This window comes from Rhipicephalus sanguineus, chromosome 3 (genome assembly GCF_013339695.2).
Source record: "Rhipicephalus sanguineus isolate Rsan-2018 chromosome 3, BIME_Rsan_1.4, whole genome shotgun sequence".
Classification (NCBI taxonomy): domain Eukaryota; kingdom Metazoa; phylum Arthropoda; class Arachnida; order Ixodida; family Ixodidae; genus Rhipicephalus; species Rhipicephalus sanguineus.
Genome location: NC_051178.1, coordinates 123,886,843 through 124,157,607, shown reverse-complemented (window position 1 = coordinate 124,157,607; position 270,765 = coordinate 123,886,843). Strand labels below are relative to the sequence as shown.

General features: G+C 47.0%; 6 protein-coding genes across 8 annotated transcripts; 3 read left to right on the top strand and 3 right to left on the bottom strand.

Annotated features, from left to right (window-relative positions):
• Positions 1–28,790: 28,790 nt before the first annotated feature.
• Positions 28,791–88,914, bottom strand: LOC119387066 (blastula protease 10-like). 2 transcript variants are annotated; one of them, XM_049413357.1, is made up of 11 exons: positions 88,783–88,914; positions 87,497–87,716; positions 76,198–76,327; positions 72,086–72,155; positions 51,070–51,264; positions 38,795–38,927; positions 37,890–38,039; positions 37,354–37,460; positions 36,239–36,393; positions 34,678–34,814; positions 28,791–28,922 (listed from the first exon to the last, which is right to left on the bottom strand). In XM_049413357.1, exons 1-11 carry the CDS (start codon positions 88,861–88,863, stop codon positions 28,840–28,842), a joined length of 1,461 nt encoding a protein of 486 aa, XP_049269314.1. In that variant the 5' UTR covers positions 88,864–88,914; the 3' UTR covers positions 28,791–28,839. The 2 variants fall into 2 exon arrangements, with proteins under 2 accessions (XP_049269314.1, XP_049269315.1); XM_049413358.1 differs by having other exon boundaries at positions 28,832–28,922; positions 34,671–34,814.
• LOC119387063 (V-type proton ATPase subunit H) lies at positions 81,413–113,368 on the top strand. 2 transcript variants are annotated; one of them, XM_037654364.2, is made up of 13 exons: positions 81,413–81,699; positions 96,427–96,508; positions 97,591–97,783; positions 98,470–98,583; positions 99,207–99,311; positions 100,831–100,928; positions 101,833–101,940; positions 105,758–105,842; positions 107,465–107,643; positions 108,161–108,286; positions 108,948–109,049; positions 112,129–112,242; positions 113,217–113,368. In XM_037654364.2, the coding sequence occupies exons 1-13, from the start codon at positions 81,639–81,641 to the stop codon at positions 113,287–113,289; spliced, it is 1,440 nt and encodes a 479-aa protein (XP_037510292.1). In that variant the 5' UTR covers positions 81,413–81,638; the 3' UTR covers positions 113,290–113,368. The 2 variants fall into 2 exon arrangements, with proteins under 2 accessions (XP_037510292.1, XP_037510291.1); XM_037654363.2 differs by lacking the exon at positions 81,413–81,699 and adding an exon at positions 95,612–95,924.
• Positions 113,369–113,857: 489 nt separating this feature from the next.
• On the bottom strand, positions 113,858–114,932 carry LOC119387065 (homologous-pairing protein 2 homolog). The gene has a single exon (XM_037654368.2). The coding sequence runs from the start codon at positions 114,622–114,624 to the stop codon at positions 113,989–113,991; it is 636 nt and encodes a 211-aa protein (XP_037510296.1). The 5' UTR covers positions 114,625–114,932; the 3' UTR covers positions 113,858–113,988.
• Positions 114,933–115,106: 174 nt separating this feature from the next.
• On the top strand, positions 115,107–257,990 carry LOC119387061 (myosin-VIIa-like). The gene is given in 49 exon segments (XM_049413356.1): positions 115,107–115,387; positions 200,893–200,950; positions 204,632–204,745; positions 204,820–204,966; positions 207,336–207,520; positions 208,057–208,178; positions 209,199–209,341; positions 209,997–210,110; positions 210,308–210,461; positions 210,598–210,674; positions 211,131–211,390; positions 212,346–212,556; positions 213,278–213,520; positions 214,849–214,986; positions 217,362–217,607; positions 220,251–220,430; positions 221,392–221,487; positions 222,709–222,831; positions 223,799–223,891; positions 223,893–223,907; positions 224,649–224,780; positions 225,504–225,575; positions 228,040–228,246; positions 230,297–230,374; positions 230,479–230,577; positions 231,655–231,872; positions 233,802–233,919; positions 234,415–234,717; positions 235,341–235,568; positions 235,663–235,836; positions 236,744–236,988; positions 237,527–237,690; positions 238,675–238,773; positions 239,488–239,701; positions 240,868–241,034; positions 241,749–241,840; positions 242,133–242,194; positions 242,778–242,930; positions 244,883–244,988; positions 245,827–245,941; positions 248,059–248,145; positions 248,684–248,761; positions 250,356–250,462; positions 250,715–250,833; positions 251,442–251,508; positions 251,597–251,713; positions 252,458–252,541; positions 252,718–252,837; positions 256,899–257,990. Coding segments are annotated over 48 exon segments (6,594 nt in total). The 5' UTR covers positions 115,107–115,387; positions 200,893–200,932; the 3' UTR covers positions 256,989–257,990.
• LOC119385809 (uncharacterized) lies at positions 156,743–157,777 on the top strand. The gene has a single exon (XM_037653189.1). The coding sequence runs from the start codon at positions 156,743–156,745 to the stop codon at positions 157,775–157,777; it is 1,035 nt and encodes a 344-aa protein (XP_037509117.1).
• LOC119387064 (ankyrin repeat domain-containing protein 39) lies at positions 257,985–264,096 on the bottom strand. The gene is made up of 4 exons (XM_037654366.2): positions 263,843–264,096; positions 263,695–263,783; positions 262,520–262,723; positions 257,985–258,763 (listed from the first exon to the last, which is right to left on the bottom strand). Exons 1-4 carry the CDS (start codon positions 264,072–264,074, stop codon positions 258,620–258,622), a joined length of 669 nt encoding a protein of 222 aa, XP_037510294.1. The 5' UTR covers positions 264,075–264,096; the 3' UTR covers positions 257,985–258,619.
• Between the last annotated feature and the right edge of the window lie 6,669 nt (positions 264,097–270,765).

Sequence of the window (270,765 nt, the reverse complement as noted above, 5' to 3'; positions counted from 1 at the left end):
AGTGGGCGTGGCATTGCCCCCCTCTGAAAAAAAGCATCGTCCCGATGCTTGTGAAAGAACAAAGAAGAGAGAAAAAAACAAGTGCATACATAAATAAATAAAGGAAAAGTAGAGTCCCCAGGTTCGCTAACACGCAAAAAACGGCTTAAGGCGCACGACATGGACGACTTCAGGTCGTGCGCGGCGTCGCTGAGAGTTCGTAATGCCGTCCGGGATGACCTCGTAGTCAAGAGCGCCGAGGCGTCGAAGAACCTTGTATGGCCCGAAATATCGCCGAAGGAGTTTTTCGCTAAGCCCACGTCGGCGTATCGGCGTCCAGACCCAAACACGGTCGCCGGGCTGGTATTCCGCGAAGCGTCGTCGAAGATTGTAGCGACGGCTGTCGGTGTACAGCTGGGACTTGATGCGCAGGCGGGCGAGCTGTCGAGCTTCTTCGGCACGTTGTAAGTAGGTGGTCACGTCGATGTTTTCCTCGTCGGTCACGTTTGGTAACATGACGTCGAGCGTCGTTGCCGGGCTCCGTCCGTAGACCAACTTGTACGGCGTCATCTGCGTCGTTTCTTGCACAGCGATGTTGTATGCGAAGGTCACGTACGGAAGGATGGCATCCCACGTCTTGTGCTCGACGTCAACGTACATGGCCAGCATGTAGGCGATGGTCTTATTTAGCCGCTCGGTGAGGCCATTGGTTTGAGGGTGGTAGGCAGTGGTCCGGCGGTGGCTTGTCTGGCTGTACCTCAAGATCGCCTGAGTTAGCTCCGCTGTAAACGCCGTACCTCTGTCAGTGATGAGGACCTCTGGGGCGCCATGACGCAGAACGATGTATTCAACAAAGAACTTCGCTACCTCGGCAGCACTGCCTCTAGGTAGGGCCCTTGTTTCGGCGTAGCGGGTCAGGTAGTCGGTAGCTACGACGATCCACTTATTACCGCTAGTCGACGTTGGGAATGGCCCCAGGAGGTCCATCCCGATCTGCTGGAACGGTCGCCGAGGTGGCTCGATCGGCTGAAGAAAGCCCGCTGGTCTTGTTGGCGGTGTCTTGCGTCGCTGACAGTCTCGGCATGTCCTTACGTAGCGAGTGACGTCGGCGGCAGGGCGCGGCCAGTAGTACTTTTCCTGTACTCTTGCCAGCGTTCGGGAAACACCGAGGTGTCCTGCTGTCGGGTCGTCGTGCAGGGCCTCGAGGACTTCTGGCCGCAATTCTGGAGGCACCACGAGAAGGTATTTGGCTCGATGTGGCGAGAAGTTCTTCTTTTGGAGAACGCCGTTGCGTAAGAAAAACGACGCCAGTGCTCGCTTGAACACTTTCGGAACGACGGCGTTCTTGCCCTCGAGGTATTCCATAAGGCCTCTGAGTTCCGGGTCGGATCGCTGTTGTTCAGCGAAATCGTCGGCACTTATGGTTCCCAAGAAGTAGTCATCATCCTGGTCGTCTTGCGGCGGCGGGTCCACGGGGGCACGAGACAGGCAGTCGGCGTCAGTGTTTTCTTCCGGACTTGTAAACGACGTGAATGTCGAATTCTTGCAGTCGTAGGCTTCACCGTGCGAGGCGACCGGAAGGGTCCTTCAAGCTAGCTAGCCAACACAAGGCGTGGTGGTCGCCCACAACTTTGAAGGGCCGGCCGTAGAGGTAGGGGCGAAACTTCGATGTAGCCCAGATGATGGCCAGGCACTCCTTTTCCGTTGTCGAATAGTTGATTTCTGCCTTTGATAGCGACCGGCTAGCACAACTGATGACCCTCTCCAGCCCGTCAGTCTTCTGCACGAGGACGGCGCCGAGTCCTAGGCTGCTTGCGTCTTCAAGGTAAAAGTAAACGTGTCGCAGCTTGTCCTCGGAGTCCCAGTTGTTGAATGTTGAGACCCTTTCGAAAGTCTCGAGCCAGGTGTCCGGGTCTTCGAATGACGACCCGCGGAAGGTTGGCGGCTCCTTGGGCTGCCGGAGTAGGATCGGCGCAGGCTGCACGGGGTCGGTCATCGTCGCTGCGGTGGGTGTTGGGACCTGGGGCTGCCTGGTTTTTTCGGGAAGGAGCCCGTGCTCTGGCTGCAGTCCCTTCTGCCTGCGGCTTGTTCGACGATCCGGGTTTTCTTTGCTGTCGTCCTCCTCGCGGCTTGGGCTTGGGTCAGCGCTTCGCGGGGGCGTCCGGATCATGGAAGAAGCAGCACCTCCACCAGATGTCACGTGGTCGTGACGTCCACGAAGACAGCAGTCGGCGTTTGCGGGATGAAACTGTTTATTTGGCCGAACTTGTGGCCGGAAAATGAGAACTATAACTACAGCAATACACGCTGTACAATGATAGCGGCGAACAGGGCGTCGTCCGTCGATCAACTGACAAGCGGTCACGCGTGTCTGCATTTATACAGGCGCTATCGAACTTTCCAGCAATATCGCTGGTGGCGGCGTTTTCTCTAGACAAAGCTGGAACATTCGCGTGCGGGGCGCAATCTTAACAAACTGATCTACTACGATCGCGACGCTTCTATAGAACATTACTTCGCGGACAGCGTCGAGCGTTGATAACCGTTCCTGCCGGTCAAACCTGAATACATCAAAACAAGACAAGAAGTGGGCGTGGCAATATATATATATATATATATATATATATATATATATATATATATATATATATATATATATATATATATATATATATACACTGCCTCCGCGATCCGAGGCATTTACCGTGGTGGTTTTACATGGCCTCCCAGATCTGCCCACCTTTGAGCAAGCATGTCGTGTGATGACGTCGCAAAATTTGGCGACATGTGACTTCCTGATGACGTCATCATGCAATGATTTTTTCACCGCATATATACGTGCGATGAAAAAGTCATTGCATGATGACGTCATCAGGAAGTCACATGTCGCCAAATTTTGCGACGTCATCACACGACATGCTTGCTCAAAGGTGGGCAGATCTGGGAGGCCATGTAAAACCACCACGGTAAATGCCTCGGATCGCGGAGGCAGTGTGCAAAACCACGTTGGGTGCTGAAAGCTTACGGGAACGGGATCCATACAACCGAGAAAACGATGGCTTTCTCCTTCGAGTCGTCTTTGGCACATGCTTTTGGAACCTTCTGGCTTTTTTTTTTTTTAAATCTTGAAAACCAGTCATTGCATGCGCTATATAGAGTTGGTAGGAAATATGTAGTTAAAAATTCCAACTTACACACGTCTTTGCTGCTTTTTCGCCTCTGAAATTCAAAAACAATATTTGTCATGATTACGACGCTGATGTATTGTGAGAGATACCAGTTAATTATAACAGCGTCCAGCGGCGGTGACAACAATTTCAACTAAACGGATAGCGATGATGTAGTCGGACATATATAGCAGAAAGGAGATACTTATGTCCCACAGCAACAATAGAGGGGTTGCAACTAGTGTACTGCACCTAATGTTGAGCACTTTGAGGGCTCTAAAAGCTCGTGAAATGAACGTCTTCTTTTACAGCGAAACTGGATATGGCCAAGTTCTGGCGGATCGCGTCCGCGAAAAAAAGACGCGTAGAACAAGAATTTGCGGCCAACCAATCCAGCGTTCTTGCGTAGAAAAAATGAACATGGCGTAAATGTAGGCATAAAAGGTGTATGATTTCGCCGACATGGCAGAATGACGTGAACAGTTGTTTAACAAGACCGCTTGCATAAGTAACGAACGTCATGGCATTTTCGTACTTTTGAAACAACGATGTTTCTTACGTACAACAGGCATAGGCCGGCATACGCACTCATGAGTTGACTCACTCAGGCTCAGATCTAGCTGTGAGTCTGAGTGAAAGTGAGTCCGGTTGAGAAAAAAATTCACCGCCATATCCACGAAGTGAATGATGTTAGAGGAGCTTGCTCGGAGATGATCGGGTAACCCGCGAATGCTCCGTGCACATTCCTCTACCATCATATATAGACGTGACAACGTTGTTATACATACATTACATCCACAATGTTTATTAATGTAAGGCTGGACGCACTATATACATTTTGATGAAGTATATATACATTTCGATGAACTATAAACATTATATATACAAGAGATGTTATACCAAGTTCAAGAAGGGCGTCCCTCGATGAGTTCGCGGACTGGTTTCCCTTTAAAGATGATTGCTTTATGACGGATGAACTATATGCATTACATATACACAAGAGATGTTCTTTTACAAAGTACAAGAAGGGCGTCCCTCGATGAGCTTGGGGACTCGTTTCCCTTTAAAGATGATTGCTTTATGATCAGTAAAGTATGTTGCCAAGGGATCACCGATGATGGGACGCAGTGGAAAGTTCGAGAAGGCAACATCGATACAGGTGCCCCTGATGGTGGTGGGACGTTTGCAGTCGTACGATACGCATCGGAGAGCGTAACGTGACTACATGTGTTGGCTGGTTATTGGCAAGGCGAGATCTTCCCGAGCTGCTGCTGCGTTGCGAGCCCGTCGCGCTGCTGCCGTTAATGCTGCGGAGCGGCAACGAAGAGTGTTAACTTAGTGAGCTCCTGGCGAAGAGAAAGGAAGCGAGCCAAACGAGAGGTGCGGCCCTCGAGCAGTCATCTAACCACCTAACTATAGCGCTTGCGCCGAGCGTGGTGTGTGCCGCCGACGCCGACGGTGCCGACGGTCACGCGTGTGAGGACAAGGCGCGAGCATAAGAAGCTTGGCGAGCAAGCTCCTAAAAATTTTGGTGAGCTTGAGTCCGAGTGAGCGCTCAGTATATTTCTTGACCGAGTATGAGTGAGCTCCGCATTTTTTGCCGACCTATGGTCCTATTTACTGAATATCATTAATGAATATCATTAATATCAGCCTTATGTCGGTTCACGTTTATACTCACGTCTGCTCACACATACTTCAACACACTAGCGTTCGTACGTCAGATCAATACCTTTTTTATCAGAGGCGTGAGAGAGGGGGCTGGGTACCTTGAGGCTTGACCAATAAAAGTGTCCTTACTGAATAACAACCACTGATAACTCGTATTTGAGGATACCAGGTGAACAGGCGCCACGTAGAACACCGAATATGCGAGATATTGGCGTTAAAGAGCATTGGCACCATGGTCGAAAAAGCTCATTACACCCTGACAGACTCATGAGTCGACTCACTCAGACTCGCATCGGACCGTGAGTCTGAGTCTGAGCGAGTCCGGCCGAGTAATACTTTGGTGAGCCTGAGTCCGGTTCGACTGAGAATAAAAAGAAAATGGCTTTCTCCTTCGAGTCGTCTTAGGCGAGTGCATAAGGGACCCTGTGAGTTATTAGAAGCTACCTGCTCGAGCTTTTGTAGACATACTTCGTATGTATAAACATTTCCGGGTCGAACCGAATAGTGCTAATTTCGCAGAGGGGCACGCTCACTGAATCCTTGGAGGGCGTCGTCGGCGGCGTCGGGCTTGTTGACGGCGAGGCTGGGTCGTCGTGGTTGTTTGGTCGGGTCCCAAGTCGAACCTCCCCCAGGAGGCGGAGGAACTCGCGAGCCGAAGACCTCTGCATCGGCGGTGAGACGCAGCGCGCGACGGCTGCTTCATTACTGTAGGCGACGACGCCTTATTACTATGCAGGCTGTGAGGCAATATCTGATAACACAAGGACACAAGATGTGCCGGTACGTTGTTACAGCCCTGTAATGCTAAAACACGATCAGATGAAAAACTTGGAACAGCTTGCTGGCCCATTCATCTGGCCATGAGGAGCGCGCTTATAGAACACAACGAAGTGAGATTTTTGTGTGAAGTTTAATTATTTGGTTTACTGAACTACAACCATTAGTTTAATGAACGCTGTTCAAGACTGCTTTGTTTTCAAGCTGCCAGGCATCACGGTACGCTTCAGTCCTCGAAAATACTTTGTCATGGTCTTAAAGGTCCTTGAAGATTCTCGATTTTCTTGTGTTTCTGCAAAGGCTAGCTGCCACGAACCTAGCTATACGTTGGCTCCTGAAAGCATCTATCTTGACGGGCATGCTGTGAGTGCTCAATATGCAAAAATCTAAATGTGCAAAAAGCTAAAAATCGGGGGGAATCTGCTAGTGATGTAAAATAGGGCATACTAACTGACAGATAGAACTGTAATCAATACGCTATATACGCTAAGTAATCTTCAAAAAAAAAAAACAGTGTGCAGTTTGTAGCCTATCGAATTTACTCGCACTACAGCAGCACTCACTAATGTTGGCTAACTGATGGCCAATATGTGATGGATATTGTTAGCTACCCGCGCTTATAAAACAATGCATGTATACTACTGTGCCTCTGCCTCAACCCCTGAATGATTAGCAGACAGCTAGCTGCCTTTAGGGAAGTGCGCCGTATAAGTTCTTTCGTGAAAGCCCCTGTGCGTGTCCTCCGATATCATCCGCTTATGTCGGCTCGCCGTACGATCGCGGAGGCCACGTATTGTACCGCGTACTCTCGACGAGACGCCGCATAAGCAGATGTGCCGCGCGCGCGCACTTTACCAGGGGATTCCACGATCTCGGGCATCGGTGGCGGCGGTGGTGGCGCAGCTGCAGGACCTCCCGATGGCGACGTCCCCGCGTTGGGTGCTGCCGCTGGCTTTGGTTTGTCGGCGTCTGCAGGACGATTCACTTGAGCAGTGTTGTTACAGCTGCTCATTTATGAGCGCGCCTTAATGAAAGCCAACAGATAATGAAGCCAAGGAGGGCATATGAGACGTTATTTGTGGTCTTTTTTAAACTGTAATGTTGCAATTATGACATAAATGTGAAGAAATTAAAGTGGACGAAAAAAATGAACTTTCTCCACGGCTCCTCCGGGGTTTGAACCTATGCTTTTGGGATAATGTGCACTTGGGTGCAGATCGCCCCACTCACGGAGCTATCACTCAACAACACTACTGGGCTTCTTCTGTAGGGCAGTGTGAAGCGCATAGATTCTGAGATTCGTGGCGCCTGTGCATGCACGTCGTAGGCCAGAACGAAACACTATAGTACAGGGCGAGGTTTACGTCGTATGCATCGCATCGAAATTGTTCTGCACAAGATGGCGCGGCGTGCTTGCGTAAAATTCCTCGCTAAGACGCTGCAATGATGATGTGTTTGTGTGGCTCCTTATCAAAAATGATAAGGAACCTCAATCACTGGCCATGGCATACAAACCTGACTGGGCAGTGAATGATGATTACGGGGAGTGAACGTGGCGAACGCACCGTGTTTAAATTTTCACCACTGGTGACACAATATAAGGGACGTTGTTTGGGGTCTTTTAAATGTTACGTAGTAATTATGATATAAATGTGAGGAAATTAAAGTGGACGAAAAGACAACTTGCCGCCGGCAGGGACCTTCGGATAACGCGTCCGATGTCACGCTGTCGCGTATTTCAGCGCAATTAAACCTGGCAGTGTTAGTCAGCACCGCTCGTAGCCATGACGGCGAGTGTGTAGCACTTTTTTTTTTCTTTTTGCCTGCCGGCGTCACGTAAAACGTGATCTTTTTTTACGAGCTGGCGCCTGATGTCTCGTTACTCTGTTGAAATTGAAGGATTCGGTGGCAAGGCTTCGGAACAATCTACTGATTTTCGTCGTGTTCCAGAAAAAACAGTGATACATTTTACTATCTTTTCTATAGATAACTGCTCAAGCTCGATCAACAGATACGTGCCTTTTTTATTTATTTCGTTGCATACAACAATTTAAAACACACTGAAAGCTTAAAAACTCGGTTCCAGATGTCATCTGAGGCGAAAAACTGATTTTGATTGTCAAACTAACAATAAGTAGTGTGTCCGTGCAAGCAAAAGCTTGTATTGAATATACTTTCGCTAGCATAAAAATATACTGTGCTCTACCGCTTTCTTTTTCTTTTCCTTCTTTTTTTCCTCTTGTTTCAGGTGAAGGTTGACTGTTTTTTTTATGATCTATGGTCAACGGTGCACGTAATGCCTACAAAAAAAAAAATACAGCCATTATTTCTTCAAAGGAGAAACATTAGGGCTAGGTGTAATGATTGGGTTTGCTTCTTCCTAAGACTAAACGCTGCTGCAGGAAAGGGGAAAAAAAGAAACCGGAGAAACACTCGATGCATTCACGCAGAACGGTATGTGTCGCCGTCTCATGCCTCTCAAACGGCACCCGAAGACGTATGTATATATGCCCGAAGGTCAATGTGACACAAGTCAAAATACGATTAGGAACTCGTCGTAGGGGTTTTACCGCTATGTACAGTCAAGGGCACATAGCAGCATCATCTGAGTGAGCACGTATTTAAAGCATTTAAAGGCCAATAAGGATTTCCCTGTACTACGTTCAACTGGTGCTGAGGTCAGCACAGATATCGCTTACAGACCCGTAGCCAGAATTTTTTTTTTGGAGGGGGGGGGGGGGGGCACTTGCGGAGAACCTTCACTATTCGAGAAAAACACCTACTTTCATTATTTATTTACGGTAAAACACCCCCCCTCCATAAGAATTTCGGGGAAGGGGGGGGGGGGCTAGGGCACCCCTCCTGGCTACGGGCCTGGTCGCTAAGTCCGCGGAAGATATCATAGAAATTGTTAAAAAAACATTTCAGAAGTCTCTTTCGGCTGCCACTGTGGCCTCCAGCTTTTACAAGGCCACTAACAAGTTAAGCGATTCTTTACGGACTTCACATGCTTTTTGGGGCTCTAGTTTTTATGTACTCATAATATGCTCGATTCGTGCAAATTCTAACTTCGATACGCTTTTTCTACTTACCGAGTTCCTTCAACAATCGCACGCAGGCGAGCGCGGATAAGCTACCGACAGGCTGCAACGTGTCATGTACAGGCTAACACGTGTCTCTAACGTGGCTGACAGAAAATGATTGTTCTTTTCGTGAAAGTGATCTTGATGGCTCATGATTTCACACGATTAACTGACTGTCTACGCAAATCATGCGCGACATCTCTGTGAAAGCATGCGTGAAACTAAGGCAACGTAGTCGCATTTGCAGGCCTTTCCTTTTCCTCCATGTACGACTAAGGTCTTGACACTCAGATGATAATATGAGAAATTTTATTAAGAACAGCAAAAACCTGAAGCTCACTTATTGGAAACAGGGTCGCAGAGCAACTCGAGAAACATGCGTCACTTTTTCTTGAAATTGTCATCATCTTGCCGCGATAGCTTTTCTTCTCCTCAGAACGTATGTGTGTGAGAGAAAGCACGCTTTGCAGATCAAGAAAAATCTTTAGGGCGCGGTAAGTGTACGACGATGATTGATTGATTGATTGATTGATTGATTGATTGATTGATTGATTGATTGATTGATTGATTGATTGATTGATTGATTGATTGATTGATTGATTGAAGCTCATCGCCTGTGTCCTCCTGACATTTCTACCTTGTCATGACGCAGGGGCCTGTGCAGTACAGTGAATACCTGAAGTATGCCGCGTACAGACATCTAGGACTGTACGCAGGTTATGTGTTGGAGCGCTATGAGGCGGCATAATTTTCTGGAGGAGGCGAAGGCGTAGCCACTCTAGCGCCTTTCTTGTCTTGCAGTTTATCACTTGTAGGGCAACCTGTGAAGCGTACTGAACTTGCAGACGTTGTGGTTGCTGAAGGTCAGACGCCACAGATTGAGCTATATCGAACAAATTCTTCCGAACACGGTATACTATTGGACGAAAAATGACGAGAACGACGGCGACAACGTTGGCAGCATTGCCCTTCGTTGTCACTAACACGCTATTAGCCTTTCATCGAGGCAGCAGCTACAACAACTGCTACTCGAAGATTTACCTTGTGTGAACTCTTCGTGCAGTATATTCTGTATATGGTTGACGCCGCTTGCTTTAACCACACAGAGGTTAAAATTTCCGAGCCATTACAACTTATCGTGCACTAAACGAAGAAACTTACTCTTGTCATCCTTCTTTTTGACCGGGTCGATTAGCGCCGTTGGGTTCCAAGCCATTCTAGAAAAGAAGAAAAAAAAAACATCGTTAGCACAGTTAAGCACTGAAAGGGAGGGGGTAGCGTAGTTATACTCAATCAGATAATGTCGAAAATACGATGCGCGCCTCTCCTAGTGCCGTGTGTTCCTTTGTACTCGTGTTTTTTTTTCCACGATAATACTTCTGTCTGAGCGTCGATACTTTGATCCTTCATACTACGCTGACTATTACTTCGCTTTGTTCTTGTTTGGCACGTTATTGTGCGCGTAAAACTACTCCTGCTTTAAACACATAAGCACACAACATGGAAAAGGATTTTACGTTGTTTACTTGCGTACCAATGGAGAAACGGGATACCCTCTTGGTAGTCTCATAAACAGTCTCGACGGGTCTGTCTTTCATTAATGTTATTCATGCGTTTGCAATGGTTGCTACAAGCCTGCCACTGCGCCGAGTGCGCGTTGTGTGTCGACAGATACTGAGAAAGGCGTCAACGCGTCCGTGCGTGCAGACGAACTTAATTCTGGTCCTTGTGAGTTTTCGGGAAGGTTCTAAAGTTTTCTTACATTCCGTATTTGTCATCAACAACGAGGAGTGGACGAAATACTGACAAAGTGTCCGTAATGGCTACGTCACATTTCAATAAGGCTGCAGCGGGCGCTTACGAAGTCGCGTATGCATTGCTTAAGCGCCGAGTGAAAAGGTAAGCGACGGTCGCACTGCGTACGAGCTAAGCATTCATAAGCGTGCGCAGGGTTCCCCTTCAGGGGGGGGGGGGGGCGAAGGTTCGTCGCAGCGCCCCCCTCCCTATTATGTCAATGTATGCGGCTGCCTTTGCGCCCCTCTTCTCGCCCCCCCTACAATGTATAGGGCTGACTTTGCGCCCCCCCTTCTCGCCCCCATTGCCCCCCCCCCCCCTGCGCACGCCTATGTAAGCATTATTACAACATGCACTCACCTGTCACAACGGCAACGGGCTTGTGGCGGCGTGAAACTCCGGTCTTCTTCTGAACGTGTCCTAATGCACCACCCTGGCGCGCGACATGCGCTGAACGACCGTCAATGTACCCGAAGTAGGAACCACTGGCACTGATGCGTCTCACATGTTTGTTTGTAACTCTTATGCAGTCTGTACAACTTTGATTTTCGAATCACTTGTATAACCATTTCGTCGGGTCCGTACATTCACGTCGAAAGAGGTGGACGACGACGAAATGAAATTCTTGTGTCATCATACTAAATTGTTATGGTGAGGTTATCATAAAGCTTCCTGGTCTGATTGCGCAATCTCACAATACTTGCAGTTTACGCTTTTTTCATCATTATGCATACTTCATAGTAGTATCTAAATATTCAGATGCCCAATTCTTGGGCAATCCCCCTGGGTGGGTGTGAGCCATACCGAAAGGACATCATCATCTGTGCATTGTGCACTGTTTTCTACAAGAATTACCAGGGGGAACATTGGCTCTGCGATCGTTCAACTACCATGGTGATGATGATGATGATTTCCTTTATGCATGGCTCACACCCACTCTGGGGGATTGGCCAAGAAACGATTAATTTTAGGTAGAAGTGGCCACATATGATTTCTATGACTAATGAATTATAGAGTAGTTAGAAAAAATGCATAATGCTAATTTAAAATTCAGAATTAAAACCGCCCTGATTCAATTAAGAATTTTTGTACAGCGGAACAGACATCCCGGTGACAATGACCTAATGAGGAGGCTCCCAAGGATAGAATATTAGAAGTAATGAAATCCAATCTAATTCGATTAAACGCTGCTTTGAGAATGTTTTTCCTGAGTAAATCGAAACGGTTACATGATAAGAAATAATGTTCAACTGTTCAACCATGGGTCGTAGTACATGAATTTGTTTAAACTTCATATTCCTTGCTTAAGACGTTCGTGTGAACTTTTTTTTTTTTTTACTCGTTCAAACAACTGTATTTTTATAAACATGGCGTAATTGCCCGCACAAGCACGTCACAACAGCCTGTTTTGGAAAGCGGTGAAAGTAGCGTACCTATATGCCAGGAAATACATCCCTACACTTCTTCCTCAAGAAACGTTGGTCTTCCGCACTGGCATCTATAGTTGGTAGCACTACTTTCATACGAGTATCTAAGCAAGGAGAGCTGGCCTTGACTGATACGCACTCCAACAAAGGTCTCGCTACAATGTGCTCTGCTACAGTCTCACATAGAAGGCGCTTTTATTTCATCAAGAATATAGTTTTACAGCGAAAGCTGTTATGAGATCATTTCACCGGCCGTTTTTGGTGCCGTAGTTGTCCGCCGCCGCCGCCGCCGCCGGTGTCCGTAACCAGTATCGCTCGAAATAAGAAAAAAAACTAAGAAAAAGAAAAAGAAAAGAAAAAGAAAAAGAATAAGAAAAAAATTCCAGGATGGAACGAGGTTCGAACCTGGGCCCTCTGCGTGGGAGCCCAGTATTCAACCTCTGAGCCATGCCGGTTTTTTTTTTTTTTTTTTTTTTGCTTTATTGCCTGCTTCCAGACATAAACCACATCACAAACACATAGAATAAATAACATCAAATGTTGTCCGTCCTACTGGACAGACATCAATTTTAAAATTCCTTGAGCACTGTCAAGGGTTCCACTCTCGATAACCACTCAGGTACAATCTCCTGCGTTTTCTGCAATTCAACAAATTTCGACATACACTCACGAAAGTACATTCTTGCGGGCCTTGCATCTGGATCGCGGTGAAATCCTGCCATACGCGCCCGCCATAGACAGTGGAGGCCGGTTAACATTATTAAGTCTAACGGCAATCCATTCTCATTATCTATTGGGAGAAACCTGATACCGTATTGATCTAACGGGAATTCCTTCTTGATTGTCCTCTGTAGTACATCCCAAAAGTACACGCCCTCCCAGCAATGTAAGAAAACATGGTCAATAGTTTCTGGCTTATTACAGATAAGGCAGTCTGAGCCCCAAGGTAAGAAAAAACCACGCTCCTCAAGGAATACCTTGACATGCAATGTGCCTGTGTGAAGCTTAAAGAAGAAGGACTTCGTGGAAGGCGCCACTTGCATTCTTTTAACCCTTTTTAGCACGTCCTGCCCTTGGCCTCGACTGTGCATGGCTCTGTACAGAGGGACGGGTAAAATTGCATCACACACATCTTTGTACAGCTTTTTACGTGACACTGAGAACAGATACTCATTAGTAAATCTAACAGACAAAAAGCGAATACTTAGAATCACCTCCTTGAGATACCCGCAGACTGCGCCATTCATGTGATCTGTACCGACTACATATTCAGGTAGAGCCCTGATGAGCCTCAATTGGCACACCGTGCGCAGGAAAGGGTCACTCACATTACGGAAAAAGAAGAACCTGTTTATGATTTGCCGAATGAAAAGATGTGGCAGTCCCAGACCTCCTTTCTTTACTCGTCTAAACAGATTGGTTCGACTGCATCGTTCCCAACTAGAGGCCCACACGAAAATTGCGAAGACACGATGAAATTTCTGTATATTTGCCCGTGAACAATGCAATACCTGCATCACGTACCACAGTTTCGACGCGAAGAATAAATTGCAAACCGTAGCTCTTGAGAACATTGATAGGTGATTACCCTTCGACCTATTCGCTTTCAACTGAATCACTCTTGCCTGTTCTTGCCAATAGTTATCATTGTCTTTGTAGTATTCGAGCGGTACACCTAGATATTTGGCAGGTGTCGTCCCCCACTTAACATTGGCGAAAAATTCTGGTCTAGATGACCACACTCCGTGCCAAAAACCCAAGCACTTTCCCCAATTTACCAGACTACCAGTTGCATTGCCGAAATTCTTTACTACAGTGATAACCTGTGCAACACTTTCTTTGTCGGTGCAACAAACTGCGACATCGTCCGCGTATGCCAGAATTTTGACTTCTGATGCCTGCAACCTAAAGCCGTGAATGCTGCTGTTTTCACTTATTGCCAAGCACAGGGATTCTATGTAGATGCTGAACAGTAGAGGGCTAAGCGGACAGCCCTGACGGACGGATCGCTTTATATTAATGGGGGGACCCAATGACTTGTTAACCACTAAACGTGTCGTGCAGTTGCGGTATGCCAAAGCTACCCCATCTCTGAGTATGGAACCGACATTTACGTGGTCTAGTATGGCAAGTAACAGAACATGAGAAACGCAGTCAAACGCCTTTTCGAGATCGAGTTGCAGAATCGCTACACCGCCTTGACTGGCGTCGCAACACTCAAGCACACATCGCAATTTGTGTATATTAGTCACAATGGAACGTCCCTTGATGCCACATGTTTGGTGAGGCCCAACTAATTGTTTGATGACACCCTGGAGTCGCCGCGCTAGTACTTTCATCAAAATTTTGTAATCGCAGTTAGTTAATGATATGGGCCTATATGATGAAACTAGTTTTAACTTCTCTGTCTCTTCGGTCTTTGGTATCAAAATAGTATGTGCCTCACTAAAGGACCGAGGCAGACCGTTCAGTTTGTATGACTCGTTGAAGACATCTGTTAACAGTCCGGATAATTCACATTTAAATGCCTTGTAAAACACAGCACTGAGGCCGTCAGGCCCTGGCGATTTACCAGGATTGAGCTTATCTATGGCCTTTTCTACTTCTATTTGCGATATAGGTAGTTCTAATGCTGCTTTGGTGTCTTCGGACAACTGCGGCATTCTACTAAGGAACGCCTCTTTAAATACCTCCACGTCAACGGGTCTAGTCGCGAAAAGTGCCTCGTAGTGTTTAGAAAAAGCCTGTCCGATGCTGTCATTGTCTGCCATCTCTACGCCATCCACTTTAATAACTTCTATATGGTTCCGCCTCGCGTGACTTTTTTCGAGTCCAAGTGCACGTTTCGTTGGATTCTCATCTAAGGTAATTTCCATTGCTCTCGCTCGTACTAGTGCGCCTCGGTATCGTTCTTCATCATAAATCTCAAGTTTTTGCTTGATATTACGCAAATCCTCGACATATACCCCAGGTTTCTCACATTCCAGTGCTGTCAGCTTCTCTAGCATCAATTTTAGCTCTTTCTCCTTCTTTTTCGATTCAAAGGAAATGATACTAGATCTCTCAATTGCTTTCATTTTGATCCGTTGCTTTAAAAGTTCCCACTCATTTCCTATGTTTTTCCAATGAGCTGCCCTAACTTCCGTAATTTCATTCATCACAGCTACATTGAAGGCCTCGTCAAGTAAGAGATTAGAATTCATTTTCCACTGTTCCCACGTAAAGCTATTGCTTTCTTTCTTTGAACCTATCTGGCACTTTACGAGGCAGTGATCTGAAAAGGCAACCGGCACAACGCAATAGCTTCTACATTGTGCTATTATGTCTACTGATATGTAAAGTCGGTCTAAACGGGCGTTGCTTGCACCCTGGAAGTGGGTGTACTTAACTGTGCGGGAACTTTCCAGACACTCTGCAATATCCACCAACTCATAATCCACAAGCACTTGCGTCAAGACATCACTGCTTTTGTCTTTAAACTTGCGACTGCTTGATCTATCTCCTTCCTTCAATACACAATTAAAATCCCCTACCAATATGATCTTCTTCTCATTGCACATGTACTGCCGAAACTTAGAAAAAAATTCGGAGCGTTCCTGCACGGTAGTCGGAGCATAGACGCAAAAAACGCGCCATTCGCTGTCACTATAAGCAATGTCGCACAATACAAATCGGCCTGAAGGACATGAAAATACATTTTGCACAACGAGACCAGGCAGTTTTCGAACAAAAAGAACACAGCCTCCGGATCTACCGAGAGCATGGCTCACAATGGCAAAATATCGCGACGTGAACTTGCGCACCATGCTCCCAGTCTCCTCCTCACCCTCCACTTTCGTCTCCTGCACGGCCAATATATCCAGATTTTCCTCCACCAACAACCGATACACTTGGCTTTGCTTCTTTCTAGAAGCAAAGCCTCTAACATTCAGAGTAGCAAACCTAAGAAATGCTTCAGGAGCCATTTTTATAATTGCGGGTGAGGTAGGCCCGGAGCATGGCGCTTACCTAGCACGTCTAGCGTAACGCTAGACGCCTCCGGGGCCGCCCGGTGGACCGGTCTCGCAGCCAACTGAAAACGGGTTGTCCACAGCTTTCTTGTCTATAGTGCCAGCAGGTCTTGCTCTGAGGCTGGTGCGCCTACCAGCCGGCGTCTTCGCCGGCGGGCCCTCCACGTTCTTCACGCCATCCTTGTCTCCCTGGCTTGCAGCTTCCTCCAAGGGTCTTTTCATTGCTGTGCCGCCAGCGTTGCTCCCCGCTGTAGCTCCGGCGTTCCGTGACCCTTCTTCTGAATCCAAGTCCGTGCTTGCACTCGAAGCGACGCTTGTGGCTGGACGGTCCTGCTTAGAAGCTGGTGCGGACGCTCCAGTAACCTGCCAGCTTAAATCTTTCGTCGCCTCTTCCGATGGCTTGGCCGGTGCTGCAGCCGGTTCTAGTGCTCTTTCAGTAGGTTCGGGCGTAGCGTCTCCTGCAGATGTTGACGCTTCACAGTCAAGTCCGGCTACACTCCCATCTCCACTACCTTCCGCGGCGTCCTCCGCCTCTGTTACGTCCATAATGTGTTGCGTTGCATCCTCTGTCTCCGCTGATCCCGTCACTGAGGCGTAGGAGCGGACGCACTGTGCGTCGCCGTGTCCAAAACGCCGGCAGCGTGAGCACCGCGGAACCTTACACTCACGACGCACATGTCCCGTTCCGTTGCACCGCAGGCACTGCATCGGCCGACCGGGGGCGACCACTAGGGCTAGTTCACCAGCAACTCGGATCTGGTGTGGCAGGTCATCCACTCTCATGCCACTATTGAGCTTAATGAGCACCGTGCGTGTTGTCGAACTCTTCTCAGTTACTCCTTCTACACGCCAACGCTCCCGGGTCACTTCCGTCACTCGGCCAAACGCCGCCAGCGCTGTGCGCACGTCGTCGTCAGCCACTCCGTGCAACAGCCAGTGCAGCCGTAACCTCACTTGCTGCTCCTGGGGGTCGATGACAAGGCAGCGTCTTCCCTTCACCTGAAGTTCCTTTAGTTGAACCAACTTCTTCGTCGCCTCCGGGCTGTTTAAGGTGACGGCCCACACGTGGTTGATCTGGTAGGCGCCCAACGCCAAAACGTCGGGAAGCAGCCGTTCCTTGTCCAGAGCGTCCCGAAAATCTTCGACCTTGAAAGGCCTCACTCGAATATCTCCGTGCAAAAACACCGTGTTTAAAACAACGCGCCCTGTTGGCAAATTCGGCAAGATGATCTCAAAATCCTTGTCAGTGTCATCTGTAAGCCTGTTTCCCGCGGCCGCCAAGAACCGCCTTCGCTGCTCCACGGGAGCCCATGATTCTTGCGTCCGACGCGCGTGAGTGCCGGCGAAAGAATGTCTGAGCCATGCCGGTACTTGAAACTGCTTTGCAAAAAGGTCCTATACAGGCTTCATGTCGGGAAGGAACCACATTAGCATATGCAATATAGCGTGGTAAAAGAGTAGAATAAGCACCAAGCGTCGCACAGTGCGAATTCTGTAACCAGGCGTCACACAATGCGAATTGCGCAACGAGTAGGTTGTTGAATGCTTCCAACCCATTACAAAGAGCTCTTCCATAATTCTTCATCGTCATCACGCACATCATCAACAAAGTGCGCATAATGCCTTACATGCGTTTAGCAGGTACCACGGCTGTCTGTAAAAGGACGAAAAATGGCACAGTGCCTACTGCCCTACTTCTCAAAAATTACACTGATTTATAGCGTAGTGGGTTCCTCGCAAGTGCACTTCTGTTGGTTGCCAAGGAAGCCCCTAAGGCTCCCATGATCCATTTACTCAGGGTCTCACTAAAGTCAATTCTCTCTCTCTCTCTCGCTCTACGTTTCTCCGGTTAAAGTGTGTTATAAAGCGTGGTGGGACAGTTAAATAACGACCGGGCGTCACACAATATGCATTACGTAACTAGTGGGTCGTTTAAAGCTTCCAACCCATTACAAAGGGCGCAACCATAATTATTCATCGTCATCAAACCGCCGCATCAACGAACTGCACATAATCGCTTACATATGGTACCTCGCTTCTCCGCAGAACAAACGCATAATGTCGGCTGGATGCTTCCCACCTTCCCAAAATTACGCTTTGTGGCGTAGTGGGTACGTTGCTAATGTACCTGTATAGTAGCCACAGGAGAGTTTATAACGGGCTCTAGAAAAGCCGCTCTTCCAGCTTTCGCTGTGACTGTGCTGCGCTTTCCGCGCAGGCCTGGCGTTTTTTTCTGTATGGTGCTTTTACATCTGTTTCTCTCTCTTTGTTTCTTTCGCGGTATTTCTGCCCTTTCTCTCTTCTCTTTATTTTTTCTCTTTTTTTCTGTCTGTTTCTCTCTCTCTCTCTCTCTCTATGTGTAGTCGGTCTCTCATCGTCTATCTGTTTATCTGTTGCTAACTCTTTCTGTCTGTCTATTCCTTTCTCTGTATTTTTGCCTTTTTCTGTTTCCTCCCTTTATTTCGTTCCCTCTCTCTCTATGGTCGGTCTCTCGCCTTCTATATTTTTCTGTTTCTTACCTTTCTATATATCTGTTTCGATCTCCGTCTCTGTCATAACTCGTGACATTGCGTTACATTTTACCACATACGAAATGTAGCTGGCGACTTCGAAAGTATCATCCTGTTGGAGAGGACGACACCAGATATGCGTTTCCGAAGCTTGCGACAGTCGATGTATCAGGATACGCGTAACTAGAACGGCGAACTTTGCCTAAAATTTGCCAGCCTTTATCTAAAACTGGCCTTAATTTTCAAAATTCCTTCCAAGTTGATGGGCCTTAAGAAATTATCGGCTTGCGTTTCTAAGTTGCATTTATGTGCGCGAGAGTAGTGAGAATGTTTATTACGAATTTTGTTGATTTCAAACCTATCCAATTTGATTCGCAATGTAAGCGATGTGAGGTTTTCGAGCGCATAGCTGTTGAAGGCTGTCTAGCATACCTTCCGTCTAGCATAAAGCACTGTTCAAACATTGTTATTAGTGTTCATAGCCTGTATCATGTGCATGAATATAAGATAAAAGCATGTCTTACCACGCGACGCCTCGAGTCTAATTCCTTAGAGAAGACAACTTGGTTTCATGACAGAAAGACAGTGAAGGTTTCGTTCAATGTGCTTTCATTTGCGCGTCGAACAATAGAAACAGTATTGACCCTCTGGTTAATAGAATGCACCAATAAAAACACAAAAAATAGTGCATACAACGGCGCTCCCTCAAAGTTGCGGAAGCTTGGCATAACATATAGTACAAAGTAAACAGCGACGCGTCAATTCTAGTGGGCCATCAGAAAAGCCTGAAAAAATTGTCACCGCAGTGCCGTGCCTTCCAACTTCTGGCCCTACGCTATTTCGTCGCGCACAGCATCGCACAAACACCGCCATTACGTTCTCGGACGCCAGCGCACACTCTTACGAGATGCACTTGCTCGACGGGTTCATGGCGGTGCCCACCGAGCAATTGTAAGCGTCCGCAAAATCGTCGCCGTTTCGCAGAGCGACGATCCACTGCTGTCCGGCATGGACAGTGCCTGGCGTGTCGAGCCGGCCGCTGTTCTCGCACGTCTGCAACATTAGGTAGACGAAGAACAGACGGGCCTCGTTCAGCACGTGGCCTCGCTGTAGCCGGAGGGCTAAGACCCTGTCCGAAGTCTTCACGCTCCTCTGGAAGTGCGCGTACGCCAGCCGCGCCGCCAACGAGTCCCGGAGCCTGCCAAAGGAAGGCTGCGCTTTGTGGGCGGCGACGTCGAAGCAGCTTTCCAGCTCCTGCAGCTTGATCCGGGTGCCTTCGGTAAGCCAGTAGTCGCTTATGTTGGTCGAATCCGCCTCGCTGAGCAGCGCGTCGAACACGCACCTGTGCAGACGCGGCGCCACCCGCGATAGCTGCAGGGCGTCTATAGTGTGGTCGAACGCGTGCGTGACGTTGAACACCAAGATGGGCACGTAGATGGTCCTGGTGCTGTGCTCGTACCAGCACTCGGCGCTGAATGTCGGGTGCGCCCAGCGTTGAGCCGATCCGCGCTTCAGAGTGTCGAGGAAGGTGTACTCGTAAGTGGTCACGTACGATTCGAGAGCCCTCCTGCTGCCTGTGATGGGGGGAGTCTTGTCGGCGAAGGAGTCGACGAGCGCGGGATCGGTCAGCCAGTCTGGTCCGAGCACGCGTAGTCGCGTGTTGGAGATTACGTTTCGGATGGCGGCCTTGGAGACATTGCCGAAGTACGAAGAAGCGTTGATGCCGCGCACGAACTCGGCGATAATCTCTCGGGTCAAGTCGACGAATCTTCTCACGGATATGTGAAGTTTAAGGTCGGTGAATAGCGAGAAGTAAACTAGTGGAAACAGCGCCTTCTCGACGACGCGGATGCAGAGCTGCCAGCGCGGCGGCGCGTTCCGCCGCTTGCCGTAGAGGAGGGCTCCGTACACATCGGTCAGATCAGAGTGGGGGATAAACGGAGATGTCTCGATCATCACTCGCACGCCGAGGTAATTCATCACCGTGTGGGTCTCTGCGCCCTTCACGATCTCCAGCATTTTGCTTACGAGGGCGGGCGACACGATCAACACGTCTGAATCGGCCTCGCAGGAGGGAGTTTCTTTGACTCCGGCAAACACTTCGGCGACGAAATCCATGACTTCCGGAACCGATCCGAGGACGTAGGGTACGGGTCTGCTCTTCTCCAGCGTCAGCTCGGCAAGCTTCTCAATCTCCGTCGCGAACTTGACGACACTGAGCGCGAGAGACGGCGGCAGGAAGTCTTTCTTCAGCGTCTTCGTCGCCGAGAAGGCGGCCATCGTGTAGAGGCGTACCGCTTCGTTGATGTCCATGCCACCCTTCGCCGTAAGCAAGTCGGGAGCTCCGACCGACACGACATCCTTGAGCGCCCAAGGGTGGTAGCCAACGCCGGCACTGAGGAGAGCGCAGCTGCCCGTCTTGCGAAGCACCTTTGCAGCCGCCTTCCAGACGGATATGCTTCTCCGTACGGGTGGCGTGAGCGGGAAGCCTTCTAGGGACACGTTGAACATGAGCTCCAGCAGCGTATTCCAGCCTTCGTCCTCCGTGCGCTTCACGTCCATGCACTTCCCGTAGAGGTCTTGCAGCGGCTGCAGGCTCCTGGTCGTCTGGGACGCGTTCCGAAGCATATCGCGCAGCCGCTCTTCGAGGAAGGCCGTGTAGTCATCGTCGGAGGAGACGGAGTAGTCTGCATTCGGCGCAGGAAATTGGCTCTTCCAGCGACGGCAGACGAAAGCATAGAAATCGTCGCACGGATCCACGTTGTCCCAGGAGAGGAGCCCGTCAAGGTACATCGCATTCTGGAGGCAGCTGGCAGAGGTGCAGGTGGGACGCTCCTGGACCGCCCTGGCGTGGTGACCGGATGAGGGCGAGGAGGAGGCACCGAACGGGTAGAAAAGAGCGGTGAGCACCAGCGCGAGCACGACGCCGAGGGCCAGTGCCAGGGGATAGAGGAAGCTCTCCCTGAAGACCAGCGGTCCCCACACCTCGTTAGCTTGGACGACGGTCCGCTCCGGCTCCTGTGAATCGGGGATATCCGAGGAATGGCAGCTTCTGCGGCTCGCTTGCACGGGTGGACTCGCGCGCCTTGTTTCTCTCTTCTTCCACACCCATCCTCTTCGCAACTCTTGCTCATCCACAGCGTCTCCGATTGCATCGCCCGTTGGCAAACCAGGGGATGATCGACTTTGTGCCTTTGCGACAGCTTGTCTGAATTGTTCAAGACGGGAGCTCCTCTTGTCGGACGATTTAATAAGTGGAGCCGTCTCGTGCGCTGGCAACGTGCGCCTGTCTCGCGACAGGCGCGTCTTCTTCAGCGGGAATTGCACGTCGAAGGTGTGCACCTTTGTGCTTTGGCCACCGGAAGAACGCGCGGCTTGTTCGCCGAGCGTTTCCATCGGTAGTTTTGGCAATGCCCCCGGTACATCCGATTTCACCTTCTGCGACAATTGACTCTTTCCTAACCCGCTTGTCAGTTCGGATACCGGTTTGACGGTTAATCCGGCGTCTTCGCGAGTGCTCCTGCGCGCCTGGCCTTGGGCACTTGCTACAGAACCTTTCCTCGTAGTAGTAGTCGACCTGCTACCACTCTCGGTGGTGCCTTTAGACGGTGAAAATTCTCTGGGCTGGTACTGGAGCTCGAAAGTGATCATGTCGCAGCCGGCGTCGTCCGTATAGTGCCGTTCTTGTTCCGGCTTCCGTCGCTTCTTCATCTCTAGATCTCGGCCGGCTGTCGATGTTGTCGTAGCGGGGCTTTCTATCTTCCGCCGTGACGAGCTCTTGTTCGGCGACTCCAAGGCCTTCCTTGAGGACTCCGCAGCAAGTGGGCTTGACGAGTTCCTTGCTGCGCTGCCAGAGTACTGCGCCGAAGTTTTTCTCGCCCGCGGAGTTTCGCCTCGCTTGGTAGTCGTCGTCGCCGTCGTCGTCGCCGCTATCTTGTCCTCTCGCGAATTTCCTTCGGTATACAAATCCGTCCTCTTACGTGTACACCCGGCGTGCGATGAGCTGCTTGTTGCGGAAAACTCTTCGGAAGGTTCCCGCTGGCGTCGTAGCGGCGTCGCTGACGATGGTGAACCATCGTCGGGCTGCTGCCAGTGGTCGGCGGGAGGCGTGGTGCTTTCGGCAGTGTCGCTGGAGGAACGGGCGTCAAAAGGGACTCCCGGCTTCTCGATGCGCACGTCGAGTGGTTTTGGGACAGATAAGGTGTTGCCACCAGAGTGTTCGTTCGCCGAGCTAGCCATCACGAAGCGAAAAGGTGGTCTTGCCTCAGTGGAACGCGGATCTCCTCGCGATTCTGTGCGCGAGCTCACGTGGACATTCTTCATTCTTGTCGTCGCTACGGCGCACGGCAGCTTATAGGTGACGATGATGATAGCCTCTTCCTGGTGGCGCTCATCCATAAAGGGGAATGGGCCAAGAATTAAGGTGAAGACATATGCAACTAAAAAAAAAACACTGGGAATTAAGGCTAAAAACAGAACATCGAATAAGTGAAAATGCTAAACGAGCTTGTATAACACGTTATATTATTCGATGGACATTGTAGTATAAACATTCCGGGGTGTATAATAGCGTGAATTCAGGCTGTCCGAGGTTGGATTGGAAACGTTATGAACTGGCACAGCTTACTAAATTCTTTCTTAAAGGAGTACTGACGCTATTTTGAGGCATTGCAATCTGGGATATCTTTTGTTTTCTTGGCATGTAGTGTTAACGCTCACCACACACCGAAGTCAGGAAGCACGTATATTTTAGTTTGGTTTTAAAGTTTTCGTCGCCCAGCATTTGCAAGACAACCCCACCGCAATGGACATTATCATGACGAGTCAACACATTTCGCTGGCCATGCGAATTCTGCATCCTGGATGCGACCTAAATTGATGTCGGAGCCGTTGGATGTCGATTCACCCTTCGTTGTTTATGTGCAACACGCACAACTAACAGCAAACTACAGAGCGCTGCAGGAACGTCAAGTGCTGCTGTCCCCACGTGACTTCAACCTACATCACACTGTGTTTACACGTCACTGTGATACCACCCCATCGATATCAAAACCGAAAGTGGTTTTTTAAGGAAGCGATATTAAAGATATATTAAATGCATTCCGAAAACCACGATACGATTTTTAGAGTTCTTGACATCAGTAATTTTATTAAAAGCAACAATTCGCAAATTTTTAAAATTCCTGTCAGCACTCCTCTAATACCTTGACTGCCTAATCTTCTGTCACTTATTCATTAAAATGTCCTCGTTCATTGCACCAATGTGAAATCATTACCTGCACGTTAGCTTAATTACTGTTAAAATTAACTTTGCTTTCATTTTGGTTTATTCACTATCGCACGATTCGTGGCGTATATATCCCGCGTAGAGGGGTGAGACATTTATTTCGGAAGCAACCGATCAACAGTACGTAGAGCTGGCCGGGAGCGGTCTCCCAAGCTATGCTCATTTTGTTGAGTCACTCACTCCCCCCCCCCCTTTTTTTTGTTCTAAAGAAAAGAAGAAAAAGTCAAGGCAGCTCCCACCGGCCTTTCGCACAATTGTGCAAGTGGAATCTTGGGAAGGCACTTTCTTCTTCATCTATCTATCTATCTATCTATCTATCTATCTATCTATCTATCTATCTATCTATCTATCTATCTATCTATCTATCTATCTATCTATCTATCTATCTATCTATCTATCTATCTATCTATCTATCTATCTATCTATCTATCTATCTATCTATCTATCTATCTATCTATCTATCTATCTATCTATCTATCTATCTATCTATCTATCTATCTACCTTCCGGAGAGCGCACGACTTTAGCCATCGGCGAGAGTGTTTTTTTTTATTGATTGTTTGAAGCCTACCAATTTTGGCACACACCTACTCTGGGGGATTGGCCAAGAAAAATTATTGTAGCCTATGGATGACAATTACATTAATTTTTACCTCCCTATTACTAAACTAGAAAACAAAACCGAAGATAAAGAGCAATCAAATTACAAAAGGTATTATAGTCGATCGAGGATAATTACATTAATTACAATTTTGAGCCGACCAGACAGCTGAGTTTACCTGACCCGACCAAATTTGACTCTATGACTTACTTTTAATTACATTTTATAATTATGTCGCGAGTATTTTTCCAGTATTTCTTAAAGCAGACCTTACGTCGGAATACATTTAGTTGCTAGAATGAAATTACACACAGCATCAAAAATTTCTCTATGACAATGTCCCAAAACAGAGGCACCGAAATTTAGAACATTTTCTGCAGTTAAACCAATCGTCGAAAATGGAATAGCCAGAAGTCTTTTGCTAATTATTGAATAGTTGCGGCACGATATAAAATAATGTTCAATAGATTCTGTTTCTTCGCAAAATGGGCAAAGGGGTGATATCGCCAAACCAGCTCTGTGTACATATAAATTTAATGTTAGTTATAGACAGCTTCTTCATTTTTAGTGGACCGGAGGTGAGTAGTGGGGCTCGCCCAATTTCAGTGACACATACCGGCTAGGAGCAGCGTGATGCTCCGTAGGGATTTTCCACTACCTCGACCTTAAAAAATTGGCCGCGTATCTGCGTGCTTCGCTGCAAATGTCGTGTAAAGACGATAGAAGAGGCGCTGTGTGAGATATGGACGCCATCTGGCAATACGTCGGGAAACATGAGTGCTGTGTTGCGTGCTGGTAGTCCCGGCGCAGCAGCAGGCGAAGACCGGCGGTGACCAACGCGACCGGCGGGGACGCCAGCCAGCCCGAAAACGCGGTTTGGCGCGAAGTGCTGAAGCAGAGAAACGTCCGCACTCAACGAGTACTCTCCACACACTCTTTTATTTACACGTCGCCTGGGTAAAACAGGAACGCCAGAGCGGCGCCCACAACCGGCAGCCTGAAGGCCGCCCACAACGCTGCTTTTTCATTTCTTAAATATTTTTTTCACCTTCTTGGCCTTCTCAAAACTAAAGTTTTTCAACACCAACCCATGGCATTCGTACAGTGCAATACAGAACCGAAACCGAAACACAACAATGAGCTCGTGCGAAGGGCACGGAGGAAGGCAAATTTCAGCGCAGTCGCATTTTCAGCTTTGTTGAAACAGCGCTCACTAGACGACGACGAAGTAAAAGAAGGCACAGGACAGGCAGCGCCTGTCCTGTGCCTTCTTTTACTTCGTCGTCGTATAGTGAGCGCTGTTTCAACAAAGATGAACGCAGACCAACTCGCTCAAGCTTTCATTCTTATGCATTTTCAGCGCAGCTTAAGAAACTAGGGTCCTTAAAATTACGTATGTATGCATTTTCTATTAAAGGAACACGCCACCTAATACTTACCTAGTGATGTTGCACCTCAAATGTGCATGATATTTACTTTTTGATCGACAACGTTCACAAGTATGAACAGCCGTACCAGTTCAAGACGGCTGGCCCTTGTGCAAGTGGTTCAACTTTGGCCGAGTGGCTGAATCGAGGGACGTGCCGACAAACAGAAAGACAGACAGACAGAAAGACAGACCAAAATTTCTGCGTTTAAGTTCCCCAAGAAAGACTATCGTCTTTAATAGCTCCACTGTTAGAAACAACCTAACAGGGCCCCTTATGCATTCGCTTTAGACGACTCGAAGGCGGAAGCCATCATCATCATCATTATCCTCGGAGCTAGGGAGGTCACGGTATTTTTTGTACCGCACGCCGCTTTTAACAGCGCAGCTGTTGTAGGTCGCCGTAGTTTGCCTGGTGTACAAAAAAAAAAAAACTCCTCAGGTGGGTGTGCGCCACAGGAATTGGGCAAGCCCCACTACCGAGTACAGCAGGCGCGAGCGTTAAACGAAAACTCTGCTCGGCGAAGTGGAGCACGTGAAACATGTGAACGAGATAGAGAAAGAAATACACATGGAAAGAAAGAGAAAGTAGGGAGAGAAAAAGAAATAGGGAGAAAGAAGGCGGTAGAAATAAAAAGGAATAAAGGTAATAAAGACATAGAAAGATAGGCATAGAAAGAGAAAAAGCCATAAAAAGAAAGAGACACAAAAAAAAAGTCAAAGAACGAGAGAAATAAAGAGAAGTAAAGAAAGATGGAAAAAGAGAAATAAAGATTGAAAAAGAAAGAAATAGAAACAAACAGAAACAAAAAAGAGATACGAGAAACGGAGAGAAAGATGAAGAAAGAGAATGAAGAAGTAAGAAAAATGAAGAAAAACAAGAGAGGCCGCCCAGCTCCGCATTTCCTTCAGGCTTGGCACCACTAGTGCGAAGTTTGCATAATATCTTCAAGGCCTGCATCCTTGTTGATCTTTGATGCATTTCTAGCGATTAATTATGAAAAAAAAAAGACAGCTTCGCGCTAAAGGGATGCCAAGCCTGAAGGAAGTGCGGAGCTGGGCAGCCTTCTTTGTTTCTCATCTGTTTTCTCTTTCTTTCTTTTTCTCTTTTCCAATTGTTTCTGTCTCTTTATTTCTATTTATTTCTTCCTCTCTCTTTATCTATTTCTTTCTCTCTCTCTCTTTTATATTTTCGCTTGCTTCCTCCTTTTTTTCTATTTTTAGACGTGGTTTTGCCGGGCCCCTAAAGCGCTCCGCACTGTCATCATCAATGCGCTCGAAGAACAAGAGGAAGAAGCCTTCTCCTTGGCGCGAGCGCGCGCTCAATATGCTACAGATGGCTATGCTATTCGCGGTTTTGCCTGCGTTACGCCATGCTACGACAGCATACGATTACAACATGCGACATCATACGACAGCACGGCCTGCTAAAGTGCTCCGCACTTCTAAAGAAACAAAACAAAACATGCAGACACGGAAAGAAAAAGGTGCAGAAAGAACGCTGGCCCCTTCGCGCCAAACCCTCTGCCCCCTTGAAACTGCCACTGCGCTTATCCGCATCCCAAATTATCGTTATCTTCAATCCAATATGCACTCTTCACTTGTTTTCTTACAACAGCGCACCTCGTGCAATTTTTGGTTTCGACAAGGCAGTAAAGGCGGGAGACCGAATCCCCCAAATCACTCCCCCCCCCCCCCCCCCCGGGCTATATCACCTGTGACGTGCTGCGGCAAATTAAGGCACGCGAAAGGAAGACGGCATGGTTGTCTTTGTGTCTTCCTCTTGTGTATCTTAATTTGCGGCAAGATATGTCTTTCAGCAAATATCAACTAGACAAAAAAAAGAACAGTTTTTTGACGTGTCTAGTAGGAAAAGTTTCGGCAGATCCCACGTCTTGTGGGAATCGGTTTCATGCGAAGCAGCCGGCCAGTGATTGTCTAAGCTGCATTTTTTGGCATTGAGCTAAGCGTTAGGAGGTGGATCGACGTGTTTTTGTAAGTGCATTAGTTGTGTGCACATCGTGGGCTTAGCAGGAACGTCGAATACACTGGCGTTTAAAGGGTAACTTACGGTCTGACGTAACGCCAGAACTCAAGTTAAATAAAGCACAGACGTCAGTATTATCGAATCGATGTCCTCTTTACGGCGCGATGATGTGAATATCATACGCAACTTTCGTTAGCATTTGCCTCTGAGGTCGAGCAACGCTTGAATATATCTTGCTGAATCATAGGAATACAAATGTAATGCTTATTAGGCTGCTATAAAAGCGGAGTCAACACTGCAACCACGACTGACGTTAACCCATCATGACCTGTATGATAGGAGTTAATATGTAACGTTTACTGCTCTGTTATAAAATCAGATAGCCAGCACTGCGACCACTATTGGTTGCGCTGACATTACGCCTGTACAGGGTCTTTTTCCAAAGCAGTTTTGAGACCTGCATGGCGTGGTTCTGTGGTAGAATACTGGACTACCACGCAGAATGCTTGGGTTCGATTCCTGCTCGGATCCAGATTTTTATTCTTTGCATTCGTCGGGTCAACGCTGCCGATGTCGGTTTTTCTTAACGCTCTGCTATTTAAATTACCAATGCCTGTTCTCGCCGTTCCTGGGTAGATACAAATTGTCAATCACCTGTGGCACATACCCGCATACAGCGGCCCGTGGTATACGGGTATGGGCCACACGTGCCTGAAGGAAAGGGTTTGACGACGTAGGCGACGGGATTTTCAAGTTATTCATGTCGTGACGAGACAGTCATATTCGTCGAACCCTCTTACCCTCCTATAACAAGTTTGGTCTACACCAAGTTAAGGAGGCAATCACGAGAGCATCCAGACGTAAGCGGATAGATAGATAGATAGATAGATAGATAGAAATCCTCAAAGTGCCTTAGGTTCGCTAACAAATGCTTCGCATTCAATAACATTTCACATTGTGTCACTCTGTCTGTCTTTTTTCTTTCAAAATAATTGTCTTCCTTTATTGCAGCAAAATAAAATTGGTTACATCAAATCTAATATGTGATCGTGTAAATTAAGAAGCGTATCTAAAAGAGACGTTAACTTTGCGAGCGAGTTCGCGGTTCGTCCCTTCAACTGTTATCTTCCGCTCATCTGCGCTTCGACGAAGTTCTGCGCCGTGCCGATGACGTTGGCGATAGCGTTCGCGATCTCACCCAGACCTGCAATAGTCACACAAGAGAAATCAAAGACGAAATCAATCATAGCACGACAAGAACATTCGCGGACTTATGGGTTATCGCTGAAAAAAGCTGAAGGAGAAAAGTATGCGGGCGGAGGTGATAAAGAAGGATGAGAGATAAATTTTATTTCTTAATAATCGCTGTCACAGTGCATGCTGAGTCTTGGCGGGTACTCTTTTTGTCTGGGCAGGCTTGGTGCTATTATCAGTGCATGCTATTAGCAGTGGCAATTGTGTGCGATACAGCTCTTGTGGTGGGGTCGTCCAGCTCTCCCTGATGTAGGGACGAGAGGGTGCGATGTTCAAGGGCGAATCGAAAGGTGTGGGGAAAGGAATGCCCTGGGGCACCCTCCGTAACTATCCAGTTCATGTAATGCATTAGGGGATTTGTCACGTGTTTGACGCACTGGCTTGCCACGTCTATTCTCGGTGTGATGCTTGATAGCATCGTTGTGTAGTGTAAATGACTGGTATACTATAGTATAAAGCAGACACCACCTCTGCGTTTAATGTGAGCGCGCTGAGAATAAGCAACGCCTGTGTGTTATAAGCTACATTTCAGCAAGAGAATATGAAAGAAACGACATTCCCTATTTTGTTTAACCTCGTACGGTGCGGGGGACATATGTACTGCATTCGTTGTTCGCCACATTTCTGTCAATCAATGAGTCATTGGTACCAGTGGCGCACCGACGGGGGGGGGGGGGGGGGTTTGGGGGTTGTAACCCCCCCCTGAGGCCGACCTGACCCCCCCCCCCTCGTAACTGCTTCACGGTCATTGTCGCCGAGAATCCAGCGTACACGTTCACGGGCCTTTCAGACGTTGTTATTTCAATTCAAGAGGTGGTCTGAGGTCGATTTTCTCTCATTTACTCCAGAAATACGTTGTATTCACCCATCTACTCCTAAACTGAAAGAGCGCAAACCGCGTGCTCTGTGGCTCTGCGTTCACTTCCAGTGAAGCGGCTTTGGACGAAAGAAAAGATGCTTTCACGGGTCGTCAGTTTGACCCCTCTTCTTTTCTTGCCCCCTCTGATTATTGCAATAGAGCAAGGAGATATTTCGGAATATTCGAAACAAGCTATTGTTTTTTTTTATTTGTTTGATTCTCGGGGGAAGTCTAAAAGGGGCTGTGTACAATGACAATGCGCCGCGTGACTTGACCACAGACGTCGGTGCACAGTGCATGTGACATGAAGAATATTACGTATAGCAGCTCATCCAGCTGTGTACGCAGTGCTACATACATGTTTGTCCAGAACAAGAGTTCGCAGTGTTGTTTACCGTTTGTAACGTTATTATCCGGTTCACACGGGCAATCTAATGCACTTACCTGCGCACATGCAAATTATACCTGGTTCACTGGGACGCTTCTAATGTAATTAGAGATTAAGATATCAAGTGCCTAAATACCATTAAATTGTCGGTGTCACATGGCTTGATTTAATGGCACTAATGGCGCGACGACAAAATTGCGCAATAAATATATGTTGGTTTTGTCTTGAATGTGCAACTTCTTTCAAATTCTACGTCATAAAACTCATTTTATAGAAATAACAAGCGCTTTCATGTACATTCAATGCCTTACTCGCTATGGAAACGAAACTCGCTTAAGCGGGATGAACATTTCCTGTTGCGATGCCGGTGGCATTCTCGTTACTTTTTCTTAAATCCTTGATATTATAATGAACACGAATTGTGTCCGTCACGGAGCACCTTTGTTTTCCTTTAAATAGTCAATAATGTACGCTCTCCTTGCCGACAAACATTCTTTTTTCATCATACAGATGGCTCTACAAAACCACGCCCTCGGGCCGTGACAAAACACAAAATGAAAATGAAGACACTCATTCAACGGCAAGCTCTAAAGTATATAGCCACGTGTCACCGCTAAAATGCCCTTTATATTCACGGTGTTACCAATTAGCGCCACTTTTTACGTGCAGACGAGCTCTAACGTAATTCTAATTGGCAGGACCGAACCAAGGTAACTATCGATCCTCCAAAACGAAAAAAAAAAGGAGAATAGCATTTGAAGCACTTGGGCCCTTCCAGAGACATATGGTGCGAATCTTCTTTTTCTGCCTTATCACAATGCATTAATTTTGCTAAATATGCAAACTTTCTCATAAACGTTTCACTATTTGGAACCCTGTGCCCATGTCTGTCGCCATGGCAAATATAACAATGAAACACATCGAAGAACAAGCTCTTAATTCATTGCAGCCGCTGTCAAAAATCTTTCACAGATACGTCTCAACGACTGTCATTCGAGCGTCAAGAGGTCATAAGTCACAATTATTCTCTCATCTAAATTTATCCAACGAGTACAGTTCACCCTTGGAACAGAAGACTCCCTGTCGTTTTTAGATGCCCTTGTAACTTGCAAATGAAACTGTGCAAACACACCTACACAAGTCGATATTTTCAGTTCACTTTAGAACCCCACAAAAATCCGCAATACATCAGTAGTAAAGATATTAATGCGAAGAGCCGGAACGCACTGCAGCACACAACTTTAGAAAGAAAAACAAGAAAAACGCGATATATTCAGGAAACGCGCCAGGAACGGCTACCCAAAATCTTTTATTCAGGAAGCATTTCGCTTCCAAAAACACAACGACGCAAGCTGAGAAATCCAGTAACAGGTGTCCCCCAATCAACATCACGACAGAAATACATATCTCCGCTATCCGTGGCGCCAGCAAAACCATCGCCCGTTTCCGCGGCCGACTGAGTAACGTAGACAGTAAGAACGCGAATGGCCCGTCGGCTCTTGCGCTTTGCCGCCTTTGTGCCATGCACACGTGCAGTCCGAAACGGGAGGGATAAAGACCTGACCGAAGCCAGTTCGAAACCGCTAACGGTGGCGCGCGCGCGACTTCAAAGTGAAACCACATGTTCGAAAAGCCGCCGGCGTACTAGGCTGCCGAAAAAAGAAGAAAAAGAAACGGTCTTGTTGACACCCCACTCCTCCGAGCGTGTGGCCCGTAGCCGACGATGGGGACCGGCGGTTCGTGAAAATGTTTGCAGCATTACGAACACAATAGCGCGTTCTATGCCTTCTCCCAAAAACCGGCCACCGGAAGAGCGTACCCAAGCCATCTTCAACAAAACTGATTGTACTGGCTGCGACGCGAGCTGCATCAGCGGAACTGAGAGAGACGGAAAAGACGTCCCCAATCCATCGCAGCTGAAGCCAATTACCGGAAATGAATGCTGGCAGGACTTCGCTTTTCCCCGCGCAAAGCGCAAGAAAAAGAAAATGAAAAAAAGATGTACGCGTACAGCCTCACAGTCCGGCACTCCAAGTATCCCCTTTCCCTGTCTCTCATCTAACAGTGCACCTCGACACATCCACACGCCAAAGGTGCTCCCCACCACTTTTTACTCTTCAACTCAATCCCACCGGTCAATCCCTCGCACTCCTCTGTTCTTTGACCGAAGAGCACTGCCGCCGCCTGCCTCACCCTTTCATACCCACCAAACAAGAAAAGAAGCCCTGTTCATCCCTCCCTCGACCGCTCAAGAAGGAACCGTATGTATTCCGAAAAGTAGGGAAAAATGTTCACTCAAAGTTCCAAAGATAAGAGGGCGTCGGCGGCGCTTCGAAAATAGTGTTTTTTTGTTTTCTTCGGGGCTTGCGTTTTCTACAGGCAAATGGTGTCGCCAGCGGGGTGGCCGCGCATTTTTTTTTTAAACTAGGACGGACGAGCTGTATTGGAGCGGCGAGAAGAAAGGCGACCTCGTACGCGGCTCGTTGGTCAAAGCGACAGCAAACCCGGGAGGCCGTACAGCTCGAGCACATGGCGATATTCGTTTAAGCACGTACACTGTGGTTCCTGCACTTATGAGCAAGCCTTGGCGCAACTAGTGTGTGCGTCGACAGCCATGCCGCAGTACCGCGCGCACGCAGGGACCCCAAGCAAGCACGAATGCTATGCGAAAATCCATACGTTGCGAAGATGGGAGGAGTAAGACGACGGGGCAGAATGAGTAATTGTTTTCAAGGACGCGTGACAAGAAAAAAGGGCTTTGGAAAGTGCGAGAGTTATATTGGGATGCCACGTTTTCTTTCTCTTTTTTTTCAGACAACTCTCGCCCTCTCTCTTTTTACCACTTCTTTTTTGTATGTTGTACATCGGACGGAAGCTACGAAGTTTGATGTGCCCCCATGCACACGTTCAGTTCGCTTGCTAGAACTTGCTTCTGTGTCTGCTGCGCGAATCTGCGTCGAATGAGCTACCACATCACATGCATTTCGCTGAAGCGCCAGTCGAACGCGATCCTCACCTACTTCCCGAAAAAGAGTCCGTGTTCAGATTCAAGAGATGCAGCGACAGCACCGGAATGACCGATTGCGGCCAAAAAGGAAGCGATGACTCAGCACTTATCGCCTTCAGATGCGTCAATCGATCAGTCACTTATCACTGAGGATACTTCAGTCGCCGAACCTGTGCACCCGAATGACATGGCAAAACGGTAAGCCTGGCTACAGTGCAGCTGCATTGAGCTGCACGTATATACTGTTTATAATCAATGCCACAAAGCTTATAGTAAATATTTACGATGCACTTTCAGATTTGTAGTTTGGCGAGGCTTGAAGGAAGTATAATATAGGATGTTCTGCTCACATTGTGCACAACATTCTCAGTTGCAGAGTTCTTTAATTGCTAAAGTTGCCAATGGGGCTTGTTTGTATGACATTTCCTGATTACTGTGGTGATCGGGCACAAGACACAATAAATGGGACACAAGAAAGGCACACAGCGCCGGGTGTCCTCGTGTGCCTTTCTTGCGTCCCATTTGTTTGCGCTAACATAGTAATAATTTTTTTAACAGCAATGCGCGACCGCCAGCAGGCCGGCACGTCAGCACCCTTATCACTACCTGGAGCTGAAAAACTAGCAAAAATAAGTATTTGCAAGGCATCTTTGTTGGAACTATATTACGCGTTGGTTTATTCAATTTGCCATTTATTTTCTCCGTGCGCTGCTTCACTGAAGTTTCTTGGCCCTCTCAAGTTTTTCAAGATCTTGCTGTAAAATGCTGAAAGATCATCATCATCATCACATCTGATATTATTATTATTATTATTATTATTATTATTATTATTATTATTATTATTATTATTATTATTATTATTAGCAGTAGTAGTAGTATTGTTATTACTATTTGGTATCTCATATTTTCTTTGTCGTTGCAATCCTCCAGCCTAAACAACGAAATGGCGTATTATGCAATGTGCCTGCACCCCCCCCCCCCATCCCACACTCTTGTAGGCTTCTAAGAATTTCAACCCCCCCCCCCCCCCCCCTGAGAGAATTCCTGGGTGCGCTACTGATTGGTACCGACAACCGCGACCAGCTTCATAAGAAAAGTGTGTTGAAAATGAAACTGTGGATCGCTTTCATGAAGCTCAAGGGTTTTTTTTTTTTTTCCTTTCGAAGTGAACGCGCCTGTAACATCATTCGAAGAGATAGGTTTCGGTGTGATAGGCGCGAAAGCGTCCGTCATCGTATGTTATAGGATATGCATGAGAGATAAAGAGAGAGGGGGATAATTCTCGTACGAATCAGACAGTAGACACTTTGTCTCTCGACTCTCGATCGCGCGCCACTCATGTCATCTGCTCGTAGACATAATCTCATTTCAAGGATGAGGGTATAGCTCGGGAAAAAAGTTGAGTTAGTGCGCCGTCACATCCACGAAAAACGTATACGAACACGTTTTACCGGAGGCCTTGTCGACGAAGTCAACGCGCGCTCTGAATCCCTTTCCCGTGTTGGTCCTCTTGGCTCCCATGATGAGCACCATGTCAGGCGTCTGCGCGGTCATCGTCTCGTTGGGTTTGATCTCGTTGCCACAGTACCTGGGACAACGATGCACGCAACCGCTAATTGGCACGAAAGCGCAAGAGCTTGCTGTGGCATCAAATTGCATTTTACTTCTCGTGTGGCACGTTTCCTGTAATATAGTTTGAACCCTGCTTCTGCACAGCGCTTACCGACGCAAATTGACGCAAATTGACGCTTTTAGTTGGGCGTCCTTAGAGATGTTGCGAACGCCCGACTAAAACTCTCTAATCGTAGGCAAGGTGCGCGGTGGCGTTTAGAGTGCACGCCTGAAACATGTGCACCAGTGTTTTGACTACAAGATTGGAAAGCTCGTAACAGGGTTGGCTGGGTCGTACCTTCAATTATGCTGACGACGGCAGCAGTTGTTTACTGTCAAATTGCCACCATGTCGTCGTCAGCGAACGTTGTTATCTCTGTTGCGTTACCCCACCATCACAATGCTCAGCTGTAAAAATCCAGCGCAGAGGCTATGATAGCGCCTGTCCCGCGCCTTTCACCGTCTCACGTTGTCGTCTTTTTGCGTTGCGTCTACCATAAATGCTTTTTATCTGTTCCTGAGCACTATCACAGATGTTCGATTATTGTTACTATTTTTGTCTGTTGGTCAGCAACGGTCTGAAGAAAGAGTATTCTCAATCGCAAATTGCTTTGAGAAAACAGTAAGAATGTATTCAGAGCACATTATGGTAGAGGATAAAGTCATGTCACGCTCAAGCGGGCCAAATTTGCACTCACGTTCGTAGTAAGTGTCGGATGCGGTACGACATACAACGAATAACTAAAGCAAGGATCGAGTCGGACGAAATAAAAACACTAAACGAAAGGCAACCATATTCCGCAGGACAATTCCATAAAGTTATGACCAACCAAGGCAACTATATGAGATCCACAATGTATTGATGTCACGTACTATATAACCGTATATCTATCAAAGAACTCTGCTGGTAACCTAAGAAACAGCTATAATTTCGCTATGCCTTCTGTAGATTAACGTGTTCTTTTTTTTTTTTTTTTTTTTTTTTTTTTTTTTTTTTTACAGATAAGCTGTATGTGGCTAAGTTCTGGCACGTTGCGTTCGCGGACAAAACGACGCGTAGGAGAACAATTTTTCGCGCCTCTCGCACGCTCGCCACCGCCGATGCCTCTTTCACAAGTGTCGCGATACTCGACGGCGGCGCTTCCCACCAACCATTGTGCCCCTTTTTTGTGCCCCTTGACAGTGTCTCGTCACGTAGAGATGACGCTAGCGCTGTTGCAGTTGCCCTTTAGCCGCGGGCTTCTCCGGTTTCCATCTTCACAGTAGCGGAAGGGCTCTAAATTTTGTTTTATTGCTTAAGTTTTCTCTCGTACCTAGGTGTACACGCATCTCGACGGGGTGTATGTTTATGCCGAGAAATCAATTCTAGGAGTAGGACGGAAAGGGGGGGGGGGTGCTCACATCTTTCCGTGGTAACGGTCTCTCGTGCGAACCTCCAGGCGCTCGCGGGCACACTGTCCGTTGTAGGCGCTGGCCGGGTGCTCTTCCGGAAGCTGCAGTCGCGGCTCGATGCTGAACTCCTCGAATGTCAAGCGTGGCACCTGACCTACGGGTGCCTGAGGAGAGCACAGTACAATATTGCATTACACTTCTCGTAGAAGACATTTCCTCTCTTGGGATGGACAGCCTTCTACCGAAACTGCCGATTTCCTCCCTGAATCCCAGAACTAAATGACCTGGGCGTTATTTAAATGAAGTATAATGAGCAAAATAAAGGGATAACAATTGCAGAAAACATCGGAATATGATTGGCACAGTTCAGCACTTGCGGCTCCTATTTTTTATGATTTTTGTTTTCACTCCTCTCCTGCGACTTCTCAGCTCCGTCGCACTGACTCTGCGGATTGCAGATGAAGCTACATGCAGTCTAGCTAATCAGAACAAAGGGCTGCAGATCAGACAGCCGGTCCGGGTGAAATGAATGGAACGAGTCATAGATGAGTGCTTTATGAGTGTGCTGTTCTTGTTCCCCAATTATACTCGCTGTCGTTAATGGCGCTCGGTGTTCTGTGTTTGTGTACTCGCTACAGCCTGTCCTTTCGTTAATGCAGCAAGCTTTAGTAAGCCGATTGATGTATGTCCCTTGTTGTGGTGCGTATGGTATGTATGCTGTGTGTCTGTAGTGGGCCCTTTCGCCTGTCATTTTATTTAGAATCATCTTTCCAGATAATATGGTATAGCGTGTCATATCTGGCGGCCCTTTGAAGATTTCGTTAGAGAATCTTTCTCTCGCTCGCTCGTATGAGGTGTATATGTAAGGGTCCGCTGTTTTCGCTGCAGTGTGCGGAACTGATGACACTGGGCACTGCATAACACGCAAGATCTTCACACGCCGGTACTACTTACATAAGCACGCAGTCGCATGCAAAACGCGCCGTTTATACAAGCACCAATCGTGTTTCGTAAAATACCTGGTAAATTTAATTATCTCGCGACGTCTTCTGTCTCTAATGGCCACTTTAGGCAAACTGGCTTTGTTTTGACCGAGGTTATAAGTGTGTTGGCCGAGATTATACCTGTATCCACCAGGTGCAACCTTTGTAGTCGACGTCCCTGTTGGGAAAACCTGGCGTCTCGATGACTTCGCCGGCCGTGGTCACATTGCCTCCGCATACGGGATCGCCTGCGGCACGGGTGAAAAATTTTGTGCCTATAAGACTCGTGCTCACGTTATTTCAAAGTAGCTAGGTTAATCAATACTGTGCCGAAGCCGCGGCTCTGCATTGTACTGTGATGCATATCCGCAATCTCTTGGACACCGATGCAACTCACGCATGTTTATCTATTTTTTTTCTTTACCTTGCTCATTTACAGCCCCATGGCATGCCTCTAGATGCATGCTTGTTACATGAGGCAGCTAACTGTTGCCCTTCATCCTCCAATTTCTCTCTTTTCCACCAAGGACTAAGCGCACTCCCGGTGAATTGCGCACAGCACACATGCCCATGGTGTTAAGTCTCTTGTGGGAAGAAGGGATACTCTTTAGGACTAACCGTACAGTTACTCTCTTATTCCTATGTTTTTATTGGAGTATATTGTGGAGCGTGCATACCGTAGTACTTTCCTCGCAGCTCCTCGCATCGCTCTCCAGCCGTGTTGGGCGGGCAGACGCATTTGCACGGTTCCTCGTCACTCGCTCCGCTGGGCTGGAAGAGGAAGCCGTCGTTCTCGCACTGCCCGCTGCGTCGGTTGGGGCACAGATCTGCACGCAGTGTGCATGAGAAACACGTTCATTATATGGGCACCGTCGGAATCGCGGTCTGAGTGATTAGGAAAGAACGTGCGCTACTTATACGACGTATTCAGGCCGATCTCCAATTGTACAATTTCGCGGAGGTATACATGATAGTGCCACAAATGCATCAACGCGCGAGCGGCTGAGGAGGAGCTCTCGCGGTACTACAGCGCGCTTACGTCGCGCCTGCTCGCGCCTTTTTCCTTTGCCTACGAAGCCATGGGCCGTGTTTCCCTATATAGCCTGCAGAAATAAGCGTCATTTGCCCCTCTCTAATCACTACTGCTGCTGCTGCTGCTTCTACTACTACTACTACTACTACTACTACTACTACTACTACTACTACTACTACTACTACTACTACTACTACACATCTGTGAAATGAAGAAGAGGGAAGCAAGTGGTTTTGAGTTTGACTCGGATCTACACGATCTCCAACACACACTAGTGTATTTGGCTCACTGTTAGCCAAGACACTAGCCGCAGATGTTACCTCCAATCCACCACGTGTGCCGCTCATTCCCTTCGCTCTTGGGACTTTACTCAGAACATCACGGCGACGGCGAAACTTCGTCCAGGGTGTCCGTATGATCACCATCCCAATTAAACTAGTTACGCTTCTTTTAGACGTCGGCGAGTTCATCGCCAATCGCGCACGCAACGTAACAGGACGTCTCACCTAACTGAAGATCGTTTTAGCGACGGTGGCGTATTCTACGCACCGGGACAAGAGTACATCAGGTTGGCGAGCTTGCGGTCCCGGAAGCTGAGCACGCCGTCTCCGCCGAGCCTGAGCTGCAGGTGGGGGTCCAGCGTCACGATCGTGTTCTTCTCGAACCGCTGTGCGCTGAACGCCTGCACATCGCGGAGTGCCGTGTTATATAGTGTAGCGTAAAAGGCGGCATCGCGAACGCCAGTGTGACGCGCCCTGGCCTTTTCGAAACGTCCTAATCGCGTACTTTGTTTCATGCTACCCATGTTCGTTGTTCAGGAGGCTTCCAAACTGCCGGTCAACTGTGCTTATATTAGTGTCACCAGTCTGTTTATGTAATTAGTGTTTATTATTATTATTATTATTATTATTATTATTATTATTATTATTATTATTATTATTATTATTATTATTATTATTATTATTATTATTATTATTATTAGTCGGCTTTGCAGGTTACCTTATGCTTTGTTGTACGTGACCTGTTTTCGTAATCACTGTCCTTCTAAATTTCATTTCTTGAATTTCTTGAAACTGCTATGTTCTTGTGTTATATTTCATTTGTTGTGTTATTGACTGACAGACCGACGAAGACGAGCGCTCGCCTTCGTCGGTCTGCCTCTCCGTTGTCTTCAAATGCGATGCAGTCACATTTTAAGTGAAATACCAACTAGCCCGTACCCAGACCTCATGCTTCTGTGTAAAGTCAAGCCCGCTGCGTGCTGTAGGGAAGTAAGTTCTGAGATAGTGGATGAGCGCTTATGTACCGCAGTAACATGTGCAGGTAGCCTTGGGAGGTTTTACGGTCACGCACTGGCGCAGAGCCAGCGTGATAGCCACTTGAGGAAATGAAGTCATTATTGCAGTTTAGGGTGGAAGCGTGGACGTGTTGGTAATCCATTATACAGTAAAACGAACACAAATCGAAAAAGAAAGCAAGAAAAGAAACGGGGCCAAGAAAAAGCAAAACACGTACATGCGCGCTCTGTACGTCTTTCTAGTCACTTGTTTCTTTATTTACTTTTTTTTCTTGCTTCTTTCCGCACTGTGCACGCTTTATATCTCTTATCGAAACGGCTTATCGTCTCTCATTCGTCATTATACGTCACGTTAGCCTTGCTGTTTTGCGACGTCTAATCCTTGCATGCCTCGTACAACCGCTATCGTTGAAGGTTGTTCTGTGGGAATCGACATTCATCCAATCGCAACAGGTTAATTGCTCTCAGTACAAACGTTTCACGCTTATCGGCCATTGCGCACGCTATGTTTAGAAACGTCCTCCATGAGCGATGAACGTCGTGAAGTGGCACCGAAAACGAAATTTACTGCAGCAATAGGCATAGGTCGGCAAGCTCACTGATGAGTCGACTCACTCAGACTCACATTGAGCCGTGAGTCTGAGTCTAAGTGCGTCCGGATGAGTAATGTTTTTTTCAGTTTGAGTCCAAGTGAGCCCGGATGAGGAAAATTTTGGTTAGTCTGAGGCGGAGTGAGCCCACAGCGCGAAATATATATATATATATATATATATATATATATATATATATATATATATATATATATATATATATATATATATATATATATATATATTTATTGTAATGAAGGTAGTGGACATGCGGCTTGCCCTAGGGAGAAGACAAGGACGACGACGAGCGATCGCTACCTGTGCTGATAGTTAGTCCTTGTCGGAGTAAAACCGGTGTCCAGTTGTCGCGACTCCTACGTTTAACACACCCTCGTTTGAATTGGTGGAAGTGCTGGGTACGCCTGGTCTTCATCCTGGAACTGCTGGAGCTGCGTAGCCGGAGACTACCGCGATCCGTCACGATGGCTGATGCGGGACCGTCCCAGGGCGCTCCCGATACCGCACCAACGCCTGTTTTCTGCCATGGCGCCCTTCGGCAGCGTGATCCTCCCATATTCAGTGGTACAGATGAGCACGATGTGGAAGACTGGCTTGCCGAGTATGAGCTGGTGGCCGCTTGCAATAAGTGGGATGCCAGCGACAAGCTGACTAACCTGAACTTCTACTTGACCGACGTTGCAAAACTCTGGTACAAGAATCACCAAACCGATTGCACCACCTGGTCGGATTTCACGACAACGTTCACGGAGGTCTTTGGACGTCCTGCTGTACGTCGGCTTCGAGCTGAACAGCGCTTGCGTGGCAGAGTCCAAAGACAGGGTGAAACGTTCACGAGCTACATTGAGGATGTGCTCTCGCTTTGCAAGCTCGTCGACTCATCCCTGGACGAAGCAGGCAAGGTCAAGCACATCCTGAAAGGCATTGATGACGATGCATTCCAGGTACTTGCCGCGAAAAGTCCTCGAACGGTTGCCGATGTCATACAGCTCTGCCAGAGTTACGATGAGCTGCGCAGGCAGCGCGCTTCCACACGTGGCGCTGCTCAAGATATCTCAGACCTTTCATCTCTGGGCATGCGCCGTGACGGCGCCGACCACACGGCTTTGCTTCCGCAGATAAAGCAGTTCATTCGTGAGGAAGTCGCACGGCAACTCTCTATCATCACGACCAGATCGGAGCCGATGGCGTCCTTGACGCCTTCTCTTCGTCAAGTCATCGAGACGCAAGTTGCCGAAGCATTGCCCTCTAGTTCGACTCCGTTGCCTGTTGCGGCTCCACTCACCTATGCTGCCGTTGCTGCTCGAGCGTGTGCTCCGCCGCCCCCTGCCGCCTACCAAGCTACTGGCAGAGTTTACCCGTCTCAGCCACTACCGACACGTCCACCTTCAGCACCTTATTCAGCAAACGGTGCCCCTGCCCTCAACCCATGGCGCACGCAGGATAATCGGCCCATTTGTTTCTTCTGTGGCATTCCGGGTCACGTCGCTCGCCACTGCCGCCGGCGCAGCTTTCCTCTTCGTGACAGTGCAGGGGCCTCAAACTACGTTCAGCCTCAGCCTCCCTATGCCACAGCCTCCAACTACGTTCACGCTCAACCTCCCTATGCCGTTCCTGCTGATCCGCTTCCGGACCCGACGACCAGTCCCCGACCATCCGGTGCACGCCGGTCACCTTCTCCTCGTCGCCGATCTATCTCCCCAATGCTACGTCACCGCAGCCCGCCGCGAGGGGAAAACTGACAGCCGCAGTTCCGGAGGCAAGAGCTGCGTTACTGTCGAACATTTCAAGACCTAATCTTTGTCCTCCGAACGAAATCGAACTATCTGTAGATGGCGTCAATGTACGTGCCCTTGTCGACACCGGAGCAGCTGTATCTGTTATTAGCGAAAAACTCTGCCGCAATTTGAACAAGGTGACCACTCCCCTTACCGATATCTCTTTGCGAACGGCTACGTCACACCACATTCAGCCGTCGGCATTGTGCACCGCGAGAGTCATTATTCAAGGTGTCATGTATGTCGTCGAATTCGTCGTCCTGTTCCGTTCCTCGCACGACGTTATTCTTGGATGGAATTTCCTATCGTCAAATTCTGCTCTAGTGGACTGCGCCCGTTCTGAACTATCATTATCTGTGCCGTGCGTCGACCCCGAAGACCGCCCATCTAGTAAAGTGTTTGCAGCTTCAGACGTCACCATTGCACCGTTCTCCGCCGCTCTCATTCCGGTCTCCTGTGCCCCTATTGCGACCGTACCTGTTCTGTTTACGCCATCAACCAGTGCCACGCGCCGTCGGAACGTCTTGCTTCCATTCGCCGTTGTCGCATTCGACAAGGGTTATTCTGAGATGTACGTGTGTAATCCTTCGGCTAGCGCTTCATTAGTACTCCGTGGGGAATGTCTCGGAGACTACGAAGTTTTCGACTGCGTTCTCCCCGCTGCTATGCCCGACCCTGCGGTCTCAGTCTCGATTTGTGCCGTCACACCACCTACTGCGACCACTGACCATGAAGAAGTTTTCTCGAACGCCATTGATCCTGAGCTCACGCCCAACCAACGCGGAGAAATCATTCACCTTTTACAGCGTTTTCGCGCTTCATTCGATTGCGACCAGCCATCCTTAGGCCGAACATCAACAGTCGTTCACACTATTGACACCGGCCAGCAAGCCCCACTACGACAGCGTCCCTACCGCGTGTCGTCTGCTGAACGCCGTGTCATCAACCAACAAGTGGACGACATGATGCAACGTGGCATCATCGAGCCATCCAACAGTCCCTGGGCTTCGCCGGTGGTCCTCGTTAAGAAAAAAGACGGGTCCATCAGGTTCTGCGTCGACTACCGCAGACTCAACAAAATTACGCGCAAAGACGTGTACCCTCTACCCCGTATTGATGACGCATTGGACTGCCTACAGGGAGCAGAGTTCTTTTCTTCACTAGATTTGCGTTCTGGCTATTGGCAGGTGCCGATGGCAGAGGCCGACCGCCCGAAGACGGCCTTTGTCACACCCGACGGGCTCTACGAATTCACCGTTATGCCCTTCGGCCTCTGCAACGCGCCGGCCACTTTTGAAAGAATGATGGACGCTACTCTTCGCGGTCTGAAATGGAACACCTGTCTTTGCTACTTAGACGACATTGTGGTATTTTCAACCGACTTCGCGTCCCATCTTACTCGCCTCGAGCAAGTCCTGACGTGCCTCGCCACGGCGGGTCTTCAACTTAATTTGAAGAAATGCCACTTCGCTGCCCGCAAGCTTACCATCCTCGGTCACGTGGTTTCAAAAGACGGTGTCCTTCCGGACCCTGCGAAACTTAGTGCCGTTGCCGCGTTCCCGAAACCGACCACCGTTAAAGAGCTTCGAAGCTTCATTGGTTTGTGCTCTTATTTCCGACGCTTCATCCGCGACTTTGCTTCAATCATGGCCCCTTTGACCAACCTTCTCGCCGGCAGTTCTGATCTGTCAGCCTGGTCAACGGCGTGCGACGATGCATTTCAACAACTTCGGCGCCTTCTCACTGCCCCGCCAATACTACGACATTTCGATCCGTCAGCACCAACAGAGCTTCACACGGACGCTAGTGGCGTCGGGCTTGGTGCCGTACTTGCCCAACGCAAAGGTGGCTTTGAAGAGTACGTCGTTGCTTACGCCAGCCGCACGCTCACGAAAGCTGAGAAAAACTACTCAGTGACAGAAAAAGAGTGTCTCGCCATTATATGGGCAATTGGAAAATTTCGCCCATACCTGTACGGACGTCCCTTTGACATTGTGACCGATCATCATGCCCTATGCTGGCTATCTTCGCTAAAAGATCCGAATGGTCGGCTCGCTCGCTGGGCATTGCGCCTGCAAGAATTCGACATCCGTGTTATTTACCGTTCTGGTCGGAAGCATTCTGATGCGGATGCCCTATCCCGCTCACCTTTGCTTGCGGAGCCCGTCTGCTCATCTATTTCCGTGGGCGGTGCTTTTGCCATCAACATTTCCGACATGCCTTCCGAGCAACGTAAAGACCCCTGGATCACCTCGCTTCTCGACTTCCTCTCGAAAAAGACGCCTTCTCCTGTCTCTCGGACGCTTCGGCGCCAAGCCCAACACTTCGCCGTTCGAGATAACCTGCTCTACCGCCGCAGCTACAACTCGATTGGCCGAAAGTGGCTGCTTGTTATTCCTCGGCAACTCCGCTCCGACATCTGCGCCACGGTTCACGATGATCCACAATGCGGTCACGCTGGTGTCTTAAAGACATACACACGCCTGCACCTTCGGTACTACTGGCGCGGTATGTACCGTTTCGTTCGCCAGTACATCCGGTCGTGCCCTACGTGCCAACGACGCAAGACGCCACCTCAACATATCGCCGGCACGTTACAACCGCTACCGTGTCCAGCCCGACCTTTTGATCGCGTGGGCATTGACTTATACGGCCCCCTTCCTTACACTCCGAGCGGCAACCGCTGGGTTATAGTAGCCATCGATCACTTGACGCGGTATACTGAAACATCAGCGCTAATTTCTGCTACCGCAAAAGACGTCGCTGGCTTCATACTCCGGAACATTGTCTTAAGGCATGGAGCGCCTCGAGAATTACTCAGCGACCGCGGCCGTGTTTTTCTGTCCGATGCTATTACAGCCTTGCTGAAGCAGTGTCGCATCATACACCGCACTACCACGGCGTATCATCCCCAAACTAATGGGATGACGGAGCGTTTCAACCGCACCCTTGGCGATATGTTGTCCATGTACGCTTCATCGGACCACACCAATTGGGACAGCATACTACCTTTCGTCACGTATGCATACAACACGGCAACACAAAGCACCACCGGATTCTCACCTTTCTTTCTTCTTTATGGACGTGAACCTTCTTCCACAATGGATACAATTCTTCCGTACCGGCCTGACTCCTCCGAGTTCACAACCGTTTCAAGAGCAGCCGCATATGCCGAAGAATGTCGCCAACTTGCTCGTTCATTCACATCGCACGACCAAAGTCGTCAGAAACATCGCCACGATGAATCGACTACTGCGACATACTTTGATCCCGGCACACTGGTATGGTTGTGGGTTCCGCCTACTCCTGCAGGACTCTCCCACAAGCTATCGTCGAAGTACTGCGGCCCTTATCGGGTACTGCAACAAACGTCTGCAGTCAATTACCTCGTGGAGCCGCTCGACGTGTCTTCAGACAAGCGTCGCCGCGGACAAGAAATTGTGCACGGTTCGAGGCTCAAGAAGTACTACGATCCCCTTGTGTGCGCTAGCCCTTAGGTCGCCAGGATGGCTCCCTTATTGCCCGGGAGTGATTGTAATGAAGGTAGTGGACATGCGGCTTGCCCTAGGGAGAAGACAAGGACGACGACGAGCGATCGCTACCTGTGCTGATAGTTAGTCCTTGTCGGAGTAAAACCGGTGTCCAGTTGTCGCGACTCCTACGTTTAACACACCCTCGTTTGATTATATATATATATATATATATATATATATATATATAATATATATATATATATATATATATATATATAAAATATATATATATATATATTGTAAAGACGTTTATTAACGGGAACTCAGCGACGGCGCACGGCAGCGACAGTCAAAGCGGGGCCGACTCTGCACGAGGAGCGTGCTCTCAGAGAAGAGAACGACCCACTGGAAGGCGCTCGAGAGGACGACCCATTACTCAGTAGGAACGCTTCGCTACAATACATATATATATATATATATATATATATATATATATATATATATATATATATATATATATATATATATATATATATGTCGACTGTCGACTGTCGACTACCAAAATTACCTCCTGTCCGCCCGGCCAATATGTTGTCAGTGACTATTGAAGGTGTTCCTGTGCAAGCTCTTGTTGATACCGGTGCCGCCACTTCGGTTTTGCGTCGTGACTTGTGCTCGCGGCTCCGTAAAGTCAGAACACCTTACGTAGGACCTGTGTTGCGCGGCCGCAAATAACGTACAGATTCAACCCGATGGACAGTGTACGGCTCGTGTCTTCATTGACGGCATACGTCACCACATCGAGATGATTGTGTTGCCCACGTGCATTCATGAACTTATCCTCGGCTGGGACTTCCTACATTCTGCCTCCGCCGTTATATCGTGTAAAGAGAGCGTCGTTCACATCACGGATACAACGGATGCATCTATATCGGCCCCGTCGCCCTCGATTTTCAACTTGGCTGTCGCTGAAGACTGCGTCCTGCGCCCTGGTCACGAAGTCGTGGTAGCTGTCACATCTAGCCAAGTAGCCGATGGTGACGCACTAGTTGCCCCTTCTGCTTGCTGCACTTCGCGTGGAATTCTCGTCGCCTCGTGTCTTCTCCGGTTGTCCTGTGGCCGCGCCCTTTTGCCTGTCTGCAACACAACTGCAGAATCCATGCTGTTGCCCAAGGGGATGACCGTAGCGACGATAGACGCCTCTCCACTGACCTCCGTCGCAGCACTTTGCCCGTCTTCATCACCAGTACCAGCTTCAGGTTCGAGTTCTTCCTCTTTGCGAGCAGTGATCGGTTCCGACCTGACATCTGCACAGTCCGAAGCGCTACTGGCGCTTTTAGATAAGCACAAAGCCTGCTTCGACAGCTGTACCACAACACTTAGCCGTACTTCCGTGGCTGTACACCGCATTGAAACCGACGGTTCGGGAATTATACGCCGTCGGCCATATCGTGTTTCGCAGTCGGAAAGGAAAGTAATCGAAGAACAAGTTGACGACATGCTATCACGGAATATAATACGACCCTCTTCCAGTTCCTGGGCTTCTCCGGTCGTTTTAGTCAAGAAAAAAGATGGCTCCGTTCGTTTCTGCGTTGATTACCGAGCGCTAAATAAGATCACGCGCAAGGACGTGTATCCTATGCCTCGAATTGATGACGCTTTAGACACACTTCAAGGGGCGAAATATTTTTCCAGCCTTGACCTGCGATCGGGCTATTGGCAAATCCCCATGAACGAGGCTGACAAAGAAAAAAACCGCCTTTGCTACGCCGGACGGGCTTTATGAATTTAATGTAATGCCATTTGGCCTGTGCAACGCTCCAGCCACATTTGAGCGCATGATTGATACCGTTCTTCGTGGCCTAAAATGGAGGACCTGCCTCTGTTACTTAGATGATATCGTTGTTTTTTCATCTACCTTTACCGAACATCTTCAACGATTATACGAGGTACTCGCGTGTCTTTCCAACGCTGGCCTTCAGATAAATACAAAAAAGTGCACATTCGCCAGCAAAAGTATCAAAGTCCTCGGACACGTCGTTTCGAAAGACGGCATCCAGCCAGACCCTGACAAAATCGCAGCTGTACTACAGTTCCCTCGACCCTCCAACCAGAAGACGTTGCGCAGCTTTCTTGGTCTGGCGTCCTACTTTCGTCGCTTTATACGCAACTTTGCTAGCATAGCGGCTCCTCTGAATAAGCTATTAGTCGCTGGTACTTCTTTCGCATGGTCCAACGACTGCGAGTTTGCATTTAAAACCCTTAAAGAACGCCTGACGTCCGGACCAGTGCTTCGCCACTTTGACGAGAGAGCGCCCACTATACTCCACACTGACGCAAGCGCACAGGGTATCGGAGCAGTGCTTCTACAGCGTGACGCCGCCTCTAAAGAGCAAGTTGTGGCATATGCTAGCCGGACCCTGTCGACAGCGGAGCGCAACTACACGATTACGGAGCAGGAGTGCTTGGCTATTGTCTGGTCGATACAGAAATTTCGCCCATATCTCTACGGTCGGCACTTCACCATCGTCACCGACCATCACGCACTTTGTTGGCTGTCATCAATGAAGAATATGTCGGGACGTCTAGGGCGCTGGATACTGCGCTTGCAAGAATACGACTTCACCATCACGTACAAATCTGGCAAATGTCATCATGATGCCGACGCGCTGTCCCGATGCCCACTTGCGCTTCCTCTTGACAATACGCCCTCCGCATCTCCTTCGAGTGGCTCTGACGTCCCGCCTGTCTCACACCAGCTCTCGATTGCCTCAGTGGATCAAATACAACTTGATTCGCGCTCCGATTTCCGCTCACTTCAGCTGGCAGACTCCTACTGTCGAACTTTCATTGATCGCCTTCGCGGCATCACTAAACCACCTAACAGCCGCTTGCGTCGCCAGCTTCGACAATTTCGCCTACAAGATGGGGTGCTTCATCGCTACATCTATCATCCCACGGGCAACAAGTGGGTGCCAGTCCTTCCCCGGTGCCTTCGTCTTCGTGTTTTAGAAGCATTTCACGACGACATTGCTGCCGGCCACCTAGGCTTCCACAAGACCTACGACCGCATCAAGACCCGCTGCTTCTGGCCTGGCTTATCCACAACGGTTGCCAAATACGTGGGCTCGTGCTCGTCGTGTCAGCACCGTAAGCGATCCACATCCCCTCCCACCGGTTTCCTTCAGCCTATACCCTGTCCGACCTCACCTTTTGAACTTGTCGGAATTGACTTGTATGGTCCCTTGCCGTTGACGCCTTCCGGTCACCGTTGGATCGTCACTGCAGTCGACCATTTAACAAGATACGCCGAGACTGCGCCTCTTCATTCTGGCACCGCTACAGAAATCGCCAACTTTTTCTTGAACTCTATCGTCTTGCGCCATGGAGCTCCTCGCGTTATTTTGAGTGACCATGGCAAAGCCTTCATTTCGCAGGTCCTCGACGATGTCCTGCGGGCGAGTAATACGGTGCATAAAACCACGTCTACATATCACCCGCAGACGAACGGCCTTACTGAGCGCTTCCACCGAACGCTCTCCGACATGATTTCCATGTACTTACAGCCTGACCACAAAAACTGGGACAACATTTTGCCATTCGTCACATTCGCTTACAATACTGCGACACAACGATCTACTGGCTACAGTCCTTTCTTCCTAGTGTATGGACGGACTGCCTCCTGCGTCTTCGACACGGCATTCTTTTTTGCCCCTGCTCCGTCCAGTACTTCCCTACCAGAAGAGTTTGCAGCTCGAGTCGCGCATTGCCGTGAAATTGCTCGTCTAAACACGGAAGCTGCACAAGAGGAACGAAAACGTCGCTGTGACAGTAAACGACGTGACGTGGCCTTTTATCCAGGCGATAAGGTCTTACTATGGACCCCGGTTCGAACTCCTGGACTTTGCGACAAATTTCTTCACCGGTACATTGGCCTCTACACCGTTCTGCGGCAAACTTCCCCAGTGAACTATCTCATCACCCCGCTTCAGTCCGTCACTGACCACCGTCGTCGTAGCACAGAGGTTGTTCACGTCTCCCGCATGAAGCCATTCCTTACTCGTTCAGCCGATCTTTGAGTTGCGGCCAGGCTGGCCGCTTCCAAGAGTGGGGAAATTAGTGTAAGCACATTTAATGCACTTCATCGTTCTCATTTGTACATAGCCATCATCATCCCTGTTCTTCTTCGTGGTTCTGTGCCGAGGCAGACACTGGAATAAACGGTTCTGCTGGCGTTCTCTGGTCTGGTCGTCCTGCGTCTTTCAATATATATATATATATATATATATATATATATATATATATATATATATATATATATATATATATATATATATATATATATATATATATATATATATATTTAGTGAGTCTGAGTGAGCTCCACATTTTTTGTCAACCTATGGCAGCAGGGGTTACGTTAGAAAAATCCACTATATAGTTTCGTGGCAGCTGAGTTGAAAGGAAACTTCACCTCCGTAGTTGGTTTACCATTGCGCTGTCCACAGTGACCGCACTGGAACGTGGGGAAAGGGAGGGGGCGAGTGCTTCCCCCCACCCCCTTTTGCCTGGCAAATATGCATACGTACGTTTCACTTCAGTGGACGATAAAGCGTTTACCGAAACAAGGTTACTGAGGCCACAGCCTCAGCTGTCATCTTCGCTGTGGGTTTTAAGAGCACTTTCCCCTAATGAGAACCGAGCTCTGACCGTCTGTAATTGCGCGTTAAGCACCGCTATGTGTGCGCGCGCATCACTTTTCTCTTTCGTCCTTCCTTTGCTTATTTGCATCTACCCACTTTACTCTCTGCCAGTGTATGTAGGGTAGCAAACCAGGTTCAACCGTGTTAACACTTTCCTTTGCCTTTTCCCATTCTCTCTCTCTCTCTCCTCTCTCCGACCCCTTTGTCCCCACCCCTGTGCAGGGTAGCAAACCGGTTGATAGTACCAGGTAAACCTCCCTGCCTTTCCTTTTCATCTATCTCTATTTCTCTCTTCTCCTTCTCTGCAAAAGTTTACTATAGTTTTGCTAGAAACGCATGATATTGTTTGGCGTCTGCCCGCTCAAGTGACACTCATTATACGGTTATTCGGTAAACAGGCGTGTGCATAGGCGTGCGCATGGTTCTTCATATGGAGGACGGAAGGGGGGAGGATGGAGGGGGGAAGTTTTACGGCAGCCCCCCGCCTCTCCTATATTTGTAGAGTCCGGAAGAAGACAAGATTCGTACTGAATGCAAACATGGAAATGAAGCGATGACGTGCATCTCACAACGGCCTGCCTTTGGTCCCAGTGTTTCCCGAGGTAAAGGTATGCAGTACCTGCGTGGTCATTATCGTCAATACCTGCGCGGCCATAAGCTTATACTTTAAACAATGACGGAAAAGGTCCGGCTGAGTAAAGTTATAGGGCTGACCCGGCGACTCCGTGCATAGGGCTTGTTTGGCGCAAAACGACAGCACAAAGCGCTTTGTCCTGTCGTCTATCTTGTACTGTCGTTTTGCGTTAAAGAAGCACTATGGATCTGCACCAATTAACCCGCCAACGCATTGTGTCGAACTACCCCTTAGATGATTATAGATTGGGGGGCGGGGGGTGTCCTGCCCCCCCCCCCCCCCCGCCTCATGTGCACACGCGTATGGTAGTGTGTGTATACACAATACGTACCCCTTGCGAGTACTGCATGACCGAGGTGACGTCGTACGGCACATTTCGGCTGTTCTCCAGGGTCTGGGCGAACTGGGAAGCCCTGTCACGCGGCACGTTCTCCCACAGGATGAGGATGCTGCCGTCCCTGTCCATGCGCGACTGTTCGTGGTAGAAGCCGATGGCGTGGCCGATCTCGTGGATCACCACCGACGTCTGCGCACACGGTCAGCGCGTGTCGTCACTCACGCGGGTACGTCCTACTGCGTTTCACACAACCTTAATGAAAACCAACAAACAATGAAAGCAAGGAAGGTATAGGGGACGTTATTTGTAGTAATCAAGATATAAATGGGAAGAAGTTAATTTTCACGAAAGGACAACTTGCCGCCAGCAGGAACCGAACCTGCAACTTTCGGATGACACGACCAATGCTCTACCAGTTGAGCTCTATACCAATGCACTTGGGTTCCTTTACGGTGTTCCTAATTTATCTACACGGGTGTCTCTTTTTGCATTTCTTCGCCATAAAAGTGCGATCGCCGAGGCCGCTAATCGAACCTGCCTCCTCTGCACAACAGCTTAGCCACTAAGCTATATATCTGCGAATACCTAACTTGCAGGAGTGTGATCGAAAGTGGAGGCAAGGAACGCCTTCCTCGAGACCCGCAAGAATATAGCGAAAATCGAGACATCATCGCCTCCTGTGAGCTGGGGGGGGGTGGGGTGTAAAAGGTGCACTTGCCCTTCTCAAGCCACACCAGCACTTGCCCCCCACCCAAGCTACACCAGCTCTCTCCGCCTCCCCCAACCGCGATGTAACACGGCTTTGCAGCCCCAAGACAAAATCCTGCCAACACTTATGGTTACATATGCGTCGTCACATGAAGCTTTCCTCAATTCCTTCTAGAAGACTGGGCGTGCAAACGCGGACACAAGAGAGAAGTCAAGACACCGCAAGCGCCGACTAACAGCTGAAAGGCGCACGAAATCATGTGCGTTGCTAAACTTTGTGTGTTTTCTTTGTTGGCCACGTATGTTTTGGTCCAAGTATTTTGTACTCATTGTCTGTAATTGTTTCTGAATAAAACACATTTTGATTTGATTTGATTTGATTTGATTTGATTTGATTTGATTTAGAATACCCGATCCCTCCCCCCATCCTCTCCCAGTGGGAAGCCGCTCTTTTCAGCACAGCCCTGGACGACCAGCGCAGACTGATTGACCGGGCCAGCCAGATCGCAGCAGCAAATTGGGCCCTGGACTGAGGGCTCTACCCTCTGGGAGTTCACGAGCAAAAAAGAAAAAAATAGAGTTTTCTACTATACTATTAGCCGCCCCGACTTACGCTGAGTATGCAATGGAAAACTTCTGAAGCTGTGAAGAATATGTGGCCCAACAGTAAATAATTTAACCACTCCTGGGGCTCTATATATTCATACTTAAGCACATATGCTACTATTTTACTAACACTTTTTAATAGCCTGTTTTCTCTATTTCGGCAACATAGCGTATTTCAGTTCAAAAGCCTAAACCGAATAATTAAGGGAGATGAATTGCTATTTTGGCATCACGTATTTTCATCCAGCGAATAAAATATTGAGCTATTTGGTATGGATTCATTTCTAGCGTAACTACGGCACGTAAGGTAAACAAGGAAAAAAAAAACAGAAAATGAACCCCTTGGTTGGACATCGCATCCACATTTAACCTTCCTCTGTGGCGCCTTTTCAATATCAACGAGTAATTCTGAGAAATAGGAAAAAAAATGTCGGCTGTTCTGAGCATCACATGGTACGGTCGGAGCACGCGACTCAACTGGGCAACTTACAAAGGTCACATTCTGAAACTTTTTATTATTTTTTTTTACGCATAACTTCTCACACGCGCACTTTTATCGTCCCTGGGGCAGCGAAAGGCGCCGCGTCTACTCGCCGAAAGGAAGAACGCAATAAAAAAAGAATGGAGAAAGGACAAACGGCGGGATGATTGTACCAATAAAGGGTGCAATTGCCTCGAATGGGACGTTTATCGTGGCCGGGCCTGTTCATTTAGCCGTCCTTGAAAGTGCGCTGGACGGCACCCGGCGCATGTTCACAATCAGAGCGCTGTTTCCTCTATATCACTTACACAAGCGCGGCGCCGTCGTATCTTCTTTTTCACTCCGTGTACCAACACCGGAAACAATCAGGGCCGTATACCGTAGCGTTAGAGAAGTCATCGCTCATTGGCATGATGGAAGCCAACTCTACACAAACCTACACAAACTCCACACAAACCAAACATGTGATGGTGAGCGAGGTGATTGAAAGAAGCCGAGTGAGCTAAACAATAAGGATACGGTGAACTTCATTGGCAAGAGTCCTGAGAGATAGTCAGATAGCCGTAAGGCAGCATGTCGGCCATGTCCCACGTGGCACCGCGGGCAGGCCAAGCCTACTGCCGCATGGTGGGCCCTGTGGAACTTTTTTTTTCTTTTTGGTTAGTAGTAACCTTCACTGTCAGTTGGCTTCATCACACGGTTGCTGATAACACGTGGCGAGGAAATAGAGTGCTTGACAGACCGAGAAAATAGAGTGCGGGTTTCTTTCTTAGGAGGCAGTCGCAGCGCCGCAGTGTCTGCAACAGGTTAGATAAGAAGCAATAGAGACCCCTATTTCTCCATCAGGAGAGACAAGGAACAGATCGTAGATACGACGTCCATGCGAGAGTCATTGACGGGCGCAGCTTTCCAGTAGTCGCCTGCTGAAGAGCGCTAGACGGATTTTCGGGGGAAAAAAAATGGCATCTTCGCCGCTCGTGAGCCTCGTTGATCCGAAGGAACAGTGCTTCGACTTGAAGAGAAACTTCGGGGAGTACATGCTGAAGCATCTGCGCATCCACGCCAACTCGAAATGGGTGAGAAAATTTCGAGGATGACCACTCATAAGTGCCAGGGTGTTTTTCTTTACTGCATCAGTTTCACGCCCGTGCGGCAGTGAAATGGGAACGTTCAGGAAATTGTTTGAGTCCTCGTTGAAATAAGGGTCGCCGAGTATAGTTGGAGCACGTGTGCACGCGCTTCCTGTTGTCCACAATGGTTGCAACGCGTGGTCTTGTTGGTGAGTCGTCTGAACAACCTTTCTGGAGCGCTAAACAATACACGTGGACATGAGAAGGCACATAAACATCCCACGCGGCTCTTTGCGGTGTCCTTATGTGCATTCTCCTCATACCCATGTGTCGTTTAGCGCTACATAAAAGTTGTTCCTGTTGCCCGATCAAATGAAGCATATGTGTATACGCACCGTTGAGTGCGATGTAATTTTTTGTTCAAGATCACGTGCTGCCGCACAGACTGTTATTGAAAATTGGTACAGCAAAAGCAATTTGTGATTTATTTATTTATTTATTTATTTATTTATTTATTTATTTTATTTATTTATTTATTTATGCACACGTACGCCTCAGAAAGAAATCAGTTGAAGAAACAATAAAAAAAACGAACCACCAGTGAAACATCACCAGATCTGATTAAAGATCGGGTCTCCTAGTAAAATGACTGAAGGGGAAAAACACCTTTTTATCAACACCGTCTTTCAGATCAACGGCACAACCCACGAATCTGTGGCCTACGGTGAACTAGCTGAGCAAGTGGAGGCTGTGTGGACGGCGCTCTGCCGACTGGGTCTACAGGCTGGAGACAGGATCATGCTCCTCAGCACCAGCCGATTACAGCTGCTGCCCATGTTCCTGGGTGCAGCAAGAGCCAATATAGCGTCTATGTACATGAGTCCCGGCTTCGGACTTGGTAAGCGGAAGTCAATAAGACGTCCTTTTTAAAGACGATAGTCTTTCTTGGGGAACTTAAACGCAGAAATTTCGGTCTGTCTTTCTGTTTGTCTGTCTGTCACCCGATTCAGCGAGCCGGCCAAAGTTGAACCACTTGGTTACCGCCCACCCATCTTGAACTGGCACGGCTGTTCGTACATGTGAACGTTGTCGATCAAAAAGTAAATATTGCCGCGTGTCTTATGTTTCATGAGCTGAAGCTACACCCCCCAAGACTGTCAGCAACGCTCAGCGCAAACCGCGCCACATTGTTCGCGAAGCTTCCCGATCATTGTAGATCGTTTTGTTAAGATTGCGCGCAAGACGCGCACACTCGAGCTTATTCTAGAATTTGCAGGACAGCCAGCGATAACGCTGGAATATTCGACGGCACGTGTTTAAATGCCGACGCGCTTCACCGCTTGTCAGTTGATCGACGGTCGACGCTCTGTTCGACGCTATCAGTGTATTGCTGTAGTTTGATCTTCAGTTTCCCGGCCACAAGTTCGGCCAAATAAAGTTTCATCTCGGACGTGCGGACTGCTGTCTTCGTCGACGTCACGACCACGTGACATCTGGTGGAGGTGCTGCTTCATGATCCGGACGCCACCGCGGAGCGCTGACCCAAGCCCAAGCCGCGAAGAAGACGACTCTAAGGTCAACCCGGATCCTCGAACCAGCCGCCGGCAGAAGGGACTACAACCAGAGTACGGGCTCCTTCCCGAAAACGCCAGGCAGCCGAAGACCGTCACATCTACCGCCGAGACGATGACAGACCCCCTGCCACCTACAACGGTAGTGATGCAACAGCCAAGGGAGCCACCAACTTTCCGTGGATCGTCGTTTGAAGACCCGGAGAGCTGGCTGGAGACGTACGAGCGAGTCGCCGCCTTCAACCACTGGGACACTGAAGAGAAGCTGCGCCACGTCTACTTCTACTTAGAAGACGCCGCGAAGACGTGGTTCGAAAACCATGAATCGAGCCTTCAATCCTGGGAGCTCTTTCGGACGACGTTCCTCAATACCTTCGCGAGCATCGTCCGCAAGGAAAAGGCCGCTGCTTTGCTGGAGACCCGGGTGCAGCTGCCAAACGAAAACGTCACCATCTTCACGGAAGAGATGACTCGACTTTTCCGTCAGGCCGACGCTGCGATGGCAGAAGACAAAAAAGTTCGCCTGCTCATGCGGGGTGTCAAACAAGAACTTTTCGCGGGACTTGTCCGCAACCCGCCCACGACTGTCGCCGAATTCCTCGCCGAGGCTACGACTATTGAAAAGGCACTGGACATGCGGACGAAACAGTGCAACCGCTCGCCGCTGTCTGCAACCTATTCCGGAGTGCACTCACTAGCCACCGACGACATGCGCGAAACCATCCGAACGATCGTGCGGGAGGAGTTGCGCAAGCTGTTACCTTCGCCGCAGCCTCAAGTGGATTCGATCGCAGACATTGTCCGCGAGGAAATCAAAGAGTCACTGGGTGTTCCTCAGCCGGCACCGCCGCAGCTTCAAGCAGTGAGTTATGCTGCTGCAGCCCGACGCAACGCCCCCCCTCCTCGCCCGCGTCAAGACGCCGCGCCGGCCCAGCAGTTCCGCCGCCAGGCACCACCGCCGCCACCACCGACGCCATACTGCCCGCCAACCGGCCAGCGATACACGCCGAGGAAGACCGACGTTTGGCGCGCCCCCGACCATCGTCCACTCTGCTACCACTGCGGAGAAGCCGGCCACACCTACCGCCGCTGCCAGTATCGACGGATAGGACTGCGCGGGTTCGCCATCGACGCGCCGCGTCCACAGCAGGGTGAACGACCACGTGACATCGCCGACTATCTGGCAGGAGCGCAGTGGACCCCCCGAGGACCTTCCCGATCGCCGTCGCCAGGCCGCTACGCCTCTCCCCAACGCCGCCAGTACACTGGCCCATTCCGGGGCCGGTCGCCTAGCCCGTATCCGGAAAACTAAGGGCAGCAACCGATGGAGGTGCGGTTGCTGTACGACGAAACATCGAAGATCCTCCGCCGCCGACGACGACGCCACGACGAAACCTTGAAGACCCGACGCGAACCAGACAGAGCCCTGACGACGACGCCTCGCGGACCGAAGTAGACCTGACAACGCAACGGGGAGGCAGCGGAACAAACCGACGTAGCCGTGACCCGACGCCACGACCTAACTGCAATGCAAGACGACGAACTAGCGACCTCGACGTCCTTATCGACGGCCACAGCGTCACAGCTCTCGTCGACACCGGAGCCGACTATTCTGTCATCAGTGGACCGTTCGCCGCGAAGCTGAAGAAAGTTAGGACAGCCTGGGAAGGCCCCGAAATCCGGACAGCCGGAGGTCATCTAGTAACACCGGAGGGAATCTGCACAGCGAGACTCACCATTAACAACCGGATTTATCCCGCGAACTTCGTAGTCCTGCAGCGTTGCTCGAGAGAGGTCATTCTTGGTATGGACTTCTTAAGCCTTCATGGTGCAGTCATCGATCTGAGATCCAAGTCGATAACACTATCCACAGAAAAAGCACTACCGCCGTACACGCCGCCAGAAAAACACGCCTTGAATGTGCTGGAAGACCAGGTCACCATTCCCCCTCGCTCCAGCGTCATCATTTCCGTCGGCACTCAGAAATCAGCAGACCTGGAAGGCGTCGTCGAGGGCGATCAGCACCTGCTTCTGAACCGTCAGATTTGCGTCGCAAGAGGCATAGCCGAGCTGCGCGATGGCAAAGGAAAGGTAGTGCTGACAAACTTCAGCCACGAATATAGGCACCTGAACATTGGTACGACGGTCGCCTACATCGACGAATTCGTGAACGCCAGCAATGCTTTCGCCTTCTTCGATGCTACCGAACCTGCTTCGAAGGATCGAGATCCCCAAACAGATTTCGACGTCAACCCGAGCCTCCCGAAGCACAAGCAAGACCAGCTTCAAGCCCTGCTCCTGCAATTCAAGGACTGCTTTTCGTCGTCGTCAAGAATTCGACAGACCCCAGTCGCGAAACATCGCATCATAACAGAAGAAGGTGCCCGACCAATCCGTCAGAGCCCGTACCGAGTTTCGACGCGAGAACGCGAGGCTGTTAAGAAACAGGTCGACGAAATGCTACGCGACGACATCATCCAGCCGTCGAAGAGTCCGTGGGCATCCCCCGTGGTGCTAGTGAAGAAGAAGGATGGAACTCTACGTTTTTGCGTCGATTATCGTCGCCTGAACAAAGTGACGAAGAAGGACGTGTATCCCCTTCCCCGGATAGACGACGCCCTGGATCGATTACACAACGCAAAGTACTTTTCGTCGATGGACCTGAAGACCGGTTACTGGCAAATCGAAGTCGACGAGAGAGACCGAGAAAAGACTGCCTTTATAACACCAGACGGCCTGTTCGAGTTCAATGTCATGCCCTTTGGTCTTTGCTCGGCACCGGCGACATTTCAACGCGTTATGGATACAGTACTGGCCGGCTTGAAGTGGCAGACGTGCCTCGTGTACCTGGACGACGTCGTTGTGTTTTCCTCAAACTTCGACGAACACCTTCGGCGCCTTGAAGCTGTACTTCAAGCAGTCAGGACCTCCGGACTGACCCTGAAGCCTGAAAAGTGCCGCTTCGCGTACGAGGAGCTCTTGTTTTTGGGTCACGTGATCTGCAAAGATGGTGTTCGCCCGGACCCGCGCAAAACAGCTGCCATCGCTGCCTTCCCGCCTCCCACCGATAAGAAGGCCGTACGCCGTTTTCTCGGCTTGTGCGCCTACTACAGACGCTTCGTCAAGGAATTTTCACGAATAGCCGAGCCACTAACGCACCTCACGAAGACCGACGTGCCATTCAAGTGGGAAACGGCGCAAATCGAAGCCTTTCAAGAACTTAAACGACGCCTTCAGATGCCTCCGATACTAGCGCATTTCGACGAAGACGCCGATACGGAAATCCACACCGACGCAAGCTGCGTAGGACTCGGCGCCGTCCTCGTACAGAAGACTGACGGGCTGGAAAGGGTCATCGGTTATGCTAGCCGGTCGCTATCAAAGGCAGAAATCAACTATTCCACAACAGAAAAGGAGTGCCTGGCCATCATCTGGGCTACATCGAAGTTTCGCCCCTATCTCTACGGCCGGCCCTTCAGAGTTGTGAGCGACCACCACGCCTTGTGTTGGCTAGCTAACTTGAAGGACCCTTCAGGTCGCCTCGCACGGTGGAGCCTACGAGTGCAAGAATTCGACATTATCGTCGTGTACAAGTCCGGACGAAAACACTCTGACGCCGATTGCCTGTCTCGTGCCCCCGTCGACGCGCCGCCGCAAGACGACGACGATGACTGCTTCCTCGGAACTATAAGTGCCGATGACTTCGCCGAAAGGCAACGAGCCGACGCGGAACTTGGGGGCCTTATGGAGTACCTCGAGTGCAAGACCGCCGATGTTCCGAAGGTATTCAAGCGAGGACTGCCGTCGTTTTTCTTGCGGAACGGCGTTCTCCTGAAGAGGAACTTCTCGCCACTTCGAGCCGACTGCCTTCTTGTCGTGCCCTCATCACTGCGACCAGAAGTCCTCCAGGCCCTACACGACGACCCGACGGCTGGACACCTCGGTGTTTCCCGCACGCTCGCCAGAATACAGGAAAAATACTACTGGCCACGCCTTGCTGCCGACGTCACCCACTACGTTAAGACTTGCCGAGATTGCCAGCGACGGAAGACACCGCCGACTAGGCCAGCGGGACTTCTGCAGCCAATCGAACCACCTCACCGGCCGTTCCAGCTAATCGGGATGGACCTACTGGGGCCGTTCCCGACGTCGACTTCCGGCAACAAGTGGATCGTCGTAGCAACTGACTACCTCACCCGCTACGCCGAGACAAAGGCCTTGCCCAAAGGCAGTGCCGGCCGAGGTAGCCAAGTTCTTCGTGGAGAACATCGTATTGCGTCATGGCGCCCCAGAGGTCCTCATCACAGACAGAGGTACCGCATTTACTGCGGACCTCACTCAGGCGATCTTCAAATACAGCGAGACGAGCCACCGTCGCACCACCTGCCTACCACCCGCAGACCAATGGCCTCACCGAGCGTCTAAATAAGACCATCGCCGACATGCTGGCCATGTACGTCGACGTTGAGCACAAGACGTGGGACGCCGTCCTTCCGTACGTGACCTTCGCTTACAACACGGCCGTCCAAGAAACGACGCAGATGACGCCGTACAAGTTGGTCTACGGAAGGAGCCCGGCGACGACGCTCGACGCCATGCTACCGAACGTCACCGACGAAGAAAATCTCGACGCCGCCGCTTACTTACAACGAGCCGAAGAAGCTCGACAGCTCGCCCGCCTGCGCATCAAGACCCAGCAGAACACCGACAGCCGTCGCTACAATCTTCGACGACGCTTCGTGGAGTACCAGCCCGGCGATCGTGTCTGGGTCTGGACACCAATACGACGACGCGGACTGAGCGAGAAGCTTCTGCGACGATACTTCGGACCGTACAGGGTACTTCGACGTCTCGGCGCACTCGACTACGAGGTTGTCCCCGACGGCATCACGAACTCTCAGAGGCGCCGAGCTCGACCCGAGGTCGTGCATGTGGTGCGCCTTAAACCGTACTATGCACGTTAACGCACCAGAGGACACTAATGTTTGCTTTGTTTATTAGTTTTCTTTAGTATTGCATGTATTCATGTTCTGTTTTTAAGCATCGGGACGATGCTTTTTCAGAGGGGGGCATTGCCGCGTGTCTTATGTTTCATGAGCTGAAGCTACACCCCCCAAGACTGTCAGCAACGCTCAGCGCAAGCCGCGCCACATTGTTCGCGAAGCTTCCCGATCATTGTAGATCGTTTTGTTAAGATTGCGCGCAAGACGCGCACACTCGAGCTTATTCTAGAATTTGCAGGACAGCCAGCGATAACGCTGGAATATTCGACGGCACGTGTTTAAATGCCGACGCGCTTCACCGCTTGTCAGTTGATCGACGGTCGACGCTCTGTTCGACGCTATCAGTGTATTGCTGTAGTTTGATCTTCAGTTTCCGGCCACAAGTTCGGCCAAATAAACAGTTTCATCTCGGACGTGCGGACTGCTGTCTTCGTCGACGTCACGACCACGTGACAATATTACGCATATCTGAGGGGCAACATCACTAGGTAAGTATTAGGTGGTGCGTTCCTTTAATAGAAAATACATAGATACGTAATTCTAAAAACCTTGTTTCTTAAGCGTCGCTGAAAATGCCTATGCGCGCCGACGAACGTCCTCTGCCACGGAGGAAGGAAACCCTCTGCACAAGCTCACGTTTTCCCTATGTATTTCCAGATGGCGTCCATATCTCACGCAGCGTAGAGTTACTGTATATGCTACCTTTCTGAAGGTAGCATATATAGTAACTCTAAAGCAGCGCCTCCTCTATCGTCTTTACACGGCATTTGCAGCGGAGAACGCAGATATGCGGCCAATTTTTTGTTTTCCTTTTGTTTTGTCTCCGGCTTATAGAACACGAAGCGCAAATTTTTTGAACGAGCTGTGTGCAATGATTGATTGACAACAGCATTGCAGGATGGACGGTATGAAACAAGGCTTGTCCCTCTGAGTTGTTTCTGGTGCATGGATTTTCATACTTATCGTGGTACCGCGTTTCTAACGGAAACGGAAATACATATCAGCTTATCAAGACGACGTTTTAGTAAAATTATAGCGTGTAAGGAAGTCCGTTCGGAAGAAAGAAAAGCATGATTGGTTCTAACAGTCAAGATAATTATGACTGAGAAAAGATAAAGCCAGGTGACAGCGCGAGGTTTCAAGGTGCAGTTTTAGCCGCATCGATCTTTTTTTTATTTCTTGATTTCGTTGCCGCAAAAGCTCTTCATCCTGTTCTTTACTTGATCAATATTTAAAAAAAAGCAACATAAGTTTGGCCACAACTATACAGTTGGACACAACTTGAGAATGTAGGAAAGGCCCCGTTTAGACGACTGAAGTGCGACCGCGGATTGCCTCCGCGGCTAAAGAAATAGTACCGCCCATGTACTCCGTGTCGTTCTCCGACGGCGGTTTCACCGACCATGCGGCTTATGACGTCAGTACAGAGCGCGCGCTCATTGGTGCAGGCTTGTGTGCATCCACCTTTGAGGTCGAAATGCCGCTGCCTTCTAAAGTTGAACCCGACTTCAGAGACGGTTGTCCTAAATTCAAAGAAATTAAAAACAAGCGCAACAGTAACAAAGAAATTAAAATAACTGCATGAAGTTATCTGAAACGTCATTAACGAGATGGAAAAACATTAGCAAGGCAAGCCGGCGGATTTCACGCACGCACGCACGCACGCACGCACGCACGCACAGCACACACACACACACACACACACACACACACACACACACACACACACACACACACACATGCCCACAGCTGCGAACAGGTAATACAACAAGCATGTACAAAAGTAATCGCAAATAGTTTATCAGTTAGTCGCCTACGACGAAATCACGTAGAAGCTTGAGAAATAATCTCATTTTGTTCGGGCACGGTCACTATCTCGCAGCGAAGAGGTACACGTCGAAGCGGTGCAGGCAAGAGCGAATGTTCATGTAATGGACAATGGGCGTCGGTGCGCCCTCTTACGCGAACGTCGAGTGCACTATTTCGCGGAAACCTTATGTTTTGAAACTGATAGCGCGACTAGAAGCATTCGAAGACGTTACATCCGTGTCCAATTGAATAACGTATATGCGCTTGAAATGATGGCTTAACTGCAGCACGACGCTGTAACGCAGTAAAGCTTACAAGATGGATTGTGGCAAGTATCACCCACTCATTAAAAGTTATAAATACAACTATTTTTTTGCAAGAAACTATTACTCTGGAAAGGAGAGTGCGACTTTGCAAGATTACACAACCCCGCTCTATTTTCTTCTGTATGCTTTGTTTTCAAGGCACGGCATGCGGCACAGCTTTCGAACCGTCTGAATCACAGCAGTGTTAACAATCATCGCACAATTTGCACAAAAACACAGGGTGAGTGCCAGTGTTGTATTTTGCCTCGTTGCCTCAGTTCTAGTCATTTACTTTTTCACAAAAGGCGCGAAAATGAGTTAAAATGTGGGATTTTACGCGCCAAAACCATTATCCGATATCAGGGGCGTAGCCAGGAATTTTTTTCGGGGGGGGGGGGGGGTTCAACCATACTTCATGTATGTGCGTGCGTTCGTTTGTATGTGTGCGTGTACATATACGCAAGCAAAATTGCAAATTTCGGGGGGAGGGGGGTTTGACCCCCCCCCCCTGGCTACGCCCCTATCCGATATTACGAGGCACATCGTTACTGCAGAGTGCTGATTATTTTTGTTCGCCCGGAGTTCCCCAGCGGGCACCTTTATCGAAGGAGACCTTTATCTAAGTAGACGAGTGTTTCGGTATTTTGCCACCATCGGAATGCAGCCACCATGGACTTAATTGAACCTGCGACCTCCAGCCCGGCACAGTAGCACCAAATGTTGACACAACGTCGCCGCCACATTGAGAAAGTTGCTTCAACGTTGTCGCAACATTGCGTGCTACTAGGTGCTAGGCTGCCACGACTGGTACAACCGATTCTCTCCAGTGCGGTAGGAATCTGTGTGTTCGCGGCTAAAGAACAACAATGATGTGCGTGTGCAGATGTCCTTGCCGATGCGGTGCGGCCCCTGTCCTTAGCGGCCATCTGCTGTGAATCATGTTGGGTTCAGGAAGCTGTCAAGCTACAGCGCATGCTACCTTCTCTTAAGGTACGGGAATCGGCACGCTACTCAACCCTTATGAACTATCGTGAAGGAAATATCGTCAGACAAGAATGAATACAAGATTGGTATAGCAGCAGCGAGTACAGCTTATTAGTCGTAAGTATATCTAACGGCTACCATCACTATCCATCACAATTAACCAAAGAAGGGGGTTCTTTGTCGAGGGGCTCGTTTCTTTGTTAGAGACAACCAATTGAATCCAACAGACAATTAGGCCAAGGAAAGCGTACGTGAAATTAATTGTTGTCTTTAACCGTAGAGTAGTGATCATGGCGTAAATTGAAATGAATTAGAGTGGACGAAAACTCACCCTTTCCGTTGGTGGGATCCTAACCAACAACCGTCGAAGGTTGTAGGTTCAGATCCCAGGTTGTGGGACAGGAAGGTGTCCCTGGAGCCAAAGTTTTGACAAGTGAACTAGTCTTCTTCAAGACAGCAACCTGCCTTGAAGAAGACGAGACCATATGTCGCAACGTTGGCTTCAGCGACACCTTCCTGTTCAAGAACATCCATCTCCTCAAGCCTCTATTTTATCCCGAACTTCTGCCCTGTTTGGTTTTCAGTGTCACTGCAAGCTAATTACGTAATACCCCTAATCAATGTACTTAATGGCTTCCTGTACGAAATGATTGCGCTTACATGCATTTATAAATTAGAGTGAACGTTAATTGTGTGAGCTTTCGTGTGAGGTTGTGTGAGCTTTTGCTTGCGAATCCCTTCTTGCAGACTATCATAGTGCTCGATGAAGTGGCAGACCAACGGGACGGTTCGTCAGACTGCGTAATCACCTGGAGCGAGCTGCTGAAGAAGGGGCGCACAGTGAACGGAACACATCGTCCTTCTATCGAGTACCGGGAACAACATATCTGCTACATGACGTCAACGAGCGGTACGACCGGCAAGGCTAAATTGGTCGTGCACACGCACGAATCTGTTCTAGCTAACTTCCAGTCAAACAGGTGATAATATATTTTACTGCCTCCTTGTATTAGGCACAGAAGTGTCACAGCGTTCGCGATTGCTGCTCTTTAATATATACGTGCACATTCTTTGGCCATGTCTGCAGGGCAAAATGTTTGTGTGTGTAACAACGTGACACCGTATCAAAAAAATCCACAGCATATCCAAGGGGTGAATGATCATGAGCGGGGTGAAGCTCCGGAGGAAATCATCGGTAAACCGTGAATACTCCGAGTAATTCGCCCAGTATATGATCAAGTAAACGTGAGAAACACCGTGTATATATAAACATCAAACTTTTATTGTACTGTTGGTTTGCGTGGTCCCTTTATTACAACGGTCCCCCTAGCGTACGTCGCCGCACTAAATCGAACGATTGCCTTCCACAAATGACACGCGCCATATGTGAATCTTCCGTGAATTCTGCCCAGTACATCATCAACGACGTGAAGTCGGGCGCGTTTATACTAAAGGGTCGATGAGAGTCATGGCGACTTGCAGCTCACTTTAATTTTGCATGTACGCTGTGAATTTTTATTGTTTAATCATGCACAGGAGAAATCTCACACAGGCACTACCTTGGATATCAAAATCCAGTGCCTATATATACGGGGTGGTCAGAGAACGGTTGTGCAGCGCGAGCAGTCGGTTTTTTTCAATCAAGAAACTCGCTAGCAGACGCTACCTGCGACGGCCTCGCGAGGCGAGAGAGGCGGCCGCAGCGAGTGCCTACGCGCCATCTAGGGATCTTTCTGAGTACTAGAGGTGGCTACGACAGCGCCATCTAGTGAACACTCCAAGAACTAGAGGTGGCTACCTACTACTACATACTACAGAGGAGGGACAGACCCACACCCTAAGGAGCTTCGCCCCTAAAATTACCCCAGTTCTACCCATCTATGGGTGTATCTGGGAACCGGAGCGTGATTACCCTGGGCACTCATCAGTTGTCCGGCTCATACCTAGAACAACTCCGTTGTTAAAAAAAGAAAAAAAGAATTGGCTCGATCCTGGACATAGTGCGGTAATGGAGTGGCAAGAAGATGCCCAAAAGAAGGAACAGAAGTCCCATAGAGCATTTCATTTCAGGACAGCGCAGATGTCACAGCAAGTAAATATGCCACAGAGTTGACAAATAAAAAGAGCGTGCGGTCTCGCCTCAACGCGAAGTAAGCGGTGAAAGCACAGCACGTACAAGGGTACGAGCCGTCTGCTGTCGAGATAGCGCGCGCTACCGCACCGTTTTGATCAAAGTTCGCAGTTGCTGCCCGAGTGATGCAGCCCTCCACTCTCCCCCTTTCCCACCGGCACCCCTTCATGCTCCTTCGCTCAATGGAGCCGGCCGGCGCGTTTGATCTCTGCTTGAGCCGCGCCTGTCTGTAGCCTTCGCAAGCTTTCGCTCAGACATAGAACATTTGGACTTTACAGGGAATTTGAAGGCGACGCCAGAAATGCGCATTGAGTGTCCATATAATTGCTATCGCAATAAAATGACATAACTACATGGCGCATTTGGTTGCCACTTTCAAGGATTTACTCGGTTTGTACGGCCGCTATAGCTTTGGTTGCAACAGATTGCCATCACTTGCGGTGCTTCGGATTTTTAGCTGAACTGCAAGGAGGAGGAAGAATAAACTTTATTAAGAACCAGCAATTTAAGTGCCTTGGCCAAGGCCTGCAAGTTGCAGCTAAACTGCAGCGTTTCCTTTTTTTTTTCTTTCTTTTTCATCTCGCCGAGTTCAGCCATCCTGCTTACATGACGCTGAACACAGATGACGTGGTGCTCGCCACCACTTCTCTGGGTCACGTGTACGCGCTCTTCGACGTTGTCTGCAAGGCCATTGTACAGGGAGCGTCGGCTGCCTTTGTTGAGACCGCTGACGATGTACTCGAGGCACTGCATACGCACAAGGTATAGTATGTGCATATACACGGAACGCCGAGTCTGACCGCTGATCCGTTGACCGTGTAATTAAATAGAAAACAACGACGTCGAATGTAGTGATATGAGTTCTTTTCTCTGCGATGCATGGCGCCTATATTTCGATGAGATCGAGAAGATCGAAACTTACAGCTATTTCAGTTCATTTTATCTAGCTGGTAGCGTGTGAAAGTGTCAGCGCAGTGTGTCGTCCTCTTTCTTGTCCTGGTGTCTTCGCGCTGGTAGTATACTGTCATGAATTTCCAACAAGCCCAAGCTGCCGCCCTTGTGTACTATATGGGGTTTCGCATACTAATGTGTCAATGAATGTGCTAGGCAACACCTCAGCGACGGCGATGGTAGCTGGCATGGTGATTTTAGGTAATGATAAAAATATGCCAGTTCAGAAATTAGTGAAATACTACTCATCTGCCAATAAAAAGAGTGCGTGAGATGGTAACTTTAAGTTAGACTAAAGGTTTACTAGTTCAGTCAATAAGGACTGGTAGTGGCCTACTACCACCAGTCAATAAGGACTGGTGCTGGTGGCGGCAGCAGTTTCACTATGGAGCTGTATCTCGGTATGTGGCTTTGGCGCATGAGTTCTTATTTTCGACGAATGGTTTAAGCAGACGTCTGGTGCTCTTAGCTAATAACAAGATATGATGACGTACAAGGTTTCTGGCCAGCTTGCCTAAAACAAAAAGCACTGCAGGTCATTCGCAGCACACCCCTTCGTTATATTTCTTATACCACAGTTTTGTTAGTGGAATCCGTTATTCCAAGTTACATAAATAAGATTTCGACGTTTTTAGGAAAGGGTTAAAATACCGTATTTACACGATTGTACGTCGACCCATCTTTATCTAAACTTGAAAGCCGATGTTGGGGGGGGGGGGGGGGGGGGGGTTGACTTACAATAGAAACCGAAACTAGTTTCGGTTGTAAGGTCGACTTACACCCGAAACTGAAACAAACAAAAATTTAGGTGCTCTGTGGCATGGTTACGGCACTATGTTTACGTTCCGGCTCTAGCTGTAACGTATACTCTATTTTCTCGTGTATAACCCGCAGCCTCAGCAACGGTTCATGGAAAATTTTCTAAAAATGATCCCCGCGTCTTACCGCAAAGGTAGCTTTTCTGCATATCTTTGAATCACTGCCGTGAAGCCACCTTTGCACATCTGAATTCGAGTTTTTTTTTCTTTTTTTTTTAGCGACATCGTAAATAAATTTCCTTTGTGAAATGTGCTCGTCCTTTTCTGTCTTTTTCTTCTTTCTTTCTTTCTTTTTTTGCAGTGAGACTTAAGGGGGGGAGGGGGGGAAGCGCTGTGTCCCGTCTTCCTTCTTGTGGTGTCGTGTTTTGCGCTAAAAAGCAATATGGAAGGGGGTTGACCTACATTCGAGTTGACTTAAATCGTGTAAATACGGTACTTGAGCTAGAGCAGCAGTTCTGCTGCCGGGAAGTTTCAATAATACGCAAAATCTGTGTAATTATATTTCTAATGACTTTGCAGAGCAATCAAAATATATACTGTGACATTTTTCAGCAACTACCTGTTCCTTTTCTCCTTGTTCTCAACAGGTCACCGCCCTGAGCACGACATCTTACACGGCACGGTGCATACTGGAAAACGAGAAGCGCAAGAACTACGACCTCGGCTGCCTAAAACACGTCACGAGTGCGACCGCCAGCATTAACGAGGACGTGGCAAAGGCACTCTTCCAGGAACTAAATCTCAAGTCGTTTACTCAGCGTAAGTGGTTCCATTATTTTACTACGTCCGAACAAACCCGTCGCTCTATATATTCTGGCAACGTCTGAATTCAAGAATCACTTCATTTTAGCGCATTTAAATGTGACAGCATTGTTTGCGTGGCCTAAGCGCAATTTCCAGAATATGGCTAGCCAACAGTAACCAACAGCCACCATAGCCCCCCTGTCCCTCGGGCGTGCGCACGAGGGACAGGGGGGGGGGGGGACTTCCCTTCAAGTCACCTAAGGGTGGGGTGCTCATCATTATTTAAGGATCAGGGTTATGGCAACGCAGGTTTTCCACGATAATGGCGGCAGAATGCCCCTGATGTTACATTCCAAAAATTTCCTTCCCATCTTTACTGATAGAAAGCGACTCATGACAGCCACCATTAAACCAATGCTGGCGTTACGGGTCCACGGTCCTCCTCACAGACCGTATAACGGCTTCCTGATAAAGTTTAGTTCTTTTAAAGTTAATTAATCTTCTCGTTTATATTTCGCATTAATAATAGCTTTACACGAGTGATTCTATGTCCTACCATATTTCACTGGTGCTTATTTCCACTTGTGGCCCTGAAAATGGTGTTGTTTATAGGCAAACCCCAAAAGTACTTTTGAAACCCCACTTCACTTGCCATTCTTCCATTGAATGCCTTGCATAATTCTCTCTTTCTTTCCCTTTTTTTTTTTTTTACAAGTGCAGTTCGAACAAAAAACCCAGCGGTTCTTGGTCTGGTGGCGATACAAGTGCTCTGCGAATAATAACCATAGTGCATGATTTTCTAACTCTCAAGCCCACGTCCCCGCTGTTTCTTTTTCTACATTTTTTTTTTCTTTTGTCTTTCCTGTGGTGGTGGTGGTGGTGGTGGTGTTGCAGCAGGCGGTTGTCTTTTCTGTGCATTGTGCATTGCGCATATCTTTTCAGGTGCACCAATAGAAAAGCTTGTAGCTGTTTTGGGCACTGTAGATACACGTATGACTACTATTGTTATTTTATGCGGATAAAAATCTCTTTATTCTCTACGCGACTGCAGTGTACGGCCAGTCGGAGATCCCCTTCGTCACGGCGGGCCTCTACAGCGCACCATGCCGTTTCAAGTCGATAGGCCGCTTGGGCATGGGCGTCGAAGCAGTGGTAAATTTTCCAATATTCTCGCTCAGAACTGCGATAATGTGAATAAAAGCGGCATGCGATTCAGTTTGCAGGCTCCCTCTCTCTCTCTTGTCCTCCAGCCTGAGTCATCTTGTATGACTCACCCTTTTGAAATAATGCAGGCGTCTAAAAGCATTCGATACCTTGAACAAAGAAGGAAAACTCTGCGTTTACAATTTCTTTCCTTGCTTCGTAATCGAGACCTAGCACTTCACTCTATCTATCGTCTTCGACATCGGGGTATACTCGCCACCATAATCTTCCGTATTCACTGACACCATATTTTGCATGAAAAGGTTTATTACTAAGTTTTCATTTTGTCCTCGCGCTGCAATCGACTGGAATAATTATTTGTTGCCTTTCGCCACGCTTTGAAACCTTACAACTTTATTAACTTTGTTTACATTTGCTTTGTTTGTCTTTTTACTAACCTTCCTTGTAGCTGTATAAGGTTTGCAGTATTGAATAAAGAAAGAGTAAACGTTCTGCATCGCGCTTCTACAGCTGAGAGACGTCGAGACGCGCAAGCCCCTCGGACCGTGGGAACAAGGCGAGCTCGTGGTTCGAAGTCCAGGTCTGATGCTCGGCTACTGGGGTAGGTTGCACGAGCCTGCCACTGACAGCCAAGGCTGGTACCGCACAGGTATATATATATGTACGCTCGTTGTGTTTGTATATTGTAAGGATACCGTGAGCTCAGCAAAACAATGAAGCTCACCGCTAGAGCTAGTATGGATGAATTATATCTGTGTTAGTAAATGCTATCGCCCATTGTAGGTTGCGCGCGAGTTAACGTAGTGAAGAAGAAATGTTTATTAAGGCGAAAGCCTTAGAGGCCTCATCAAGCACGAACATTAACCGTCGGCGTCAACAAAAAGCATCACGCGATTACGTCACCATACGACGTCATCACGACATCACAGATCTCCAAAATTTGTGACGTCACATAGCGTGCCGTCATGTAAGGACGTCATCAGTACATTGACTGAGATGAAAAGGAAGAAGATGGCTTTCGCCTTCGAGTAGTCCTAGGCGATTGCATAAGGGACCCTGTGAGTTTTTTAGGCACCTGGTTTGGTTGTTGGTGCCTAGGTTTAGCAATGACTTGCTCTGAAACGCCTGTAGTATATGATGCGTGCCTGTCCATGCAGTCTTACTTATCTAATCTAACCTAATCTAATATCCACGTATAGGCGACCAATGCTACTACGACGAAGACGGTTGGCTGTACCTGGTGCAACGGATGAGCGACTTCTTTTGCTGTCGCGGTGCGAAGGTCTCGCCAGTGCTGGTGGAGGTGTGTTGCACAAATGTGCGGAAGTGCACGACTGCGCCGTCGTCGGGCTTCCTCACCACGAGGCCGGCCACGTGGCACACGCCGTGGTTGTGCGAAAGCCAGAAGCAAGCACACTGGGAGCTGGACACTTCACACGATTCGTAGAAGGTTCGTCTCATCTCCAACATAATTTGGGCGAGCGTTCAGCGAAACAGAGGAAGGCGCGGCGTGATTGAAGCGCTTTGTCACGTGAAATATTCAGATAGAAGTCAACGTTGATGCTTAGGAAAGATGGACTTGGAACATCCAGTGGAATGCCGAATGATTTATTTTTCTCTAGAGATCACGAAAAGAAATGTAACCAATGCCAAGAATCAAGAACGCAGATTTCGTCTTTCAATGCACGAGCTTTTTTGTGCATGCCCGTTCAAGCTAGTACCTTAATAACGTGCAATATAACTCACAGTGGTACCAACATTTAAAACAAAAGAAGAACAGGTATTTACCCGCCACGGTGGTTTAGCGGTATATGGGGCTCGACTGCTGACCCGCAGGTCGCGGGATCGAATCCCGGCTGCGGCGACCGCATTTTCGATGGAGACGAAAATGCTTGAGGGCCGTGTACTTAGATCTAGGTGCACGTTAAAGAACACCAGGTGGTCGAAATTTCCGGAGCCCTCCACTACGGCGTCTCTCATAATCAAAACGTGGTTTTGGGACGTTAAACCCCAACAATTATTAAGAACATATCGCGGTGTTTCTTTATCAGCCGAGAAAATTGAGCAGCAGTTAGTGTATGGCTGAAACTAGCTCAGATATGTCACTTAAGCATGCCTAAATACGCCTCAATTATATTTTGATAATTAGGTGAATTCTGAAAGTTATAGGACGTATTATACTTACCTACATAACGGTTTCTTCACACACTGCGAGTCTTAAGTTGGCCTCATGACTGCGTGGCGAAGCCCTACGTGATTAAATTAATTGTTCTGCCTGTGTTTAACTCTCTTGCCTTCGTTTTTTCTCTCTTTCCCCTTTCCTCGCTTCCCAGAAAACGCACCGAAGAGCTTCCGCTTGGAAGGCGGCGTCACGTTCGTCGACAAGATTCCACGCAACGGACTGGGAAAACTCGTCAGGCGTGAGCTCGTCCAATGGGTGCTCAAGCAACAAGGGCGAGCAGGCTGAAAATGGCTCCGCCGGAGCGGACTCAAAGTTTCACAAAGTACGCGTTATGGTGGCAAATTTGTGGCGGCCTGCACAAAAGTTGAGGGAAAGTTCAGCGGTGATTTTGTGTAGAATTATAGAGAAGAGCGTTAGCGCTACGGCGCTGCAGAACTTTCGTCAAAGTTGACTGGTTATCACGCAGTTATCGATAATGCTCACGTGTTCGCATCCGGGCCCAATGTTGAGGTCCTGTGGGCCGAGTGGCTCCATGCCGACCAATGACCAGCACCTGTGTAGTGTAAGGAAGAGTATGCGTCAATAATTAAAAAATGTTACTCATAATGAGAGATCATGACGTGCGCATGCGTAATCACGATGTCTATTACTTCGCCAACTTATAGCAGGCTAAAAGGAGGCATTACTATTTTGTTGCTGGAGTGCTTGGTTCATATTGATTGCGGTGGAAAAGACGTAGAAACAAGAAATGAAGTGGTCGGATAGGAAAGAGCGTCACAGTCGTATACAAAAAAGGTAAGGCCATACGTATACCTGTATTGGAAATTGTCCTATTTATGATCGCGTAGAGCCTTGGGATGTTGTTCAATGGGCTTATATACAATCGATCATATCCTGCAGAAACGTTTTCACATATTGCGATTACGTTCCTGCTGGGCAAGACGGCTACATAGACGCGGAGATACGAGCACGGGACCCCCTTACGCGTAATTATACTGTCTTCTAGGTCTGCTCACTTTGCTTAGGCACTGATGCAGGATAGGCTTGCCGACTAGTGTGGGCCAGTCCTGGGAGTGTATAGGGCAACACTAAACGGCACTTGACTGGTATACGAGAAGGATCTATATCAGCAGGCGCACCGAATCACAAAATTCGAAAAGGATACATACAAAGGTTTGCATTATGAAATTAATTCTACTACTTATAACGCGCCCGTGTTGCGCTGAGGATGTCCAGGTATACTGTTTGTCGCTCTGCGGCGTGATTCCATAGCGGGCAGAGTCGACAACCGGAATGCCTGTGGAGATTTAGTTAATATGAGGCTACATTACGTGTGAGTCAATCAGAGTATAGTGTGGCATAGACCTGGCGTTGTGCGAAACGCATCTCACGACACGAAACGCGAGACATTGCGATTGATCTGTCCGCACAAAAAATTAAGGCACGTTCGCACTAGCGGGGCCAAGCCTGAAGAAAGTGCGGAACTGGGCAGCCTTCTTTCTCTTCGGTTTTCTCTTTCTTTCTTTTTCTATTTTCCAGTTCTTTCTGTCTTTCTTTCTCTCTTTATTTCTGTTTATTTCTATTTTTCTTCCTATTTTTTTTTTCTCTTTCTATTTCCTCTCTTTCTTCTATTTCTATACGTGGTTTTGTCTGCGTTACGCCAAGCGACGATAGCATGCGACAGCCCGGGCCCCTATAGTGCTCCGCACTTAATATCATCATCAAGGCGCTCGAAGAACAAGATGAAGAAGGCTTGTCCTTGGCGCGAGCGCGCGCTCAATATGCTACAGATGGATATATGCTATACGTGGTTTTGCCTGCGTTACGCCAAGCGATGACAGCATACGACAGCATACGATAGCGTACGACAGCGTAGGTGGTGGTGGTGAAAACTTGTTTGCAGTATAATTTCTGCGGAGATGCTCCGAGTATTCGGAGGTTCTTGGCTTGCGGTGGGGTGAAGGGGGTGCTCAGTTCAGGGCTCCGCTTGCAGCAGCCGCTCTGCGGGCCCGGTCAGTCAGGCTCAGCTGATCTTCCAGGTTATCGCTGGCCAGCAGTTCTTCCCATCGCTCCGCTGTAGGAATTTGTATTGGGGGTAGGGCTGTAATGGTCTGACATATGCCCACGTGATGTGGTATAGGGTAGCCTTAGCTGAGCACCATGGGCAGTGAGGAGAGTATGCTGAAGGATGCATGTTACTGAGGGTGTGCAAATTTGGAAACGTACCGGCTTGAATTTGTCTCCAGCTGACCGATTCCTCTTTATTTAGTGTTCGGTGAGATAGGGAATAAGTGCGCCTAAGTCCTGTATACAGTGAAACCTCAGTGATACGATCACATCTCATACAAATTTCGGGGTGATACGAATTTTTCGTTGGTCCCGGCCAAGGCCCATTGGCCTGCAGTGTAATGGAGTATGGTTGTTGCGAACCGATTTTCACCCAGCGACGTTTGATACGAACGTACTACGCTACCGCCCAGGCGCGAAGAGGTGCTGTCCGCGCTGTCGCGGAAGACGCGCCAAGCACGTGCGAGCGCCGGAACGCAAGCGTGAGCATGCGCGCCGTACCGCCAAATCGTCAGAATCACGGTGTAAGAAAAACACTTTTCTTACGGTCAGAATAAACCTTCAGAGACGCGTCACGGCCTCCGACATTGTGCGCGCGAATATTTGAGGCCCTTAGGTGCCTCCGTGTGCCTTCGCGTTTAGATTACAGAGAACATTAGCGCCATGCTTTTTTTAACACGTCGACGCGGGCTGCTGTCGTTGTACTGTGTTTACACGTGCCTGCCTAGGGCATCAGACACCCTATGAAAGGTGGACGAGGACCGAAAGAAGGCGAGACGGTCTTGGCGGAGGAGTCAGGCCTCACAACGTCAACATGTGCGACCGTTAAAGTCGCACTTGTGCGGGCACGGCCGTGAATCTCCCAAAAAACATCCCCAACACCTCAGCGATAACAAAAGCATAACACAGGACCGTGGTTCTGTAATTCTGTGGCTTTGATCCATCGCGTCAAAGCGCTTTTTGTTACTTTCGCTGCAGTACTCCAGTGTCATGCAAAAAAGCATACTAAAATTTGGAAGGGGCTACTGCTGTGGCGGGTCACAACGCACCTGGTTAATTAATTAAATGCGCGAGTACGGGCCGTATATTTACGAGTGCTGGTATGATTGCCGACATCTAAAAACTTAACTGACAATCATTCAGGGTTCTTCCTGACGTTGTTGCGGCCCTGAAAAACAATAAATGAAAATGTACGCCAGGTTTATTTTGTCGCATGATAATTTTCCATGCTTTCTGGTGATACGAATTTCGGATAATACGAATATTTTTTGGTGTTCCCGTGAGAATCGTATCACCGAGTTTTCACTGTAGTGGTTTTAAGATGGCCGAGTAGTCGCATGGGATGGGAACGCCGGTTCCTCAGAGGCGGAGTTGGAGGGTACTCGACTCGCATATCCTCGAGCTACGCTATCCGCTGCCTGGTTTCCCTCCAGCCCCATGTGACCCGGGGTCCGTATGATCCGATGCCAAATGCGGGGTGTGTGTGTACCGGGATGCTCGCCAGTGTTTGTAGCGCTCATGATGATATTGAGGGCAGGTTGGTTGATGCGCCTTTGTAGGTAGTTGCGACAAGCCGCTTGAGAGTCCGTCAGAATTGTCAGCGACCGTCTCTGTCTGTAGCCGAGGGCGAGAGCGAGCGCAATGGCCGTTTCTTCAGCCGCGGTGATGTTGTGGCACCGCACGGAAGCGCTGGTACGTTCTAAGAGTGTGTGGTCAACAACTGTGGCTAACTGCCTTGGTGTTCGCGTTGGCGGCGTCAACATATATAGTACGTAGTGTTCTTGTGCCCGTGCTCTCGTTCGAGTGCTTCCACTCTGGCTTCCCGCCGGCCCTGATGTAGTCGGGGATCCATTTTTTGCGGGGGATGGGGGGGCGACCTTATAAGTGGTGCCAAGGTTGCCTAGAATGGGCTTGCGGCGAGCTGCTTCGTGAAGCTGGCCGATATAGCCGATGCGTAGGAGCAGGTCGCGGCCTGTTGGTGTTTGCGTAAGTCGCTGTAGCTGCGTGGTGAGTTGCGCTTCGCAAAGTTCTGCATAGGTGTTGTGCAGACCCAACGCGAGGAGCTTGCTTGTGGCATACGACAGCATACGACAGCCCGGGCCCCTAAAGTGTTTCGCACTTAATACGCGTCATACTAATTAAATGCAGATAAGGATTTCGCCTCGATATATCCTACTTCCATGCTCCTCTTCGCTTGGTCAACTGTGGCTCGGCCCATCTAAACAAACCATTGGGGCTAGCACGGTTAGGTCTAATGAGCACGCTCAAACGCCCAAGAAACTAGATGAGAAAACCACGCCGTGTTAATTTAGACCATTGTCTGGGTAATGAAAAGACACGGGGTCGGATCCCTCCATGAGGCAAGTTTTCTCTTCCACTGTATTTCCGCTGTATCTTAACTAAATAGTTTTTTAAAAAAAACAAGTAAACTATGTTTCACTTGGTTTTCATTGTCCGTTGATGTTCTGTAATCGTGACGTTATATGTAATTCAGTGTCATTAGCAAGCTCTAATTAATGCAAGCTCACCCGTCGTTGTCGGTGCGGAAGTTGATGTACCAGAGGTGGACCTGGGACCTCCGCGTGAACACGAGGCAAGTTCTCTCTTCCCAGTGGGCGATGGACTCCATTATGATCTCCTTGACACGGTCATTCACCGCTGCGAACCCAAGCGAGGTGTGATGAATTATACGAAGTTTGGCAGAGAGCTTTGTGGCGCTGTATTAAAACGTAATCAGGGTCTTATAGCTCGATTTCACTGCAGTTCTTGTCTTTTTCTAAAAAAAATCCAAGGACGAGGAGAGAAAAGGGGTTTCATTTTCGTCCCTTCACCACTCGGTTATCTACCGTTCTAAATATAACACAACGTTTTGGCTTCATATTTCCTACGCGATTGCTTAGCGAACTCGAGTTTGAATGCCGGCACATTACCAGGGCGAATGCCTTAGGGCATCATCAAAAGCGAAAAGTGACCGCCGGTGGCGTCGGCGTCAACATAAAGTGATGCAAAAAAATCATCATGTGATATACGTGACATGTCGCCAGCATTTGTGACGTCACCAGGATATAGTGTGACGTCATCACGTGACATCAACGCATGGCCAAATGTAGGCCGATCCAGGAGGCACTGCAAAACCACGTAATGTGCAAAAAGCTTGCAACTCCTCCGATCCCGGAGACAGTACGAAACAATAATAATAATTGTTGTAATTACACAGAACGTCCCTAAACCACGATATGATTATGATTGCGAGACACCGTAGTGGAGGGCTCCGGAAATTTCGACCTCCTGGGGTTCTTTAACGTACACCTAAACTGCAGTGCGAGACGACGTTAGGCGCAGAAAGCTTTCGGGGAAGGGGGGGAGTTAGGAGAGACAGAGAGATGATGATTAATACAATGTACGAAGGCTTTCGCCTTCGAGTCATCTTAGGCGAGTTTTGTTTTTGATGCATAAGTATATTTTGACACATACGTGATAAGTATAGTGCTTTAAAGCTTGAAAAAATGTTATTACTGCCAAAATTTAGTTGATCGCGCCTTCCTCATGCCACCAAATAAGCTATGACAGCAATAACAGCAGCAGCAGCAGCAGCAGCAGCAGCAGCAGCAGCAGCAGCAATGAGAGGCTAGGACAACAATGACGTCATTAAGAGAACCCGTGCACGCCTATGCAAGAACGGATGTTGGCAGCGGCATAGCGGATATAGATGATGCATAATAAATGATGAAGAGTAAGCGGATGTACAATTTCGCGCCATTTCTTTTTCCTGTTTCGCAGGGAATGCTGTATATACGCTTCCATAATCGACTGTGTGTAGCCATTTCAAGGAGAACTAACGTCGCATATAAACAAAGAGCTAGTGCTCAGCAAGCTCATTTTCTCACATCGCCGCAACAACGAAGGACATTATAATGCGACGGTACTGCTTTGTCGTCACATCCGGCGTGTACGTTATGCACATTGTGTGACGCAATATAAAACGCTTTTTTTTTTTTGTTTCTCTTCACAGCAGCGCGGAAGGAAGTCGGAATCGCGCGGCATGTGAGCCTCGTTCATATGTCATGCGATATGCATCCCGGTCGCGCACGCACGAATGATGGCAAATTCAAATGAGCGCCGCTCGCTCTGGTTGTCGGAATAACTCTTTGTTGTCGGCAGACTGCATGGTTTCGTTCGCAGCGGTTATCCTACTTTTCCTACATGTACGCGTTCGTCGGAAGAGGGCTCCTTAGTAAGGTCGGTGGTGACGAAGGGCTAGTTTCTCTATCTATCTATCTATCTATCTATCTATCTATCTATCTATCTATCTATCTATCTATCTATCTATCTATCTATCTATCTATCTATCTATCTATCTATCTATCTATCTATCTATCTATCTATCTATCTATCTATCTATCTATCTATCTATCTGTCTGTCTGTCTGTCTGTCTGTCTGTCTGTCTGTCTGTCTGTCTGTCTGTCTGTCTGTCTGTCTGTACTAGGGACAGGTGTAGAAGTCGTGGCCATCTTTCTCTCCGTGTCGTTGTCATCTGCCCTCCAGGTAATTCCTCCTCTCCAGCTTTCTCTCTCGCTAAGCCTTCCCCACCCCCGGTCCTGGGTCGTCAAACGCCGTAGAGGAGGAATTGCAGCACCGCAAAAGAATTCTGCGCGCAGCTGAGTGCTCGTCCATGCTGATAAGACGGCAGTCGTCAGCTGTTATGTTCTCTTTATGGCAACGGCGGCTGCGGTGGAGCCTCGGCGAGTCACATGCGTACGCTTGGTATATTTGCCTCCGAACTTTGCGTTGTATGCTTGCACGCGAGCGACGGTAAAACTGAAGAAGCGAGAAAGAGAATGAGAGAGAAAGAAGGCGGAGGGAGGATTGTGAGGAATAACCTGTGAGTGAGACAGTATATAGGATGGCGTTTTTATGGAGATTTCGCATTGATTTAATATTCGCGAACGATGAAAATGCGTACAGTTTTCCTTTATATCTCAGAGCGTTCGTGTTGCACTTAAGCAATGTTGTAAAGCCATTGAGCAATTTATATTTGTTCCGCGATTTGACAAAAAGAGTCATGAGATATCTAGGCGAAGCAAAAAGAAAACGCTTTTGTAAAATGCGGTTTCTCTTTCTTTCTTTCTTTCTTTCTTTCTTTCTTTCTTTCTTTCTTTCTTTCTTTCTTTCTTTCTTTCTTTCTTTCTTTCTTTCTTTCTTTCTTTCTTTCTTTCTTTCTTTCTTTCTTTCTTTCTTTCTTTCTTTCTTTCTATGATTGATGAGTACCGCATAGATTCGTATCCGACAAACCTGCAATGTCGAGTTGGAAAACCACGAGGGATGAAAATATGTGGAGCCTAGCTTTCTTCAAGATTGAGGTACGTCTTCTCTGGACCCCAATAAAGTTTGCATCATCATCATCATCATACGTGGATGAACTTCGCGAGTCTCAAACGCACGACGAAATTACGTTCATATATAAAGTTATCCTGCCGTGCTTCATCTAAATTTCGGCGCACAAGCCATGAGTAGGGAGGGGTCAAACTGACGTGCATTGTAGACGTGCAATACAGACAGACCACACCATCCTGTCCAAGCAGGCCGCCATACACCCATGGGAGCAAAAGCATGGAAAAGAATGCCTGAAGGGAGGACAATGATGAATGCATGGTTGTGCCGCTTCTGTGCACAGAGAAGTCAATTAATTGAAATGAGAGGTCGGCTTCTCATGCGGCTGCTGGTCTTGCGATTTCTATAAGAGAAGCATATATTTAACGCTGCTGAACTGCTGTAGAATAAAACACCTGCCTGAGCAGCACCACACGCAACATGCGCTGTCAACTATATGTAATCTAGTGACTTGTTTGAGGATGCGTACAAGAGAGGTATACGTGACAGCGAAGCAGTTATGATGGGATCTGAAGGTGAACGTCTCGTGAACGTGAGTCCCACTTGTCACCGCGCTACCTAAATTAGTCCTGTAAAGAAATGCAGTGGTTCTGCTGAAGGGAACAAATTACAGTTCTCGTGTGCTTATTTCTTCTCACTTCCTCTACTTGAAAAATTTCCTCTTTTTTTTCTTTGCGGAACTGGAAAAAGCATGCCAAATTGCGTAGCCCGGTTTCGCGATTAAATCTTTGAGCTTGACATTTAATGGAGTGAATTTTTTTATCGTTTTCTTTTCGCTAACTGATTTATTAGCATGAGCTTGCGGGTCGCAGCGCCGCAGATGCAATTTGTTCGTGGGGGCGGGGATCGGAGGTTAAGGGGCGTATGGGAGGGTGTGATATGAATCGGGTACACTGATGTCTGAAGAGTCGATTCATGGCGACGTCTACTTTTTTCCCTAGTACTTCCGTCGCGACGCCCGTTTCGTTTCGTATTAGTAAGATGTCGAGCCGCCCCGGGTCTCGTGAACGATAACAAGCAGAACACATCGTCAGCCAGCTGCGCCAAACTGCCGTCACAATACACGTCCCAATTTGTCTCGGAAATATGTCTCGACTTGCAGGCGTCGTCGTGACGCGACCAGATTCGCGCCAACACACAGCCGCTCTTCATAGAAGCATACACTATTCGCTTATATACACTTCTGTTCGGTATTCTCTCTGATTCTGAAGGAGGCACTTCATTTGCAACGCGGCACGAGCTTGGAGCTGCGGCACCTTCTCGGCCCGTGGCAAGACAACAGTTGTGCGATGCGCAGCACAAAAGCGCTGTTGGCGTTTTTGAGGAACACTCAGCTTAACCAAAGCCTGTGAATGACTCTTCTTATGTATATATGTGTGTTTGTGACTGTATGTACTATTTGTGTGTATATGGTGTATATGTGATCATTGTATATACCATAATCACCCGACACCTGGAGTAGCAAGCCAGGCGACAAACCAGGCTAACCTCTCCGGGCATTTCATTAAAGAATCTTATCTCTCTCTCTCTCTCTTCCCTCGTCCCGCTCTCTATGTATACGCTCGCGCCGTTCTCACCGGCGTGTAGCGCAGCCTGCCCGGCGAACAGCGCGCGCGGCCAGGCCTGTTTCATTTTTACTGTCGCCCTCCTCCTCCTCCCATCTGCCTCTCTTGTTTCTGATACAACGCGACCCAGCGAGCAGCAAATACGCGGCTGCCGAGAGGATTGCCGGCGGCTCACGTGCTTCGAAAACCGTCGCTTTCGGTCTCCGCGCCGGCTGGGTGTAACGCGTTTCTCATAACGGCCAGGTACGCACGCTCAGGTAAAGGAGAGAGAGGAAAAAAAAATCCACATTCAGTTATAACCGTAGCTGCAGTTAGCTTGCGTCAGCTTGGAGAAGTGAGACGAACTGCTGTGAGCCGTAGTTGCTGACAGAAGCGTCTCGTCAGCACGGTGCTTTAAACGTTACGCAACTGCCGTTCGTGCAGGTTATTTGCCGGTGCTTCTCGGCTCATTGGACGATTAGTAGCGTGTGCAAAATCCTGTTCCTCGTACACGGCCTGCTTCCAACTGCGCCACTCGAAAGAAGGATCGAAGTGTCACGGCCACTCGTCATCAACATCGAGTCTGTACTCTTTTTCATCAGTGATTGCTGGAACGTTCGCACTGTGGTTCCCCTCAGTGCCCTACTCAAATAACACAGCGGATACACGCTGACATCGATCTTCCGACCTAATCCTCTCGTTTCAGTCTAAGGCTTCGCTTCAGTTAGTACTTCTCCTATTAGTGTCCGTACTGTGAAAGGTGTGCAGCGCACAACAGCGACGAATCCTTCGTCATCGCGTGTTCTGAGAAGGGCAAGAGAGCCTTCTAGTCGAGTGTAGAAGATGCCTCGTGGGAAGATGGAGACCGGTAGTGGTCGGCGGCAACGGCAAACACCACCGGAAGCGTGACCGGCTGAGCCCCGTGGGCGGGGGCTCGTACGAGCGGCGCAACAGCGACATCGAACTGGACAAGGTGACCGGGCCTCCCGAGGCCTTCTTCCACCAGGCGAGGCAATCGCGGCGCGCCTCAGTCATGGCCGAGCTAGTCATCAAGCACCTGGAAGACCAGGACCAGGAGGAAAGAAAAGGCACAGGTGCGTACGCACGTGACCACTGCTCAGCATCGAATGTTATAAGCACACAAGCTTCCTTGCTATGGAGTAGTAATTAATAATAGTAATTGTTGGGTTTTTACGTCCCAAAACCATGCACGATTATGAGATACGCCGTAGTGGAGGACTCCGGAAATTCAGACCACCTGGGGTTCTTTAACTTGCTATAAAGTATGAACTGTTTTATCTTTGACGAGTGGTTGAGGCTGCTGTCTCGAAAACTCGGCAAGCACCCTGGTTGTCTCAAGCTAACGATGTTTAGTTACGATACCAAACGAGTTTGTAATGGCTATTTTGCTTTCTTCGTGATGTCCGTTTAGACAATGTACGTGTGCTGTCGGAGTATGAAGAGAGAGCGAGAGGGAAGGGAAACAACAACAAAGGTGTTCGTGTACAGTCGCACAACTGTTCAAGGATTAAGGCGAAATCATGAGATAGCAACACTTGCATGGGTGATTACAGCCTCATGAATTGTATTGGTACTTGTTCGAGCACGCTGCGTGCGTGTTTCGCTCCGGTGCTATGTGCATCGGTCGTTTCATATGTTAACATTTGTCATGGGGCGAACAGGTGCATGCCAAGCTTGTGCCGAAGCAGGATTCTCCAGCTGTTACGAAAGATTCCCCACAGAAGCGTAGCCAGAATTTTTTTCAAGGGGAGGGGGGGGAGCTTAAACCCACCCTCTAGCCCCCTCCTCCCTTGGCTACGCCAATGATTCCCTGAGTCCCTTCCTCTTGCTCCGTCGGCATGAGTGATTGAAGCCGGTAGCATTGCTGGGCTATTGCGAGCAAGCCTAAACGTGTAGCCAACCACACTACGGAGGTAAAAAGACACCTTCATGGGAAATTTCGCTGAAAACATTCTGACTGCATGCATACGTGCTGAAAGTATATTACCACAATATTTACAAGGCCTAAACATTCGGTCAAATGAATTGTACAGGCATATACGTATCGACTTGTGATAATTGCTTAAGACTTAGGTGGGCTAGTTTGTTCATGATAGCTCATGGCAGCGCGCATAGAGAACAAGGATGTAATGGACACATAAAGATAGAGAAAGACGTAAGCGCTTACGGCTTTGTCTCTCTTTGTATGTCCGTTTCGTCCTCGTTTTTGATGCGCGCTCCCATCAGCGACTTGCGATAACGTTGTGCAAATTTTAATGGACAGGCATGCAACCTACTTCTGTTCAGTTTTCTTTGGTACTACATGGAAGCATGTAGGTACGCATTAGGACCGGGAGTAACCGACCACTAGATACGTATCTGTGTGACTATACATAGTACAAAGATGCAGTAGCACTCGCAAACCGAGAACGTACAGTGCATTGCTTGCTGATTTATTGTTGAAGTGTTTGATGAATTGATAGTGGATTGATTGTCGGGCTATCTCGTATAAGGTCAATTTGATCTGGTCATTTCCAAGGGTCATAGCAGTATGTCGGTATGAATCTCTTATGAGTGTTGTCTATGAAGTACGCGACGTTTTCGTCTATGGCACTCGGTGCTGCTAGTCTTGGAACCAAGTGTCACCAGCTATCTATACTCTATTACAGGTTTTCGTTGAGTAAGTATACTCCTACATGTCGTAAATACTCATCCAAGCGCAAGTGCCATTCTTTGGCTCTTTAGACACACGTGACAAGCTTATGTAGTGCCGTCAATTTTGTCATTTAATTGCTTCCGCCGTCGCAACTCTCGGAGCCGTCATCAGAATAACTACGCATAAAAAGGGCACGTCAAGGGTGACGTCCGAATGTCCTGGAAAACATGCGCGTCTATATATATATATGATTCCACATATCAAAAATTCTACCGGTTTGTCTGACACGCATTCAATTTGTTTCAGCCTTCTATTCAAGTGCATCACTGTCACTCGAAAGTAGGTCAAAAGTGCAGCAGCTGATTCGATCCACAAGGAAATACGTTCGGCATAGTGGAAGTGAGCCGAATGCATCAATACGCTTAATAAAACTGCACAAATGTCGGCAGCGGTGCAACTGCACCTATACGAAACATGCGCGATTGAATTATCTCTCGCGCTCTGGGAAAACGGACAATGGAATACTATCAGCCACAGAATGGTGCTCTATTGAACTGGTTGTCAACGACGGCTGAGTGTCTTTGTATTGAGTTTTCTGACTGAGTTTTCACGCTGGCTTCTTTCCGAGTTGACACTTCGTAGTGATAAACACGGCGCTGCACGAGGAGTAGTTTCGCGCAACGCACCCGCTTAGAAAAGAGCGGGGGGGGGGGGGTGGCTCTGGCTGAGGGGGAGATGGATGGGAAGGACAGGGCAAGACTCTTCTCATTCACTGACATTACTCAATTCTACAGAAAGTCGAGGTGTATATATCCACCTCCTAGACTAAAATTGGATAGGTCTCAGGCGGTTGACATGGAGTCGCCTTCAAACGAGAACTTACACGAACCCGGTACAACTTACTTAACCGCATGTTTCCGTAATTATATCCCGGGGCCAAATGTAAGTTATGTGATCGTAGAGGAGCCACCCTAGAGCATATACTCTGGGGTTGCGAAATATTTTTGAAGATAATTGCAATCCCCCCGTATGAACTAGATGATGCGCAGTGGAGAACCGCACTGACTAGCTAAGATCTCCAGGACCAACTATGGGCGATCCAGCAAGACCGGGAAGCTTCCGAGAGACAAGGTCTTTGTAGCTGTCCCCGGGCGCCCTAGACGGAGGCCATCAATTTGCAAGGTATTCAATAAAGTTGTCTCACCCACTCACAAGGAGTGGCGTCTTATATATGCGTTCGCAATTACGAGTGGCACAGAAGTACCCAGCTGGAAAGAAAATTGTGTGCTTTGGCTTGCCGAATAGATGATCTAATAACAAAGCACGACGTAGCGGGGGAGACCGCATCCATTTTGACCAACGTGTTTGTTAACTTGCACGTAATGTCTCTCTTGAAGGCCGTCTCTCTTGAAGTCGGGGTTGTGCAATGTGCCGTCGTGTGGAAAAAAAAAAGAAACCTGAAACGAACATTGCAATGGGAGGGAAGGAGGGCTCGATATGAAATGCGAGCCAAGTCCGGCCGCGCTGTTCTTCGTGGTTGTTGAGAGTGTGCGATTGACAGAATGTAGGAATTTGTGTCGTGGTCACCCGAATCGGCAGGATCAACTATAGAAGCCTGGTAAGAACTATACAGTGTCTTTACAAACTGCACTGCTTTGTGCAGAACGTGTCGATCCGCTCAAAGCAATACTAATATTGATGATGATGACCATGTGTTTTTATATGTATATGCAAAACTGGCAGCCCCTTTTTAATGCATTTAGCTGGGCTAGTTGGTATTGACTGAATGCTTCCATATTACTATAGCGAACACGCACAAGGACTACAGAGAAAGACAAGCGCTTGTCCTGTGTCTTTTTCTGTAGTCCCTGTGCGCGTTCGCTATATAGTAATATGGAAGCATTCTGGCAGCACCTATGCGCTATGACGGTCGCCATCTCTCTTCCTTTCTGTGGCTCTTTTCCTGGCTTTTCCCAGAAGTGCTGGAAGCTCGAGGAACGAAGGCTTGCGGGTAGCACGTTTGCGAACTTGTGTCGTTGGTGAATCAGCGACGTGGCAGACATAAACAGTTTTGGATACGTCACGTGGGAGATATATTCTGCACTTCGCATCTGCACGTCAGGTCTCCTATACGTGACGGGAGGCAGCATCGGCTAGCTTCTCGGCGTTCCATCTCAGACAGTGATCTTGATCTGTTCTATACGGACAGATAAACATGCGCCCATCGGATAGAACTGTTCGTCGTGTGGTCTGCTGTGCGTCTCAACTGTGCAGTAGGACTATATGCCTGCTTTCTTTACCCCTTTTCTATTACCCAATCCTGCTCCCGGTGCAGGGTAACCGAAAGCGCAATCGCCTCATTCACATTAATGCCATTCGCATCGTTTCCGTCTCTCTCTCTCTCTCTCTCTCTCTCTCTCTCTCTCTCTCTCTCTCGCTCGCGCGCTCGCGCGGTAATGCGCACAATGCGAGAGAATGTTACTTCCTGGCACTTCCTGGAATGTGTCCCTGGATTCTTTCAGTTTCGAGATGATCCTTGCGCAAACAGTGCGCGATTTTGTGCAGCTATTCATTTTTTTGCAATGCCATTCGTTTTCCCAATTTTCGCGCATCGTCAGTGTTTGAATGAAGAGCAACACCCCTCTCTCGTTGTCATTGGCATGAGCCACCTGCACTAAGCAATGAATTATAAAAATTGCATATAAATAGAGCGGAAAATATCTTCATAGAAAATCGTGGCCCTGGTTTGGCATTCCTCGCGCTTGCGCCATACATCCGATTTATCTGCTCCGCGAACTCTCGTTTCCTTCTCTCTTTAATAGCATGGGACCCTCTCTGACTTCCTTGTATGTCTGGGTGCAGTCGGCTCGGGATCTGGCTCTATTGCCGACGGCGACGACTTACTATATAATAGCATGCATGCGCAGCCCGCTTTTGTTTGACCTGCGCACAGCTGGTGCCTCAGCTGTTCCGCGCATGGATGGCGCCGGTGGAGAGCACGTGCTGTACGGGCGTCACGCGGCTGGCTAGGTGCCTCTCGCTCATGAAGGAAGGATGCCCCCACTCCACCCTTGGCGCAGATGCGTGAACGTAATTTATTTTCCCTCTTTCTTTCTTTTTTTCTTTCTTCAGTGGCCTCAAATAATTCACCGGCATTTTACGATGTCGTTTGGAGGTGTTGCAACATGGTGCTGTAGTGAAATCCACGTGCAGTGCGCTTGCAATCGGTACGACGGCGTGTACTAATGTCTGCAGTGGCGCGGGACGCGTCACACTTCAACGGTTGAAGATTTTACAGGTTCCGCGTGCATTGTCCCATATACCCATTTCATTCATTCATTCATTCATTCATTCATTCATTCATTCATTCATTCATTCATTCATTCATTCATTACCAACATCACCTTTATCAGAACAGACATTACAGTTGAAAGTGGGGGGGGGGGGGGGAGGAGGGGAGAGGTGACAATACAAAAGATCAAACGGACCCACGGACCATGATAAGGTATACTTCTTTCTTTGCTCAAACGTGTGTACGACTGAAAAGCAAAAAGACGAGATCAAATTGTGAGTATTACTTTAATACACTATCGAATATGACAGCAGGGCGCAACTGATTGGTTTTGCCCAAGCAGTAACGGTGGGTGTTCGAGCGCCAACAGCCTCTCGTTCTCGTTTCTCCAGATTGACTCGCCGATGACTGGATTCCAATGAGCGTCACGTGCACATACGTCACACGCGCACATGTAAACACACACGCTAGTACCTGTATGTCTAGTACACCATACTATACGTAAAACAACTGGAGGCAACGGGCAATTTCGAAATCATTGCCACGTTGGCATATCAAGGCCTCGGTGTGACACTTTCATAAAACGGCACTAAAGGCACACATATCGGTAAGAAAGCTTATGCGACAATATTGGGATAAATTTCTAAATTTCTTAATTAATTAACGATGTGGCCGCCGTGGTAGCCAGATAACATTTTCACGAACGGTCTTCATACAAACTTCTGCCGGCAAGAGCGAGCTCGGCAATGACTATATTCGCCCGCCACAACATGATTGGTGAGCCTTTGCATGCGCCCGTATATGTATACACAATCACTGTCACCTTTAGTAACTCATGCACCCATACATGCGGACACAAGCAGTGTCACCTTCCGCAGCTCATGCACCCATGTATACACAAGTAGTGTCTCCTTTTGGTAACGTATATAGAATACGTGCTCACACGAGTGGAAGTCGTAGTAGACAGTCCTGCGGGGCCACCGCCTCCAGATGAAAGGCGTGCCCTTGCGTTGCTGATGGTCTCCGTCTTCGACGGACACGTTGGTGGCATTGGCGCTTGCCATCATGTCTAGCCAGTCCGCGGTGCGCACCGCTATGTCGCCGTCGATGAGCGTCAGGCCCCGTGACGAGAGGTCCAGGCGGCTGTTTTCCAGCGTGTCCCACTGCGCAAGCGTCATGCATTGTTTAAATATAGAACGTGAATTAAGAAATTAAATCGCATCTGCTGCGGACAGATGCGCTATATGAACTTGCAGCTTACATGAAATCGTTACAGTGCTTACAATGATACTGCAAATTCGTACTCATGAATTAAAGACGGGTTTTAAAGCAGTGTATAATACATCACGTTTATTTATAAGTACGATTACGTGTAATTAATGTTGCGATGCGGGTAATTTTCTTGAATTGCAGAGCTTTAAACTTGACGCTTGAGTTTTATTCCTGTTTGTAAATTTCAAGGAATTTTTTTCTGCTTAGTTACATCTGGACTGCCAGCTATCCCTGTTTGTTCTCTCTGAAAATGTAGTTTCATAGAATCCGTTAAATACAGTGCATGCGATGCTGCCTGTACTGAAGCGGCGAAAGCACTCACATAGCCCGAAACAGATTTCTTTCTTTCTTTCTTTCTTTCTTTCTTTCTTTCTTTCTTTCTTTCTTTCTTTCTTTCTTTCTTTCTTTCTTTCTTTCTTTCTTTCTTTCTTTCTTTCTTTCTTTCTTTCTTTCTTCTGTAACGCCCATGGAAACATGTGCCCAACGATGCAACAATAGAGAGGCGTAGACAATGCAATGCTCTAATTTCAATAATAACATTTTTAGTTAACAATCACCTTTATACACCACACACAGTGGCGCCATACGCACTCTAACAGTCAATCTCACCTTACCAGAAAGGCCGCCTCTTTACCTAAGAAATCGATGGCATGGTAACACAGCTTAGAGCACCCTGAAAGATAACCTGCGCCTCATTATTCTCTCACACATCTTTATCATTCTCCTTAGTCAGTACCACACACAACCCAAACAACGCAGCGCAGCCATCTTCATCATGTCAACCAGGTTATCCAAAGTTAGAATACTAGCACGTCGAACATACGGCAATCCGAGAGGTAGGTTCTTCTTTCGCGCTAGCTCGTCATCCCGAAAACTTTACACGCTGACTCGAGTGCGCAAGGGGCAGGCTAAGTGTGTACACGCGTGATGAACTTTCATATGTAGCTTTATACCTACCTCATTCGTTAAGACATCCTCCGATGAGTGGATAGACAACGCATTAAGCAGCGCAGCGATCACAACCGTGGCAGGAGACATCGTCGATGCGAGTGGTCAAAGGGTATGGACCTCAGTGCGCACTGTCTTTCTCTGTTGAGTACAATGCTATAATTACATGAGGGTTCACGTGATTGGACGACTAGTTTATCTTCTTTCGGTTCATATTCGCAGAAACCTCTTTGCGAAACGCGGGTTCACGGTGAATATATGCACTGCGGAAACTTTCCACGCTTGTCGTGGGTTTGTTTATTATTCGAGCTTGTTGTCGACTGCATACGTGTATGCGGGCCAGAAGAAAGCTGCAGGCACTGTGATGTATGCGGTCAAGTGCCTTTTGAGCGAAGTTTGCTACTTCTTGTTCGTTTTTTTGTATTCTTTGACGCCATAGACGTATCGCGTATGTGTATTGTCGTGTGGAGGGAACATCTTGTTCAAACCTTGGCATATGATATCGCGGAACGATTCCAGAAGGTGCGAATACATCGGGTCTCCGTGTATACATAGGCATAGAGCGAAATTTCGTGCTCTCTAATACATGGCTTGCACGTGACGTCACCATTGCTGCGGTCCTACTGCGGCGGCCATATTGGTGAACAGCCGCACGTACCAGGGGTGCAATCGCGGAACGATGCTATTCCCAATTCCAATGCCATATTCTATGCTATTCTTATCATCCACCACTCGCGGCTGGCTGATCGCGTTGATAACGCGGACGGACCGTCGTTCTGACCAATGGCCAAGCGCGAAAAGCACGAAAAGCATTGGAATAAAAAATAGAATCGTTCCGCGATAGCACCCCAGCCGTACGACGACTACAGTGTTCAGTACGACTAGCCACCCAAGTACGACGAAACCGCATTCCCACGGTCATTTTCTTTTTCGCGAGCCGTTTCTCGTGCATCATGCCGCCCGTTGGCAGAAGGCAGCCGTTAAATGCGGCGTACTATTCAGAACTGATAGGGCAAGCGTGTTCTCGCTATGAGGAAAAGGTGCGGTTGTGCGACGGGATCCCTACACGCTTCGACTCGGAACGGACACGACATCGAACATCTCCGCCTTCCCAGACGTGTCGCAGGTACGGGGACATCGTGGGCTATTTGGTTTTCAGCACTGACCTGGTTACTCTGGGCGAAATAAAGCCGTACAAATTAATGGAACCGCACGACTACTTTACCATCGGCTGTGCAAAGAGCCTGTCTGAATACGAGCTTCGCGACCGTAAATTTGATCGTGCTTGCAAGGTAAGTTGAATGGTTCATGAAAATGGCCCCTTCGCCAGCCCCGAGTTATCAAATAGCGATGCACGAACGGTAAATCAACAAGTGCTGATGTTTGCGCTTAGTTCTCGTGCGAGTGCAGCGAGGTGCACACACCGCAGCGCGTTTTTCGATCGCGCGTCTCCTGTGCTGTCCAGTTTGTCATAAACATAGAAGGATGTAGCACCTGTATGTGAACGTAGTGCTGATGGTTTAGTCACTGCATGCGGACCGTCATCGGGAGCGAACCGCATTCGGCTTCATCAACACGCATCAGCCTGTGCTGGCGCCGTTCGGCCTCTGCTTCCCATTTTTCATGACGCCGTTTTTTCGTGCACTCATGTCGCGCAGCGCCTGCATGTTTGCAGCTGTAGCCGAGCCGTAGAGACGGCGGCGCCCAGTCTGGGTTCGTCTCGTCGAACAACGCGGACGGCTTTCCTATGAACACAAGAGCATCCATGCTAATCAGTGTCTTCATATCTCCTCTCTTTTTCGCTTACATCCTATGAAGAGCGCTCCACACACACGAACGTTGGGGTTTTGTTCTTCGAAATTTGCACGCCTTCTGCGCGCCAGCCAGGTCCTCTGACGGTTCGCGCTGAGCATTTTCGTACGCTCGCACTGACCTTAAATAATCTCTCGTATTCGAAAGAAGCTCATACTAGTGGGCTGCTTCTTTCTTCCGCAGCTGTCGCTACGATTAGAGCAGCCTACAACTGCGCATATAACGATAGTAGAGGAAGAAACTCGCAGATGCTACCAGGCAGCGCTGAACAAGATCTAACCGCTGTTCACCAATATGGCCGACTCGCTCCGAGCAGTGACGTCAAGTGACGTAGGTGCAAGCCATGTATATCATACATGGTCACTTCCCTCCCCACGCACTGGCAAAAAGCATTAACATCCCCGATTACCGATTGAATTCATTCTATAGTCGGGTACAACTTTGCAAGTCCGTGGCATTTCCTCCTCAAAGGCGGATGCGCACAAGCCTGCACCAATGGGCGCGCACTTCAGACTGACGTCATGAGCCGAACGGCCGGTGACCCCACCTTCGGAGAACGTTGCCGATGCTTGAGCGGGACTACTTCGGTCACGTGGGCGTGGCCTCTCCAGACTTCTTGAGTTGTACAGTGCTGTAACGAACCTGGTGTGAATAAATATCAACAACAACAATAACAAGAAAATAACGACAACAATTTATCTTGTGTACGCCCCTCAACACACAGCTACTCCCCCCAGGTATACTCCGTTCTGGTATATGCTCCAGCACCGCTAACACACCCTGACCGCGGTTACGTGCATTTTGCCGCTTCGCATACGTCTGCGGCAGCGACGTACGTGTGAAGCATCAGCCCTCGATCGATGCTGTCTAGGTTTACGTAAGCCTAGCAGGCAAAGTTGTCCTAGAAGCTGGCACAAACAATTTTTATCAACACCATATAAACCGGGTTTGTATCGTAACATGGGCGAGGTTTTGAACGTGTCCGAACGTTTGTGACGGGCACCTGTAAAGCTGGCTTTTTCGTTGTAAGATACAACGGGCGGGGAAGCCTACCACTTTGACCGTAAAGGATTTACGTTTACTGTAGCAATGATAAGCGTCCTCATAAATCTATAAGATATAGTAATTAGGTAGGTCAGTCTCGTCTGAATCTGAGCGCTCTCTACCATGAGTACATTGCTGGACTGTCGGAAATTTAAAATTGCCGCAATTTTCTGCAGCACATACGGAAGCGTGGTTCAGCGCCACCGGGAACTAGGGGGGATAGAAGAATAGCAGAAAGAGGCTGCTTTGGTGCGGAGCTGGCGTTCGGACGTCTGCGACCTCTATCGACCAAGTGACGAAGACCGCGTCCGCTTGTGGTGACGGGTGAACGCACGACACCACGCGAAGCAGTGCGCGCAATGAACGCGCCGTACGTTGAACGCTTATTTCGAACCTAGATCGCGTTAGCAAGGTATAGCAGCAGGAGTGTGACGACTTAGCCGCCCAACTGAGGCACTACAGGCGAATTGAGCAAGTGAAATATACGATGGCTGATAACCTTAAATTTTACCAGATTATTTAAAGTTGGTAGTTTACTGTCGCGCTGTACTGAAGTATGTGCTATGGCCCGAGAAAGAAACGAACAGAACTGACTCTGCAAAGACGACGAGGTTGAAGGAACCGTCTGCGGGCATTGGCACGCGCCAGCTGTGAACGCAACGACGAAACAGAAGAAGACGGCTGGCGTCCCGGTCTGCCGTGCTGTATAGCATAATCCCCCAGCGTGGATGAGTGCCGCGGATCCAAGGTTCGACTCTACTTTATTCACTTGATTGATTCGTCGACCAGCTTCACGATTCTGCAGTCCACACTCAGCTCGCTCTTGAAGTCCACCTTAAACTTGCTGGTGGGCAGCCCTTCCGAAAGCTCTACGAACACCATGCACGCTCCCCAAGGTACATCAGGGGCCGACAACGCGAACGAACGTAAGTGCAACGCACCCTCCCTGCTGCCTTCTGTACGTGCGCACGATGCAATCGAGTTTTATAGCTAGGGTGTCTTCATGCGCGGGCGCACGCATCGAGACACACTATTTCGAGTGGGACTGCAGCGCCAGAACGCACAGCTTAGTGGATAAAAAAATCACAGCATATCAACGGAGTGAATGATGATGAGTGGGCGAAGCTGCGGAGGTTCATCGGTAAACCGTGAATCTTCCGTGAATTCTGCCCAGTACATCATCACCGACGTGAGATCGGGCGCGTTTATACTAAAGGTTCGAACTTCGATGAGTTATGACGACTTGCAGCTCACTTTAATTTTACATGTACGCTGTGAATTTTCATTGTTTAGAAAACCATTGCTTTAGAAAACATCTGGCGTCTTTCGTTAAGCAGCTGGCGTGTTTTCGTTTTGCTTTAGAAACATCTGGCGTTCTTTCGTTTTGCTTTTACAAAACATCTGGCGTCTTTCGTTGGCTTATTTCATCAATCAACGGCGTTTTGGACAAAATTTTTATTGTTTAATCACGCACAGGAGAAATCTCACCAGGCACTACCTTGGAAGTAAACAATGGCTGCTAATGGGAATGAGAGACAGAAGAAGTCGGCTTTTAGCTAACACTTACACTTCTACTTCTACTAACGTTTCCTACTGGAACATGCCAATGGCTGCTAATGGGGAATGAGAGACAGAAGAATTCGGCTTTTAGTTAACGCGCACGCTGCGAATTTTTTATTGTTCAACAACGCACAGGGAAAATCTCCCACCGGCACCACCTTGGAGGTCAAAGCGTAAGACTGGTTACGCACTACGACTACTACGACTACGACTACGAGGGACGAACGGGTGCCGCCTTAAGGAGCTTCGCCCCTAAAAGGGCAATATTTGAGACGGGCCCCGGAGGAGATGTGAACGCGGTGCGCGCTTCTCTCCCCCCCCCCCCTCTTTCTGTGTCGTTTTGTATGAGAACCGGACTTTCCCGTCTGTGTTTCTCAGACCTTTCCTTCCTGGGTGCCTGGCTGTGCTTGAATCATGCTCTCTTCTGAGATAAACCAATGGTAGTATTATGTTCGTTTTAAGCGTGTATTGGAAAGCGTCGATTGGTATCATATTTTCCGAGGCGGATGAGCGTATGACCGTCACTCCGAAACCCCACTGCAGCCATTGAAGCCTTGGTATTTGCTTAGCGTTCCTGCTTGTGGGAATGTTTAGAAAGCGCGCATGGCACTTCAGCCATACAATCGATTACGCGCCAGCGCCGGCCGCGTACACTATCACGCATACATGCGGTTACATGCGATCGTCTGTGTTGTTGTTGCTGCTATCGCAGTCGTCGTTACTATTTAGAGATGTTTATTAAAATAACAAGGATTCCACCTCCAGAAAGTGGATCCATCAGGGTGATAGAAAGTGGGAAGCGGCTCAAATATTTTTTAACATTGCGACGCCAGTTGTAAACAGTACAGTAGGGACCATTGCAAAATGTCAACAGCGCATAGAAGGTTTGGAAAGGGACGGGACAAATAGAGGCAAAGAGCGCTGACTTCCAACTAGATTTATTTAGATAAAAAGTGCATATATACAAGGCGAGGGGGAGGGTGCGAGACAAGAGAAGAATAGAAAATGTGCTTACATCATTGTCACATCATCTGGCATGCTTCAAGCGTATAAGCACCTATGCCCTAAATCCCAGCTAGGTAATCAAATTCTTGATTTGAAAGCGCAATAGAGGGTGCGCTAATACTCTTTTCACCCATTGCGCTTTCAAATCTAGAATTTGATTACCTATCTGGGCTTTAGGGCATAGGTGCTTGTACGCTTGAAGCATGCCAGATGATGTGACAATGATGTGAGCACCTTTTATATTCTTCTCTTGTCTCGCACCCTCTCCCTCGCCTCAGCGCTCTTTGCCTCTATTTGTCCCGTCCCTTTCCAAACCTTCTATGCACTGTTGACATTTTGCAATGGATCCATACGTACTTGCTCAAGCGTCAACCCTTTCAAAGTGAAGTAGGGACTGCAATATCGGGCGTCGTCTCTCGAAAGGACCGGTGGGAAAACGTCAGGTGTCCAAATCCTGAGGCCTGCGCCTGTGTGGATTAGACTACCCATGATAACTCCAGGTTGTAAACTATCAGTTTCTCATGTCAAAGTATTGTTTTTGAGCGATTTTAAATGCCCGGTCTTGTCTGAACAAGAAAATGTCGCTTTTTGCGTGGGTGCGTGCCTTGTGTACTGAGGGAAGAAGGCATACAAAATAAATTTGCCATGGTTATAGTAGACAACTCCTGGATTGCGCATTGTTCATACTCTGCGTAGGTTCATGATTTCCACATGGTTCATTTATGTGTGGTTCATTTCCGCAACAAAATTCAGCCGGTAATTGGGACTGCATAAGGTTTGCGGCCTGGTGAGGTAATGGTGGTGGGGTGGTAGACGAGTCCAGCGCTGCCTGCTCCATAAAAAAGGCATATAGCGACGTATAAGTTTTCCATACATGATTTGTATACTATAGCAGGCTTCTTATAATGTAATAATTTTGGGGGGTTTTACATGCCATGACCGAGATACGGTTATGAGGCACGCAGTAGTGGAGGGCTCAAAAAATGTAGACCACCTGCATGCACCTAAATGTAAGTGCAAAGGTACGTTATTTGTCGGTAATGTTATCTCGTAAAGAAAACCGAATGTCAGAGGCCTACAATCGCCAGCGACACTTTCACAGGGCCTTGCAGTTAAGAAATGCAAAGTATTGAGGCCACAATAAGAGTCAAAGGCGAACGCGTGAAGCATTTCCGAGCGAGACATGCTGCGAGCTTTTGAATTTGAATCTCGCGCTTAAAATGACCCCTCGCGACCTACAGCGGTGATCACTGCAACAACTCCTTGCTCAAAACCACTCGAACGACTCATTGCTTAAAGAGCAGTAAAAGATATTTGATTGTACACATTCGTTCTAGCATTTCTTGCGTTTGAAGTCTTTATCACGACATAGTAGAAAAGTTAGCCTATCACAGCTGACTGATGCGACAATCGGGTATGCTTGCCGGGGAGCCGCCAGTCGCGTTGATTCCTGTGTTATTTTCTCGCGATCTCGCATTTAAAGGTCTCGTTTAGTGGACTGTTTATCGTCGTGACTGTTTAACGTGTTGCTCGGAAGCAGTAGGCGAGCTTGGAGTCGAGCGGTGTCCGCTTACTTCTCGATTACTTGCCCCATTGCGGGGTGTGCCGCATCGGTGTCTTCTCACGTGACGTCTGCTGCTGCCGTCTCCACTACCTGTCGCAAAACATGTCTCTGAGCGCGGATATCGGCTCCGTCTTAACGGGTTTGCCCGATGATTTCGAAAAAGGAGGTTTGTAATTTCACTCACTGCATCTTCTAGACGTTAGTTATGGCGGGTGTGCTCATTTTCTTTTGACGCGCCGTTTTTATTGCGCTGCTGTCCGCAGTGCAACCGCTGCCAGGTGCACTAAACTATCATTTTGCTCCTGCGATTGCTTCTTTTAGACGCACTTCACTGTAGCGTAAATCCTGGAAAATATAAGCTAACTTTTCATGGGATGTTCATCGTCGACTCGTCATACTAAACGTGTCATTTAACCATGTTTCGTTAAGTGTGATTTCCACCTTGTTTGTCAACTTGGTTTCAGTTACGTTACGGTTATGTTTATGGTAGCTACAGAACATTTATGCGACAAGCTGAAAATGCGGATTGTTACAGGTTGAAAGCATCTTTCTGTGCGTATCCGAAATATGTCGCTCTTCCAAGCCTCCAATGTGGAGTCGCGAGTTTCCTTTAGCGTAAGCGAGCTGGACTCATACTAATATCCACTTTACTTATTCTATCATTCTAGGTGTGGTGGCTGCAACCAGCGTTCTTCATCAGAGAGCAAATGAAATACGGCAACAAAGGGTCAATTGGCAGTCCTACCTCCAGTGAGTAGTAAAATATTGCACTTTCGCATTGTAACAAATTATAATGTTTGTATGCAGGAGAAGGTCCCATATGTATATCTTGGGGTTCGATGGACGATGGACGTAGGCAGCAAGTTACCATGGTGACACATGGTAGTTGCTCGTGAGCCACATGCATTTTGCACGAACCAGCACAAACAATGCACGAGATATGCGTACGTCTCAAGGAAAAAAAAAAAAAACTAGAGTCAAATTACTAGTGTGAAACCAGCAATTTCAATGTACCACAATAAGTAGCACTGGCCAATTCTCAGTCATGCAAAACTTGCATTGAGGCCTATTTCACATTATAGACTACATTAATGTTGCCGCAAAGCTGTGTGCTTCTGCTGCATACGGGTGTGCACAGTTTTAACTAGATGAGTTTACTTGTGTTATTAGCGAAGTGCCACAACATAACAGCTTTCAGTGAGCCAGCTCTGCTCACTTGGCCCCATAGAGTAAAAATTAACTTGTGAAAAATCACGACTGTATGCGACTTCTCGCATACAGTTTCAGTACACGTCTGCTTAGTTCACTATTGCTGGTTGGCATTGCTATTCGGTGCAGCAGTTTTGGACCTACCTGTATTAGGTTATATGTTACCAAAGCTTTTTCACAGGCTTTTACTCAACAAAAAGTTAAAAACAAAACATAGACTTGACGCCACCTATGCGGGAGGCGTCATCAGTATATGAATGGCTCTACAGGGCAAATAGATCCTACATATCTATTAAGCAGCTGTAAACATCCTGTAGGGTCACCACGGCTACAAGTAAATGCTGACCAATGACAGTGGATAAACCACGATTACATGAAATTTCATGGGCCCATCACTGCTCTCACACCAGCACTGCCATATTATTAAAATGAAGCACATGCCCTTTCATCCAGCCGTGATCAACCAGTTTTGTCTTTGCATGTGTGTTGTGCATAGCCTTTGTAATGTCCTTTGCGTGTCTTAAGTGAAGCAAGTTCACGAGTCCTTCGCACGAGCTATATGACGTCGCATGTCATAATATCATGCGTGCATTGTATCTGGTTGCATCGTTCATCTTGTGCAGGAGCCAGATGATCACGCAAGAGGACTACAACTTCATTGTTGCCCTGGACCAGTCAACGACGCCTGAGAGCAGGGCCAACCTGCTCAAACAGCAGCGGCTGCAGTCGGCCAAGACCTTCTTCAACATGCTGGGCCACATCTCGAGAGACCAGACGATCCAGTACATTCTCATCTTGATTGACGAGATGCTTCAGGTAATGCTTGCTAAGGTCTTTTAATAGCTGGGCTTCAATCTCCTCACCTTTGAGTTCAGTGTTCTTTTATTGTGCATAATAAGAGCGTTACAAATGGGGATTATACAAACATACAGAGGGAGGTGCCATAGTCAACAGACTGTACAGGCGACTTCCCATTGGAAATAAGTAATGTAAGTAAGTACAAAGCAGCTTAATGCAAACAAACTAGACATTGTATTAATTGAGTCGCTAACACTGTAAAATCTTTTTATTACATAAACAATTAAAAAAAAACTGTTATGATGAAATTATGTTGAGTGCAAACAGCTATGAAGGTTTGATTTGACTCTTGTTTCTTGCTTGAAGCGTTACTGTGCTGCATCTGAGTAAATTGATATTGCAATGAGCAAGTTATGGGTGGCTTGGTATGTCTCTACGGCATGTGAACAACCATCGTCTTCAAAACAATAATGCCGTATATACGCACATGACCAGTCCTGGTTTTAGACTAGTTGCACAGCGCGCATGTTGCATCAGGCTTTTTAAGTGACAATAGGAGTAAAATAAATTGCAGTTTATTTGCTAAAGCATGGCTCTTGGTCTTCGCATCACTTTCTTTTTTCTTAAAGAATGAGCTTTTATTTTGTCTTGCTATGGCCTTTTCGTTTTACCTGCAAACATAACACGACCTTGTCACTTTGCAGGAAGACAAGTCGAGGGTGGAGATATTCAAGGAGTATTGCCGCAAGAAAAAGGAGTCGGTCTGGACCCAGTTTCTGAACTTGCTGAATCGACCGGATGGCTTCATTGTCAATATGGTATGCAGTGTGTGAGAATCTTTGACACGCAGTTAATTTCAACCCATTGTGGTAAACCGGTGACCTTGCTATTATGCTGCTAATCTCAGGGTACCGACCATGGTGGCCACATTTCGATGAGGGCATTCTGTTGGCACTGGTGAAGGATTGCTGCTCCTCTTAGTATGTGCCCAAATATGGTATTACTGAGATATGCTTGCTTAGTGCTGCACAAACCAATTCGCACACATATCAATAAAATCATCTGTGCTTCTCAACATGTTGGCTTTAAAAATTTTTTCATGTGAAAGTCAAATTACTGTACGTCTGGTCATTGCCAATAGAAGTTGTTCTTGGAAAGTGTGAGGATACTTGCCGTCTTCTTTTTTTTTAAGCTTTGAATGCATGTGGCAATGCGGAAAATTGAAATTAATGTTCTATCACAATCATTCGTGGGTTGTAAAGCGAATGTGTGGGAGCAACCTTTGGTATGCTAAGGAGATGTGACTTTTTTCATTGGGCATATGCCATTTGGAATTCTTGTAAGAGAAAGTGTTTTACCATTTTACTGCAAACAAATACACTGTTACATTGCATCTCGATGCAGCTAATTTGTGCACTGATTTTGTATTCTGTGAAACTAGACGAGTCGCATCATTGCCAAGATTGCTTGCTGGAGCCGCGAGCTGATGGAGGGTTCCGACCTGCAGCACTACCTCATGTGGCTCAAAGACCAACTTCGCATGCCGGTGAGTAACCGACGTAAAACTTGGTTGATTGATAAGCTGAAAAACGCCATACTAAACTTCGAAAATATGTTCAGCGATCGACATTTATGGTACATTTGACTGGTTCCTACTGCGCTTTGTCTCTCAGAGACCCAGCCAGATGTTGACTGTTCCTAGGACAGTCTAAGTGCCACGTGATCGAGATTGTAGGATCTCGGTCATATTCCTATCTCGAAGGTGACTACATTTGAGCGCTCCATAATAGATCCTATCATTCTGAATGAACGATAAAAATGTGTTCAGAGTTGTTCATTTCAACAAGCCAAATTTAAGTCGCACCACTATATCTCTTGAAGGTAATCAGTCAAACGTGCCCTTAGAATTGTTTCCAAGACAGCGTTATGAATAAGCTGTAGTGTCTTGCGATGCCGCGCCATCTGTTTCTGGACATCTGCAGAACCTCAGATAGTGTGATTGACTGGAGCGTGTGGCCAAGTTTTATATCATATGCCAACCTTTCAAACTACATTTTGAATTTTGCTAACAATGTGGGGCCAGCATTTCATCACTGTAGAAAAGAAAGAGCGCTGTTCCCTTGTCAAGCCATACACAGCTTATTCTCCCATATTCGTAGGGTTGGTGATGTTTAATCGTTGCAAGCAAGTGCACTCCTCAACCGTCAGTGTACGGTCACCGTGCTAACTACAGGATTACGCTGTTTTATTTTCTGTGGTCACATTCTTTTTTACACGAGAGAAAAATATTGCCATGGGACACATTCACGTGCTCTGCCTCTGTAGATGCAGTACAGTATGTCACGAGCCACTTGCTGATTGAGCAACAGGAGGAGGAACATGTTTATTCAGTGTATGGAATTTTTTTGTATGACGTCACTGCAAATGTCAGGCAAAAAAGCTTGAAAACAGTCAGGTATGTTACACAGCATGATAGAATGATTGCGGGACTTGTTTTTTGACTTTGTAACTTCTAACCATTTGTCTTATTGGGGGCTTTTAGCATCATGCAGAGAACTACACCTGTTCTAACTCACTGGCTGATACAGAAAGCACAGATAGTCTTTTCGTGCTTTCTGTGGCATTTCCAAAGTTTCGGTGAATGAGGCTGGGCAAAAGCATGGCACCACTTGTGTCATTCACCTTAATCATCTGCAACATGACTATTAGTATAATAAACACACACGTGTGTGTGCGTGTACGGGGGCGTCATCATCTTGTTCTCTTGTTTTTGGTGCCGTCCTGTGATACAACATGCATGAATGGGACACCTGGTGTTTGAAAAAATTCGCCCTTTTATATTCTCATTTATATTCTCTATTTATATTCTCATCTTAAAGCTGTATTCTGGGCTGTACATAGTTAGATATGCTCGAACAGCACTTTAGTCTGATCACTGAATTAGGCCAGTATATACCTATCTTTTCTTGTTTTATTCGTATTTCTTACTCTTTATTTCACTCAAATTGTTAGCTGGCTATGATATTGACACATGGCTGCCTACTGTCCTTTTTTGTGGCACACAGAACAATGACTACATCCAGTCCGTGGCCCGGTGTCTTCAGATGATGCTGCGGATCAACGAGTACAAGCTAGCCTTTGTTGCCATTGACGGCATCTCAACGTATGTATAGGACAATTCAGTCCTTTTTCTTTAAGGTTTTCCCACTACCTGCATTTTTTAATGTTACTTTCTTGTCTTTCTTTACTTCTGTCGTGCATGCAGCGTTATCACATACTGGCATGGGTATGTTTTCCTTGTGTTAAGAGACGCTGCAGTGGTTTGTTCCTTTCACCAAGTCATTGCCAGTGCTTCTCATTTGAAACAGCATGAATTTGATATAAAGTTAGGCAGAACACTTATACAATAACTGCATGAGAGTTAAGCCACTGCGCATGTAATACGTAAGTGTGATTTCATTCATATGTGCGTATTACACTGGAAAGACAAACATGTAGTGTTTGCAGCACTGAAATTTGGAATCTGGGCATTCGACCTTTGCTACGCTCGTCTTCTCAATGAAACGTACAAGCCTAGGAAGACGGCAAAGAACATCAGAATGGGACACACGGATACTTGCAACCATCACGATTAACTGGCCAAGATGGTACATTTTATAACACCCCAACGTAGAGCTCAAGATGCGACAATGCCTGCAGGCTCACTCTATCATGTCTCGTCAGTTTAAGTATGTGCATAGGCGTGCGCATGGGAGGGGGGACTAGTGACCTAAAAGCCTGCCCCATACTTTGACCTGGCAATTGGGGGGGGGGGGGGGATGAACCGTTGCCTCCACCCCCACCCCCTCCGACGGAGAATTCTGCGCACGCCTATGACTGTGTGTATGGCAGCCAGTTAAAAAATAATTCGTTGTATCAATATGACGTTTCTGCAACAACGGTTTGTGCCCATATAAGTCTATTCATGGAACAGCATAACCGCATTGATCAGGCTATAAGGCAAAACATGTCGAGGAAAGAGCGGCACACGAGAGTTTTTTCGTGATGTCTTGTTTCTCATTTTACAGCATTGTGACAGTGCTGGCTGGTCGTGTGAACTTCCAAATCCAGTACCAACTTACCTTCTGCCTCTGGGTCCTCACCTTCAATGTAGACTTGGCCAAGCGGATGAGCAAGTAAGACCCCTCAGTCTGTATATACAACCTGGAGATGTGATGGTGTTTATTGCAGTATTTGGTTACCTCAAATGGCTGATGCAGTCTTTGGGACTAAGTACAGTGGAACTTCGATTATACGACTTTTAGGGGACAGCACAAAATCGTCGTATAATCCGGGCGTCGTATAATCGAAAAACCGAGAATATAGGCAGTGATGGTCATTGTTGCGGGGGGTTGAGGGGGTTCAAACCCCCCCCCCCCCTCCCCGAAATTTTTCAATTTTGCTTGCATATATATACATGCACACATACAAACGCACGCACGAACATACATAATGTATGGTTGAACCCCCCCGAAAAAAATTTCTGGCTACGCCCCTGGCCCTACAGCAGCGGGCACATAATGCCTAAGAAAGTCCGCAGCACAAACCTACGCTGCTCCGAGGAACGTAGATTAAATTAATTGAAAAAATGACAACCACGCATTTTATCAGAGGTGTGAACGAACCTTTATTTCTCACCTTTTAAAAAAATCTGATTTTCTTCTGAGAGTTTGCCCAGCCACGACGCATCAGCTTTCTTTCGATAGCTGCAACATCTGGCAGCAAGTCGCCGATCTCGTCGCATGCGCAAGCAAACCGCCGAATGTGGTCGACGTAGCACAACACGTCCGCGTAAGTCTGTACGGACGCGCTAGCCTCTGCAGCGTCGTCCATCTCTTCCTCGTCAGAAGTTCCCGCAGTGTCGGGACGCACAGTTTCGATAATGTCATCCAGCGACACTTCACTGCACACTGCATCGTCGTTGTCGGCACCAACATAGTCCGCGAAAGATCCAGGCAGCTCCAGGCTGCCGAACTCTGGTTCGTCGTCAACAGGCACTGCAGCTTCACTGGTAGAACAAGCACCACTTCTATTAAAGCCGCAGTGCCTGAAGGAGTTGGCGATGGTTTCTGGCGTGACTGCGTCCCATGCACTAGCAATGTAGTGCATTTCATCAAGCACAGAAAGCTTCTTATCCAACTTCTTGCGTTCCATACCCGCCAGCCGACGCTGCACCAGAAACTTCCGATATTTCTGTTTCATGCACTTGATGACGCCAGCGTCAAGTGGCTGCAGCTGGCTAGTGCAATTGGGGGGCAGAAATGCAACTTTCACATTTCTCAAATGCGACATATCTGATGGATGGCATGGCGCATTGTCAAGCAGAAGAAGAATCTTTCTGTTCTTAGCCCCCATTTTGGAGTCCAGCTGCTGCAGATATGTAGAAAACATAGCAGCCGTCATCCAGGCTTTCCGGTTGAACGTGTACTGGCACGGCAGCCTTTTCAAATTCTTGAAGCATCGCGGCTTCTCAAACTTGCCGATCACGAGGGCAGGAAACTTTTCAGAGCCCTCTTCATTAGCGCAAAGCAGTACGGTAAGATGCTCTTTGCTTCGCTTACCCCCGTGACAGCTCTCTCCTTTGAATGCCAATGTCTGTTCTGGCTGCATATTATTAAATAATCCAGTTTCGTCCGCGTTGAACATGTCGGACAGCTTTTATTCCCGTATCAATTCCGGCAGCAATGCAGTCCACTTTTCTACAGTGTCGGAGCTGACTGACGCGCTCTCTCTACAGCAGCGACTGTACACAACTCCACTGCGTTTTTTAAAGCAATCCAACCAGCCATTGGAGGCTTTAAAGTCGTCAGTGCCGCAGCGCAATGCAACTGTCTCAGCCTTCTCCTTCGAAATTGCGCCATCCACGGCAATTCCTGAACTGCGGGCCTGACGCAACCACTCAACGAGGGCCTTCTGCATGGCAGCATATTTGCCATCTTTCACGACCTTCCTGTTCAGGCCGAACTTTGCCGCATTTAGCAGGATGCTGTCCTTCTTCGCGAGGATCGTTTACAGCGACGACTCGGGAATGTTCAGGTCGCGGGCAATGCTGGCCTTTGTTGCTCCATACCGCTTCTCCGCCTCCTCGATTATGCGAAGCTTTTCCCGAGCGTCAGCGGTTTTCGGTTCCGCGACATTGCGAGACGCAGCACTCGCAACCAACAATTCGAAAGCTTCCTCGCACACCAATGTCCGAACACAGAAAATTTTGCACGTGGACACAGCAGCTGCAGCGCAGCACAACTATCCGATGAGGCAAACACGTGAAGGAATGGCTGAATGGCAGCACGGCAGTAGGCCTATTCGATTTGCAAGCTTCGACCAATCGCGAGCGGCTAAAACGCCCCAGCCCTCTGGTAGCTAGACAGCGGCGAGTTCCGGTTCCCGCGGCTGTCGCAAACGTTGGCTCAACAATCGCCGTTCAACACGTCCGGTATAACGACACGAAATCTAGTGAAAGTTATCGCATACCAGAAAGCGAGCTCGAAATTATCTGCCATGTTATCTGCTCACAACGGTCACTACAAAACCACCCAAAAGAAGAGAGAGAAAAAAAAAAAGGCGACAACGGAAGTGCGCAGTGCAATGCGACAACACGAATGTGCTCCGGTTGGCTCCGGCCGACGTTGGCTCTGGCTAGCTATGGCCGACCACGTGTCGAAAAATTGAAGAGGCCTTGTGGTGGCAGCGCGGATACGAACTCGGTTCCTCGGTTTCCCGACTTTTTTCGCCCAGCCACAGTGTGTTTGCTTGCCAGCCCGCATCATCGTAGGTCTTTTTTTTTTCTCGGACAGTCCAGCGAAGCGTCGTACGAGGCGGGGCCGGCGTAAAATTGCGACGTACAATTGAGGTTTTTAATACATTATATCTATGGGGGTTTTGCCGGGACCAAGCCAATTCATCGTAAAACGCGGGGGACGTATAATCGAAGTTCCACTGTAGACATGATTATTAAAACAGTGAACTGGCCACAAGATAGTATTCTGTAATTAGTCTGTCCGAATATGACTGCTATCCTTACCCATGATTAAGCAGTGTATTCTGATAAAGCAGCTTTCTTGATGTCCTTTGCCTGAACATCTCAAAAGTTGACCAAATGTATAGAACATGTTCGCAGACGTTTTCACTCCGCGCTTTACTCTGCAGTCCGAAGTTAATGTTTTTCAGCAAATATGTAATGAAATATAATAGGACAACATACAAGAAATGTTCTTCAGTCCTTCTTAATATTCAGTTATGTTATGCAATTTTTTATTTTCTGCATCACGAGTTTTTGCTCAGGTCGGCCAGAGGTCTAGGTTGGTTTTTAGATGAAACATGCTTACCCTGTTCAGTGGGAGTTAGGATGTGCGTGTTGCTGCTAGGTTATGGGTGTGCTCACACTGACAAGCCTTAGAAATTGAATTAGCTCTTTTTATATGTGATAAGCACCAGGCAACCACCGTCTGTGATTGTGATCTGAAGCCACAGCTTATTAATGATGTGACTTTGTCCTTCACTATGTATTGTTACTGGCGGAGTTAGTTCGGAGCTGTCTGTAAGAGACACAGGAAAATGTTTGTTCACTTGAAAATTTTTATTGGTGCTGATACAGCAAAACAAAAAAACCTGGGCAAAGCTTCGCTCCGTACTGAGCATCTGGAGCATTTCACTTCTTTACAAATGGTTTTATAAAAGGTCATTGCTAATGCTTGTGTTGACAGCACTTGCTGGTACTGTTTCCTGCCATCAAGAAGGGCACTACTCTAAGCAGTAGCAGTTTGTGGTTAATTGCGAGATTGGAACATTTTCAAGCTGTCTATCATTGGGTGACAACCATTAAGAAGTGCTGGAACCCTTAAATTAAATCATGCAACTGAGCCGTGTGGATACGTTACGAAAGTTTAGTAACAGTGGATACGTTACGAAAGTTTAGTAACACTGATGTAAGCACATTGATTGCCACTTCTGCAGGTACAACATCATACCAATCCTGGCTGACATCCTGAGCGAATCGGGAAAAGAGAAAGTGGCAAGGATTATTCTGGCAACATTCAGGGTTTGGAAACATTTTATATACTGTATAATCTGTTAAGAGTGTCTCCACTATTCGTGCCGAACTTTCTGACATTTCGAGTTGTGTATCTCGGCTGCAGCTCTGCTGACAGTGTTTCCGATGTTTTAAATAATGTGAGCTTAATCTGTATGTAGTCATGGGCAATTAAATGAAACACAGACAAAAGATTATAAAGTGAAATAGGTTTTTTTGGTAACTTGAGAGCAGTATTAGGGACTTGCTATAATGTGGATGCCGAAGATGTTTATGCTTCAAATCAAGCGTATAAGCTGAAATCATCACATTATGTGCATTGGTGAAAGCAAGAACAAAAGAATGCATTTTAGTCATCCCATAACTTCTTCACATTTCAATTGTCCATGGCTGTACATTGCAAAGAGCACACTACCAAAGCAAAGATAGGTGTCTAGAGTGGAGAGTGTCGCATGTGCCAGTAGAAATTTACAGAATTGGTTTGCAGCAGGGGTAGGCTAAAGTACTTCATGCTTTCAGCATGCACAAAGAGATGGGAAAATACTTGCCTTAAAATTTTCTACGCTATCTCTTTAAAGGGCCCCTCACCAGGCAACATAGCAAATTTTAGTTAGACGTTGGAAGTTGTTGTGTGCCGAATGAAGAGCAGTGTGCCGCAAGAATTTTTCAAATAGGTTCATTAGGAGCTGAGAAAAACAATAATTTGTAGCGGTGCGAAACCACGATGCGAGGAGGCGAGTTTCAAACCCTTGCCACTCAACCTGTGTAGGCTTGCGTGCCCGAGCCAGCCTGAGCACGCGAGCGGCATTGCACGGCCGCTACCTTTTTTTTATGTAGCGGCCGTGGGCGTTGTGTCGGTGTTCTCTGTGGTGTACTGCCTCTTTCTGCGAGACGGGCATGAAAGTTGCAACATTTGTACGGGCACGAGAGTGGTGGTATCATGAGCCAGTGCCGCATTGTTTACTTGGACACGGTAGAATAAATGAGCATAATGAATGCTCGAACGCGCCAGAACATTACTTTCATTTCCAGGGCTGGCGTCTGCTCGATGCGCTAACCGCGGGGACACGAACGCATGGGAAACGGAGGCACATTAGCCCCACATCTCACTGCAATTCACGAAAAAAAAAAATGAGAAAGACGCACACATTCCCTTTGTGTGTCTCATTATTTCTCTCAAGTTATATTATTCTATTTAAGCAACAAATTACACAGACTACACATGTCGTGTCAAATAATTGTCGCAGTGTCACATGCTACTGTTAGCGACGTCAGAGCACAGTCGTCTACGTAGAGGAGCGACGTCACAGCACTACCATCTACGTAGGGTCATTTTCTCATGTACGTCATCCCCTCATTCTCTGGGCGCGCGCCCGCGAGAGGAGGCCAAGCAGCGTTCACCTTGAAATTTGACCCATTTCCGCTGCGCGTAGCGGTGCAAATTTTGGCAGACGTGATCGTGAACGCCCAGTGTATGCATTGCACTCGTTAGCTCAAAATTGTCAAATCTGGTGAGGGGCCCTTTAAGCATCCACCATCTGTCTAGCTAACTGGTCATCTAATAGAACATCTGGGTGCGCTTGTTATTGTGTGGATTTCTCTCACTTTTTCCTGGCCATTGGAATGTGCAGAATCTGATCGAGAAGCCTGACGAGAATGAGATCAAGAGGGACAATGCCATCGCCATGGTGCAGTGCAAGGTGTCAAGGCAGCTTGAGATACTTCAGGGCAAGAAGTTTGCCGACCCTGACATTGTGGAGGACATTGAGTACCTGGAGGAGAAGCTCAACACCAGCGTCCAGGACATGAGGTATGGACAGTTGATACCTCATGTCAGTATTTCTCCCTTCCTTTGTGCTATCTGACCCATTAGCTAGTTCCTTCAGGAGCAACTTAGCCCATTGAAGGACTTCTACCATAGTACCTGCCCCCTCTGTGGTAAAATGCTGGCCACCACACCTCTGCACAGTAAGAGGCAGCAGCAGCAGCTCTCACAAACAGAGCCACAGTGAAGTGGTTGAACTGATTATCGCAAAGCTACAGTCATGAACAATGTGCCATAGCGGGTAAACATGTATTGCTAATTTGTTAATATATTAAAGAACTGTATACATTTCATATCCGCCGCTAAACCAGTGCGCTGCATACAATTGCTTATGTTGTAACACTGAAGAGCAGTTTTGCTCAAATAATAAAGCTGGATCTTATCTGCCTAAATTTTTAACGTTGCTCACCATTGTGGAATGTCTGGTATCTTTCGTGCTGTCCATACTGTGGAAATAGTCTGAAATGTTCCCGATCTGTTCCCGTTTTGTTCCCGCTTACAGTTCCTTCGATGAGTATGCCACTGAGATCAAGTCTGGTCGTCTTGAATGGGGCCCCGTGCACAGCTCAGAGAAGTTCTGGCGGGAGAATGCGGACAAGCTTAACGAGAAGAACTACGAGCTGCTCAAGTGAGTGAGAGGCCGTGGAAAGTAGTAGCTGGGTCAGCTCATGACTGAGTAAACAGCTTGTTTGTATTTGTCACAAGGGCAGTGTGACAGCGCTGTACAATTTTACCGCACGTGCTGCTGTTATCACGTGTTACCTGGCCTCTGAGCTAGTGACATTGTGTAGCACACTGGTGTAGCAGACTACCTACTCATCAGGGCCCATTGGAAGACATTTCTGGGTTTGTGAAGCCGCCTATGTTTATGGCATAACTACAAAGCATTGTAGAACTGTATGCATTTAAGATTATTTGTACTCCGTTCTTAGTAAGTCCTCTTGTTTGTATGCCTAAGAATGCTCTGTTCTAGTAGTGCAACAGCAGCTGAAATTGATTCGAGCTTTTCTCAAAATTATTTAAAAATGCCAATGTTACAGGTCGATTTCCCTGTCAGTAACACTTGCAGAAGTGATCTTCTCATTCTGAAATTTGTGTGGCAACCACCTTCAGGCCCCTCGATCCCTATTTCTTTATTGTGCAAGACCGCTCTTTGGTCAGTAGTCATACACTCGTGATCAACTGTTGTAACATGCGCTCACTGTGTCGAATTTGAGCGCGACACACAAAATTGTTGGGGAATATGTGATGCTAAGTGTGAATGCGTGTTTTCTGCTTTTTTACAACAGGATCTTGGTGCGTCTGCTGGAGACCAGCAGAGATCCCCTTGTCCTGAGTGTCGCTGCCCATGACATTGGAGAGTATGTCCGGTACTATCCACGAGGAAAACAGTTGAGTGTGGCTTTGTTTCTTGGTCTCACTAACTGTTCCTTCGTTATTTCAAGCTAAGTTATGGCACAAGGAGTTTTGCTGTGCACATGCACTAATATTCTCACTTAGCAGCAGAGTGAGCAGCTTCTTAGAGTTGAACGCATTTGACCAACATGCACTAAAATATATTTAGCTGAAGATGTCTGATGCAGAAGGTATGCATGCAACTGGTCCCTGACATCAGTAATAGAAAAAAATTTGTCATTTAAGGTGTGCACAATTATTGCAAATGAAGTTATTAGGGAGCTTTAGCTTGTACGTATACTTCTTTACGTTACCGTGTTCCGGATACCGGATGGAACGTGCGCATGCACGAACCTTTACGGAACCTAAACTTTTGCGGAACGTAAACTACTCGCCGGATAGGCTTTACGTTCACGTCCCTATCTTGCAAATCCGCCTTCGTTCGTGGCTACTCGCTATATCCGCTTCGCGGAGACTCCAGCCCCCGAGTCAAAATAAGCCAAAGTGCGAGCGCCACTTACGATCACCTAATTTCAGCCGGATTACCGAGGCTAGAGCGACCTCGAATACTGAATCCCCAAACGTGAGAGGCCTAAAGACGCTGACAGGCTGGATAGGTGGCGCCATCTAGCCGGGCCATGGTGTACCAGGCAAGCACAAAATTGTTACTACAGAAACATCGGGCGTTCTAGTTCCAATGTGAATGCCTTGCAGCGGCATAATTACGAATGAGTTGCCTTTTTAATCATTTTCCCCCCTCAAGAACACTAAGCGAAAAGAAACGTGTCCATGATTGTGGTTTCACGAAGCGTCACAAGGTGTCGAAGCCATCGCCCGGTAACTAGAGTCACTAGAAAAATTTCAGAGTATCGCATCTGTTTTCCGCGCGCCGCCGCCGCCGCGATTGGCTTACTCGCATCACGTGACCTCTCGCCGCCATATCCCTTCCAAGCGCTTTGGGTGCAGGCGCGTTGAATGCAGAGCGCAGCCGGACATTTAGCAGTACCACGGTCCCTAGAAGTATTTCGTCGCTTTTTTAAACGCGTCATGCAGATGCCAGAGAATAGCTCACCAGTAACCGAACGTTGTTGGCGAGCTGCTCTGGGAATTTCGTATATTTTTGCATTCCGTGTGGGAAACATTAACGTCAAAGAGCGTCGTTGTACGTGGCTGCAAAGTTGGCCGCGGAATGAATTCGCCCCCCTCGAAGAACACTCCTTCCTGCAGTGAACTACACAAACTATGCTGGAAAAGCTCTCATGCAACAGGATACTTCACCTTTTCGGTCTGCTATGTTCAGTGATATTGAAAACTACATACCTTTATACTTGCTCGGCTGTTTATATCTCGATCTGTTGAACAGATTGTGCATGCATTTCGAGTTATAAGCGTGTCACGCACGAGAGCGAAATCGAAGACTTATTAAAATAATAACTGTTTACTGTATACCTTGAAGGCAATTGCCGCATGATCATTTGCCACTGTGCATAACTGAAGCGTGGAACTCTGTTGATATACTTGATATAAGGCAATGATATTAAGCGTATTTTATTTAAAAAAGAAAAATGTTGCTAATGCTGCATTGCACCGAGCGTACCCTTACAATGCTGTTTAGTGGGTGAGAAATGGTCACAGCGAAAAAAAAAAAACGGCTTATCCTCCCACGCATTGAGGGAATCGATTTCATCCTAGCTTTAGATCTATATACATACTGTGTTGAAGTAGCATGCGCGTTAAAAATTTCCGGGATGTGGTATTTCTGATCAAAATAACATAAAGCACTGCGCCGAGGAAGTTTTAACAAGAGTGCATTACGAAAAAAAAAGTTGAAATTAAAAGCAGTGCAGAAACCGAACCCCCGCTGTTTACGCGCTGGCAACGCCAAAAAAAAATTGTCGGAACACAGCAAAATATTTGCAAATGCACTGCAACGTTGGGAATATTAAGGAGACAAAAAATAGGAAATGAAACAACTGAGTAGTGACATCAATCATTTTTGATGGCCTATTTGCTACGTATCTGTTAGGAAATGACAACGTATTCGCAAAATAAGATGCACCTTACCTACCGCACGCCAATTCGCCCGTGCGTTCAGCTGCTGGCGTTCCGAACTGAGACAAATACTTCACGCACAACTTCCACTTACCGTACACACACCACTTCTATTACAGATAACACCCAGCTGAACAGCGAGCATGGCGCGCAAGTAAGGTATGCGTCAGCGATGTGTCAAAGGACGCCATGCTGAATGTTCTCGATGTTGGATAATGTTCTCGAATGCGCTATGAAGTGAACCTGAACACCGACTGCAAAGCTAGCGCAAACAGTCAACATTCACCAAGTGTCGAAGTAAATGGCATCTCGCACGGTCATTACGCAAATGCAACTATGTCTACAGCTCCGGACCTTGCGAACACACCCGGCCGTGAAACAAAAATAGACCGATGAAGCCACGAAGAGATTTCGCAAGCACATGGCAACATTCGCCGTACGTTTCATTAGCTACACCGCTTACCGCGCAGTCGATTCATGACTGTCGATGTGTCGAAATCACTTCTGATATTCTTTTGAAGAAACACACGCACACATATTGCAGTTACGCCGAGCATAACACGGCATCGAGGCAAAAAGATCGGACACTTCTCAACACACGTTACCAACGAGCCGGACGGTCCGGAAGGGAAATGGCCGCCGCCGCCCAATGTTGCCTGCGTGCAGCCTACCTTTGCGGTACTCTGAAATTTTCCAGTGACCGGTAACCCAGTATTGCTACACCCCTTCGCTTATACCGGGATACTGCACACACTAAAAACCTCTCTTATGATTTTGCCCCAGCGTAATTCAATATTACCTAAATTAAATGTAGTTTAAATGCTGTTATCATCACCATTTGGTGGTTTGCGCAAACGTAAAGGTTTACGTACGTACGTAAAGGTTTACGTTTGGGCAGCTAAAAAACTTTCCTAAAACTCGAGTTCCGGTAAAACGGTAAACGTAATCCGGTAACGGTAACGTAAAGAAGTATACGTTACAAGCTAAAACTCCCTATTGTAAATAATTTTCTTTTGCTTTCAGCGTCATTGAGAAACTGGGTGGCAAGCATCTCGTAATGCAGCTGCTAGGCCACGAGGACCCCAATGTGCGGTACGAGGCTCTGCTCTGTGTCCAGAAGATCATGGTGCACAACTGGTAAGTCTGAGCGGCGAAAGATTTACATTGTTGGCGTATTGTTAGCAAAGCCACCGCCTCACATTTCTCGTGAAATATGTTGCACGTAAATAATTACGAACAAAGTGAAATCGAAACAAAGTTACAGTATGCCACGAACGGACACTGAATTGATTCAGTTTTGGGAAACACTTTGTAAGTATTGTGGTGCGCTTTTAAAATATCTGTGCTGCTGTTGTAGCAGGTGATATTTATATTCGAAAAGCTCGTTGGAAGTTTACAAACAACCCGGCGAAATGTAGAACTCTATAGATGATGAAATGCGACATGTTGCACTTGCACCATATGTTTAAAGAAAGGAAGCAAGAGGATCACTGTTTTGATTGCGCAACCTCTGCTAACATGACTGAAATATGTAAAGAATTGTGAATGGATCTACTTGCAACAATAATTGGCTGAAAAAGTGGCAAATGTCGTGCCAGCCTGAAGGTCCAACTTGCCAGATTGATGCAAAAGGGGGAAAATGTAGTTCTGTCAGTGAAAACCCGGCCAGGTGTGGAAACCCTAAGAGTAGCCGGCTACTTAATGAATGAAAATAGCTGCATTAACATCTAAAATAAGTGAAAATCTCCGTCCACTAATTCTGGCGTGCTTCTTGAAAAAAAATTCTTATTTGCAAAACTGCCATAGCATTCCTAATGTTACGATAATTTGGGTGTGAAACACAACTTACAAAGTTTACCTTTCATTTCGACTCCTTGAAGTAAGATTGATGCACTGAAAAAATGCAGATGTACCTTTTATAATGTTCTACAAACTTAACATAACCGCAACAGCAGAGCAAGTCTAGTCAAAGCAGGTTTAAGAGTCCTCTTTTATGTCTTCAGAGTATAGGGCTGCCTAAGAAATTCCAGTTCGTATTTCAACTGACCTCCTACTTCTGCTTTAATGTGATTGTTTATTTAATCTGTTTGCTTTTTCTTTTACTATTTCAGGGAGTACCTTGGAAAACAACTGGAGAAGGAAACTAGCACTTCAAGGCCAGCACAAGGGCCAACTAGATCATAACTCTCGTCTGGGCATGTGACCTTGCTTCTTAAGCCCCAGGAAGGGATGTGTAATAAACCTGTGTATTTATTTATCCAAAGGGCACTCAGAGCCATCAGCGTTCCTTAAGCTTTAATACTGTTTTTTTTTTCTAAATTAAAACGTTTGAACTGGCTGCTCCGTGCACACAGTGCAGTAAGAGCAACATTCCAAATAAAACTGCCATTGCATAAGTACTTGCTGAAGACATCTTCTTATGACATTCTCTTATGTGGACATTCCTAGCCTGAAAATATATTGTTCAATGCTGCAACATGTTTCATTGCTGTGCGAGGTGTTTTTCTGGATGCGTCTCTGGACATGTTTCATTGCTGTGCGAAGTGTTTTTCTGGATGTAACCTAAAGCCTCCAGTACTTAACTGTTTAGCGTGGTTTGTCCCAGCATTGTATAAAAGCCGCTGAGAACACATGTAGCAATAAAGATGTTTGTGAGCACGGATTGTGTCTTTTAATGCAATGAATTGTATTGCATCAACATGAAATAAATGTTTAATTCCACACTGCATGCACAAGTGCTTCTCGATCTCGTCCACCTTGGCATAGACACACTGACGCCCTCGTGTGAGCACGGATTGTCTTTAATTAAATGCATTGTAGTACACCAACATGAAATAAATATTTAAGGAAACAACTTCAACACTGCATACACAAGTTTCTCGACTACTTTGGCATAGACACATTGACGTCCTCGTCAGTCTCTACACCGGTTTCTTCAAGGAGGGCTTTCTTTCCCTTAGGGTAGCCTTCAAGAATGGCATCGATGATGTCATTCGCCAAGCGCTTTCTCTTGCGCCATTCCTTGACGAACTTCTCGTTGTCTTTCAAAATGCGGTCCTTCACTTCCGGCTCGACGTAGTTTGTGTTAGAGGTGAGCTTATCAAGCCTCGCTTTTAATTTATCCCTTTCCGCGGTAGTGGACGCTATCTTCTCGGTAAGTTCTTCCGTAGTCAAGCTCTGGCTCAACGCGCTCAGCTGCGATTCTCTGGCCTGCAGCTGTCTCGTGAGCTCTTGGTGCTTGACGTTGAGGTCGGCGATCTCTTGGTCCATGGCTGACAGCTCGGCCTCTGCGACGTCGGGGAATTCATCCTGGTTGGCAAAGTATATCTTCTGCTTTCCATAAGTCTTCTCTTTGATCTTGTCGTCCTGAGCGAGTTGCTCGAGCGCACGCACTACGGCCGTCTTTCCGTGTTCCTTGTGAAGGTTGTTGAAGATGTCGTTCGAGCTGTAGGGCCGGTTTTGAGCCTTGACGTAGTCGAGAATCGCCTTTTCGACTACCGCTTCTTTGGACTTGCTCATTTTGAGCGACAGGGAGCGGGAAACTGTGACCGAAACTGCTCAGCGTACCTCGCAGTCGTCCGACGCCGTGACACTTCTCCGTAGAATCCGCTGGCCGGTCAGTTGATTTTGGCACTGAACATCTCAAAACTGCGATGTAAATGACTCCCAGCAGCAGAAATTGCGTGCACGGGCACACACTGTGCTTAGAGAAGTGCACAACATAAACGCTCAAGCGTGAAAACTTTCGAAAGGCGCGAAAACGCGCCAGCAAGCCTAAGTCTGGAAACCACCTGGCCCGTAGTTTCACGACCATCACGCAGATGGCAGCACCCTGCAGCTCGCGACGAGTTAGCGCGCTTTCAGAATTTCAAAACTTATCGTACAATAATGTTAGTAGCTAGCCTCGTAACTCAATTAAAAGGTCTCCAAAAATTCTCAGCGCGATAGGAGGGAACTTTAGGCGGCCGCGAAATAGCTGTGCGGGTCACCGGCTGTCATTACCCGGCTTGCTGACGTTACATACCTTGAGGGGGAGCAGAAAACACGCTCGCGAGTTTTTCCCCTCCTCGCTTACCTGTTGGCCTGCCTGGATTTTCACGGCAGGTGTTGTGAGGTCCAGTTTGTGTTTGATGGGTGTGTCAGTGGCCGGGACTCTGGGAGCCTCGACATGAGTTCATGTGCTCTACAAGCGTTGCTCTAGCCTCCGGCGAACGGAAAGTGCATATTTCATGGGATTACATTGCGGCCGCTTATTGGAACTCCGGATTGCGCTGCACCATCGGTAAGTGATAGACAATGGCCCGAACAGGAATGTTTGCCGGCTCTAGGCTTAATTGACAGTTAAGTCGGCGAGATCTCCAACTTTACACTGTGTCCTCGGCGTGTCTCGTGTCGGATTGAACCGCGCGATCGACTTCTACACGCCGATCCACAGGTGTTTCGTTCGCAGCAATTGTTCGTGCGAAAAGCGCCTGTGTTGCGTGGCTGACGACTTAGGTGTTCCGCTAATTTTCTGGGACGCGGAAAAGAAAAAAAGACATGCTCGACGCGGCGGCTCCGCAAAGTGCCGGTAGCTTAAATGGGTGCTTTAGCAGTTTTCAGCTGCCGTAATACTGTTGAGATACGTCGTTTTGGCTGCCTGCTCGGGATATGCGTCGTCCCCAGTAGCGTTTTTCAACTCCGTTTTCCAACGCAAGCTTTTTCTCGAGAAATGGTCATTTCGCATGTCTTGTCGGCGATCCAACTTTTCTTTACGTTTGAGCAGGGATTTATTTTGCGCTTCATACGCTCATTCACTGCAACTACCAACACCTGTAGCCCCTATAAATTTTTTTTTTTAATTGTTTGACGTTGTAATGTACTACCTGACAAGATGAGATTTTTATATTCTCACGGTCGACATCCTTGTAGCTGAGCGTGCCGTAAAACAAAATTCCCTAAAGCGCTACGTGCTACTTGCATGACGTGCACGTATAAAATTTCGATTGGTTACCGCGCGTGATTTTGAAGTAGCGAGTATCGTGCGCACAGTTTTCGAAGATAGCGTCATTTTTACGTTTAAAGCGCGCCGTGTCGCCTACGAGATGAGCATACTAAACAACTATACTAGATGTGTGTTCGTTACTTCATAGTGCGAGCTAGCTGGAGCTGTATAAGCGTAGCGCGGAGGACGGAAGGTCGCTCCGAAGTGGCGGTATGCGAGGCCAACTAACTTCGCGGCCACGTCTTTCGCCGGCGGCGCCTTGGAATCGTCGGTCTCGCCCGCTTTATTTTCTGTCTCTGTACTCTTTGCCGGCCGTGCACAGGCAAGCTTCCTCCTCGTTCACACAGTCGGGCGCCCAGAGATGCGATTGCTTCCTTATTTGGCTCATGCGGGATGTTACCTGGCTCCGTAACGCATGCATGTATGTTGTACGCGGATACCGGTCGTCGCCATAGGATATCGTTTGCGAAGCCATTTGTGGCGAGGAATGCACACTTTCGAAAGCGTCTGCGTTTGTGCCCAGGAATGACATCCCGTGCCTCTGTACTCCATACTGGGAATTTTCACGACGTCGTGATTGTACGGTGGGGCCGGAATAAACGAAAATCGATGGATATTTATGCGTGATCATACGCACGGTGCAACCTGCCGTCGTTGTCTAGTGGATATGGTGCTCGACTGCTGACCCGAAGGTCGCGGGATCGAATCCCGGCCGTGGAGGCCGCATTTTCGATGGAGGCGAAAACGCTTGAGGCCCATGCACTTGGATTTAGGTGCACGTTAAAGGATCCCAGGTGGTCGATATTTCCGGAGCCCTCCACTACGGCGCCCTTCATAATCATGCCGTGGTTTTGGGACGTTAAAAACCCCAGCAGTTATTATATTATACACCCACGACGCAGTACTGATGGCTGTCCTTGTTGAAGGCGGCCAATCGACGAGAAGAACTGTGTACGTCTTCTTTTCTTCTTCCTCAATTTTTCTGCCATATGCAATAAGGTCTTCGTAAATCTCAATTCGCTCAGTCCGCTATACGCATACTGACCACAGTGAGCGATGTCCGGAGCAAAGTTGCGTCAAATGCTGGCATCCCTCCGACCTTGGACGGTGGATATTGTAGGTGTATACCAATAGACACCACGCTCGTAGCTCCGATCCAAACATTTAGGGTAACTCAAACAGCTCGAAACTTTTGTACTGAACGGAGCTCGATGTCGATCAAGCGCTTAGGCCCAATGATTTTCGAGCACGCTTGACTGTAATAACGCTCCATCCGGGAGTGTCGACTCATAGTAAACAGGGGCCGAATTCTCAAGGCTTTTCTTTAGTAAGTTCTCTTTGCCATTGGCTAGCTGACTTCGCTAACGATTTCCAGAATCAGGATTCGCTGAACTAGCGTTTTTAGCGGACGTAAGACGTTTTTATGGATTCGAACACAGAAGATCAACCGCCCAATGAACATTGTGTTAGAGCGTGTGCACCATGCCTTTTGCTTTGATCGCCGAAACTTACGCCCGATTGTCGGGATGATTGTGAAATCCGTGGCAGGGGTGTTCCATGTGGTGTCGGCTTCACGGTTGTCTCCCGTAGGAGTCAAATTGGAGTCCAATGTATGCCTCTTAATGAGTCACTTGCCTCTGTTAGCTCGCGGCTAAGGAACATAAAACGGGGCGTTTACAGGAGGGTGTTCGCGTTAACACCCTTTAACGCGCTTCTTTCTCGCGCGACCCTTTTGAAACAAATACACGGAAGCTACGCACAAGCACAAGAAAAGCGTTAACTACCGATTCAGCTTTTTTATTTAGTGCTCAGAACGCTCAGTGCAGTGATATGCCATCACGTGAATTTTGCGCTGTTTCCCTTTAGAATAGTGTCGAAGGAGGAAAGGTGGGAGAAATCGTCTTCTGAAGACAATTTCCGGTTTAACTTGCCATCATTCTCTCGCGTTCGCATTATTGAATAGCTGCACACCAAGGAAGTAAAGAAAGAAATGAAGGAAGAAAGCGTCTCATTACACGGACTACAGCGTGCAGCGAAGTCTCTCACTCTCCCGCTTCTGTGACGTATTGTTTTACGGCCTCCTCTCACTTTTGGAAATTGGGCGCTTGCCCGTCAGACGACGATAGGAAGTTTTCGAATAGGGTACGCAAAGCTTCGGGTTAGCGGGTGTTTCTTTCTTGCTTTTTTTTTTTTTTCGCCACTGCGCACGCGTCATACGCTAAACTATTGGGTACCTTATGGTAGAATCAGCGCAAAATAAGGAACATTGGAACACACAGGGCACAGCGCTGTGGCCTGTGTGTGTCACTGTCCCGTTTTTTTTTTTTGCACTGTTTCGACCGTAATGTTCATGAACTGTAACCAGTCCACCTAAGAACCCTTATTGGGTACCCACGTTATAATTTCGAAAATAGCGTAACGAAGCAACTCAAGTAAAACGCTACGAACTCCATTCTAAAACCCTCTTAATTACGTCTCCCGCGGCTTGTCGTTGCACTATTGCTCACAATGCTCGATTGGCGTAGTGAAATTTTTAATGCGGAGAAAACAATTTTCCTTCATTCCAATGTCCGATCCTCCGAACGAGGCGGTTGCCAGTGCCTAGCTCGTTCTCTGCACGGCCTGCCAAGGCGGAAGAAAATGTGTTGGTGCACGGTCGAGCCAGAAGTGCTGGTAGTCCGCGGGGTCCCCCCCGTTGGTGCCCATTATAGAAGGAACTTCCCGCTTTGACAATTCACTTCGTTGCGGCGCTTGCTCAAAGGGGACGCACGGTCCGTTTATACACACACGAGGAGCGAAAGACGTCTATATACTACACGATAGCGAGTGCCTATAGGGAGCTTTCACAAGCGGCGGAGGCGCTGTGCATTGTGGGTAGTCCGCCATTTTGAAGTCATAGTCAACCAAGCCGGGAAGCGCGCGCGTGCGGCAGCACCGAGTAAACAAACAGACGTGCCGGCGCGATCGCGCATGTTCTTATTGTGAGGAGTACCGAGCATTAACTACGAAGTCAGCGAAGACCAGAATGTACGCATCCACGCTCTCCCTTAAACACCGCGAGTGATACAACGAGAAAATCCAACTATCCGGAGTGGACCCGCTCACGCTGCAGGCAGCCGACTGTGAACTTGTGACCACTCGTCGATGCCTCGGACATTCGTGAATTTGTGGTCTTGCGGACGTGTTTTGTTACGCGGCAGCAGCTCAAAGGAAGGGAGGCCGTTGGCGGCCACAACTTCGTGACAAGTGGCTGGGTAAGCGAGCCGCGTATGAAGCAAGTTGCTGCCGATAGCGGGATCATCATGACACAGGTAACCTTGTAAGGACGTTTTAGATATTTATCTTTTGCATTCTTTTGTAAGCTGACAAGCCTCAAGTCGAAGTGCGGTTCCTGGGGAAGGGTGACGGAGAGGTCCTTGCCGCGCACGGCCTGAAACGGCGAGGCGTGTTCGCACATCGCAGCGCTCCTCTTTTACGTGGAGTACGGCCTGCGAGCGCGTGCAGAGCGCTCGTGCACAGACGGCTCCAAGAGCTGGTTCCCTCCTGCCATGAAAAAACATGAGGTGCGGCCCGTTGCCGAAATGGACTTGTCGTCATCGGCGATGAAGAAGTGGCGCATTAGCACTGCAACAAGCGCAACTTGTGCACCGCAGCCTTGACCGCGACCAGTTTCTCGGCGTACTGATTGCAGCTGAGTATCGACCTGCAGTAGCGAGCACTTATGTGTCGTCGGTGAGAAACAGCAAAGGTGCCGATTAGCATCAGCTCTTCGAGAAAAGTGCAATAAGTTTAAGTTTTCATGAACTTTTGGCAAAATATGCCAAGGTGTACAGCACGCTGCTCAAGAGCGCTGCAATGTGCGAGCACGCCTTGCTGTTTCCGGCCATGCATAATGCGCAACAAGGATTTCTCCGTCACCCTTTCCCAGGAACCACACTTCGACGGGAGGCTTGATGCGGGCCTGCGAATGGGTCACCTAACAAAAGAATAGAAAAGATAAACATCTAAAACGCCCTTACAAGCTTACCTGTGTCATGACGATCCCGCTATCGGCAGCAACTTGCTTCATTCGCCGCTCGCTTACCGGCCGCTCGTCACGAAGTTTTGGCCGCCAACGGCCTTCCTTCCTTTGAGCTGCCGTCGCGTTACAAAGCACGTCCTCAAGACCACATATTCGCGAATGTTGGAGGCATCGACGAGCGGTCACAAATTCACATCCACTATGCAGTCGCCTGCCTGCAGCGTGAACGGGTCCACTCGGATAGCTGGATTTTCTCGTATCACTCGCGGTGTTTCTAGGAGAGCGTCGATGCGTACATTCTGGTCTTCGCTGACTTCGTAGTTATTGCTCCGTACTCCTCACAAGAACAACAAGCGCGATTGCGCCGGCACGTCTGTTTGTTTACTCGGTGCTGCCGCACGCGCGCGCTTCCCGGCTCGGTTCAGCGCCTGCTCGGTTGTCTATGACTTCAAAATGGCGGACTACCCACAATGCACAGCGCCTCCGCCGTTTGTGAAAGCTCCCTATAGCCCAGTTCGCACGTATGTGTGTATATACGCTTATTCTGGTTCCTCGTGTGTGCGCGCCGACTGAAGACATTTTAAGAAGCGGAACGCGGGGGCTGCTTTACGCTCAATCGTTTGTTGTACTCGAGTATGCATCGCGCAGTAGGGCTGTGCCAGTTTCAGACCCACTGAACGGGTCTGCAAAACGTTTCCGTCGCGCGGTAGTTATTCCGTCGGAAGCGATAGCGCCGTCTGTGCAGCCCGCGTGGAACAATGGAACCATTCTGTCTGGCGGGCAGACTGGCGGCAGTTGCCGGCGCATTCCTCGCTCCTCCAGCAGTCTTTCATCGCGCACCATCGGTGACGGCGAGAGCGTTCATTGAATTGCATGCGTTACAGTCTGTGCATTGAAGGGGCTTCTGTCCTGTGCGCTGAGGTTATGATGAACGACTGCCTCTCTCCAGTGCGTAAATAGTCGCCGAAGAAGGAAACGAGACGTTGACTCGCTTTAATTTAACTGCGATACTGTTGAACGAGCGAAATTGGGCACGTGTATAAGAATCTACGGTCAAGTTGGAATTGATTATACATCAGCGCTGCGATGTGCGTTCCTTCTTCTTGTGTTCTCGTTTTTCACGCTGTCCATTTCAAGATGTAGAAACCGAGCTTGTCGTGTCGGTCCGTCATTTCCGTTGCGACGACGGCTGTCAGGCCCCCATATCATCACTTAGAATAGAAAATTGAGCGAGTTGGTGTCATCTCCATATCTCCTCGTGCTCAGCTTGCATGAGAAAGTGCTGGAAGGTCGGCATCAGCTTACGCTGGTATGATTCTCAGCATTGGGAAAGCAAGAAAAGTATAGGGTGGAAGTCGTTGCGGTGTCTATGAATAAGCTCCACCTGTGTGTGTCTAGTCCACTATGTCGCACGAAGTGCACTAATATCAACTATAACCCAACTATCTTCGTTACTTTGTAAACGAGACCGCAGTTGTCCTTATAATCGCGACTACTATGCATCAGGCCAAGTGCCTAAAACAAAACTTTGCCCACCACCACCACCACTGGGATTCGATGTCATACAGCTGCGCCAGTGATGCGCAAGATAAGAGCTGGTCATTTGAACCACTGCGCTGTCGCGCTTTCTTTTTTTCGTTATGAGATTAGAAAATACTTTCGTAAAAGACCTCAGAACACTGCAAGACTATGCAAATATTCAGTAGGATTTCGACGAGAATGATAAGTGAACCTATTGCGAAAATAACGACCGAGTGTTCCGTGGTGTTTCACCGTGTTCGTCACATCTTTGTCCGCGTCAAAGGCATTACGCAGGCCAAGTAACATAGCATATAGGGGTAGGCAAACTTGTTGTATAGGGCCATCTATGCCCCGCCTCATGTGGAGTCGATGTTTCTTTGGGACGCTAAGGCCCGTTAGCTGAAATCATATTTACAAGCTGGGAGAGTTCTCACATGCATCGTTTCCCTGTACGACATTCCGCCATCACGCGTATATACGGGGCACTTAATTCTGAACTCCTGTTATGCGGAAAGAGTAAGAGGAAGTACGGTTATAGAAGTATGACTATTTTACTAGAGTTAGCAACTGTCAACGTTGTCCTATATACCCACATTCGAATGTGATTGACTTGGACGCAGCTTTTGGCAGCTGCGTTCGGGCTTTCTAAATGACACGTCAAGTCGGACGTGTAATTTGAAGGTTGTGAGTTTGGGCCCCATAGACGGCAAAGGTGTTTTTTCGTCCACTTTAATTCAATTCAATTGATGCCATAATTGCTACACTACAGTTAAAAACAACTAACTAATGCTTTCCTTGGTCTGATTGATTGTCTGTCGGATTCATTAGATTGTGTCTAACAAAGAAATTAGCCCCTCGAACAATTCCCCGTCTTACACCATGATAGTTTTTCTCCTCGTGTGCCAATTAACTAGTTCCACATAATGCAGGGGCGAGTTCATGCATCGTCGTCGGCGAGCAGAATGCTTACGTTCTCAGGCAACTGATAAGTCCCCTGTAGCACGCTCGCTAAACGTGACATTTCAGTCTGTGTGTATTGAAAATAAGAAAAAAAAAAAAACGTTCACTTACGCCGCTGATCTTTCCTCGTTATATGCGTTGCTTTTTCTGTGTGTGTGTGTGGCATATACAAAAGCGGAGGCAGACGCAACAGCTGGACGAAGCGCATGTGCTTATAGAAGCCGCGGGAGCATTGTCCTGTCGCGCTGGCGATCGTGTTTACTAGTGGAACAGAGGGCGTCAGATGTAGGACAGTGGAGCTAATCATAAATGCAGGTATATTTGCCCCCCCCCCCCCCCTTGTATCCGCATAGTATACTTTGTGGTTCTGGACGGCTGTACTTTGACCACTACTTTTACTGTTTTGAATATAGCGGAAAGCATTTCTTTGGCGTATACGTAACACGATACGGTATGGAAAGTCTACTTTGTATGACGCCGCGTGATTTATTAAAACGTCTGTATTACGCAGTCATCGCCATAGGTCGGCAAACTCAACCATGAGTCGACTCACTCAGACTGAGATCGGGCAGTGAGTCTGAGTCTGAGGGAGCCCGGGTGTGTAACATTTCGGTGAGTCTGAGTCCGAGTGAGCTCCACCCTTTGTTGCCGACTGATGGTCCTACCTACTCGTCGTCAGCATTACTATCAGCCTTATATCGGCTTACGTGTATTCTCAAGTCTATTCACATATATCTCAGCACACTAGCATTCTTGCGCCACCTCAATATTTGTTGATCAGAGGCGTGAGTTCGGGGAAGGGGTTGCCATGACCTCCCCCCGCAGACTCTTTCATGGGAAGCTCTTGATAAGAATATCTCGTGTGAGTCGTGTATTTCATAAAAATTTCCTTACTGGATTGATATATGATAATGATGATATATGATATGTGATGGTAACTCGTATTTGAAGGTCCAAGATGAAAATGCCTATCGTAGAGCACCGATTATGTGAGATATTGGCGTTAAAGATGATTGGCACCATGATCGAAAAAACTAATTTTTCGCCAACCGACTCATGAGTCGATTCACTCAGGCTCACTCAGACTCGGGTGAAGCCGTGAGTCTGAATCTGAGTGAATCCGCTTGAGGAAAATTTTGGTGAGTCTGAGTTCGAGTGAGCCCTAAGAGTAAAATATATTTCTTGAGTGAGTCTGAGTGAGCTCCAATTTTTTCCTTTTTTGCCGACCTATGTTCATCGCTATAATGCCAATGACGTAAAATCCGGCATTTCCAGCCTGATGTTAGCATTGCTTCAAAATAAGTGTTTCACAATCTTCATATACTTGCTAAAGGGTCATTCTTTTAATAAAATCACGCTAAGTGCAGACTTCGAAAATATGCTTTTTAATCTTGAAAGTGAGCTAGAACTATAGCGACGTTATGCCACATGCAAATAGCGACCCTATACACCGGTGATTTCCGCTTACATCCTCACCAGACACGACTGTAATTGAGGGAGGCTATGATATACCTCCCGCTGTACTGTGGACGCGTGCATTCTCTGTCTGTGTCTCTAAGTGTGTAGTTTCACTGCTAATTTTGCTCGTGATTCTTAGTCAGCTATGACCCGCCAACGCGCGTCAGACCTAATCTATATATACTTATGTAGGTATGCGTCAAGTATATGCATTTGACACGGTTCCGAACGGGCATAAACCTATAGATCAACACCCCTTTGTGACTCGGATAATATCTCCAATTTTGGCCTAATTCACTTAGATTACTTATAAATGCGCACGTAGGCAACAATGCAGCTGCAGCTGCAATTACTGAGCACGCGATGGCCGCCAGTACGTCGATATGTTTCAGCAATGTTCACCACATGTTTGTTCCACAGTTAATACAATGTAGATCTCAGCATATGATATATAGTTCGTGCATCGTTGTTTTTTATTTTTTTTTTTTTTTGACGCATACGACTAGTGTTTGCATCTGCACAGCTCTCTATTCCCACTTAAGTTAATTTTAGAGTACGCTCTTATATTTCATATTACTTGTCGGACGTTCCTGTCGAGCGCTATTCTTTTTTTTATTATTATTACTATTATTCTGGCTATACTTGTGTCCATGTATCAGAGAGAGAGAGAGAGCTCTTTATTAAAAGCAGAAAGTTCAGCCAGCGTATATTCTTCTGCTTGCTTTTCTGCAGGAAGAGGGGAGGAGGGTAGAAAAAGGCTCTAGAAGAGTGTGGACAGAAAGATAGGTAAAGAAAACTAAGAATGAAGTGCAAGTCTTGTAATGGCTGTCCTAAGCAATGAATGGACACTATCGACAGTTGAAATGTCAGAGGTAAATACGGTCGCCTTGCAAATACTGTATAGGGTCGAACTTCGATACGAGAGATATTCGGATTTGTAAAGAGGTAAACCCAAAATGTTACTCGCCAGTGTCAGCAGTTCAACACGGAGAAATACACGCTTATAACGAATATTTCGTATAACGAAAGTATGCTCGTTTTCGAAGCGGCTCGTTCGTTTAACGAGGCTCGATTACAGTACGTACCATAGGCGTGCGCACATGGGGGGGGGGGCAGGGTGGCGCCCCCCCCCCTAATCATAAGAGGGGGGGGGGCGCAAAATCCGACCCGTACATTGACCCTTCTAGTCAGCTAAGAGGGGGGAGGCAAAATCTTCCCCATGCATTGACTTAGTAGGATGGGGGGGCGCTGCGATGAACCGTTGCCCCCCCCCCCCTAATGGGGAACCCTGCGCACGCCTATGGAATGTACAGTACACTACGCGCTCGTGCGCGTGGCACCCGTTCATTCACGGGCTCGCTATTGGCCTCGAGGAGTTACGGAGTCGCCCTCTATCGGACGCGCCTCGATTGCGTGCTAGGCAGGATACCGCCGGCGCGCTCCCCATTGGTTTTGCTGTCGGCGCTCTACAAAAACACCTCCCGGAAGCCCTCCAGGGCATTTCTGTAAGTACTTTCGAAATGAACTGTGTTCTTTACTGTCAAAATAATCATTTTCGACGAACTGAAAGCACAAGATAGTCTACAGCCGCTGTCTCTTGGCAGAAAACCGAGCACCCGCTTCACGCTGTCACCGAGTTGGAGACCCCTGAACCGGCTTCTTGCGGGAAAGGTAGTCACTCGCTGAGTGCAAACTATGTGGAATATCTCGTTACAGTAGACTGCCTGTATAACCAAACGGAGCATAACAGAAAGAAACCTCAAGCCAGCGATCGCACGGGTTCGCGACGACTGACTGTGCCTCTTGATGTATGAGCGTCTGCATGTATGTTCGTACTGATGGTTTCGCTTTTGCTACGAGCGCGTTTTGGCACCGCGCTGTGAACTTTAGGCCGCAAAATATGAGCATTCGTGAGTAAACAAACAACTACTGTTGCGCGGACGCTGTCAGGGTAGTTCAAAAACAATTTCCTTACAACTGCGGCTTCGGTGCGCATGGCAACTTTGTGATCTGCCGTCCGGACGATTCAGTGTTTTTTTTTTTTTCGGTCTAAATTCGTGTACGTTTCAATGTCATTTGACAAGTTGTCTCGCACTGCGTATTGATCGGTCTTCTCAGCTGGCAAATGCCGCTGCTTCTGTTTCTTTATTCAGCGCATTCGTTTCGTTTGGTGCTCACACAAAACGTGAGCAAATGCGACGCCTTTTTTTAATGCTCCTTAATTATTGTTCCGTTTGCATTCCAGTGAACTTGCCACTCTCTGTCATCAACAAATTCATAGACCACTTCGAGATTACCGGTGGAAGGAGAACCAGTCTACGAGACCGAGCATGTAGTAGCATGCGACGCCTAGGAAAAGAAAGAAAATACAGTAACGTTTGCCGCGCTTGTTCTGCAAACGTCGGCTGTGAACTAGGGCCCACATGAACTTGAAATAGCGGTGAATAAAATAGAAGGTATGGCAGCAACCAGCAGCCGCAAAACAGGATAGTAATTATTTGGCGTGTACCCCAGCAATTTTGGCAGCAGCGTCGTGTCTAACGCCAACAGGGTGGCATCGTTCCCACGTAAATAAATGTCTCCAAGAAAATACATGGGGTTGGCCGGTGGGCCTATCACGGAGGCAATGCAAAATTTATGTAGCTTATGAAGCAATGCATGCCTCATCAAATGGGAAGGTTGCCTGTCGGCGTCCCGCGTGGGCGGCGTCAACACGAGTGATGCAAAAAATAATCGTCACGTGGTGGTGTCACCATATGACGTCATCATGACGTCACAGATCGCCAAAATGTGTAGCATTATGACGTCACATAATGTGACGTCACATGATGACGTATTCACACGTCATGGTCGCTTTGCATTGCCTCCGTTATCGGTCACGGAGGCCGTGCAAAACCGCGTTAGGTGCAGAACGCTTTTGGAGGGGGGGCGCGGGAGAATCAGTACATCGACTGACAAGAAGAAGATGGCTTTCGCCTTCTAGTCATCTTTAACGAAAGCATAAGGGACCCTGTGCGTTTTTTTTAATTCAACGTATCTAAACAATGACGCGCATCTGCAGCCGATTTTGTGGACGCTGAGCACGGGGCCAACGATCAAGAGGTCGCATTGGAGGGTTCTGAGATGGCATCGCACGTGGTAAAAGGTAGCGCTTTTACCAACCTATGGCAGATAAGCATCATTTGCCGGCGGGAAGCGCGCGCGAGCCATCGTCTCAGTGCGCGCTGTCTGCTACTCACCGAACATCGCAGGCCCGACGCAGTAACAAAAGTCTTCGTCGCGGAAGTGCTCGTTGCACACAAGACTCGTAGCGGATGGCTACTTGCCGGTTCTTAGCTTTACAACCCATGCTTCACGCTGTTTCTTGTCCCGCGGTTACCAGTGCAGGCAGACACTGGGCTCCTTTGCGTAAGCGCGGCACTGCGGCACCGAGCGGTAGAGCCCCATGTTCGTCGCCTTCGGAGGCATCCACTCTATTACAATGGTTTCAATTGAGTAGAAAATGAGAGAAAACTTATGAATTTGAACGGACCGCAGCGCACGTGGGACTTGAAACCCGTTTTCAAAGCACGCGGCAGTGCGCCACAGGTATAGTGTTCTACCACAGGCAGACGACGCGGCCGCTGAGACCACGTGATCCTGCCAAGCACGTCACGCCGACGGTGGCGCCTGCGTTTCCAGTGGTGGGCCTCGAGGCCAATAGGTTTCCCAGGGCTTGCGGTAAGCGCTGAGCAAGACTTCGCCGCACCATCTCTATCGAAGCGACGACGCGCATTAATGGCGCGTATACTTAGCACGTGACCCCTGACACACACTTAGGGAGCCGAGAGAGGATAGAGTGCGCTTGTGCATAGTACACTATAGTATATGTATTTGTACTAGAGGTGTGCGAATACCAAATTTTTAGAATACGAATCGAATACGAATATCCACCTTCGAATATCGAATCGAATATCGAATATCAAAGGAAAAATGCCTCCACAGTAACAATATTTTATTTAACATGTAGCTATATTTGAAAAAAAAAACAAAAAACATCAACACTCTGACTGGCAACATAACATACGCTGCTATCTCCAGAACACAATGTCCAGGCTAGCACAATGCACATCACAACACGAGCAAATATCACGGCACAATGAAAGTAATGACTAGATGTTATCATGAAGAAATACGAGTTGCTCCACATGATCAGGCAGCAGGCGCTCCCTTCTAACAGAGACACCCCCCCCCCTGCCACTGAAAAGGCACGCTCGCTTGGAACAGAAGTGGCTGGTATAGGGAGTTACATGGGGCAAAGCATTGCCAGACTGGGGTCTGAAGGTGCCTACAGTACGTCACCAGTCACGAGGGTCACTGTCTTCAGAAGTGGTCCCGCATAGTGAACGAGTGGTAGTGCGGCACGTTACGGCCGCATAATATTGAAAATGCACGGTTACATGATCGCCAACAGCCCTGCACGTCGGAGATGCACCAGCAATAAATCATACGTGTTGGGGTGCTCGTCGCAGGCAGATGTGCCTCCGTGTACTTACGATGTTTATCGCTCCTCTCGGCAACGTTTTTAGCTATACGAACGCAGCAGAAATGTGGAAGACGAGTTATTTTATGCATGATAATCGAGTCGCATATTCGAATTTTTCGAATATTCGAAGTTATCGAATATTCGAAACTTTTCGAATATACGTTTTTCGAATCGAATACGAATATTTCGAATGTAATATTCGACGAATATTCGAAACTTTCGAATATTCGCACACCCCTAATTTGTACATATATATGCGCTCTTGGGGCCTCGTGGTATAGCTTCTCCTACGGGCACCACCCTTTCAAGTTTCCTCTTTATATCGTCGCTCTTCTCGTTTTGCTTCGCATAGTATTCCGAGCCATCGTCTTGCCCCATTAAGGTATACGCACGCGGATAGCCAGCAGCATCGCCATGCTCTCGTCCAATGGAGAAGGGATGAACTGAAGAGTCGTGAGGTCCGAGCTAGCCTAGCTTATAGTGCGTCTCTTCTGGCGCCAGCCGAGGATACGGAGACCACGACTCGTCGTCCATCCCGCATCCCGGGAGGGTCACGCGCATCAGCCCCTTCCCACACACACGCACACACGCACACACACACAACCCATCAGCGGTCGTCTCTTCTGGGGCTTTTCGGCCCATCATTGCCTTGAGGCATGCGGATATACGCCGTGGCAAGTTTGGCGCTGCTCTTCTTTTTTTCTCTCGATAAAATAGAGAGAAAAGTGAAAGAAAAACGTCGAACAAAATGCGGCTGGCGCATGCTTGCCTCGTGGGCTTCATTTCCGCCGCTGGCCCACGCTGGATAGTGTCCCTTGACATCGCTCCCCCCCCCCCCCCCCCCCTCGGTCTTCTCTCAGCTTCTTTTTTTTTTCCTTTTCTCCTTTTCCTTGGTGCCGCTTCGACGCAGTGCGCTGATATATTTTTCGTTGGCTGCCATAAACTTCTCCATCAACTTCTCCTTGTAGTGCCCCCCCCCCCTTTTTTTTTTCTTTCTTTATTTTGTTACTATGCGAGCGCACGCAGCAGACAGGTACGGTTCGCGCGTGCGCCGTGGTGATGGTCCGCGTATGAATGAATATGCCGGGCCGTTTAGGTCCCTAATGCCGACCCCCTTTGTGGTAGCCCGCCGTAGGCAGCAAAACCAAGGAGGAGGCGGCCTTCGTTCTATAGGCGGCTGCCGCTTGCGGCTAGCCTTTTTTTTTTCGTCAAAGTGGTTCGTGATCGACATTATGCGGCGCAACCTTCGTGCGCGCGGCGTAAGAAGGTTCCCGCTTTTTTTTTTTTTTTTTTTTTGTGTGTGTGTGTGTGTGTGTGTGTGTGTGTGTGTGTGTGTGTGTGTGTGTGTGTGTGTGTGTGTGTGTGTGTGTGTGTGTGTGTGTGTGTGTGTGTTGAATGCGCGCAAAAGCCTGGCAATATAGGGAGCTGTGCCTCAGTGATGGTGCAGCGCTGTGGTTTTTGTACCGAAAGTTCGTCTCTTAACAAACATAACCTTGAGCGAAGACGATGGCGGGGCGGGTTTGGTAAGCTTATGGTATATACGCCGTCTCGTAAAAAGACGGAAGCAAGAGAGATTGCGGTAACGTCTATTTTGCTGTGACCTGCTTCGAGTTCTTCTTTTGCGGCTGATCGGTCTTTTCGCCCAAGGGTGCAATACGACGCGTGGCGCAGGCAGGATCGCATGCATGCCATTGGTAGCGCCTGGAAGCGCGGCGCATACCACTTGACGCATAAAATTCGCGAATTTGTAGCACGCCTTAAAGCGACACTAAAGAGAAACAGTGAATCGATTTAGAGCGATAAATTACGCTCTGAGAACTCTGATGTCGTTAATTTCGCCATCATAGGTTTATTAGTAGAGGAGAAAATCAAGTTCAAAATTTCATTTTTAAATTTCGAGCCGTAATCTCCCCGCGTGACGTCACGGATGTCAAAGTATTTATCGTATTTTGGAGCCATTGGCTCAGCAAAATTACCCGCAACTTGGTATGTTAAGTCTATGGCCCCCTCAGAGGACGATGTACTTCATTTTTACCGATTAGGAACTTCGTAGTCATTAGTAGGCGCCGTCAAAACATGTGACGTCACGGCGAATGGTGCGGAAACTTCGAGGTGGCGTCGCCACCCACATTTTCTTTTTGCGTGTTTTCTCGCTTAATAAGCGTCTTCTCTCAGCAAGCGTGGTATTTTTGGTATCGTGAAAGAGTGCGATACTAATATGAGAAAAAACGTTTTGCTCTTTAGTGTCACTTTAAAAAGTCACGCGGTCCGGTAGGCACTTGCCTAAGACGACCCGAAGGCGAAAGCCATCTTTTTATTCTCAGTCGATTGTACTGAGTCACACATAGTATAGTAGTGAGTCATTCATTCTTAGTCGCGCAGATTGGGCCTTCACATTCCGTTGCCTTTATGAGGAGCTCCGCCCAAATGGAGCACGCGGTGCTGTATACGCCGGGCTTTTTGTTTTCTTTCGCGCTATTTATCCTAAATTTGCCTTAGTTTTCTTCGATCCTGGCAGGCCCATGTGTCGCGAAGTGAAAGTGCGACGTGTTAGCACCTGCCGCGGTGGCCGTTTCGCCCCATCGTTCGCGAATTCTTGTTTGTTTTCTCAGTTGCTGCCCATGTGTCTTTTTATGCCTCTTGTGAATTGCTTGCGGCTTTCTGTAGCGAGAGAACACATACATTTCGTGCGCGTTCACAATCGGTCTGCATGCCACTGCATCACGGTGCTGCTAGATTCGTTTGATCACACGGCGCATGCCGGCCGCGTTTCAGCTGTTCTTTCTGAGCAAATTGTTCTTGTAGCATGCAACTGGGGGGAGCGGGCGCTGAAGTTTGTTCAGTAGGAAGCGAATTAGTAGATGTAACGGTGACTCATTACGATGAGAGAAAAAAAAGAGCGGGGGGGAGGGGGGGTGCATATTTATTTTTGGTTGCGGGGCGCATGCGGGGAATACTGACGAAAAGAAATCAAGAAAACTGAGCAACAAAGGTTTCACCCACTGCTTAGTTAAAAGATACCTTAACTATGCTTTTCTAAATACATTACCCGATTCATGGCTGATATTCACGGTAGGTATGTGTTGTATATGCGCCTCAGTTCATAGATGAAGAAGGTATGAACTTCATACATTCTTCATCGTCATGATGTTGGAATCATTTCTTCGCAATATAGATTAAATTACCCGTATGGATATGTAAAAGTGAAGCAATCGCTCTATTTCTGAAATACTAACGGCGCTTGGGCTTGCTTTTCACGGTCTATTCGTCCCACGCTCAGAGGCACAGAAGTTCTCGTTGTTCGGCGCTAATGTTTTTATTTGCGTGCGTTGAAAGTGGAGGACTTCAGAGGCTGGAATTTAAGAGGGGAGGCAAGAGGCGCGCAACCCTATATTACAGGGCGTTGTCCTCAAACATTGCGTGCTTAGCGCTTGGCAACGCGAGCGTGTTTAGTGGAGACATGTTGTGCTTATGGGACACGCCCTTCATCGACGGATCAGGCATAGAGTGAGTGCCCATGACGGCGCGCCAGCGATCGACTTGACTGACGTGACCTCGTTGACAGTTCTCGACGCGCACGCTGCAGTCATTTATCGTCATAAATCCAGACTGTCATTTGTTACCGCTTGTGCCCGTGTGGAGTATATCAGAACACGCTGTGGTTGTCGTGGAAAAAGAAAAGTGGGTCGGGGCGCTGGAAGAAGTTGGGGAAAATATCTGGGGTCCCTTAAATAACGCTAATGCGACGTAAGGATAAAGCTATTAGGCGTCCACTAAACTGCATTTACTAAAGTGTATTCGACCGCGTTGTTTTCAAAGTCTTTTGTTGACATCGCTACTTGTTCTGCATGCTACGATGATACGTTAGAACGAATGTGGCAAGTCTTGGAATCCATTAAGACACGTAGGCAAGTTCCAGATCAATTCATACTAAAATTCAAAAATTTTTTTTTTCTTTTTGTTTTTTTCACACCTCGTGACGCTTCTTTATCGAGTCGGCTTAACGCCTTCGGAAATTCGAAGGGAGCTCGCTGCTCGAGCGCCTCGAGCCACACTTCATTACCTAGCTTGTTTTTGTTTTTTCTTTTTACCATTCCTGTTGACGCCAACTACGCCGTACTTTTCGACTCATGAGACATATAACGTGGAATCGATGCATAGACAAGAGCAATGCATTGCTATAACTGAAGTCAGGTCGCGTGGTAAATTGCAGGGTTTTTTAAAATTCACGTTAAATACGTTGGTTGGATGCATCAAAACTTGAAAACTGTGTACGCTGTGCCAGGACATGGCCGGACTGGAGAATCGCGCGGGCGTTTCTTCGAAGGAACGCCCGCGCGTCTCTCCAGATCCGGTCATGGATATGTGCTCGGCGGCGCTCTGCTGCCGAAAGCACGGTCCTGAGTTCGATACCTTTGCATGGCGCCGATGTTGAAACGTTGGTACGGCCACGGCCGCTGCATGTGCGGCTTATATACGCAGCTGAAAGTCCTGATACATCCGACATGGGCTGCGCAGTGTGTTTGTTGCAGCGTGCCATACTTTCACGATTGTAAAGCGCCCTGTGTATGAGTATGAGCTCCCCTTGGGCCAGTCGTTCGGCTTTGCTTAGAATGTACAGATGGGTCCACTGTTAAAGGGAACACCTGCATCCACGGCACGTTTGGATTTCAATCTCTTGTAAAAGCAAAGCGACTTAGATTTGCATGAGACTGCTGGTGGTTCATCTTTCTGACTCCTTTTGACACACTAGTACAGTGTGTGAAGATTATTTGCTGATCTACTTGCTCTTAGAGGGCCAGCAAGATGAATGGTGTTCATTTGAGTGTTCCCTTTAACAGTGGACCGTACTGTACAGTGTCGGCGTCGTTTTTGCCTGTCTGCCTGCATAGCGGATGACATGTAGTGGCTGTGTAAAGAGCCTGGAGCATTCTTTTAAGCTAATCCCATCGTACCCTTCAGGTCGATTGATACGGTCAACATCTCCTCCGGGTCCTGGGAAGGAGTGGCACTGGTACGCGATAACCGGTCCTATAGCGACTGTGAGAGGAGTACGACTCGTCAAACTATTCCAGTCTGTTCGGCGAGGAGCGACGCCCTCCCGTATCTGGCTGGTTCTGAGGTCGGTCACCTCCCACGATATCATCGAAGAAGCTTATAGGTTTGCTCTACAGACAAGTTTGTCGAAAGGCTCTCGGGCGGATTTGTATGACGGTTTGTTCAGGCTTATACGCCGCCATAGTCTGGATCCACGGGGCATACGGTCGGCGCGGCTCTCTCTGTGTGCCTCGCCCGATGAAGCTGTCAACGTCTGCTTGTGTGGGTCTAGCTATTCGGTTTGTCGTTCCGCTTTGCCTGCGAGCCGCTGCATGTAATGATGCCATTATATACGCCAACGCTCATAGGCTGCAAAGTATAGCGCCTCGCGGAGTCCCTGACGGCCTGGGACGACGGCTCGTGCGTACGCATTGGACCATTTCTGTTTTCACAGCTGGGTACATACACTATACTGGAAATGCTGGGTAATCAATGCGGACCACGGAGTTAAGTAATTAACTGATAGTGATGTAGAGGTAGTAAATAGAGTGTTATATGGTCTTTGTGAGCGAGGTAATAAAGGTGTGTCCACGCATGCCCGCCCCGCTGGTACGGTTGTTACGTGCCCGGCTGCTGACACGAAGGTCACGGGTTCGATCCCGGCCGCGGCGGTCGCATTTGGTGGGAGCCGAAATGCTAAGGGACCCGTGTACGGTGCGATGTCAGTGTAAGACCAGTTGGTGAAAATGAATTCGGAGGCCGTCACTACGACCTGCCTCATAATCATATCGTGGTTTTGGCACGTGAAAGCCCAGATATTATAAAAACATGTTCACACATCCGTATACATGCAGGGCGCGTTCTTGTCCCTTCCGCTTTTCTCGGGCAGTTGCCCCAAGCCAGCGATGCACCGATGTCGGTTCGTAGCGCACCGACTCAGCACAACACTCTGAAGAGAGTCCATGCTTCGCTACCTGCAACTTAGGTTTCACCTTTTGAAAAGTACGTTTATCTCACAATATTTATCATGTTCCTTGCTACATGCAAGGGATACGATACGGGCAAGGGATATGATGAGGGATTTCGCCAAAGCTCGGCGCCTGCCACTTCCTTATCAAGAATGTCATACCACGGTGATGGGGCGCGCGCCGTTCGTGATCTTAGTGTTTTGCGCACGTCCTTAAAGCAATGAAATGCACACAAGATAGATGACGGTTATTCTTGTGGGGCAAAGAAACGCCCCGAAAGATGCAATTGTTTATTGGGTGCAGACAGAAGGACGACCGTACGTTTTTTTTGTTTTGTTTTGTTTTTTCGCTGTAGTACCGTGCATCACCGTTTATGCGCGTCCCATTGGAAATCTCAACTTCGGTATTTCGTCGTGCCATGCACCGGATAATACCTGCACTTTGTTGCCACTCGCTCCGTCGTGTGCATTGCGTAACAGCGCAAGTTGCTCAGCACAGCCGACACATGATTGGCTGTATACTGTGCGAATGGGAGCAGCTGCGTTGGCGTCGATATTGCGTAACATCGCCGCTTCTGAAGTGCGCTGGCTGACTCAGCCCTCGCAACTGTTGCTTCCATGGCGCGTATTACGGCTTAGCATGCGTTATGGAGTAAGCACTAAGTATGTCATGCATAGCTGGGCCGAATAACTGAATACGGACTCAATATTTTTGCAGTTTATGTATAACTACTCGTACTCGTGTCTGTATATAATATTGTTCTTAACAGCCACCGGCGGTCACTCCCGTTCATGTATATATATATATATATATATATATATATATATATATATATATATATATATATATGCAATCACGTTCACTCACGCTATTCGCCACTTACTATATCGCTGTGTCTCGCGCTGTGAGATGAGCGCTGAGTGAGTATGAGTCGATGTATACTTGTCAGGGCCTATATGCGTGAGCTAAAAGGTATTTATGTTTCGTGTGTACAAGAACGCACTACATGGTACATGGCCGCCCTTATATAGCTGCGCGCTTGTATACTGCAGTGCTTATTTGATGTCCTGCCCCACTTTTGGTGGGAAAGTATAACGCATGTACAATGAAAAGCGCTGAGACAAAACACGTAAGATTAGTCATTTAAGACTAAACATACTGCAATTATGCTGCCTCGGCTTTCTTTTTTTTTTTTTTTCTCTTCGCTCAATGTTATAACACTGCCGTGGCTATATGATGTGCCTCGTAAATTAAAACGGTCGGCAGCAGCTGACAGCCTCCACGCCGCATTTTCGGCTTTTTTTTTTTTTTTTGTTTTTCATTGCGAACGGCTTACCGTGCATGCACGCGACGCCTGCAAGCAGACAAGGCTGCATGCATTATACGAGCGAGAGAATTCACGTTGCGCTTATACGCTTTTTGCGGTCGCTGCGTGCCGCGTAATTCTCTGCATCTCGTTCCCTTACCCTATTCCAACCAAGGCTGCTCTTTGGGACAGTACGTGAAACTCGCAATGTTTTAAACCCCCGTGTCCAGCTCTTTGTCGCTCGCTGCGAATGAGCACGTTGTTCTTTCTTTCGTATCTCCCGCGTCCTCGTCTCTATCGTGTGATCTCATTCTCGCGATATAAAAGGCGAAGTCTTTTTCTTTAATTATTTCTTCACCTTCCCTGCCTTACGAGGATACTTAAAAAAAAATATGAAACAATTGGAGCATTCGTGCTCGCGCATCTGATCGGCGTGACTGGTTTGTTTATCGAGTGGTCAGTCACCTTGAGCTTTGGCGGCGACTGCTGCAGTGTTAAATGCGTCGTGAGGAAGTTGGCCGGTGGGTGTATAACCTTGTGTTCGGAAGGTGATTCATCTTTCGTTATCGCGTGACTCTCAGCAATCGTACTCCGAGCTTGTGAATGCTTCAAGCGCAAGCAACAAACGAGCAAGAAAAATAAACATTTGAAGACGTATACACCGCTGTGCGCGGCAGCTGGCCTTTGAAGCAGCGTTGGCAGCATCTATAGTAGTTCAGAGGAAGGGCGGGGCGCCGCTTTTGCGAGCGATGACTCATCGTCTATATAGGCTATAGTGACCATGTATACTCGCACAAGACGTGCTGTCCGGATCATGCAAGCTAGAGTTGCCTGCGGTGTTGTCGTGCGACGTCGTCTTTCAATAAGAGTCAGAAACGGCGATTGAAGTGCACACGTATATGATCAGGGTGTTTCTCATAACGTGAACCGCTAGTTAAACACTGAAACCGAACTTCCGCAGTCGGCTCCTGCTCGGCTCAATTAACGAGGAGCGCGAATGCTTAAGGACGATGTGCAGGCTTCAACTCGGCTATATCTATACACAATTTTGCTTTAGAGTCGTGAGTGCCAGTGATTTCTCAGTTTTATATGTCGCCGCGTTTTATTATAACAATAAGGTCATGAAACGAACGCCGAATGTATCCACGCAGCGTTTTCGTGTGTATAAGTCAGCTGGGGAGTACTGCTCATTAAGTTCTTACACAAGCTTGACGACAGCGTTTAAAAGCATCATGCATGATGGCAGCACTTAAACTAATCCGTAAAATAGTCTATTCGCAATGCACACGTACGGTGGCGCCGCGTAGTGGCCGGTAAGAGCAGTATACTTCAGAAAGTATAGGCGTGGTGTTGTCGTGTGGCTCGCGATGCGCGGAGGCGTTTGAGTTTTGTTAATATAAATAGTTTCTGCAGTATTACGTGCCGAAACGCAGATATGATCATGAGGGACGCCGTAGGCTCCAGAAAATTTATACCACCGGCGTTCTTCAACGTGCACTGAGATCGCACACTTCGTGGGTCTCTTGCATTTCGCCTCGTCTCTGTTTTGTTGACAGGTTTTATCTATGTCACGTCAAAAGATAATAAAAAGCAATGTTATGTGTTTCGTGCTTCAGTGCATCAACCGAGCTGTGATGGATGAATGAGCTCCACTTCTCAACACTGCGATTGCATCTTATGAATTCAGCAGGACTGTGTTGCAATCTTGAGAGTACGTGTTCATTCCCTATTACAAATCCAATAAAATTGTGTAGATACAGATGTTCAACACATAATGCATGCGCTGTTTCCTAAGGCAGATACAGTCGAAACCCGCGATAACGAAATCCCGAGGGAACGAAATTCTCACCGCAACGAAATATTTTCGGAGCACCGGCTAACGCCTATAGCAGTCAGTGCATTTCGTAACTCGCGACTACGAAAGATATTCATACCGCATTCCCTCATTAACGAAATTTTTGAAACACGAGTGCGCAAATAATCTACTCTCGCAACATTAACTACATTCGAAAACAGCTGAAATGCATTCATGATACACTTAAATTGTGCAAAACTATCGCTACAGCGCCCTTGAGAAGCAGCCGCCATCATTGTTTACAAAAAACAAAGCTGGCGACAATGACGATGATAATGGCTTGCCGAAACACCTGCTCGTTATCGCGGACTACGTAGCCAAATCTACATTCCTCATGGAGTTTCGTTCGTTGGCTTGGCTCTGTGCTTGGCTTTGTCGGCTTTGCGCGCACATGGTCGCGTGTGTGGAGCCATTTGTGGAGCATTTGCTTGGTCGCTTGGTGCAACGTGAACTGTGTGTTGCGATTGCTTCGTCCGATTTCGCTGCCTGCGAAGATGCCGCCTCTAACGAAAAAGCGGAAGTTCATCAGGCTGGAAGATAAGGCTGCAATCATCAGTGAGGTGGAAAAGGGCAGGAACAAAATGGACATCGCCGAAGAATTCGGCGTTGCGTGCAGCTCGCTGTCCACGATTCTGCGCTGATCCGCGCTGATCCAGCGGAGCTTGAAGAAGGTTCGCCTGTAGGCGCATTTGATGACGGTACTGGTGACAGCGCAGTGCCGCCGTCAGTGACCAGTGCATGGGGCGAACTTTGTGCCGTGGCAAACGAGATTCCCGATCGAGAGGCATGAAATTGCTGCTTGGTAAGGCCCGCAAAAGACAAACTTACTGACTTTTGGAAATAAAATGTTTTTTTTTTTTTTTTTGTAAATCCCATGTCTTTTCTGCCGCATTCTCGCGCCAACGAAATACCCGCAAGAGCGAAATTTTGTGCTTTCCCGGCGATTTCGTTATTGCGGGTTTCAACTGTAGTACGATACTGCGTTCAAATTCGTATTTGCGAAATTCAGTGAACTGCGATGTCTGATAGGGCAGGCCACCATTTCGTGCTACCCTCCGCCTACATTAGTTTTTGTATCAGTGGCAGGCGAAACATAATTAAAAAAAAGCAAGATATCGACGACGTGCTGAAGCGCGAATTCTTCAACTCGCCAGGCTCATTGCATCGGAACGTAGCAAAGTTCGCAGCTGTGCGCCAATCGCTAGCTCTGTATAACTAGAATATATGGTTGCACTGACCCTTTTCGAAGCAAGTCTAACTGGAAAACACCATCAGCGTAATTTTTGTGGCTTAAACGTAGGACGTTGCACTCAAGCCATAGAGTTCGTTCTAGATACGCTTTGCGTCGCAAAAATCCTTTAGATAATTAATGTAAAGCGCGTCATTCGCCGCAAAATAACAAACATGCATGTATGTACTTCTGGTTGTGTGCGCTAAGCATTTATAATAGAGAGTTTTAGTTTAGCTCGCGCAACGGCCTTGCGCACGCAACGGGTGAGAGAGAGCAAGACTGCGCATGCGCTGAACCTAAGAGAGATGCGTGCGTTTGCGCGCGCAAGAGATGCGCACGCTAGATCTCGGCGCTTACGTTGCGCCCGCTACGGCCGTTGCGTACTTTACGGGCGTTTCTCTCGCGAGATCTCGACCGGTCGAGACAAGCAAAATGGCTGCTTCCGACAGCAGCGAAAGCGGCACAGCGGTCATGGCAGCGAATAAATCCCGCGTCCATTTCGGAATTGCCCTCGATTTGGAGCTCCTTGCCTACGTGAGTAGCTTGAATCCGTCCGCGGACCCAGTGCAGTGGACAGTGATCGCTGCGAAGATGCAGGAGATATTCGATGTCGTCGAGACTGCAGTCGCCCTTCAAAGGCCACCGCTCTCGGTTTGTGAGCATCAAATCGTCTATCTCTTCCCATGAAAGAGTGGCCAAAAGGCGCTGATTCGAAAGGATGCTGGGAGGCATTTTTACTCCCTCGCTGCTGCTCGCCTCGTAGAAGTCGTACCAACCGTCACCGTTCACCACAGATCACATCAACAAAATTTGCGCCATCGTAAAATCTTGCCTTGTCTCGTGCCTTGACTTGTGTCAGCTATATGATCGGCCACGGCCGCCTGGATCACCGCCGCGCGATCCGATCCAGGCGGCTGTGGATCGGCTATTGTAGTTTATTTCTTAGCCACTAGATGGCGCAGAAAAACACGCTGAGACGAAGGTGCTGACGCTTAGACGCAGTCCACGTTTCGGTTGTTTCGTACGGTAAACTAAAAATGTAGGAGACAGCCTCAACTCTAATGTACGCAGCGCGCAGGCCGTTGCGTACGTACAGGTTTGCGCGCGCTAAACTAAAACTCTATATTTACTCGGGGCGTGAAGGTAAGCACGCTGTGGACACATGTGCGGCCACTGCGGCTGCAGCATACGAGAAAAATCTCACGTGCCTAATTGATAATACTGCTTCCGTCAAAAATAAACTTCAATTCGTGAGGCTTCCCTCTAACGTGGGATGTCTGTAAACTGTTCTTTAATCGCAACGGCGTGAACACTGCATTTCTTGATGCCACAGTAAATTAGATGGCTGCAACGTTCAAAACTTCTTCGCCTTCGACAGACCCCGGATCCTTTATTTCGTAACTTCCAAGGTGTCCCATAACGTTTCCTACCAATAGCAGCTTCGTAAAAAACAACAGCATTTCGCAGTCGAATTGAATAAACTCTGAAAAATAAGAATGTAATCGAGAAGGATGAAAAAAAAAAAAAAGCCCAACGTGCTACGACACGGGAGCGCAATCGACGGTTTCATACTCTCTCGGTTCGCCATCTTGGATAACCTCGCGCGCCACCTATAGCCCGTGTGCATTGCGAATATGTAACAGTGCCTCTGTACCTCTGTGTACATCTGTACATCAAGATTACGTCGCCTCGGCGATCGCCTGGAGACCTGCAGGGTGGATACGTTTTAAAATAATAATAATAATAATAATAATAATAATTGAGGTGGTCCTCAGGGTACCTGCTGGGAGATAATTACGGTGACAGCACACAGATTTGCATAGTGGCAGCAGATAACGTTCAGTTACGTGCATGGTGGCAAAAAAAAAAAAAAGGAACATTAACAGCGTTCGTCTTAACAAGTGTGTGCCGTATTTTCTAGTGTGGCTGAATAATTACCGCTGAGACATGAAGACCCGCCAAAGAGGAGTTAAGAATAATAACAGTAACTCTCGCAAAGGAGGTGACCGCCAGCACTCCCTTATTCGTCGTATAGACATGCAAAACACCGTGCGTTGAACGGGGCCCTTGCTTTCGTGATTGACACGTTTGCGGCTACACTGGCTATTCACCTGCCTTCATGTGTCCGAGCTGTGCGTCCGTTGCTGAGGTCCATGTGAACAGCACTGAAATCGACATTACGTATCTCTGCGGGTCGCTATGAGAGTGAAGATGTGTATCCTTCCTTTCGAAGTTTCCTACACTTGGTGCTTCGTCTGCTTGTATAGTATGGCCGCTTAGAGATATAAATAAAAGAGAAAAAAAAGGGCCATTTGCGTTTGTCATGCTTGGCCGATCGCGGAGCCCAGTCGGTCTGCTTTTCCGTGGTTGTCTCCGCAGCCATTGTCTCGCCCACTGCAGCCGGCCTTTTATTCCGCCTCTCGAGTCCCAACACCTAACGAGACTCCCGCTTCCTTGCTTGTTCAGTGCGTCTCCTTGCATCGAGTATGAAAAGGCTGATTGGCTGTCGTAGCCCTGTATAACTTCCCCTTGTTTTGGGAGGGCTTGGTGATCGAAGCCCGTGCTGGACTCTCGTCCCTTTCCCAGCCCACAAAAAAGAAGAATAATAAAAAAAGTGAGAATGTTGCCTCTGCAGAGAGGCTGATTGAAGGCGTGTGAAAGAAGAGCGCTAAGTTGGTCTAGAGCTGCGCGTTTTCATTTATGTCGCGTTAAAATATCGATCGGCAGCGTACAGATTTGGCGCCAAGGTCGCAACGCCGTAAATGTACGTCAACGCGCTACGTCGCGGATTTGGCAATGCGTTCGCGTAGACGGATCTAAAAACTCTGCCATGTAATCCTTCAATAGAATCCTTGATATAGCGATAAGTATCAGTTTCGAGACAGATACCCCGTGGCAGCAGAGGAGCTGCTGCGGGATGGCTTCTTGGTGCGCCTGAACTCATCACGTCTCGAACACACCTCTCCCACAAGCCTCATAATGAAACGAGGCGTTCGCGAGTTGCCACGAACCGCGGCGATCGCGTGTCATTGTTTACGACAGTGCCTGCCGTGCGGTTGCAGTGAGAAGAAAAATACATACTGCATTGCAAGCGACCAGCGTCCTCTTTGGAAAGTATATGCACACCTGGAAAAGATAGACGTGTCTCTTCATGTATAAGGTAACGGGACTCGTTCGTGGTTGCACGCGCAAGATGTTTATGCCGCGCCCGCTCAATGTTTTTTTTTTTTTCGTTCATTGAACGGCTGTGCTTATGTACTGCGAGCAGCTGGCAAATGTGTGCGTCTATGGTTCAAATGTCTGAGAACGGGAGGCGCGCTGATCCTGCTCAGTCAGCCGCAACCGTTGTACCGCGTGGGACATTTCGAGCGCGCGCACTTTTGCTATGGGGTTTTTCGCCCGTGTACCGGTGCAGATGGCAAGCGCACAGGCTCGGTACCAGTGTTGTACGGAACGGCGTTCCAAGGAACGACGTTCCCGGAACTAGTTCCTTTTTGCAGGAACGGAGGAACGCCACCGTTCCGTTACGGATATGTAGAACTGTAACGGTAACTCGTTACGTTTACGAAGGAACGCCAGACGGAACGGCGTTCCATCGGCCAACGTTCCACTGCATTGAACAGGCGTACGCACGCAGCAAATCATGCAGAGCAGGGCGGTTGGGCGAGCGCGTGAGGTGCAAGGTTCGCCTGTGGCATGACTATGTTGTATCATGGTTTTTACTACAAGGCGCCCGCCGGGGGCGCAGGGAAGCGCGCGGCGCCTTGACAGAGCACGTGCGGAGAAAATAGTTGATTTTTTTTTTTTTTCGTTTTGTCTCAACCAGTCTGACAGCAACCAATGGGCCGTGCTAGAGTCTGGACACATCGTGGAGAGATTTTACTTCACATTCGAACGTCATCGTAAGGCCGCCGCAATGAAAGGGCGCGCTAAGCAGTCCGCTTGCAAATTTTAGACGACTCGCCGTTTTTGCTGACCAGATTCTGCTGCGACGCGTGAAGTTCCGTTCTGACGTAGCACAGCAGCAGCATTTCCTGCGCGCCCGGCGCGCTCAGTTTCGATACCGCCTGGATCGGGGCCTTCAATTTCTATGATTAACACCTCAAATTAGGTATGTTTCTTGTATTTCTAAAAACTGGGTATGCAACATTTTTATGTGAAAAACTGTCCCGAAATTAATAACTAAAAAGTTATTTAACGAGGTTTTGTTAATTCCTCACTTCAATGCTACTTTAGGTGCGGTAAAGTATTTCCGCCTCGAAGTAAAGTTCATGTGCGAAAACGACAGCAGCCTTACTATCGTAGTATTTTTATCAAAAATCTGCATTGTCTAAAAAAACTAAAACACGATCGTCTGTCGGACACAGACACTGAGATGCACCTCTCGCTGAGTTCAGTCAGGGACGTTATTAAGTTGCGAATATGTACCCTGGTCTGGACATTACATTTCGCTAATACTGGAACATTGAATCAGTACCCGTTGAACGTCTACGTGTGGTCGCTTTAGATGCGATTTCATGTCCAAGAATTTTTATTATACTGGTGCATCTGACGAAATTTCTTTGAACATGTGAAGCGTAGTATCTTGACTCCCCACTTGAAGAACGACGCGAAGAGTGGCACATGTGTTGCACTTGTAATAGGCGAGCACCAAAGTTGCAGTTAGACATTTCTGGAGTATGTCCGGCGATCTCTAAAAAATTCATGTTTCTTATATCCATATAACCTGCTGCCGGGGATGTTCAAAATCGTATAATATATTTAGTTCGATGTGAGCTTTACATTGCTCACTCATTTCACATTATTATTATCCGACACTGTCTTAATTTAAAAAAAAATCAAATGTAACGTAAAAGTAACGACACGTTCCAGTGTTCGAAATGTAACCGGAACGCGTTCCTTTCCCATTAAGGGAACTTGTAACGGGAACTCGTTTCTAATTTGGGGAGGAACGGGGAACGAGTTTTCGTTCCTGGTTTAGAGGAACGTGTACAACACTGCTCGGTACGTACGGGAGCTCAAGTATGTGCTTCCTGCTATAATCAAGCGCGTTATTATTATAATTCCCGTTATAATAATAACGGAAATGTGTCGTTTGTACGCCTTTATATTGTACACCCTCACGCGACGAGTGACGGGTGATTAATGGAGTGTTACGTTACTGATATCCGCAGGCGCTATAGGTTAAGTGGCGCACTCCAGTGGAGTAATGGTCGAAAATAGGTAGTTATCTCCTTTTTTTTTTCGCCTGGCAAAGGGTGTGATTTATCTGAAGGAGATGAACATCACACAGTGAATATCTGTGTCCGTGATTTATCGCTCTGCAATTGTTTTTCTGGAGCCTTCTCGGGAGAATGCCATTACCTTTAAATCTTGTGGCTATGCGATCGGCGTGCGTGGCGTTCTTAAAAAAAAAAAAAAAAACGTTGCGCTTATACGGCTTCTTACCCCTGCATGTGTACGCTTTTCAACTTCTTTCCACGACTCTTATACCGAAAAAAAAAAAAGAATCACATGGTCCCTTATGAATCCTTCCCCAAAAGCTTTCTGCACCTAACATGGTTTTGCACTTCAGGATTGGAGGCATTGCAAGCTTTATCCACCTCACCTGGTCTTTGCTCCGTGATCAGCCCATCTTTGACGAAGCGACGATGTCATGTGAGGATGTTATCATGTGACGTCATGATGACGTCACATATTCTGGCGGTCTGTGACGTCACGATGGCGTCTTGTGGGGACGTCATCGCGTGCATGATGATTTTTTGCATCACTCGTGTTGACGCCGATGGTCAATTTTCGCGTTTGATGAGGCATCTAAGGCATTCGCCTTAATACCGCAATGCGACGACAGCGGCTTGCCGGCGTTGCGTGGAGGCCACGTAACCGTCGGCGTTCATAGCGCCGGATTGCGGAAGCCGAGTCCAGCAGGCTCTCTCTTCTCGGGGCACGTTATGCCGCGGCGGTCGTTGCCGCAGGCGTCGGAGCGTCACGCTCTGCCTCGCGTTCCTCCCCGAAGGAAGGGGGTCGGTCGCCGCGTGCATTGTTCTCCAATGAACCGAACGGCAGGAAGGATGGCTGCCGGCCGGTGTGGACCGCTTCTGAAGCTGAATACTCCGACGTGACACACACTGCGCGGCGCTTGTGTCCGTCCCGCAGGCCTTGTTGTTTCGGTGAGAGCGCAGAGGGGGCCCTCTAAGCTTCGGTGCATGCGCTGACGGCTATCGAAGTTGTGTGTCGCTCGATACGCGCCAAATTGCCGCCGCATGCCGACGGCCTCCTCCCAGGGCTCCCTTCGCGTCCAAATTGGACGCGCGTGCATGCATTGAACGTATACACGCTGTGCCGCGACCGCGTCCACCTTGTAGCACCGCGTGAAGCCGTGGGGCCCCCTTCCGGGATAACCTCGGCCGTATGCGGACGGAGAGCTCTTGTGCTGTTTCGCACTTTCCCGCATCTGTTTCGTTACCCAGCCTTTCATTTAGGCGTGGCCGCGTTGGAACGCTTAGCACAGTGCAAGCATTCCAGCGTGGCCTTATAGTTAAGGTTAGCTGGTGAAGACAGCGGGAGGAATCTGTATATTCTCGAGTGTCATCGATAACGGAGCACTTACATACAGTGGCTGCGTTAGAGCACTGCACGGGCTCGGGCCTACCCGAAAACCCGGGCCCGGCCCGGCCCGTGGGCCGGGCCGGGCCGGGTAAAGTAGTTCTCCCGGCGGGCCCGGGCCGGGCTCGGGCCTGAAGCTCCGGGCTTAGGGCCGGGCCCGGGTTTGAGGTCGCGGGCTCGGGTCGGGCCGGGCTTGGACTTTGCTGGGTTCTTAAATGAACACTATAGTGAAGCACTGAATCGGTTTAGACTGATAAAGTGACGTCTAAGAACTCGAATCTCATACATTTCACCATGGTAATTTTATTATCAGACGAGAAAATCAAGGTCAAAATTCTATTTTTTTTAATTTCGCACCGAAATATCCGAGCCTGACGCCACGGATTTCAAACTGTATTTGTCGTATTTGGGGACATTGGCTCTATAAAATTTGCTGAAACTTGGCATGTTAAGTCTATGGCCCCCTCAGAGGTCAACGTACTTCATTTTTAGTGATTAGGAACTACGTAGACCCCATTAGACGCCGTCAGAATATAAGATGTCACGATGTCTGCTACGCGAACTTAAAGCGGGCGTCGCCACCCGCATTCACCTTTTTGCGCGTTTTCTCACTTACCAAGACTCTTGTCCCGGCGAACGTGGTGATTTCGGAATTGCTAAAGAGTAATTTACTGATAACAGAGAAATTGTTTTTCTTTCTAGTGCCCCTTCACGTTTGTTCCACATACGTTGTGCATACGTACATATATGTTTCACATTTTCTCTCGAAAAAAAAAACGCTTTTTTATGTGGGGCAAGCTATTTAGAGAAATTTTATTAGAGACAAGTACTGAACTTATTTTGCTGCTTGCATATGGGGCTACTTGATTTATCTTAAACGGGCGAGCTAAAAGAAGATATACCAGGCGCTTATATAATTAACATGTCGTTATTCTGTGCTTTATTTGCATTCGTTATGATTTTATATCCCAAATGTTATTCTGTAATCACAGTAATAAATGTGATATAATAAATATACACCTGTAACTTATCGCAAAAGCGATTATAGAGCTCCATAGCGAGGAAGTTTCCAGCCCTCCACTAAAACGAAAGACTGCACACAATCTCGTTACATAGAATTCCTATACAGAGACATTCTTTTTCCGCGGCTTCGTCACGGCCCTGAGTGGTCATGTGACGCGATATGGACGTGCACAGCCTGCTTGGTGTGCCCAATTTGTTAATATTTGAACTTTCGCCTTTTTTCGCTATATCAGGTGTCTCAAACCCACCTCAGCTAATGGGCCGCATTCACGAAAATTTACTCCGGCAAGGGGAAGGACAGTAACGCAGCTTAAAAGCGCGGGGGAGGGGGGGGGGGGGGCGTTAGAGGAGCTAGGTCGTACCAATTGTCAGCTAACGTTGCCATTTAAAAGAAGAGCTTTCCCATATGTCACATATAGGTCGTTTGAAGGGTATTTGGCGGCAGAATTCCAACAACATATCAATACCTATCTTCAACATGACTAAAATCAGGACGCCGATTTTGAAATATAGAGTTTTGTTTCACGGTTAGGTATGAACACATGGTGGCCGCAGGGGTTGCCTCACAACAAAAAAGCTTCAGACTTCTCATGGCTGTGTAGCTTAAACTTATAAAGAAAATGAAAAATTCGGACGAAGACAGTGATGTGCGGGCCGCGGGCCTTTAGGGAGGGGCCCACGGGCCGCGTATTTGGGTCCCCTGCGCTATACAGGTATAGTGTGAGAAGTATATGACACTGCCACAACACCGTTGGAATGTGCAGGAATGGCATAGGTTCAAACAGCATAAGGCGTGAGGCGAAATATATTCGCTTGACGAAATATTAGGCTTGAAAAAAGACAATTACGAATTCCGTGCCGGGTGATGTCCCTTCACCTCGAACCATAGGCATCCAATGAGTAAGCGTCGAGAAGCTTACTCGCGCCTTTATTACCAGACTGTAACGAACACTAAAAATAGATCGAAATAGCTTCGTCCACCTCTTGCCAGTCCTACCCGCGTAGTGCAGTGGTCACCTTCTCCCAGTACAACATCGTTAGGAAGGCATAGAGTATTATGATACGGAAGAAAAGAAGAGCGCAGTGCAAGCCGTGCATAGGATACACTGCTGAAAACTGCAAGCAGAGGCGCTCAAAGAGGAGTTTTATAAGTGATACTGAAGAGTGTGACGACGTTCGGGAACGATAGAAATGAAGGGATAAGCTGCACAGCTACATTCATTCTGCAGATGTCCACAAAGACATCCTAAATTTGCTCCAGTGGTGGAAGTTAAGAACGACTGCCGACGCCTTCACATTTCGCAAGGTAGATGTGCACCCCTGCGGCTAGCGCATGCAGTGCAAGAAACTTTAGCGCGACAGGATATGTGATACAGCGGTGGATGGCTTGCTTAAAGCCGGAATCTCTAGATAGTTTGATTTTTTGAACAATAACACGTGAAGAAATAAACTATAAAATATGCCACAAAAGACTTGTGGACTCTATATAGCCCTGGTGATATATGAAATATATATGATATATGAAAAGAATGCTACCACAAATATTTTTTCGTCTTTTCGGCTGCCTATACGTATTTCTAAAAGTACACGTGGTGCACATGGTTTGTTCTTTTTATCTAGATTAGTGTACATGCAGCAAGGTAATAAACTTGGCTTTCTTCCTCCATCTTGCTGTGGCAAGGTGCTGCCATGCTGAAGACAGGTGTTACATATCCGAAAGGGTGCTCGATTGGCTTTGTCGTTAGAGCATGTTTTATGTTTCAGTGAAGAGCGCAATAAGGTGTTGTGTTCTCTGTCTCCTCTCTTTTTATTGCAATTCTTATTGAAACTGAACTCATGCTGCAAATCACTTTTCGTGCTACAATATCTGCTACAAAACGCTCTTGATGATCCGTATTGCATTAGCAAGAAAAAAAAAAGTTATAGTATACCATTGCCGAACAAACGTTCATTGTACCCAGTATTTCCACTCAACTCTTTCCACCATGAGCCCCTTTTTACACGAAATTACCGTAGGTTAAGTAGAATTGTTAGTGAAATATTCGCCAACAAAGAGTAGATATTTGCTACTTCAAACACCTTGCTGTAGATTCTACGTTCTGGCAACACCACCTATATTACTGGCTCTCGGGCCTCTGTCGGGCCTGATCTGCCGTCGGGCCGGGCCGGGCCGGGTAGGCGAAATTTTTTCTCGGGTTCGGGCCGGGCTCGGGTCGCGTATTGAATCACCGGGCCGGGCTCGGGCGGGTAAACTTGAACGAGGTCCGGGCCCGGGCCGGGCCCGGGCCGAAAATCACGGCCCGTGCAGTGCTCTAGGCTGCGTATGCTTATATATGCATGCGTAGCCACTGCTGTCGCTGTTCTGCGCCCCACTGAGGGCTGTTTCGCGGTATAATTTACAAAGGGAAAGAAATGTGAATGTAGTGTGCATTGGGCAGTTCACGGTGGCATAGATGCGCCAGCCAATTACGTTCGCTCATTTGCGTGACGTCACGCGCTTTTGCGTATTTAAGACGGTTAGTTTTACCGTGCAGGGCCCGTATTTACGAAAACGTCTTACTTAAGAATTATTGTGAGAAAAATTTCAGCCAGTCGTGATGCAGGACATATCGTGAGCCATAGGCGGAGAGTACGGGGGGGCTGGGGGGCTTGGGCCCCCCCGGACTGCCTCATGGGGGGGGGGGGGGGCGAGCCCCCCCTGGCGCCGGCCCAGGATATTTTTTAAGAGCTTGGCTTAGGTTCCCGGGTCGTCCTGTCCGGCAGCTATTTCACAGGAGGCTGTTTATGCCGCTTCTTTTTAATTTCAGCCATTTAAAGTTCGGCACATGGGCCAGTGACAAGTCAAACATTCAATGGAAAAATGCCCCTCAAAAGGATTTTTACGTGCAGAATATGTTGTGCTGATGAACAAGTGAAGCGACGACTTAAGCTATGACAAATTAAAAAATTCACCGGCGATTACGATACTGCCTAATTCGCTGAGCGCAGCCTTGTGTTCGGGCAACGCCAGCTGTGTTTGAAGTTTTGACTATCCGCAGTTGCGGCAATGTAACATTCGTTACATATTGCCACAGAAACTGCCAGCGCTCGAGTGCTACGCACACCATATACTCTGTGCATTGCAGCTGTCGCGAACCAAGTGAAACGCCCACAGCCCCGTTACGGCAAGCGAAGCCAGCCGCAGTGCATTTGCCAGCCCTGCATGCGCACGAGCTCCGACCGAGGGGCCAGCGCGCTCGACAGAGGAAGAAAGCGAGGTTAGAGGCCAGCATCTCGGTGATATCGACAGACTCCGCGTTCGCTCTCTTTCATCCTCGTTCGCGCTATCGGTTACGCCGCCGACGCCAACGGCGATGCCGCTCAACGCAGGAACGGACGCCTAAGAGCTGCGCTCTAATTGTCTTGAACCCCGTTGTGAATGGTTTTGAGAACACAAAAATGACACTGAGAATACAAAGCAATCCCGACACAGTCAGTCAGTGAACGCTTTTGCACAAACTTACTCGCCAATAAAAAAACGGTAATTTCTTGATTGCCGACATATTAGTACCCTTCGACATGCCTGCTTATAAAAGTGCCGAGAAAAGATTGTACGCACTTTTATTTATCAGTAAAGGGTTTTACTAAAAGTTCGGCCACCAATGAGCAACTCCATTACTCGTCCAGATACATAACAGCAGCTTCGCACAAGGTGTAGTGGTAGCAAATGGTATTTACTACCATCTCAGAATTACTTTAGGCCATCTTGAATTGAACTCACTGGCATACAATTAAAGCTTCCTGTGATAGCGTTAGCCTACTGTCTCCTCCGTGGCGCATGTTTTAACAAAGTAAAGCCTAACCCCACGCATTGCGTGAATTGAATTTACGCGACGCGGTCAACGAAAATTTCGCTTCGAGCCAAGAGTTACGAGGTGGATTGATGTCTTTGTAAATTGAAAAATAAATCTAGGGTCTTCCACTTACAGATCTTCATTATGATATCGCGGGCACCTAAGAGACTAAAGTTACATTAAATTCTTTAATTTGGAGGTTGGACCCCTCTCTGTTTCTCTCTCTCTCTCTTTCTCTCTATATATATAGGGAGAGTGAGAGAGAAATGTGGAAGAGCAAGTCGGGCCCCCGCCCCCTCCGGTAAAATGAAAACTCTCCGCCTATGTCGTGAGCGAAGCCGGCTGACCAATTGCAAAGATAATTATACTAACTTTTTGAATTCGGCCCCTGATGTGTCTTTTGCAGCTGCTTTAATTACGGAAGTTTAACGTCCATTTAAATTTTATAGTATATCATGTTAGCAGTGTTCAATCAAAGATAATATTTTAAGTGAGAACAACGAACCTTCGTCTTCCATTAGTAAACCAAGGTTTTTTTATTGGGAGAGGAAGGCGACTTGCGCTTCAAGAACGGACTCTCTGCTGCAGTTGGCGCGACCGTACCACTGCGGTTTTGTATACATGGGGGTTGTACAAGATTCTTAGGTTATCACCGACTATGTTTACACCATCAAGTGACAAACCGGGCACGCGCTAATGCGAATGCAAGTGTCGATACACCACGTGATCATATGCGCCGTGTATATGCCAGAGTGCGCTTCGTCGCTTTCGCTATAGTGGCAGATAGGAAAATGCGAAATACGTGGCTTCCGTCCTGTCTTCGTGTGGTCTACGAAAGCTTGCTCGGTCGGTTAATTAAGACAGCGTCGTAACATACCTTAACGTTTACATACGCCGAGCGCCTATATAGCGCGGCGTTCGTTTAATTGCGCCACTACGCTCAGCGTGCGCGCGTATACGAGTGGCTGAATGCGCTCTCGGCTTTTTTCTATGCGTTTAAGCGTGGGAACCGGGACGGCGATTCGCTGCCGGCGTATATTGGTGCGTGCGGGTGGCAGTTAATCACGAGAGGAGGAGGAAGAGGCCCGAATTCCTTCTCGCGCGGTTCTCTCCAACGAGAGGAACAAATTGTAGCGCGCACTTGAAAAGGCAGCATTGCAGTGTATAGTCGAGGGAAAAGCAAGTGCACGTGTGCGTTTTCCCGGCTATTCAGTTAATGCTAACACGAGGCATGGCCTCCGAGATAACGGGCGCGCGGCGGGTTCGCGCGTCCGCCATCTCGGAGGCCATGCACGAGGAATCGCGTGTATGCATGCGAGAGGGAAGTCTCGGTGGGTGCTGTCGTGGGCCCCCGCTGTTGCGCAACGGGCGTCGGCCTGTGCGTGCTTGCACCTGAGCGGTGGCGTACCTAATGGGTATGCACGAGACGCATGATAGTGCGCGCATTGATCGCCCCCCCCCCCCTCCACTCCTCCTTGCGTGCCTCCCTTGCCCGTGAACGCGCGCACAGCAGCATCTCTTGCTGTATCTTAGACCCTGTTGGTTTATGTATGCGACGACGGCTTTTACACGTATAAAGTTGTGTGTGTGTGTGTGTGTGTGTGTGTGTGTGTGTGTGTGTGTGTGTGTGTGTGTGTGTGTGTGTGTGTGTGTGTGTGTGTGTGTGTGTGTGTGTGTGTGTGTGTGTGTGTGTGTGTGTGTGTGTGTGTGTGTGTGTGTTGTGTGTGCGTGTGCGTGCCCTGTTTATATTTTCGCTATATTATTCACCCTCCTTTGCCTCGTTATTTCGTTCATTTTACTTACCTCGTGGCCTCGTGCGCCGCCCTCCGCGACTGCATTCCTCGTCGAATACATATACCGCTCCCTTGGTCAGAGGGAAGGGACGCCCCAGTTACTTCCATGCATACCAGAAAGTGAGACAGGTACTCGGCACTCGCTGTCTCGTTAACTGTACTTTCCTGCAGGATGGTCTCGATGTTCGTATGAAAGAACAACGCGAAGACAATTCATTCCTGACTCATTCGAATTAGCCGCGATCCCAATTCCGAATGTGTGTAGCAATATATGCACTCGAGGGTGCATTATATCGGGAGGCCACTACCTGCATAGCCAGGGCTCTTAGTAAATAGGGGACGGGGTTTTATTATTTGGAAAAGCCTGCACACAGCGCCGATGAGAAGGGCGCATGGTAATAAAAATAGTGGTGGATATTTGAACCAGTGCGCGGAGCAAGCGTCGGCTCGTGCCGGAGTGAATCCCATGGTGTGGCACGTACGTTTTGAAAGCACTGAAAACGTTCCTTCTCACGGTGCTAAAATTTACATATGTCACGGGAAAGCACTACACGATGCATCAACTGTGCATCTGCGCTGTGTCTATAGTTTACACTTTTGGGAAGACGTGCGTATGCATTAGCTTTTTGTGTTAGCTGCGCCTGGAAGTCTTATCGAAAGGTTTGAACAAGTCAGGATAAACTTTGCAGTGTGAAGTTTCGATACGGCCGGGTAACGACGCGAGCATGCATAGAAGAAATGCACAGCTCAATGCTGGACTCCCCTCCGCGGTGGTCTATAGTGGTTATTGTGCTTGACTGCTGACCCGAAGGTCGCGGGATTAAAGCCCGGCTGCGGCGGCCGCATTTCGATGGAGGCGAAATGCTAGAGGTCCGTGTATACTTAATTTTAGTTACACGCTAAACAACCCCGGGCGGTCGAAATTTCCAGAGCCCTTCACTACGGCGTCCCTCATAACCATATCGCGGTTTTGGGACGTAAAACACAACAATTTTTCTTCATACTAAACTCGCAACGGAAGTTGTAAGCAAACCACGGTGCTTTATAAGGAAGTTGCAGATATGAAGTGAGAGAGAGAAACTGGACATTTTAAGGGCCGTAATATTGCTGCAGGCCGCTTGATCGCGACCGACCATTCAGCATTCGAACTTCGTTTCTGCCACGACAATCGCCTCACTGTTGCCCTCGTCTTTCGAAGGCGGCATGCATGGTATACGAACTGAAACCGGTAGAAGCCCGGAATGCTTCCGTAGCAGAAGTGGCCAATCTTCCTTTTGCTGTGACTGACTGTGCCGCAGCGTTCTGCGTGCTCAATATCCATTGTGTGTATAACAAAACTGTTGTGCGTGTGTGCGCTCGCGCGCTCCTTGGGAGATGGATGGACCGATACGCGATCGCCGAGGTTATACATGTCGAGATCTCAATAGCTTCGTCGGCGGGCGACCATGTTGCTCGCGCAGGGGTGCACGCTTATACAGTGGCTGTCGGTTCGTTCTCCGTGACCTTACGAGTTAGAAACACAAGAGGTCGCGTCGTTTCCTGGTGTATTGTGTAGATCGCAGTATACGATACACATACACACACACAAGTTCAACACACACTCGCTACGGCATACCGACTGAAAGGATTGTAAAAAAAGATGATGTACAAATAAACGCTGCCAGCGAGTAGAGGCAAAGAAGAAGAAGTAGATCACGTTCGATCACGGCAACGATGGCTTCTGCCTGAATTCTTCCGCGCCAGTTAACCTCATAGCGTCCATACATTTCGGTGCCGAAAACCCACGTGCGGACAAGTCTTCCCTCTACGCACGACGAACAAGACTCTACTTTCGCTTCGCGTCGCGGGCGGTGAGGATTCGACGGATCGTGGATGCGAGGATCGGCGTTGGTGCAACGACATCAGGCAGCAGCACTGCTCTCCCAATGGATCGACTCAAAGGCAAGCGATCTGCACGACGCGCGCAGAACACAAAGATTATTCAGGAAGCTCGAATTTTACTAGACTCCGCTAGCGTCGACATCGCGAAGCTCACAGCCGTAAAGCAACGACTCTCCGCTAGCAACGATGAGCTGTCTCAGATTAACCAGCAGTATGAGCAGTATATTCCGACTGAACGCATCGAAGAGGAGTATACAGCTGTAGCGGAATACCAAGATGAAGCGGTCAGCATGCTCGCCGAGATAGGTTGCAGACTTTCCCAAATGGAACGAGCACAGGCCGGCCATGCGCAAGCTGCCAGCGGTGAAAGCGCAGCAACGACTTTCAGGCACGAGGCTTCCGCAAGATTTATGGCACCCCGGTTGCCGCAGCTGCAGATCCCAACATTCAAAGGAGATATCGCACAGTGGACAGGCTTCTGGGAGCAATTCGAACAGCTTATTCATCTGAACAACGACCTGACGCCATCCACTAAATTCTACTACCTGAAGAGTTTCATATCCGGTGACGCAGCAACAGCAATCGCGGGCTTGCCCACGACCGAATCTTGCTACGCCGACGCAGTGCATATGTTGAAGGAAAGATTCGGCGATAAGACGATGATTATTCAGCACCATCTGACGGCGCTGAGAAATCTCCCAAGGGTGACATCCGCCAACGACATCCGCGGTTTGCGAAGATTGTATGATGCCACGCAACTGAATATTCGCTGCCTAGGAGCCCTGAACGTGCCGACACTGACGTATTCAGCTATGCTCATCGATATCTTGCAGAAGGCTCTACCGCGGGACATCGGTCTTTCTTTCACAAGAGAAAAACGGCACCGCGCCTTGACAAGGCCCACCGAAGTACGTTATGCTCAAGCCTCCTCGTCGAGTGCACCAGCAGAGGCGTCAGCCGCGTCGGATGCCGAGCTAAATGACCTGTTATTATTCTTACGAGTGGAGCTCGAAAGTAGGGAGCAGCACGAACTGCCACATCAGAGACCTGCTTTGGAGGATCGCTTGGACCGACGAAATGGTGGCATCCCAGCGGCATCCGTATTGCATACCACATCTATACCAAGGTTCAAGTGCTTCTTCTGCGAGATTGATCAGCACGGGACGCGCAGCTGCAACGCTGATATTCCTCTTGCAGTCAAAAAGGAGCAGCTGCAGAAAGACAACCGGTGCTTCCGCTGCACGTCAAAAGGCCACCGAGCGAAGGATTGCCGCGTTAAGCTTACCTGCAGTTCCTGCCGCGGAAGACACGCTTCCAGCATGTGCGACCCCAATTACAGGAGGGCTTCGACGACCGCAGGAACGCCAGGAAGTGCCACCGTATGCATTTCTTCAAATGCTCTTTCGTCCTGCGAAGACGTATCATCAACTAGCCAACCACCTAGGGACAACGCGGTCTATCTTCAGACATTCAGCACCCAGTTGGTCAACAACGACAGCAGGCAATTCGTTCGAGGTATTCTGGATGGCGGAAGCCAAAGAAGCTTCATTAAGGAAGAGGTGGCCAGTAAGCTTAACCTGAAGGTGGTCAGACAGACCCGGTTGGCATTGAATACCTTCGGAAGCACTTGCTCTTCAGCTGCACAAAAGCGGAACGTTGTTGAAATAGCCCTTCGAAGCAGAGACAAGAAGGTTGACCTTCGCATAGAAGCTGTAGTTGTCCCTGCCATTTGCCACGGTGTGACTCTACCATCAACGAGCAATGCATTCATTCTAGAATTAAAGAGACAAGGCAAGATGCTCGCGAACGACTACCGGCCTAAGGACGCACCAGACACCGGAATCGGTCTGCTAATAGGTTCTGACTATATGTGGCAAGCAATCACCGGTGAAGTTGTGCGATGTCCAGACGTGCCAGGTCTGGTGGCAATGGAGACAATATTTGGTTGGACGGTACAAGGACCTATCAGTCAGAAGACCCTTTTGGACTGTGGCACTCACCTGCTTGTCAGTGTCTTGCGTGTGGATGCAACCGAAGAGGAATCGACTGCAGAAATTCTACAGTCTTTCTGGCGACTCGAGTCTATGGGCATTACTGACTCCAACGAATGTCTCGCTGACCGGAACATTCTACAGTTTAAGGAGACCGTTAGGAAGTCAGGCGGCCGGTACTCGGTGGCCCTACCATGGAAAGAAGATCGCAAGCATCTTCTAGGCGACAATCGGGACACAGCAATTAACCGGCTCCATAAGCTCGTCAGAAGACTCTCGCAGCATGATGGCCTAATGGAGAAATACGACACGACCATACGTCAATACTGGCAAATGGGACATGCTGAAGTGGTGCCGGAGCGACAATCTGATAATGACGTGTACTACATGCCGCATCGCGAGGTTGTACGAGAAGACTCACTCACCACAAAACTGCGAGTAGTGTTCGACGCCTCGTCCGATGAAAAGGGATATATGTCACTGAACGACTGTTTGGACAAAGGTACAAACCTGAACCCGGATCTGCTTCGAGTGTTGCTTCGTTTTCGACGCCACCCGATAGCCATCCGCCGACGCCACCCGACGCCACCCGATAGCGAATGACACGTGTGCCATTCGGGTCGACATCAAGCCCTTTTCTGCTGATGGCAACGATACACCACCACCTGGACAACGTAAGCGGTGAGCAAAAAACATTGGCCCGGACGCTGAAGCAGAGTTTCTACGTGGATGACCTGCTCGTAGGAGCCGACAGTTTTGACGAAGGCTTAGACGTGTACGAGAAGGCAAAGTCGATTTTGGAAGGCGCTGCGATGAACCTTCGGAAGTGGAAGACAAACAACGCTCAACTCCAGGAAGTGTTCTCGAAAAGCGAAGAGTGCCTGGAAGGATTGGACAATACTTCAGCAACGATTCTAGGGATGCACTGGAACACCGAAGATGATTACTTGGCATGTTCTTCAAAGTCTGTCACGCAGTTCCTGCTTTCGGTCAAAGAGGACTCAAAGCGGACCATCTTAAGAACAGCTTCCAGAATATTCGATCCTCTCGGTATTCTTTCGCCTTTCACGATAATAGCGAAGATCTTATTTCAGAAGTTATGGCTGTTACGGATACCGTGGGATTCCAAGTTACCCATGGAAATCGAGAAGGCGTGGAAAGAATGGTGTACTGAAGTTGCTCAGTTACACCTTATTAAGATACCGCGCTACGTCATGAGTCATCCGAAAGAAGATATCACCATGACGCAAGTCCATATCTTCGTGGATGCTAGTCCAAGGGCCTATGGAGCATGCGCGTACCTTAGAACGGTGGACCGCAATGGCAGTTGTGGTACGAAGATTGTCGTGGCTAAGTCTCGCGTGGCACCCATAAAAGCCTTGACCATGCCAAAGTTGGAACTAATGAGTGCAGTTGTTGGATCAAGGCTACTAAAATACCTTAGGAAGTCACGGGACACGGTTCAGTTCTCACATATAATGTGGGCGGACTCGACAATTGTTCTGAGCTGGATACGGGCACAGCAAGATAAACTCAGCCCCTTCGTGAGAAACAGAGTGGCCGAGATAGCCGACTGCACCGACAAAGGGCAATGGCGTTATTGTCCTGGGGAGCAGAACCCAGCTGATTATCTGACACGGGGATTATCAGCGGCAGTGCTTCGGGAAAGCGTCAACTGATGGAATGGCCCAGAATGGTTAGTTCAACCTGAAACCGCTTGGCCCATCGAGATCACTTCGGTTGCCGCCCAAGAAAACAGCTACGAACCAGAAACTCTACAGACAGAACTACTGCTACAGACGCAAGAACCCCTTGAAGATGTCATTAACGTCAAGAAGTACAGCAGCTTGACCAGGCTTCTTCGCGTCACAGCGTTGGTTTACAGATTTTTGGAAAGGACGCGGCGCACCCGTGCACCACATACGGGGCCTATTTCTGCAGAAGAGCTAAATATGGCCGAGAAGTTTTGGATAATAAGAACACAGCGAGAAGCTTTCTCTCAAGAAATAGAGCAACTCTCCAACGAACGCGCGATCTCAAGGCGGTCGATTCTTCATGACTTGCATCCATTTTTGGATACAGAAGGACAACTTCATCTGCGCGGACGCCTACAGAGAGCGCAACTTTCAATTCAAGAAAAACATCCACTGCTTTTGCCTCAGAACCATGAATTTACGAGACTGGTGATCATGGAAGCACATTGCCGCAGTTTGCATGGTGGAGTATCAGCCACACTGACAGTAATTCGTGAGCGGTTCTGGATTGTTCATGCACGCCAGGAAACAAAAAAGTTGATCAACAATTGTTATTTTTGCAAACGATTCCGAACAAAGCCCATGAATGTGGAACATGCCCCACTGCCGGAAGACCGAGCTACTATGTCTCGCCCGTTTGAAGTTGTCGGCATAGATTTTGCAGGCCCGTTATATATGAAACTCAACCAGAGGGAACCCCAATGTACCAAAGTTTATATTGTGCTATTTACCTGCGCAACCACAAGAGCGGTACATCTAGAACTGGCAGATTCTCTCTCATCAGACAGTTTTGTACTTGCCTTCAGGAGGTTTCTTGCTCGCAGAGGAGTGCCTATTACTGTGTACTCGGACAACGCATTGACGTTCAAGAAGGCAAGCAAAGAGCTACGTGACATAGGGAAGCTTATCAATGGATCCCCGTTTGCTGCATTTCTCGCCAATCATCGAATATCATGGAAGTTTCTTGTGCCTAACGCCCCGTGGTGGGGTGGCTGCTGGGAAAGGCTCATCCGGTCGATCAAGTCAGCTCTTCGAAAAGTTCTCGGGAAAAGCAGTCTAGGAAGCGAGGAACTGATGACGTTGCTTCAAGAAGTCGAAGCTGTTATCAATTCTCGTCCTCTGACATACACGTACACGCAGGCAGGGGAACCGTCACCGGTGTGCCCGGCTCAATTTCTCACCGGGAGTTCAGTCCTGGCTCATCCGGATCCTAGCCCACGTGAAACTTCAACCTGGCCGCAGACTACTAGGAATGGTGTTATCCGAAAGCTGGAGTATCGTCAAAGACTACTGAATCATCTGTGGCAAAGATGGAGAAAGGAGTATCTCCTGGAACTGCGGTCTCTGCATCGGTATCCGCAAGGACCTAACCGAAGTTTAACAGTAGGCGAGGTCGTACTACTGCAAGACGACAAAAGGAACCGGTGCTTTTGGCCGCTAGGCCGAATATTAGAAGTACACCCTGGTCGTGATGGACTGGTGCGGGCTTACACCATAAAAACACAGAACGGAAAAGTGGTTAAAAGACCCGCTCAAGCTCTGCATCACCTGGAAATGCCCACTACATGCGCGGCGGGGCAGGATGTAAAAAAAGATGATGTACAAATAAACGCTGCCAGCGAGTAGAGGCAAAGAAGAAGAAGTAGATCACGTTCGATCACGGCAACGATGGCTTCTGCCTGAATTCTTCCGCGCCAGTTAACCTCATAGCGTCCATACAAGGATAATAGCGTTCACGTGTGCCCGACTCTATCACCAGGGGGGATGCATGGGGTGTGGCGTGTTGCATGCAGTTGCGAAACGCATGGGCGGCCGGAGTAATTGTTCCTCGCCAGTTGCTCTGCAGCCGAATAGACTCGAGGATTCCTTCCGCTGCTCTGTTGCGCATTGATAGCTTGCACGTGACGTCATGTACGCAGGTTCTTAACGTACTCGTATTCCAACATGGCGTCATTGATGACGTCAGGGCAACGTAATCACGTGGCGATTAACCTAATTCAACGGCATAACGAAGCTTCTTAAACGTTTGTGGCTTCTCCGCATGAATAACGAAAGAACCTGATCGCGACTTACTGGTAACATTGACGTGACGTCACAAGCTTCGCGCCCCACCATGTTGGCACTCCAACATGGCGGTTTGAAGGGCTCCTAAACCACTTATAGTTAAAAGACGAGAGAGTAGTTTCTTGTCCGCCTCTACTACTTTTCCAACAGGTGCCATCTCCTCGCCACTTAATTCTTCATAAAACACGTGGACAGTATCAGCACTAAGCGTTGAGCCTATCAGGATTTCGCGCTTTTCGGCTACACGCTGCTGTATATATATATATATATATATGTATATATATATATATATATATATATATATATATATATATATATATATATATATATATATATATATATATATATATATATAGTCGAGAAAGGAAGACAAAACGTACGAAACAAGCTTTACTAACGTTTCGGCAGGAGGGCCTGCCTTCGTCAGAGTGAACTGGGTATCCACGTCATTCACTCTGACGAAGGCAGGCCCTCCTGCCGAAACGTTAGTAAAGCTTGTTTCGTACGTTTTGTCTTCCTTTCTCGACTGCATTTCCCACCGGATCCATTGAACTTCAACCTCGCATATATATATATATATATATATATATATATAATCTGCTTGCGCAGCCGACAACGGACAAAACGAAGTGAAATCAGTTGATCGCGCACGATCGTCATGCGAGATAAGGCAGAACGGGCGTACAACTCAATGGCAAAGCTGGGTCACGGCCGCTGGGTATAGGCGACAATTCACAACTGGGTATCCACGCAGTCACAGCCTATCGCATTCACAACCAATCGAGGACCTGCTTCCTCATGACGTCACGCGAACAGACTGCTGGCGTCACGAATTGCGCCGGAAAGACGGGAAACGCCAGGAGAGGATAACGCGCTCGTTCTTTACATTTTCAGAGGTTGTTTAGGGCAGCGTTTCTAGAACTATAAACGTTGGTTTAGGGGCCGTTTCAGTGAGGTCAGTGCAAGCCATCTCGGTGTCGTCATCTCTGTGTACTCGGGGAGGCACCGCCTGGACCCGCCCTCCGTCGTGGCCTTCCTTCGACTCACGAGCGGCAGTTTTGTTTTCACGAAAGTGGGTTTGGCGCCTGGCGGTGCGCGACTGTGCACGCGCTGCGCCGCGTTGACCTCGAACGGAACTGGTGGCGGAAGCGCCGTGCTTTTTTTTTTTTTTTTTGGCGATGCCAACATAAACGGCGGCGTTGGCCGGGGAGGCTCGTCTCGTCTGTTTTCTCCTTGTTTCTCCCGCAAGGGGCAATAAAATGCGCTGTAAATTTAAAGGAGACCTCTTGCAATCATGGCGAAATGCGGGCACCCGAAAGTCATTCCATCAAGTGACTCCGCGAATAGCTGCTGCGTGGCCGCACATTTGCGAAGCCACTCGACGGGATAACTTTCAAGTGCCCGTCTTTCGCTTTACTTGCCGACGTTGGTTTCTTTCTCTTTCTCCCTCTCTTCTGCTGTATAGCGATGGATCTTGGGTAAATACGTGCGATTTGACCATAGTCGTGTTCCGTCGCAACTTATCCACCACATCAAATTTTTTCTCTCAATAAAAGTTTTTTTTTTTTTCTCCATCATCGCAATCATAGGCGTGCGCACGGGGGAAGCAGCCCCATCCCCCTAATCACCTAAAGGGAGGTGCCAGTTCTGCCCCGTACCGTTACTCAGTCGGAACTTTCACGACGTGTTTCAATGAGCGGGGTTATGTCTACGCATGTTCTTTGACGGTGATAGCTACCAAGCAAGGACCCCTGATGTTGCATTCAAGGAACTGTTTTACTTACCACCTTGACCCCGAAAATCCGGGGGCCAATGGCAGGCATTTGAGAGAAGCACGTCACCGCTTCATTGCCACTTTTGCATCCATTGGAGCTCGTTTTCGTTCTGACTTAGAATGACAGAGAGCAGCTAGTTGGTTCTTGTGTCCGCGTTTGCACGCCCTGTCTTTTCAGAATGGATTCGTTCGGACCACAGCCGGACTGTGGTTCGTACACCGCGAATGGAGGGGGGGGGGGGTGCGGTGAAACTGGCCTCCCTCCAACCCCTAATGGAGAACCCTGTGCACGCTTATGATCAAGACTAACCAGTTGGCCGGTTAGTTATCCATCATCAATGTGGGGTTAAGTGTGCATGAGAACATCGCCTGTATACCCGCATAATATTCGGCTGGCTTTTCGCTGTCACGCAAATTGGTGTTTCGCCGAAACATTGTATGTAGGTCTCGGCACGCAGTGCAACTTATATCCATGGTAAAAATATAAAACAGCGCTTACTTAAACACAAGACGAAGGAAGAAGAGACACACACGGTGTTTCTCTTCTTCCTTCGCCTTGTGTTTAAGAAAGCGCTGTTTTATATTTTTGCCATGGAACCTCACCAACTCGCCCAATTTGCGTGTCTTCTTCGGTCTTATATCGCCAGCGTATAGCGTTCCTCGCACGTCAACGTCCTCTCCGACAGTATATGTGCCGGCGGTGGGGGGATCTCTGCGAAATCGCCGACGAACGGCGAAAGGACGCTCCGATCCCTGCCCTCTTTCACATCCGCTTCACATTGAACATCGAAATCACGCGCACTGCAGTGTATATGCTGTTGGTTACACGCTTTCTCTCACGCTGTTCCTCGACTGTATACATGCGGGCGTGCGTTTGTGTGCGGCACTGCGCAGTGTTCTAGCTGAACAGACACGCTGTGCATTGCTCAGTGTTCGGCACTTGGTGACCGCTGGGCGCGGCCTTGATGGCTGCTCATTTGCAAGCGGCATGGACGAGCGAGGAAGAATCTGCTGTGTCTCTCCGGGAAGCGAATGGGGCGGACGGAATGAGCAAGCAATGGTTATACGTTATGTACGCAGTATGCCGGACATGTCCGAGTCGTTACGACGTCGAATATCATTGCAGGCTATGCACGGCCGGGAGGTGCACTGCTGATTGATTCAGCTAGGCCACGTCAGGTTATTGTGTAGGCCTATTCCCGAGATGGTGCACACGGTCGCGTTCCCATGGAGAGAAAAGCGCCGGGTGGATGAACCCTCGACTCCGGAACCGTGAGGGTAACGTGACTGTCTCGCCCTTACACCTGTGAAAGCATATACTATAGCATGCAATACACCTTCAGACGATCGAGTGCCGTCGGCGAAGCTTTACGTGCCATGGTGTATACGCGTTCGATGCCCTGTACTCGCACTATCGTTTTTATATGCGTACAATCAGAGTTCATTTGTAACATTCGATGGGACTTCAATGCTGCGTAAGAAAGAAAAGAAAAGAACAGAGAAGCATTTAGTTCATAAACATAGAAGGAATTGGATAGGCGAGTGAACTTGTCGAGATGGTCGCCTTCCCCCGTTACTGGATTACAAACCCGATGAAAAGTGTACGCATGCTGAAAGCAAATTATATGCAACACTAATACAGTTTGTTGTTCGCGCAACATTATACGGTCCGCCTTCAACGAAGACCTCCCAGCATAATCGCGAACGCCGACGTGTCGGCTTTTTTATGCTGCAGTGTGTGTATACCTTGAGAAAGAGAAGTGCAGTATGTTGGGCTTCTTGGTATTCTGACTTGGATAATATATTTAGCGGACGCGGACGTGGACAGAAGAAATACGACAGCAACAGAATGCGATATATGTTTGTTGTTATAACTGAATTTAACACGAAAAAGTAGCACACACTAGAAGAAAGACGACAGGTGTTGTTGTTGTTGTTGTTGTTGCCTAGGAAAACGTATTATCAACGCGCAGTGTTGTCATCGTCTTCCTTCTGTCCGCTGGCGCTAAATATATTGTCCAAAAAGAGAGAGAAGTTGATGCAAAATTTAAGTAAGTGGCTACATTAAGACCTGTCCCCCTCGCACTTTGTTATTTCTAAATTTTTCTTTCTTCCTGTATACATATACCATACGGTTTTTGGCTTATCCTAAGGCCTCTTTGTGCAGCGTTCTTGTGTAATTATCATCATCGCGTGGTATAAAGAGGTTTAGTACACATCTCCTTTTTTTTTTGTTCTGGTCACGTTGAGACTGTCACCGCGTTGCCTGTAACTGTACAGTTAGCCTAACTGCGCTTATTAAATGCGTCCCGTGAGACGGGTTGTTGTATGTACTCTCACAGTCTTTGGCCTCATTGTCGCCCTGTGGCTGCGGCAGCGCTCGTGCGAATGTCTAGTGATAAGGTGTCGTGTGCTTCGCAGTGAGGTGTGGGTGTTATACGCCGTGACCTTCCGCTGCAGCGTTTGCCGGCGCACGATAGTAATTAGCTATTGTAGTACGTCGTGACCTTGCGTCTTCATTATGTACCGTTTCCGGTTTCTCTTTGGGAAAAAAAGCGCTGCAATAATACAACCCCCCTCCCCTCTCTTTCTTTCTTTCTTCTTTTTTTTTTTTTTTGCGACGCCTTAGGGAACCGCTCGGCGCATCACGAAAAGAAGCGCAGTAAATACCAAGACACTCAACCGGGAACATACAAGCGTTTGCGTGCAGTCACAAATAAAGGACGCGTCTGTGTATAACGACTGACGTGCATTTATTTCGATGCAGCCGTCGACGTTTACTAAAACATTTTCAGTAATGTACTCTCTAAGACAGCCAGTGCCCCTTGTCTAATTAATAAATGTCAGACTCTCGCTAACTGCAGGGAGGGCATTGACACCTCTTCACTGCCCCCCGCCCCTTCTGCATATACACATTTTGCTATACTCCGTATGAGATCTCAACATTCGGCATCTTGGTCCACTTGTTAGCTTAGCTGCATCCTTGTGTTTAGTGTGTCGTCAGAACGGGAGAGGTACACGGCTATTGCACTTTTCTCTCTCTCTCTCTCTCTCTCTCTTCGTTTTAGGTAATTTCACGAAAGTCAGGCTAAGGCTTAGGCTCGTGTATACTATACACCTAGCCTGAATTTCATTACGACGTCTTCTGCGGAATTCATTGATGCACGGCAGTAACTATACAGTAACCAATACGTTATAATTTGCATTGCTGCTTCACCTCTTTGATTTGTAAGATTATGTAAGTTGGATTTACATGCGCATATCTTATTTTTCTGCTTGGTATGCTGTGTCGAGAGGGCGGGTCGCAGAGTAATTTTTATCCCCTTTACGTTTATCTTATGGGCGCGTTTATTATACCACTCGGTACAGTACGCATGTATTCATTTCCTCATCTGGCGCCCACTATAGACGCTGGTTTAAACTATGGCTCTCTTCGGAACGATGCTTTTTTTCCCCGTGTGACCATTTAAAGAGGTCATCCGTGTTATCCAAGATAAACACCATGGTTCTAAGGGGGGTTTTTCCTTTAGGTTAAGTTAGGTTAGTGTCACAATTGTTCGCTCGCTCAAGTTCGTTAATTTTGCAGGCACTTATGTTTGTTCCAAATCTTTCGCGCGGGGTATCCTTTGTTTTGATTTTGTTATAAAGCTGGCTTCTTTGTTCAGGGAGATACGCTCTCCGACTACTTTATAGAACGTGACGGATATTTCGTGTTCCTGTACATACATACATACATACATACATACATACATACATACATACATACATACATACATACATACATACATACATACGTACGTACGTACGTACGTACGTACGTACGTATGTTTGTATGTATGTATGTATGTATGTATGTATGTATGTATGCATGTATGTATGTATGTAGAAATGGGAGCGCAAAAATCCACGAATTGCACCGGTTATCGGCCGATCAGTACACGTGTCTCTCGACAACTCTGACGCGTTGACTGTAAATATAATTTGATGACGCGGCCTTACATGTGTGGGTCGCACGCGTAAAAAATTTGGGTATAGGGCGCCGCAGCACCATGAATATTATCTATACGTTGCCTGTAGGCATTCCATCATATTCACGTTTCTTCAGCATTTTATGTATTTATGTCAAGAAGAACGCTGTGAAAGGCCATGCTTCTAAACAACGTAAGCGCTCTGGTGAATTGTGCGCGCGCGTAATCATACGCGTCTCTCCTTACAACGAAGTCCGTTTAAAGCGATTTCCAACAGGCACGTCTCGCTTTTTACGCGAGGGCACCGGCCTCGTAAACATAGCGGTCGCGTGCCAGCAGGGGGTTCGAACTTTGACTTGAAACGCGGCGGCGGGGTTGTTGTGCGGTCGGCAGCCACTCAAGGTAAAAGCGTGCTCTCGATTGGCATCGACGGCGCGCGCGTTCTGAATCGCGCGCCCTCCGCTATAAATACCGATCTCGCTGTCGTGAAGGCGTGCTCCGCTGTCTGCGTGTGGTTGCTAGCTGTATCCCTTGGCACCCTGTAAGAATTGCAAGAACGCCCTGCAGCCTCGCCTTGACACCGTGATCGGCGAGCTGCGTGGTCGTGAGGCGATCCACTCTCGATCGTCCGCGTTGTGCACGAGCGCGGAATGCGAGGGGGTTGCGCCTTTCTTGTGGCTCGTTTACGAATTGGCAGCCGGACTGTACCGTATGATACTAGGCCGTTATCTTTGTAATAAGGGGAAGAAGGAAGGCAGAAATGTTTATCTCAGAAGGTATCGGTATGAGGGAAGCGCGCGGCTGCGCCGATCTGAGCGTGATCGGAAGTTGTTTAGGAGCATGCGGACTTTTCGATCTGTAAATGCGCGCTCGCCGTATCGATTTTGGCGGTTATTCGATCTCCGAGGAAATAGGCCGGTATTGTTCAGCGTGCGTCTGTGATAGCGTGTATGTATACGCGACTTGCGTATGCGTTGTTGTTGTTCGCTGAGATTTCAGTCGCGGGCCCGAGTGGCGCGTTTTTTTTTTTTTTTTCCGAGTCGTATACAGCTCCGCTTCTTGGTGCACCGTTTGCCAAAAACGTGTTATTTTAAAGGTGAAAGAAACGCGAAAATTGACAGTCGGCGTCCCGCGGCGCCGGGCACGGCACGAGTGATGCAAAAAATCATCACGTCATGACGTCATCATGACGCCACAGATCCATAAAATTGTGGCGTCATCATGACGTAACAAATTCTGGCGTGACGTCACGCGACGTAGCGTCAAATGATGCCGTCATCACTTTACATCGTAGCTTGGACAAAGGTGGGCCGATCACGGAGGCAGATCACGGAGGTCACAAGGGACCCCGTGAGTTATTTAGTTCGACAGCATGTTCACCGTGGCAGTGACGGCCTGTGTTCACAATGTTATGCCACAACCTTCCGTGAAAGCGGATTCCAGCCAATCCTGATGATTCTACACAGGTAAATTAACGAAAATGCGGCAGGCCAGTGGCAAAACAGCGCATTTACGAAGGAAAAACTTTAGGAACTCAGGCGCAAGTTTCTAGGGTAACCTTTTGTGTTATAAGAGATCTTTGTAACTGGAGTAGATGCGAGCTAACGTTCGCCTGTTAGCCTAACCGTAATTTACGAGCCCAAGACAAGCGCATGTGTCGCGTGTGGACACACGTTTCCAGAATAAAGCAACTCTAAATTTTCTTTAATCCCGCTTCCACTTAAAATTCAATCCCCACTGATTCACATTTATGTAGCGCGTGCATTTAGGGGCGGCATGTATATATGCTCCAAAAGTCCGTACGCCACCGTGTTGTTCTACGCCTCAGCAGCTTCCGTCACTTGAATTGTGGCTTTTAAACTGCCTGCAAAGAATGCGAAGGAATTTATTCTCCATTGTCTACGCAGGGTGACACGCGGGGCGCCCAATCGTGCCAAGCGAAAGCCTTGCGTATTAATATATGAACCATTCTCGATAAGTCATCGTGGTGGGGTGTCATCTCCACACCACCTAAATATTTCGTGTGGCGTCGCCGTCATCTCGCCGCGGGGCCACGCAGAAATATCGAGTCCTTCCAGCATCACCGGACTATGGGCACATCCGTGTGTATAGTATACATACCACACGCAAGGCGCGTGCATGCCGGGGGGCAACCGGCGACGAGGTCCGTGCGACTAGTACATTCGCTTCCGCGTGCGCCGTCCACGATATCGTGAGCACCCGTGTCGCTCCCACGAGAGTCCCTGCGCCGGCGGCGACTCTCCTTGCACGCGCTGCACCCTGCTGTGGCTGTGCGAGCGACATGGACGGCGCCAGAAAGGGACGAAGAGCAAAACGGCGCTCCTCGGTGCTACTGCAGGCCGAGCGCATCTTCTTCCTCGGAGAACCAGTTTGGCGAGGAAGAGAGAAGCCAATTCTGGGCCACGTGCAAGGCAGCCGGGCCGGACGACCGACCCCCGTCTATATAGTACATGTGTGTGGCTCCGATAGACCGTCCCAATCTCTCTCCGAGGATGACCGGGCCGAGAGTTGCGCGATAGCTGCGTGGAGAGGAAAAAAATAAATAGGAAAGGCCGCAGTGTTCCGATGGTGTGTGTAATGTGGAAATGGAGAGGGAAGCGTCGGTCATGGGCGCATCTGCACGTCTTTATGGAGACAGCATGTGCTCCTCGACCAAAAGTGAGGTATATACGCCGTGAGCAAGAGCCCCGCTGCGTTCTTGTGCATAATAGTGTCTCTGTCGCCTCCCGAGCGCTGTGATTCTCGAGATGGATGGTCCGCTATAGGTATATTACATCAACGTTGGGCCATATCGCCTTCTCGTTCTCTGCGCCGATCTCGTCCATTCTCCATTGGAGGGCGTGAACGAGATAAATAGAGATGAAAACCCGCATGTTTCCAGTTGCCGTTATTTTCTTTTTGGTGTTCTTTTTTTTTTCTTAGTGAGGTTTTAGCACTCGTTCAGGTCGCTTCAGATCGCTCCGGGACGCTCGTTTCTTTTCCCGTTTCGGTCTTCATGATCTCCATCCAAGCAGGCGCGTTGTGAAATTCGTATACATTACATTGAACACCGGCGCGGTCAAGCTTGTGTGAAGGGACGGAAGGAGGGATGGATACCCTAAAAAAAAGAAAAAAAAACGGGCGGGGGGGGGGGGGGTGAGAGCCAAATTTGTAATGATGAAAAAGCTGAGAGGACTCGAAACTAAATCAAATTTCTGCCTCAATATGCAGCAATGGTGAGGCCGAATGGGATAACATGATAGAAAAGTGTTGACGATCAAGGCTAAGAGGCGATTCACATGAACATGAACAGCGAAAAGTTCCTCTCGAGTCTACACCATTGCGATAATTTGACTTATAGAAGATAATGTCGACAAGGCTGCGGCCGAGGTTTCAGGAGAACCTTTGCGTGACAAAGATTAATTGGTTGCTGAACTTCAGGAAGCTCTGACAGCGCATGTCTCTCCACATCATATAAGGAGCCCATGTACAACAGCTATTATATACAATATATATTATCGGGTGTCGCGCACTCCAAAAGAGGGCCGTGCGTTCACTTGTGTGAATTCGGGCGGAACGAGTGGTTTTCAAATATGAGGTCTCGTTGCGCGCCATTTGTTCACCCACGATTCGCCCAATTTTAATTAACGACGCGCAAATGGTTGCATACGCCTGAATACATAACCGTCCGTGCGCACACGTTCGCAGGGCTCGATGATATGCCCCATCTACGTTTAGGCATCGCGATATCTCTCAACTTTGTGCGCATGCCGCAACAGCGGCGCATCGGCGATAACCCGGTTGTTCTTTCGCCCAGAGGTCTTGCTGGCTTGGCCTTCGCATTTCTCTCCGCCCAACGGCTGCGTGCAAAAGCTGTTTATGCTGCATGCGCCCATCGTTCGGATGGCCGAGCGACTCACGCTTTGTCGTCTCGCATTTGCGTCAGAGCTGTTGCCACATCTGTTGGCGGTGACGTCGCGCGCGCGACAGTGGAGCACTGCCGTTGTCGGTCTCTTGAGGCCCGGTGTATAGCTCTGGCTCCGCACAAGCGTGCAAGTGCGTGCGCCGGTCGCATCTCGTTTCACTCTGTTCGTTTTGTGGGCTGCTGTCTTCGCTTGTTTGCGCTATGCATGCATGCATTAAGTTAAGAGGTCGCGTGCTTGGTTCCATTTGTGCTCGCACTGTGCGTGGGACCCCATTATTTGCGTAGCATTGTACGCGCCTTCCAAGGCGCCGACGACTAATTGTTATAGTCGTGAAACGAGGGTGGTGGTGGATGAAATGATGGCACTCCTCTCACGGAACACAGACACATGTAGACACTTACTGTCGATCTCCTCCGCGTAGTCTAGCATTGGTCCTTCCTCGCTTTCTCGTGCAGACACCCGGACTTTCTTGCACTCTTGCATCCCTCCTTGCGTGCATGCACGCAAGGAGGGATGCAAGAGCGCAAGAAAGCGTAAGCATGTACTGCATGCAGTACATGCTTACGCGTGTGCTGTGTATACGTCGCGGAACTTCCACTCAGCAGCGTTCTCTTGCGCACTGTATAGGGTAGTGTATAGTGTAGTGTACGCTGTGGTATTTCGACAGTCCTGAGGTACTGCAGGGCAATGACAAGGGTGCAGGTCCAATACCAGGGGTGTTGCCGCCGCTGTAAGTTTGTAGATCTCGGTATCACTATTGCTTCAACCATGCTATAGCCTTCATGCCTCTACGTTATCCTGTCTCTCTCTCAGTATGTATTAGTTACGGTTGAGGTAGGTTTCACAACGCTCATAACACCCCTTTTTTATTACAAGAATGCAGGAAATTAAAGGGGCGTAGAACGAAGCAGATACGTCCACGTAGTTTTGCATGCTTCTTCAATCAGGTTATTTCTTGTAGTCATTGGTCCAGTGGCAGCATATTGAAGAGTTTGGAGAGTTCGTTCACTTGTAAATATCTGGATTATCACAGTCCTTATATGCTGACCTTGCGCGTGCGAGGGTATACTGTATACGGCGTACCGGCGTGCCTAACATGCTCAGCAAAAAGAACAAGCTGCGATAGTGCGGCTCTTAGTCGGCAATGTTGGTGCAAACTGGCAAGGGCACGGCCAATAAACACTTTTTAAGCATATTTATCGGAAGAGGGGTTTCCGCACCGATTTTCTGGCTCCCTTTTACAAGGTGACTTGCGACTATATAGTATAAAATAACATCGTGAGCTCCCCAATCCCTCCCAGTGCACGGGGATCCGCTCTTTCCAGCACAGCCCTGGACGACCAGCAAAGACTGATTGACCGGGCCTGCCGGATCGCAGCAGCAAATGGTACCCTGTACTGAGGGCTGCACCCTATGTTATTTCACAAACAAAAAGAACAGAAATAAAATTGTCCGTTTTTGGTCGCCTAAACAGACTAAACCGGTCGACTAAACCGTTTTTAGTCGCCTCGCTCTGTCCACAAAACACCGAAGGCTGTGGCGATCAGAAACTCGGTAGCCACGTGGAATGTATCGTGAGAACTGCACTTGCTTGGACCTGCAAGAACGAAGCCGCGGGGAGAAGACGGCCGACGCGAGCCCCGAAGGAACATCGGACACCTTTCATCGCTGGTGCGTGCGCGTTGTTTCGATAATCATGTGGGAACCGCCGTTGCCGGTGGCCGAGGCGCGCGGAGTAATCAGCGAAGGAGGTCACCGACGGCACCGTTACTGCGTCGGACAAGAGAGATGTGTGCCCGATTATCAGCGCAGGGTCGCGGAGCCACATGTGCGTTGTATAGATGAAGGCCTCCGGCAGCGGTTCGCTCTTGGCTCTCTTTCTTGTGGTTCGCGGTGGCCGAGACTTTCGTTTCTTCCTGTTTTTTTTCCACGCTGAGTTCATTTCATTCCCATGCATGCCTTGAAATGGCCAAGGCTCAAGTAAACAGATGACGCCCAAAACTCTCGCGTGGAATGAGTCATGTATTTTACGGTGCTTGCGCGGAAGTCGGGATGAGAAAGTGGTCGTCACGGTCGGTAGCATATAGATGCTGAAAATGGCTCCAGCCACAGTTTTTGGATGGACCCGACGTTTCGGGACCAGTTCGGTCCCTTCCTCGAGGTTGACTGTATACCACCCGTGGAAGAAGCGGCGTCGTTTTTTTTTTTTCCTCACACCTCGGCTCCTCCTTTCCATCGCGTTGCAAAGGCCGCACAGCGCAAGGTCGCGCAGGCTACAGCAACATCTTGCAAAGTTGATCAGCACGAACAAAGAAGCACACGCAGGACCAGAGAGAGATTGTGTGCGTGTGTGTGTGTTCTTGTGTGTGTGTGTGCGCGTGTTCGTCTTTTGTGCTAACTTTGCAAGATGTCGCACCATCCTTCCCAGACCAAAGGATTTTACAACAATATTCATGGTCTCAAGTAAAGTGCGCTGGGGGGCTAGTTGGTATGACATTAGAACGATAAGGAACTGCAGCGATTGACGGAACACAAGAAGAAGTAGTACACAGGACGAGCGCAGACTAACAACGTCAGGGGAGCATGTGCGCATGTACGTTTTCTGAAGTGGAAGATTTATGCTTCAATAAATTCAGTTGTTAGTCGGCGCTCGTCCTGTGTACTACTTCTTGTGTTCCGTCGATCGCGCAGTTCCTTACCTTTCTAATATCCATGGACTTCGAACGGAAGCAATGTTAGCGGTGGCACTGCTGAGACATGCCAACACTGCGATGATCACCCGCATCATCTTCACCACACTGGCTACTATACCTACTCTAGCGCAATTTTGAAATTTGCATGTCTGTTTAAATTTATGTCCCTCTGTCACCGTAAGAATATATTGTACCAGAGGCCACGACTAAAGAAAGAACAAACATTCGTAGAGGGGAGAAGGGGGTGGCGTTAGGAATTAATGGTGTCGAAGACCGACGTATTCAGGCGGTGTTTGTATACTTCGGTGTTAATTAGAACTAACAGAGATAATTACTTCGGATGACATCCCGTATGCTTTCCTTGTCTGTTAGTTCTAATTAAAGTTGTGTCTAGCAAACAAAAACGAGCCCTTAAAATTCCCCTTCATTCGTATGCTTCGGTGTGTATGATCTGGTGGTTGTCATTCAGTAACATTCGATTTGATGCCAAATCGCTCTTGTAGCGCTGGCTGACTTTGAATACGGTTTTGTAGGGCGGACATAAGCCGACGTGTGACGCCGATGTACTTGTGCCGTTTCGTAGTGGATCCACTTGCTTTCGGAAACGAGGTCCTCATATATAATGTGCATACACTTATAGAGCTGGCACAAGCACAAGTAGATAAGATATCCGTAGGAATTTTCTGTTTCCTGTCTCATCTCTTATTGCTTTTCGAGTGCTAAGGCGAAAGCCACGGAGGGGTTGTGAAGTTTACTGTGGTAGACTTTATCGCGCGTTCGAGTCACGTATGCCAAAACTGTTGCAGCGGCGTGTAGTATGTGTGTGATAGCGAGGTGGAGAATTCAATGAGATGTATAGAAGAGAACCAAGACTAGCGCACGTGTGCGAGTTGGTGTGGGTGTGTTTCGAAAACGTGTGATGGAACGGAACCGCCGCGATGCTCCTCGACAAAAAAAATGTTGGGGGGGGGGAAGGTACCGGCGCTGCATTCCTGCCGCGCCGTAGCCTCCCCTCGCCCACCTCCTCGTGCTCCCATTCCCAGCATTGCACAAGCAAGCGCACCCCTCGCCGTCGGCTGCTTCCATGCGGCAAGGCCAAGGTGAGCTCGTGTCATCAGCTGCCGCTGGTTCGCCCACCCCCTCTGTTTCTCTTGCCCCTCCTCATCGGTGCTGCAGTTCTCGCGCACGAACGGCGTGACAGACGCACCGACCGACGGCAGGCGTTGAGTGTCGGCACTCTCCTCTGAGTTCTCCACTCGTCGCCCATTGTGCTCGCTCGTGTCGGCAGCGTCCGTTGTTGCCCGGGCACGCCGTTGTAGGGAACTGTATGGAACTGTAGCAGGACCTTACTGTAGCAGTAAAAGAAGCGGTGCTGAAGAACCTTATTCGGAAGTTTCTAAAGAGACGCAAAATACGAACAATAAGCGTAGCAAACTACGCCGCCATTCTCGACTGCTGACCCGCAGGTCGCGGGATCGAATCCCGGCCGCGGCGGCCGCATTTTCGATGGAGGCGAAAATGGTCGAGGCCCGTGTACTTAGATTTAGGTGCACGTTAAAGAACCCCAGGTGGTCGAAATTTCCGGAGCCCTCCACTATACGGCGTCTCTCATAATCATATCGTGGTTTTGGGACGTTAAACCCCAACAATTACTATTATTACCTTATGATTACGATGGTCATGATGACACTGATAAGTAGTGTTTTATGGCGCAAGGGCCAGTGATGGCGAAAGAGCACCAAGAAGAAATTGTTTCTACCGTACCTTACTTTTCATCTTTTTGATGTATTTACCTTGCTTACTTTTCTTTTTCGTCTTGTAATCGAGTTTTTAAAATAACTCTTCGAGTGTCTACTGATTTGGCGCTTCTCCTTTTGGCACCCTTTAAAGGGACACTAAAGGCAAATAACAATTTATGTCAGAGTGAAAGCCCAATGTATGACAACTTCTAAAACGGCAATATTATCAACAGCAGTGCCCTACTTACCGAGAAATTAAGCTAAATGTATTACATGATGAGCGCCACGAGTGGGACATTTTCGAAGTGATCCCGATGACGTAGGGAAGTCGGCCTACAATAAAAAACTAGTAATCAAACTAGCAGCAGTAAAAAAAGAACATTCCGAGCATCAAAAGACGTAATAAAATGCTGTTTGTTCGTTTCCGCTTGATTCATGGAAAACAAAACCTCCGTGGCGTTGCCATGGGGAACGGCGCGCGTGGTTCAAAGGTTTCGTTTTCGCCGAACTGTGCCTCGCCCGTCTCAGTGGTAGTTTCGGGATCGCGTACTGCCGTGCGTGTTTTGCGCGCTCGTGAAAGTCGCTCTGACAGAAAGTTCGACAAAATGCCGCATGCGTGTGATATTGCCGGATGCCCGAATGGTGCACAACGCCAGTGCTGCAGCAAGGAAACCAGTGTGTCTTTTCACTGGGTGCCGCGGAATGAACCCTTACGCTCGAAGTGGCTTAGTGTCATGCCATTGCGCCAGTGTGCTAAACAGTCAAAACCTCTGCGTGTGTGCTCGCTGCACTTTCGTACTGAGGATTACGAGTCCAACCGCAACTTGGTGACGGCTTTGAATGTGCCCATCCGAGCAAGTCTTTGCCGCAGCGCCGTTGTTGCTACTGTGGGTTCCGCTACTTCCGCTCGGCTGCTACTAGTGTCGGCGGCCGCGCAGTAAAAGCGGGCAACGTTGGGCACGGCAGCAGTGACGTATGAGAGTCGTATTTTCAGGCGGGAGATTTGAAGCGCGCTAACGCGATGCGGACCACTAAAAACGTGATTTTATTTCAAAATAAGCACTTCCTTGGCACAAAAGCAGCGCTACGAGGTTTCTGGACCGCTATTTCAACAATCAACGTCAACTTCATATTTGCCTTTAGTGTCCCTTTAAAGGAAGTTATGGGATTTGGAGCTTGTGCAGGACAGTGAGGATGCTAATAATCCCAGGAGCATCATTATCATGTGACAAAGACACATCAAGGTATCGCCAGCAGATGAGACACCTAGCGCCCTACTCATGCAGGCCCCGGTCAAACTGAATGTATACCTTCTTGAATGGACAAACAGCGCGAACAAAGGAAACGACACACGTCAGGGCCGTTGTCTGTCGTTTCTTTTGTTCGTCGTCGTTCTTTCGCGCTGTTTATTCATTCACGATGGAATCGCACTAACTTGCCCAGTTAAACGTTCTAATGAATGTGTACCATAAGCGTAACCGGAGAGATGGTTGAAACATTCCGGGGTTAAGGGGGCGGCGGCTGAGCCCCCCCCCCCCCCCGCTCCCTGATTGTTTCTATTTGTTTGTGTACATATACACTTGCAACATACGCGCATGCAAATTGGCTGGTGGGGTATACTGGTAATGTAAAGTACGGCTTTCATATGAAGCTATAAACGGAGGCGTAAAAAGTAAAATACACTGTAGAAGATGAAAAGTTCATCAGAAGCCTGCAGTGTTAAGCCTACCGGGATTACTCGCACACTTCCAGCTGTTGCAACAACCGTTCGGCTGTCCGGTCTCACAACAATGTAATAAAATAAGTGTGTACTACTGTGCCAGCGCTTCACTCTATTAATAAATTCGTCGCTCACTTACCCCGGCTCACGTTAGGGAAATTCGCCGCCAATGTTTCTCTTATACATTCGCATTCTCCGTCCATTCAAGGTTGATCTTAACCTCTGTTCTTTTGTTAGTAGCATGACTTGTAACCTTTCCCTGTGCTGGCCTTCACCTATAGCAGAACCACACCTTTTTTTTTTATTCGACTTTGATCGCGATTGGCTGGCACGTCCATACAGCTTCATTCAGAGGCGCGTTCTATAGGTAGTGTATGCAGAGGCAGAACAATGGGACTTCTTGTATATATGAGACAGCGCATATACATACTATACCGGTCTCACTTTCGCGCACCTCTAACCGCTCGCTGGCCATTGTTCAAGGTCGACGCTGTATCGTTTCATGGCGTGGACCCGATGCACGTTAACGGCACCGAGCGATGGCCGTCGTTTTGTTTCCGGAACAGAACCGGTTCTGAAAGAAACCTGCCGCTGATGCTGCTGATGCTTCGTGTGTAGTTTACTACATGCGTCGATTTGGCCGGCGCGAGAGCTGCCTACTGCATATAGCCTCTGCGCGCACCCGAGGGGTGACCTTGAAATGGTGCCCGAGCTTTGCGTAATTGGGTCGGCGCCCTAAATGATTGCCCGTAAAAGCGTGAGAGCTCTACATTAGCACGATGCCTGCAGTGTCTGTTTGAGGAGCCCGGGCGCGCTGTACTCCCAAAACTGATTTATTAGCCCCTTTGTAGAATACCAGAAAATATAAAATGATGCAGAGAATAATGATCATGGCATACAGATTCATCACGAAAACAGTGCAATTAAAAAATAATAATAAAGCAGTGCTTACTTAAAATCAGAAGCAAAAGCATCGCTGACGCAATTCTTACCGCTCAGTGTGCACTTTGTGGGGTCACTGTTTGGAGGCATACTGGCGCATCTGTCATACTGTGACTGTCGTCTGTTTAAGCTGAAAGCGTCCTGGACAGCTCAACACTTCAACGGTGAAGGTGAGGAGGCAGCCCGTTTTTGACGTCGCTGCTGCCATCCATGCGCTGCTGGAAAAGCGAGGATAAGCGCGTCAGCTTCAAGAGGATTTATTTCGAGAAAACGAGACCATCTTGACGTGTCCAAACGATGTTTCGTATACCTCCAATTTTGAAAGCCGGGGCTTGACTTGAGCCCCCATCGTATACATCGTATATCAAATTTCAACAGTCAGGACCTACCAAAACATTTGCGGGCCTTTCATATCGGGAAAAAAAAAAGCGCGGGTCGCGAGGCACAGTTGTGTGCTTCTATTTCAAACGAAGATTCGTTTATTTTCTTTTTTTTGTATCTTGTACACGTATGCATTGTAGTATGCGGTTGAAACTCGATATAACGAAGTCTTACATCTAGCGAAAAACTCCTTGTTGTCGCGCGCATTTCGTTGCACCGAGCTTTTTGTGTTTCAGTTGTGCATACGATGTCGTCCATGCCTAAAATGTGTCCGTTCCGCTGCATATCGCGTATACGCGCGTTCGTGAAGATTGTAGAAGTAGCACCAAGCGATATTACTAACGTCACTTGGTGATATTACTAATACTATACTAATATCACTTGGTACAAACTGCACAAATGTCGAAGAGGGTGGGTTTAAACGACTCTCCCCGTCCCCACCTCCCACCCTCTTCTGGCTCCACCTATGCTGTTTTCTTTTATTCTCGTTATGATTGCTTCTTCGTGTATCATCCAACCAGTCCAAGAAGATATAAAGTTTTGGCTTGTATTTAGGCTTTCCGTTGTTTGCTTATTGTACAAAGAAGAAAAACAGGCGAACGAGGGGAAAGGCGCAGGGATGTTCACCAGTTTAGAATAACCGGAATGCTACCCTGCACAGGGGAAGGGGGGGGGGGGGTAGAATGTTGGAAGAATAAAGAAAGAGAGGGGAGGGGGGGAGCATCACAATCAGTCTTCTATTATACTCTGCAGCCGCTTGTATGCGAGTCTGTTGTGCTATGTTATTGTAGCCGTTGCCGGAATATATAGCAAAACTGATAGCGATTTCTGGTGGCGCTTTGTCCAACAGTACAACGCGTTCGAAAAAAAAAAAATAGAGCTTTGTCGCGTGAGTGTTCTCGATGAATACAAATTACAGAAGAATAGCACGTTACTTGTTACGTTGTTATACCAACTGTTCACACCAAGAGTCAAGTTGAATAATTTAATTGGTAGGTCAGTGTATCAGCGCTGTGTGTGTTCTCCGATTAAACTGTGAGTAACAAGTTGTTTCTGTGTGCTTTGTCGCCGCTGCACACCCTTCCGGTAGCGCATACTAACCCAGTGTTTTGCACTCTGATGTATGTTTTCGAACAAGCGAAAGCTCCCTATAGGTTGAACGTGCATATTTCGCGTCATACACGATTTTGAGTGACGGTGGACGTGTGGGTTAGGCCGTGACAGCGTCGTCTCAGTGCGCTTTGACGTGCGCCCAAGGCCGGCCCCACTCCCTCCAGACATATTTGTTTCCTGGTGTTCGCAAGCTGCGTTTCGTGCTGTCCGTCAACCGTCCCGGCAGTTCCAAGAGCAAGCCGTTCGAACTTTTAAGCGTGCAGGTGCTGTTATATACAAGGAGTTCCGCCCTTATGTGCATGCATAAAGGCCTTTAATGTATGCGCATTCAGATGACCTAGAAGATTGAGTTACATGGGTAGCGTATAGTTGTCGGCACTCCTTTTGTGCACAAACCCGCTCTGATAGTTCGGTCGTCTCGTACGTCTTAACAAGCGATGTGATCGGGCTATTTGGATATTCCGTGCGCTCGTGTTTCGTTGCTATTATACATGAGTATACTGTGCGCGGCTGGCTGTAATGGCCTCGTATATGCCGCAACGTTCCTGTGTATACCGTGTTAAGCTTCTGCAGTGGCAATTTACGCCACTGTCAGCAGTGCACTAAAGCGGGCTTTGTGTTAGCGACGGAAAATTTCGCTTCATTTCTGTCACCCACGTTCCCTTTCTCCCATAAGTAATACGTGTCATCTGTCATTGGTCTAATGTTTTTAGCGTGGCAGCTGCACGTTGGTCTCTTCTGCCTGACGTCTGCATAAGCGGTACGCATACTTCGAGTATATCTTGCGGAAAACGTTGGTCTGGCTTCGTGGCAGATGCCGCGGAAGTCCGATGGAACACGAGGTTTCTACAATTTTATGTGGCCTGGGCCGTCCACTACCTAGAGGAACAGTTCCAAACCCAAATCTCCAAGAAACTTGTCTTAACCACACACACACACACAACACAACCACACCACACACACACACACACACCCACACACACACACACACACACCACACACACCACACACACACACACACACACACACACACACACACACACACACACACACACACACACACACACACACACACACACACACACACACACACACACACACACACACACACACACACACACACACACACACACACACACACACACACACACACACACACACACACACACACACACACACACACACACACACACACCACACACACACACACACACACACACACACACACATTCCTAAACGATATTTTAAAAAGACACTTCCTCGCCTATAAGGCTGATCTTACAGCTCCAGTAAGCTTTCGTGCAAAATCTATATGGGGTTCCTAGCTTTAACGGCCGTACACGACCGCTTATTCTGCCTAACCGTTCCCTTTTCACTTACGTTGCCATGGCAGTGCGCGTGCGCACTGCAGTTAAAGCCACCCGTCTCGCTCCGAATAGAAAGCTCGGCGTGTACACCGTTATCGCACCACATGCAGTGCTTCTTCGTACCTTTGCACAGCGTCGACATGCGTGCGCTATATATCGCCTAAGCCACAACTGCTTGTGCCTGTGCAGCACGTGTAGAAGCGGCAGGTGGCCGAGGCGGTATACGGCGGTGTGCTAATGCTTCCTAATGAGTAGCTATGATAGGAGTAAAACGTGAGCAATGCTCTCGACCCCAGCAGAGCTCCTAGCTGATCCACATGTGTATATGGATTTCTGAAGTTCTCGCACTTGTCAGCGTGCTGTTTGGATCATCACCGTCATCATCAGCCTGTTCTCTTATGTCCTGTGCGGGACGAAGGCACCTCCCAATTATCTCCAATTGGCCCTGTCTTGCGCAATCTTATTCCATCTGTAATGCCTGCGAATTTCTTCATTTCATCACCCCGCCTAACTTTCGACCGGCCTTAGTTGCGTTTCCCCTCCTTTGTCTGTTCCGTCAATCACACTGACCAACGGTCATCTACCCTATATACGTACTTATATAGGTAAGTCTTCATACTCGCTATGACGATGAACTGCTAAGTACTCCCTTCCCCCCCGTTCTTCACTCCACGAGGAACGAAAGAATTAACACTCTATCAATTGACGCGGTCAGTCATATATCATATGCCTTGCTGTTGTTAGGTATGGTGAAGATCCTTAATTTTATCCCTGCAGTATCCCGCACATCTCGCGCCGGATGTTGAGTATATATGTATGTACACACCCCGAGTGATGCCGTTATAGTACTAACATCACGTGCCCGGCGCGCGTTCTCGTTAGTCTCGCTCTGATTAACTCTATATATGTTGCCTAGCTCACGCAAACGAGTGCACGGGCTGCACGCATCGCCTCGCGGGGCCGCGAAGAGGGGAACACATACACAAGGGATCGCACTTCTTGTACAGAGTGCGCTCGGCCGATCATCTGCCGCCGTCGGCAGCGTTTCCTGTACACCCGATAGAGTGCGCCGTCGTCAAAGCTCGACGCCACGCTTCTGTATACTAGTACATATACCCTGGCTCGTGTGAACTGGGCCGAAACCTCCCCGTTAGTTACAGGGCGCCACGCGCGGTCACCGTTGTTCGACGGCCGATTCTTCCCTGGTAGGACAGACAAGAAGCCGATGGGGCGCGTCCCTGCAAAAGGGGCCCCCTCCTTGTTGCGAGCTACCGCTGCTGCTGCTGTAAGAATACGCGGTAGCCTTCTTCTTGCCGTTATTTCCAGAAACCTTTTGGCAAGACTCGCGCGAAGGAGCCTATTCTTTCTGCGGCACAACTGACCGGCAGGCGGGCACACAGAAGCGACCAGACGCGGTGCTCTTTGGTGTTGCGTGTAAACACGGCGGAACGCGCGTTGTCGAAGGCAAAAGAAAAGCGTACACGAAGCAAAGAGAACGAAAGCGGGGCGACCGACTTGACCGCGCCACGGCTCGTTGCTAGCTGCCCCCGTCGCGCGCCTTTTAAAAGAATGGAGTGGCGCCGCGGCCCTTATTCGCGCCTAGATTCCACGGATGACAAGGAGACGGCGGTCTGAAACAATGCCTGTCTGACCGATTCGCTCGCCGGAGGACAGAGCTAACGGCGGGAGCAAGAGAGAAGGCGAGGCAAGGACAGCGACGGAGAGGATAGCCGAAAGAAAGGACCGTCCCGAAAAGAAACAAAAGCCCGCAGTGGCCCCAAAGGCAACGCCTTGTGTATCGTAGTCGCATGCGCGGGCCCTGGAAAAAGGTCCCCGAAAAGGCGCTGGAATGTCGTCTTGCCCGCTCAGCCGCCCGCAGTCTTGCGTGAAGCTTCGCGCTGTTGTGGCGCCACGGCGGCGTCAGTGCGTGCGAACGCAGTGGCGTTCACACTTGGCCCCGGCGAAACGCCGACGTTTCGCCGGCCGCGATGGTCGGCAAGGGGTGAAGGGTGAAGAAGAATAAGAAAGAGGAGGAACGGAACACCCGATGGGCGTTCTTTTCACGCGCGCACTCCTTGCCCGTGGCGCCCGGCGTGCTTTGGAGGTCGTGCTTGCGTTGGCCCTGAGGCCTCCGCTAGCTGCCCACTGCTGTGGACGCGCTGTGTGGCTGCATCGCACGTACTACACTCCTCCTCTTGGAAAGGTCACGACGAGGGCCGTACTGCGATTCGTGCCTATCGCTTTTTCGCGTGTGCGCGCGCCGCGCGTGCCCATGGAGTTCCGCGCTGTTCTTTTGCAAGGATCTAGTGGCGTGCCGCTCGTGAATGTATAGGTATACACGCCCGTACAGGAGATTAAGGGGTCGCGTGCTTGCGTTTGGAGCCGGTAATGGATTAGCGATTAGCGCGGGTTTAAAGGAAGAGATAAACTTGGCGGGAGGTTTGCTCCGCGCTAGCAATCGACCTTGTCGTAAATGTTATTGAGGATGGTGTTTGATAGCTGAATGATTTGTCTCTGCCACTTTGGCCACTGACATCCATATGCAGCAAGCAGTGTGCGTCAGCAGAATACTGACACGTATTACTATTTCGAACAGGAGCCTGAAACTGCACTTTCCAGCTTCGCGCTTCATGCCAGTGCTCTTAATTCGAGCGCCCATGGGTGGCGTATTGTTGCCAAGGGAAATGTTGCATGTGCGTATCCTTCCCTCTCTTTTCCCGAGTTTTTTGTCGAGAATCAAGCGGTGGTGCCATGGTTAATGTATACGTATTTAGAAATATACGCCGCGGCAATCACTGGACTACGCATCAGATTTCGAACTTCCATGATTGATTGTACATTACTGTTCCGAGTGGCCGTCATATATACCCGTAGTCGTATTCTAACGAGTTTGCCACTCATTGTGGGGCCTAGCAGAGTGAGAAATACTGCGTGCTGGCCATATGTGTGTCCAGTGTACAGTATACGAACCCCAGTAGCCCAGCGGCAAGCACTTCTGAGTGAGAAGTATATTAATGGTGTGCTGGAGATGTTAGCCTGTCTGATGGCCTGACATGCTACTATAATTCCAGGGCTGATAATATAATCTCTCTCTCTCTCGCTTTCAGGCGTATACACACCACTGAAGCTGTTAGATACTTAGCACACAATCACAAGATATCTACTCCTGCGCGCAGTTTTGAATGTAAGTTAAACGTGCTATAAGCCATATTATGCATTCAAATCGGTAACTCTATAGTCGAACGCCATGCACTGAGCCTTGATCCGCAAGACGACAACACTATCGCTGCGCCATCTTGTAGGTCCGTTCGTACAAGCCGTCCGTGTTTTCCGTGCGTCAGCATGCAGGAGGTGCTCCGGAGGTCTCTATGTCATTTGTGCCGTATGGATCTCGGACACAGCGCGTGCAGCAAGTTTATTGCACGTGCGGCGAGTGCGCGGACCGTCAAAATGGCGACCCCGCCGCTAGCGCTCCTCGCGGATGACATCAAGTGCATACCCCCTATAGGTCTGCGTGTCGGATTATCAGTATGTGTCTTGCTACAGATTGAAATCAAAAATGCTTCCATTAATCACGTTTTTACCACCGCTCGCGTTATCGAAGAAGATACGACTGCGTTACCGTTGGTGGCGCTGCAGTGTAGTAGAGAATAGAGTTACTGTATATACTCTAAGTAGAGAAGGCGGCAGGGGCGTAGCCATAATTTTGCTTCGGAAGGAGGGGGGGGGGGGGTAACCATATTTTATATGTTCGTTCGCGCCTGTATGTGTGCATATATGCGTGCACACATGCAAAAATTGAAAAATTCCGAGGGATGGTTCAAACCTCCCCTTCTGGCACGGCCAATGCGGCACACCCATATACGTGCGCGCCGCATCGTCGTGCAGACAGTCGACCGTCGTGCGTGCAGAATCCGGAAGGTGTACGGCTTCACGTAAGCCTTTCGGGGGGGGGGGGGGGGGGGGGCGCTCACGCTATAGGAGCCAGCAGCACGCCGCACGCACGCACGCACGCACGCACGCACGCACGCACGTCATCTATTCGGAAGGACGTAACCGGAGTCTAGGTATTCCTACTGCAGCGTCGCCGCGTAATCTCAATCGAATGCATTACACGCGCCGCGCGTGTTATGTAGCTTGCAGCGTTGATCGTGCCGCCGGGCAGGCCGTGGCCCTGACATCAAAAACCGCGACCGACCGGCTCGCATGAGAAATGCGGCGTCGCGCGCAGCCCAGCCGCTCTCCCTGAAAGCGCGATCTCGTGCCCCGTCACTCGCGCGGTGCGTGTTTCCATGTCTCTTGAGCTTTCGCTCGTTCTCGTTAATACTTCTTTCCCCGTCAGTGTTCGCGCGTGTACACCGACGTCAGCGACGTACGGGTGCGCACGTTATGAATGTCGTTACTCCATAACAACTTGCACGGCGAGTCGGTGAGACGACGGAGCACGCTATGTGGGCTTCGCCGCGTGCTCTGCGTGCTCCTGTCAGGGCGAGGTTAGCGGCCCGTTAGTGGGTGCGTCGCTCTTGCTTGTTAAAGAACCTGTGTGACAAAAAGCGATTGGCGGTTACGCTGCGGGTATACGTATAGCGTCGGCTTCACTTTCACCGCTTTCTAATTCCTGATGACTTTCCGCTGTTTATTTTCGGATGATTCTACACTGTGTGTTACGGCTGCGCGCGTCTTATGCTCGTTATACTCGAAAGATTTCTCGTATTTCATTCATTGTACACGCCGTCAATTAGGGTAAGGGAATGGCAGTAATTGCCGAGTTCTGCCGTTGAGCACGAGGTCGTCGGTTCTATTACCGGCTCGGGAATCGAAACCGCAACCGAGGTTGGTGGGGGCGAAATGCAATAGTATACATCAAAGAACCGCTATACGTGGTCCGAAATTATCCTGAGCCCTCCGCAACGGCGTCTTTCATATCCACAGTGTTAATTGTTTTCGGACGTTATTAAGCCTCGTGAGTTGATCAGTGAGTATCATAACGGCGGCCTATAGTGATGGAAAGCGCGGCCAAAAGGACGGCAGGAAACTAGGTGGTGCGTTTAAATCGGGAAATTTGCGGGTACAAGATTGTTATTTATAGAAGACATTGGTTGGAGATAGCAGGTCATTGCATATACGTACCGAAGCCCCCAACTTCGTTTTACTAGCTCGTGGTTCTTTTCGTGTCTTCTGTGGTAGTCTATATAGCTCTGCAGATAAGGTCATGCGCTGCTAAGCTTGAGGACGCGGGTTCGATTTCTGGCCACGGCGACCCAATTTCAAGGGGGACGAAACGTAAAAAAAAAAAAAAAGCACCTGAGTGTTTAGATATAGATGCGCGTGCTAAAGAATTCCAGGTGGTCGAATCCGCAGTCCGCCACTACTCATGCCTGATAATGATATTAGGCATGCGTAAAGCTCCACGTAAAGCTCCAGAATTTCTTTGTTCATTTTCTGCATTCTTCGATGGCCTGTCTCTGAAACCGTCATCTATCGCGTGTTTATTTCCTGGTAGCCTTTACAGAGTGACATGAGAACAAAGCGAAGAGAAAGCACGTCTCTGAAAGTCTCCACCCCTCCGTAACCCTATATAGCGACTTGCATCATAAGTATGCACAGTTGGCGAGCAGGTATCGCGTCGTGATTACGCACCGCTCAGTCAGGCAGTAAATGCGACCGACGAGGAAGAAACACGCGGATCAGTGCGCGGGCTGAGCCCGCACTTTGCACCTCGCAAGTCGGCGATCGATTCGGCAAACGTCGCCCGCCCTTCTCATCGTTGATTGACAGGCCGCGTATTACCGGCTCGAGTTCCTTCGTATATGTACGTCCTTGACACGTCTAATCATGCAACCTTGAGAAACGGTGCGTCGTACCGATAACATAGAGACCTTAAAGGGCAGTTTATACCCAGCATGAAGCATCGCGCGTGCCTTTGCTGGTCATTGCGGAGCTAGATAACAAGCACCACTCTGCGTTATCCATGTTTTGCGAGCAAATCAGCCACAGAATGGACTATTGGCCGCGAGATCGACCTATAGGTGGCAGCACCGTCGGCGCGTTAGTGTGGAGAGGCGGTGGCAGGCGCGTATACAAAGGCACACAGCGGCGCTTCGTTGTGAGCGGTTTGAGCCGATTGTCGGCGAATAAAATGCGTCGATTGCAGCTTACTGGTAATATATACGCTCTTCATTGTTGAATCTATGCGCGAAGATCATCCAACGTTACTATTACTAGTGAGAGAAGCGCAATCTGCCGATGAAAGGGATGCTCGCCCTGGATGACAGTCTGTGCTTACGCACTATATGACGTTTTTTGTTGTTTTCCCTGTACGGGTTTAGCTTGTGTTTTGTGTACCACACACTGCAGTAGCACGACTGAACTACTTAAGTGTTTACTTCTTGTTCACTTGTATACCAGCCATTATGGAGGCGAAAATGTTTGAGGCCCGTGTACTTAGATTTAGGTGCACGTTAAAGAACCCCAGGTGGTCGAAATTTCCGGAGCCCTCCACTACGGCGTCTCTCATAATCATATGGTGGTTTTGGGACGTTAAACCCCAGATATTATTATTATTATTGTATACCAGCCATTATTCCTGCGCAATGAGTTCAATAGCGCTGTTCTCGCGAATACGCATATATACGCAGGTAAGAGTTTAGCACAGAGCTTTCATCGATTGATTACGTGTACCACAATGATGCAACAAAGGTCCGGTTATTTTATGGAACAAGTGTCTTTTTTAAAAACTAATATTGTCCGCTGCCTTCCATCAATTTATAACAACGCCACACGAACGCTCAAGATAATGTAAAAAGAAAGGATGAGGTTTTGCGTGAAATTATGCGACATAAATGTAAGGCACGCCGTCGGGATTAATTTTGAACATCTGGGGTTAGGGGTGTGCGAATATCAAAATTTTCGAATACGAATCGAATACGAATATCCGCCTTCGAATATCGAATCGAATATCGAATATCAGAGGAAAAATGCCTCCAGTAACAATATTTTATTTAACATGGAGATATTTAAAAAAAAAAAACATTAACAGCCTGACTGGAACACAATGTCCAGGCTAGCACAATGCGCATCACAACACAAGCAAATATCACGACACAATGAAAGTAATGACTAGATGTTATCATGAAGAAATATGAGTTGCTCCACATGATCAGACAGCAGGCGCTCCCTTGTAACAGAGACAACCCCCCCCCCCCTGCCACTGAAAAGGCACGCTCGCTTGGAACAGAAGTGGCTGGTATAGGGAGTTACATGGGGCAAAGCTTTGCCAGACTGGGGTACCTGAAGGTGCCTACAGTCCGCCACCAGTCACGTGGGTCACTGTCTTTCCTCAGAAGTGGTCCCGCATAATGAACGAGTGGTAATGCGGCACGTTACGGCAGCATAATATTGAAAATGTACGGTTACATGATCGCCAACAGCGCTGCACGTCGGAGATGCACCAGCAATAAATCATACGTATTGGGGCGCTCGTCGCAGGCAGATATCGTGCCTCCGTGTATACTTACGATGTTTATCACTCCCCTCGGCAACGTTTTTAGCAATACGAACGCAGCAGAAATGTGGAAGACGAGTTATTTTATGCATGATATCGAATCGCATATTCGAATTTTTTGAATATTCGAAACGTTTCGAATACACTATTTTCGAATCGAATACGAATATTTCGAACGTAATATTCGACGAATATTCGAAACTTTCGAATATTCGCACACCCCTAATCTGGGTCCTTCAAAGCGTACCTAAATCTAAGCAAACGGGTGGTTCTGCATAAAGTTCGCCCCAAGTTAAAATTGCGCGCGGCAACTCCGTTTTATCACTGCCGTGCCATTCCATTGTCTGTTTTTTTCTTTTCTTTTTTTAGGGACAGTTTGAGTACCGAAGTCTCAGACTTCACTTGATAGAAATATTTCGCTGTAGCGGGACTACGACCGTACAATAAAAGGACATCTTAAGCACAACTAAAGCTCATCATGAACTGCAGTGCCGCGGTTATACACCTAACAACAACGCAAAAGTGCATGACCCTCGTTTTTGTTTACCACCGAGTCGCCGAAACGCTGCATTCACACACTGTATAATGTTCCTCATGTTTGGGACTATGCCAAGTGCACATTACGGTGTGATTGAACCAGAACGCGGCTCCAACACTGAAATCATCCTGGCGAACAAAGGGTACGACATCAATACACGGCCCTCTCGAAAGTCGCGCTCACTGATCTTAATACAACGCGCATGCAGCCGAGCAAGCTCATTTGCTTCTGTACATCATGTTAGGTATACGTACAAGCAGTTAAACTCGCGCTAACGTAACAGAACAAACCGCCCTTTGAGAACGTGCAGGACGTACGCGCACATGCCAACACGACGTGGCTAGCAGACGACGCAGGGAGCAATCCACACTAGGCACGCTTCAGCCAGGAGCCGCCAGGCGGCGACTCCGCTCGATCTCGCGGCCAATAGCACTTTCAGAATTGCTGATTGTTGTCTCTGTATGTCTTTAATCCCGCGCTTGCGAAAGTGGCGAGAGCTTAACCCTACGGGCTCTCCGGACCTTCATGCATGTGCTTCGACAGTTGCAGTCACGCACGCTGTATATGGCTGCGAGACTTTCTATTCCCACTTCTCTTTCCCACAGCGTGGGGCAGCCAGCCAAACGCTTTTCTCGTGTTAACTTCCATTTCCTTCTCCCCTTGTCTCTCTGCTGTAGAGACAGTGCAAATGCGTCTCTTGCTTCTTCCCTCTTCGCTACAGTTCATCAAATCTTTCCCATCCTATCACTGCCGAACATCAAGGGGTGGGGGGGGGGGGGGTGGCTCTAGCCTGACCCTTTGCCATCTTTGTAGCTGAACCCTTTTTCTCCTCTGATCCGTGGCGCTATCTGTGTGCTTCGACTAGAGTCACTCCAGCTCCGACGACTGCAGCAGCAGCAGCAGCCAGTGCATATCCGACGCTGTCCAATCACCCCTGACGCCGCTCCCTGCCGGCGATGGGAGCCGGTGTCGTCGACGAGACGCTGCGCGCGATGGTGCGGAACTGTTTTCCTCCTCGTATGGAATGCGCTGCCGCTTCCGTCGTGCATCGGCCTTGACCTCGGCGGCCCGACCGCTTCTGTGGTGCGGCAGCCGAAACTTCGCTTTGCTGCCGCTGCTAGGCAGTGCGCGCTTCGACCGGGCAGGGCTCGCGACGCTTCGGCACCGTATTAGTACGTAGGCGTGCTATAGGCGTCCGTATGCGTGTGCTCGTCATACAGGCGGTCTCTTCGTGTCTTTTTCGGGTCTACGCTTGGATTATAACATTCAGTACTACGAGCGTGCGTTGCGCTGAGTTGGTGTTCTTGTGCCTGTTTCATGCAGTGTCCTAGTCTCCATTACCAGCACAACGCCCTTATGTATTGTTCCGGTGACTTCTTTAACGGAGTTGACTGATTGCTCCGTATTAACTGCGGTATACAGAAAGATCCCTGCTCTTTTCCTCGCAGGGCAGACAAAGGATTTATACACACCCCTCCAAATGCCATCTGTCTCTCTCTTTCTCATTACAGACAGTACAGATACTTGGAGCATAATAAGATTTTATATACATGAGGACTTAAAGCATGATAAGCGCTTATTTTTTTTTTCATAAAAAGTCCAAAGAGGTTTTTCTCCTAACGTGAGAACGTGCTTTTCTTTCTTTTAAAGATATATCGGGATGTGTTAAGGCATTTGCTACAAGATGCTGGGCCTGCGCCGGGCGTGTTCTTGGGAGCTCCGAGAAAATTCCGGCCCAGCATGTAGGTTGGGGGCCGCTGCCTAGACGCGTGCATTATCGTGTGCACGTATCTAAATACCGTACGTATCCCCTGGTCGTGTTCCCTCTGGTGCTCATTATATGTAGATCGCAATTTTTGTATCGCGCTAAACCCAAAGAGAAGTGCGCTCATTTTGAAGTCTATCGCGTACGCCTGTTCTAAATTTGTGGGGTCGATAAGACGAACTTTAGGAACGACCTTCGTGCAGCTCCGTGATGCAACCGCGCGCGTGAGAGAGAGAAACAACTTGAATAAAAATAAGGCTCCCCGATTACTGTGGGTGGAGCCCTTCGTCCACGGCCCCACTGGCTATTGCGGCTCTCCGGGCCTGGTCAAGAGACACCAATTGGCTTCCCAAGTCAAGTTTGGAGAAGTTTTATAGTTTAGCTTTTCTTTCGTATGGGTTCCGTAGACGTATCCCTGATTAGACACGTGGCTTCCTAGAAGCGAACTTTCGGTTTTTCTTTCCGGCGAACTTCAAGCGGCAGCACGTGCCCAGGCGGGCGTCCCGGCATCCCAAGTCGGGCGTCGCGTCGCGTTGAATGAGGAGCGGGTCAAGCGAGCGTGTCAACTCTTTTTTTGACAGCGCGCGCACCGCTATCGCGGCTGCTCCGGTGCTGAGCGCGCTTACGCGCTCTTGTGCGCGCGCTGCCGAACCAGCAGAGCATCTGCGGTGGCATGCGGCGGCGGCGGCGACCTACATCGCGCCCGCTAGCGCCTGACCCACTTGGGCGGTGGACCGCCGGCAGTGGTCGTCTCAGCCGCGCCAGATCGACAGATTGGGAACCACCAGACTTTTTTTTTACATACTTTAACCCGCTGACGAGTTATATGTGTGCTGCCGTGGTCTTTGGTTGGTTAGGGAATCGGTTAGGCTGCAAATGCACGGAGTTTCTCGTGGCTTCGTAAAAAGAAAAAGAAGAAAAGAAGTGCAGCCGGTGTCTGGATGACCGTCACCAATTTAAAGAAGGATGCACAGGGCTGGTGACGATTTCCCCTCTGGTCTGGTCTGATATTTTTTTCTGTTTCCCTTTTTTTTTTCTCATGTATTGTCGAGAAAGAACGATCGGTGAAGTATTCTATAGTTTCTTGAATCCCGTGTGGGGCTTTATTTTTTTATGACCTAAACGCTGAATGCGGCCGAGAGAGGCGCTTTAAGATATTAAGCGAAACTAGAAATGTGGAACTCGTATAGCCCCTTGTGGAATTCATATAGAGCTCTTGGATACGTTCTCAGTAACCGTGATGCCGTTAAGATCCGGGGCGAGAACTTCATTGTGGTGTCTCCAACCGTTTTCGTTTCCGCCTCTTCTCTTGACTGCACATGCAGTCTCCCCTGGTGCTGTAATACCGACGTATTTGTGATTTCGTGTGTTTTAACGTGCAGTTTAACTACACGGCGCCTAAGTGCTGGCTCCTCCACTCCACGCGTCAAGTACGTGCTGATGACCTTGCACGAAAGAGTCTGGCCGAAGCCATGGTTGGCATCGCACGTGAAATCCTCCAGCCTTTAAGTATAAGGTAGATCCGGTATTGTTGATATTTAAATACACTGTAGCTAACTAAACTTTCATGAGTTTGCGCGGTACATTACCTGCCGCCCTGCGTGTGAGTGGGCGCGCTGGACTGTCGGCGTCTCATCATTCGTCTTCAGACATATTGAAGTGTCATGATGGTCTCTCAGATCGCGGTGCATGAAGCACTCGTTGCGTGCTACATTCAAGAGCGCCATCAGTTCAAGAGACATTGGAAGGCGCTCCGGGTAATGTTGGGCGTAGTCGATGACTTCATGACGATGCAACGATTATGTGCACTTCGCACAAAGGAGGGACACGCTGATTTTCAGCACATCGTAATCGTTAAAATGCAACGTGACGAATTGATTTTTCCATGATATAACTGCACTGCGAAAAAAGAGGAAACGAACAAGGAGTATCATGTGGGGTTCATAATGGCTTCACAGCAGTACAGTTATGTAATGCGGCAAAGCATGCGCGGTGTATTGCAGTGAAGGGACGTGAGAATTTGCATTACTACTACTACTACAGGGAGAAAAGCAGGGGCTCAAGAACAAATAAGAAAAATCAAAAAATAAAATGTGATGAGCGGGAGTATATATAGTCGGTCCAGTAAACCACTTCCACGCAAGAAGTTCAACAAGGCCTTAATAGCTTTCCAGTTCGGCGACAGTTAGGGTCGGCATTCTAATACTGTCTCTGTTCAGAAAGGGACCTCTTGTAAAGGTGTGCTCACACGGCCGCTAGCGACAGCCTGTGCGCCGCGCCGTATTGAGGACAGCGGCAAAGAACGTGTTCGATATAGCTTCTTCTCTGCCGCAGTGGTTGCTCTCTCAGCACTGTCATCCACGGAGCCACCGAGAGGAGCAGCCGCGGAAGCGTCACGATACCTTGCACAAGCACATGACGAAAAGCTCATACCGTGTCGTTTCGTGTAGGGTACAGTAGGAACCGAAACTAGCTTTTAAAAACACGTTCTGATTAATTTTTCGGGGCGCACTCACGCTTACCACTAAACTTTCTAGGCCCCTGAAAGCTTGGACTTTCATCTGACGCAAAAAAAAAAAAAAAAAAAAAAACACGACTACTGAAAATTTGCCCCCCTTTAAGCTCCTTGATCATTTGTGTGCACGTATTTCGGAGCGCCACACAGTCATTATAGTTATAATGCAGTATAACTTAGCGAAGAGAAGTGACGTTGGGCGCATCCCGACGAAGAGGTTGTCCTTGACAGGATGATGGTGTCTTCTATATCTCTGCCCGAGTGTGCATCTTAATAAATGTTAGCGGATCCACTAGGTGTCTAGTCTCCATCCTCGAGAATCTCTGTCTCTTCTCCGCACCCTTTTGAGCGTCCTGTGCCCCTGACCGGATGAATCACTAATGTGCGCTGATTGCTTACTTCACATACGCAGCTCTGTAGAGCGTAAGCGCTCGCCAATTCGTTCTTTCACTCTGCCTTCCTTTCCACTTAGGTTACCTGCTGCTGCTCTGTGTCGGTCGGCGCACAGCTTTTATTGTATTCTAATTTTGTTACTCGCCCCGTTACTCTACGGCAGTGTTGGCCGTCGTGGAGCACTGCAAGTGGATTTTGGGACCAGTGGCATTTATGTACTGGTTGCGTGCCCGGCCCTTTGGATTTTGCGACCTGCATTTGTGTATGCTTGACTCGGTTAGCTTGCCGATGCGGCACAGTTTCTCCCGCATCTTCTCCGTTCAGCATGCGTAGTATAGAAAATTGCCTCCCCGTTCATTTCCTGAAGCTGTAATAGGCGATGTGTTTGTTGGCTTGTGACGGGTCAGTTTCCAAAGCGGCTCGCGCTGTCTTCTCTGCTCTGGTGCCTTCTTTGGCGGACACGCTCGAAGTGACCGTCTAAGCAGTCTGACCTTCTGTGAGGACCCGCTTGCGTAGCTCTGCAGGGGCCCTATATCTTACGCTCGTACCAGGTAGCCCGCTATTGCGCAGTCGTCGACTTCCATTTGGCAAACCAGGTAATCAACGAACCAATCTGCTGATTGCTTCGCTGATCCCCGCCGCGGTAAAGTTTAGCGGTTTTTTCTACAGCGGCGATCGCTTAATGACGCGTGCGCGCATTGAGGTTAAACAAACCGAAACGCGCATGCGCAATAATGCCAGGCACGCTCGAGTTGAGCCCGTTGCCTCGCGGATTATCTTCATCTATAGATGCCCGGCTGCGAAATAATCGGGTAAAACGTCAAGCGCGTCACTGCGGAAGGTTATCGCTTTGCGACACGTTGTCCTAGCTTCTTCGGGGTTTTTTTTGTGTGTGTGTTTTCTTTTTCTTTGTGCCTAAGTGTTTGTCCTGGAATTCAATTCTATGCAAGCTCCGTCGTGCTTCGACCGGCCTACCTTTTGAGTGCTGCAAAGCGTTGTCGGCTGGGTGTACACGTGTGATCGCTGTTGAACACCGATAATAATATTTGTTAGGCTTTTACCTCCCAAAACCACGATAATATTATAAAAGACGCCGTAGTGGAGGGCGCCAGAAATTTCGACCACCTGGGCTTCTTTAACGTGCATTTAAATCTAAGCACATGCGGCTCTAGCATTTTGCCTCCATCGAAAATGCGGCCGCCGCGGCCGACATTCGATCCCGGCTGAGCGACCTTCGGGTCAGCAGTCGAGCACCATAACCACTAGACCACCGAGGCGGCTGTTGAACACCGAATTAGGACACCTAGCGAACTTCTCATTGAGCAATATTTGTCTCCCTCCTACATATAGCAGCGATGCAAATGGCTCCTTGCACTGCTTTTGTCAGCAATGCGCGTCCTTTCCACGGCGGTATCGATAATGCCGAAACTTTGTTCCACGTCCGTAAAAAAAAAAAAGAACAAGTTGAGATCACCTCTATTTCTTGTCACGTATGCACATTCGATGAGTAGGGAGGTGCATTCGCATTGACTCTGCACCCATACATTTCGTCACGTATTATCATGCTTCGTTTGTTTTTGTTTGTTTGTTTGTTTGTTTGTTTGTTTGTTTGTTTGTTTGTTTGTTTGTTTGTTTGTTTGTTTGTTTGTTTGTTTTTACAACGTAAACAATATAATAAGAGCGTTCCGTCTGTCCTGTTGCTTTCTATCCTTTCGCCTTCTTTTCACTTCTACGTTAAGCGCTAGAGATTTCATAATAACGTTATTGTCAGGATGCGTATCTCTGCAGGAAGAAATCAATGAAATATTGAACTTAATTAATATGGTGATTAATTAATTAGTGACTGATTTGCTGAAATAGCCCCGACGGATAACCCTACAGCGTATTAGAGACGCTGCTATATATAGTATGTGCGTTGATATCAAAATGGTTTACGAGCCGGCAACTCATCTTAGTGCGGTGTCGCGCAAAAGAACGATAGCACAGGAAAGAGGCGCCGTGTCAGTGTTCCTTTTTCCTGTGTTTTTTTTTTTTTTTCGCGCCACCGCACTAAGAAAATGTATAATACGTTCGGCATTCCAGGGATAACCCTGTAATGCCCAGCGAAAAACATCTTTCGTCCATATAGGGCTCTGTCGCCAATCGTTTCATGGAATAGTACGGCTGGCCTTTCTGTCTCGGTCTCATTCTCACAAGACAGCTTCTCGCAGCTGCAGTTGACCGCTGTCAGCTAAGGGTCTCATTCTTTGCTCGACGGTCGTATACAGTCCGCGAGCCTGTGACGGCCCGGCAAAAAATTCCATTGGTTGGCCGCGGCACTCGCGAAAACGTCCAGAAATTACCGTTGCGCGTACGTAGCAGAGCGCGCGTATTCAAAAAAAAAAGGAGACTCGCTCGACGCGTTGTCCGCGTTTACACAATTCTGCAGCCACCTGAATGCACGACACACCCAGAAGACTGGCACGCATGCGTGCTACCATCATGCACGCATGCGTGCGAGTGCTGCCCTCGGGCTCTCTTCTCACGGCTCGCCCTCTTTGTTTGAGCTATAGACTGGTGCGCCCTTTTGTGGCCTTCTTTATTTTCGCGTAGGCTAAAGGCGCGCCTCCTCGCCTACCGTTCTCCGAAAGTCTTTGTGCGCTCGCTGCATTCGGCTGTGTCGTCGTAAAGCCGCGCGCTTGGTGTTTGTGTGGCCACCAGCGCGAGTTGGCCCATTTTTTTCCGGCCTCGCACGCAAGCCGCGTGCAGTGCAATGGATTCAAACGGTATTTCTTCGTGTCCGCAGATCGCAAGGGTATTGCAGTTAGAGGTGTGCACGGGCTCCGGGTAGCCCGAAAGCCCGAGCCCGACCCGGCCCGCGGGCCGGGCTCGGGCGGGCCGACGTATTTTCACCTCGGGCCCGGGCCGGGCTCGGGCTACTTGGAGTTTTATCGGGCCGGGCTCGGGCCCGGCGCAAAGCCCGACTCAAGCCCGAAATATAGAGAATGAGCGGGAATTGTTTTCCAGCACGCATACAGCGCCTTTCCCGCTACCCCCCTTTACCGCTTTTCCTTTCCATTCGCTACTTTAAACAAAAGGGGAGCAGGTAAAGCACTGCCTCTGTTGCACTCCGACAAACAGAGAAGTGACACCACCTGAGCTAGTGACGCCGCCACGCGACTGTTCGCGTTAGATCTAAGGCCAAATCCCATATGAGTGAAAATGCACGCGACAGCGAGCGACCCGACGTAGATCGCCTTCGTGCAAGCTGACGCTTGTGTGGCCATACCCCATACACGTTATTAAACTGCTCAGCGCAAAAATTTTACACGGTACACATACAAACGACGAGGACAATGTGTACCGTGTAAAATTTTTGCGCTGAGCAGTTTAATAATGGAATACCAACTAGCCCAATCCTACACTTTACCCCATACACGTGACGGCTTTGGCGAGCGAGCTCCATTGTTGCTGGCATGAGGCCGTCTACTTGTATAGCAAAAGTGCCGCGCTGTCGCAGGTATGCAATGCAAATAAAATTCTCAAGCTTGCCAGGCTGGCAAAAAAGATATTAGCAATTCCGGCGACGAGTGCAAGCAGCGAACGTAACTTCAGTTCGGCGGGCTACATAATACAAAAGCGCCGCACTTCGTTGAAGCCGGAGTCGTTGGACTGTTTGCTGTTATTGCACGACAATTTGTAATCTGTGTAATAGAGACTGTTCGTTGATGATATTTGATATGCTCAATAAAATGCCAAATTACCAGAAAACGATGTTTTCTTTTCGCAGCGAACCTTCAAAAAGCCGGGCCGGGCCGGGCGGGCTCGTAGCCCTTTGCCGTCGGGATCGGGCGGGCCTTCGACAAAGTCAGCGGGCCCGGGCCGGGCTCGGGCTCGGAAATACGGCCCGTGCACAGCTCTAATTGCAGTGCAGTTAAGAAGTAATTATATGAAAGCGAGCGTCGACTTATGTCTGCGCGGTGGTTGGCCTTTCACGAGTGGTCTCATGATGTGTGCAGTCCGCTCTGGTGAAACTGGGAATGTTTGTACAGTCACGCAGTTCAGTGTCAGCGTTAGCTGAGCTTCAGAACCAATTCTCTGACGTAATTGCAAATTGACAGTCATCTTCTGACACTCGGTAAAGCGTTGGCATCCAGGTCATCGTTTCTGAATAAGTCGCGAACCTATATGCTGGTATTAACGTTGTCGTAAGAACACACGAAGTTCGGCATACTGGCGGCTGGCCCCAGATCAGGAGGTCATGTGACCTGGCTGCTTGCCTCAACTTGTTCGGCACTGATGACCTCAACCCTGATGAGCAGTTGTCATTGGTCATCAGGCTGGTGGGCTGGATCTCATTCTGTTTGAATGTGGGGTGAAGAACAAGAGTACTAGCAAGAGCGAGAACTTAGTACTTATAAACGTATCGATTTGACCGCGCGCTTGAATTGTGCGTCATCATTACGGTGTCGTTTTTTTTTTTTTATTATTGATAGGATAAGAAAGATATGTCGTTTTTTTATCTTTATGAGTACATTATTTTGGTACTGTGTGGAGTATTGGCGGTCGCGGCAATAAAGCCGACTGCAATCAAGCTTTCGGCTACTTCAATATTCCCCTGATCGACTGATATTCTGCGCTGATCTGCGTTGAATTTTCGAAGCTGCAGCCATGGACAAAATGTCAATCTTACATATGATGGAACGCGAGAAGCAAGTCGTACTACTCCAGTTGGGTAATTACGAAATGAGATATTCTCCGTATCTTTGCGGCACATTTGGTCCAACTCTATCTCGAGCGAATCACCTTTCACGCGTATCGTCATACCCTTCCAAGTCGGCTTCGCCATATCGCGGAGTGCGCCTAATATGTCCGAGTTCGTTTCACATAAAGCGATGAGCGACGCGCGAGATGTCGTCCGCCATCGACGCAAACGAGAGCGCACCCACGGCCGCGTAACCACAAAGCCGAGTGGTGGCGGCCACCCACCGTGTCACGGCGGTCATTCGTCCGTATGCACCTCGCTCTTGTTTCGAAAGCTCGCAGATAGATGCGCTTTCTCCCTTCTTCCTGTGGCGCGCGCTCTCTTTGCGTCGTTAAATGCGAGGCTTTGTGTCTTTGGCGCGTCTTGTTTTTCTTTACTTTCCGTGACCCTTCATCGCGCATTGCTCAGCAGCGCTACTCGCCAACCTCCGGCGGAGACGCGGTCTGCGCGACCCGGCTTCGCGCTTGGATGGTCCCGTTGTCGCTCTTACGACAGCACACCGAGAGCAACGCTGTGACCCTCTCTGGCCACTGCCGCTGCGGAAGTTTTGGCGAGCAGGAAGTCGCTTCCGGCCCGTGTGTTGCGATATGTCCATTCGCGCGGAGTGCATGGCTCTGTAGCCGACGACTCTCCGCGCGCATCGTGAATCGCGCATAACGCGAGTGCAAACGCATGCATGCACGGACAGACGCACGCACGGTGGCCCTGGCTGTTGCGCTCGCGTTAGAGATTGCATGCCGACTGCGTACGATGGGCCTTTTGGTGCTTGCCCTCGCGGAGCCCATTGTTTGGTCATGACGCGCGTATTTCGCGTGGGACGCGCTCGTCGCACAATTGCGGTCAGTGTGGCTTGCTGCTATAGCGTGTACCGGGAGATGCTGCGGAGGTCAGTCGCTAACGGACGTGCATGGCTTGCCGGTGACGTGAGTAGTTCACCGTATAGACACGACAGGGCTCGTGCATGGGCGATGAGATCGAAGGCGGCCGGAAGAGATGAATGGGGGAAAGTGAGAAAGGAAAACCGGAAGTCGTGTCTCTTTCATTTCGTTTTGTTTCTTTTTTGGCTGTGACATTTTAACGTGTGATAACATAGGCGTGCGCAGGGTTCCCCATGAGGGGGTGCGAAGGTTCATCGAAACGCCCCCCCCCCCCCCCCCTGCTATGTCAATGTATGGGGCAGATTTCCCCCCGTGCGCACGCCTATGTGTGAGACAAAGAACGCGGGGTCCGGATTGTACGAAGGAAATACTTAACATACGCCCACCTGTTAGGAAATCCGTACGGATTACTCACAGAAATCTTCCCGATTCGATATCGGCGCCAACGCCTCTCCGAGGTGGTCGCTTGAGCTACCACCATATATACGTTCTGTAAAGCGTTCTGTGTGTCGCTCCGATAACTCCATCTTTTCGGCATAAGAATCGTATGGAAAGATATATGGAATTGTTGAGATGACATGCGGAGCGTTTCTGAATAGGGCAGGAGGTTAGCGGATCTCAAAGCGAATGCAAAAAAAGGAAAGAAGAAAAATATCGACAACTGGAAGCACAGAGACACTGATTTGTTATCTTCAATGAATTTTCTTTTAGCTTCCCTTATTTCCCGTCTTCACTTATTACATCAACGCACCCACGTACTCGAAACGTATGCCCACGATCGTATACGACGACACAAAGCCCGGGTTTTGAGGTTATTGCGAACTCTTCGCAGGGGCACTCGCCAGGCGTGTTATATACAAAACTTCTTTGTGCTTCCCCCCCCCCCCCCCCTCCCACTTCGTTTCTTCATCGTTCGCGCTGCCCCATCACGATTTCCAGGGAATATCAACTCGTCCAAATGTCAATTCTTCTGCAGTAAAGGTACTTAATTGCTCGGGCACACACCTTCTTTGTCGCTCACGAGCCTCTGAAACACACTTTTACTTTCGACAAACACGTTCTTCCAAAGTTCTAGCAACGCATCTGCCTTACTGTAATAGAGGCGTTTAGTGCGCCGGTCATTATGTTTGACATGCCTGTCTATAAAGATAAGTCCAGAGAGCACGATGGGCACTGGTATCTCCTGATCACGTGTCCTGCTGTTGCGGACACGTGATTCTCGTAGATGCGCCTTTGCAAACGGATGCCTGCTTAGCTGTTTCCTGTGGTACTGGGTAATATGCGGCCGATATACCTATAGTCGGCATGCACTCTGTAATGGGCCGGTTCTTTCGTGGCTGAGAAAACTCCCCCCCAACGAAAAGGAGACCTTCAATTTTTTACGGCGCCACTATTTCGGAAACGAGGCCGAAAGCTCTCTCGCATATCGCGGGCAGTGTTCGCCTTGCGCGTCTGTACTTTTAAGGAAAACGAAAAAGTAATAAATGAAAGGAAGTGGTTACAATTATCCCGGGTATAGAGGCAGGCTGCAGTCGGCCGCGGCGGCGTCAGGCGCGGATAAAAATACAGAATGAAAATAATATAGGCGTGTATATAACCTTGATGTCGAAACGTACACACTGCAGACTCGTCTATACATGTAGGTCGGCCAGGCGCCGGCAGAGCGTGTAAAAGTGGCGGCTAAATAAGGTGCAACCGGGTTTGAGTTTGAGTGATACGATTGCGCGGCACACGCAAGAAAGAATTGCTCCGGGGCACTCGTGGTCGCACAGACGAGCCACGCCGCAGTATGCCGGCGGGCGTGTGCACGTCGGAAAGGATGTAGGTATACGTACACAGCGTGCTAGCAGCGTATGAAATGAAGGTACAACGTCTGCATACGCGTATTCATGCCTTAGTGTGCTCTGTATAGTATACCGTAGTACTTCTCGGATCGCCTCCCTTTACTGTGCGTTCCCCCGACGCAGCGTTTATCTGTTGTCTTTGATCAAGCATGCGCGCTCAAACGTACATGCATACGGTGGTGCGTTCAACTGAGTATCAATCAGGCGAGCAGCCCTGTAATCACTTGTCTGACAGTGCGGGCTCTTTTTGTCGAGGTAATTAACGTTCGGTTTCATGACTCACGGGCATCGGTGAAGTGCTGGCACGTGCTGCGAGCCGTTATATCGAACCTATTTGCATGCATAATTAGTTGTCTCGTTGTTTACTATGCTCGTGTATTTGTCCAAACATAACTTCGTGCAGGAGTTGACGAGGCTACGTTGTGGGTACCGAAGTGCCTTACGTTTGTTTTATTTTTCTTGTTGTTATTTCGGTGTTAATTAGTCACCAAGTCTGTATACAGAAACCAACGTTTAAGCGAGCTACCCTTCAAACGCTTCGATTCATCCGCCGCGGTGGTCTAGTGGTTATGGTGCCTGACTGCTGGCCCGAAGGTCGCGGGATCGAATACCGGTCGCGGTGGCCGGGTTTCGATGGAGGCGAAGCGCTGGAGGCCCGTGTACCTATAGATTTAGAGGCACGTTAAGGGACCCCGGGTAGTCGAAATTTCCGGAGCCTTCCGCCACGGCGTCTCTCATAATCACGTCGTGGTTTCGGGCCGTAAAAACCCCACAGATATTATTATTAACACTTTGATTAGGTATACTATTAAAAAAAGACACTTGATATCCGTATAGCATCATTATTGTGCCGCTTTAGCGTTTGCGCCGGCCCGACGAGACGGCAAGACCACGTGACGGCGGATTATTATTACTTTCCACGGGGTCGTCCCAGTTTTGATTTCTCTGTATACACGCTCCGGTTTCGTGCCTGTTCAAGATTATGTACATTTGTTTTAAAAACGATGCATGTAAAGCGTTCTGAAGACAGGTTTTCATGACTTGTGATGGCATATATGCAGTCTGCTTCTGTAGTACATTTGTTACTTCGTAGCCGTGTATGCATGCAGCGTGTGTAGTTTTTCGTTACACCTGAGTTTCTTACCTCCATCTTTTGTTTCTGTTTTTTTCAGGCAGGACTTCAAGCTTTGATGCTGAACTCCTCCTGCCAAGATGGTCATAGTTACGCGGGTAAGTAGCCTAATTAAAGCTACGGCTTCGGCGCTTTCCTTTTTCTATCGTGTGAAATCGGCTACACACACACACACACACACACACACACACACACACACACACACACACACACACACACACACGCACACGCACACACACACACACACACACACACACACACATGTGGCCCGTGTATCGACTCTCTGAGTGGTTCCTTGTGCAGCTAAACTTTTATCTCAAGATGCGCATGAAGTTTGTTTCGCTCACACTGAATCCATGGCGTCTCCGCGATAATAGGCGAGCGCACGAAGGGGGGGGGGGGTCAGAGGGCGGTGCAAGGTCTGCCCCATACTTTGATTTAATAGGGGGGGGGGGGGGCGCTGCGATTAACCTTCCTACCCCCCCCCCCCCCCCATACGGAAACTATACAAGGCGACATCGCCACCTGTTTTTCATCCCTTCATCTTTTATGGATTATATATGAGGATATCTTTCACATGGGAGGAGTGGATTTTTCGGCATTGTAAAACACTAATTCATTTCATAGCACCTCATCTTATCTTTCTCTGCACTTTAAAAAAACAAAAAAAAACAGACCAGGTGGTCGAAATTTCCGCACCCCTCCACTGCGGCGTCTATCACGAATCATATCGTGGTTTTATACGACGTAAAACATCAACAATAATTATTATCAACTTTCTTCGTATGTTGTCCCTTTTGACACTTATATTCATAACGCTTGTTGAAATACGCATATCAGCATTAAACGTGCCGAACTTTCCGCTATTGTTTGTTTGGCCTTTTGAGACGCCTCCAGAAATATACAACAATCTCGACGGACACGGTTGGACGGCTTGCCGATATCTGGGTCGCAGCAACGTCCTTCGTCGAGTTCGCGCTGCGCGGCATACAGCGGTCAGCAGCGAAGTGTAACACACGATCACAGAAGCACATAAACACTAGTACAAATACTTGCAGTTATCGCTCTGCCAACAATAAATACAAATAAAATTCAATTCAATATGCAAATGTCTTCTCTCGAAACACAACATGTTGTTCTAAAAAAAATATCCAACACGACAAAACCACGATGTGATAAAGAGACGCGCCACAGTGAGGGAGTCCGGAATAATCTTCATTACTTGGGGTTATTCAGGGGGCACCTATAGATCTAAGTAGGCATTAAAATTCGGCCGCCGGAAATCGAACCCGCATCCCCAACATCAACAGACCGTTCCGCCGTGCGCTGCGCCTCTTTCATTTGATGCCCAGTTTTGTTGATGTCTTGAAGGCGGGCACACGTATTCGAAAGCGACTGCGGGCTAATTAATGCGCTTAATTGAGGCGTAATTAAGTATTAGCGCCAATTATTTATCCTATAGCTTTGGTTTTCAGCCTCTAATTTCACCAGGCCAACACGCGAATTTAGACGTGCGAAATACTTTAAATTTTTCTCTGTACACGAGCTGCCGTGACTTAATTACATGACGGAATCGTCTGAAATCACTCCCAAAATTTCATTCATTCATTCATTAAAGTTAATCATCAGTGCTATTACGTAACCATGGAAAAATATATAGTACATATATTGGGTTCGCGTACTAGACTTTAAATGTATTAGTTCATGGACACGAAAAAAACAAAAACAAAAAAAAACATAATCTCGTTTCTTGTTTTCTTTTGTTTTCCCCCGGTTAGTCCCACTAGAGTTTACTAGAACACTGTAGTCCCACTACTTACTATGACTTAAGCCGATCTTTAATCCTCTTGTGCGAGAGAGTTTTGCAACGCCGAAATTTGCGCCTATAGTTTTAAACTGCGATCGTATTTGCGCTTTTCATTTATTCGTGGATGGGGCGTCGACCCTGCAAGCTGCTAGTGCCTGCGGGTATTATAGTTGCCCTTTTTTCTGTGGGATTGTGAGCCTTGATCGCAGTCGATACACGCAAGTGAGTATATTGAAAGGGAACGCGAGATTCAGGCCGCAGATTTCGCGCGACTTGCCTGAGGCGTGCGACTCACAGAGAGCTTCAGTAGCGATGTTGTTTTCTGCTGAGAGATTCGCATGCAACAGCTATATAAGACAGAAAAGACAGAGAAAAAAAGAAAGACGACTAAAGGTTTCTCAAGCTGCTTTCAATAGCAAGTTCAGATCTCTCCAATGCTCATGGGGCCGGGGGGTCAGCTGACGAGTTTTAGGTATCAAGGGCCAAAGCTTTGCATTTGAGTTTGTTTCCAACAGCTGCGCATGCGTCATACGCTAATCTCTTGTGTACGCACGTTACTATTATTTATTTTTTAAATTAGCTTGCGTACCGAACCAACGCAAGGCCTGCGTACCCAAAGAAATAAATAAAGAAAGAGAAAGTTAATAAGTGTGAGTGAGTGAGTGAGTGAGTGAGTGAGTGAGTGAGTGAGTGAGTGAGTGAGTGAGTGAGTGAGTGAGTGAGTGAGTGAGTGAGTGAGTGAGTGAGTGAGTGAGTGTAAAGTAAGTAAAAAAGCTAGATTGTGGTTCCACTACAATGGCAAGCTTGACTGCGCAACTTGGTTAGCGAGATTGTATGCCAGAAGCGCGGAATATTTAAGGTGGGAGTTCCACGAGCTGCACTATCGTAGCCAGCTGCGTTAGAGGCGCACTTTAACCATGCGTACGCAACCGAAGCGTCGTGCTGACCTGAAAGTGACTCAAGGCGGTCGCAAGTGAAAAGCACGGCATGTTAAGCGGGTTGGATTAGAGTTGCGATCTTGGTTAGTTAGTACATATTCTTCAGGATTTGAACCAGCAAAATAAATAAATAAATAAATAAATAAATAAATAAATAAATAAATAAATAAAAACAAAACACAGAGGAGAGGAGCGGCACACGCAACGACTTTTGCGTGTACCATTTCTCTCCTCTGTGTTTCGTCTTTTGGTTGGTTCAAACCCTCAAGATTAAGTGGGTTGGTATAGTTGCGTTATGACGGGGATAGACAGTGCGGTAAAGAACATTGTTTGAGTTACGTCCATTTCTTTTGTATGTCAGTGCGCTTAATTCTTCGCGCTGTTTGCCTCGTTGAAGTTGGCGCATGTGGCGAGCATTTGTTTCCAGCGTGTGCGCGCGTGCGCTTGTTTTTAAAGCGTAGGCAGACATTTCCTATGCTGCTTAGGCGAGATCTCTCAAACTGTGTTGATTATACTCATTCTGTTTGCGTCAGTGGCAGGTGATACGCATCAGACAATCTCTGAAGACGGCATTATACACCTTCAACGGGACCCGAGCTTAGAACTGCGGCATATTCAGAGCCTTTACGTCCGTGGAATCGAACCGACGCATTCTGCGTGGCGGTCACTTATTCTACCACAGAGCCACGCCAGTAATTCAAACTGCTTTGCAAGAAGATAGCATGTCAGGCGAATAGCTAGGCTAACGTCTCCAGCATTTCATTGAAGCGTTTCTCTCTCTCTCTAAGTGGTCACGTAAAGAGAGCAACTCGCGCAAATTGCCCTGACGACGAAAAAAAAAAAAAGCAAACTAATCGTTAGTGCCGAGATAGGTGTGCCTGCTGAAATTGTGTGAAATTTAGAGATTATCTTTGATGAAATGTTTGGATTATAGCCGAGTTCCCACTGTCTGTGCTACCATGTGAGAAATCGTGCAAAGCATTATTAAGCCGTCCAAATTTTCAACAATCTGTATATATATATAAATCTTGCAGGGCGACTACATCTGGATAGAGCCGCAGGCGAAGCGGGAGTTTGACGTCGCCATCGGAGCCAGAGTCGCTTCGGCCGAAGGCAGAAGGATACAGGTTATCGACGACGACGGCAAGGTATGTGTACACGTCGTGTTTCGATATGCTGTGACATAATGCTGACCATCGAGGCGTGTTTCTTTTCTGTTCAGGAACAATGGCTGACACCGGAGAGGCGCATCAAGGCGATGCACCCGACGTCCATCCAGGGCGTGGAGGACATGATCTCCCTGGGGGACCTGCACGAAGCGGGCATCCTCAGGAACCTGCTCATTCGCTACAACGAGAACCTCATCTACGTGAGTGTTCTGGCTTCATGCGGATCCCACTTACGGGTGGTATAGCTATAAATGTTAGAGAACCAGTGGGCCGCGCTTATCACTGCGTCGACGCTAAAGATGTTTCCGGACCGTGTGGCGGGCTTGTACCCATGTGGAAGTCGCCAACGATCTAAGCTTCTGGAGGGTGTGGACAACTCTCGTGATGTGGTGTCGAGAGTTATCCACACCCCCACTACCTCCGCGAAAATTTTCAGTTTTGATGTGATACGCGCACACATACGATCGCCCGCACGAACATGCAAGAAGGGTGGTTGACCCCCCCCCCCCCCCCTCAAAAAAAAAAAAAAAAGGTCTATCTACGCCCCAGGAACGACGCCATACAAGCTAAGGCGTCTGTTCGACGAATCCGCAACTCACTGCACGCACCCGAGTTGCATGGTACTTATGCAGATGGCTTAATTATTTTGTTGTCTTTTTTTCCTAGGAAGAAATTGTCTCCACGCTTGGATGAAGCTTATATGTACTCAGTTTTTATGACAAAAATTGCGACAAAAGAGAGAATGTGCATGTTTCAATTATTCCATCGCCAATCTCTTAGAAAGCTACGACCTAAATATATTTGTTTTAAATAGAAGTTCTGTCAAACCGCCAACAATAGTGATCTTCTGGCTACCCGGCTCTCGTGAGAATCATGCCAACGTTGGAACGTACGCAGAGTTTAATGGCAGTGATACGCTGATTAGGTATCCTCATCTTTCCATTGAATCTATCCGTCGAATCTTTCGTCGATTGACTAGCAGCTGTTGGCGTTCTAGCCTCTTTAGCCAAGCAGTGTGGCCTTCACCCGCTCAAGCTAACAAATTCAAGCGAGCTCTGCTCGCTCTTCTGCACCTACAAGGCTTACAAGCTTGGCTGCCGCTAACGCTAACGAGAGCCACGGCTTTTCGTCGCTGAAACGGAAACTGTGCGAATGACGACGACAAGACGGAGAGTTTCCGTTTACCTTCACTGCGCCCGCATCCGAGGTGCGACTAAATCGCTTGCGGGCACTCAAGAACACCGCCTCGTTAATGATTCGGCAGCTTTGTAAGCTGCACCTTTTTCCGCGCAGGAAACTCTGCTAAGGACTTTCCACCTCCGCCATTTTATCAATTATGGCTATGAGTAAACCGTCACCGATTTCGCAGCAGATTACTAAAAGCGCCTTGAAACGATCTTTTTTTTTTTTCGTTGTTTAACTCGCCACGCACGACCGCATCTCGCGTTTGTTGGCGATGCGGATATGCAGAATGGACGCACGAATGATCGAACCGTTATCTCGCGCGGTTCGCGCGACCTTGGGAGTTCTGCCAACGCCGTCTCGGCAATGTACGAGCCGCACGCAGTGCCTTCTCGCGCGCGAAAACCGACAGCGTAAACACAACAAACGTGCTAAACCGCCGACACGCGCGGAAAACTACCCTACTCTGCGCGTGTCTCGATCCGCTTGCGCGAGTCCTGCTCTGTTCGTTTGCATACTGTTTTGAGCGTCTTGCGTTTCTCTCGGCGTGTAGTTTTGAGCGCTTGCGAAAAAAAAAAAAAAGAGAGGAAGAAAATTAACGAAAAGGAGAACAATCCAGCTCTGCGGTTCTTTTATTTTAGAGAGAAGGGGGAGGGGGTGGCCTTATCTCCTCCTTTTTTCGGCAGCAGTTAGAAACTACAAAGTGGGTTTACCTTTGCAAGTCAACACCAGCTTTACCTTAGTGCTGAAAACCCATGACCACAGAAGCGTGGCCAGCCAGCCGGCTACTAGTTAGGCTAAAAAGAATTTGGGAGAAATGTAATGCCATAACTTCAACGCATTTGGTGTATTTTAATTTAAGTGTGTCTCGCTTAAAACAGAGATCAATCTGGCAACAGTGACTGGTAACAAAGTGCATTCTGTGCGGGCACTTTCTGGGCTCTGGGTACAAGAACATGTGGGGCGGTCATTCAAGACACCCGCATAGTTTCGGAATGTTGCGGAGCAGACGACACAACAGCGGCCGCAACTCGACGTCATACATGACGTAACAAAAGGCACGCCAAAAGAGCGGCCGCCATAGGTGGAAGGGGTTAATTAAAATTTTAGGTTAGTGTGCGCTGAAAATGCACAGGGCCTCCCTCTCTCACTTTCTCTCCCTCTATCACCCTCTCACTCTGCGTGCATGTGCGTACACGCGTTCGTTTGTGTGTGGAGGGAGGAGGGAAGGGCACATTTTCATTTTTCGGCTGCTTTAACATTACTGAAATTTTGTCTGAATTTGATGTGTAATATTTTGCAGAAGGTGCATGTTTTATTTCTTTTTTTTTACTGCCAGCACAAGTTAATCTCATTTTATTTGCTCTCTTTGATTTTCTTTATGCAGACTTACACGGGATCCATCTTAGTAGCAGTAAATCCCTACCAGATTCTGCCCATCTACACGGCAGAGCAGATCAAGCTATACAAGGACAAGAAGATCGGAGAGCTGCCTCCGCACATCTTTGCCATTGGTGACAATGCCTACACAAACATGAAGAGGTTTCATGTGAACCAATGTGTCATCATCAGGTGTGTTCATCACAAAAGATATAGATCGAAATTTGCTTCTTTTTCTTTAATGTGAGATTTCCCTATTCATTGGTGATTTCTTGCTATTTGGTTGAACAATTCACTATTTGAAATTTTCTAATAAAAGTAATGACAGCACATATTCCACAAGGAGCAAGTGGTGACTACTGTTGTGAATGATTTAGCTGCTCAAGAGCCACAAATGCACGCTGAGTAAATGCATGGAGCTGCTAAATTCCACAATGATTTCTGGATATTCTGTGAATTTAGCTTACTTTTCAGTTTCTTTGTGTCAGTTTGCCACAGTTTAGATGGGCAAATTTTTTTTCGCCTGGCCTATCTCATCCAGTTTGCATCCCCTTAGACCAGTGTCTTGTGCTTCAGTATCATAGTTGAATCTTCCAACAAGTACAACATTCCGTATGCACCTGGGGATGTGCATATGACATGCACATCCCAATCTGATTCAATGACAGTGTAATTGATGCATGTTGTACGCATTCATTCATTAATTCACTCATTTACTTTTTCTTCAGTGGTGAGAGTGGAGCAGGCAAGACGGAAAGCACAAAGTTAATTCTCCAGTACTTGGCAGCTATTAGCGGCCAGCACTCATGGATAGAGCAGCAAATCCTAGAAGCTAATCCAATCTTGGAAGGTGGGTTCGCTGTCACTGCTACTTCCCTCACTTTTGATAAAGATCCCTACTACAGAAACTATAGGGTGCATATGGGCGTATCTTATTTGTGTCCTTTTTGAGGATAATATACATTTTTGAACACATTACTACCTCTTATTATGTTAAAACTCAAAGCAACTTGGTACACTGTGTTATCAATGTGGGCAGCATTATTTACTTAATACCCGTGTCGCCTTTGCAGGCATTATGGCAGTAGAAAACGCAACTGAACGCATTTGAGATTATGTATATAGCTTCTGGCTTAGGACCATACTACCCCCTTAATTATTGTCCAAGGAAAAATTGACTAACCAAAGTGTCGCCTTTAAAAGGAAGTTGAGTACAGTCAAGTTGTGCTAGAACCATCAGTGGTAGGTAACTATCATCAGTTATTGCTATTTGAAGGAAATATGGGCATACGTTTAGCTATAGTAATATAGCGGGTGGCTGTGCGCTTGTGCAAATTGCATCAATTCGCACAAGCGATGTGTGTTGTACGCAATATGTATGCATGTATGTTGTACGCAAATAAGTGCCTTAAACTAATTTCTTATTCACTGTGTAAATGAAGTAAGAATTCTTTAAAAATGGGACTGGAGTTTGTAAGTTTGCAGTTGTGCATTGTTAGTATATAAAGCTGCAGCTTATGCTTTGGCTGTTATAATTTTCCTCGCTTGTACATCTGCCTCATTGCCTTCTTTGCCTACTGCTTTCTTCTGTCTTAATTCCACCTACCCTTTACATCTCTCAATCCCATTGACCCTTCCTTTTCTTGTGCAGGGCAGCTACCTGAAACTTCTTCTGGCTTATCCTCATCCTTTCTTCTGCTGTCGTTCTCTCTCTCTGTCGAGTTTATACAGCATAAGGCGAAACTGATTCAAGTTCATTACGAACATGAGGTAGTAAAACTGTTGACTTGTGCTTTTGCGTGAGCCACTAGGAACAATAAAAAGTGAGTCGATAGATGTTCCACGTTTCCTGTGATGCTTTCTATTTCAGCATTTGGGAATGCGAAGACTATCCGGAATGATAACTCCAGTAGGTTTGGAAAATACATTGATATTCACTTCAACAAGCAGGGTATTATTGAAGGTGCCAAAATCGAACAGTACCTGCTTGAAAAGTCTCGGATTGTGAGCCAAGTAAGTCTCCTTGCTCGACTTGGGTGTACCTTCATTGCTGCAGTGTTTAGTACTTAAAAAAGTGTAGACACCAAGATCGGACGGTAACTTGACATGAGCTTTGCATACTTGCGAGGAATGCTGTGACAAATTTTGATAGAGAACAGATGCATTAAAGCTAATTTACCCCCCCCCCCCCAATGCCGATAGCAACAACGACATGGTTTTGCTGCTAGAAGACACAGCTGCACTTTACACTTTGGCAGAACTGGTGCCTCGAAGAGGCACACATGTGCAGTGTAGCAGAGGGCACATCGGTTTGCTAACATCACCACGTTGGTACTCCACATGATGTTGCTCTCACGTGAAGCTAATTTGTGCTGTCACACGGAGCTTTCCTACACCTTGGTGGGAGTTTTCAGTATCTTCATAAAAGATGTTGGTGTTTACACTCCTTTAATGATGCGATATGATACTGCACTGATGCACGTATTATCTGTATTTTTGTTTATTGTCATTGTCCCTTTAGTAACTTTGGTCATAGCATGTTAATGTTTGATAATCAGAATTCATAAGTACCTTACAAAGCTACAAGGTACTAGGTTTGTGACCCACACAACTGAATATTTTAGTGACACTCTTATTGATTTTTTTTCTGTATTTTTTTTTCTTCCAGGCACAGTATGAAAGGAATTACCACATATTCTACTGCATGCTGTCAGGGTTGAGTAAGGAAGACAAGGGGAAACTAGAGCTGCAAGATGCCTCAAAATACCATTATTTGACTCAGGTACGATATTTTTTTTCTTCTGCTGGAAGTCAGTATCTTAGCTTAGAACCCAATTAATGACAATTGCTTTACTTCAATGATCATGACCTTTATAGTTTTAACCATGTGCATAAGAATGATACAGTGTCACACAATGATTTCAGAAGTTTGAAACAAATCTTTCTCTAGCATCAGTCTTCGTTCTTTGTCTTAAACAGGGAGGAAGCATCACTTGCGAAGGCCGGGATGACGCAGCTGAATTTGCTGACATTCGGTCGGCCATGAAGGTGCTAATGTTTTCAGACCATGAAATTTGGGACATTCTCAAGATATTGGGCATTGTGCTACACCTTGGCAACATCAAGTATAAACGTAAGTGCACACTCACGCACATCCTCACAGAATGTGATAAACGATATGAGTAAATTAACATGAGCAATGCCAACACTGTGCAAATATATTCAAAATATGAAGGTATCCACCATTTGTCATAATTTGGCCATTTCAGCTCGGCTAATTGACAACCTTGATGCTGTGGAGATAATTGGCGCCGGGAGTGTCCAGAGCGCTGCGAAACTGCTTGAGGTAAGCGTTGTTTCCGGTTTGCCAACTTAGACCTAACCCTTATTTTTATTTTGCAGTGTAGTTCACGATGTAATGAAAAACATTTGCTTTCATGTCAATTTAATTGCATGTTACAAGCTTTCATTCTTCTGAACTGCTCACTGAAATTCAGCAGTCATTTAAGAACTTTGAGCATCCATTAATTACTGCTTTAGCTATTAAATGCAAACTGTATACAGAAACTCTAGCACAAGTTGCCTCTGCAATTGTGCCCATACACTCTTTCCACTCAAACCTGTTTATGGGAGAACCCTTTTATGTGCAATTATAGTATCCTCTTCAACATTATTAGATATACAGTGGCAAAAAACGCAGAATGTCCCTCGAAAAGCTTAGCCTTGACAGGACAATAAACTGTTTCATTTCTTTCTCAGTAAAACTAAGTAAAAATGACTTTTGTCGTTCTTTCTTGAATAGGTCAATCAGCAGCACCTGATGGATGCCTTGACAACTCGTACCATATTCGCGCACGGGGACACTGTAGTCTCAACGATGAGTATGGACCAGTCCAAGGATGTGCGTGATGCATTCGTCAAGGGAATCTATGGCCGCATGTTCATCTGGATTGTGAATAAGATAAACTCGGCAATCCACAAGCCGAAGTCTGCTGCGGGTCATTACCGAACGTCCATAGGTGTGCTCGATATCTTTGGCTTTGAGAACTTCGCTGTCAACAGGTGAGCCGAGGAGCGTGATAGCGTTAAATTACAAAGCCTGCGTTGTGCTCTTTCCTTGAAACAATAATTACTTGCACATGCTCAGGGGTGGATCCAGGTACCTACTTTGGGGGGGGGGGGGTTCCTTCATCCGATTGGTGGGTGGGGGTACAAAGGCGAATTTCGCCACCTCAGCAGTGCATTTGAAGTGGGTCAGGCGTGTTTGCAACAGCCCAGAGGGGATTATGGGGGCAGTTTTTTTTTGGGGGGGGGGGGGGGGCAATCGTTCCTACCGCCCCCCTCTGGATAGTGTTGCTCAAGAACCTATTTTTTCACTAACGTCATTTTAAAAGGAATCGTATTTTCAGTTCTCTTAGCCTCTGCGCACGTGGTTTGCTATGGAAGATGTGATTCTTGCAGTGTGCTGATGTATGCCTCTTCATAAATTATAAATGATCCTTATTCATCATTGGTGCAGAAGGAAGTCCCAGAGTTGCAAAACTGTCAGGAGGACGTCCTCCTAGTCATTTCAGAATACACAGAGTTAATAAAACAAATAATCAATTACAAGAAAGGTGCTTACGGTAATTGAGGTTTTAGTCAAGTTCAAACAACTGAAATTATTGCTACATATGAGTCAATAAAAATGTAGTAATTCACATGTTATGGAAACATAGGAATGACATATCAGCACTGTTCAGCCAGGCAAAAATGTTCTGTCATTGCCTATCTATGCTTAAGTGAGATTGATGTCTTTATTTGTCTAGTTGCCTTTAACCAGTTTTTTCACTGTGCTGGAACTGGGTTGAAAATTATAACAGTGACACTTGTTAAGCTGTTCACCTTTATGATTTCTGGTGCCGTGTCTATTTGGGAAAGGTACTGGCCTTATAAAAATGTGTAAGTAACACTCCTGGCCAGCATTGTTTCTCGCATTATCAAACCACTGCCCTGTCCTTGTGCTTTTCCTTCCCAGCTTCGAGCAGTTCTGCATCAACTATGCCAATGAGAACCTGCAGCAGTTCTTTGTGCGACACATCTTCAAGCTGGAGCAGGAGGAGTACAATCTCGAGTGCATCAACTGGCAGCACATTGAGTTCGTGGACAACCAGGACTGCCTGGACCTCATCGCAGTCAAGCCCATGAACATCATGGCACTGATTGATGAGGAAAGCAAGTTCCCCAAGGTCAGGAAGTGTCGCTGCCTGATCAGGACAGTTTTTGTTGTGATAACATGCACCCTTGTGCAGTAAAGTGCTCTGATAATGGGAATGCCCGATTTACGTTTGCCTACTAATTGCAGCTGATTTGTGGCATAAAGGCATGCAGACTAACTTTTAATTCGTATACTCTAGCCTAACGCATCATGACAGCATTTCCCCCTCATTAAAATGGGATTATTTCAGTTATCTTGATTTTACAACCAGAAAGGTGTTCAATTTAATTGTGGACTATAATGCGTACACTTAGGGATGCAGAAAGCATGTTCCTGCATGTGCCCTATAATAACACTTCAAGTTTCGACTGACAGTTGAGCTAAAGATCTTCATTAGAATTGGTAGTTCTTTTCTCTAGTGCATGTCTTCAACAGTAAAAATGTGTCAGATTGGTAGCCACAAATGCGTAAGCTTTGCTGCTTCTCCGTTCACGCTGAACAGTGGCGCACAGGGTTTTCTATGATATATGTGCATTGAGACAGGTCAACATGTCTCACTTAAATTGAAAGGCTAGAAAAAGCTCCAGGCCACTGGAGATAACTTGCAGGAAATATTTAAGCCTGGCATTGTACTTTTTATGGTCAGCTTTTAATTTTTTTATTTGCACAATGTGCTCCCCGAGTCTTGTGCCATGCACTTTGTCGTTTGTCTTCTTTATGCCTCACTAATCCTGTTCCATGATGCAATGCAGGGCACCGACCAGACGTTGCTAAACAAGCTGCACAAGACACACGGAACTAACAAGAACTACCTTAAGCCGAAGTCTGACATCAACACAGCATTTGGCCTGAGCCATTTTGCGGGGGTGGTCTTTTACGATGCCCGAAACTTCCTGGAGAAGAATCGGGACACATTTAGCGCCGACCTGATCCAGTTAATACAAGTCAGCAACAACAAGTTTCTTCAGAACCTCTTCGTCAATGACATCGGCATGGTATGCAGACACACACTGTTTCAGTGCTAGATATCTATTTAATGAAGTGAGATAATAGCTTTGTAACATTGTATTCATGTTTGAAGTGTATCGCGTAAACCTGAACTGTATTGAACAAAAAGATGGAAATCGTCTGTCTTTTGATCAATCCCGGCTGCGGCGGCCGCATTTTCGATGGAGGCGAAAATGATTGAGGCCCGTGTACTTAGATTTAGGTGCAAGTTAAAGAACCCCAGGTGGTCAAAATTTCCGGAGCCCTGCACTTCGGCGTCTCTTATAATCATATCGTGGTTTTGGGACGTTCAACCCCAACAATTATTATTATCTGTCTTTTGATCTGGGTATCTGGGCTAATTCTGCAGCAACAATTTCTCCTGTAGCATCATGAACCATCTGTTAAGTAGGGATGCTCTCAAGTTGAAGAGAAGTGCCCTTTTCCAAGTATTGAGGTCCCACAATGCCCGAGCACCCTGCTGGGAAGTGTATTGTCCCTTATTTACCATCAAGTACACACAGGCAGCGCTAGTGTGCCTCTACAGCAATGGCGGACCCCCTACCAGAATGCTGTGTGTGGTTGGACATGGTTTGGCCATAACAACATGCTTAGAAATCTTAAGAGGCCCTCCTTTGAGATGAGAACACCCACAAGTAGATCAGCACAGGGCCAGGAGACATCACCTTAGAAAAACCAATGGATTTTCAGAACTACCAGAATCCGCCCTTTACATTTTCCTGTGCTGCCCTATGCTGTTTTGGTAGTGTTTTGGTAGGAGCTGGGACAGCCCGTATTGTCAGAACAAAAGCCTCCGAGATCAAGAGGCGTTTCGCGACTTTTCCGCTAGGGGAATGGCGCATGTGCTGTGGCATTGTGAAAAAGGCGAGTTCGAACCCACTACCTTCCGCATACGAGGTGTGTGCTCTATCAAAAAAACCCATTCTGCGTTTCCTCTTCTGTACTGTATGTGTGTGCTACCCTTCAGACATAAACCGGTACCAACTTGCTCGGCTTACTATGCTCCTTAGTGTACTATCGCTTATTGATTGTTCAAGTTTTGTAATCTTATAGAATCAATGACAAGCTTGTAATTTACGATATATAATTATTTCTAGTTTCTTTTTTATTTCTATTTCATTTGCTTAGAAAATTTGACTACAAGAAGCTCTTTGCGATCTTTGGATCATAATCGTTTACTGTTCTAGCCAGAGCACAAGTTAAAATAACATAGAGACAGGAAGAAATGACTTCTTGCAATTAATACATACGTAAGGTTTGTGTGTGGATGTGGGTACTAATATTATTGCTCTGTTTGTTGAATTGGCATATGCAGGGTACAGACACTCGTAAGAAGACACCAACACTGAGTGCCCAGTTCAAGAGGTCCCTTGACTCCCTGATGAAGGCGTTAAGTCAGTGCCACCCATTCTTCATCAGGTGCATCAAGCCTAACGAGAACAAGAAGCCTATGGTGAGTGTCACATCTTAAAGGGGCCCTGCAACACTTTTTGAGCAGGGTCAAAAAGCGCTGCCAATCGGTAGTCGAGGCTCCTGAGAACACGCGAGCCAAATATTATAGCGAAGCGAGCGGCCTGGAATTTACAATAAATTCTCAAAGTCAGCTGAAAATCGCTCCCTCTTCTCTCGACAAATGATGTATTAGTCCGCAATATATGACGCGATTGTCGGCAGTTCCACCATTGGCTGATGTTATAATCACGATAACACCCTCATTATTACCTTAGTTGTTAATTTTGAGTTCAATAAGTAGATAATATGTATGTTTATATTGTGTTATGCCGTTAAAACACCGAACAAACATTAATATTAGCACTTCTGGTCTCACCGACAGCTCGTCTGCTCGTAGTTGCGTGGTTGCGTTTTCTTCACCATGTGCAGTGCCGAAATCGTGAATATTTCTGTGCTTTTGACCATCGCCGGTTGCCGTTGAGAGTGGCATCCGTTCGAGTGTTGCCTCGTCAGCTGGAAACTGCATCGTCGGCACGTTCTCACGACCAACCGAGGCAGCGGTGCAGCATTTCTCCGATAACAATGCTGGCGCCGGCTAGCTTAGGATACCTGTGTTCGCTGTATGGCGAGAGTCCCGTTTTGTCTGTTCAGTATGTCATCGAGCCGTACCTCGGCATATCCTCCCCGTAGTCTCAGGTTCCCGAGAAACCGCGACACAGCAACCAAGCAGACTCGCATTTTCACGGTAGCTGCAGACAGTCGGGGGATGGGTCCGCACCGGCCCGATGCCCCACGATCCTTTCTTCTAGTCTTTAGTTCTTTGTTGTCAGCCCGCACTCGAAGAGCAAACAGCATCGAAGTACCGCCACTGGGAGAAGGGTGCACACAGCTTTGCCGTGTTGAATACGATTCAAGCGCGAGCAGTGCGACGAGGCGGTGTATCGGAGTGTGGGTCGAAACCCATCTCAGCTGTCATTCGTTCCAAACGCACACGCAAGTTTGCGTCCATGGTTGGCAGAGCGATGAAAACACTACGGCAGTTCGAGGTGCACACCCAACATTACCAAACCGACTCGCAGTTTTCAAGCACGCGCGATGCACGGTGCCATGGGCTCCGCCGCTCGACGACGACCGCGCGAGCCGACCGGAAGTGGCGCCACAGACCACGTGGTTGCGCCGAGACGCCAGAGAGAAAAAAATGAAGAAAAAAAATGCCGCCGGCGCTGACGTCGCCTCCTCGCATTTGCGCCCTCCCTCCCTTCACGTCGCGCGCAGCTTTCCGCGCGCTCGCTGCGTTGAGTTGAGGGAGAAAGCTGCGGAACGTGATCTCTATAATTTGGTAACACCACTTAGACTTGACGGATTCTAAACATTTTTGCGGCATATGACTCGTGAAGAGTCATACGTCAATAATGAGACTATTCCAATATAACTAAGAAAGGTGTTGCAGGGCCCCTTTAAGGTTTCATTTTATCTTGAGTTATGCTGCCCTATGATAACTGTGTATTCAGTGAGCTTATCACATTATGCATGCACTATTTAGGCACGGTGGTGCATCAACTCATATTGCACCCTTAACATTTTGCTCTGTTCTTTAGCACTTTCACTGGTGTGCACTCGTTGTGTGAGAGAATGTCTGATAGAGTCTGTGAATGCTTATATGTAGTCAGCATGTAGCTAACAAAGTTGCTGAGAGGAAACTTGTATATGTGCTCCAAAAAGCATTGTTTTCTGATAGTACTCCCATTTCATCATTCTCCTTTCTATCTGATTCATATTCTGGAGCGCCAACCCTTAGACAAAGTGCACAGAAAATAGCAACACACATGTTGTGCTGTGTGTGTGCCTTGCCAAGTTACACTGTGTGCATGTTATTCTTTTCTGTTTTCTTTATCTGAGTGATCGTGCTCTAGCACCTGAAATATGCTCTATACCATTTGGCAAGAGTATCTATGCTTTGTTTGCACAACCTTTACAGGAAGTCAGGAATTGGAGGGTGCTTTCTGCATGCGTGTGTGCAAGCTGTGCAGTTCATCCCCTGATTCTAATGTATGCATCAAGTCAGCGACAATTTTTTGTTCTTGTTTTATTAACCCTTCAACATTCCAGAAATTTCACTGGTTATACGTTCTGTTTACCATAATGCATCCTTTCTAATTAATTGCAACAGCTTGTTCAAGCGACAGTCTTGCATAAAATTTTAGAAAAAGTAAGAATGAACATGAACAGAGCAAGCCAAAGAAAGTATGGAGTGATGGTACATGTACCATCTTGGATAATGGCTGCAAATCATTGGCATGTTCATTTGGTTATGAAGAGTCAATAGACGGTGTTGCTTTCAAGCTGTTGGTGCAAGTGAAATCTGTTTCTGCGTAGATGTTCGATCGGGAGCTGTGCTGCAAACAGCTGCGCTACTCTGGCATGATGGAGACCATCCGCATTCGACGGGCAGGCTACCCGATCCGGCACACGTTTCGGGAGTTTGTCGAGCGCTACCGCTTTCTCATCCCTGGCGTCGGCCCCGTGCACAAGGTTGACTGCCGTGCGGCCACAGCTCGAATCACAGCCGCTGTTCTCGGCAAGGCCGACTACCAGATGGGGAAGACCAAAGTGTTCCTCAAGGTTAGTTCTTGCCATTTATTGAGCTTATTGAGCTACCTCTGCAGCTCTTTGACTGATGCTTTACCGTTGTGGAGCTGAATAATGTTTAAAGTTGGGCTTTTGCAACTCTCCCTCCTCCGTTTCTCCAAAAGAAAAAGACGTATGGGTAATAACACAGGTCAACCTTATTAATATCAATTGTTTCAGGAGCTTTGTAAATAGTGTTTGCACTTTTCTGCCTCTGTGCTACATTGTTACAAGTACAGAGCTCTGCTAACTGGAATACCTTTGTTTCCTTATGTGTCTTTACATCTGAAGATATTTTGTTAGTTATAATGATCATGATTTCTTGTTAAAGCAACCTTACTTTATCATAGCTTGCGTTTTTCTACACAACAAAAGTAGATTTAATTCTCGCAGTTATGAAGCACAGCAAGGCTGAATCACATGTTAAAATAAAAAGACGGGGCGTGCAAACACGAACACAAGAGAGAAGTCAAGACACCACAAACAGTTTGTGGTGTCTTGACTTCTCTCTTGTGTCCATGTTTGCACGCCCTGTCTCTTTAACATGAATACGTACCAACTAACTCAGCTCTCTGTTATTCTGAATTGTATGTGTTAGTCTACCCAAATTTGTGAATTGTTTATCGAACAGTTCTAAACGAAGCATTTTTTATCTGAACATTCTGCATTCACTGTTGACATCAATACTAATCTGTATTGCATCACATTTAAACACTTTAATGACGAAGAGCTAGGTTCTTGCTGTGATGCTTATTGCTTATCTGTGATGAACTTTGCTGATGCCATGTATCAGCAAAGTTCATCACAGATCAGTCATGCTTATGTTAATTTTTTACAGGAAACTAGCCTACAAAATTCTCATCTCTCACCCCAATCAAGTGAGCTTTTTTGCATGTGAAGCATGGGTACGGAGTGCTACTCTACAAAGCATTGCCTAGTAGCCAGTAGTGAAATAATTGAATGCTTCATGTTTGGTTATTGTAGCTTATTGGTTTTTTTGTGCTGTGGTACACCTGCATGACCCGGTTGCTGTATTGTATTGGCCAATATAGACTACCATGTGTGCTTTGTGAGAGCACACTTGCAGACATTTTTGCAAGTGCAAGAAAACACGTTGAATTCAATTGATTTGCGTTTCAGAAAATCATTATTTTACTAAATTACACTAGTCGTAATTACATTGTGGAACAGAAACCAACTCAGTCAGATGAATTTTTTTATCTTCATATTTCTGACTCTTATTCCTTGTTTTATTAGAATGTATAGCGCCATAATTTTCTTAAAGTATGTCACACAGGTTGCACAAACAGCAATAAAATAGTACACTGATTTGAGTGACTCACTAAGATAAAGTGCTACAAAAGTAGCAATGCGCACCTGTAGTCACTTCAAACAGAAAAGAAAGTGACGGGAAAGCCATCAGATGTCACGTGCAGTGTGCAAGTTTTATAGATTTCTCAAGGCACACCTCTTATCCTACTGCCTGGTAAGACAGTTGAGAGATTGGAAACAGCATGGCTTTACGTTTGGGGCTAGTGTTATTTGATGGTAAAGAAGTTTGTTGCAGTAGCTCTGGTTCTTGTCTTAAAGTACTGGAAGTGCTAACTGTGCATAACAAAAAACAGATTGGCTGCACAGGCAAAAGTGTATGTAGCTTCTGCATGTGATGCACTGTTCTGCAGATTAGTGGTGTGCTTATTACGGTATCAATTATGCTTGATGTTTGAAGTGTTCTGTGCACATTTTTTTTCTTATTATTGTAGTTTGTTATTTGGCATTGAATTCAGTGATGCAGCAGTGAAGAATCAGATTCATCTTGTGTTAAGATAGTACAAGCAGTGAAATCTTTTCGAATGTTTGTATTTATCTGCAAGCATGTGCATCTGCACAGCTGAAGATAACATGTATGCGTATACCGTATTTTTCGGTGTAAGGCCCACACACCAAATTGGAGTGTGGATGTTTGGAAATCAGGGAGGGGTAGGGATTATAAATGTCACATGGGAGGACATGCATACCCATGTTTATTTTGTTCTAGCTGCTACTACATAGCATTAGTAGTTAAGTTTCCTGTCAACAATGACATCGTCTTCATCGTCACCTATATCTCGGGATCGTTGAGCTGAGATTCAGCACATTACAATGTTGACAGTGCTGCGGGTCATTGTTTAGCTACTTCATGCTTTTGGGTGCTGCAAAAATCATGGATATTGAATGCTTGGCATGCGCTCTTATTTGAGACTGTCATCAAGAGATGCAAGGTGATGTGAAATATGGAAGGCATGGAGGATGACAAGCTTTGAGAGGGTGTCAAAGAGGCAAGCTTGTCAAACCACAAAGAACGTGGAACCAGTGAAAATGACTGAATGATAATGTTGATAGTTGGTTGCTAGTGGGATTATTCTTCATAGTAATCTGAGTGCAATTTGATGCTTCACCCTGTAAAAGAATGTTAAAAAGTGTGGGCCTTGCAGAAGTTCATATGGTACATAGCCTACGGTGACATCAGTACATTCATGGAGGTGGATACCATGCTTGAGGACAGATTGGATTACAAACAAGGCTGCCTGTCATACACTCTGCCTTCTGTCCTATGTTGCCATGCTGTTGAAGTAATGTGAATAATTTCACTTGCAGGATGCGCATGACCTGTTTCTGGAGCAGGAGAGGGACCGCGTGCTGACCCGCAAGATCTTGATTCTGCAAAAGGCCATTCGTGGCTGGTACTACCGACGTCGCTTCCTCAAGATGCGCAAGAGCACGCTTACCATTCAGCGGTGCTTCAGGGCCTACCTGCAGCGAAAGCGCTTCATGGCGGTACGCTTGAGGGAGCTGACTTATATACTGTTGCACAGAATCATTTCTATCTTCCACTTTACCCCCTTAGTTTTTCCTGACTCGTTTTACAATATTCTCTTACCAAACACCACAGCAAAAGGTTTAATTAACACCTGGGTGAACTTCTCCGTGCTTAGAACAGTTATTTCTAGGTGATGTCCCACTTTCAATTTGGTTTTTGGTCGATCATGCTTTCTTGTCGCTAGAAAGGAACACTCTTTTAGCTCCTTCTTTTGCATCAAATGCAGTGAGTGATTCTTTTGTTTGAGTAAATGTGTAATCTTTGCTCAAAAATACCCCTTGCCACTCGCTATCAAAATACTCGTAGCACAAAGAATTTTTGAAATTTGTTGTAAAGCTGATGGTCTTTTCGCATTTTCACCAGCATAAATGATAAATGCCCCTCTGTAGTGAATGAGTATATTTGGAGTGTAAAATAGTCAATGTTTGTCAGACACATTTTTGCCCAGTAAACAATCATGTAGCATTCAAGCAGCTAAAAATCACCCTTTTAAATACAATAAAATACCTGCATCAAGCCGACATAATTAACTGATGTTGCTTCAGTTACACTAGAGCTACATATGAAAAGCTCATACTTCACTCAAACTCAGATTGCAATGGCATGGAGGCCATTCTAGATTGGAAAAGCATTCCCAAGGTGAACCTGTGGTGACTTCTGGGTGATTAGTAGGGAAATTTACTGACCGGCCAAAAACTGGAAATGTGACACGCGAGAGTGACAGATCACCCACTGTAATGAGTAAACCTGTTACTGTTCTGAAATCATGTGGACATAGTTGATCATAATTCCGATTTCTAATTTAGTGTGCAAGTTTCATTTGGGGCAAAACCAAGTGTGCTCTTGAGAGTGCCTTTGTGTTCACTGGCCCACTTACAAAGTTGAATAACTAAAAGGCATCAATTATTGCCATTGCAGATGAGGACAGGCTACCAGCGGCTACAAGCCTTGATCCGGTCTCGCGTCCTCTCGCATCGCTTCAAGCATCTGCGGGGACACATTGTGACTCTCCAGGTAGCATGAGCAACTTTTCTCTTGAGTGTGCATGATATACAGTGAGTCGAGTTTTGGGATAGTATAATGATTTCAGGCCTTCTAGTATAGAGTGAAAAACTGCTTATTTCGCATTGTGGATGAGCTGTGGACTTCAAGCATGGTGCTTACATAGGAAATTATAGAGTACTCTTAAAGGTGGGTTCATATGACAGACCGGGCGGTGAGCGGCTGAATCTCGTGACAGCAGGACCGTGCGTGGTCCAGCCGTTTGCGCCGTACACACGTGCGGACCAAAAGGAGGGGAAAAGAGCACAGGCCAAGGCTAAATCAAGCCACAAACGATGCCGCGCATGTGCTGTCAAACAGAAACCACATGTTCGAAGAGCCGCCGGCATGCCCTGCTACCAAAAAAAAAGAAGGAAAAAAAAAAGCAGTCCTGGTGACACGCCACCCCTTGTGAGCATGCGGCCCGCCGCCGAGGGCGAGGAGGCATGGGCTGTGAAAAGTGTTTTAAAGATTTCTCATCCGCACGCCCCACAGACCAACACAGACTCCTCAACCGGTGGAGGGTCACATGACGGTGGGTGCGCGGGCAAACGGAGCCGTTTGGCCTGCTGTAAATCCACCATAAGGGAAGCTGCAAACTGTACAAGAAGTCATGGCATTAGCTATGATGCCTGTAATATTAGTGCAGTAAAGCATCAGTATAGTGAATCATTGCATCTATTAAAATTAAACTAATATGTTTTTATCAATATCAGTGTGTAGCAAAATATGCTTGTAATAAATATTAAATATAATGATGTCAGATGCAGTCTATATGTTTGCTTTTTTAGCTTTAATATGCCAAAATAAAAGCAGTGTTAGTGTGTCTTATTTCCATGTTACACATTCACCAATTACTGCAATGACGTTAAACAGCATATTTCTCTATCATTGATTTATTTGCCTTGTGTTCCAGTATATGTATCTTTAGAAATTGTAGTAGGAGGCTTTCCTAACCTATATCTGCCATGCACATGTTTATTCTGGAATACAAAATGGAAACAGGATCTTCATTTATAATCTCATGTGCTAAAGCTTCTCCTATGTATAAAGGCACGGAGTGAGAAACTTTGATTTTGGGTAATAGGGTGCTGAACATATTGCATAGCTTCCCACTAGTTTATCTTGCACACGCAGTGTTTTCTTAATGTTCATGTCTTGCATATTCATTGAAATTTCGCCGCTGCCAAACAGGCTCTCTGCAGAGGCTTTGTGGTGCGTCGAGAGTACCAGAAGAAGCACGCTGCTGTGATCAAGATCCAGGCATTTGTCCGCAGGGTCATTGCCCAGAAAAACTACCAGAGGATGAAGATAGAGGTAAGAGGTTGCTGGACATTCACGGCTGTAAATTCGGGTGTATGTATGGACAGTGCGTGAACAATGTTGTCGATCTATAGCGCGCCGCTTCACGATAATGAGGCGATGGACTGTCCAGTAAAGTCATGATGCTTGAGGCTGAGCAGATGACACCATTACATGGAAGGACTTCTGATAAACAGTGACTTGCATTGGTGTTCCAGATGGACTGGTCATTGCATTGTAAGTTCTTTGCAGAAGACACTGTCTCGCATTGTTGCCCTGGTAAGCCGAAAACAGAAGGTGTTGTGCTCTTAAGTCTTGAACATTCCTGGCTTCAATTCCGCAAACTTATTGCTGTAGAAAAGAAACTTGGCCTTTCCAATCCATATTAAGCAAGTGAATGGTACATTCAGTTTGTGTCAGAACAAGGAGGCACATTGAAAGCATTGAAAGCATGACCTTTGATACTACAGTACACTTTAATGCAACATCGTTAACACCATTGCATATCTTGGAGGACCTGTATTATGTAGGTATGATGCTGGACGTACTTACTATAAACAGGATGCTTGCGTATCACATCCTGACCTGTTGTTATGCCATGATAAAGCCTTGATGGGACACAGAATAACACTAATCGGGTCTCATAGGTTTTTCTTATTCTGAGCGGGCCATTGTTTTGAGAACAACATGTGGTCACAACAAAAAAATTTTTTAAGCCATTTTGCTCATTCGACAAAAGGTGAATTGTCTGCAGGGAAAGGTTGCGGTGGGGAAGAGGACCAAAATATCGAGCTCCACTCGCTAAGTGCATTGTTGCCATTGTATATAAGCATGAAGACGAGGGGTCATAAAAATGATCATTGATTAACGAATTTTTGTGTAAATGTAATGCCTTTGTTTGTGCATGCAGTGCTTTCTTGTAATGCTTGTAAAGAAGCAGTAGTTGCTTACAAGCAGGGCCTCTTTTTTTGCATGCAATCAGCATCAGCACATTATCGAAGCCATGCGACTCAGGGAGCAGGAGGAGGCCATGCTGAAGAAGCAGATGAACCCAAAAAAGGCTCGTGAAATTGCCTGAGCAGAAGTTCAGGGTAAGTACTATTGGTAAATGCTTTCTAATTAGTAACCCATCTCTTCACTGAACGAAATGAAATCCTGAACGAGCGTTGTCCCAATTCATTACTGGAGTACATACTGCGATGTGAGCAATCATTGTGAATTGTGTGCTCGAATGTGAAAGTACCATACCCTGAAGAAGTTCATCATCCTGTACTATCTCTGCAGTGTCTTCAGCTTTTGAATGTGTCGAAGTACGTTTGAAAAATTGTACCATTTCTTGAAGGTGTACCGTACTAGTGAAGTAGCATTCCTCCACAAACTTCTGTTCAATCTTTTCCCAGAAAAGATGGACTCATGACAGAAATTGGAGAATTACATGTTTTCTGCTGTTCAATAAGCAGATAACTTATCCACTGTCAAAGCATAAGCTAAAGTGTAACCATGAAAAAGAAAGAAAACCCCCCCAAAATTGTCACCTTTTTGATTACGGTCAAAGCGAGGAAAGAAACACTTGACTGTTGCACTGCTTTGAGCTTGTTGGCAGACAAAGAGTCCTACAGTACACTCAAAACTTGATATAATGAGAACGGATATAACAAATTTTTTTATATAACGAAGTTATTTTCGTGTCAGATGTGACTTTGTTACAATGAGGTTATAGTGTATTTACCAACTTGTTTTCACTCTCTGCTGATATGTCTCACCTTCTTCAAATTGCATGCACTCAGTAATTTTTCTTATTCCCATACCCCGTTCTCCTTACCGCCCTTCAGGAGCGTCTGCAAGAACTGCACATCAGGCAGCAGGAGGAAGACGTTCTGGTCCGACGCAGCTTGGAACAGAAGATGGCCGTCATCAAGGATGCTGCGAGTCGGCAAGATGAGCCTCTTGATGACTCCAAGCTGGTTAGTCCTCGTTTTGCTCCAGCAACACTCGCTCTTAAACACCTGAACACGGAGTTGCGTAGAGGCACGCTGTATGCATAGACAGCTTGCACTGATGTCAGCATATTAATGGTGTGCTTATTAAGCAGCACCTTTATTCTTCTCCCACTTCTGCTGTGTCACTGTATTCTAATCTGCCCCATTCTGGTGCTCCGCAAGTAACGTTTCATACTTGACTGTGAAAATTTTGCACGAAGGAGACCTGAATTTCTCGAAATTGTTTGGCTGATTAACTTGGTCATCCTCTTGCAGAGTTTAATAACTGATCTTATGTGTTGTTTAATGCTATCACTGTAAAGATGCCATGGTCTCTTCCCGCCAGTAAAGAGTCTAACGATTGGCGTACTCCTTCTACTCTGAGGAGCTGTGGTCCCGGTAAAGTATGTTACTATCAGGTGGCTTCTTGTTCTTGTTAACTATAGTATTGACAAAGCTTGAAAACAGTTTGACAGTGACAGTGAACGGGATGCCTAGTTCATTGAAACTAGGCGTCCCGAAGTTGCATGTTGTACCTGCCTTGCAAATTTCATTTTGAACTGCCTCAAAGTACTAAATGCCAGCTCTATGACAGTAACATTTTTAATTTGACAATAAGATCAGTCTGATGCTCACAAAAGCCGTGCTAACAAAGCACCTCTTCCCAAGAATAGTGTGACAAAATCAATCCTCTTTCTTTTCTTCAAGGTTGATGTCATATTTGACTTTTTACCTCGGTCGGAGTCCGTCAACGAGCAGGTGGGCCCATCAGGATTCAAGGTAACAGTAGTCCTCAATACAGATCTTTTTCTGTCACTTGCACCCATATTTCTTAATAAATATAACATTCTCTACATTTATATTTGCTCTCTGTTTTGAACATATATAACCATAGTTCAAATTATTAGAAAATGCTCTATCATATTCGCATTTTGTTAGTACACAGTTATACCGCGGTTCATCTGTCTATAAGAGAAACCATAGAGAACCATGGAGTTTATATGCTGCTCTCTGTAAAAACAATACATTTGCATTTCTTTGAGAGATTGGTTGATTATTAGCGGAGTAAATTGTGGCCACAGTTTTTCTTTGCAATTTCAGATAGGTTGTCTGCTAATATATGGCGTTGTTTAATGTTTTGATTTTGTGTTTCCCCAAACTATAAATGGTCCTTGAATTCAGTGTGGCAAGGGGCAAGCAACAAGATGACTCGAACTTCTTTGCATTCAACATTAATATATGCTGTTTAAATAATGTTCAAAGCCAATTTCCATACCTTGTTTTCTTATTGCTATATGTTGTATTTCTTAAGTTAAATCAGCTTTCTTTCATTTCACATAATGGTGTGACAAATCAGGCTATTTGTTACTTCATTGCTCAATTTTGCGTGCAAGAAAAAAAAAAAAGCACTGAAGGCACTAGTTAAACACAGCTGGCCCTGTAATAAAGGTTAGTTGGAAAGTAGTGCTTGTACTTGTATAAGGCCTTGTGTGTGTCTGTATCTTCTTTTTCTTGTACACTATTCACCCACGTGTTCACCAACTTGTCATAACTCTGCTTCACTTCACACTGTACTGCGTAAGGTTATTGGGCCACGCTGTTATATGTGGTGCTGTTTTCAGTTAACACATTGCGTATGAAGCAGCTGCCTGTAATGCTGACAAAAGAGCAACCTCGCTTTGCCTGATCTAGCGTCTAAAGCGGGAGGCATTGACAGAAGCTCGTCCGTCACAAGAGATGCGTCAATTAGAGGATGTGGAGGCAGCCAAGCGTGGAATGGGGTCTGGCGAGGGAAAAGGAATGTTTGCTCGCTGTTGCATAGCCGCTTCAGGCACACGAGGTTGGCGCTTCCTCATTGTTTACTGTGTGCCACAATCGGTGGCGCAACAAGCTTGCCTCATGGCCAGCACCGCGGGATTTGCACTGTATTCGTATATGTGCGTCAACGCTGGTGGCACGTATGCCGAACGCCTGCTGCAAGTGAGGCGGCTGTGTGTGCAAAAGTGCAAATGTGGAGGCGAAGTGTGGGTTGGTGAGAAGGTCTACTTGTGGACTCGTTGCGGTGGTCCCAAGGCACGCAGCACACTGGTGAGTTTGTGTCGAGAGTTTCTTTTTGAGTGCCAGCAGGCAGTGATAAGGCTTGAATGACAATTGGCTGAGCCAGAAGCCTGCCAGATAATGGTGGGGGACTGTGCTGGCACCTTTAGTGTTGTGTCTGCAGCTTAGGCTGCTGTACTTTCATTAATTATTTATTGTGCTTAGTGTATTGTCCAATGAAAAGAACCTTTATTTTTGTTGTACTTCATTTCTCGGTGAATGGAAAGGTGCAAAAAAAAAAAACGGACGAGGGAAGCGTCAAGCACATGCACAACCTTGTCCTATATTTTGCACTATTCTGTTCAAAGAAGCTGTCTTACTGGCTTGATGAGATGAGGACTGTAGTTCAGTACTTTATTCACTTATTTTCATAGACTAATCATTCCTACCAATGTGAAGAACTTGTGCAGTGCAGCTGATGCATGAACTCTATCACCCAGTTCATCCAACTGGTCAAGTGAACTTCCTTCAGTGGGCATGAGCACATCATAGCCAAGCAAAGATAGGCACAGTAATAATACACCTAGTGATAAACACGGAAGAGTCCTGTGATTGTCTCTATCTTGATCAGTGCATGCCTTTTGTTCACAAACATAGAAGAAAACTGAAATGCCTTTCATGATTGGCCCACTGTTACGCGAGAATAATAATATAGTTTCAAATCTTTAACATTACACTGACGCACTACCCCTGTTGCTTTGGTGCAGAACTCAAAAGTGCAAGTTGAGAATTCATATTATTTGCAAGTGGTCAACCTTTTGCTATGGAATTAATGAAAATAGGGTTTTTAACATCAACTATCTTTTCAATGTTTCTGATTATGTGCTGATTGAAAGAATTGCAACAAAGAAGACAGACTGGACAGAGGTTAACGGGACAAAGCGCAACTTTCACAGCTGAAAGTTGCACTTTGTCCCGTTTACCTTTGTCTGTATGTCTTCTTCGTTGTGATTCTTTCAATCAGCACATAATCAAAAACTTCAACGTGAACAAACTAGCCCCAATAATTGCCTTATTAGGTACCTGTCTTCCTGAACCAATTGACAATCAAGCATTTTTTTTTTGTGTCCCTTTAAATGAACAATCAAATAAAAGCACATGTTTTGACAGACTCTGTGATCGGCGCATGTGTGCACTATCTTTGCAGGACCTGGAGGCTTCTCGGGAGAATGCCATCAATGGGGGCGAGGTGGAGGGCTCAATTCCAGCGGTGCCCGAAGACAAGGATGACCTCAGCGAGTACAAGTTCCAGAAGTTTGCGGCCACCTACTTTCAAGGAAGCGCCAGCCACCAATACCAGCGAAAGCCTCTCAAGAACTCTCTGCTTCCCCTGCAGACACAGGGTGACACCATGGTGAGCATACCCTCAGATTCTATTTTCATTGCATACTGAAATCTCTTGAGTTTCTTAAGGGTAGAAGAGATACACCATTACCGCTGTCATACCAGCCATCTGCCAGCTAAAGAGTGAAGCTGGCATGTGTCTGAGATAATAACAGTTGTAAGTGATATGAGCTTATGTGCAACTGAACACTCAACTAGGCTTAGTTAAATTCAAATTCAACATTCAAGTAAGTCCTGTATATAAAGGGACACTAAAGAGAAAAATGATTTTTCTCATATTAGTAGATTACCCTTTCACAATACTAAAAGCACCAGTTCTTGCCACGACAGAACGTCTGGTAAGAGAGAAAACATGTGAAACGGAAATGTAGGTGGCAGTGCCACCTTAAAGTTTCTGCAACAACTCGCTGCAACATCCTAAATTTTGATGGTGTCTATCGTAAAATTCTGAGCAAGCGCCCCCCTATGGTGAAGGATAATCCGCCCACATTTGGACATTTGGAGGGGGGGTGCATGCTCGGTCCCCGACTGAAGTTCAAGATAATGGCGGTAGAGCCGCTAAAAATAAAAAAATGCCCATCCATGTTTCTAGTGAAATGCTTTATTTATTTACTGTATTTATTCCCCCATGTCACTGTCAAACCATTGAAGCAGCGACCGGTTTGACCAAAAATTGGGGGACCCTTAAGCTTCGCCTTTAAGAGTTGAACGCGATAGCGAAATCCGGCCCCTAGTGCGCTTTTCAACCACTAAGTGCATACTTATAAATGTGTATTGTTACACACACACATGCACGTACGCGCGCGAATTTTACAGGCTTTCGATCTAAAGCAAGAGTCGCATGGCCTCCAAGATATACGCCGCGCGTCGGCCCTCTCGGATGCCATGAAAAGTCGAAACATATTTCTCACAATGCCTCACAGATGGCAGCACATTATCTAGCGTTTGCTGCGTTGGCTTGATATGTTTTCCTCTAGATGGACATAGTTGTCCATTTTTAGAGCTGTTTGAAAGTTCGTGTGTGTATTTAGCGGCGATGGCTGCACTATCCCGGCGTTTTTCGACGTAGTTTGATGGCCTCGCGAATGCGCCTACCGTATGGGCTCGTTTTCGTCGTGACACCTGCCGAACAAAATGCGTCGAGACTCCTTTCACTACATGACATTTATGTAGTGTTTTTGTCCGAAGCAGCTGCAAGCAACATCGTGGCTTTGTGGTAAGACACCTGCTTGCCACGCGAACGGCCCGGGTTCGATCCTCATTGGGACCGAAGATTTTATCGTTTATTTTATTTGCTACTTTCTCGATTTTTCGCTCACAACCAACGGTGCCGACGCCGACAGCGGAATTTCTGCGACACGAGCTCTCTAACGCTACCGCGTTAATATATACATATACACACACACACACACACACACGACCGGCCACATGATAAGGGAATTTCATAAACAACATTAGATACACATTTAGTGTACTTAATCTTGTGATTCTTTTTACACAAGTGATGCTCGTCTTGAAAAAAAGGTGGCTGCAGGGGAAGGGGGGGTACATGCTCGGGTGGGGGCACTTGCTCGGGTGGGGGCACTTGCTTGGCATTTTACGGTACTAAAGCCTACATTGATCTTAATTGGTAAAAATGAAGTTCAGTGGTGCTCAACGTGACCTGCAACACGGGAACACGTGACCTCACGAGGTCAAAGATTGCACATGGCTTTAGCTTGCCCTCATTTCCACAACTAAATGGCATTTTGTTATGCGGGATCACAGCCAATTGAGAGAACTGCATGTGATTAGTATATATAATATTTAACAGAAGCAGTTAACGCCACCTTGGGGCACTAAAACGTCAAAATACTTCTGGTGAGAAATTGTAATAGAAGAGTGACTGAAATCTGTGCGTTCTTATTGTCACAAATCAGATCTCAGCTGTATTGGCTGCGGAATACTGTTTATCTTGCACCCCCGCCTCCGAAATTTCTTGCACCTTTCTTTCTTTTTTCTTCCTCCCCCTCTTCTTTTTCTCCCTCCTTTTTGATGATGCTTTTCAACTATGTTTTCAGGCTGCCTTGGCACTATGGATTACAATTTTGCGATTCATGGGTGACCTGCCGGAACCTAAGTTCCATACCATGGACAGGGTATGTTACTGGCCATATATTGTGTTGGTGCACCTGCGTGTTTTATTTTTTTGCTCCTTTTGTCACAGTTATTCATAATGAAGAGCCTATATTGTTCAATGCAGGACAACTCATCTGTGATGAGCAAAGTCACTGCCACCTTGGGTCGCAACTTCATCAAGACCAAGGACTTCCGTGAAGCTCAAATGATGGGTGTTGACACAGTAAGAATGCGCTTCTTCTTTTTTTTTCCGGCTAGAAGGAAATGCTACAGCATCACAGTGTGTTATATTGATATACAATAACGTAAAATTAGCATTTACTCATTTTATAAAGCTCAAAAATACTAGCACTCTGCCCTTTCGTGCCTATGTCGAATCCTCAAAAAGCTGCATTATGCAGGCAATAGAAGATCTGTCAAACTGCACCATAATGAAATGTGCTATCCCAAAGTAATGGATATGAGGAGGTAATCGCAATTGCTCTTGAAATTTTTGTAGAAATTCATGCACTTATGGCTTTTATTTAGGGACGCAAAATTTTTCTGCAAGTTAATGTAACAAACTTTCTTTTTAGTTCGTAACGAAGATTGACTGACCTTTTTGTATCATTAGGCTGCAATCCACGATAGACTTGGAAGACGAAGTGCATTACGAACACGACCTCTGCTGTCATGTTCTCAGCGATCGATCAGCTTCTCAACATTTCAAGGCTATGCCGGTAGAGAGCCACAACTCTCTCAGTGCAATGATAACTTCAGGTGTGCTGCTGCTACTGCATGTCAGATGGATGGAGATCTTTTTAGCGACAGTATTCATCTTGCCAACGAATCTACAACAAAGAACAGTTTTACTTTTTTCAGCTAGCTGTGCACTGCAGACTTGTTCATTTGCATAGGTTTCGGTTGATTCACTGATAGCTTACTGCAGCTTCCCACCCACCCGGTGGGCAATGTCCACCATATCAGCGGACAGTGGTTAAAATGAAGTAGTTTCAGTTCCCTTTTCAACTTTATTACAGCGAGGTTGTACGGATAGGGGCGCAGCCACCATTAGACTTGCATAGTAACTCAAGTGCGGTATCACTGCTTTTTGTTTACTACGGACATACAGTCTTTTTAAAGTGCTCTCTTTGGTGCTAGTATTTTTTATAGCATTCATGAGTAAAGCAAAGGTGCAACAACCATGGCATGCACGTTCAGGCTAATTCTAATTACTACTGCACAGTACAGGTGATATTGACAGCATCAGCAGCATTAGCTGGGCAGAAGAAAATGCCTGTTGGTTCTCTTTCCCTTCAAGGACTCGTATACCAAGCAGAAGTCTCGTAGCATCCGTAACAAGCTAGTGTCGCTGACCCTCAAACGCAAGAACAAGATCACGGAAGATGTGAGGCGCCACCTTCAGGAAGAAGAGCTGGCAGCCGACAACTACAGCCACTGGCTCGAGAGCCGGCCTACCTCCAATCTGGAGAAGCTGCACTTCATCATCGGCCATGGCATTCTGCGAGAGGAGCTCAGGTTCGATGTTACAGTCATATACAGTAGAACCCCGCTGATACGTTTTTGAAGGGACTGTAGGAAATAAACGTAAGAGACGGGAAACGTAAGAGCCGAAAAACAGGAAAAACGGCAAAATATTTAGTGGTACAGAATTTTATTTCAATTCTTACGAGCAGCACGAAAATTGGCGCGCTCAGCCGCGATCTAGTCGATGGATAGAAACGCGGAGCTTAGGACGGCCTCATCCACAGAAATGTAATCAACGTATGTGATTTTTTTAACACCAACAGCTGTAGGTATGAAAGAACTAAGCACACGCAATCACGACCGGCGCGGCGAGTCCGACCGCGAACCGCACGCACGACCATGCGAGCTCCAACCAGCTCGAACTCCTCCCGTTCTCCGACAAATAACGATGATGATGAGTCTACGCCAACGCGATGGCAGAAGTGAATGCCAATCTCAAAGGCCTTGCTTTCGCAAGCAATTACGTCATACACGCCATGTTTGTGCAATACAAGTCTCAAAGGCTATGCTTTTGTCAATAGTAAATGCCAATCTCGAAGGCCTTGCTTTCGCGGGCAGTTACGTCATAGACGCCATCTTTGCAATTTGAATCTCGAAGGCCATGCTTTTCTTTGCATCAACTGAAAGATTCTGTTGCTTGCGCCTCTCATGCGGCTAATATTACGGTCAAACGAGGCCAAGCTGCGTGAAAATGCACCATGGCTGCTCTCTTTGGTAGTCACTCGGTCGGCTCCGAGCGCACTTCGCGACGTATCATACGGGAATGGTCCGACAGTTACGACGTAACAGCGGGGTTCCCAATACATTGTATCCTATGGGAGCTATGCCGGGACCGGCGGAAAACGACGTAACAGCCGGGAAAACGCAGCAGTGAGGAACGTAACAGCGGGGTTCTACTGTACAATGATATGTCAAGGCCTGAACACACTAGCGGAAAAACCCGCACGCTGCGCCGCCGCCGGCATAACGCGAGCCTCCAAAGCTGCCGCACGGCAGGATTTTCATGCCACCAGAGGAATGTGTCTGTGTGCCATTTTTCGCAGCAAACCGCACGGCGCCTTCTGGGTAGACCAATCAGAGCGGCTCCCTCGCCCCTTCCATACGTGCACAATCGATATAGCAGGGGGACCCGGCCAGGCGCTGATTGATGGGGAAGCTCCTTTAGCACTGGTTTGGCTTGCTCAGGCTTCTGGGGGCCAACATAATCTTCTCCAGACTGTTGTAAATTGGCATGACCCCCCAAAAATGCGCCTTGGAGGGAGCAGCTCGCTGCGAGCTGGTGTGACCACACGTCTCAGCAGCGTTTCTCTGTCGCCGGCGCACAGTACGCATTCTTCTGCTACTGTGTTCGGGCCTTAATAATTACATTTTTGTATATGGTTAATTGTTGCCTAATGGGAATATAGATCCATAAAAAGCTATGTCTTCCCTCCCCCCCTCCCATCTTTTTTTTAACTTTTTGCTTCGGAGCATCATTTGCATGCCACAGCTCTAACTGTATAAAAATTGAGGCATATGTGAATCCCCTGTGGGATATATTCATCACTAATAGTGTAATGCAATTATGCCACTCCAAGTAAACAAAGCTCGCATTTGTTCTTATCTTTGTGGGCTCTTTTACTAGAATGAAAGTACACCATGATCTTAACTGGCTGTATTTGCAAAAACGGACTGACTATGTCCTTGTTTACATTTGTAAACTGTAATACTATTGTGTGGATGCATTTGTGATTGCAATGGTAGCTTGGTTTGTTGCAACTGTGTGTAATGGTTTTCAACAAAGAAGTTCTTGCCTGCCAAAACTAAAACAACCCATTCAAGCAGTGCTTCCTGTAGCTGAAGAAACCTTTGAAACTGGAAGTTGTAACTTGCCGAGACGAGTTAGAATGGGCAGTTAATTGCAGTGCTTCTTTTCCACAGGGACGAAATTTACTGTCAGATCTGCAAGCAGCTGACTAACAACCCAGAGAAGAATTCCCATGCCAGGGGCTGGATCCTGCTGTCACTCTGTGTTGGGTGTTTTGCTCCCTCTGACAAGGTAGGAGTTAAGTCTCTAGTAGATTTCTGAAATGAATTTCAGGCATATTGTAGTACAAAAGTACACTTATTCGGATACTGACCATTTTGTTTATTTGATCTTTAAAACGTAATAAAAATTAAAGCATCTTCCTTGCAATTACCTGCTATCATGGCTGTGGCATTAAGCAGCTGTTCACAAGGTTGCAAGCTTTATTCTCAGCCACAGTGATCGTATCTTGATGGCGAAAGAATACAAGAACACTGGAGTACTTAGATTGAGGTGCACAATAAAGATTCCAATGCAATCAAAATGAAATTGTACTGCAAAATTAGTTGTGGGCCATACAAAAAAGCTGCTTTGTTGCAATGTTTGAACCTTTACAGAATCAACATTTTGAAAAAAACTTGTGCTCTACATTGCCTGACGGTTTGCAAGTGTTATCTCCGAGCTTTTTAATGTATAATTCCAACAGTATAGCCACGCAACCTAACTGAAGTGCTTGTCTCAACACAGTTTGTCAAGTACCTGCTCAACCTGATCAGGGAGGGCCCACCAGGCTATGCACCGTACTGTGAGGAGCGGCTACGGCGCACCTTTATGAATGGCACAAGGGGCCAGCCGCCATCATGGCTGGAGCTGCAGGCCACAAAGTCTAAGAAGCCCCTAATGCTGCCCATCACCTTCATGGACGGCAACACTCGAACCCTGTTGGCCGACTCGGCTACTACTGCTCGTGAGCTCTGTGCACAACTGTCTGCCAAGATTGGACTGCGGGACCAGTTTGGATTCTCCCTCTACATAGCTCTCTTTGACAAGGTTAGATATTTTCAATTGCTTTCCAGGATTTAAATTTGCACATCTTAAAGATGCTATAGTTTTTATATACTGTAGGGAAAGGGAATGTTGTTTCATAATTTCTAAAATGTATCAAACGAAAACATAGCACATGAACGTATGTGCCAGCAAGCTACATTGGACGAAACAAATGTGCGTACTCTACACTCTAACTCCTCTGTGCTTCATTCAGTCTGCCACATGTTCTTCATTCTTGTAATTTACATGTACATTACATGAAGCATCCATGTAATTTTTCTTTCCCATCAGTTTCTACTTGTCAACCGTCATGCTTTCAACAATGCACAAAATATGAATGAACATCATGGGTACTGTAGTACATCCTTATGTAGAGCCTTCACAAAAAGTTTTAAAGCTACTCTGCAAGTGAGCAGAGCAGTTGTCACCATGGGCTATGGGGGAGACTTGTGACACATCTGATGTTCTGAAGCTCAGGAGAGTGATGAAACCATTGAAGCTTCCATGCATTATAGGTTTCTTAGGGATTCTGTCTAGAGACTAATAAAAGCTCTGATGACTCAAATGATCACCTTATAGCTTTTTCCTGAAACTACTTGAGTGGATCGATGCAATTTGCCGTGCAGGTTTCGTCACTTGGCAGCGGTGGAGAGCACGTGATGGACGCCATCTCGCAGTGCGAACAGTACACGAAAGAACAAGGGGCACAGGAGCGCAATGCCCCCTGGCGGCTATTCTTCCGAAAGGAGATCTTCGCGCCCTGGCATGATCCCACTCAGGATCCCGAAGCCACCAACCTGATCTTCCAACAAGTGGTTCGTGGCATCAAGTTTGGGGAGTACAAGTGCGACAAGGTACTCAGTGTGCACCTGCCACATAGCAGTTAGATTGCTTACCTACTGTTTTGATGAATGTGTCTTCAATGCTTCATGGCTTCTCTCCCAACAGGAGGAAGATCTGGCCATGATAGCAGCTCAGCAGTATTATGTTGACCACGGCACGGAGCTGAACATGGAGACTCTTCTGGCCTTGTTGCCGACATACATCCCCGACAACTGCCTCCAGGCCAGTGACAAAGCTCTGGAGAGGTGGGCTGGCCTTGTTGTGCAGGCACTGAACAAGGTTTGTCTCACAATTAGTCATACCTAAAAAAAGCTTTTTTTTTTCTTTTTCATGTCGTGCTGCTTAGCATGATAACCGGGCAGCAAAGATCATCGTTTACTTTGCAGTAGTTAGTTCTTTGTTGGCAGAGTGCATTGTGTGTATAAATTGCAGTTTGTGGCACATTCCGCATGGGGAAAGGGTAAGCTAAAATTGCAGAATGCAGCATTGTTGGTGCAACTAAGCTGGAAATCATCATGCTACATACTAATTTGGTGTGATATTACACATATATTTTGCATGAACGGCGTAAGCCAGCATCACCACATCGGCTCACAAAGCGTTTTCTCAGCTCAGTGAATCAGGCTTTCTCCACATAGAGACCACATTTTATCAAACATTGCTCTGAAAAATTTTTCAAATCAAGCAGTGATGGTTTTGAACTGCATGGTTACAATTGCCAAATAAAATACTATATGCAGAATGAAAGTCTACCAAGGATACAGGAATGTACAGATACACTAGTAAACTCGCCAAGTACAAAAGTTTAGATGATGAAAGCAGCCAAGTTAGTATGTTCAAGTTTTAATTTATTGATGTTTGCGCAAGATAGCTCTGTGACAAATCTGAACTGCTGTGTTTGTGATGCCCGAGTGTTGTTTTACTTATCAGTGATGTTACGAAGGCAAAATTATTGATAAGAGAGGTGAGACGTGGACTGATACCATTATTATTTTTCTTTGTCTGCATCTTTTTGCACTTTGAATTATAAACTTATTCCAACTTTCCCAGTACTGCAATTCTTTCTCTCCTCCATTTTAGCATGAAGCTCATTTAAGCTGTAAGAACTGTTTTAATAACAGGTTTAAAGTTTGAATTGACAGAAGATACATTTCAATTGTAAATCTCGCCTGCATGCATTTTGCAGAGCTACTTTTTCCGAGAGAGAGTGCCCCCTCTGCGTGTGAAAGAAGATGTGGTGGAGTACGCGAAGCTCAAGTGGCCACTCCTCTTCTCCCGCTTCTACGAGGCCTTGCGCTCCTCAGGTCCCCACCTGCCAAAGAATGATGTCATCATTGCCATAAACTGGACAGGCGTCTACGTCGTCGATGAGCAAGAGCAAGTGTTGCTCGAGCTTTCCTTCCCAGAGATCACCTCAGTTGCCAGCCACAAGTGAGTCGGTTAGCGTTGACGTATAAAGCATCTGCATTATGTACCTTGTGCATTGCCTTATCTGTCTTGTGTGTAGCCTTACAGTGTGAAACGCTACATATAATAGGGCTAGCCAATTCGGCTGCAGCTCAGTTGGCTGGCCCCCCTTCCAGAAATACAAGAACCCTAGGGTTCTTGTATTTTTGGAAAGGCTAATGTATTTGGATGAATGTGACAGATGATGTGTTCTTTTATGTAGCTATTTGTCTAAACCTGAGCTTCAGGCAAGCAAGTACAAAGCACAACACTCCTATAATAGAATGTGCGGATTTGACTCAAGAAAGCAACAGCCTACATCGTTTTATATCATTTGAAGCAACAGCAGTCCAGTCAGAGCAGCGTGAGAAAGGAGCCTGTACCATTGGAAGATCTCCTGTGATGTACCTCATATAATTGTGAACAATCCAGAACCGTATACCTAGCACCTGTGTGTTCGTGGCAAGTTAAAAGCCAATAATCAATCAAATCACACAGTCGTGAACTTGTTTTTTGTTTGCAGGGGCAATCGTCCCTTCTTGCAGAGCTTCACGCTTAGCACTGTGCGTGGGGAGGAATTCACTTTCCAGTCTCCCAACTCCGAGGATGTGCGGGACTTGGTCGACTTCTTCCTGGAAGGTCTCAAGAAGCGATCCAAGTTTGTCATTTCCCTACAGGAATACAAAGGTGCGTGAAGACGAAGTGTAATTTCATTCCAAAGTGTATAATTAGAATGTACATAGTGCCATAACTGCTGTCAATGACATGCAAGTTTCTCCTTTTTTTTTAAATTTGCAACACTTTTTACGAGGGGTGTTGAATGTATCTTGTACGAAATATTTTTCGAGAACAATAAATTTTCTGAAGGCACGTTGTATGAGTATAGTTGCACAACAGTAAAATGCAGCTCCTGCCTCACCTTTGTGTCCTTCTTCAACTCATTCATGGGCATAGCCAGCATTCTCTTTCAGGGTGTTTCGGTCCCCTTATATGTATGTTCATGTGCGTGTATATATTATACATGCAAACATTAAAATTATCAGGCAAGGGGAGTGATTAACTCCCTAATCCCTTGTGGCTACACCTTTGAAATCCCTCATGGCTGCACCTGCCATGACTACACAATGCCTGCCATGCTACATCTATTATTGCGCTGAGCCTTGACCTTGACATCGGGTGGAATCTGTTATGCCACCGAATCTTGGAGGCCTGTACATAATATCATTGCAGTGGTGTTGCTCCCCACTACCGCAGTGCATGATTGCCTCATCATTGCTGTTTTTTTTTACCGGCTTTTACTAGGGTTCTTTTGGTCTTGCTGTCAGACTAAACCCAATCAATGGTCATTGTGTCGATAAGCACTTAAATATACATGGAAAATAAATGACTAGGATTTTTAAAGGTTAAAGGAAAGAGCAAGCAACAGCTGGAATGAAACTGTAGGCTGGTAGCTGTAGGTATTGTGGTACTATCTGGCTTCGGTGTTATGACAGTAGCATCACTTTCTAGGGACCAATTCGCTGCTTCCAAAATGTGTTGGTAGGCCTCGTTAATCTTGCACAGTATTCCGGATTAGCGTGAGCAGTGGCTAGATGCTTCTTTTATGTATCTATTGCAAACTACCCTGCATTCCATCTTTGCTTTGCCTTGCACATTTTATCCCATCTTCAGGGGACGCAGCAAACTACTTAAGCTTCGAACAGGGTGACCTCATACTGCTGGAGGACAACATGTGTGGGGAACACGTGCTTAATAACAACTGGTGCACAGGTAAGCTCATACGGTCGTGGTGCCTATTACCCTTTCAGTATTAATTATGTCTACACAACTGTTTGCGCCCTGGCCACAAAAGTCGACTTCAACTAGCACACAACTGACTATTTGTGAACAGTGAGGCAATTAAGGTATACATGACCTACTGTACCAATGTGGTAGGTCATGTATGCTTTAGTAAGCAAAGATTTAAATGCCTGAAAATAACTGAATGAAAGCAAACGAGTTTGATACAAATTATGTTTTCAAAAACCAGTATTAAGTCACAGATAGTGGTACCAGCCATGGCCATGACTAGTTCAAACAGTAATAATTACATTTCATTCCAAATAAAGAAATTGCGATCTAGGGCTGTAAATATGATTATTCTGTTCCTCTGATTCTGATTCATTCTTATCCATCAAAGTGAGTTGCCAATACCAGTGACAATACGTGCATAATGAAAGAAATTGTTAGATAATATGGCCACTAGAGCAATTCTGGTCTTCCTTCTGTAGAAATGCGGCCCGAAATGACAAAGAAAGCACAAAGCCTTTGCATCTACATGCTGACATTTCTGATGACATAATCTGTTTTTCTTAAGAGTGGCCAAGAATGTTACAGTAGACTATCTTGCCCTTTCACTTTGATTATAGATACCGAAAGTCTTCGAAGCATGCATTTTATTAGGAAAATAGAAAAAGAAAGGCTTTCTTTTTATTTATTCTTCAGGTCGTAACGAGCGGACAGGCGAGAAGGGTGACTTTGCCTCAGACTACGTGTACGTGCTGCCTGCGCTGTCGAAACCGCCAAACAACATCCTGGCACTGTTCACTCAAGACGGTGCAGAGAATGGCAAGAAGCTGTTCCAGCACACACAGACCAATGGAGTGGAATCTCGGGAGCATCCACACACTTTGGAAGAATACGCGCTGGACTTCTTCAGGTAAAGCTTCAGGCCACTGAAACCGCTCGTCATAAACAACGTATAAATTCCTGCATTCGCGAACCAACCTTGCACTTATCTCTTGCTTTCCTCATCGTTTTTGCGACCTTATAACGTGTTAAGGGCACAACAGCGGCAAGCTGAAGATTGATTTCTGAACACTGGCCTAATTTGTTTATGAAGCATGTTAGGGGCACAGAAACTGTTAGGAAAACGAGAGATCGAGATAAGGTTAGCCTGTGAATACGAACCCAAGCAACTGCTCTTTAGGTGTAATTCTGCTTAGTGGCACGTAATCTGCAGTACTGACAGCCAGCTGAACACAGTGTACCTGGTTGCTGTAGTTACAAAAGGTAGCTCTCATTGTACACTGTGAATATTTTCGATGTCACGTTCTCGTAATCTTTGGGGTCTTGTAAAATCCTTACAGAGAACCACTTTAAAATGTCACTGTGGTGGTGCCTTATTTAACGTAATGACAACAGTTCCGCACACAGTATAAAATGAAAAGATTGCGCAAGTGAAAACAACCAGGAAAGTTCTTGCATTGTTTTTTTTTTTTTGGCATTAGGCATAATGGGTTTTCTAGTTTGTGACCCCTTTTTTCTTTTGTCTGTATCATGTGCTGTTTGTGTTATTGGTCATGGTAAACTAACCCAAGGGGCCACATTAGTGAGTGTCAAATTATTAAGGCAATTATCCTCTTTTGCAAAGCAAGAAACATAAAGGCAGGTTATTACAATTTAAGTAAACATGCATTTATAATAGCTGAGTAAAAGTTTTTTATGGCTAATTTGTACAGCTTTTGAGAGACAAATTTCATTGTACAAGTATACTACAGCTGGGGGAGCTTCATAATCAGCTATGGGATTAGTTAATTTTGTCTTTACTGAAATTTGTCTTGACTGATTAATCACAATATTGATAATTTGGGCTTGGTGTAACATTATGAATCAAACAGCGTACATAAACGACTAGGACACAGAACGGGAACACACCGGAATGAAAAATTTCCCGTGTGTGCCCATTCTGTTTCCTGGTCGTTTACGTGTGTTGTTTTATTGATAATACTGATTAATGATTTTGTCAATCGATGAGTTTTTCTGTTCTCGTATTACCAGTTCTAAGCACCAAGAATGATCTCCTATCGCTGCCTTGTCATGCAGGCCGCTTCCCAAGAAGAGTCTTCAGCGCACGCTGACGTTGTCTTCTGCAAGGCGGCGAGACGGCGAACAACTCTGGCGCCACTCGCGAGAACCCCTCAAGCAGCCATTGCTCAAGAAGCTTCTCAACAAGGAAGAGCTGAGCCAAGAGGCCTGCTTTGCCTTCAATGATATCCTATGCTGTTTGTGTCCATAGTAGTATAGTTGTGATGATACATGCACTTGAAATGGTGTGTTGCACAGCACGACACTACCGTATTTATTCAAATCTAAGGCGATGTTTTTTTTTTTTTCGAAAAAACGATGTGCGAAAGTGGGGGGGTCGGCTTAGGTTCGAGTACAATGATTAAGTTTTTTCTTTTTTTTGGCCTTGCGAATTTCAGGGGTCGGCTTAGAATCGGGGCCGGCCTAGATTCGAGTAAATACGGTAATTCTACATCAGTAGGTCTTTCATTCATAAATATTCTCGTACATATTGACCTCTAGCTGCTCCAGCATTATAATTCAGATGCCAGATTGAAAGTCACTAATGTTGGTCAGTGTAGGCGTGAGAGTGAGTGTGAATGGTTGACTTGGTCTTTTTTAAAGTAATACCTGTGCTTCAAACAAATCCCATGCTGTACAGTGTAGTTGTTTTCGGGCTCTTACTTGCAGTGGGCTCAAACCAGCTTTTGATTCATAGAGGGGGATGAAAGTAATGGGCAAAGAGTACCATATTAGATAAGATAAACGCAGTTTTGCTGTATATTTGTCATTTGTTCTGTGGTATCTCTGACGTTGTGTATTTTTTAGCAAGTATGTTTTTATCTCTCCGCTATGTCAAATCTCTCGAGGGGTTCACCATAAAGCCTCATCTTGATTCTTTGTCCTTGACATTGGCTCACCTATTCTGAAGTATATGGGTGACCTGCCGTCCCGAAGAACAAGATCGGGCAATGAGCTCACCGACCAGCTTTTTGAAGGTCCCCTGAAGCATGTAAGTGGCCATGTTTTTTGGAAAGTTTTTCGGCCATGTGTGTAAATTTACTTACGTATGCATGAATGTTCTCGCTGCCAGAAACTTTATGAAAGGGATGTACTTAGACTGACATTGGTATGGAGAATATGAATAACCGAAATATAATTAGTGCATTGATATAATTCTAGTAAACTACTATTGTATCAAAAGGGAATCAATTTTTACGTGTCGTGCCAGTGGTGCCTGTGGTAATATAGCAATCTTGTTGAACATCCATGTGAAATTTAACAAAATTATTTTGGATGTGCAGGAAATACTGAGGGATGAGATCTACTGCCAAATAATGAAGCAGCTGACCGACAACAAGAACAGGTGAGGGGTTCAGCATGCATGTTGTGCATGTCAAAATGTAGATTAATAAGCGGCATTTAATATGTTAGCCTGGATGCCAACGCCCCCAAAATATCTTAGTGCACATTACAAAAAGGCTCCTGTGGGCCACCTTAGCTGACCAGAACGATGTTATCTATTTGTGAATCCCTAAACGTTAAGTGTTGACTATGTAGACAACCTGCATACTTCAACAAGGCATCTGCTAGATTTTGCCATCACTGAAGCAAACTTGGTACTATATGTAATGCAACTTTAATTTCTGTATAGTTTTCGATAGGCTAATAAACTTTTACAGATTACTCTACGTCATATCAGTAGGCGTCATGTTATGTTTGAAATTTCCACGTTTCTGACAATGGGAATCGACTCGCACCATATGCACTGTGTTATATTTTTTAAAGCACTTTATCGAAGGTGAGAGCTAAAGAAGTTAAGCTTGCAAATTTCACTTTGCTTTCAAGTGCTGTTACAGAGCTGTTCATCCTTACGCCACAAGAATGGAAAGTACTTATACATAAGAACGAAAACAGGTCACAATGTATCTCTTTGCCTTTCATGTAAGGCTCAGTGAGGAGCGGGGCTGGGAACTGATGTGGCTGGCCACAGGACTGTTTGCACCTAGCCAATCGCTCCTAAAGGAGCTGACACAGTTTCTCAGGACAAGGGCGCATCCCATCTCACTGGACTCGCTGCAGCGGCTTCAGAAGACACTAAGGTTTGTAGACCATGGTTCTCAGATTCTGACAAAGTCTGTGTGACACTCACGTGTCTTCTTCAACTTGTTATTCTGTAGTATCAAATGAAGTTCTAGGCACTCTAAACTCTAAAAAAGAAATACTGGCAAGTATCCGAGCACCTTAGATAACTTGCTATACTTGTTTCAGTTCCCAGGAGGTTGATACATCATCGTGTCATACAAAAACTTGTTTGGTGTAGTTGTTTAGTATTTGGTTATTGTTATCAGTGATTGGCTTTTTCGGTGAAACAACTTTTTTGGCTGTGGTGTTCCGCTGCTAACCATGACATCTTGAATTCTATTTGAAGTTTAGTGAAAAAAATGCGTGTGTCTGCACATTAAAAAAATTCTGGGCCATCAAAATTAATTGTGATCTCTAAACTGTAGTGTATGTTGTAACTAGGGGTGTGCGAATATTCGAAATTTCGAATATTTTTCGAATAATGTTTGCTGTTCGATTCGATTCGCATTGGAATTTTACTATTCGAACTATTCGAACTTCCCAAAAACAAATACAGTCAACGTCCAATTGAAAATGACCTCTTCAGATTTTCAATATGCTTCACCTCATTACACTCTCGTATTGCGGCAAAGCTGCCTTTCAAGCTCCTTTACGGTCGAATTAAGCCAAGAGACAGTCAACGTCCGATTGGAAATGGTCCCTAGATTTTTCAATATGCTTCACCTGATTAACACTCTCGTATTGCGGCAAAGCTGCCTTTCAAGCTCCGTTACGGTTGAACTTGGCCAAGAGACAGTCAACGTCCGATTGTAAGTGGTCCCTAGATTTTCAATATGCTTCACCTCATCACACCCCGGTATTGCGGCAAAGCTGTCTTTCAAGCTCCGCTACGGTCGCCAATGTATTAACTCAAGAAAACGCTGGTTCCAACTTGGAGATGAAAGATGTGGCAGAGGTGGGGGCTCAATGCTGTTTTGGAACTGAAATTTGGGCAGGAAGTCCTGAAAATCGGAAGCCAAAGCTTTTTACCATCCAAAATTTCGGACGTTCTTATATGTCGACGTCTACGAGGCAGATTTAGAACTCCGGACTTGAAGGGAGCACACCCTTGTCTGCCACATCAGTTGGGCTTCCACAGAAGTTGAAAGAGGAGGAGAGGCTGAGGAAATGGTATCTTTGCCTATCACGTGTGAAGTGTTGTCGGCAACACTTTGGTTGCACCAAATCATGTCAATAAATACAATTCGGCCTCTACATTGCCTCATTCTTGATAAGACAACTATGAAACACCACCCTGCCAGCACTTCATCAACCTAGTGAAAAAAAAACACTTTCATGTTGCTATCTCATAAGAATATGCGTAGGAATCCTCTCTAACTTTTTTTTTCTGCAATTACACTTTGAAGTATCCGAAAAATATTCTAGAAATATTCGAGCAATATTCGAAAAATATTCTTTCGATTCACACTCACGCTCCAATATTCGAATTCGCTTCGCACCCAAAATTTTGCTATTCGCACAGCTCTAGTTGTAACCTCTGTGGGATGTCGATCATCATTAATAGAATTAAATCACTGTAATGTAACAACCACTTGTTACTGAATTTCAAGTTTACTGATACCACTGGTGCTTTAGTTTATTATTGGGAACTAAGTAAAATCATCTAACAAGACTGAGCACTTGACTGGTGCAACAGAATTTGATTTGCTGAGGTCCACCTATCGATAAGACTGAATCAATCAGTTCACTGCTATAAACACTTCACAAAAGGACAAAACATTGACTCGTTTAAGCCTACAATATAAGCAGTCACTTGCTGCCCTAAGCACTGCTTGGGAACCATGTTATAGTTTAGAAATAGTTACACTAATCACATAGCATGTTCTGGTGCAGCATAGCCTCAGCTGCTTTTGCGCCATAAAAACCAAACTAACTAACTAACTAGAGCATGTTAAATTTGTTCACACAGGACTGGTCAGCGGAAGTACCCACCCCACTTAGTGGAGGTTGAAGCCATCCAGCACAAGACGACCCAGATCTTCCACAAGGTCTACTTCCCCGATGACACTGATGAGGTAAACAAAATTGTGCATAGTCTCACCATGACAGTTATCATTAGTATTGTTTGTTTGTTGTCTTCAATCTTATGTGATTTCCGGTGTCTTTTTTATTTTTATTTTTGGAATCGATGGCATGAGTGCTTAGAACCATTAAACATTGTGGACTTATATGTGCATTCTGTGTTGTAAGCTAATCTGGGGTCACAACCCTCAAAAATTCTATTTATAGCGTTCAACACTGAGAAGTGTTAATGGGCAACTTGTTTCCCATCACGTTATACAAGAACTACAGAAAAAAAGACGCGTAAACAGCTCTGTCATCCTTGTCTAATGTGTTCAGAAACGTAAATTGTGCTGTACCAACTATGGCCCTACACTCAACCTTGGTGTCAGTGGGCACTTACTCGACAGCATATTTGTTTTGGCATGCTTGTCGATCCTCATATAATCTGTAACCAAAGTGGCTAAAACAAAATGCTACCCATAGTTTCAAAGTTGTCGAAGTGCCATTTATAACAGCATTCATGGGTTCCAATGTGCAAAAAGTACTTCCAATAAATTATCTCAATAAATTGTCACATATTTAATCATCTGAGCATGGAGTTCGATGTTAGCACCAGGTTTCAACACTGTATAATTGATAGCATGCTGTCATTGGGGGCTATTGGCTTCTTTAAAATTTAATGTCACTAAACTTACTTGTATGACAGCAAGGGAAATTATTGCCTTCAAAGTTGAGGCATTTCGCAAGTGCTACCATTAAGTTTATCCATGTGATGCATGTGTACGTGATCACTATTTGTTGTGCAATCTAGCACTAACCTCACATCTCTTGGTATATTCTTGTATAAAGGCATTTGAAGTGGACTCTGGCACACGAGCCAAGGATTTCTGTCTAAACATCAGCCAGCGACTGAACTTGCGAACTGCCGAGGGATTCAGCTTATTTGTAAAAATCGCTGACAAGGGTATGTATGCATCCCTCTGTGAAAATATAGCTGCATGGGCATATGTGAGTAGTGCTCATAGGAATGAAAGCAAAGCTTGTTCAAACCGTATGTGCTCTGTTTATAGACCATTTTATCCAGTGTGCCACCATATGAGCTACAGTGAAACCTCGGTGATACGAATCTCACGGCACCACCAAAAGTATTCGTATCACCAGAAAGCATGGAAAATTAGCCTGCAACAAAAGAAAGCTGGCGTACATTTTCATTTATTGTTTTTCAGGGCCGCAGCAACGTCAGGAAGAACCCTGAATGATTGTCAGTTAACTTTTTAGATGTCGGCAATCATAACAACAGAAATATACGGCCCATATTCATTCATTCATAAATATATGGCCCAATTCATTTAATTAATGAACCAGGTGCGTTGTCACCCGCGACAGCAGTAGCCCCTTCCAAATTTTAGTATGCTTTTTTTTTTTTTGCAAGACACCGGAGTACTGCAGCGAAAGTAAGGAAAGAAGCGCTTTGACGCGATGGATCAAGGCCACAAAATCACAGAACCACGGTCCTGTGTTATGATTTTGCTATTACAGAGGTGTTGGGGATGTTTCTTGGGGGATTTACGGCCGTGCCCGCACAAGCACGTGCGACCTCAATGGTCGCGCGTGTTGACGTTGTGAGGCCTCATGACTCCTTCGCCAGGACCGTCCTTGCATTCTTTCGGCCCTGGTCCACCTTTCTTAGGATGTCTGATGCACAAGGCAGGCACGTGTAAACACAGTACGACAGCAGCCCGCGTCGACGCGTTAGAAAAAGAAAGCATGGCGCTAATGTCCTCTGTAATCTAAACGCGAAGGCACACGGAGGCACATAGGAGCCTCAAAGATTCGCGAACACGAACTCGGAGGCCATGACGCGTCTCTGAAGGCTTATTCTGACCGTAAGAAAAGTGTTTTTCTTACACCGTGATTCTGACGATTTGGCAGTGCGGCGCGCATGCCTACGCTTGCGTTCCCGCACTCGCACCTGCTTGGCGTGTCTTCCGGGACAGCACGAACAGCACCTCTTCGTACCTGGGGCGGTAGCGTACGTTCGTATCAAACGTCGCTGGGTGAAAATCGGTTCCCAACAACCATACTCCATTACACTGTAGGCCAATGGGCCTTGACCGGCACCAATGAAAAATTCGTATCACCCCGAAATTCGTATGAGATGTGATCGTATCACCGAGGTTTCACTGCATTTGGTTTTGCCGCCATGGCTGTTAGATGAATGTGCCTAGTTATATGCTAGGTGTACGTTTGGCACCAGTGATCTGCACATTGCATGTTTGTGCAGCCGAGAGCTTAGGCTTCCTGAAATTGCTACTGTAGCCAAAGACCACACAGTGGTTTCTTGACGTTCTGGTATGAGGTGACATCACGTAACTGTTTCGCAGTATGAGCATAAGCACCTCCACATTATTCCACCTCATGCAAGGGCAACAATACACTCTAGCAGACATTACGTCGGCTCACACTATGGCTTGCTGCGTGCTGCTTTCCAGGTGTTTCCTCCACACCCATTGAGGACGAATGCCTATCATATCAAAACACCCCATTGCTCTCTATTTTGCGGCTGCCATGCAAAATAAAATTGTGTCGTTTAAGGCAATGTCAGGCATTCCATTCCAAATTGCTTGTTCCAGCTCATGCAAGAATTTGAGGTAGTCAAGTGCCTCCCTCATGCACATGCCTATGGTCACTACATCACAGTGTTAATGCTAATGACTGCATAAAACCTCCTGAGCATGAATGCCAATTACTGAAGGTCTTGATTTGCATACTGACAAAAATATATTAAAATTTTAAGAAATAATGTGGAAAGCACTTTTCGTCTTAGAAAGTTGTTTGCGTTGATCACTTTTCAAGAGGTCGCAATTTGTACACTTTTACACCTCACACTCCATCTGAGCTTTTTTGCCTGTTGTTGCAAGCCAGAGACCCTTCACTGAGGCTGACCTCTGTACCTACTTGCCACTAAAGTTGCTCTCTCTTTTTGCCGCCTGTCTTTTTAATGCACGTTTGCTCAGAATAGTGGGAACAGTAAAAACATTTGTTAATCCAGCACATGTACTATGCTCATTCTTCCATCAGTCATCAGTGTACCAGAAGGGGACTTCTTTTTCGACTTTGTCCGGCACCTTACTGACTGGATTCGCAAAGCCAGGCCAACGAGAGATGGTAGGTCGCTACACACAATTTTCTGTGCTTGTACCACCCAGACAGCTTGTCTGGCTTACGTACAGTAATGTCTCGTTAGCACCTCACATATTTTTTGTGGGGGCAACAATTAAAGTCCAATTGCACACAAAGTGCTTTAGAAGAGTCACGTTATAGTCTGTTGACAGCAAGCTAACAAAGAGAGATTTCTCTGTAGCACGAACGTTCTCAAGCCATCGTGGCGTAATCTGAACTGTTACGGTGATTTCGGGGTGTATCTGTGTAAATGATGGATGGCACATTCAAAATATGATTTATGACAGTGAATGTTTAAAAGTGAACAGTAAAACTACATGTAAACAATGCCTAAGCTCTTACGAATGGCACCGACTTCTGCACTGTCGAACCAGCAGCAGAGAATGATACAGACCAAGTGTCCTTTTTATAATGCGCTGAAGGTTATAGACTTGACATGAATCTCATGGAGGTGCATGCAGAGTGCCATGTTTCTTGCGCCTTCCTCAGGTACACCCATTTTTTACTCAAAGTTGCAACACAGTGTGCTTTCAGGCATGCTTGCGAATGTCGAGCATCATCCAGGGGCATGGTGGAACCACCGAGCACCACCAATCGAAAAGTGAGAACGCACCTCATTGAAAACTCACGAGCTTCCATCGGTGAGCGTGTTAGCCATGAGCTGGCACCGCCGTAGATGCAAGAGAAAAAAAGATCAAATTTGAAGGGACCCTGCAACACCGTTATTTTAACACCTAAATCATCGTGCCTAATCTCTAGACAGCGCTCACATGAACTCTTGAGCCGAATACTGCTCTGGCCTGTAACTTCCCTGAAAAGACCGCCAGCTCTTTCCTTCTGCTTCTTGAAATTCCACACCACTTTTTGTGCCTACTGTGAAACCGTGAAACACAAGTAAGCATGACAGTTATAGATGAGTTTTTTTTAGATTTCATGATAAAGCAGTGCCTCTGGGGAGACCTACAGCAAAGAAATCTCGTGACTGTTAAGTGATAAGGCTTTGGCAACATATCCAATGGTGGCGAATGATGCCATTGAGCTACAAGATCACTGATCACAGAGACCATGCCGACAATCGGAGCTCACTCCGATGATGTCCAGAGCAATCAGGGATATGCTGCATGTCGGAACAGTGGCACTTATGAAGTGCAGTGAGAATGACAAAAAGGAGAGAGCTGGATAAGAGGTCTGACTTGTAGCAGGGACATCATTCGAGAATTCAACTTGCATGAGGCAAATTCAACAGTTATCATTTATTTACGATTGAAATGAGATACCCTTTGCTGTTAGACACATCCTATATCTTTCTAATCGGATCTTGCAAGGTCCCTTTAATAACATATCTATGCCACCGAGAAAACCATTTTGCAGGCAAGATAGTTTTGCTACCCTTCTTCTTATCTTGAGCACTTATGTGGATGTGGCTGCTTGAGAGGTGTTGGTGCTTGGTGGTGGTCGGGTGGCAATCCTCTGAGTTCTGGACTTCTTCGGTTAAACTCTCGACTTGGCTCATTTCTTGGTTAATAAATGAGATTGGATGCAGTGAAAAAGGAAACCGCGGGTGTTCTTTTACTACTACTCACAAATGCTTGGGAAAAACGAGACATTACTGTACAGAAATGACATGTAGCATGCGGTGCTGTGAATAATTGTCCCACGTGTCCTCTTTGTTTACCAAATACTACCACATTTTTGCTGTTCATTTAACAAGATTCCTGTTTCATCGAGATGACCATATCTGTGTTTATTGGAAACACATTACTTATTACGGACAAGGACATGAGACCGAGTGTGGACGAACAAGGGACGCCTGCAGCTGTAGTCAGGAGTTTGACAGAGAACGTTTTTTTTTTCTCGTTTAGGCCTTGACAGAGACAAGCACCGTTATGGGGAAAGTTGAAACAGTGTTATCAGTGGTTTCAAGTCTCCATATATCCGCATGGCCTTTGTCTTTCTTGCGGGACTGCATTTGGGCAATATTCTTTATCCAACGTTAGTTTCTGCACCTTGGCTTGTAATTGTAACGTGTTTCCATATAGGATGAATTGCTAACTAGCATTTTTCCAAGTTTGTGCTGCTAGTTCAGTATAGCAATTCTTTTGATGGTACGTTTGACACAGCTGCGTAACATCCTCGGTATTAAAATGCCAGCATAAGCAAAGTGTTCTCTAAACTAAGTTCCATTCTGGCTACAGGATCTATACCTCAGTTCACGTACCAAGTGTTCTTCATGAAGAAGCTCTGGACAAACACCATACCTGGGAAGGACAAGAATGCAGACATCATCTTCCATTTTCACCAGGTAGCCATGTCCTCAACCTCCTCAACCCTTTTCCTTGTCCTGCCATATTCATTTGGTTTATTCACCAGAAGTGTGCGTCTTCCGTACAGTTCAATAAGAGTAGGCTGTGCCGAATGATTGCTTAGCTTGAGGTTTTTAAACCCATACGTGTATCCATTGATTGACATTCCTTTGTTGTGCAGTAAGAAATGAGACTTGATTTTCTGGCACCTGAATTCAAATGCGGTGCATGCCATTTGCTCCGTGTTGCAGGAACTGCCCAAGTTGCTTCGTGGCTACCACAAGTGCACCAAGGAAGAGGCCGCCAAGCTCGCTGCCCTTATATACAGGGTTCGATTCGGGGAGAGCAAGGTGGAACTGCAGGCTGTCCCGTAAGTCACTTGTTTGCAGTTGTTTCGAGTTAGTTATTTGCAACTGCTTTGGGGTTTGTTTTTTTTTTTCAGTTTGAGGCCAACATTTCTCGTTCAGTATATGCACAGAGACCAGAGGAAATCCTCACGTCTTTCCTCCCACTTAGCTCTGTAACGCATGCAGATGAATGTTGATATATGGTCATCTAAGCTGCATCAAATAAAAAACAAAGGGCAATACAAATACTGACAAAAAATGCATTGCAGGATGGCGGATAGGTGGGCAAGTTGGTTTGGCAGCTCATGTCTTGTCTTTTCTTCTTCTCTTTAGTACTTTGTAGTATTCGTTGTCTAGCACTGCATTGCCATAACTATGAACTGTAAAGAAACTAATTTTTGGTAGATCATAACTGATTTTTGTGTAACCTTCTTTTTTCAATGACATTTTTACTATTGCTCTTAATTTAATCGTAACTGTAGATTTTTGTTTTTAAATTGAGTATAATAATTTCATCCGAGATATTTTGGGCATTCAAATACTTTATAAGCATTGAAAGAAATTTTCGAAATGCTCTATTCTTTATCTTCTTTCTGTTTCTCATTTTGTTTCCCACTTTGTTGCCCCACAGGTCCATGCTCAGAGAGCTTGTTCCCGCAGACATGATCAAGGCACAGAGTGCCAATGACTGGAAGAGGGTATGCAAACACCGATTGCTAATTTTTTCTGTCAGTTTGTGCTTAAATTGTTCATGCATTTCATGGTATCACTGTTGTTATTCCCCAGGCTATCGTAGCTGCTTATAACCAGGATGCAGGAACGTCGCAAGAAGACGCCAAGATTATGTTCTTGAAAATCATCTACAAATGGCCAACATTTGGCTCGGCATTCTTTGAAGTCAAGGTAAGTAATGCATTCATCTTTTCTTTTTTATCCTACATAGATATTGGGCATAAGCATTAACTCTGTACGAAAACATGTGCACGTTGATAGAATATGCATCCACCATGACAGATTACCTCATTCTGTTGCACTTTGCTGTTCTAAGGAAACCTATGGCGAATTGAGCTGAAGCAAGTCCCATGTTCATTTCAGAGCACATATTCAGTATAGCTGCCCTAGTCACCTAAATTTTAAAATCATTGCTTAGACCGGTGCTCATTGGACTTTGGTATGTGGATCATGTGCTGCTGATGAGCATTTTTCATCAAAAAAAGATAATTTGTGATCACAAAAGATACATTTGTGATTAGCCATGTGAGGCTGAGACCTTTGCATTGGTTTGCACCATACTGAGCACGAATAGGATTGATGTTAAGACAAAATTTAGGCTTCTCTTGTACACATTATGACCTGATGATGGCACTTTCCTTCCCTACATGCAACACCTCCTCACTAATTGATCATAGAATAGGCAGAATGAACAAGTAGAGCTGCTGAGTACCCATGAATGTGTAGAGAAGAAATAATCATATTAATTCTGAAAGTATAAATTCCAACACAACTTAGTTGTTGAGGCCTTGTCTGAGTGATTCAAACAAACAATAAATCCTGAAGCACAATAATTGGGTTGCAAAAAAAAAAAAATTAGAATTTTGCTAAAGTTGAGTAATGAAATTGTTATTGAAAATGTGCTCTACCTTTCAGCAAACTACGGAGCCAACATACCCAGAGCAGCTGTTGATTGCCATTAACAAGCAGGGAGTGAGTTTGATTCATCCAGTTTCCAAGGTAAGCAACTGCGTATTGAACGTGCAAGCTGAAGCATGCCAGCCAGAAATTTTTACACAGCCGATCTTGTTTGTATTGTTTATGTAAGAAGCATATGTGAAAAGCTTTTTGCGTCACATAATGTGCATATCTTTCAGTGAGCATGCATCTGAATGCTCTCGTTCTCTTTGCAACAGGATATCCTAGTCACCCACCCATTCACGCGCATCTCCAATTGGAGCAGCGGGAACACTTACTTCCACATGACCATTGGCAACCTGGTGCGCGGTAACAAGCTGCTATGCGAGACACCCCTTGTGAGTATTACCTTCTCATTCTGTTTTCGGTGTTTGTGATAACATGTGTGCCTCGAGGAGTGGCCATGCAGTGTACAAAAGTCACTGTGAAAGTAAGTTTTAGTGAACTGCTAAATACGATTGCTGAATAAGCTGAACTATGTTCTGAATTACTTGCATCTTTTGATGTTCCTGCACTCCGACATATCTTTCTACAATATTACCACCATGAGTAATGAGTAATGTACCTGTCACGATGGGCAACTCCTTGCAGCACCATGTCGACAGACTACATAGCGTATAGTTATACAGGGTATGTCCGAAAAGTAATGTCAATGAGTCAATTAAAGAAGATGTATTGATCAGATCAGTACAACACATTAAAAGGTCTCAAAATAGGCTCCTCCTGCTCTGATACATCGCTTCTGGCGAGGTTTACAGCCATAAAATGCGTCTTTAGAACCTTGGTGAAAGCCTCTTTGACTTTGTCAACTGTCCGTAAGTGATGTCCTTTCATGGGAGTTTTTAAGCACGAAAACAAAAAGAAGTCTGGGGAAGCCAGGTTAGGACTGTAGGGTGGCTGAGGAACCCTTGGCACCTTTGAATCGACCAGGTCATGACGAAGGTGGTGTAGGCTGGCGCATTGTCATGGTGAAGTTTCCAGTCCCCCACGATATCAGGCTGGACTCGATAAACACTTTGTTTGGGTCCCTTGAACACTTTCATATAGAATTCGGTGTTAATGGTTGTGCCATGTGGTACAAACCCATGGTGGACTATCCCCCTGATGTCAAAGAACACAAAGAGCATGGTCTTGCTTGACCTTTGACTTGCTCATTCCGGCATTCTTGGGGTGAGGAGACACTGAGGTGTGCCACTCAGCACTTTGCTTATTTGTTTTGGTGTCGTATTCAAACACCCAAGACTCATCACCTGTTATAACGTTGTCTAAAAAGTGGGGTCACTTTCACACAAGTCCAAAAGTTCGTGACACGTTTCAACTCGGGGCGATTTTTGGTCGTCTGTTACACACACTTTGGGCACAGTCTTGTCACACACTTTTCGCATCTGCAAATTATCTGTCAAAACCTTGCGAATGGCACTTTTTGGAATGTTTAATGGCTATGCCATTAAATGGGCACTCAAACGACAGTCTGAATTCAGAAGATCTCTCACATGCATCACATTTTCATTGGTGATGGTCGTCGACGGCCGTCCAGCACACGCTTCATCGCTGACCTCTTCACGACCTTCTCAGAGGGCCTTGTGCCACCGGTACACTTGATGTTCTAACAAACAATTATCACCAAAGCCCATCTTTATCATAGGAAAAGTTTTCACTATGGACTGGCCGAGTTTCACACAAAACTTGATGGCAATCCTTTGTTCCAACGAGCGCTGTATTGTTGTCTTTATCATAGGAAAAGTTTCTATGGACTTGCCGAGTTTCACACAAAACTTGGTGGCGATCCTTTGCTCCAACGAACGTTGCATTGTGGCTTGCACGGGAAACGAAAACGAGTTTCATGGAAAACTCTGTCCTTACTTTCCAGATGGTAGTAGACGACAGTGCAACCGTGCATGCGTAAGCTAACTTCTCCCTCCACCAATATCAGCCGGTCCAAGTGTGTTGTGAAGTATAGACATTTTACAATATAATCACTGACATCACTTTTCAGACAAACCCTGTACTACCACAGATACTACCGTATTTACTCGAATCTAGGCCGCCCTCGATTGTAGGCCGACCCCCGAAATTCGCAAGGCCAAAAAAAAAGCTTAATCATGGTACTCGAATCTAGGCCGACCCCCCTCTTTAGCACATCGTATTTTCGACAAAAGCATCGACTTAGATTCAAGTAAATACGGTATGTGATGTATATAACCAAGTCTTGTGATGAAGATGCATCTTTCATTGAATTGTCACAGTTATCTATTTGTCATTGACACAGCTATTGTAACCAAAAGATTTTGTTGCCGTGGATTCCGTACTGAAAGAACTTCATCTAACCGTATTGCATGTGTAATGTAAATGCTGTTGGAGACTCTTCTATGTAAGTGAGGATGAGTAGTTATTCTGGAATTTACTGTATTAAGCATATAAGATATAAACAAACTTGACCCATGAGATCGCATTTGACGGCCATCGACCATGCACACCGCTATTGTTGTGATTTGAATGTCGCTTGATTTTCTGGCACAAGTTTGCCCAGTAAAGAGTTAGGTTCTTAATGTAGCTTGATAGTGTCGCTGCAATGTGAGAGCATCGACGAATGCCATATGTGCACTGTGCTTTGAAGTGACAGTGTGAAATTTTACATAAAATAAGTAACGCACAAAAAAAAGTAAATTCTATTGCACAGAAAAGTGACCCAATATTCTCGCAGTTCATTATGTGAATATATATATGTGAATATAGTGACACTGTAACTGCACTTAGCTCAGTTACAGTGTTATTGTATTCGCATATATTCACATAATGCGCTTAGCTTCATGAAGTAGTCATACAGTAGGATTGTCAAGAAAACTGTGTTGACACAAAGTACTGCACCAATGTAGTAGTACTTTTTAGATGCGAAGCATCTTACGACAGAGTTCAATCCGGTGGTGGTGGCGGTGTGCGGCAGGACCACCCTTACTGCGCATGCGCATCCTCGTCCCCCTCCTCTCCTCTCCTACGCTCCCCCCCTCTCGCGCATCTGTTGACCGCATTTCCCACTCGCCCTGTGAGAATTAACGACCAGGCTAGAGGGAAGACATGACGCACGTAGCATTCCTCTTCGCATTCCATGACGTGAGGTCGGTAGCATGCCCAACCGAACGCGATCATGCAAGTGCTCCGGCTTCGCATCGCCCCATGGTCCCCTTTAGCGGGAGGTGTAATTTTTTTAAATCCATTCCCTCAATTATATTGAGTATTGTGCATGGCTCACTAAAGAATTCAGTGTTTAGTGGGCCAATTTAGTCACAACTTGAGAGATGTTTTATCCTGGTATAGTTTCTTCACTGCATTTTAGGAGTGCCCAATATAAGCAAAACTTGCTAGTCATTGCCAAAATTTGTGCATTTTACTCTCCCAACAGTGACTAAAAAGGAGGTTCATACTGTACTGCCTAATGAAAATTATTCACATAAATTTTTCAACTTTTCTCTTCAAAAGAATTTGACAATTACTGAATTATAAAACTCTCCCTGCCGTCTGCAGTAGCTTTGTGCATGCTTGTGCATATAGTACCTGAAATGAGGCTGTGCTGAAGCAAGCAGAAATCTGTGCTTTGTGTGTCTGCTTGTTCAAGCAGTTAGATCATGCGATGCCTTGTTTCTTTTGTTCAGCTTAGGATTAATTAAATCCTGCTTTAAAGGGTTTGCACACCTGACAAATAGCTCAAATTGACTTATTTGTGAACACCAAGTGTCGCTGGAGCCGACATTTCGACAAGTGGATTAGTCTTCTTCAAGGCTGTAATCTGATTTCCTTGGCGTGTGTATGTATAACCTTGCAGTTGCCCTCTCCTCCTCCTTTGTTTGGGTTGGAGGAGAGGGTATGAAGCATATACGTACACGCGCTAAGGAAAGTAGTTGCAGCCTTGAAGAAGACAAGTCCGCTTGTCGAAACGTCGGCTCCAGCGACACCCCACCGTGTTCACGAATTTTTCATCTCCTCAAGCTTCCATGTTCCCCTGAACTTCTGCCTTTTTTTTTAAATTGGCTGATCGCATGATGTACATTATTACACAGCTTTATTTTTTTTTTTCATATTGTAAAAGACAACTCTCCAGCCAAGGTTTGTTTTAAAGAAAAACTAACCAAAAATTTGGAGGCTTCTTCAGGGGTGACTGTTCTAAATCCTTCGGTGTCTTTTGGAACAGTCGCCCCGGAAGGAGAGACCGAATTGGTCTCGAAATGTTGGGTTAGTTTTTCTTTAAAACAAATATTCACTGGAGAGTATCCTTTTACTACATATTGTTCTACTGAGCGAGACATGTTTCTGTTGATGTTTAATTCTTTACAATTTTCTGCTCATTTCATTTCTTCACTTGAGTGTGTTTTTGGTGTACATTGTGTGCTCTTTGTCATTGCAGGGCTACAAAATGGATGACTTACTGACTTCATACATCAGCCTGCTGCTAACAAACATGAACAAACAAAGGACTCTGCGAGTGAAGCAGTGAAATGCGAGCTGGCACGCCGTCCAATGTAATAGCAGCTTTTGTCGCCAAGCTGTTCGTAAGCTGCCATGGGAATATCGTTCTGCATTTCTTACACGCGTGCGCATTGAAATGCCAGCACGCACGACAACAGTTTAACAGAGGGTCAGGGTTTTCACTCATGCAAAACTTGACGGCAGTCTGCGCATCTTTTATCACCTTGTGCCTGCTGTTATGTCTGTCAAAACAGCGTTTCACTCCAAGAGGCTGCTAAGTGTGATGTCCGTCCATGCAGGTGTGCTGAGCATGGCTCAGTTTGTCACCCTTAAGCAAGCGACACGAGTGTGTTAGTGTTTACTTGTCAATACTATACACATAATACTGAGTGGGAAGTGCTGTCCTTCTCCTTTCCCCTCATCGGTCCGGTACTGTTAATGAGAGTCTACACAAGGCAGCGGCACATGTGAAGATGAACTTCGGTTTTCACCACTTACACACACCTTACAGTATGCAGGGTTCTGTTTTTTGTTTTTCTTATCTTCCTTCTCATTCACTTTACGTTGAAGCCTTGGAAAGGCAGTCATTCTTGACCTGACAGCCTGTCGATATTCTTTTTGTTTGTATGAAAACGTGATGACATTTTATTTATCTTTTATGTAGGACCCAACTCCACTCATGACATTTTTTTGTGATTGTTCGCGGTGCAAGAATTCGTTGCAGGCAAGTTGCAACTTTTCTTCTTGACAGTGTGAAAAATCAAAAATTCGCAGCCAAGCTGCTCTTTTTTTCTAATTTTTTTATTTCGTTTTTGACATGTACTTCTCAGAGTTGTGAACATAGATAGAAGGCAGCAGAGAGCCTGTGTGCTCTCACTTGTGGCAGCCAATATTTCCACTGTACAAAATATACTGCGATGAACATCTCTGCAGCACATTCCAGCGTGGAGGGTGTGGTAACGTCAAGTAATCGCAAACTTCTGTAAATGAATGAACGTACATTCCAGACAATAAAAGCAAGAATAACAGATCGTTGTCTTCATTACTTGACTTGACGCCACAGATAGTGACTGTGAGCAGAATTTCGCTTGGGCATATGAGCACAAGGCCCCAGTAACAAAGGGAACATCTTATTTGCATTGAACACTGCCATTTAGTGTTTGAGGGCAGCATTCGGCACACTCTTCAAATGAGGAACTGCTGAACATCTGCAAACCAGCAAAAATTCAAACTTGCACTTTTGGTGAAATAACTGCCTGAATGTAGGTGCTCCTTTTAATATTGGCCGACCCTGTATGGTGCTAAGAAACGAATTTGAAACTGGCAGTGTGGCATGGGTGGGATATAGGGTTTTGTTATGTCAGTGCTGTACTTTACAGCATGTAGAAAAAAATTAGTCACAGTCTCCTCGCTTGATAACGTTAGTTTTGCTTTGTCAAGTTCAGTTTGATTACCGCATGGCAACCGCACACAAACAGTTTACAAAGTGGACATACGTGAAGAAGGCCAAGTTTGGTGGGATACCAGACACAAATATGTGTGACAGGTTTGTCTGCACTAAGTAGCATGTACCATGGAACGCACAAGTAGAGCAAACCACAGTACATCGGGGTCAGACAAAGTGTTTTGTTCTGCTATCATTGTCCACATTCGTTGCGGTCACCGAAGCACCTCGGAGAGGTGTGAATGCTTTGGCAGTGCACATTCCAATGCTGTCTTCCCACGACTGTCCTTCACCACAAGTAGACCTGGGGACTTTTGCAGAAGCATCCTGCAGACTTCCTCATGCCCATTCTCTGCTGCCTGTAGGATGGCCATAAACAATTACCTACATTTTAACGACTACAACCAACATACAGGCAATCGCACAAAAGCATGTTGGAAATGAACGACAAGTACTGTTTAGTAACCAGCTTCGAAGATATTATCAAAAAGCTAAAGATTACGTCCAAAATTTACAGCAAGCTTGGAGTTAAATAAGTGCTCATAATTATAGCGGGAAAAGTGTTGTGTATCCTGAGCACAGTATGTAATAAGGTTAAGATCACACGTAACCTTCCTGAATTTTATAATTCGACTCACTGGGGTGATCTGAATAAAGGTTCATTAGTTTTCTTATTTCAAACAACTTTGGCCAGAAGCACCGAAAATGAAAATTGCTGAAGTGCAGCTGTTGCATTTCCTTTGGCAGATTGAATCAAATCCATGGTACAAAATGCCTTGTCATTAGATATACCGTCATACAAATACAGCATAATCTCGTCGGTATGTTTTTCAGAGGAACTGGAATATAAAAAAGTATTATCCAAAAATCGAAGTAACCAAAGAGGTTGAAAAAAGGAGGAAAATATGTATATACTCCATCAGCAGCTCACTTTTATTGAGCCACATTAAAGTAGCTGGTCAACTTGCGTTGCACTTTCTTCTTCTCATCGTCTAGGAGTACATTTAGAAAAGTATTCTTCTGAATTATTCTGAAATTCTTTGCCTGGCACATCATTATCATCAGTGGACGCAGCGATATTTTCGCTAAGAAATGCAGCTCTGCAACGTGCACAGCTCAGCAACTCTTCAACGTGCACAGCATGGCTTGTTGGAATGCGGTTTGAGCTGGTATACCGAAGAATAAATGTAGGATTTCTTGATCGGTCAAAATCCACCTTTGCGGTCGTATTATACAATTTTGGGCAAAAATGCGATTGCATTAAACACATGAAAATGCACCATTTCCAAGGGACCTTGGCCAGGAATAAAAAGACAAATGCATTAGGCCAAGAAATGTATTGTGCAGAATCGTAGCAACAAGATTCCACTGTATGTAGATCCACAAGGCCATTCGTCAAACAGAGGCACAGAAAAGCTTGTTTTAAGTGTTACACAGAGACTTTCCTATGAAACAACTTGCATACTGTTCAGCAAGGCAAGTGTTGAAACACTGTTTGCCAATCAATGATAACAAAAGCATAAAAAAACCTATGTCGTAACGAACACTGCACTTGAAGTCCTGTCCCAACTGTTTCACAGCAAGTGGTGCATGAGCCCATATATGCAATGATATTCATCATTTTTTATTCTTTTCTTGTGCTTAGATATTTAGAACAAATAAAGTAACAGCGCGAATGAAACAAGGACGACAAAGGAACGAAGACCACGGGACAAGCGCTGTTTTACTGCCAACTGAATGTTTATTTCAAGAAAAACCAGCCTTTTATACATTCTCAGAATGAACATGCGCACAACAAACACTAACTAATCACACTCTCAATCTTTCTTTCAAGAAGTTTATTTCTCTCTCCGAGAGTAGAAGAGAGGGCGAACTGATACACTTATCACCTTCGTTATGGATCCAAAAGGTCTTCGTTCCTTTGTCGTCCTTGTTTCATTCGCGCTGTTACTTTATTTGTTCTAAGTATGAACCAACTAGCCCACATCAAGTTGTTGCTTAGATATTGTTTCTCAAAAACCTTCACCCCAGTTATCAATGGAATCGATCATTCACCTCAGTATAAAAAAATGAATAGTACCACTGTACAATAAGCCTTGAAAAACACAGACCTCTTTTATACATACCTCCAGCCTTTACTGTTGCAAGCTCATAGCATGTGCAGTTTTTCCCCCATGTTGCCTTGCCGTCACCGTGAGCATTTCAATTACTTAGTTTTTTATAATCTTGAGACATTCTCTGATAATAGTGCTAACAATAAACAATTACTTGCAAGGGGAATTCTATTCTACTTTTATCGTCACGACTCAACTAGCTTTGTGCCCATTTGCACAATAAAAAAAAGAAAGAAGGAAAGAGCAGCACGGAGTGGTGCTATAATGAAAAAGCAAGAAGCATAAGTTGCATGTTCCGCTTGCTAAGAACGTTAATACTTAAATATAAAAAGTCTGCACCAGATGCCATGCTCGGCCACTGTGCAGCATGATCAAAAGAAATTCTAGTTCACATCAAAACTGGTCTCGGTGGCTGCTCTAGCTATGTGAAGGGATACTATGAGGGCGTGACATTTTCAGATGGATTCTTGCAAAGCCTCAGCCCCATATACCAGAACATCCCTCGACTCAACGCTCGACAGCAGTGCCACATCTCGGCAGGAGTGGCTATTACCTCCGAGTGATAATCGGCAGCAGTTCTTGAGAAAAATGGCATCATTTTCAGTCAAGCGGCAGTGCTGTGCACAATTTGGTCAGGTGAAGGACAAACTTCGCATCGACACTTGTCTGAGAATACGGATGCTAACTTAGAAGGACAAACATAGTTACCGGACAAGAACACTTAGTTGTAAAGCTGCTTTGCTAGGTACCCCATTTCTTAGACGTTTGTAATTTGCCTAATGGGATTACTTTTTGTTTAAATGGTCTGATAGACCCATTTGCCATCAATAAAAGGGGGAATGCCGTTTTCTGCAATCTTCACTTGACACATAACAAGGAAAAAGGCACCAGAAGACAAGGTAAAGTGCATTTGCTTCAGTCCAATTGCAAACAGCATATTGGACACACATATCAAGTGAGTGTGAATAAACCTTTTCTAAGGAAACTTGAAGTTCACCTTTTTGAGGCATGGTTGTATTAAACTCGGCATTTATAGGTCATTTCTCTCAGGTGCTCGTATTCAATTTAGTTTGATATTTTCGCTGCTGGAACACCTCTAAAAATTTACAGTAGGGGAACTTGTACCATGTTATCCGAGAAACCTGTAAATTTTGCAATTCATGTACGTGACGTCTCTATACTTAACCTGATAGAAGATGCGTCAACTTTGCTAGGACATTACTTTATTCTAAATTAGATTACTGCAGTTGGCTTGTTCTTTGTTGAATAACTTCGAATATTAAAGGGACACTAAAGAAAAATACGACTATACACATTTTAGTAAATACAATACCGAAACGCCATTCTTACCGCGAGACGCTTGGTAAGCTAGAAAACGCACGAGAAGAAAATGCAGGTAGCGAAGGAACCTTCAAATTACTGCACTAAACGCTGCAACGTCATAGATTTTGACGGCGCTGACTAAGTCATAAGTAGTGCCTATTTGGTAAAAATGAAGTACATTGTCCTCTGAGGGGGCCACAGACATAACATACCAAATTTTACGAAATTTCTTTGAGTGAATGTTGCTAAAATACGAAAAATACATTTTGAAGTCCGCGATGTCGCGTGCGGAGAGTTCGCCGCGAAATTAAAAAAATGAGACTTTGACCTTGGTTTTGTGCTCTATTAACAAACATGTGATGGTGAAATTCACGACATTAGAGTTCTCAGAGTACAATTTATCAATCTAAGCTGATTCATTGTTTCACTTATAGTGTCCCTTTAATGTTATAGACCATATCTCTTGTGCAATCACAGCAACTAAATTGATATCGGCTGCTACACAGGTTAATTTGTACAGGCCAAGTGCTGTTGCCTGGACAGCTAGCTACAATTTGAGACTGGCTGCAATGTTACTGTCTTCAAGTACTGAACTGTCACACATACACTGCCTCTTCAACATGGATACACATACTATATGAACTTGTGATTTAGACTGTACAGCAAGTATTTCATCACCTTGTGCAGGGCTGTTTTGCCGTCACTGTCTACTAGAGTGCAGTCTGCACCTTTGCTGAGAAGTAAATGCACGCATTTCACGTGCCCTTTGTAAGATGCACGGTGGAGGGCTGTGGCACCCCCGTTTGTCTGCACATTTGGTCGTGCACCACGACTGAGCAGCAGTTCAACTACGTCTGAATGTCCATGCCTGCAGGCATAGATCTGCAAAAGTGATGACGCAATGCAAGTGTAATTGGCAACAGTTTATTTCCCACAAGAAATGTTGCACAAAAGTCGAGCACATTTTTTTACAACATTTTTTAGTCAGTGTACAAGACACCGGCACTTTTAAAATGAACAAGCAATTGTATTTTGATATGACATCATTGACTAGTTATCTTCAAAATCTTCCACAACAAAAAGTCATGTAGCATTCACTCAAAAATAAAATACCTGAAAGTTGATATAAATGAATTTGTCAATTAAATCTAAGAAGGCTTGCCCAAAAGCATGGTTATCTTGATTACCGGAGCACTTTTCAGTTAAGACGCTTCATAAATTGAGGATGAGAGTGGTTACGCTGCATTTGCAACAAAAAATTATGGAGGAAAGAATATGACTTGGCATTATTGTCTCTTGGTTCTCATTTAAAAAAAATTATGTGATACAGCGCGGTCTGCCCGTGGTACTTGACGTCTTGTCCCACTTTTGCAAATGTTGTTTTTTTTTTCTTTTTTTACACACTAAGCAGTAACCAACTGGTCCACATATGTTGTGCACAGTGCGAAAAGTCGCATTTGTTGCATCCTTACAGTGCCCACTACAAAATCTGGATGGAGCATTTGAAAATTTCGGGGTTCACGGAAACATTCTTCAATAATTATAGGGACACTACAGCTCCGATTTCGACATGTGTTATGAAGGGGAAACATTCAATGCAGACAGCAACAACATTACAGAGACAAAAACCAAGTTAGAAACCTGCACAGTTGTCCTAGAACTGCGACTCTGATAGCTTCATCATGCGTATACACAAAAATTCAGAGCCCCAACAATTTTTTTTTAAGAATAAGGCAGGAAACAATATGAATCCACCAGTGCAACTTCTTATATATCCAGTTTTGATGAGGGCAAACATAGGCAGAAGGAAAATATGAAATTTTACAAAAGATCGCTGCTTCAGTGTAACTTACAAGTGCACTGTAGCCGTAACCGTCCACCTGATCAGGATCACCGCCTTTCTGAAGAAGTGACTCGACCTTCTTGTAGTCCCCATCAGAGGCTAAAAACAAACAAACAAACAAATGAAGTAGTGAAGCGAGTTTGTTGTTTAGAGCCTACCTGCGCCGAGCAGACCTCTGCTGAAATCTAGTTCTTCCAATGTTTGGTGAACTGATGGCGCCGCTGAACCGTGTGAACAGTCGTGCGGACAGTGCATATTGGCAATCGATAGAACTGACAAAGTAGATTCAATCAGCAGCTTCACGATACTGAACAAACGCTCCTCACAACCGCCGCGAAAGTAGCGCGCTCCTAAACCATCGTTCCATCGTGCTTGTTGACATTGCGACATTTGTTTTCGTGGCCACTACAGGGAGCGACCGCCGCGCCGCCATCCGATAGCGCCTGAAACGCGCTTCTGGGCACTTTTTCTCCCTGAAGACGGCTGCTGGCCTAGGTACTGAGGAGGAGAACGCCCCTAGCTCAACTTGTCCCTAAACGCGCTTCGCGCCGGTGTCAACTCACGTCGAGGTAAGTTCTTGCATTCCTTGTTCTGCGATGTTTTCTACGCGCGACGATGAAATTTCTCCACGCAGTACGCGTCTCTATTTAGAACTATTTTCAGCGTGACAGTTTTTGTATTTTCTTGTAGCCTGGGAACACCGTTCAATTTGTGCGACAGAAACTTATGCAGCTTCCGTCTCGCGCAAACAATTGAATATCGCTTGTTACTTTCTTGCCCTAGAGTTGAACTAGTAAAATGTTCGCGACACACACTTATGAGAACGAATGCAATTAGCTAGGTCTTCGCTTGTAGTACATTAGTGTGCAAAAAAGCTTTTATTTGCGCAGGTGCCCATGCTGCCAGTGCAGTCATAACGCTTTGGCGTTGGATCCGAGCCCATGGAGAAAGTTGGAGCTGTAGAGCTGTATGTAAGTAAACTTTGTGCGTGCATATTCTTCGTTTGACCATTGCGAAATATTTCAGAAGTGGTGTACTAATCAGTGCACAAAAATTGATCTGCCAACGTTAAACAAAAAGCATTTAATAAAACTAATGAGCCGTAGTGTCCCCACTTCACTGCTCATGGGCTTTCTTCCATTAGCTTAATGGGCACAGCCACTGCATGCTCTGCCAAGAAGCCAGACATGAAGTTCAAGGGGACACAGCTTTTGCATCGGTCTGGCTTTAATGAGGGCAACCTGCGCTGTGGTTCAAAATTTTATTTTCAAGCCGTTGTTCGAAGCTTTACAGGAGGCTAACACATACAATAGGGCTCTCGTGGTTCAAAAACCGTGGGCAGGACTACCGCTCAAAAGAAATCTAGGCCGAAGGTTTACAGGTTAGCATGATTGAAAATTGGGCGAGTTGGTAACAACTCATAGCTGGTAGAGGCAAAACAGTGCGAAATAACAGAGACCAAGGACGAGTAGACACGACACGAGTGCTGACTTTCAACTGAAAAGTTTATTGAAGCAACATCATAATATACTCTTACTGTGCATGCTCTTACAAGGCAAGAAACTCTTGACGACGTCATGGCATTGAAGTGGTGTTCGCAGCCAAGAATAAAGTTGGTGATATCTGCACAGCAGTGCGGAAAAAGGCCCAGTGGTGAAGGATTCATATTCCATTAAGCACACGAATGTTTTTGTGCCATTGACATTGTGTACAGCATACCCTTCACGTGTGGAAGTGTTTACATTGGGCAATCGGGGCGATGCGTAAACTCGCAACTGAGGGAGCATCAAAATTCCCCGAGAGGTAATGTTTGCTCGAAGCACATGGCAATGCACTGCCAAGATTGCAGGTACACCACAGAATTTTCTAGGATGAGGATTCTTTTCCGCCACCACGACCAGTTGACACGCGAAATCTTCGAGGCCCGCAAAATACAGAAGGCAGGGCATAACTGTGTCATTAAGTCTTCAATAGCCCTCCAGGAAAAGGAAATTTCCTTTTTAGATTCTTGTAATCGTTAACAGTGCTAAGATTACTAGCAAGAGCGAGCCAAAGAGCCCGGATGAAAGCATGCCAGTTTCATTACCATCTGCTATTGCCATGTATTAGCATGGCTCTTTTGACAAACACTGACATCCCGGAATATTTTCTGGCTGTTTTAGGTCAGCAGTTAATGTACAAGCTTCCTAAATTCTTCCATTGCATGCTATGTTCTTATCATGAATTAGAGGCTCAAGACATCAAGTACATCAACAGTTTCTTCCGTTGTTTGTTATTGAAAGCATGTTGTAGGGATGGGTAAGTTTCCGTATGAGATAGATTTTGCACATACCGCAGAACCATATGTGCTCAAATACTGCAGAAAGTTTCAGTATTATCGTCACCATCTTTCAAAGTAGCATTTGGCGTTGTTAGTTGCCTAATTTCTGAAGGAAGAAAAAAACTGGAAAATGAGTTCCTGGACTCCAATCTCAAAGGTGATGCTTTACCTCCATGCAAATTCATCGACGTTCGAAAAAAAAAAAAATTACAAATTCGCATAAGATCTGCATATTTTTGTTGGAATCCTTCGGTATTACTTTTCATGTTGTCAACTAGTTTATTTGTATAGGGAAAGGCTGCTCAATTACCTTGTCTGGAATCGGTGCACTGAGTTTGTGTGCTATGCTTAATTTGGCAGTTGCAGGGTGGTAAGGCATAGCCTTTCAGATAGCAGACTTGTCTACCATCTTTCTGGTGCTCCTGCCACGGGCTGAAGCCAATTAAATCCTTGTGAAATGTTTGCCGGAGGTTCAACGGTGTGCACACTAGCATGTCCCAACCGATCAGGACAGAAGATAGTCAACAAGTTTGGAGAAAATGTGCAAATTCTGCACGGTGCATTCACATTCCAGTGGACATTTGCTGGCTGGCGCATCCTCTTGCCAAAGTCCAACATCAGGGGAATGTGCAGTGCTGCATGTCTGGAAAAAAGTTCATTGACTAAACACCAAGCGATGTCTGCCAAGGTGTCGAGCTTTCAAAGTGCAAAGAGAGAGTAAGCTTGCTCTAACAAACATAGCAGTGGTTATGAAAATGATAATGTGCATTTGTAAGTACATACTGTCATAGTGCGCTCAGTACAAAACAAGTAACCAACTAAGGCATGCCGAGTTTTAAATAGCATAGGTGTATTATGTCCGGTACCGCCTCACACAAGAAACGCCTGCTGGTGTGCCATACCCTTCTACCTATGAACTTGCAGCAGTTGGGGACCTATTAATTGCACCATGGCACTGATAACGATGTAGACTTTCTAGAACAAATGGCTCGGCAGCTACAAAAGTGGACTTGCTACGAAACGTATAATGCAGATGGCACTTTCATCGGTACTAAAGGTTTTGAAAACGCGCAAATGCTTCACAAGCTTGCCCTCGGATGCGTGAACATTTCTAAAGGCACCGTGCGTTTCACTTATAAGGATTTGTGCAGGTGGTATAAATAACCATTGTGGCATCGCAGAAAGTGTCAAAAACATGCTTGGAAAATGTTCCGATTTGTCGTAATTTCTGAAACATAGGGTAAGCTGCTGCATGCATATGTTTGACTGACCTCATTGTGCGTTTTGCATGCAGGACGAAATTAGCATTCTGGTAATTCCATAACCAGGTCACAATTGTGAGACATACTGTTGTGGAGGAACTAGTTGATTTTGCCTACCCGGGATTCCATAAAACACCTAAATTTAATTGCACTGTGTGGGACAATATCAACTGTTCAGTTGCACCTGCTTTTGGCTGTTACAAGTTTAGTGCTGTTTACCAATGTTTCGCTGCTGCGCTTATGTGTATTTTGTGGTTGAAATTGCTTTAATTTTAAAGGAGTACTGACACGATTTTGAGACATCGCAAAAGGGACATTTTTGGTTTCCTTGGTATGCAGTGTCAACTATGTCCACACACCGTAGTCGGAGAGCACATATCAAATATTTTAATTTGACTTTGAAGTTTTTGTCGCTGAGCATCTGCAAGCCAGCCACAGTTGAATGGACATTATCCTGATGAGTCAAGACAGTTCCCCCGAGTTTGCAAATTCTGCATCCTGCATGCAGCCTATATCGTAGAAATCACTGTCAGGGTCACTGGACGACAATTAACTTATCGTTGTTTATGTGAACCACGGACAGATGATGGATTTGCCGCTAGTACGTCGCGAGTTTCTGTATCCCCGTGACATCACACTGCTATGAAACGTCACCGAAAAGCCGCCCCCTCAATATCGAAACCAAAAGTGTCTTTTTAAGGTAGCGATATATAAAATATATACGATGCATTCCCAGGCACCACAGTACTCGTTTTAGGTTTCTCAACACCAGTATTTTTATTTAGAGCATCAATCCGAAAATTTTTAATCGTGTCAGTACTCCTTTAACATATCTTTTTTCCTGTCTGTACTCATAAGTAACCTCAACTCACTTGGTAAGAATCTTTAGCACATAAGCGACACAAGGACGAAAAGGGAGGGACAACGTCTGCACTAACTTTCAACGAAATGGTTTATTGCACACAAGGCACTAATAGACACAGTGGTGGTGCCCTAGCACTTCACCAAGATGCCATGCAGAGAGATATGTCTTTTTCTGTTTTATTTTGACAAAATATATGGCACACTATAATCACTTCGTGAACTACTACACATTCAATACAGTCAATTCTTTATTCGAGAAGGATAGTTGCGGAGTGCTAACACAATTGGTACCCACTTTTACAATTTTTGCAGCTTCTATTATCAGTCTCGTTAGTTCAACTCTATTAGCTGATGAAACCTTTGTGTCCTGAAAGAAAGGTTCATACTCTCATGCCCTACACTGTGACGCCAGCCATCCATCGTTGCATTTGTTCACAAGATTACAGTGCTCTCTTAACCTATCATTCATGCAGTGGCCCATTTCCTGACATACCGCTTACCACATGAAAGAGGTATCTGATAAACGGCAGCTTCTCAGCATATGTCCTATGTCGTTTTGTGCAAGCAATTGTCTTCTTTGGTGCTTGACTACTAATTCTGCAAATCGATTTCAGCTTGCATGGAGCTGAAAAACTACTTGTACATTAGCACGTGATGCCATCCTTTCCATAACTGTAGTTGGATAGCGTAACAACTCAACAGGACACACAACACATGGGAAAGGTTCACACACAACGCGTCGCACAAACAGAAGTGTAAGTCGTAAAAGGCTTAAATTAGGAAGTACCGCTCCATTGCTCTAGTTGGCTGTTCCAACAGTGATGTCGCTCAAAAAAGAATAGCTGATGTGCCATACTTGCACAAAATTTAGCATTACATAATAAGGTTGGTGTTACATACAAATGTGCAAATAGTTTTCCAGCTCTATGAAAGCTGAAATCAATTTGCAGAATTTGCAGTCAAGCACGAAAGAAAACTGGTTGTAAGAAAACGATATAGGATGTGGTTTGCGGAATGTAGACAAGCTGTTGCTTATCAGATACCTCTTTTCTGCAGTAAGCAGTATGCTGGGCAAACAAGCAGCTGCATGAATGATAGGTTAAGATAGCATTGTAATGTGTGAACCTTTCTGGCAGAACACAAAGGTTTTGTCAACCAACAGAGCTGAACTAACGAGATTTATAATACTATTAGCTGCAGGAATTGCACAAATTGGGTACCAATCGTGTTAGCACTCTGTCCCTGTCCTTGTCGGATAAAGAATCTGCTTTCTTGATTGTGCAATAGTTCGTTAGTTGATTAGTGTTACGTACGTCTTGTAAAAATGAAGCAGAAAAATACAAATCTCTGTGCATGGCTTCTTGGTGCAGTGTGAGGGCACCAACACTATATAAATGTTTGCCTCGTGTGCAATAAACGATTTTGTTTAAAGTTAGCGCATGCGTTGTGTCTCTCCATTTTTCTCCTCGTGTTGCTTATGTGCAAAAAATTCTTAGTATGTTGCCAACTAGGCTGAATTTTTCCCTAAACCTCTGTCACCCTGTGCTGCATCGTCTGTTGTCTTTTGACCAAACTATAGCCTCTTGTTTTTTTTTGGTATGCAGGTGTATGTGCATGCTTGACTGAAACATTTTTTTAATTTAATATGCCTTTTGTGTGCAAGATGAAATTAGAATTCCAGATATTCCCAAAACCACAATATGATTGTCACACACAGTGCTGTGGAGGAGCTCGCTAATTTTGCCTACCCTAGATTCTTTAGCATATCTAGATTTACTTCATTAAGTGAGACAAAATCAGCTGTTGAACCGCCCATGCTTTTGGCATATACAAATGTTCGACAATTCGACAAAGTATTGCTGCTGTGCTTGTGCGTTTGCCAAGTCAGCCTTCCGATTTTTGTTGTGGTGATACATGCCTGCTCGATGGAGACACCTTGTATTTATTGTGCCTTTTGCGTGCAGGTTTTTGGACAAAGTCATCAATTCCATTGCTCTTCCTATGCCAAGTGGCCAGGATAATGGTTGAAATTGCTACAATAAAGGTTATGATCAACAACATTTGTTGAAATTTTGCATTTACTTTTGGAAGAGCAGTATAACGCATTCCATGCAACATTACTAATGAAAATGGGTCGACTTAAAATGCTTATGTTGTCTGGAGCGCAATGGATTAAGCGAGTGCCATGTCGGAATAAACAGCATTAACTAATTCTTTGGACAAAAGAACACCGATTTTGCTGATATGAAAAATTCTTGTTCACGGGGTGATGCTGGAGCTGTTTTGACAAGCGTACTTGTCGTCTTCGTGGCTGCAACTTGGAGACAAGTCTTGTCGAAATGTTGGCTCCAGTGACACCCTAGTCAAAGCGTTGTACCATGCCAGCATTTCACAATCAAAAGTTTTAGCTGTTCACTGTTAGCCTGTTACACCCTGGTGGTGCAAGCTGAGGCATTTATTTTGTCTTTCTTTATGCCTCAACATAACTTCTATCAAAAGTGATAACTAAAGGGAAGTCTGCATAATATGGCATCGGATTAATTTCTGGAGCTTCTCTAGCCAGCAAATTGAGAACTCTTTCTGTCTACTCTGTCCTTTTTTCCTATGTTCACGCGCTGCAAAACACTGCCAGTAT

Coding starts and splice junctions, on each gene's coding strand:
- LOC119387066 (XM_049413357.1), bottom strand. CDS start 88,863: ATGTCTCCTGCCACGGTTGTGATCGCTGCGCTGCTTAATGCGTTGTCT. Junction 51,265..72,085: donor TTGGGCCCGGATGCGAACAC/GTGAGCATTATC, acceptor CCGTGTGCGCAG/ACGTCGGTGGTGATCCACGA. Junction 34,815..36,238: donor GACCGTTACCACGGAAAGAT/GTGAGCACCCCC, acceptor TCGTTGTCCCAG/GTACTGTGGCAACGAGATCA.
- LOC119387063 (XM_037654363.2), top strand. CDS start 95,861: ATGTCTCTGAGCGCGGATATCGGCTCCGTCTTAACGGGTTTGCCCGAT. Junction 96,509..97,590: donor AATTGGCAGTCCTACCTCCA/GTGAGTAGTAAA, acceptor CATCTTGTGCAG/GAGCCAGATGATCACGCAAG. Junction 97,784..98,469: donor TGATTGACGAGATGCTTCAG/GTAATGCTTGCT, acceptor GTCACTTTGCAG/GAAGACAAGTCGAGGGTGGA.
- LOC119387065 (XM_037654368.2), bottom strand. CDS start 114,624: ATGAGCAAGTCCAAAGAAGCGGTAGTCGAAAAGGCGATTCTCGACTAC.
- LOC119385809 (XM_037653189.1), top strand. CDS start 156,743: ATGGCAACGATACACCACCACCTGGACAACGTAAGCGGTGAGCAAAAA.
- LOC119387064 (XM_037654366.2), bottom strand. CDS start 264,074: ATGTCGCAATGTCAACAAGCACGATGGAACGATGGTTTAGGAGCGCGC. Junction 262,724..263,694: donor GTTACGGCTACAGTGCACTT/GTAAGTTACACT, acceptor TCACTTTTGCAG/ATCTATGCCTGCAGGCATGG. Junction 258,764..262,519: donor GCAAAACAGCCCTGCACAAG/GTGATGAAATAC, acceptor GCCATCCTACAG/GCAGCAGAGAATGGGCATGA.